The sequence below is a fragment of the Homarus americanus genome, unplaced genomic scaffold, assembly GCF_018991925.1.
Source record: "Homarus americanus isolate GMGI-L3 unplaced genomic scaffold, GMGI_Hamer_2.0 scaffold50564, whole genome shotgun sequence".
Taxonomy (NCBI): domain Eukaryota; kingdom Metazoa; phylum Arthropoda; class Malacostraca; order Decapoda; family Nephropidae; genus Homarus; species Homarus americanus.
The window spans coordinates 4,180,659-4,468,158 of NW_024715014.1; the positions used below are offsets into that span (position 1 = coordinate 4,180,659).

General features: G+C 41.3%; 3 protein-coding genes across 31 annotated transcripts; 1 reads left to right on the top strand and 2 right to left on the bottom strand.

Moving 5' to 3' along the window:
- Positions 1 to 4,445: 4,445 nt before the first annotated feature.
- LOC121853589 (spermine oxidase-like) lies at positions 4,446 to 100,206 on the bottom strand. Of its 8 annotated transcripts, none has more exons than XM_042347839.1 (21): positions 99,880 to 100,101; positions 88,051 to 88,225; positions 86,149 to 86,265; positions 85,263 to 85,416; positions 82,612 to 82,810; positions 79,940 to 80,164; positions 77,958 to 78,083; positions 75,347 to 75,540; positions 71,481 to 71,604; positions 70,061 to 70,170; positions 52,865 to 53,004; positions 50,987 to 51,145; positions 44,374 to 44,617; positions 43,702 to 43,881; positions 39,302 to 39,388; positions 38,796 to 38,904; positions 34,889 to 35,056; positions 19,820 to 20,019; positions 14,180 to 14,304; positions 13,002 to 13,117; positions 4,446 to 4,648 (listed from the first exon to the last, which is right to left on the bottom strand). In XM_042347839.1, exons 2-21 carry the CDS (start codon positions 88,205 to 88,207, stop codon positions 4,589 to 4,591), a joined length of 2,994 nt encoding a protein of 997 aa, XP_042203773.1. In that variant the 5' UTR covers positions 88,208 to 88,225; positions 99,880 to 100,101; the 3' UTR covers positions 4,446 to 4,588. The 8 variants fall into 8 exon arrangements, 7 of the variants coding, with proteins under 7 accessions (XP_042203773.1, XP_042203782.1, XP_042203791.1 ...); XM_042347848.1 differs by having other exon boundaries at positions 14,172 to 14,304; XR_006086363.1 differs by lacking the exon at positions 14,180 to 14,304 and having other exon boundaries at positions 99,880 to 100,099.
- A 3,811-nt stretch (positions 100,207 to 104,017) lies between these two features.
- Positions 104,018 to 110,403, top strand: LOC121853623 (sulfotransferase family cytosolic 1B member 1-like). 2 transcript variants are annotated; one of them, XM_042347893.1, is made up of 7 exons: positions 104,018 to 104,417; positions 104,909 to 105,153; positions 106,782 to 106,925; positions 107,497 to 107,647; positions 107,969 to 108,095; positions 109,317 to 109,574; positions 110,179 to 110,403. In XM_042347893.1, exons 1-7 carry the CDS (start codon positions 104,364 to 104,366, stop codon positions 110,322 to 110,324), a joined length of 1,125 nt encoding a protein of 374 aa, XP_042203827.1. In that variant the 5' UTR covers positions 104,018 to 104,363; the 3' UTR covers positions 110,325 to 110,403. The 2 variants fall into 2 exon arrangements, with proteins under 2 accessions (XP_042203827.1, XP_042203819.1); XM_042347885.1 differs by having other exon boundaries at positions 104,393 to 104,417; positions 109,317 to 109,598.
- A 3,301-nt stretch (positions 110,404 to 113,704) lies between these two features.
- Positions 113,705 to 193,871, bottom strand: LOC121853631 (protein clarinet-like). Of its 21 annotated transcripts, none has more exons than XM_042347931.1 (25): positions 193,492 to 193,871; positions 174,722 to 174,755; positions 163,489 to 163,561; positions 160,898 to 161,038; positions 159,884 to 159,973; positions 159,546 to 159,638; positions 158,478 to 158,585; positions 153,066 to 153,128; positions 150,177 to 150,322; positions 148,999 to 149,248; positions 147,665 to 148,795; positions 143,349 to 143,510; positions 143,075 to 143,188; positions 142,217 to 142,378; positions 139,737 to 139,871; positions 133,873 to 133,972; positions 132,809 to 132,918; positions 131,155 to 131,319; positions 126,705 to 127,127; positions 123,584 to 124,176; positions 120,329 to 120,548; positions 119,076 to 119,500; positions 118,628 to 118,854; positions 118,014 to 118,178; positions 113,705 to 114,387 (listed from the first exon to the last, which is right to left on the bottom strand). In XM_042347931.1, the coding sequence occupies exons 5-25, from the start codon at positions 159,971 to 159,973 to the stop codon at positions 114,365 to 114,367; spliced, it is 4,905 nt and encodes a 1,634-aa protein (XP_042203865.1). In that variant the 5' UTR covers positions 160,898 to 161,038; positions 163,489 to 163,561; positions 174,722 to 174,755; positions 193,492 to 193,871; the 3' UTR covers positions 113,705 to 114,364. The 21 variants fall into 21 exon arrangements, with proteins under 21 accessions (XP_042203865.1, XP_042203848.1, XP_042203855.1 ...); XM_042347914.1 differs by having other exon boundaries at positions 160,898 to 161,041; XM_042347921.1 differs by lacking the exon at positions 193,492 to 193,871 and adding an exon at positions 184,334 to 184,610.
- Positions 193,872 to 287,500: the final 93,629 nt, after the last annotated feature.

Consider the following 287,500-nt stretch of genomic DNA (forward strand, 5'->3'; position numbering starts at 1 on the left):
CAGTGGTCCCTCGGTTAACAAGCACAATCCGTTCCAGCAGGTTCCTCGTTAACCGAAACCATTGTTTCAATGGGTTTTTGGGTAATTGGTTCCAGCTCACCAAAAATAGCCTAAATTCAACAAAAAGGTAGAAAAGTACACTTACTTTGAGGTGTGTATGTAGAAGGCTCCTGGATGATGATGATGGGAATTAGAATGGGGGTGGAGGAGAAGGAAGAAGAGTAGGCATTGGGGTGGAAGAGAAGTCACCCCATGGCACCATTTCACCCATAAAATTTTAGTTCTCTTGGTATATTTCAAGATTATTTTCTTTAAATCAACACTGCACTGCATTATATATTGTCAATATGTAAAATATATTTCAAAATGACCAATAATTTGCTTGGAAACACAGAAAAAAAGAGTTTAGTTGAAGAGAGTCTCAAGCAAGCTGTTACCTCCACTGAAAACAGTGAAATTTGCCTCTATCCATTCGAATATTTCTAGGCAAGAACGTCACTAGTTTATATTTTCCTGACAGAAACTCACTTATAAAACTGTTAAAAAGTTTAATAAATTACCGTAAATGTGCTTAAAAGATTAGTACTAGCGTTAGTAAGATGAGTTGACTCCAGCACCTCCCCTTGGACAACAACACAGTGACAGGCAGTTTTCATGCCACCACACTCTTTCGGGCACTGCACTAAATGGTTCTTCGCATTTAAAAATACGGCTTTCGATATGAAGATATTCTTCAAGGGAAGATGTTTAATAATATGGCCGTAAGTCATTGTACCTTAAATTGGCCCTCATACTGTAAAATCCTTAAATCGACCCTACTATAAAACCTAAAATCGGTCACTATAAAAACCTAAAATCGACCCTACTATAAAACCTAAAATCGGAAATCGCAAAACCCTAAAATCGGTCTCCATAACACGTGCATAATACAAGGTTGAAAGATACTGTATTACCGAACTCAAGATCAACTCAGCGGAGAATAACCTGAATGAAGTGTCGTGGTTAAGAAGACAAAAAAACAAAGACCTAATACTTTTAATCATGGATACCTGACGAAGGCCAACAGCTGTGTGTGAGGAGGAGGAAATGTCAAATGTAATTGGTGGGTGAGAAGTGGATGTAGAGAAGAGGAGGTAGAGGAGAGGAGGTAAGAACAGAACAGCCAACACCCATCATTGGCATGTCTTGAGTGTTGGTGTTGGTGGCTGAGTGCATCATTCCTCCTTCACCTCACCTCCCGTCACACTTCAGCACACACGCACACACTAATCCCGTGCATTATGTTTTCCTGGGCCAAGTAGATAAGACTCGCTGATTCTTATACCCCCCTTTTAGATTCCCTCCTTTGATACACTATATACCGACCACAAGACAGCCATAGTACAGTACCTTAAACCTACATTACTCCTCGGTAGTGTCAACGAGATTTCAGTGTAATATAACCTAACAAAACATTTACTCCTCCTAGTTCATAAATATCTAATAATACCATTAATATATACTTGTCCTCACATCACCACCAGCCAGTCCCAACCAACTCTTACACGCACAGACGAAATGACCTGCTCTTATAATTTGCATAAAACGTAAAATCAAGCACTGAAAAAATTTAGCAAAAGAACATAAGAATAGAGGAAACTGCAGAGGGCCTATTGGCTCATACTGGGCAGTCCAGTTTACACCCAGCCCCTATATATCCATCCAACCTACAGTATGTTTGAAGCTATCCACCGTATTGAGTTAATGATGATATTTGGTAACTTGTTCCACTCGTCCACTCCTCTATTTCCAAACCAGTGTTTACCTATTTTGTGCCTAAATCTAAATTTATTTAATTTAAAACCATTGTTATGAGTTCGCTCTTGGTTGGACAGTTTGAGTACCTTTGTTCTGCCCCCTTTGTTTAGCCCTGACTTCCATTTATACAGGCGAAGTTTACTCTATATAATTAAGCATGCATTCCAACACTGTCACCAGCTTCTTGGGGGATCACCCACCTTACAGTCTTACACAGTCACCTCAAGAATTTCATCCAACACTGACTCACAATTTCACTCTTTCTCCTCTTATTCCTCGTTAACAGGCGATTTACCATGGTCAGTTACCCGCTTTAACTCTTCACTCACACCAGAAAGATTCAGAATATGAAATAAGATGAAGGTTATATATTATACCAAATAATTCAATGTACAGATCTTAAGTTATCTCGTGCATATGGCACACCCAAACCTTCGCTGTCCCCACAAACTGTATGAAATTGTATCCAACTGACAATACATTTACGGCAGTGTAGAACACAATAATGCATCCATACACACCTCTACTATACACCACATAAATAAAGATTTGTTTTTATTTAAACTACATTATTCATCCATACGAAATTATACACAAAATTCACCGGGGCTTAAGAGATTAAATCGGCGCTAATTCTAGTGTTTATTTCCGTGTGTAATTTTATTGTTAATCTATCAATTTCAACAAGGAGAAAATACTACCATAATACAGTATTTAATAACGTAAGGTTTTATGAGCGTCAATTTAATAAGCGGTGTAGAGCGATGTATTTTTTTCACAGGATATATATATATATATACAGTGGGGTATGCTATAACGAATCTAATTGGTTCTAGAACCTTGTTCGTTATAGCATTCATTCGTTATAGGATTAATCCGTTCCAGGCCCCCAAATACAACCACTTAACACTGAAAAATATAATATAAAATTGTAAAAATTGTAAAAAAGTGCATACATATGCATCTAAACCCCTGAAATAAAGAATATCATTAATACTTGTAATAAAAATCAATAAATTAGTGGAAAAAAAAAATTAAATAATGTTCGTTGTAGGAGTTTCGTTCGTTATAGCATTCTCAATTTTATAGGTAAAACCGTTTGTTATAGGAATATTCGTAGTAGGATCCGTTCGTTATAGCATACCCCACTGTATGTATGTATATATATATATATATATATATATATATATATATATATATATATATATATATATATATATATATATATATATATATATATATATATATATATATATATATATATATATATATATATATACCAAGTGCTTTCGTGTAATTCACATCTTCAGGGGTGAGTACAGACTAATGGTCAGGTATTAGGTAATGACCCTACTAATCTTTAAATAGCACCACAACAGTCGGTAGTCAGGTCAGAGGGTAAGGTGACCCAACCTTCTCACCTGGTTACTAATATTCTTAATTACAAAATTGTCCAGTTTGTACATGCCATTACTCAAATTCATGTTGAATGCTTTGGTATGTTTAATGAGACTAGATTCTATGATGTTCCTACTATCAATTGAATTACAAGGTAATATTGAGGAGGCATTATCCCAGTCAATGCAATGCTTGTTATCCCTCAAATGAACAAACAGAGCATTGAATTCCTGGCCTGTCCTAACACTATATTTATGCTGTTTAAGTCTAGTTACAAAATCTTTACCTGTCTGGCCTAAGTAAAACATATTACATTCCTTGCAAGGAACTTTATAAATGCAACCAATTGTGTTGTTGGGGGAGTTCTTGATTAACATTTGTTTAACAGTGCATGAGTTTTTAAATGCCACATTGACATTCCAGGTTTTTAGTTGTAAAGGAATGTGTGAGAAATTTTTGTGAAATGGTAATATTAAGATATTCTTATGGTCTGCCCACCATAATAGAGTCAAACAGTCAGTATTTTCAACAATGTTTTTACGTGCTTTGAGAATTTGCAGTCCGGAATTCATCGATGAGGAATATAAATATATCTATAATATTGGCTCAAACCTTAATACCCTAGACCTTTCATAGACAAATGCCTAAACATTACTAAGAAAACTTTTTATAGAACTGATCCCAAGCCCACCCATGACCATATATATATATATATACAGCTAGACCCCGACTTACGACGGGGTTAGGGACCCAAATCCAGGTCGTAAGTCCGACATAGATATTAAAAAAAAAAAAAAAATCTACAATGAAATACAGTACAGTAAACAGTAATAAATAATGAGGAATGGATACAGTACAGTGACAGTAATAAATAATAAGGAATGGATACAGTGTGACTGAGCACTTACCTTTAATGTAGTCAGCTGAATGCACATGGGGCCCCCATAATTTTCTAATTATACATGGAGACTACATTAACTGGAAACGTTTTGGTATAGAAAATGCATGCATTATTTCAAAAAAACAAAAACAAAACAATTTAATAAAAAATCTGCGGCGGTCGTAAGTTCCCGACGGTCGTAAGTCGAAGCAGTCGTAAGTCGGGGTCTAGCTGTGTGTGTGTGTGTATATATATATATATATATATATATATATATATATATATATATATATATATATATATATATATATATATATATATATATATATATATATATATATATATATATATATATATATATATATACCTTGAGAGTAGGGGGCCCCAAGTTGATCTGTGCCTCAGGCCCCTATTAAGCTTAATCCTGCCCTGCATACAACCCCGGTGACCATCGCCACCCCCGTCCTGAGAACAAGTGTTCTAAAAAAAACCACAAAGGACAAAACACCTAAACTAGACAACAGTCTGCTGAATCACAATTTGCTCTTGATTGTGACATGACTGCCAAGTGACCTGCAAAAATACAAAGACAGGGTTTGCATTACAGTCCTTCAACAGCCCTACACACCAAGCTAATGAGAATACAATAGTGCTTGCAATTTGACAATTGATTTTTCCTACCTCTTTAGTTTAGTAATAGCTCTATGATTGAAGTCTTTTACTTTTGAAGAGTTGGCTACTTGATGAAGCATCATTATCAGGACTCCACATAATTAATAATAGTTTTGTTAAACCTTAATAATTCTGAAGTGGTAAATATAAGCAAATTAGGAAACCAATATTGTTAAACTATAGACATAAATATACAGTGTGAATTTATGCATAGTGGGGGATGAATGATACCAAATAAGACGAATGTTTCTCCATCACACATTCCCCTTCTGCATATTAGACAAAAATATATACAGTACAACCAGTGACCACATTATGCAGAACTCTGTACAGTGCAGTGGTCCCTCGGTTAACGAACACAATTCGTTCCAGAAGGTCGTTCGTTAACCGAAACCATTGTTTCAATGGGATTTTGGGTAATTGGTTCCAGCTCACCGAAAATTACATACAAAGTAAAAATAAATGAAATAAAGTACACTTACTTTGAGGTGTGTATGTAGAAGGCTCCTGGTTGATGAGGATGATGATGGGAATTAGAAGTGGGGGTGGAGGAGAAGGGAGAAGAGAAGGAAATGGGGGTGGAAAAGAAATCACCCCATGCTTCATGCCGTTATTTCACCCATAAAATTTTAAGTTCACTGGGTGTAATTCAAGATTATTTTCTTTAAATCAACACTGCACTGCACTATATATTGTCAATATGTAAAATAAATTTCAGAATGACCAATAATTGTACTGTAAAAACGTAAAAATAGTTTATGTTCAAGAGAGTCACAAGCAAGATGTTACCTCCACTGACCAGAGATACAAACTGACGCCTTGCTGGGTGAGTCAAGTGGCTGATTGACGCACCAAAAACTAGTTTCTTGTAGTTCAATTATGTTAAATATGTGTTAAAATGACTAAAAATTTTAATATAAAACTTGGAAAATTATTGAATTGTACAACCTTCTTGATATTTACTCAAATGAGAACGAATTTAAGCCCTAGAACCGATTACTGTATTGACGGACTAATATTCCAGCTGGTGAGCAAGCGAAAACATGTTGACATGATTTCGTAAAAAATTCGTTAACAGAATTTTTGTTCGTTAACCGAATTAAATATTCTTATGGAACGTAATTTGTTAACCAAAATTTCGTTAACCGAAGGATCACTGTACATATACAGTCGACCCTCGTTAATTCGGACTAATAGGGGGGGGAAAGGTGTCCGTTTTAGCCAATTGTCCGAATTAACCGATTTAGGGGTTAATATTGCATTATATTTCAAAGTCATTGTTTTTGTCACGATCTTATCCCACTTTCCACTGTAATACGTACGTAATTTCAGCAAAAATATTACATTTCCGTGAATGTATTATATCAAGCACAGTATGAATAGAATATCATTGTAATATAACAGGATTTTAACCGAAAACTATTAAAAAAAACGAATAACATCTCAAGAACATCGGAAGCTTAGGTAAAGTCTTTTGTTTTCGTCATGTATTTTATCCTATTTTACATTGAAATACATCACGTTTCAGCAAAACTACTATTTATTTCCGAGAATATATTCATTCAGGCGCAGTTTAGGTAAAATATACGTGTGATGTAACAGTTTTTTAACTGAAAACGATTCGAAAAACACGTACCCTCTACCCCTGTTCAAGGAGAGGACTGGGAGAAGCTGTTTGGTGCTGCAGACGATGACAAGGAAAATGATTTGGATGGATTTTAATGAAAATATTCAGAAATATGGTATCGTAGTATTTATTCAAGTCAATTAGGATAGAATATTATTGCAATACAACAGTTTTTTAACTGAAAACCAATCGAAAAGCGATTACGGTAACATCTTTTGAACGAAAGCCATTGTTTTCGTCACAATTTTATCCCACTTTCCGCTGTAATACGTACGTCATTTCAGCAAAAAAATTACATTTCCGTGAATGCATTATATCAAGCACAGTATGAATAGAATACCATTGTAATATAACAGTATTTTAACTAAAAACTATTAAAAAAACGAGTAACTTCTCTTGAACATCGGAAGGTTAGGTATAATCTTTTGTTTTCGTCATGTATTTTATCCTATTTTACATTAAAATACATCACGTTTCAGCAAAACTACTATTTATTTCCGAGAATATATTCATTCAGGCACAGTTAAGGTAAAATATACATGGGATGTAACAGTTTTTTAACTGAAAACGATTTGAAAAACACGTGTACCGTCTAGCTGATACTCAACAGCTGGTGGTGCGTCATGCGTTGTTGTAAACAATAGGAGGTTGAAGTAGATTACTGGGTATTATATTAAGCGTGAAATATCGAAAAGGATTTTATTACCAGTATTTTTTGTAGATCAATGAGAACTGTGATACCGTATATGATATGATAAGTCAGCCTGTGCTAAGAACTTCAACATAGACTACTGAAAACACGTTGTAAGGTAATTTAGCCTATTGTAAGTTGGTGAGCTTCATTTGCTGAAGGAACTGCACAACTTTTCATTACGAATTGGTACATATTTTACGTTTCCATTGTTTACTGGCAGTAAATGGTAAATATTTTTCATGTCTGAAGCTAAAAGTTGCATCCCCCCCCTCCCCCCACACTAGTGGTGGTGATGTTACATTTAACCATAAAGACGCTGGTGTTTTATCCCAGCAGTGGGTGGACCAGCATTTTAGCTTAAGGTCCGTGTAGGTAATATTCCTACAAATCTAAAAGAAAAAAAAAAAGTTCAGATTTTGTCCGAATTATCCGGATGAAAGGGGTCCAAATTAACGAGGGTCGACTGTACACACATTGACTGGTAAATGTACAACAAATAAGTAATTTCAGAGCTTGGATATGATATCACTGATAATATAAATCAAGTACAGTAGTACCCCGATTTACGCGGTCAATTGAACCTATGGGGTACCGCGGAAAGTGAAAACCGCGTAAAGTGAACAACAGAACATGTGGGATTAATTCCAATAGGGACTGGCCCGACCCCCAAACTCCACTTTTTTAGACACAATACCTACGTTGTAGTAAAAATTACATCTTAATTTTATGACGTTATGCACACACAATTAATAATTAAGAGAAATATCAATAATATTAGTTTTTTTAACACTTACATTAGTAGAAAAGATGGCTGGGCACACAGGGATGGGGGGGTTGGTTCCGAGGCAGAGGGCAGATTATTGGCCCTCACCTGTATCACTTGTATCAATTGTATCACTATCTACCACATAGGCTTGCAGGGCCTCTTTGTCAAACCCCTCAAAGTCCATATAAGTCCATATCCTCACCATCACTATCACTGACTTGGGCCGGCTGTGGTGGGTGGCGGGTGAAGAACTCGGTAATGTTTTGATGACCGGGCGACTTTGTGCGCATCTTGCCCGCGCCGCTTCCCTTGTATATGAGTAGATGCACCGCGTAAAGTGAAAGTCCGGTTCTGGCGAGGTACCGCGTAAATGCAAAATCGCGGAAAGTGAAACCGCGTAAAGCGGGGTATTACTGTATTAAATATGAAACTCCATTTTATGGGCAACATGGTAAAAGTGTTCTTATTCATCAAGAATGCAAACCCACAATATTGAGAGCTGGATCCATGCCAAATTGGCTTAAACTGGTATTAAAATTAAACTGGAAAAGAAAACAAAAGATAAAACAACAGAAAAAACAAGCTAAACTGTCTCGGACAGGAACACTGGACAAACGAGGGTGCCACCTGGGTCAAGATCACCAGGCCAGCTCAGTAATTTTTAAATAATATTATCCAGCCACAAAGGCATGAGCACACACATATCTTAGTTCATGGAGATTATAATTAGTAGGTGTGATTACCTTATTTTATGGCACATAAGACGCACGACCCTATTGTGTCAAATTAATTAGGGTATAGTATACTTTAAAAACATCATAAATACCAGTTTGAGAAACTGACAGTCGGACCAATGTGAAATTACTTTAACATTCATTTACTTACTACTACAAAGTAATTACTGGTATCCTAAAAATGGAGTAAAATAACCAAAGAATTCCTTGATTACCCGGTCCCCGAATTTTGCACAATTTTTGCTTAACCTAAATTTCACACTAAAGAAGGTCTCAATGTAACGACCACGGTCTTACACGTCAGTTAGCGCCAAAATCAAATGATTCATATTACGCTCAATAGCCCACAAAACATGTAACTCGGCTTTCGTTGAGTCCTCCATCTGAGGAGTCCGTTTTCTCATCACTTCAAGACACCTCAGTCCTCCGTTATCCCATTTTCTCTGACTTACTGAAACCAACCTCTCTATAAAATGAATTTGAGTGTGAGAGAGAACATCCTTGTTTTGAGTCAACTTAGATATGTCTGTTTACAGTTGGAACTTTCAAGATCCATTGTGAGTGGGGTAGAACGCTTCAACTGTCCTTATTGTTAGTAAAACATGTCAAGTAAGTGAGTGTCGAGTTTGCCAGCTAGAGTGGCGTATTTTATGTCGTCCGTGGGGGTATCCATGAGTTTCTGATCGCACCTGAAGTTATATCATTTTGGCGCCCCGACATCAGAGAATCTGATGTTTATAGTTTAGTTAGTGTCAGTTGTCTATTTAAGAAAGTAATTAATCTCCTGAACTATTCTGTCAACTGGTATAATCTCCAAGATCTAGCGCCTCCCCGTGAATAGCTCCTTGTTCGCCTCAGGCCTGAGCTTGCAGAATTAATGTTATCGACGTGTATATTCCACCTTTACCTGGCAAGCTCAACCTCTGATTAGATTATATGAATAGACATAGGAAATTACCCTGATCAGGAACACCGGAGTTCATAACCAAGTATACAATGATCCAAAATGGTAGAGAAGTTATGTTGTTGGTAAGATCGACCCTTGTGGTATGAATACGGAGGTCCAAGCTGCCTCGCGGGTTGCACGTATATACCTCTACACGAGGGAGAATCACGCATTCGTGACTCTTCCCCAGTGTCTCTCCAGGTATGTTAACGTGTGTTCCCCGCTGCCTATTAATTCAGTTTAACTTAGTAAATTTTGGTGAATATCAGTGTTCATGTGTTAACATAGTGAATTCTGTGCCAATTAAATCGAGTAACGTAGAGATTTAGATATCGTCTGAACCGTTGCCAGACGTATGTTTTGTATAGTTGAAGTTAGACATTTACGCATTCGTGACTCTTCCTCAACGTCTCTCCAGTGTGTTGAGCTGAATACCCATCGGCTAACGTGGGTCGGTAACCGGGTTGGACAATGCCGTTAATTCGACAGGATTAAACTGGGAAGTCCGTTTCCTGCAAATCAGGCGCCAGCTCCCTGGGTGTGTGTCGGTTTACAACCGACCCCTAACAGCGATCTTCATGTGTTGTAGAGACCAGCGTTACCCTGGGGCACTCCTCACAGTTACATGGGCCTAAGTATTATTGCATCTTGTTTGGGGGATAACTAGCAGAAATATAGTATCCCAGGTTAAGTATTGAACCACTGAATGAGAGTTAAAAGTGCCATGTTGTTCCTTGCGAATTAACAGGAGGTATTTTATGTTGTGATAATTGTGGAGTTGTCCAGTGTGCTATGTATTCATCGGTAGTGACCATGAAATGATAATCTGAGAGTATAATGATATAACCAAGAAGTGAAGAGTTAATTTGCTACTTAGTAAAGTAAGACCTGAGGGTCCAGTGATATCTGGTGTATACCCAGTACTGAATATCATTTGGCAGAGTGACAATACCACAATTGTCGATTGAAGTAATAAGTATTTGGAGGTATTTAATGAGGTAATAAGTTCTTGAAGTGTTTGATGACTTAATAAATAAAATGCAGTTCTGTTTTGTCTGAGTGAATCTAAGATTCATCTTATCCAATCACTGTGTTCAAAAATATTGAATTAGTAATCTACGAGTATCACCACTCTATCCTTTCCCACATTGGTTCTCAGAAGATAACTAACTCACGTGCCTAGAAGCTTACTACCTAACAGTTAACTAAGATATGTTATATTCTAATAAAATCCTGGGGGGTGGCAGGTCTATCGTTGTAAGTATAATAAGTGTGGTAATAAGAAAGACATGGTTTCCCAGGTTAATCCATGGTTTAGAATATAACTAGAACAAAATATATGGAAGAGATTATAATATATATGAAATGAAATGAAAAGAAAGCACATTGACTTGGGAAATATATGCAGAGAAGCATAAGAGTTACTTATATAAGAATATATAAGAATATAAGGTATATAGAGATAAAGAACATATAAGACTATAAGCAAGAATATATAAGAATAAGTATATATGTAAAGAATTGAAGAAGGATAACTATATAAAACAGGATACTCATTGGAAAGAATGCTACAACGAACATATTAGTATATGAATAAATAAGAAGACTAACAGAAAAGAATATCTGGATAATAAATTATAAAAAGAGAAAACTAGGCCCGTTACATCAATACCCTAAATTGGGTTATCACTCAAAAAAACTTTCAAAGCAGAGCATTTTGGATTTTTAGATAAGGAATACCCAACCTGGATGACGCAAACAACACATATGTGAAACAATTGATGCTAATCCGTTGCTATGGCAAGCATCAGTGGAGCTTACGAAGCAGTGTGTACACTAGGTTGTATAATTTTTGCTCTTTTATTTCTTTCATTAGGTGTATTGCTAGTTATATGCTTAAAATTTTAAGTTTTAGTAATACTGCATTCAGTTGTAAAATACTTGTAGGGTGAATCTAGTGATCTGAACAGAGGCTTTGCAGCCACTAAGAGTTTATTGTACATATTAGGCCTGGCGCTCTAAATTCACCCCCCAAAAAGTATCCCCAATACCCAAGCATGTCAGATAAATGGTCCCATTGCTGGTCTTCCCACTTCAAAGGTTTATTTTGTAGTATCATACTTTAGGTCAAGATTTCATTTTATTGGCATGTCGGATATTTCAGCACCAAAATATTGCATTATCTACATCATTTCATGTATGGAAAAACACTCCTACTAGATACAGTACTGTGTGTGGAATGACTTTGGGTCTGGCAGTACCTGAATCTTTTGTTTAAACAAAACAAGCTGGAAAATGTTATGCAGCCATGGTGGTACCTGGAAAGTAACCAATTCTGCTGTTTAGGGTAAAAAAAAGGGAGGGGGGGTCCCACTTCCTGTTGCCAAATTATCTTTCGGCTCCACCTGACATTAGCACAACTTAGCTCCATTATGAAGTGGCAGTTTCCAGGGAATGCTTGGCTCCAAAGGGAGACAACTGGATTGAGACATGTTCTTGAAAATCTTATGTACCCAATAACAGACAAGGTAAGTTCTGCATGCACAAATTACTTAGCACCCAGGCTCACTTAGCTATCAACCTTGGGTGGAGAAACTCATCTCCTAGACCATACTTTAAGGGCTAGGTTGTAAGATAAAGGGTTTCACTTCATTACTTGATTAGTGACTGTGTTATCGCCGCTGGCTTCAACTACAGTGCTGGCGTTGCCTTACCCGAACAAACATTAAATCTATCAGCCTGGGACCACGTGCGCCGCGCCGCCCACGCAACCTGCACAAACAAGATGCCCTGATTCTGGGGAGTGTATGGTTTAAAGTGTGGTGTGGCCGTATGGCCTCCATGAGGCAGATCGCCTTCTCAAGTGATGCTGTGAGGGCCGTGCAGCCACTGCTGTGAGGACCATGCAGCCACCAGCCCTCTGTGGTAAACACCGACTCTCAGTCCTGGCCGAGTTTTGTGCTGGAACAATTTGCATACCGTAGTACTATTGTACCTTGGAACACCATACTAGTTTGCATTGACCCGCACTTGTAAGTACAGCCAAAGTGATGACATACCCCTCAGTACTGAAATATTGTAGACTAATTATGCCTACTTGTTTCTGCCTTACCTGGAGAAATAAGACAATGCGGAACGAAATGTAACTAAGATTAATAGAGTTATGAACTTTGTATCACGTCACTATGCTTAATAATCAATTGTAATTAAGATGAAATCGTCTGAGACTAACTAATTATGTATCAGATAGATCACCATGTAATACTAATGAACGCCTTGTTCTCTGCAGGTTTTGACCACATCAATAAATATTGAATTTCTCAAAAGGCGAGTTTCAATCATTCCCTTCGACTTGCCCGTCACCTGAACATTTATAAACTGACTGCCATCAATGTAGTGGGTTAGCCTTTGTTGCAAACAGTAGCTTTGAGGGGAAAATATACATGACTCCTTGGACCAACAGCAGACTATAAAGGATCATACTTACCCCTTTCGAGAGTTGACATAATGTGTTGTTTGTGCTATTCCACTTTGCAGTGCACCATGAACTGTGGAGTAATAGGCTCGGCTGTTGGCTTCTCCTGCTAACACCAAAACTGGAATCTGAATTAAGAATTTACCCTTAAATATGAATTATTATTATTTTTGTTCAATCAAAAATGCGACACCTAACTTTATACCTAGGTATGTAAATGCCGAGCATTAACTCGCCAGGCCAACATGCAGGTAATTAAAACATCTAATAATTACTTAAATACACAATATTAGGAGGACACGTCGCTACCTGGCATTTAATTGCAATTCTCAAAACCCCCAACCCCACCCTCCATCACAAGTACTGCCACCATTATTTCTTGCCCGTGAGCGAGCAGTAAACAAATGTCAACTCTCGAAGGGTGGAGATGGGTGGGATGTCGACCTCGCATTCTGGACTATATCACAAAAACTGGTTTTTAGATTTTTTTTTTTGTTTAAACCTTAAGATGACCAATGACTGGCGTGCAAGAAAACAACAACTAGAACACCCCACAGGAAGAATCTTCCATGACTGACAGAGTTCTTCGCCCGCAACCCACCACAGCCAGCTCAAGCCAGTGATAGTGACAGAGGTAGAGACAGTGAAGATGACTTTGAGGGATTTGTCAGGGAGGCCCTGGCAAGTGTGGATGACAGTGATGGTGACTCACCTGAGGGCCAGTAGCCTGCCCTCTGCCTCGGAACCAGCCTCCATCCCCGTATGCCGACCCATCTCTTCTACTAACATAAGTGTTCAACCTAACTTTTAGTTTTCCTAACCTAACCTTTATTTTTCCTAACTTAACCTTTATTTTTCCTAACCTAACCTCTTCTATATTACTTGTTTTTTCATACCATCATAAAGTTAAGATAAAATTTTTACTACAACATAGTTGTGTGTCGTCAAAAAGTGGAGTTTGGGGGTCGGCCCGGTCTCTATTTCAATTAATCCCATATGTTATGTTGTTCACTTTACGCGTTTCTCACTTTCCGCGGTACCCTGTGGGTTATATTAACCGCGTAAAGTGAGACCCAACTGTATATACAGTATATATATATATATATATATATATATATATATATATATATATATATATATATATACACACGCATGCATGCATAAGTATGTGATATGACAAACCTTATCACCTTCCTTAGTTACAGCACACACAGGCATATTGAGATCATTCTCAGAGTTTTCAGCCCCACAGTTACAGCCAACAGGATGATAGGAATATGACCCTCGAGAGAAAAAATCACTTGCCCAACAAGATCTGAAAAAAAAAAAAAATAAATCAATCTTGAGTAATATCATATACATATACAGTAGTACCCCGATTTATGATTTACGCGGTCAATTGAACCCACAGGGTACCGCGTAAAGTGAAAACCCGCGTAAGGTGAACAACAGAACATATGGGATTAATTGAAATAGAGACTGGGCCGACCTCCAAACTCCACTTTTTCCGACACAATACCTATGTTTTACAGGTTGTACCTCTCTAGTCCGGCATTCTGTGGTCCGGAAACTCCCGTGGTCCGGAACGATTTTAGTTTGTCCAATAGGTAGATAGGCAGCTTTTTTTTTTTCTTTTTTTTTTATCTGAATTATTATTATTATTACAGGAGTATTAAATTTTTGCCCCTCAGGCCCTAATGTGGGTCAGTGACCTATTCCCGGGTGGGCTAATCCCCTTAAAAAAAAAAAAGCCGCGGGAAATTAAGGTTTGTTTACATCCGGCAGTTCGGCTGCTCTCTCTCTCTGCTTGTCTATACAGAGTACAACATTTAACCCTTCAATATATATGAGCAGTAAATAAGTGTTGCTTTCATATTCTTATGTAGAGTAATGACGATATATTTTCACATGTGCGCACTTACATACGAGCAGTCTCACTTTTTTTTTTACCATTATTGGTTAGCTACTTATATTGTTCCATTTATTAACATTAAATAACATTACAGGTACTTCAAGCAACCATATTCATTTTTTTACATTAATTTTACTACAGCTAAACTCAGGGTCTTATTTTCTTCAGTTTTATATGTAGAACTAATCAGTCACTGGTTTCGTAAGCTTTAACATAAACAATGCCGGCAGCCGTCTTGTCTCCTCTAATATTCCACGTATTATTAATAAATTGTATTGTTAATTTTGCATACACGTACATTAATTCAATAAAAACAAATTCAGAAACATTAATTAAAATATATATGAACAGTAAATAAGTGTTGCTTTCATATTCTTATGTAAAGTAATGATGATATGTTTTCACGTGTGCGCATGCGCACTAACATATGCGATCTCTCTTTTTTCTTTACCATTATCGTTAGCTACTTCTATTGTTCCATTTATTAACATTAAATAACATTACTTAAAACAACCAGTTTTATATGTAGAACCAGTCAGTCACTGGTTTTGTAATCAACGAATACAATGCTGTGTCATTTCCTCGTGTGTTTTAATATTCTACGTATTATTAATGAATTGTATTGCTCATTTTGCACACATAAACATTAATTCAATAAAAAAGACATTCAGTAATAAACAATAATGAATCTTTTGTACATATGAGAAATGACGCTGTTTACACGATTATGCACGTCGTCTGCACGTTGGCGGGCCGTTCAAACCCGTCGAAATTCAAGTTTCCGCCGTCAAAATTTTTATTTATTTATTTTTGTGTGTGTTCCAATAAAATACGTTAAGAATTAAAAACTCGCGAAATTTGAGGAGCTACTATACGACATTTAACCCTTCAATATGTCTTCAAAGAGACCATGATGCAGAGAAAGTGGTGCTAGTGCTTCCAGGCATAAGCACAAGTCACTATCTATCCAGGAAAAGGGTGAATTTCCATGGTCCGGCACCGGTCAAGTCCCGAGGTTGCCGGACTAGAGAGGTACAACCTGTAGTAAAAATAACATCTAAATTTTATGATGGTATGCTCACACAATTAATATTTAAGAGAAATACAGTCGCCAGGTTAATGTCCATTTAAATAATGGACTCAAATCCCCCCCCCCCCTTTTCCCAGCTCACTAGCTCCTGCCTCTCTGAGAAATGTTTGGGTGAAAACACTAGATTTTAACGTTTAGTGATAAATAATACCTCAGACTAAAGTTAGGATAATATAATTGACATTTCTGGATTCCTTGCAGGTCAGGGAATATTTTGAATGTAAACTTCATATATTTTGCACAAAAGATAAAATATTTGCTTTGTGTAAACCAAATTATTACATTAGATCTAAAATTTGTATGTCTAATGCAAAATCCATGATGTTTATATTCAAAATGATCATCATATTGTAAGAATTCCAGCAATGTAAATTATATTCTGGCCGAGTAATTTGTATGAATTTTATGAGCTAAAACAAATATCTTCAGGTAATAAAAAACAAAATATTCTTCACGACACTATCTGTCAATCAAAGTACCCCACCTTGCCTCCCCGCCCCCTCACACTCACGCCAGCTGGGTTGGTCGGTCCCAACCCTCCCCCCCACCCCCACCTTCCCTCCCTACCAGAGAAATGTTTGGGTGAAAAAACTAGATTTTAACTTTTAGTAATAAATAATACCTCAGACTAAAGTTAGGATAATATAATTGACATTTCTGAATTCCTTGCAGGCCAGGGAATATTTTGAATGTAAACTTCATATATTTTGCACAAAAGATAAAATATTTGCTTTGTGTAAACCAAATTATTACATTAGATCTAAAATTTGTATGTCTAATGCAAAATCCATGATGTTTATATTCAAAATGATCATCATATTGTAAGAATTCCAGCAATGTAAATTATATTCTGGCCAGGTAATTTGTATGAATTTTATGAGCTAAAACAAATATCTTCAGTAAATAAACAAAGAAATATTCTTCAAGGACACTATCTGTCAATCAAAATACCCCACCTCTGCCCTCCCTCCCTTCCTACCCCCCACCCCCCACCTTCCCTCCCTACCAGAGAAGTGATTGGGAGAAAGTAGTATATTTACATTTTTAGTAATAAATAATAACCCAGACTAAAGTTAGGATAATATAATTGACATTTCTAGATTCCATGCAGGTCAGGGAATATTTTGAATGTAAACTTCATATATTTTGCACAAATGATAAAATATTTGTTTTGTGTAAACCAAATTATTACATTAGATCTAAAATTTGTATGTCTAATGCAAAATCCATGATGTTTATATTCAAAATGATCATCATATTGTAAGAATTCCAGCAAGGTAAATTATATTCTGGCAGGGTAATTTGTATGAATTTTATGAGCTAAATAAAAAATAAAATAAAAAATAAATTATACTTCACGCGCATGAGTAGATGCACCGCGGGAAAGTACAAGTCCAAGTGAAAGTCCGGTTCTGGCAAGGTACCGCGTAAATGAGAAATCGCGGAAAGTGAAACCGTGTAAAGCGGGGTAATACTGTATGGGAAAATTAAGTACAGTATAGTCTCCATTTACGCGGTCAATTGAACCCGTGGAGGTCCGCGTAAAACGAGAAATGCGTAAACGAAATAACAGAGCATATGGGATTAATTTAAATAGAGACTTGGCCGACCCCCAAATTCCACTTTTTCCAACACAATACGTACGTTGTACTAAAAATAATATCTTAATTTTATGATGGGATGCACACACACATAATATAGAAGAGAAATATCAATAAGAGAATAATATACTGTACCAGGTAAAAGAAAAATCAAGGTTTAACACTTACGTTAGTAGAAGAGATGAGTTGGCATATGGGAATGGCCGCTGGTTCCGAGGTAGAGGGCAGATTAGTTTCCCTCCGGTGAGTCACTATCACTACTCACAGAGGTTTGCAGGGCCTCCCTGACAAACTCCTCAAAGTCCATATCTTCACTGTCAATATCACTGACTTGTTGTCGTGATACATTTGGACATACGGCTCAATAATTTTCGACAGAAGGTTATTAGACACTTCATGCCGATGCTTGACAGTGTCTTTGTCAAGGATAGCTTGATTTTCTCCCCCAACTCGATAACTTCCTTCACATAATCATGGCTTGGTCCAGGTTCAAGGTTTTTCTGGGGTGGTGGGCGTCCAGCAGAAGCCACTGTGAGGGGAATAGCGGGCACAAGAGATAACTGTATACGCGGAGAACTGAGAACAATGAGAGTGGCCCGGGTAGGTCAGCGACTCCTTTCCTCTGGTGGCAGGGCACGTCATGTTACATTAAACCAATCACAAGCTAAATGTCCACTGGCTGACCGCACGTAAGGCGTGGATGTTCTCTACACTGTCCCTCTCCTGGTTTGATGAATGTTTCGTTCCCGATGTGAAGAAATTCTGTGAGCAACAGAATGTGCCATTCAAGATTTTGTTGCTGCTGGACAACGCACCAGGACACTCGCCCCTACTGTTAGATCGTCACCCCAACGTAAAAGTGGTCTTCCTTCCTCCCAACACTACGTCTATATTACAGCCCATGGACCAAGAGTTAATCTGTAATGTAAAAGCTGCATTCTCTGTTAAAAAATTCAAGCTCCTGAACGACTACACCAACACCAGGGAAGAGTTGCGTAACCTGAGTGACACCACCACCGATAGCAGGAGCGAAGAAGACGAGGATCAACAGTTGGCAGAGCAAAAAATACTTTTAAAACAATTCTGGAGAATATTCAACGTCAAGAAAGCTGTGGACTTCTTGGTGGAGGCATGGGATCAGCTGTCTGTAGCAACTGTTCGTCACGCATGGAGACATGTGTTGCAAAGCATTCCGGGCGTTAGGCAGAGTCAATCTGTGACTGGTGAGGTTCAGACTGTTGCAGTAGCAGTGGACCTTGCCAGAGAAGCTGCGCAGAGTGTTACAGCTGCAGGCTTGTCCGAGACCACCAACGACGACATCCTGGAGGTGATAAGGGATCCTGATGTGACTACCGACGACATGGTAGATGATAATGACGTCAGTGAAGAGGCAGGTGGTGCGTCATCCCAAGAAGAATGCCGCTTATCCCATAGTAATGTTAGGGGTGCCATCGAGTGTATTGAAAAAGTCAAGCTACTCCTCTCCGACGACCCTGACGCAAACAGGTATGAAATCTTCACTACCCAGCTGTTGCAGACAACATAAACACCAGCCGTCAGCAAAGCATAACAGAGTTCTTCGCCTGCAACCCACCACAGCCAGCCCAAGCCAGTGATAGTGACAGAGGTAGAGACAGTCATTATGACTTTGAGGGATTTGTCAGGGAGGCCCTGACAAGTGTGGATGACAGTGATGGTGACTCATCTGAGGGCCAGTAGCCTGCCCTCTGCCTCGGAACCAGTCTCCATTCCCGTACGCCGACTCATCTCTTCTACTAACGTAAGTGTTAACCCCAACCTTGTTTTTTTCTAACCTAACCTTCAGTTTATTGACTGTTCCCTTCTATATTATGTGTGGGTGAATACCATCATAAAGTTAAGATGTTATTTTTAGTAAAACGTACGTATTGTGTCGGGAAAAAGTGGAGTTTGGGGGTCGGCCCGGTCTCTATTTCAACTAATCCCATATGTTATGTTGTTCACTTTACGCACTTCTTACTTTACACGGGCCGCCGTGGGTTGAATTAACCGCGTAAAGTGAGGGTTTACTGTATAGGCAGATGATACAGCGTTCAAAACATATAATGTAATAAAACTGCATTAAAAGAAAAGATCCTAGAAACTGATAAAATAAAATATTACTCTAAGTATGACATTCTCTCAGATAAGTGCTGGTTTACCTAAACTAAAAGAAAAGAAAAGATAGGAGAACACAACCAGGACATACCTATAAATCTTCTTGGGATAAGGGATATGTTTCCAGCCCAGGAAAAGTTTGAGGAGTTTAGTACATGCCTGGCCCACTTCATCAGCACTCAACCCTTCCATGTACTCTGCTTCAGGTCCACCAATCCAACCACAAAGCATTGATGTTTGGTTGAACACTGGATCAAATCCTGAGATTGCCCGGACCCAGTACTGATTCATCTGTTATGGATATTAAGAGAGTCAAATTCCTAAAAATTATTTTTAACCTATTTCATTGTGTAGTATAATATAATTATATAATAAAAATGATAATAATAATAATAATAATAATAATAATAATAATAATAATAATAATAATAATAATAATAATAATAATAATAATAATAACAATAATACTGTATACAGTAGTATCATAGGCATGCGATTGTTGGCTCGATACCCAGACACTCCCAATTTACCCAACTCTAAATGGAGATCTAAGTTTACAACTTGGGGAGTTGATGCAGTTGAGTGCAGTACCAGCCATGCTGCCTCCTTGTGTACCTAAGGCTTAGTATACAGTGTACTGTATCAACACAGTCCCTAATGGACAATCATGCCTATGGGACCCGCTTATCACTTTTTCAAGTGTTGGAAAAAATGAGAGAAAATAACACAAGTTTTTACTAAAAAAATCCTCTATGTATCAGCTTCCAAAATGAAGACTGCAATAATATGATGTTGATGAATTAAGTGTCAACCAGGGTAGCTAAAGTAAAAACAACATGTGAGAATGAGATACCGGAGTTTGATTTACGAGGCATAGATGATCAAGAGACCATCAAATATTGTAATCATATTTTACCATTTATATTTCTGCTAATATTGGAACCACAATCAACAGCATCCATAATTATCCATTATGGCATAATACTAAAGACACACCTATTATGGCATACAGTTCTGCACAATATCTGTAGTGACCACTTCCAAAACTACAATTGCACTTTTGGATAATGGGTGAATTATGGAATAATAGATGAAAGGTTGGAGTCCATGATTTTTCAGGTATCGGGTGTTTTCTTTATTAGAATTTGGGATAAATGAGGCCCTACTGTCCTAACAATTCAGATATTATGTCTGACCAAGTTCTGTGGCAGCTGAAATTAACTATGATAGGGTGTTTATGGCTCCAAGGTCATCAAGAAAAATGGTGCCTAGCAATTTATGAATAATAATAATAAATTATAATAGCTGGTCTCTTTTTTTGTCATATAGGGCTAGTTCTTTTAAAGAATTCACGAGTGCTCAAAATAAAGTCAAAGACCTAAGAATTAAAAAGAAAAAAGTGACAAGTTTGTACAGTCAACCCTCGCTTTACGCGGTCCCACTTTACGTGTTTCCATGTTTACGCGGTACCCTGCCGAACACGGAATGCTCACTTTCCGCGGTGCGTGTACCCCTTTACACGGAGAGCGGCTGGCGGTCCTCTCGCGCCGCGCCATTTTTTAATAAAAACCTCCCGCCATGTTGTGTAAGCGGCGCGAGTAGGTTGCGCAGTGTATGTCTTTGTTGCGTTATCGGTGATGTCATATGACGTAGCGGACTGTGATTGGGCAAAGCATCCTTACCTCCCTCCCTGCTAGCTGTGATTGGTTTAATTTTTTTTTTTACGGGAATTAGCCCACCTGGGAACAGGTCAAACGACCCACAACGGAGCCTGGGGGGCGAAAAAAAAAAGAACGGAAAGAAATTGAAAATATAGAAAAAAAGGTTATACTGTATTAATCTACACCACGAAGATGCCGGAAAACCAGCTTTTTAAAGTGAGACAGATTGTAAGAGCATGGAAACACAGAAGAAGGCAGAGCATTCCACAGTTTGGCTGTGTGAGGAAAGAAGGAGGTACTATAACGGGTTATTCTCGTGTGACCGACATCCACAGAGAAATGGTGGGCACCGCGGGCAAGACGTGTGTTACGAACCCACGGCCTTGCTGGCGGTACACAGGATGCCAAATCCACTGAACATTGCCTGTTAAAGTACCTGTAAAAGAGAGAGAGTGAAGCAACATTGCGGCGAAGAGAAAGGGGAGAGAGATTGTCGACTAAAGTAGGAGAGTTAATAAGACGAAATGCTTTTGATTCCACCCTATCTAATAGTTGGACAGAAGAAGAGCCACCCCAGATATGAGAGCAGTACTCCAAGTTAGGACGAATGAATCCCTTATATACTTGGAGCAACTGCTCAGGAGCTGCGGCATCTGTACAGCATTCCCAACTTTCGGGAGGCAGCTTTAGTTATACTAAGGATGTGTGATTTCCAGGACATATTGGAGGAAATGGTGAGGCCTAATATATTTATTTCAGAATTTGGGAGGATGATAGTGTCCTGAAATGTAATTGGTGGGAGATCGTCTGCTTTACAAAGTGTAATTGGTAAATATTGAGTTTTGTTACTATTGAACTTAACCAAGCTTGTATCTCCCCATTCAGAGATGCTGCACAGATCCGCATTGATAGAAGTAATGATATCAGTTCTAGAAACAGATCTAGTTTGAGAGTTAGGAGGAAGGGGAAAATGTGAGGAAGAGTGAAGAGTAGAATCATCGGCGTAAGAATGGATAGAATTAGTTGTAGTGTGAAGTAAATCATTGATAAAATGAAGAAAGAGAGTTGGTGAAAGAACAGAACCCTGTGGGACGCCACTATTGGTAGAGAAAGAGCGAGAAATCGATCCCTCGACAACAACTGCCATGGATCGATTCTCAAGGAAGCTAGAGATGAGAGAACAAAGTGGGGGAGAGAAACCAAAAGAGGGAAGTTTAGATAGCAAAGACTTGTGCCATACCCTGTCAAATGCTTTGGAGATGTCGAGGGCCACGACAAAAGTTTCCCTATAATCCCTAAGAGAGGATGACCAAAGATGGGTGCAATAGGAGAGCAGATCACCAGTAGATCTCGCCTGGTGAAAGCCATACTGGTGATCCGACAAAAGAGAAAGGCGTTCAAGGTGACGGAGAAAATGGGAGTTCAAGATAGTTTCGAAAATCTTAGAGAGGGATGAAGTTAAGGCAATGGGGCGATAGAAGGATTAGAATGGTCACCCTTCTTCGGGATGGGCTGAACCAAGGCATGCTTCCAAGAAGAAGGAAAAGTTTTGGTTTTGAGGCAAAGGCAAAAGAGGCGAGCAAGCACAGGGGCCAGGGCTTCAGCACACTCCCTCAGAACACGAGGGGGTATTCCGTCCGGTCCATGCGCTTTACTCACATCCAACCTGGATAACACACCGGCAACCCTGCGAGTGGAGATTATAGGAAAGTGCATAGGTTCAGTAGGAGGTGCAGGAGTAGGAGGGGTAGAGTGGGAATCGTCTAAGGTGGAATTAGAGGAGAATAAGGTGCCAAAGAGGTTGGCTTTCTCAGGGGGAGAGTTGCCTATAGAGTTATTGGGACGGAAGAGGGGAGGAAAAGAAGGCGTGCAGAAGTTGTTACAGATGTTTTTAGCTAAGGACCAGAAGGTTTTACTAGAGGAAGAATTAGTCAGGACAGCAGTCTTTCTTTTAATAAAACTCCGCTTGGCCCTACGAATAATAGCCTTACAACGATTCCTAGAAGTAATGAAAGAGGTGTGGGTAATAGGAGAAGGAGATAGTTTCATAGCTCGATATGCCCTATCTCTCAACCTGCAAGCAAGAGAGCAGGAGCGATCAAACCATGATTGTAATGTGAAAGTTTTGGTAGAAGATGGGATAAATGCACTCATACCGCCCTGTATAACCCCAGCAATGCTGTCAGCACATACTGAGGCATCCCGAGTGGAAAAGCAATATTCATCCCAAGGAAAGTCGGTGAAGAATTCTCGCAAGGATTGCCAGCTTGCCCTCCGATAGTGCCATAGTTGACGTTTAGAGGGGGGTGGGGGAGGTGGTCGTGCCCAGTTTGATTTAATAGAAATAAGGTTGTGATCAGAAGACCCTAAGGGGGCAAAAATTGAGTATGAATAGTGTGAGGGGTTAGAGGTAAAACAAAGATCAAGAATGTTAGCAAGTTGATCGTGTCGATCAGGAACGCGTGTAGGGTGTTTGATTATTTGTTCCAAATCATTAAGTAAGGAAAAAGAGAGCACCTCAGCTCCACCTGGGTCATACCTTGCAAAGCCAAGCCACTCTCTGTGATGTACATTGAAATCCCCTAGGTAGAGGATCTCGGTGTAGGGGTGTGTGGATAGCAACGACTCATGGCAAGAAGTGAGAGAGTCAAAGAGTTTGAAATAGTTGGTAGAGTTGGGAGAACAGTATAGGAAACAAAGAAAAATAGTCACAGTAGGTAGAGATATTTTGAGCCAGATGACATCATAAAGGGGAGATTCAAGATCCGTGAGTCGGGCTATAGGTGTACGTGTATTGCAGTAGGCGCATACACCTCCATTAGAACGGAAGTAGGTATAAAGGTTGTAGTTAGAGACTTGAAAAGATTTGGGTGAAGCTGCTTTGGTCAGTTGAAGTTCGGAGAGTAGTAAGAGATCGGGGGAAGAGGTTAAACAATAAGAAACACCCTCTCCCCTTCCTTAGCCATCTCACTAATGTTGACGCAGCTGAGCAAACAAATAACCATTTCGCTACTATATGCCAGACGCTCCCCCGGCTTGACACAACCACTCTCCCTGCTTACCTATCAGCCCCCCTTCCCACTGACTTAGTAGAAGAATTTGAAGTAGCAAAACGCCTGGACAAACTAAAATTAAAACGCTCTACCACCCCCATTGACTTACCAATGAAACTCTTCAAGGAGTTCTCCCCGGAGCTTGCTAAACCCCTATGCTCCATCATCAATGCTTCTCTCAGTCAAGCCAGATGCCCAGCTGACTGGAAGACCTCTTATGTATCACCAGTGCCCAAGTCAACCAGCCCACAATCCTTAAATCAGCTACGACCTATTGCAATCACCCCAATACCCAGCCTAATCTGTGAAAGTTTTGTGTTCAACTGGGCTTATGCTGATATTGCAGGAGTCGTAGACCCTCAGCAATTTGGCAACATGAAAACTTCCTCCACCACTCACTGTCTTGTCAGCTTTCTCGATTACATATACCGCCATCTCGAGAAACGAAAAACGTCTGTAGCTGTCGCCTTCATTGATTTCACTAAAGCATTCGACCTAGTCGACCACAATATAATCATCAACAAAGCTATTGACCTCGGGCTTCGGAGAAGTCTTATACCATGGCTTACAGACTTCCTCAGTGACCGACGCCAAGCTGTACGCTTCCGAGGGGCTGTCTCCACCTTTCAGTCACTCACCTGTGGCGTCCCCCAAGGCACCAAGATGGGACCACTCTGCTTCCTTATGCTCATCAATGATGCCCTAAGAGAAACCCCTGCTCGCTGGAAATATGTCGACGACTCCACCATTGGGATCAGCGTCAACAATTCTGCTCCCAACTATACCGCCCTTCAGAATTTATTGAACAGTCTCCAAAACTGGGCCACCAACAACGATGTCACCATCAACCATACCAAGACCATGGTTATGCACATCAACCTCTCCTCCGACATTGTCCCACCTCCTTCCATTACTTTAGGTCCGAACACACTCCAGGTTGTAGATTCCACGAAGCTCCTCGGCGTCACCATAGACAACAAACTAAATTGGAAACCACACGTCAGTAAAGTTGTCAAATCCTCCAGTTTCCGTCTCCACCTCCTCCGCCGACTCAAGTCCCTCGGAGTTCCTGCACACAAGCTCCTCAGTGTATACACAACATTCATACTTCCCAAGCTCACCTATGCCTCCCCCACCTGGTCTTCCTCCCTAAATGCCACACAAAGTAAACACCTAGAAAAAGTGCAAAAGAGGGCATGCAAGATTATTCTCTCCCCTTCCTACTCCACATATCAAGAAGCGCTCAACACACTGACCCTTTCGACTCTCGCTGACCATCACCACGACCTCATCTGCAAATTTGGTAAGAAGCTTCTACACCATCCTCGACACCGGCTCCTACTACCACCTGAGATCCCTAGTCCGAGAATTGCTGTTCGACACCACAACCGCATCCAGCCCATACGTGCACGAACTGATCGCTATAAGAACAGCCCAGTCCCAACCATTGTAAAAATTATCAATAACTTGTAATAAACCAGTGTATTCACTCCCAGTAAACACTACTCCTTGCACTGTCACTATGTTGAAATGAACTGTAGTTTGAGCTTTTCCCCATCTAGTTATTACATGTCTTATTTGTGTCACTTATGTTACTTGTATATTATTTGTAATTCAAAACCCATTCCCCAAATATGTAACTGTATATTTTCAGCCTTCTGGCTGCCAAGCTCTTTCAATAAACCGTTAATTATTATTACTGTATTATTATTATTATAGATGGTGCTCCACAGAAGAAAAATTGGATCTCAGTCCGCGAATGTGGGAAAAATGAAGTGTGAAAAAAGCCGATCCTCCAGCAACCGTAGTGGCGTCAGTTGAGGCCCCAGTAGCTTGATGATGATCAGGTCGGCCCTGGGGTCCACAACCTTCCCGACCAGTGGGACCCATCCGAGAAGGCCCCGCTTCAGTATTAATATCAACTGTCATAGGAGAATAAAATAGAATGAATAAAACAGATCAAGAATGAGTACGGTTTTAGTTGTGGTGTTGTCAATAGTAAGAGAGACAGTTGAGACCCTGCAATTGTGTGTAAATGAGGCAGAAAGATAGATCAGCAACCTGGAACTTGGTCACAATTTTCGTGATGCCATATAGCAGCAGGGTCTACCATTAGACAACACATTATGCTTCCAATATCTTCCCAGGCAGTAGTACCTCCCTGTTTGGTAGCTGCCTACTACCTACTACCTGTAGTACTATGATGTGCCCCGCCACGGAAGCGTTCAAGCCCCTAGACCTACCGCGTCAGTTACACCCCTCCCGGCTACACCGTGTATATCGGTATCCATTGTTGCATAAGAATGGCTTCCACCGGACCACCACCACCGCCACAAAGAAACCTTGCATTACCTGGACCCAGACGCCCTAAGCCAAAGAAGACACGACGTTCCTTAAGCTACGAAATAAAATATAAGATCATACAAGAGTTGGAGAAAGGAACAAGACAGGTTGATATCGCGCGCCAGCATGGTGTTAACGAATCAACTATCAGGACATTTAAGAAGGATGCAGCCAAGATAAAGGAGCACATGAACATCACAAAGTCTACAGGTACTTCTATGATCAAGTATTTCCACAACCAGGTGCTTCTCAAGACGGAAAAATTACTTGTGAGCTACTTGGTGCGTCAGGCGGGACGGAACATGGCGGTGGACACACGCTCTGTTAAGGAGTACGCACGTGAACTATATGCTGCTGTGTCACGAAAGATGGGAATTACAGAGCCCAAACCCTTTAATGCTTCCTCTGGGTGGTTACAGAGGTTTAAGAAGAGGAACAAGATCACCAATATCAACATTGGTGGTGAAGAAGCTAGTGCTGACCGTGTTGCGGCTAGGGAATTTCCTCCGTTTTTACATGAGATTATGGAGGAAGGACAGTACACCGACGACTAGGTGTTTAACATGGACGAATCTGGTCTTTTTTGGAAAAAGCTACCTTCCAAGACCTTCGTTGTGAAGAATGCCAGCAAGTGTAGGGGCCGGAAGTTGCATAAGGAGCGCATCACCATCCTATTTACCACCAATGCCTCCGGTACCTGTAAGCTCAAGTTATCGGTGATCCACACAGCACGCAAGCTTCACGCCTACAAGAGCATGGACATGACCAAGCTAAATGTCCACTGGCTGACCGCACGTAAGGCGTGGATGTTCTCTACACTGTCCCTCTCCTGGTTTGATGACTGTTTCGTTCCCGATGTGAAAAAATTCTGTGGGCAACAGAATGTGCCATTCAAAATTTTGTTGCTGCTTGACAACGCACCAGGACACTCGCCCCTACTGTTGGATCGTCACCCCAACGTAAAAGTGGTCTTCCTTCCTCCCAACACTACGTCTATAATACAGCCCATGGACCAAGAATTGATCTGTAATGTAAAAGTTGCATTCTCTGCTAAAAAATTCAACCTCCTGAATGACTACACCAACACCAAGGAAGAGTTGCATAACCTGAGTGACACCAACACCGATAGCAAGAGTGAAGACGATGAGGATGAACAGTTGGCAGAGCAAGAAGTACTTTTGAAACAATTCTGGAGAATATTCAACGTCAAGAAAGCTGTGGACTTCTTGGTGGAGGCATGGGATCAGCTGTCTGTAGCAACTGTTCGTCACACATGGAGACATGTTTTGCAAGGCATTACGGGTGTTAGGCAGAGTAAATCTGTGACTGGTGAGGTTCGGACTGTTGCAGTAGCAGTGGACCTTGCCAGAGAAGCTGTGCAGTGTGTTACAGCTGCAGGCTTCTCCGAGACCACCAACGACACCATCCTGGAGGTGATAAGGGATCCTGATGTGACTACCGACGAGATGGAAGATGATGATGACGTCAGTGAAGAGGCAGGTGGTGCGTCATCCCAAGAAGAACGCCGCTTATCCCATAGTAATGTTATGGGTGCTATCGAGTGTATTGAAAAAGTCAAGCTCCTTTCCGACGACCCTGACGCAAACAGGTATGAAATCTTCACTACCCAGCTGTTGCAGACTATGGAGCCCTACATCAAGGTTTATCACAACATAAACACCAGCCATCAGCAAAGCATAACAGAGTTCTTCGCCCGCAACCCACCACAGCCAGCCCAAGCCAGTGATAGTGACAGAGGCAGAGACAGTGATGATGACTTTGAGGGATTTGTCAGGGAGGCACTAGTAAGTGTGGATGACACTGATGAAGACTCACCTGAGGGCCAGTAGCCTGCCCTCTGCCTCGGAACCAGCCTCCATTCCCCTACGCCGACCCATCTCTTCTACTAACGTAAGTGTTAACCCCAACCTTGTTTTTTTCTAACCTAACCTTCAGTTTATTATTCTCTTATTGATTATTCCCTTCTATATTATGTGTGGGTGAATACCATCATAAAGTTAAGATGTTATTTTTAGTAAAACGTACGTATTGTGTCGGGAAAAAGTGGAGTTTGGGGGTTGGCCCGGTCTCTATTTCAATTAATCCCATATGTTATGTTGTTCACTTTACGCGGGCCGCCGTGGGTTCAATTAACCGCGTAAAGTGAGGGTTCACTGTATATGGTTAAGTTGTAATACTTCCTAAACCCTCTATCACTGTACCATGTTCAGGATCATAAGCTTTCACAAAAATAAGGGTCTAAGTTATTTCTTAAAGGCCTCCACAGAAGTCAGCTGCTTCATGGATGCAGGCAACTGATTGTACAATCTGGGTGCTGTATAAGAAAAGGATGGGGCAGGACGAAGAACATTCCTGTGGTGCTCTAGGCTTCTCAAGGTGTGAGGGATCATCCCTACTACACAAAATCATTTGAAAACTACTTGTGGTCAGAAAATTTAGTAGGTCGGATAAATACTTAGGATCTACAGTAAAACCCCCATAATTTGAAATAATAGGGGCTCTAGCCCTTACGACTTAAAAGATTTTACAAAATATGAGGGACACCTCCCGAGGGAAAACAAAACACAACAATGGTACTTTTCTGTTATCCGCCCAATTCAAAATTTAAATGTTATCTTGAATGTTTAAGATCTTGTAATTGCCTCTTGAATTGATAGCTCCTTTTAATGTGCCTGAAACAGGGTTATCAAACATAATGGCTCATTGAGGGAAAAACAAGTGAAAAAAACTTGTGCAGTAGACCATAGTCGTGCACTCCACGAATAACCAACGTGAATTGACCGTGACAAACAGGTCCAACATCTGTATACTTGTTTACACTGAGGCAGGTGGTTGCAACCCATGGCCACATGTGCATCATACATATTGCAAATGTCTCTCATATTTCGAAATTTTACCAAATACAGTCAACCCTCGCTTTACGTGGATCCACATTCCACGTTTACGCGGTACCATACTGAAACCGGAATGCTCACATTCCGCAGTGCGTGTACCCCTTTACACGGGTGAAGTATAATTTTTTTATTTAGCTCATAAAATTCATACAAATTATCCGGCCAGAATATAATTTACATTGCTGGAATTCTTACAATTTGATGATCATTTTGAATATAAGCATCATAGATTTTGCATTAGACATACAAGTTTTAGATGTAATGTTTACTCTGAGTAAATATGTTATCTTTTGTGAAAAATATATGACATTTATATTCAAAATATTCCTGGTCTTGCAAGGAATCCAGCAATGTCAATTATATTATCCTAACTTTAGTCTGAGGTATTATTTATTACTAAAAACGTAAATACAGCTAGACCCCGACTTACGACGGGGTTAGGGACCCAAATCCAGGTCGTAAGTCCGACATGGATAAAAAAATAAATAAAATAAAATAATAATAATAAAAAATCTACAATGAAATACAGTACAGTAAAAGTAATGAATAATGAGAAATGGATACAGTACAGTGAAATTAATAAATAATGAGGAATGGATACAGTGTGACTGAGCACTTACCTTTAATGTAGTCAGCTGAATGCACATGAGGCCCCCATAATTTTCCAATTATACATGGAGACTACATTAACTGGAAACGTTTCGGTATAGAAAATGCGTGCGTCATTTGGAAAAAAAAAAAAAAAAATTTATCTATGTCGTAAGTCCCGACAGTCGTAAGTCGAAGCAGTCGTAAGTCGGGGTCTAGCTGTATTCTGGTTTCTCCCACACATTTCTCTGGTCGGGAGGGTTGGTGGGGGGGGGGGGGGTGGGAGGGACCGACCGACCATCTGGCGCGGTTCAAAGAATATTTTTTTTTTATTAACTGAAGATATTTGTTTTAGCTCATAAAATTCATACAAATTACCCGGCCAGAATATAATTTACAATGCTGGAATTCTTACAATTTGATGATCATTTTGAATATAAACATCATAGATTTTGCATTAGACATACAAATTTTAGAGCTAATGTTAACTCTGAGTAAATATGTTATCTTTTGTGCAAAATATATGACATTTATATTCAAAATATCCCTGGTCTTACAAGGAATCCAGCAATGTCAATTATATTATCCTAACTTAAGTCTGATGTATTATTTATTACTAAACGTTAAAATCTAGTGTTTCACCCAATCATTTCTCAGAGAGGTAGGGGCCAGTGAGCTGTGAAGAGGGGGGGGGGTGGGATTTGAGTCCATTATTTGAATGGACATTAACCTGGCGACTGTATTTCTCTTAAATATTAATTGTGTGAGCATACCATCATAAAATTTAGATGTTATTTTTACTACAACATAGGTATTGTGTCGGAAAAAGTGGAGTTTGGGGGTCGGGCCAGTCTCTATTGGAATCAATCCCATATGTTCTGTTGTTCACTTTACGGGTTTTCACTTTCCGTGGTACCCTGTGGGTTCAATTGACAATTGACCGAGTACGTAATCGGGGTACTACTGTATACAGCATATATAATAAAATTTCATTTGCTTTTCATTTAGTGTTTAATTTTCTTTGTTTAAAGGACTGTACAGGTAGTCATTTTCTGTTAAACTTATACAGCAAATACAGTTAACCCTCACTTTACGCGGTTAATGTAACCCGGAGGGTCCCGCGTAAAGTGAGAAACGCGTAAAGTGAATAACATAACCTATGGGATTAATTGAAATGGAGTCCGGGCCGATCCCCAAACTCCACTTTTTGACGACACACAACTATGTTGTAGTAAAAATTTTATCTTAACTTTATGATGGTATGAAAAAACAAGTAATATAGAAGAGGTTAGGTTAGGAAAACTAAAGGTTAACATAGGAAAAATAAAGGTTAGGTTAGAAAAGCTAAAAGTTAGGTGCAACACTTACGGTAGTAGAGATGGGTCGGCATACGGGGATGGAGGCTGGTTCCGAGGCAGAGGGCAGATTACTGGCCCTCAGGTGAATCACCATTACTAGGTGAATCACCATCACTGTCACTTACAGTTGTCAGGGCTTCCCTGACAAATCCCTCAAAGTCATCTTCACTGTCACTATCACTGGCTTGGGCTGGCTGTGGTGGGTTGCGGGCGAAGAACTCGGTTATGCTTTTTTGACGGCTGGTGTTTATGTTGTCGTGATACACCGTGATGTACGGCTCCATAGCCTGCACCAGCCGGGTATGGAAGACTTCATAGCGGTCATCGTCATTGTCGCGGGAAAGGAAGGACTTCATTTTCTCTGCACACTCCATGGCACCCTTAATATCACTATGAGTTAAACTGTGTTCTTCGGAGAATGACGCACCTTCTTCCTCCTCTTCACTGACGTGATCTTCTTCCAACATCTCGTCGGCAGTCACTTCAGGATCTCTGATCACCTCCAGGATGTCGTCGTTGGTGGTCTCGGAGAAGCCTGGAACTGTAACAGTCTGCGCAGCTTCTCTGGCAAGGTCCACTGCTACTGCAACATTCTGAACCTCACCAGTCACAGATTGACTCCTCCTCTCACCTGGTATTCCATGCAACACATGTCTCCATGCGTGACGAATTGCAGCAATAGACAGCTGATCCCATGACTCCACCAAGAAGTCCACAGCTTTCTTGATGTTAAATACTCTCTAGAATTGTTTGAACAGTATTTTTTGCTGTTCCAACTGTTGATCCTCATCTTCTTCGCTCTTGCTATCGGTGGTGGTGTCACTCAGGTTACGCAACTCTTCCCTGGTGTTGGTGTAGTCGTTCAGGAGCTGGAATTTTTTTGTTGAGAATGCAGCTTTTACATTACAGATTAACTCTTGGTCCATGGGCTGTAATATAGACGTAGTGTTGGGAGGAAGGAAGACCACTTTTACGTTGGGGTGACGATCTAACAGTAGGGGCGAGTGGCCTGGTGCATTGTCCAGCAGCAACAAAATATTGAATGGCACATTCTGTCGCTCACAGAATTTCTTTACATCGGGAACAAAACAGTCATCAAACCAGGAGAGGGACAGTGTAGAGAACATCCACGCCTTACGTGCGGTCAGCCAGTGGACATTTAGCTTGGTCATGTCCATGGTTTTGTAGGCGTGCGGCTTGCGTGCTGTGTGGATCACCGATAACTTGAGCTTACAGGTACCGGAGGCATTGGTGGTAAACAGGACGGTGATGCGTTCCTTCTGCATCTTCCGGCCCCGAATCCTGCTGGCATTCTTTACAACGAAGGACTTGGAAGGTAGCTTTTTCCAGAAAAGACCAGATTCGTCCATGTTAAACACCTGGTCGTCACTGTACTGTCCTTCCTCCATAATCTCACGTAAAAACGGAGGAAATTCCCTAGCCGCAGCACGGTCAGCACTCGCTTCTTCACCACCAATGTTTATATTGGTGATCTTGTTCCGGATCTTAAACCTCTGTAACCACCCAGAGGAAGCATTAAAGGGTTTGGGCTCTGTAATTCCCATCTTTCGTGCCACTGTGATGTACAGTTCACGTGCGTAGTCCTTAACAGAGCGCGTGTCAACCGCCATGTTCCGTCGCGCCTGACGCACCAAGTACCTCACAAGTAATTTTTCTGTCTTGAGAAGCACCTGGTTGTGAAAATACTTGATCATAGAAGCACCTGTAGACTTTGTGATCTGCATGTGCTCCTTTATCTTGGCTGCATCCTTCTTTATTGTTCGAATCGTAGATTCATTCACACCATGCTGGCGAGCCAAATCAACCTGCCTTGTTCCTTTCTCCAACTCTTGGATGATGGTATACTTCACCCCGTAGCTTAAGGAACGTCGTGTCTTCTTTGGCTTAGTGCCGCTGGGTCCAGGTAAGGAAAGGTTTCTCTCTGGGGGTGGTGGTCCGGCGGAAGCCATTTTACGGAACAATGGATGCGCGTTTACACGGTGTGGCCTTGAGGAATGAAACTGCCGCGGCTAGGTCAAGCGTCGTCTTTCCTCCCTCCCTCCCTCCCTCCCCCGGGTGGACATGTCATAATACTTTAAGCCAATTACAGCTAGCAGCAGAGGGGGGTAGGGATGCATGGCCAATCACAGGTCTGATACGTCATATGACGTCAGTGATAACGCAACAAAGACACACACTGAGCAACCTTACCGCGCCGCTTGCCCAAGCGGAGGGAGGAGGAGGGAGAGGCGAGGAGCAGAGGCAGGCAGGCGGGCGGGTGGCGGGTGGGGCGAATCTAAAAATAGCGTAGCGCCGGACACTCTCCGCGTAATGGGGTTCACGTACCGCGTAAAGTGAGCATGTGAGGTTCTGGCAAGGCACGTCGTAAACGTGGAAACGCGGAATGCGGGACTGCGTAAAGTGAGGGTTAACTGTATAACCATCAGTTTTCCCGCATTTTCAAAAATCCGGCACTCCTCAGGTCCCGAGGTTGCCGGATTTTTGATAGGCCACCTGTAGTAAGTGCTGGAACGCTGGAAAGTTTCAAAAGGAGGCTGGATAGATTCATGGATGATAGAGAGTGGTAGTAATTCTCGACAGGAACTGCCATGCACAAGCCAACTGGCCTACTGCTGACTCCCTATTTTCTTATGTTCTGATGTTCATAGAAATGATAGGCAACACCAGCAGCATCTACCAGAGATGCAAGACTACTGGTATAAACTGTAAACAGAAGTGGTCACAAAACTGATACTTGTGGGACTCCAAATTGCAAATCGACCAGACCTATGATGGGGTTTTCAGGAATCTAACCGCATCGGAAATAAGGTTTACCTGTATCCAGCAACACCAGGAGGGAGGACTTTCCTGTGCAAGTGTCTATTACCAAATTGTTATGAATTTTATATAAGGCAGTTTCAGTTGAATGTTACTTCCTACAGGCTGACTGGACCAGAAGGATCACTCCAATTCTCTCTAACAGAGAAAGTAACTGATCCAGCATAGCACACTATGTGATCATTGATAAGAACGAGAGATTGGGGACAGGATAATTTGACATTTTCAGTGTCAAGACCAGATTTCATAAAAAGTGGATGCAATAATTAAACCAATTCATTTGAGCTGTCATAGAATGGAACTAAACTTGCACTGTGATTTTCCCATTTACCTGTAATTCACTTCAGGTTTAGTGAACAACATTATGCCATTATATTACACTAGAATATTCTCACATTTCGTACCTGCTCAGAGCTACCATCAATGCGCAATGTATTTGGAGCTTCACATTCAAAATCTGGAATATCTTTGGTCCATACTAGTTGTACTCCTTCCCAATGACTAGGCCACCAGCAATTTTCATACTCTAGGTAGATTTTGTCAATGGTGCCATATCCCATAGAGGTTATTGCCTGTAAATCATAATCAAATATTATTATATAAAATATTTGTAGTAGAAATAATAACTATTCCCTCAACAAATTAGATACATACAATCACCCACAAAAGTCTGATAACCTGCTTGAATATTCGAACAACAGCCAACTGGCTGTCCTCTGGCTATGAGGTTTTAAACTGTAGGAGCTTTAATATTGTTTAAGTTTAACCACAGATGGCACTCCATGAACACAACTCAAATACAAAAATAAATGATGTCCTATGGAGGCACAAAGTCTGGTATGACTACAGAGTGCAATAATGGTATGAATAAGATTTTTAAAAATAAATTGTGTAAATATTTAAACCTCATACACGCTACATCAGCACTTCAAGTCTGGAGTAAATCAGTTGAACGTTTCTTTAGACAGCATAAAAAAAAATCTGCCATAGGACCAAATTATCACAATGGGTGAATGATGAAGTCTGATGAATAACTGGACAAAATGCAAGGATACCAATGTGAGGGAAAGGGAAATCGGACCTGATAAATGAACAGTGTGGAAGGTAAGTAGCTGTGAAACATTTCTGTAATATTGAAACACATTCCCCTTTTTAACTAAACCCATTGTACAGTAGTATATGTTCAGAAACTCCAAAAGTTTGACGAAATATTATGCACTTGTACACTAAATAACTTGGAAATAAAATAATGGAAGAAATAGAGCTTAATTATAAATTTAATTCAGTACAGGTACTCCTCATCTTACCTATTCGACTTATAACCACCCGGAAATACGACAGCCGCAGTCGTACAAATTTTTTTTTCACATTACGTATTTTTGAGTCCCAATGTTAGTAATCGCGCTGTGTAGTGACAAAATTTTTGTTTGTAATTCCCTTTAAAATGGCTGACAAGCGTAAAAGTGAGAGTTCTCTTAGTGGTGAGAAGAAAAATAGACACCCAGAAGTTTATGTAAATCTATCCAAAAATACAGTTGAAAATTTTTTACATAATAAAAATGTACAAATGTACTAAAATTTTTATCTCTTGTGCAAAATATATGACATTTATATTCAAATTAATCACTATCTTATAAGAATTCCAGCAATGTAAATTATATTTTCCAGGTCACTTCTGTGATATTTTATAAGCAAAAAATAAAAACTCAATCTAAAGGACATAAATAAACAAATGAATACTTCACTAGACCTTTGGCACCAACTGTCAAGCATGTCACTGTCACCTCCCCTTCCTCCCTCCATCCCTCCCAGCCAGGGTTTGGTGGTTATAGGCTTACAGTTTTTATCTTATATAATATCACAGACAAAAGTTAGGAGAATATAATTTGCATTGCTGGAATCCTTGCAAGACAGTTTATAATAATATAAACGTCATACAGTGAACCCTCATTTTACGCGGTTAATTCAACCCACGGAGGCTCGCGTAAAGCGAGAAATGCATAAAGTGAACAACATAACATATGGGATTAAATGAAATAGAGACCGGCTGACCCCCAAACTCCACTTTTTCCGATACAATACCTACTGTATGTTCTAGTAAAAATAACATCTTAATTTTATGATGATACACACACACAATTAATACTTAAGAGAAGTAGAGAAATACAGTCGCCAAGTTTATGTCCATTCAAATAATGGACTCAACTCCCTCCCCCTCTTCTCACACTCCTGGCTCCTCCCTCTCTGAGAAATGTTTGAGGGAAAACTGCTAGATTTTACGGTATAGTAATAAATAATACCTCAAAAAAAAGTTAGGATAATATAATTGACATTGCTGGATTCCTTGTAAGACCAGGAATATTTTGAATATAGATGTCATATATTTTGCACAAAAGATAAAATATTTACTCAGAGTAAACAAAATACTTAAAGTAGATCTAAAATTTGTAAGTCTAATGCAAAATCTATGATGTTTATATTCAAAATGACCATCAAATTGTAAGAATTCCAGTAATGTAAATTATATTCTGGCCGGGTAATTTGTATGAATTTTATGAGCTAAAACAAATATCTTCAGTTAATAAAAAAAAAAAATATTCTTCATGACACTATCTGTCAATCAAAGTACCCCACCTTGCCTCCCCCCCTCTTCCAACCGTGTCAGATGGTCGGTCCGTCCCTCCCTCCCCCCCACCACCCCTCCCTACCAGAGAAATGTGTGGGAGAAACCAGAATATTTACCTTTTTAGTCATAAATAATACCTCAGACTAAAGTTAGGATAATATAATTGACATTGCTGGATTCCTTGTAAGACCAGGAATATTTTGAATATAAATGTCATATATTTTGCACAAAAGATAACATATTTACTCAGAGTAATCATTATATCTAAAATTTGTATGTCTAATGCAAAATCTATGATGTTTATATTCAAAATTATCATCAAATTGTAAGAATTCCAGCAATGTAAATTATATTCTGACCGGGTAATTTTTATGAATTTTATGAGCTAAAACAAATATCTTCAGTTAATAAAAAAAAAAAAATATTCTTCACACCGTAACAGATGGTCGGTCGGTCCCTCCCTACCAGATGTGTGGGAAAACCAGAATATTTACCTTTTTAGTAATAAATAATACCTCAAACTAAAGTTAGGATAATATAATTGACATTGCTGGATTCCTTGTAAGACCAGGAATATTCTGAATACAAATGTCATATATTTTGCACAAAAAATAACTTATTTACTCAGAGTAAACATTATATCTAAAATTTGTATGTCTAATGCAAAATCTATGATGTTTATATTCAAAATGATCATCATATTGTAAGAATTCCAGCAATGTAAATTATATTCTGGCCGGGTAATTTGTATGAATTTTATGAGCTAAAACAGGCAGGCAAGCAGGCAGGCGGGTGGTGGGTGGGGCGAATCTAATAATAGCGTCTCGAGCCGGACACTCTGCGCGTATAGGTGGAAAAAAAACCGTGTTAAGTGAAAGTTCGGCTCTGGCGAGGCACCACGTATACGTGAAATTGCGCTAAGCGAAACCACGTTAAGCGGGGTATTACTGTATAAGTTTTAGCTCATAAAATTTATACAAATTACCTGGCCAGAATATAATTTACATTGCTGGAATTCTTACAATATGATGATCATTTTGAATATAAACATCATGGATTTTGCATTAGACATACAAATTTTAGATTTAATGTAATAATTTGGTTTACACAAAGCAAATATTTTATCTTTTGTGCAAAATATATGACGTTTACATTCAAAATATTCCCTGACCTGCAAGGAATCCAGAAATGTCAATTATATTATCCTAACTTTAGTCTGAGGTATTTTTTATTACTAAACGTTCAAATCAGTGTTTCACCCAATCATTTCTCAGAGAGGTAGGGGCCAGTGAGCTGGGAAGAGTGGGGGGGGGGATTTGAGTTCATTATTTGAATGGACATTAACCTGGCGACTGTATTTCTCTTAAATATTAATTGTGTGAGCATACCATCATAAAATTTAGATGTTATTTTTACTACAACATAGGTATTGCGTCGGAAAAAGTGGAGTTTGGGGATCGGGCCAGTCTCTATTGGAATTAATCCCATATGTTCTGTTGTTCACTTTACGCGGTTTTCACTTTCCGCGGTACCCTGTGGGTTCAATTGACCGCAATCGGGGTACTACTGTATGTACTTTTTCTGAGAGTTGGAACCAATTGGAACCAATTATTTTCACATTTTCGACTTACGACCTGGTCGTCGGTCCCTAACCCCGTCGTAAGTCGGGGACTGACTGTACTTACTTTTTGAAGCTTTGTTGGAAGAGCAGGGGAGAAGAGGCTGGAGTGACTCTTCAAGTATCCTATAGAAGGGGTCACTATGACATGCTGAGCTTCAAATTCACTCCCATCTCTGAAATATTAATATACATTTTACAAAAGATAAGTTTTCATTATTTTACAAAACTTCAAGGTAAGACCAAAGGGAAAATTTAATATCAAATACCCCTGTACTGAAATTAGTACCGTAATTTAGTCATAAAAAAAATTTCTAACATTAAAAGAAAGATGCCGTCTATAACTCCACGATTTTTTTCTAAAATATAAAATAATCCATAAAATGCACTCATAATTCTATAATTTAATATCATGCATCCAATTTTTCATAAAAACTACTAGCAATATTTTCAATTAGGCTCAAAGTTGCTATCAACCCCATGGTCATTAAGTGATACTAATGAGGGTAAACACATTTTGTGCACATATGGAGATTAAAAGATTCATAAGAATGGTCACATTTTTTCACTTACTTGCACTTGATGATCACAGGGTAAGTTGTGCCATCTGGTCGAAAATAACCACCACTTTCAGCCATAACTTCACTTGCATAGTCAATGCTAAAAGGAAATATGCATTACAAAAAAATCAAGTTTAACGAGAACTGTTACCATATTTTGCGGCGTAGAAGACGCTGTATCGTAGAAGATGCACCCCTGATTTTGGAAATGTAATTCTAGGAAAACTTTTTATTCTTATTAACTTTGTTCTTGTTCGCAAACTTAAGCCATTTCGTTTCATGAAGCGAAAACACCAACAAGCAGTTCCTTTGAAGTCATCCACCCCTGTGTTTGCTGCAAACCTTCTTGCTTCCAAAATGATCATCTTCGTAGTCACCGCAAAACCCAAATTTCTTTGGTTTAATATCCATGTTTTCAAGTTTTCTTCTAAACTCAGTAGGCTCTCATATTTGGACACCTATTTAGACTGTAAAAACCTCGCAAAATTCAAATCGTCCAAATTTAAATATTTCATATGGAGAAAATTAATTTGAGTCTGGTACTTTAGATGTTTGGCTAAATTTTGCCTCATTTACCCTACTTTTTTGGCGAATTACTACCTGTAATAAAGCAACATCCTAATAAGCCAATGAAAATAACAGATAAAGTTTAAGAAAAACTAAAAACAACACAGAAAAAGTTTTCATGTTCTACAGCTTCAGCTAGAGTTGAACCTGATGACTTGGCAACTTTGTCATCCGGGTAAAAACACAAACAACAACATTGGCTGTCCTTATGTTTTCAACTTTACCACCACTGGAGGGTAGAATTTTTCTTTTTTAAATTCAGAAACAATAATTAAAATATACTGTATATGAATAGTAAAAAAGTGTTGCCTTCATATTCTTATGTAGAATAATGACGATATGTTTTCACGTGTGCGCACTTGCATACAAACAGTCTCACTTTTTTCTTTACCATTAATGGTTAGCTACTTTTATTGTTCCATTTAAAACATTAAATAACATTACTTCAAACAACCATATTAATTTTTTTACACTCATTTTACTACAGCTACAACCAGGGTCTGATTTTCTTCATTTTTATATGTAGAACCAGTAAGTCACTGGTTTTGTAAACATTAACGAAAACAATGCCATCTCATCTCCTCATGAGTTTTAATATTCTACGTATTATTAATGAATTGCTTTGTTCATTTTGCACACATAAACATTAATTCAATCAAAGAGTCATTCAGTAATAAACAATAATGAATCTTTTGTACATAAGAGAAATAACGCTGTTTACACGACTGTGCACGTCTGAACACTGGCGGGCCACTCAAACCCGTCGAAATTCGAGTTTCTGCAGTAAAAATTTGTAATTGTGTATTTTTTTTTCTTGTGTCCAAATAAAAACGTAAAATTAAAAACTCGCGAAATTTGAGAACCTACTGTATGGCCATTTTGCTGGTACAGTGAGTTCTGCTATAACGCGTGTTTTGATAACGCGAATTTGCTCTAACACGATTTATGAATTAGGAACGATATTTGTATAACGTGAACGCTTGTTTGCTATAACGCGATTTTTGCTTACTATTTCTCCAATTTTGTGGTATTAATTGTGAATATGGTAAAGAAGAATATCTCCAAGAAGCGTTCTGGTGATAGAATTCCCAGTGATGATCGTAAAAGAAAGGATATAACACTTGAAGAGAAGCTCGATGTTATCAACCTCAAAATCACCCTTCTCCCCCATCAAGTTACATTCATATTTTTTCAAGGTAAAGTGTTACATTTACTGTATGATTTCATTATTAGATATGAATGTAACATTTATTTAGACTGTGCTATCCTTTGTGTTAGGCTAACTACTAAATTTTTTCGATTTCGAGTAATCTGCACCTAACCCTATTTTCTCCATAAGCCCTGTTATTTCTATTGCGCGATTTTCTATAACACGATATTTTACAAGAACACAATTATCGCGTTATAGCAGAACTACCTGTACTATATGAAGATTATGCTTCTGTTTATTCTTTTTTTTAATTCTTCCTCCTGCTTCCTCCACTGGCGAATCATCTTCTCAGTAGGTGGTGTCCGAAGTTTCTCTCTGTTGCCCTGTTTCCATGTTCTTTGGCATATCGCACTACTTCAAGTTTAAATGCGATATTATATTTATGTCTCCTTGATACACCTTCGTTAGATGAGGAAGATAATTTGCAGGAATGAAAATGGCTTGTGACACAAGTGAAGGCCTGGTAGTGAATGAACAAAGTTCTAGACAATCGAATGTGAAGACACAAAAAATCCTGCGCTTTGAGACCAGCAGACAACCTTTCGCAATTCCCCAATAGATGGCGCTGCCACACCACTGCCATTAGTAAACAAACCGCACAACAGCAAAGGTTGTGTAGCTGCAGCCATTTATTTTTTACCTACTGAGTAAGTAAATACTCGTAATCGTATTTTTAGTAGTATATCAATAATATTAGTTAAATCAATTGTTTTATAGTATAGAGAATACTTGTAATTGCTAAGTAATGACGTAACAGTCTTTGTAAGGGGCCGATTTCAGTTGAACCTAAGAAAGCCTCCACTACAACCCATCAACTACAGGTTGACAATCCCTTATCCGAAATCCTTGGGACCAGATGCATTTCGGTTTTCAGAATGGTTAGTTTTTTTTTTTTTTTTTTACAGGGATCAGCCCACCCAGGCACAGGTCACTGACCCACATTAGGCCTGATGATGATGATGATGATGATGATAATAAAATAAAATAATATAATATAATAATAAATAATAATAATAATAATAATAATAATTCATAGGTCTAGGTCGTGTTTCTCACTTTTGATTTTTTTCATTCTTGTATTTCTTTATTATTATTATTATTATTTTATTCTTACAGTATTATTGTTATTATTATTATTGTTATCATTCTTATTCTATTTTTGTGTATTTTTTATTAAAAATTTTATTTACCATGAATAATTATTATTATAACTGTATTATCATTATTATCATAATTATTATTACTATTATATTTTCACCCCCCAGGCTCCGATGTGGGTCAGTGACCTGTGCCCGGGTGGGCTAATACAAAAAAAAAAAAAAAATGCCCCAAAAAAAAAAAAAAAAAAAAAAACTTTCGGTTTTCAGAGCTTTTCGGTTTTTGGAATTTCGGATAAAGGGTTGTCAACCTGTAGTGTTGTGGAAGACGCATGGTAATTTTCAAGGTATATTTTTGTAATAAAAAGTGCGTCTTCTATGCAGCAAAATATGGTAGTCATAACTAGTAATTGTTAAAGAATCTGAATTTATAATAAGAGAATAATTGTATAATAACTGCACCTGTATGTGGCTAAAAAAAGTCCCCAACTCTTGTTTTGTACATGATCAATAACATATCTTAAATTTGATACAAAGTGTAAAACAAGGTATTTTATAAATCAAATCATATCCATCCAATGAGGGATATGATTCAATATAGTACAGTATAAGGCAAACTGCAATCCTTCAATGTTGACCTTATTTTGGGTGAACATCTTCAAAACAAGGAATAAAATGTAATACTTTACCAAGGGATACATTCAACCCGCATGATATAAGCCAGGTGATATGCTATAAATGACTAGTTTATTTAAAATTTATGATCCGAGAATGGCGAAGAATACGTTTTTGTACTGTACATAACTTGATATCAATGTATAAAATGTAGGAAAATAATATAATTGGGAAATAAAGGCATTATTCATGACCATTTAATGTTACCACTTTTAACCACAATTTACCAGAATATGTACACAGCTACAACATATTCACAATTACTATCACTGCTCCAAACCCTCTCCCTCTTTCTCTCACTTAACCATCTCCCTCCCTCCTCCTTGTCTTCCTCCTTCCTCCACATCTCCCTCACTCTTCCTTGTCTCCCAATCTCCCCTCCCTCCCCATTCCAATTGTCTACTCTCTCTTTTTGCTCCCAGGAATCATGCAATTGAGGGATGTTGAGGTCTTGATCTTGGAATATATTTTGTATTGACCATGACAGTCGATAGGTATTAACTGTACAAAGTGAACTAAACAACAATCCATGCATCTCATCTGTCCTCTCCATCACCACCTTTCTCTACCACACCATTCCTCCCTCCCTTCTCATGGAAACTTTTTCTTGCACACCAAATACAAAAAATTCGAACTGGGAGTCATGTATTCTGTGTTGTCCATAAGGTTGGTTATAATGCTCCATCACCGTACTCTGTTCAGGATCATAAGCTTTGAAAAAAGATTGTATCTTAAAGGCCTCCACAGAAGTTAGCTGCTTCATGGATGCAGACAACTGATTGTACAAGCTGGGGGCTTTACTGTACAGGAAAAGAATCAGGCAGCAAAAGAACATTCCTGTACTGCTCTAGGCTTACTGCTTACCTATCAACTTCACTTCTTAGTTTTAAATTTGTTCTTGTATCTGCCAGAATAGCTTCTAAGATGGACAGAAACCCAGCCTTGGGGTTCATGTTTTCTTTTCCACTACAGAATACATAGTTCCCCCAACAGCTGGCTGACAATTGATGAAGAGAATCACAGGCATTATCAATTCTTTGCCATCTGAAATGAAATACAATTTGTATTATTTTCACGAACAAGAAAATTAAGGTAAAAAAAAAGTGATTACATACAGAAAACTTCCCTAATTGCGCGCACGCGCGCACGCACGCACGCACGCACGCACACACACACACACACATACAAACACACACACACACACACACACACACACACACAGAATTTTCCAGGTACAGGGAAAATGTTCTCAGAATTTCTGGAAAATGTGCCTAATTTTCATCTCTCAAACTTTCCCAGCACCCAGAAACATTCCGGGGATGTAGGCTAGTTTCTGTCTGCAAAATGCGTAGTTTAGAACTCTTGTAAACTTTCCCCAGTAACTGGAAAAAATTCTGTGGTTGCAAGGAAATCTCTCATTCCTGGAAGTGCTCTGCACCAATTGTTCCGGCGAAAGGAGATATCACTTACAGTATGTATTTCATTTTAAATTTTATGTGTGCTAGACAGTAGAAGAACTACCATGCATTCACTTACCTTAAGGTCCAATAATATAAAGCCAACTTTATTCTTCTCACAATCAGGGAATCTTTATCACAGGCTTTTAAGTAAGTAAAAAAAAAATTTCGGTAAACATCTCCAACTGATATCTGATCAACCCCTTTCAATTTCTTTGAATGATTGTATTCCTTGCAGTCATCATCTGCTTCCTCCATTATTTCAAGAACTTCTTGTATGATGTTTTCCTTTATTTGTCTTCCATTCTCCATGACGAAAACACCTAATGGTAAAGCATATTGTGTGTGTTAACAAAACTAAACAACTAATAGGAGCTTCATTATGTTCAGACAATTAAAAACTTCCAGAGTGACCTAGAATACTGTACAAGTATACAAAATGTTCCAGAATATAAGAGAAATATTTTAATAATATATAGTTTTAAATCTTTCACAAATGATAGAAATTTACATCAAGGCTAAATCTGAAATCCTAAATTGCATGAAATTGGTAGGTATTGTAATAGGTATGCATGTACTGTATTGAATTTTTTTGGCATACAGTAATTATAAAATAATTTTGATTTCTTGAAAAACATGCAACAATTCTAAAATAAATCCAATACTGTATAGCTGTAATGATACATATAGCACAACACACAGTTTTATATACAAAATATTTATACAGGTTGTACCTCTCTAGTCCGGCAACCTCGGGACCTGACCGGTGCCGGACCATGGAAATTCACCCTTTTCCTGGATAGATAGTGACTTGTGCTTATGCCTGGAAGCACTAGCACCACTTTCTCTGCATCATGGTCTCTTTGAAGACATATTGAAGGGTTAAATGTCGTATAGTAGCTTCTCAAATTTCGCGAGTTTTTAATTCTTAACGTATTTTATTGGAACAGAAAAAAATAAATAAATAAAAATTTTGACGTTTCTTCAAAGAATTTATAGCAACTTTGAGCAGTGTCAGTGACAGTGATTTTCTGTGAAGTGTATAGTGCATTGTGTATTTAGTGCCATAACTGTGTGACCTTGTTCTAAAGGATTCCCAAGGTGTAAGGCATGTTCAGGGCATGTGTGAGGAGTAGAGTTTAGCGCTGCATCCTCCCGCCATGCCTGGAAGGTAACTGACGAGTCGCCGCCTCCACCCATTCACAGCGAGACTGCCCGAGACGCGCGCACACACACACACACGTACGAACACACTGACTGCGGCCATTCCTTTATATATATTTTATATATATATATATATATAATCTACTTATCTGTGCATTTAATTATTTTTTTTGTCTCCGATCTTGTTGATACGACGGGCTGACCGGTCAACACTGATTTAAGACGCAGTACACAGATTAAGTTATTATGTCTCGTGCCTTACGCAGTCGTGGAGCCAACGCCCAGATGAGTCAGTCGGATGACAGCTCCGCAGAGATGGATGACCAGGCTGAATAGGACGCTCCAGCTCCCACCACATCGCGCAGCCCTTCACCTCGATCTCCAGCGTTGTCTTCAGAGATAATTGCTTTAATGAAGTTTATGAGGGATGAAAGGCGTCACGACTTTGCTAAAAGACGTGTGGAGGACGAAGAAAGAAGGCAAGCAGAGGCAGAGAGAGACCACCTCACTGTTAACCAAGCCCCTGGCTCTAACACTGCCTCGGTATCGACTGGTTCGGATACCTCATCAACGTTTTCTTCACGCCCCCCAGCCCCCCAGCCCCCCCTAAAGCGGCTGCTGAAACACCGCCCATCTTGAAGCCTGATGTGAATTTCCAGACTTTTTGTGAATGGCGGTGACGGTGGACTGATTATGCTACAATGGTGGACCTCCAGAGTTTGTCACAGCCTAAACAACTTATTCAGCTGCGTATGTGCCTGTCTTTGGAAACTCAGCGTGTCTTGGAACATACGTTGAAGGTACCTCCGACCTCTTCGTTGTCTGTAGAGGAGGTACTGGATATTCTACAACGGCACATCAAAGGGCAGCAGAATGAAGCTCTACCCAGGAGGGAATTGTTTAGCTGCAGACAGATGGAGGGCGAGACTTTTGATGCCTTTTATGTACGACTCAAGAGAGCCTCGGAAGAGGTAGATATATGCCCAGGTAACCACCAGCAGTGCGAGGAGACCCAGTTGAAGAAGGTGATCCTGATGGGTGTTAAGGACGAGGAGCTTGTCCAACGCCTCACCTTCCTCGACTCTTCCTCTTCTCTTAAGGATGTGTTGACAATATGTCGCTCCTATGAGGCTGCCAGGTGTGCCACCTCTGCCATCCGAGCTCCCCCTACAGCTGTACGCGCTGTGTCCCGGTACAAGAAGGACAAGAAGTCTACTCCAACGCCTTCGCCCACCACGCCCACGCCCGGTTCCTTTTGTAACAACTGTGGTAAGCAGCACGGAACACAGGTGTGTCCAGCTGTTGAGTCTACCTGCAACAGTTGTGACCGTAAAGGCCACTGGTCGCTCACAGTGCGGTGCCCAGCTAAGCACGTCCAGTGCAATGTGTGCGGTCATCTGGGCCACTACGACAAGTGTTGCCCTTCCAACAAACCCAAGGGACAGCGTCGGCGGAGGCAGCAGCGCCCTTCCACCAGTGAGGGCCGTCCACAGTCTTCCAATCAGAAGCATGACGACCCTGGACAACGCTCGAGCCATATTAGGAATGTGTGCTCCCCCTCGCGTCCCAGGACCAAAGTCCCCCAGCACATCAGCGTCATCGTGACCGACGGCAGTGTGTCATCCCGTCTTCAGATGTTGCCCGACACCGGTCCTGATGCTACAGTCATCGGTCCCCAGCATTTGCAATGCTTGGGGCTCTCTCCAAGTGATCTAGGACCGCCAGCCAAGGATCTCCGCTTCACGGCAGATGGTTCACAGATGGCCCCAGCCCTAGGTTCAATCCAAGCACAAGTCACCTTTGGCAACAGGTCGTGTCAAGCCTGGATTGATGTGCATAACGGTGTCCTGACTCCTTTGCTGTCCTACAGACATTGTCAAGAGTTGGCCATCATCTCCCAGGGCTTCCCCAAACCTATTCTCGAGGTAAAACATGCCAACAGGGTGCACGAAGGGAGCAGCAACTACCCTGCTGCCGCCCTACCCCTACCTCTTGCCAGTGACACCTCTCCTTCGGATGCTCGGAAGTACTTCCTGAAGGAATTCAGCTACGTTCTGGTGACCAAGTCCGCTCTGGAATCCAAGCCTCTCAAGAAGATGGTAGGCCCCCCGATGAGGATCCACCTGAGGGACGCGCGAAGCCCTTCGCTATCTACACCCCTCGACTGGTCCCCCTGGCCTTCTGCGAGGCGGTCAAAAACGAGCTGGACTCCATGGTCGCCCAAGAAATTATTGCACCAGCCGGTGATGACCCGTCTCCATGGTGTCACCCTATGGCAGTCGTCGCAAAACCTAAAGGTGGTGTTCGGATCACCACTGACCTCTCCAAGCTCAACAGCCAGGTGTCTCGTCCTGCGCACCCTTCTCCCACACCCTTTGCAGCTATACGCAGTGTGAACCCGAAGGCACGCTTCTTCATGACGATGGACGCCCTGTGTGGATACTGGCAGATAGAGCTTGCCGAAGAAGACCGACCACTTACAACTTTCATCACCCCGCATGGACATTACAGTTACTGACGTGGCCCCATGGGATCCGCCGCTACAGGAGATGCTTTCTGTCTTCGAGGTGATATGGCTCTACAAGGTCTGGCAAACTGCGTGAAAGTGGTCGACGACTTACTCGTGTACGATGAGGATTACATGGACCACCTCTGCCGTATCTACGAAGTACTCAACAGGTGCCGGAAGCACAGCATCACCCTAAATGCCGACAAGTTTGTTCTGGCCAGCTCTTCAGTGGACTTTGTGGGTACCTACACCCTCTCAGGGAATGGTATCGCAGCTGACCCGGAAAAGGTCCGCGCCATCACGGATTTTCCCACCCCTGCCAACCTCACCGACTTGAGGTCCTTCATCGGTCTCGTCAACCAGTTAGCAGAGTTTTCGCCGGACATCTCAGCAGCTGTCCAACCACTTCGCCCCCTGATGAGCCCCAAGAGGACATTCCTGTGGACCCCCGACCACGACAAGGCCTTCCAGCAAGTGAAACAGGCCCTGTCTAGTCCACCTGTCCTCGCCACGTTTGACCCAGCCTTTTCGACGGTTCTGCAGACAGATGCCTCACGCTTGTACGGCGTGGGATACGCCCTATTGCAGGATCATGGTGGAGGGCAGTTCCGGCTCGTCCAGTGTGGCTCGCGTTTCCTCTGACACCGAGACGCGCTATGCCACTATTGAGTTGGAGCTGTTGGCTGTGGTTTGGGAGATGTCCAAGTGCAGGTTTTACCTCATAGGCCTGCAACACTTTCACCTAGTGACCGACCATCGCCCGCTTGTCCCGATCCTCAACCACTACTCGCTGGACGCCGTTGAGAACCCTCGCCTCCAGCGTCTGAAAGAGAAGCTCTCGGCGTACGTCTTCATAGCAGTGTGGCGTGCTGGTAAGGAGCTCTGCATCCCTGATGCCTTATCCCGCTCTCCTGTCAGCCGCCCTACTCCAGCAGACCATGTGCTCGATGCCGACCTCGCTCTTTCCGTCAGGACTGTGGTCACTCTACACGCCGTCCAATCCCTTCGTTCGGACCTGTCACCAGATGACGACAAGGCAATGGAGGACCTTCGAACAGCGGCCCGAGATGACCCTTCCTACATCCGACTCGTCGAGTGTGTGAGGAATGGATTCCCTAGCAACCACTACAACCATCACAACACCCTGCTCCAGTATTGGAAACTCCGCGATGAACTCTACTGCGACGGGGACCTTGTTCTGTATGGAGCACGTGTAGCTGTCCCTGCTGCCTCACGTCCCCACGTCTTGGCTCGCCTTCACGACAGTCACCGTGGAGCTGAGGCCACCAAACGACGTGCACGACAGACTGTGTTCTGGCCCGGCATCGACTCCGACATCTCCAATGTTGTCCGTGCGTGTGAGCCCTGCCAAGTATTACAACCCAGCCAGCAGCAGGAACCCTTCATGAGTGACGACAACCCCACCCGGCCCTTTGAGTCTGTGTGGGCCGACTTTTTGTCTATGTCAGGAAAGTCCTTCCTTGTTATCGTCGACCGTTTCTCTGGTTGGCCGGTTGTCATCAAGTGCGGTAATGACACGACGTCTGCCGCCACCATCAGCAAGTTCCGCCACTACTTCCATGATGTGGGCGTTCCTGTGCGCCTGCGAACCGACGGAGGGCCCCAGTTCACAAGCCGGGACTTTGCTGTGTTCCTTGACCGATGGGGAGTCCGGCATGTGTTGTCATCGCCCCATTACCCGCAGTCCAACGGCCACGCTGAGGCTGCTGTCAAATCCCTGAAGCACCTCATCCTTAAGGTGGCCCCTTCTGGGAATATTGACTGCGAGGCCTTCGACCGGGGTCTTCTTGAACTACGCAACACACCTAACTACACCAGACGCTCCCCTGCCCAGGTCTTGTATGGACGCCCCCTTCGTTCTTGTGTCCCTGCTCACCCTCAATCCTTCTCCAAGGAGTGGCAGGCCAAGACAGAGGATTGTGATCGCCAAGCCGCCGAACGTGTTCAAGACATCGTCGCCCGCTATAATGACCACACCCGTTCTCTCCCCAGGTTGAGTGTCTGCACCAAAGTCCGTGTTCAGGACCCGACCTCCCTACGTTGGGACAAAGTGGGAGTAGTCATGGGTCTCAGTAGGTCACAGGACTACCAGGTGCGGTTACCCAGTGGTCGTGTGTGGTGGAGGAACCGCCGTTTTCTCCGCCCCGTAACAACGCCTTCTGCTGACCCCGCCACCAGTGTTGAGTCCCATACCCTCCCCAGTGATCAAGTCCCTCGACGCTCGGAACGGATCCAAAAGAAAAGGTCCGCTCAAGGCTTTGCTATGAGCGTATAGAGGGGAGGGAGGTGTATGTATATTATGTATGCTGTATGTATATTATGTATGTGCTCCATTTATACACACTATTTATTCAGCCTAGCTAACAGTGTGTGGCAATGTATTTACCATGTCCCACACGCTTAATTAATGTGCCTGGCGACATATGGGAGCTGTTAATGTATCAATTGCCACATGTCGCCCGAGAGGCTAGTTGACCCCCATACAGAGTAAGGAGCGCCACCTCCCTTGTGTACATATCTGTTTATCCAGTAAATAGAACCTACGAAAACTCTACAGGTGTTTGTGTTCGCTCCTGTAGATAGAACTTGATACCCAGAACACATGCAATAGCAACTTTTTTTTTTTTGTGAAGACAGTGTTGATTTATGTGAAACTACGGCTCCAAAATATCCAGCACAGGCTTTTAAAGAAAATGAAAAAAAAGTAAAGAAAAAACATTACATCTGAAGTGATAGTTAGTGTCACACCGAATATACAGTAGCTGGATGCATATGTCATTTTGGTGAATCTTCAAAGAGAACAATTTTATAACTGTATAAGGGTATATTAAAGGTACAATACAAAGGAATTATTGGTGTCTGGGTTTGTGTAGCTAGTCTAGGAAATTAGTGCAGAATTCTGCTAAGTGTGTGTGTGTGTTACCTTGGGAATGCATCTTCTACACTTAACAGGATTCCCCTGTACAGTAATAGCAATACAAATTATGCTGGCACTCACCTCTACCATCCACAGACAACTTGTCATCAAGAAGGTTCCTGGAATTTGCAAACTGAAAAATGGCATTACCATCTTCTCCATGAATCCACTGAGCACCTAAATCTACAAAACCTCGTGCTGTTTTAATGGTGTTCACACGCCCACCAATACGGTCATTTCCTGTGGAAAATTATACATTACTATAATTTACTATTTTGTTTATGTTAAAGCATTTGAGAACAGGATGACAAACATCCCTTTTCAATGAAAACCTCAAGATTGATCTTTTCCATCTTCAAGCTTATATGGAGCTGTTCTGAAATTTTTTTCCTATTCTTAAAGCTTATCAGAAAATTAATCTAATTTATTCACTAATACAAGCAATGTTTTAGATACCCAAGTCTAATACAGCATCAAGCATATACAGTTCAATAAATAAAGCAAGTAAACATTACTGAGCCACTTCAAGAATTATTGTACAGAGGACCCCCATATTCATCAGGGTTATGTCCTACAAAATAGAGACAAATAATTATAATACAATATGTAAGAGAGACCAAAAATGTTTCATATTGTATAAGATGTTAGGTATGCAGTAATGGTACCTGGTAACCAAAAGGTGTGCTTGCAAATCATCTGGTTATATGATGACACTCATTATTGTTGTTCCTGCTTAACATGGATGCAAAGCTGTTGGGGGTATGTGAAGATTTGGTTGTCAAGTAAAAGTTAGGCAGGCAGTGAGCAGACAGTGGGTGTAATTTGGTGGTGGTGTGTTCGTAAGAGTGTGTAGTTTGGTTGGAGCCTTTGGATGAAGGAGGTTGCTTACCGTATATGTTGAGTACTTGTTTGTGGATATTGTAGTGGAGAGATTATCCAAAGTATGGAACTGTGTTGTGTTGTGTTGTGTTGTGTTGTGTTGTGCTGTGCTGTGCTGTGTTACAATTTTTGTGTCTTTGGGGTGGTGGGCGAGTCAACAAGAAATTGCAGGGATGTGTGGAATTGCATGCTGAAATGATGAACTGTGTGCCCCTTATATTAAGGTCGTCTTTTACAGGAAAAATTCTTAATTCTTAATATTGTGGACTAATATCTGTGGTATGAGTGCATCTTGTTGCTGTTCAGAGGGATTTGCTTTGGATCTTTTAGAGTTTCTGGGATTTGGGAGGCTGAAGTAGTTGTGGCCAGCTTGGCATGGCATAGTGTATTGCAGTACAGAAAATTGCTTGTTGCCCAAATGTGGTGTTAGAGTATTTAAGTGTATAATATTGGATGAAATGGTCATATTTCTCAATGAAAATGGAAAAGCACTTCAAGAGCTTGAAAATGTGGAGTGGCTCTATCATTTTTTGTTGATATTACCAGTCATCTAAACAACATTTGAATAAAAGCTCAAGCTGTTTCAGTCATAACTTATTAAAGGAGAGTTGAGACATTTTCCAACAGATACTTGAAGAGCACACAGTGGATTATAAAGCTGAAAACTATGCAACAAAGATTGAAATTATTCCGGAAGCATTTGATGAGCAATTTTGAGACCGAAAAAGAGAAAAAATATTTGCAACTGTTCAGTAATCCTTCTCAGTTTCCCATGAAGACATGGAACTAGAGGCCAAGTTAGATTGATCTCCAAAATTGACATAATTGTGCAAAATGTATGGAAGGGAACTTACTCCATTTCTATACATTTCTATAAGTGTTTGCCTCAAGATCAGTGTCCGTATTTGCAACAGAAGGTTGCTATTTATGCTAGTTTATTCGGCTCCACTTACTATGGTCTATTAAATATCAACAAGTCAAAGATTCGAAGTAGACTAAATGATGAGAATCTAGACTGTGTTTTTTCTTCTAGACTTTAAACCTTTTAAGACACTTAAGGCACACTTATCAAGCACTAACCTTCAAGAATAAGAATGGAGGTGACACCTTGTGAAGTAAGCTCTCTTGCTGCCCCAATACCTGCAGCTCCAGCACCAATAATGATGACATCATATTTTTCACGTGCTTCAATGTGCTGAGCCTCTGTAGAATCTGGCACACTGCAAGTAAAATTAACATACAGTAATTATGATGGTACTATTTCATATATATGGACAACATAAAACATATTTTTTATTCACAAATTATCAAAAAAGAATCCTGTATCCATATTTTCTTTTCTTTTTTTTAATAAATCTATACTGTACTAATAAAAGTCCAAAACGTAATCAACAATTTTGTTATCTTTAATTTACAGGTAGTAGACAGTAGGCAGCTAACAAACAGGGAGGTACAGTACTATTTTGCCTGGAAAGACATTGGTAATATAAAAAGTTGCCTAATGGCATGTGCTTCCATATGGCATCACAAAAATTGTGACCAAGTCCCAGGTTGTTGATCTGATGGACTTTCTGCCTCATTTACATGTAATTGCAAGGTCTCAATTGTTTCTCTTACTTTGACAACACAACATATATATCATTTCACTCCTCCAGGTATACACTGACACACAGTCCACTCTCTTTACATAAGTTGTGAATGGCATTCAGCAACTTTCATTTATCCCATACACGAGTATGGGTGCAGACTACCTGCTCAGGGATTTATATATCCCTCTCCTACTGCAGGAAGGTAGAGGAGGTTAGTAACTTCACCTTCTTGTATTCATTAAGAAAGTGTGAAGATGTAATTAAACACTTAACAATATTAGTACTGTACTGTACATTACTAACCCCTTTGCTCAGGAGGGCAGATATAGTCACCAAACATGAAATCAGAGTGTGTGTGTGTAGACATCTCACTGTTGATTGGCAACATGTGTTACAGTATAAGGATTTCAACAGTACCGGTATATACTGTACAGTAGAACGTCGATTTAAAGCGATTCAATTTAAGATTATTGATTTAAAGCGACACCCACAATTAAGGACAATATTTTAATTTAAAGCAGATCTTTCCTATTTTGCACGAGTCAATCTGGCACTTCCTATTTTAAATTTTGCGCCAAATGTTTCCCACCAGACACCTCTCTGGGCACGCTACACGGCTGCCCGCTATCCTCCCACATCCTCAGTTCTCGCACTGACACTCAAGTGAACGGACATATTGTGTGACATTATCTCCTTCTACCAAGTGCATCAACCATCGCCACTATGTCCAAGAGGCCAGCTACTACATAAATAACTACCACAAAGGCCAAGAAATTAAGGCAAGCAATTATACTGGAGCAGAAAAACAAGGTGCTGGAAGCACTGCAGCGAGGAAATGGAGTTTCCCGCGTGTCAGATGCGTCCACAGCCACAGCACTAGACAGTGATGTGGATGATGTGCTGGTTGAGTTGGGCTCTGCATCTTCAGAAGATGAATTGCTTAACTAAAGTTGAGTGAAAATCTATTTTTGATAACATAAAGTAATTACAAAATGAGTTGAGAGGAAAGTGAGTGTTGGGTGAGTCAGGCGGGTGGTGAGTGGCACCAGTGCGACCACCCTCTCACATCAGCTGATCACTAGTAAGCAGACCATTTCGCATCCCTTAATCTTAGCCGTGTTTATTTATGAGTGTTTGTTTATTCTAGGAGATGGGCTGAGGACAAACTAATATATATACAGGCAGTCCCCGACTTACGACTGACCCAACTTACGTCAACCCGCACTTACGACCTGCTCTGACCGTACTACCGTCCGCACATACGACCGCCACAGTCGTGACCAAAAATGTTTTCAAATGACTTGCGCATTTTCTATACCAAAACGTTTCCGTCATGAGCGAGAGCGTGGCTGGCTTGGGTCACTGCATGGTTACACTCACTCAGTACAGCGCTTAGTTGGTGTTTGGCTATCGTATCCTATACTGATCGCGCTGTGTACTTACATTATTATCGTATTTAATTGACTATATAATGACTGGAAAGCATACAAGTGAGAGTGCTGGTGGTGCTCCGAAGAAAAGGAGACAGGCAATTACTTTTGAGATGAAAATGAAGATAATAATGCAGTATGAGAATGGTAAAACAGTACCAACAATCTCACCCGACCTAGGATTCTCGCACCTCACCATATCCACTATTCTGAAGGACAAGGAACGTATTCGTGATGTAGTGAAAGGAACAACACCGATAAAGGGAACTATAATTTTGAAGAAAAGACAAGGTCCTATTCATGATATAGAAAAATTATTGGTGATATGGACAGAAGACCAAACACAGAAGCGTGAACCCTTAAGCCTTCTAACCTTACAGGCTAAAGCAAGAAGCATGTTCCAAAGCCTGAAGGAGCAGGCAGGAGATGAATCTGTGCAAACCTTTACAGCAAGTCATGGGTGGTTCAATAGATTTAAAAATGCTACAGTTTACACAATGTTAAGGTGAGTGGAGAGGCAGCTAGTGCTGATGTTGGTGCTGCCGAAGGTTTTAAGGAGGAGTTAGATGATGTGATTGTGGAAGGGAATTATTTGCCTGAGCAAATATTCAGTGTGGATGAGACTGGATTATTGTGGAAGTGCATGCCTGAGCAGACATACATCCACAAAGAGGCGAAAACAATGCCAGGATTCAAGGCACTCAAGGACAAAATTACGCTTCTGTTGGGAGGAATGTTGCTGGTTTCAAGCTAAAGCCCTTCATGATCTGTCATTCAGAGAACCCCAGGGCTTTTAAACATGTCAGCAAGCACACACTGCCAGTGTTTTATCGCAGTAACAAGAAAGCCTGGATGACCATTGTACTGTTTGAGGATTGGTTCATGAATTGTTTCATTCCTCGAGCCAAGGAGTATTGTCTGCAACAACGGATTCCATTCAAGATTTTGCTTATTTTGGATAATGCTCCGGGACACCCACCACACCTGGACGACATGCACCCTGATGTTAAGGTAGTGTACATTCCACCTAACACTACCTCTGTCATCCAACCCATGGATCAAGGTGCTATTGCTGCCTTTAAAGCGTATTATTTATGTACGACCTTCGCTCAGGCTGTTGCTGCTACTGAAGGTGAGAAAATGCTCAGAGAGTTTTGGAAGGAGTACAATGTTTTGTCATGTATAAAGAACATTAGTGCAGCATGGGATTGGGTTACAAAACATTGCATGAATGGAATATGGAAGAAAATCCTGAAAAGATATGTGAACAGCTTTAGAGGATTTAATGAAAATGAAGTTATTTCGGACATTAGTAACAATATAGTGGAGTTAGGTAAACAGCTTGAGTTATAAATTGATAATGAAGATGTTGAACAGTTGGTTGAAAGTGTAGCAGAAGAGCTCAGTAACGAAGATCTCATCGAACTGGAAGCACACAAAGATGCAGAGGAAGAAGCCAGTCTAAATGTAGAAGAAGGACCTGCACCCCCAAAAAGTTTACAGTGAAACAAATGGCAGAGGCATTTGCTACAATTAATAAAGGAATGCAAATGTTTGATGGCATGGATCAAAATTATGAGCATTATGCCAAAGTCGACAGAATGATCCAAGATGCACTTTCATGCTAGAGAAATTTATAATGAAAAGAAAAAGCAAACTGTGCAGTCTAAATTGGACATCTATTTTAAGAAGTCCCCCAGTGCTGTCTCCTCACGCCCCACCAGTGCTGCCTCTTCACTCCCTCAAGATGATCCAATACCTTTAACCAGCAAGTTTCCACAGTACATAAACCTGTCTGAAGAAAGCGACATTGATGACCCACCCAGCCCTCTCTCCTCTTCTGCTTCATCCAATTAATATAGTCTCCACGTATACCTGCAAATAGAAAGTTATGGGGGCCCCGTGTGCATTCAGCTGACTACATTAAAGGTAAGTGCTCAGTCACACTGTATCCATTCCTCATTATTTATTACTTTTACTGTACTGTATCCATTCCTCATTATTTATTACTTTTAAGTGTACCGGTACTGTATTTCATTGTAGATTTTTTTCTTTTCTTTTTAATCTATGTCGGACTTTCGACCATTCCGACTTACGACCTGGATTCGGGTCCCGATATACAGTGGTCCCTCGGTTAACAAACACAATTCGTTCCAGAGGGTAGTTCGTTAACCAAAATTTTTTTTAACCAAATCCATAGTTTCAATGGGATATTGGGTAATTGGTTCCAGCTCACCGAAAATTACAAAGTAAAAAAAAAAATGCAGTAAAGTACACTTAATATGAGATGTGTATGTAAAAGGCTCCTGCTTCATGATGCTGATGGGAAATTGAAGTGGGGGTGGAGGAGGAGAAAGAAGAAGAGAAGGAAGTGGGGGTGGAGAAGCATTTTACGGCTTCTTGGAAGGCGAGTCACCTTCCACAGTAATGTCAGGAACCTCTGAATTGACAGGTTTTCCAACAGGAAAATCCTCTCTCCATTTTGAAGAGGAAGGCTGAGTGGAAGCATCTTTCTCACGCTGCCTTTTAGAGAAGAAACTGTCAATTTTTCGTTGTGGGGCATTTCTCCTGATCATTAGCTGGTTCTTGAAGGAGACCACTTTGTCCTCCACAGTACACAAAATCGGTTCTGTTGTATCCGCATCAGGGTGCCTTGAAGCCAGTTTCCTGAACATCTCCCAGTAGTGAACAACATCTTTTAAGTCTGAAGAAGACATATAGTTATCACTTTCCTTTTCCTCCTCACCACTGTCTGTTTCTAGCATCTCATCCAGTTGTTTCAAATCTTCAGGAGTAAGTTCCTACTCATGAGACATCACAAGCTCCTCAACATCATCCTCCTTCACTTCGAGTCCCATTGACTGACCAATAGACACAATTTCCTGGTCCAACTCCGATTCTTCCTCAAATCCCTCAAAATCATGGACTGCTGTTGGCCACAGTGCTTTCCATGCAGAATTCAGGGCTCGAATGGAGACTTCTTGCCATGCTGACACGATCAATTTTACAGCCTCCGAGATGATGTATTGCATCTTCCAGAACTGTGCCAGTGATAGATCAGGATCAGTGGAAGTTGCCTGATAACACCTTCTGAACATTTTCTTTGTGTACAGCTTCTTGAAGTTGCTAATTACATTTTGATCCATTGGCTGCACAATTGATGTAGTGTTAGGAGGCAAAAATAACACTTTGACAAAGTCAAATCGAGCCTCCAAAGTGCTGGCAAGTTCAGGGTCATGACCAGGGGCATTATCTAGAAGGAGAAGAGCCTTTAAAGGAAGTTTATTGGTGGTTAGGTAACTCTTCACAGAAGGGCAAAACACCTCAACTGCCCATTCATTAAGGATCTGTCTCGTTACCCATGCCTTACAGTTTGACTTCCAATAAACTCAAAGTTGTCCTCTTACTACCTTTTGTTGCTTGAACACCCTGGGGTTCTCAGAGTGGTAGACAGGCATAGGCTTCAGTCGGAAATCCCCTGAAACATTGGCACCAAGCAATAGAGTGAGACGGTCCTTCATGGGTTTATGCCCTGGTAAAGAAGCTTCACCTCCGGTGATGAATGTCCTTTTGGGCATTTTCTTCCAGAACAGCCCGGTTTCATCCATATTGAACACTTGTTGTTGAAGATAATTCTCTTCATCCATCAGTTCCTTGAACTCCACTACAAATTTTGCTGCTCCTTCTTTATCTGCACGGGCAGCTTCACCATGCCTAACAACACGTCACTTCTTTCCTTAAACTTTTCGAACCAGCCCTTGCTGGTCCTAAACTCTTCAAACTCAGTTTCAGAAGAACTAGGTTGATCTTCCTTCAAATGTTCATTTATTTCCCTGGCTCTTTCACAAATAAATTCAGTAAAATGGAATCTCCTTTCAATTGTTTTTCTTTACTCCCAATAAGAAGTAACCTCTCTGTTTCTGCAATTAATGATCTACCTTTAAACACTCTAGTAGATTTATCTCTCTCTTTCACTTCTTTAAATTTTTCTTTCTGCGCAAGAATTGTAGTCACATTTGATGCCGAAATGGCCCTCCCCCCATTCTCAGAAGCTGCAGCATTTGCGAAGTACACTGTAATTTGCAGGGTGTGGTTACCCTCTCACATCAGCTGATCGCTAGTAAACAGACCATTTCACGCCCCATAATTTTAGCTGTGTTGATTGATGAGTGTTTGTTTTAACATAATACCATAAAAAACAATGTTTTGTTTATTCTAGATGGGGTGAGGTGCATCTGAATATACTCACAGTCTTTTTAATATTTTGTGTTTCTCTCAAGTACCAAACTAAATTATTCCATTGAAACAACACTTCGATTTAGTGCGAATTCGGTTTAAAGCGACCTCTCTAGGAACGTATCTCGTGTTATATCAACGTTCTACTGTACTGTATTATTAATCCTGCAAACACACCACCTCCCTCTTCCATTGGCTTAATTGTTGCAGTATTATGTGTATGTTCAGGAGAGTACAGTTACACAGAAGGATTAAGTTCCATAAAATCTTACCATAATTCAAAACCTAATTTTCCCACTCTTCCTTTTATAAGAGGAGTTAGATTCTTACACAACAAACACTCGACTCTAGAATGAAACAAATACACAACACAATAACAAACTTTATTACTACTATCCTGAACTGGAAACATTCATAAAAATACAGCAATTTAACCGGTGGAAGAAAGATGTGTGGTGTGAGTAATACAGTACAGTACAATACAATGGAGTTGTGATAATTGGTGTGTTAGGTAGCTATAGATGACAGTGTGAATTATCAAATCATAAATTATAGCTTAACTGATCTAAATGGAATTATTAAGTTAGGATCCAGAAGTAAAAAATAAACACTGTTCCAAAACTGCTTTACTAACACTAAATATCATACATATTACAACCAAAAATACTGTAACACAGATACAGTATTGTAAAAAAAAAAAAAAAAAGTAGTTCTATTTCACATTAACAGCTGGTTAGATGGTCAGCTGTTCATCTTCCTATGTAAATAAAGCACCAGGAATCTAATATGACAGTAACTCATCTGGGGTTGAGAGGGATTGTTTTTTCTTGGTGGGTTGAGGGATTAATTATTCATTGATGTTTCCATAACCCGGTACCAAATGAACCTAAATTAATATGGGTATTTTGGTGAAATTGCAAACCGTCACTTTAATGGGGTTATGGAAAAAGATGAGCTTTCTGCTCAGACCAACAACCAAACCTCCCATCACCTACCTTTTTCTTATTTTATAGTTTTATATTATACGGTGGTCCCTCGGTTAATGAACACAATTCGTTCGAGAAGGTCATTCGTTAACCAAAAATTTCATTAACCGACACCATTGTTTCAATGGGATTTTGGGTAATTGGTTCCAGTAAAGTACACTTACTTTGAGGTGTGCATGTAGAAGGCTCTTGGTTGATGATGATGATGATAATGGGAATTAGAAGTGGGGGTGGAGGAGAAGGGAGAAGAGAAGGAAGTGGGGGTGGAAGAGAAATGACCCCATGCTTCATGCCATCATTTCACCCATAAAATTAAGTTCACTGGGTGCAATTCAAGATTATTTTCTTTAAATCAACACTGCACTGCACTATATATTGTCAATATGAAAAGTAAATTTCAGAATGACCAATAACTGTACTGTAAAAACATAAAAATAGTTTATGTTCAAGAGAGTCACAAGCAAGATGTTACCTCCACTGACCAGAGATACAAACTGACGCCTGTTTGGTGAGTCGAGTGGCTGTTTGGCGCACTAAAAACTAGTTTCCTGTACTTCAATTATGTTCAAAAATTGTTAAAATGACTAAAAATTTTAATATAAAACTTTTAAAATTATTGAATAGTACAACCTTCTTGATATATACTCAAATGGGAACGAATTTAAGCCCTAGAACCGATTACTGTATTGGCGGACTAATATTCCAGTTGGTGAGCAAGCAAAAACACGTTGAAAGGAATTTGTAAGGAATTCGTTAACCAAATTTTTTTTGTTAACCGAACTGAATATTCTTATGGAAGGTAATTCGTTAACCAAGGGATCACTGTATTCTATTTATTTCTAAATTACATTAGAATAAGTAGTAAGCATCTATCAAATAAGGAGGTACTACTGCCTTGGAAGATATTGGGAGCATAATGTACTGCTATGTCATCACAAATATTGTGACCAAGTCTCAGGTTGTTCATGTGACTGACTTTCTGCCTTATTTGTTTTATATTTTCCATTTCTGTATTCATTTTAAGTTCAACCCCCCCCGCACTGATGAACTGATGTTGGTCGATGACCTGTGCCCAAGTGGGTTAATTCCCATAAAAATATAAGTAATAATACGTAATGTTGGACCTACAATAGTTAACTACCTGAAAGGAAGAACATAGAAGCAAATGCACATGCAGTTGAAGTTTACTGTCATCAGACAATTCTTGTACATTAAGTTGGACTAGAAAGCAAATCACTTGATAAGAAAAATGTATAAATTAGTACACTATACCCTCATTAATTCGACAAAAAAGGGCATCTGGGTCACTCAACTTACCCCAAAATCCGAATTAACCAAGTTCAGAATACTGTATTGACATAATTCTAGAAGTTCAACTTTTGTTTTTTGGTTCGATTATTCTTTGGTTTTGTTCAGTTTTTGCACCTTTTTCAAATCGTTCCTCATTATTCCAACCAACAAACATACTGTGCTCAGTTACCATGCCATGGCTGCCACATAAAGTATACTGTGCAAACAAATATTTTTTTTAAATGTGCATACAGTAATAATAAATTAAATACAGGTACTCCTCGATTCACTACAACCCGGACATCCGACCGCCTCAGTCGTATAAAATATTTTTCAAATTACGTATTTTCTAGTACCGAAACGTTTCCGTCCCGTACAACAGCGTGGGCTGAGCCGCCTCGTGGTGTACAGCATCCATACTGTAGCCCGCTCAGTTGGTGTTTGGCAGTTGTTGTTGTTAGTGATCGCGCTGTGTACAGGTACTGACAAAATTTTTGTTCTAATTCCCTTTAAAATGGCTGGAAAGAGTAGAAGTGAAAGTTCTCGTGGCGCTGATAAGAAAAGGAGACAGTCAATTACTTTTGAGATGAAAATGAAAATAATAATGCAATATGAAAATGGAAAAATGGTAGCAACCATTTCACGCGACCTTGGCTTCTCTCACTTGACGATATCAACAATTTTGAAGGACAAGGCAGAGGCATTGCTACTATTAATAAGGGGATGCAAATATTTGAAGAAATGGATCAAAATGTAGAGCATTTTGCAAAAATTGACAGACAGATCCAAGATGCAATTGCTTGCTGCAGGGAGATTTACAATGAAAAGAAAAGGCAAACTGTGCAGTCTAAATTGGGCATATATTTTAAGACGTCCCCCCACTGCTGTCTCCTCACACCCCACCACTGCTGCCTCTTCACTCCCTAAAGATGAGCCAATACCTTCAACAAGAAAGTACGTATGTTAGCCTGTCTGAAGAAAGCAAAATTGATGACCCACCCAGCCCTGTCTCCTCCTGCTTCATCCAATTAATGTAGTCTCCATGTTTAATTGAAAAATTATTTGACGTCCCGTGTGCATTCAGCTGACTACAGTAAAGTGAAGTGCACAGTAACACTTTATTAATTTTTCATTATTAATTACTTTTACTGTAGCGTATTTCATTTTAGAATTTCTATGTATTATTTTCGCATTTTCGACTTACGACCTGGTCGTCAGTCCGGAACCCCGTCGTAAGTTGAGGTGACTGAACTGAACTGTAATACAGTAATAAATAAATAGAACATTTACATTACGAGGTGAGCTGATAATATGTACATACAGCGAGTTCTGCTATAACGCGTGTTTTGATAACGCGAATTTGCTCTAACGCGATTTATGAATTCGGAACAATATTTGTATAACGCGAACGCTTGTTTGCTATAACGCGATTTTTGCTTACTATTTCTCCAATTTTGTGGTATTAACTGTGAATATGGTAAAGAAGAATATCTCCAAAAAGCGTTCTGATGATAGAATTCCCGGTGATTATCGTAAAAGAAAGGATATAACACTTGAAGAGAAGCTCAATGTTATCAACCTCAAAATCACCCTTCTCCCCCATCAAGTAAAGTGTTACATTTACTGTATGATTTCATTATTAGATATGAATGTAACATTTATTTAGACTGTGCTATCCTTTGTGTTAGGCTAAATACTAAATTTTTTCGATTTCGAGTAATCTGCACCTAACCCTATTTTCTCCATAAGCCCTGTTATTTCTATTACGCGATTTTCTATAACACGATATTTTACAAGAACACAATTATCGCGTTATAGCAGAACTACCTGTATATAAATCCAAGGATAACACTAGCGTCCAACATGCATGCTACACTGGTAAAACATTTGGGTGTTGTCAGACATTTGGGCATCCATGATGTAATAATAGTCTACGTTCCATTTTATTACAAATAGCATTAATATTATTTATTTAAAATCTTGCAAAATCTTTCAATTTACATTTCCATCGACACAATTAGCAACATTATCCAATAAATCAACGAGAAAATCACCTGCTATAAAGCACTAAGCATTTCAACTGATGAGGTGGCAGCCCTGCATAACCTCTGCCTGCACTGGTGACCCGCTCTCACTTGATGGCAGCATGAACCAAGATTACATGCCACTACAGCAATTCCCAGATAAACAACTTCTTTCCACTCAGATGATTCCCAGAAAGATGATTAAAGATAAAAAATCATCCATACATCACAAATTCTATTAGAAATATTGTGTTTATTATAGAAATATATTATAAATTAGATTAAGAATAACAAAATACATAATTATATTAGGAATATTTAATTATAAAGATAACTGACTTTCCTCCCAAACTCGTGACCTAACTAAGTGACCTCACCAACTGTTTTAGCCTTGATGCTATTATGAGGTCACCTGACATCAATTGACCTGACCACAGGTCACATGAATATTAAGATTGTCAACCTGACTTACTGGGAGGATCAACAAATGCTTTATTTTTCATGAATACGCATACAGGTATAACATGAAATATTTTAATACAAATGAATAACATTTAATTATTAAATTAATAACAATTAAAAATGGGAATTGTTCAAGTGGGATTACACTTGACCCAAACCTGCTTGGGGAACAGTTCAAACTATGGCCTGAATTTTCAATCCAGTTGCCGTGCAACTTTTTGGAACTACTTGGTTACTTAGGATTCATTCTGAATTCAAGCAATTTAATTAATTATTGAAAAACATACGAATTAAGCCAACATCTGAATTATAATGATCTGAATTAGTGAGAGTACAGTGTATATAGAGAGCCTAGAGTGAATTCAATAATGTTTTGGCTTCAGCCAGCATGAGGAGGTATATAACAAATATTATTTAAAATTATTTTAAGATAGTCAGGGATATTCTATTGATAATGTTGTAAATGACATATTCCTATTAACTTATGTTACTTGTATATTATCAGTTAATCAAGTGACCCATTCCCCAATTGTGTAACTGTATATTTTGAGGTTTTTGACACACACAGACACACGCACACACACACACACAGCTCAGTACAACTGAAACTAAGAGAAAATTCTACTATACTATACAGTAAAATATAAAATACTGTATCTTGTTTAAATGCATCAAATGGATAGAGGAAAAACTGTCAGAAATACAGTATTAATAAAAATGCCATCACTTCTATGAATGTTGAGTGTGAACCTATACTAAAGGGTTGCTGCAAGTATGTGGCTATAAAAAAGTGTGCCACAGTTGCACATAATATATGCAGTGACTGGCACAGCTTTACAAGTGGGCCCGGTTACTGAAAAAGAAAATAATCGGGTGAAAACCTCACCTAATAATCCTGTGCAATGTTTAATGCTGAATTACATTTTAGCAAAGTTTATATCAGATTAGCCTTCATCTTCATAAAGGGGCCCCTCTATGGATAACCCTTGACATGAAGGTACCCTAAAAATGGAGAAGGCTGAAGAGCATTAACACATATACCATATGCCCCTGATCGGCTATTTTCAACATCAGTTGCAAAAACTGCTGCCAGGAACCAACTTCCAGACTCAGATTACCTTCACACCCCAAAGGGAGGAGGTAGGAACACTGAGTTGGTCAGTCCTGATTCAGTTACACAACAAACATCAAAGATCAAGATGCAACACAACTAATGTATGACAATCCCAATAGACTCATTAACCCCTTCACTATTTCTTCTGGTACCTAACCTGCAAATTATTGGGACTCCACTGTCTACTATATACAGTATACAGATATCCCTCAAGATACAAATGGGTTAGATTCCCCCAAAACATTTGTCAGGTAAATTTATGTATCACAAATAGATAAACATATGGGAAAAAATAGGGTTCAGTTCCCCAATGACAAAAATACCCCAATATCATACCACAAAAATTATGAAATCGGTTTACAAACAAGATCATTAGCTACCTAACTAATAATAAATAGTACACAGTTACTTCAATTTACTACCTACTATGAAAAAAATAATAAAATACTGTTTAACTTTGGTACATTACCTTAAGAGATGGCAATCTGCACATCTCTCCCCATGATAGCCGTGCCAGCTGACTCCAGGTGGTGCGTGTCTCCGATAAATGGACTTCTTTAACAATTATTCTACTCTATACAGTGGTCCCTCAGTTAACGAACGCCTCGTTTAACGAAATTTCGGTTCACGAATTACCTTCCATAAGAATATTCAATTCGGTTAACAAAAAAAATTCGATTAACGAATTCCTTACGTGTTTTCGCTTGCTCACCAGCTGGAATATTAGTCCGCCAATACAGTAATCGGATCTAGGGCTTAAATTCGTTCCCATTTGAGTAAATATCAAGAAGGTTGTACTATTCAATATTTTAAAAGTTTTATATTAAAATTTTTAGTAATTTTAACAATTATTGAACATAATTGAAGTACATGAAACTAGTTTTTAGTGCGCCAAACAGCCACTCAACTCACCAAACAGGTGTCAGTTTGTATCTCTGGTCAGTGGAGGTAACATCTTGCTTGTGACTCTTTTGAACATAAACTATTTTTATGTTTTTACAGTACAATTATTCGTCATTCTGAAATCTATTTTACATATTGACAATATATAGTGCAGTGCAGTGTTGATTTAAAGAAAATAATCTTGAATTACACCCAGTGAACTTAAAATTTTATGGGTTATTTGACGGCATGAAGCATGGGGTGATTTCTCTTCCACCCTCACTTCCTTCTCTTCTCCCTTCTCCTCCACCCCCACTTTTAATTCACATCATCATCAACCAGGAGCCTTCTACATACACACCTCAAGGCAAGTGTACTTTACTGCATTTATTTTTACTTTGTATGTAATTTTCGGTGAGCTGGAACCAATTACCCAAATTCCCATTGAAACAATGGTTTCGGTTAACGAAATTTTCAGTTAACGAACAACCTTCTGGAATGAATTGTGTTAGTTAATCGAGGGACCACTGTACAAACTATGTGGCTCAGAAATAAAGAAAATAATATAAAACAGTAAAAAATATGAAAAATGAAGAGCATGGCACTCGTCAGGAATCGAACCCAGAACCTCGCTACGACTTCACCATTTGGGCAACAAAGGGTATCCTAGGCTTTGTTGTATTTCCTATAATGAAAAAAGATGTAAAATTAGTGCAGTCACTCCAAGCGTACTATTGTACATGGTGTGCACATGGTCCCCCTATGTCCACGCCCATCACGACCACAACCTTTCTGAGAGGGTGGCTGGTGGGGAGGGGAGTGAGCACCATTGTCTGTATTACTGTCCTCACTGCTGGCTGCCTCAACAAACTCTACATCCTCTAGGTCTATTTACTTCCCATCCCCCTTTTTTATCACCCAATACTACATCAGTGTCACTCAAATTAAGAAACTCTTGATGAACAGTACTACTGTCAAGTGTGTGGAGGAGCGAGGCGGGTCACGAGACATTGAAGGACATGCATCCCTCATGAGAGCTGGTGGGTAACTGGACCACTAGACTAGACTAGACTAAGATTACATGGGAGTTAGGTTACCAGGTAAATAAATATCCTATACAAAGTATTTCGTCCCGCCTGGACACTCAAACTATTTCGAAAAAATTAAGGAACATCACCCGGGGTCGCTATGGTGGACGTAGAGGAACATCACCTGGGCTTCCAGGGTTAATTACTATACACACACGCACCATCTTTTCCTGTATTGGTGAGTCAGCTGATGAGTATTAATCAATATTCATGCAATGCATTCTCATACAGATTAAAAAATTGTTCAACATAAAACCTTTCAAAAGAGTAGGATCTATTTACAAGGTCTATGTTCACTTTCACAAGTCAAAATTATCACGAGGGACTCGTGATTTTATCTGACTTGTCATAAGGATTATTGGGCAGCCCTGGTTGGTGACACTCCTAGCCAGTACACATGGAGAAGCCTTCTAATAGTTATACTACAGGTAAACACTTTACAGTACATAATCGTCATACAAGTTAGAACAGTTCTTGACAACCAGACTTATGTCTCATTTTCCGGAAACAATACCGATAAGCAGGGTTATGTCCAGACCCCAAAAGATTAATTTTTTTTAGGGCTCACATTTTCTGGACTGTGCTATTCCAGTTTCCTCCAGTACTTACTAACATTGGACAATGAACTTTGTAACAAAGAACAGACCAACTGTTCAAATGGCCAATAAGCTGGTAATTGGTGGCAATGACAAATTAAACTACAGTCAACCCTCACTTTACGCGGTTAATATAACCCACAGGGTACCGCGGAAAGTGAGAAACGCGTAAAGTGAACAACATAACATATGGGATTAATTGAAATAGAGAACGGGCCGACCCCCAAACTCCACTTTTTGACGACACACAACTATGTTGTAGTAAAAATACTATCTTAACTTTATGATTGTATGCACACACAATTAATAATTACGAGAAATATCAATAATATTAGGTTTTTTAACACTTACCGTATATCACGGCCTATAAGACGAAATTTGAACATTAAAAAAATCTGCCCAAAGTTAGGGGGTCGTCTAAACCACCAAGTTTAAAATTCTTACCTCTTAAATATTGTGGTTTAGTGTGTCAAGAGTGGTGATGAAAACATCGTAAGCCACTCACAAGGTCTTACCACTAATTATTTTATACTGAAACTTACGTTTGGCAAGCTGGATTCAAATTAAGATTACCGGTATATTAAAATAATAAAAATGTATTATAAACCTGTCTAACATACCGTAAAAGAGATTTATACCCCTATAATAAACACAGCTATCATCACACACCCCTCCCCACGCCCCCCCCCCATTTGCCAGTGAGGAGCCGTGGAGGTGGTCAGTAATGCATACCGGTATCGGTATATTTACTCATAATAATATTTATCTCCTATAAATAATTGATTTAAATTTTATTTTTTTCCAAAGAATATTCAGTAAATGAGTGCATTAATTCTTGAAACTATCGACGGTTAATTACAGACGCTCAAGTGACGTCACTAGTGTTTACACTACACCAGCTGGTAATATTTGATGCCATTACTTGAAGTGAATTGGCCTTATTTTAAGTAACTAACTATAAATAAATACAAAAATTAAAAAAAAAGATCAAAACTGAGAAATAATATACTGTATGTATGTTGTGTTGTCAAAGTAAGAGGAACAATTGTGTAAGTACGTAATATTTTTTCACTCAAATCCTAATGAAACACTACTGGAGAACATTCCTTTGTCGCAAAACAGTTTATAAATTAAAGAAAATAATTACAGTGTGTTTAATATATTACAGTATATTATAAATAAATAAATAAAACAAATAATTCGGTAAATCTATTTAAAGTAAATGGAAAATAAGCAAACATGTTATTTACCAAGACCCTTCCGTCTGGCTCAGGGTGAGATGTAGGGGAGATAAAGAAGGCTATTTATAGCCCATCAGAAGTGACCAGTACCCTAATGCACCATAAATAATTCATTGAACATTCATTTTTTGTACATAGTATATTCAGTATATATATATATATATATATATATATATATATATATATATATATATATATATATATATATATATATATATATATATATATATATATATATATATATATATATATATATATATATATATATATATATATATATATATATATATATATTTGTGTAATAAATGTATGTAGTAAGTACATACTGGTAACCTTTTTCACTCAAATCCTAATGAAACACCACAATTAGAATACGGTGGTTGCTGTTGAACCACATGTTGTATAAATAGTCACACCACCGAGACGAGGGAACACTCCCACCACGCTTCAGTGACGTCACTAGTGTTTACACTACACCAGCGGGTATAATTTGATGACATTACTTGAAGTGAATTGGCCTTATTTTAAAAAATCAAGGATGGTTGGTAAAGGACTACTGAGTCAGTGGGTAAGTGTCACATTTGGGGTACTGGTCTTATACAGCAAATAGAGCTCAAAAGCTACTTTTTAAATGGAAATTTGGGGGGGGCGTCTTATGCACCCCGCCGCCTTATAGGCCGTGATATACGGTACATTAGTAGAAAAGATGGCTGGGCACACGGGATGGGCGGTTGGTTCCGAGGCAGAGGGCAGATTATTGGCCCTCACCTGTATCAATTGTATCACTATCCACCACAGAGGCTTGCAGGGCCTTTTTGTCAAACCCCTCAAAGTCCATATAAGTCCATATCCTCACTATAATTATCACGATCACTGACTTGGGCCGGCTGTGGTGGGTGGCGGGTGAAGAACTGGTAATGTTTTGATGACTGGGCGACCTCGTGCGCACCATGCTCGTGCCGCTTACACAACATGGCGGATGGCGGGAGAGGGCAGGAGAGATAGCGGGAGGTTTGGATCAAAAAATGGCGCGGCTAGCCAGCCGTTCTCCACGTAAAGGGGTACACGCACCGCGGAATGTGAGCACCCTGGGTTCCGGCAGGGCACCGCGTAAACGTGGAAACGCGGAATGTGGGACCGCGTAAAGTGAGGGTTGACTGTATAATAAAAAAGCTCCAGTGTCAGATTGTCTTACTTTTCAGTAATCAATTTCTATAATTATACAAATTTTTACAACAAAAACAAAATATTAATGATTTGGGGAATATTATGCAAGAACCACCAGTGATCATTTTGTAAATTAAATGCACCATTTGAATGAAGGAGAAAAATAGTCACCTTTTTAAGTATTTTACAAGTCTGTCAGCTTCTCTCCAACCAGTTTCCAGAGCACCATGGACAGTAGAATAATAGCAATCATGGGTTGCTTCTCCAGCAAAGCAAACAAGCTGAAAAATGAAAAAAATATTGCCAATTTTAATTCATATTTCCATTTGAAGCAACTCAATAATTTCAACAAAAATAAAGTTCACAAAAACAAGTACAGGCAGGCCCCATTAAAAAAAAAAAAATCCCAAAATTACAAAAAATTACAGGTATCTTAGGGCATCCTGTGATAACCCAGGCCAGTATACTGTACAGATTAGTCTAGACCCTTGGTGTGTGCAGCCATGTTCCTGAAGAGTTTGTGTAATAATTTCAGAAAATAATTTACAAACATGGACAAAAATTAATGAAAAAAGGGTTTTACATCTTACAAAATCATTTTTGAGACAGCAAATGTTAACCGAGTTATTTAAGCACACTACCGTATAGATTAGGGAACCAGAAATTTATAACATTTGTGAAAGTAATTGTGATACAGTACTTGGTGTATCAGAGTACCACAAGAGGAGATTAACAATGATGGTGATAATGACTGCATACATGAGTAATAACTCCTTCATGACTGCATAAGTGAGTAATAACTCCTTCGTACACCAAATGTAAGGGAACACATTTTAATTTAGGTTAAATGAACTAATTACAGCTAATTCTGTACTACGACTATTATTACTGTACAGATTCTTATGGTTTACATTCTGTTTACCACAATAAATGTCCTTAAATAGGCCTTCATTAACATTTTAGTAAATTTTGAGGAAGATTTTATTTCTTTGGATCATGTTTCCCATTTTAAAATGAAAGTCATTGGGAGACAAAATACTGTACCGTGCTTTTACAAAGAAAATTTTTAATGAAAAGTTCTTCAGGAAGACAACCCTTTTGTAAATCATGGTCAGTCTGTTCTGCACTAATAGGAAGACCTGTGTTAACTGGAGTAGAGGTACTGTATATTCTATATTTTAAGAGGAGAGACAGCTGAAGCCTTATCTTTTAATAACAGACATATGAAACAAGTTATACAATATTAGCCACTTAAAAACTTGACTCAAACAATAGCCACCAGAAATGACTTTATGAACTGATTAAAATTTTGGAATAAGTGTATCAAAATGTCTATGTAGGAGATTAGTAGGAATTTTGCACATCAAAGCAAGTCTAGCTACAACTATTTTTTGTTCAAGGAATGTACCACATCCAATGACTCATTCACTAATGCTTTGTTGTACCTATAGAGCTTCTCTTATATTAACTAATCTTGCACATCCCCCCTTAATTCTCTCCTTCGCTGTACCTTCATCTTATTCTCACACAAACTGCTTTAATTACATTTACACAAGTTGTAACCATTCTTTCCACATACAAGATTACTTACTGGAACATTATTTGAATCAATTAGAGGTTCAGCCAAGTCAGCAGCCTTGACACCCATAGCTTCTGTCTTCATGGTGCATAAACTATATGATCCTTTGATCCATGGATTTGATCCCCATGAAGAGCTTTTGAAGAGAAGACAAACAAAGTTATAGTCCTGTATAGTGATTTGCAGTAAAAACATTTAAACATGTCCATAGACTGTATAAACATAAGAAAGACTAAGAACAAAGTGCTTGTGGATGCCGTGATGCGCTCAGAGAGAGCCGTGCGGCAAGAGTCCATATTCTGAGTGACACATTAAGTAGTCCGTGCTGGGTGACAACGTTAGGGTCAACGTTATAACGAATTGGACGGGTTGGGATCATGGGTATCTAAAGAGCAGCATCGTTATAGCGAAACAACATTGTCTGGGACAATGTCTAGCAAGGACTTACAGTACCGGTGAATTTAAGAATGCAAATTTGTAGTTTGCACATTATTGCAACTCCACTGTATGCACTTATTTTTTCACAACTGTTCTTCTTTAGTTATTTGGTGCTAAATATATAAGGATTACCTAGAAACAAATTTCATGTTCTTAGCAGATGTATAATGTCATGTATAAACATTTTTCTTAAGCATAATGATATTTTTTCTTGAAGAAACGTTCCCATATGAAATTTTTATTTTTTTTATAATGATTACCTACCTAACACTAGAGATAATTTACTTGCATTTTCCATGCAGAATGAACACAAGTAAATACTTCTTCACAGAGAGGGTGGTAAACCTATGTAACAGTCTACTAATGTAGCTCAAGCTGTGGAATTGAAACAGTACTAAGCTTCAAAATAACCCTATAAAAGACTATCAAGAACAATGGAGGGATCCCGTACAGCCCACTGGTCTCCTTCCCTCGACATGGCCACCTCTAGTTTCAGTGGCTAAAAGATAAATAAAGGAAGCTATTATGTTTGACACAGGGTTCAGATAATAAAATTATGTTGGATGGGTGGTGAAATGCCTCGAAATACTTAATAACCCTTACTTTTTTTTCTATTCATAACATGACTAATTTACCTATTAATACCATCATATTTGACATGTACAGTCAGCAGAGGAAGTTCTCGAATGCTCTAAGCATAATACATTAACAAAACAAATGAGAAATCTGAACACTGCTCTCTGAAAGAAGTTTTATACAGTCAACCCTCGCTTTACGCGGTCCCACTTTACGCGTTTCCACATTTACGCGGTACCCTGCCAAACACAGAATGCTCACTTTTCGCGGTGTGTGTACCCTTTTACGCAGAGAGCGGCGCGAGCAGGGTGCACACAAGGTCGCCCAGTCATCAAAACATTACCGAGTTCTTCACCCGCCACCCACCACAGCCGGCCCAAGTCAGTGATAGTGATAATGATAGTGAGGATATGGACTTATATGGACTTTGAGGGGTTTGACAAAGAGGCCCTGCAAGCCTCTGTGGTGGACAGTGATACAATTGACACAAGTGATACAGGCGAGGGCCAATAATCTGCCCTCTGCCTCGGAACCAACCCCCCATCCCCGTGTGCCCAGCCATCTTTTCTACTAATGTAAGTGTTAAAAAACCTAATATTATTGATATTTCTCTTAATTATTAATTGTGTGTGCATACAATCATAAAATTAAGAAGTTATTTTTACTACAACGTAGGTATTGTGTCTGATAAAGTGGAGTTTGGGGGTCGGCCCGGTCTCTATTTTAATTGTTTCATTTACTTGAAATGGATTTACCGATTTATTTGTTTATTTATTTATTTATAACATACTGTAATATATTAAACACACTGCAAGCATTTTCTTTAATTTATAAGCTTGCTTCACGAGACAATCGGTGGTGGGACTGTTCCGACTGTTTACACCAGCTACAGTATTCTAATTCAATAGTGTTTCATTAGGATTTGAGTGAAAATGATTACTGTACATACTTACTAAATACATTTATCACGCACGCACGCACACGCACACGCACACGCACACACACACACACACAATATATATATACACACAATATTTTATAATCGCAGTCATGTACTGAATATTCTATGTAAAAAATATAAATTTTAAATGAATTATTTATAGTGTGGTCGACTTCCTACACAAAGACGGGCTATAAATAACCGTCTTATCTCCCCTCCCCCTCCATCCCTCTGTTCTCAGAGAGAAGGTCTTGGTAAATAACTTTTGTTTGTTTATTTTCATTGTTTGTCTAATTTATCATGTTGTATCAAAGTAATATTACTAAAAATTTTAGGCAGCTACCAAACAGGGAGATACTACCGCCTGGGAAGATATTGGAAGCATAATGTACAGTATTGTCTAATGGTAGATCCTACTTCCATATGGCATCACAAAAATTGTGACCAAGTCTTAGGTTGCTGATCTATCTTTCTGCCTCATTTACACACAATTGCAGAGTTTCAATTGTTTCTCTTCCTTTGACAACACAACATACATACAATATAATGTTTCTCACCTTTGATCTTTTTTTCCTTTTTGCATTTATTTATGGTTGGTTATTTAAAATATTGGCATCAAATTTTACCAGCTGGTGTACAGTAGTGTAAACACTAGTGACTCACTTAAGCGTCTTGTTATTTAACTGGAACTAATGTCGGTGTGAGTAAAATATTTCCATTTACTTGAAATAGATTTACCGATTTATTTGTTTGTTTATTTATTTATAACATACTGTAATATATTAAACACACTGCAAGTATTTTCTTTAATTTATAAACTTGTTTCGCGAAAAAGGGAGGCTATACCCGGTAGGTGAAGTTGACCTGATACATTTATGGTGAACATTAAGGAAGAAACTCCGAATCTGATGACGTGACTTCGTGTTCATCATGCTCATCCTAAATTTACCACTGTCGGTAGTTTCAAGAATTAACGCAGCCATTTACTGAATATTCTTTTTAAAAAAATATATTTTAAATTAATTATTTATAGGAGATAAGTATTATGATCAGTAAATATACAGATATGCATTACTGACCACCTCGAACACAAGACGGCTAAAAATAGCCACAGGCGGTCACAGTCAAGTCACTTTCCCTTTCTTGTCACTGGCAAATGGGGGGGGTGATAATAGCAGCTGTGTTTATTACCAGGGTATATTGTTCTTTTACGGTATGTTAGACAGGTTTATAATACATTTTTATTATTTTAATATACTGGTAATCTTAATTTTAATCCAGCTTCCCAAACGTAAGTTTCAGTATAAAATAATTAGTGGTAGGACCTTGCGAGTGGTTTACGATGTTTCCATCTCCACTCTTGACACGCTAAACCACAATAATTAAGAGGTAAGAATTTTATACCTGGTGATTAAGACGACCCCCTATCTTTGGGCTGATTTTTTAAGGTTCAAATTCCGTCTTATACGCCGAGATATACGGTAACTAATAATTGGCGCGTCTAGACAGGTGCCGCGTATATGACCAACGGTGTATAAAAAATCCGCGTAAAATGAGACTATACTGTACTAAAAACATGCTACATATATTACAAAATATTGAGTCACTTCAAAACCAGGCAAACCAACCATTCTGATAAAAGCCATACCCGGTAGTGCTCATTCTGAAATCTGTTGGGCCAAGCTGTCCGAGAAAATATTTTGCCAACTATACATGTCAAATCAAATTACTGTACAACCACTCAGTCATTCAATGCACCCAGTATAAGCCTCTAAAGTTTGCGTATACCGTGCCAGCATGAAACATGTCACTTGTACTGTACTTTATAATTCATAAGGAAATTTTTTATCTTCTTTAATTCTAAACAATTTTCTTCCATCAGATTCAATAAAGATAATAAACACATTAACAAAGTGAATCTCACCTTGTGCACCAAATCACATCTGGCACTTTAAACTTGTGTGACAGACGTTCTCGTAACATGGCTGCACAACGCTTTGCTACCTCTTCCTTGGGAGTTTGTTCCATCATTAAAGCTGCAGGACCAGTCAGCCAACCACACATCATATCTGGATGCTTGAAGACCTCATAAAAACCCAGTACTCCATACTCCCAATTCTGTTGAAAATTTAAATTAGCAAATCACATGTTTTTAACCACTGACCAGTGTGCATCCTTTACTACTGTACAATATTACACAGGTTGTCCCTTATTTATACAGACCTCACAGGTACTGGATCTGCATTAAGTGGTTTACATTTTACCACCAAAGTTTCATTTTTACTGGGATGAGGTTTACACGTACATGGCAGTATATTGCTGCCGACTCAGTCCATCCCTACCTTAGTTCACTCACTCAGAATTGTGCTGGTGGAGAGCTGAACTAAACAGGAAATTTTTCCACAGTCCACCACCACTCAACTTGGCTTGCCTTATCACATATCACTTGTGTTAGTGCATATTAATTGGTGTAAAAGGAGGAGTCACATTTAGCCAAATAGTTATCAAGGTGTGCATTAACCCTTAAACAATAGCAATTGTAAGTAGATGAGGAGTTCTTTTTGTCCCTCATGATGGTGACGTGCAAACTGGGCTCTAAATCGTTACCAAAAAATGCGCCTGGAGCTAGAGGAGGATGCCTGCCACTAGTTCAGAACATTGTCAGGGCAAACTTTGTTTGGAGTGAGAAATGTAAACTCTTGGAACATCTGCCAATGTTGTGACGGCACTAAATGTGAGCTCATTCAAGGGCAGATTTGACCAACACTGGCACAGACAGATACATTCTTGAGCCAGTACATGTCCAATACTAAACAACAGTGTAACAGAGACATGACCGACTGCCCAAGCAGCTAATGAGCCGATCAATGGCAGAGAGAGTAAAAGTAACAATGATGAGCAGGACTGTGTTGTATACAAGGTTCAGAAATCAAACTAGGTCAGAATAGAGAAGGGAAGAATGAGAATTTTGGAAGTGGATTATAACCAGACCCCAATTAAACCCCAAATCACTCAAGTGTTTTAAATAACCAAACTATCTAAACTCCTGCTCATAAAAACCTTGGCCCTGACATTTTCATCCCAGAGTGTTTTGAGAGCCATGTAATAAGACCTAAAATACCCTAAAAAAATCTTGTTCAGCAGAAATATGGATGAACAAAAGTTTCCCTTAATGACTGGGGATTAGCATATGAGTCAATCAAAATGGAAAATCACCACTCAAAAAATAACAACAGTAGCATGTAAAGTACTAGGAAACAATATGTGAGATGCCAAGATTGACTAACTTCAATGGATTTTCTAACACAATGCATCTGTCCATCTCCTATCAAAACAAAATTTTATTAAATCCACATTATTTCTGTCTTTACAATGAAAGGATAAAAAATTCATATAAAATACATCCACAAGGAATAAGAGATTCATGAGTTATTGAAAGGATTGAATGAAGAGGTAAATATTAAACAGCTCAGGGATACACTTGAAGGGATAAATATTAAACAGCTCAGGGATACACTTGAAGGGGTAAATATTAAACAGCTCAGGGATACACTTGAAGGGGTAAATATTAAACAGCTCAGGGATACACTTGAAGGGGTAAATATTAAACAGCTCAGGGATACACTTGAAGAGGTAAATATTAAACGGCTCAGGGATACACTTGAAGAGGTAAATATTAAACAGCTCAGGGATACACTTGAAGGGGTAAATATTAAACAGCTCAGGGATACACTTGAAGGGGTAAATATTAAACAGCTCAGGGATACACTTGAAGGGGTAAATATTAAACAGCTCAGGGATACACTTGAAGGGTAAATATTAAACAGCTCAGGGATACACTTGAAGGGTAAATATTTAAACAGCTCAGATACTAAGAGTAAATATTAAACAGCTCAGGGATACACTTGAAGGGGTAAATATTAAACAGCTCAGGATACACTTGAAGGGTAAATATTAAACAGCTCAGGGATACACTTGAAGGGACTATTAAACACAACAGCTCAGGGAATACAACACTTGAAGGGTAAATATTAAACAGCTCAGGGATACACTTGAAGGGGTAAATATTAAACAGCTCAGGGATACACTTGAAGGGGTAAATATTAAACAGCTCAGGGATACACTTGAAGGGGCACACTCTAATAAATATTAAACAGCTCAGGGACAGCTCACAGAAGGGTAAATATTAAACAAGCTCAGGGATACACTTGAAGGGGTAAATATTAAACAGCTCAGGGATACACTTGAAGGGGTAAATATTAAACAGCTCAGGGATACACTTGAAGGGGTAAATATTAAACAGCTCAGGGATACACTTGAAGGGGTAAATATTAAACAGCTCAGGGATACACTTGAAGGGGTAAATATTAAACAGCTCAGGGATACACTTGAAGAGGTAAATATTAAACAGCTCAGGGATACACTTGAAGGGGTAAATATTAAACAGCTCAGGGATACACTTGAAGGGGTAAATATTAAACAGCTCAGGGATACACTTGAAGGGGTAAATATTAAACAGCTCAGGGATACACTACCTCTTTAGTTATGCTATCTGGTACTTCTTTAAGGTCGTGTAAGAAGCTGAAGCCATCACAACTTTCATCCCACCATCGATGAGGAAACTTTATGTACACCTTATCCACTACACCAAAGCCTAAGCCCTGGAACAGAAAATTATTTATATACTGTATCTGGAAAAAAGAGGAACATATGGTTAGGTAGTATGGTTTTGACAGGATGAGATACATAATGGAAAAAAGTAATCCCGATGATTCCATTTCCAAATCAAGCCTCAATCGAGCAAGTCTGTACAACCAGAATGTTTCGGGAGTCAAAAACCCACGCTTCAGGGCCATAATTTTCATGCCTGGGAACTTCAGCCTTAACCCTCTGAGCACCGCCTATGATTTCAGATTCATTCACGATAAGTCTATGAAAGTGATATTTTCACCATTTTTTTATTATTTCGTAAGTGGTTGTGATAATCTTTTTGTATATGCCATTAAAATTGCCTGAATATTATGAATAAACTGGTAAAAATAAGTACTAAAAACTTCAATATTTTTTCTCAAAGAAATACTGGTTTATATAACAAAAGCAAGACAGATTACAAATATATTTTAATATAAGTATAACACAGAATTAACTGCTTATAAATAAATTACCAATGCTACATTATGCATTAATTCTATATAATATATGAAAATTTGAATAATTCCAAAAAAATTATAAATTAGTTCCAAAAATACAAATTATAGCAAGCGGCCTGTATCCTGTATGTGAAGTGGCAGTCTCCGGTAAGCTAATAAATCCCCCAGTTGCTGTCTCCAGTAGGCTAAATTCAACCTAATCCAACTCTAGAATTAAAATTATGTTATTGCTTACTTGAACATAATGCTGTATTATTTATAATTAATTAAAAAATATTATTGTAAATATAAAAACTGGAATTAAAACTATTGTACTGATGATGATAACCTGAGACGATTAACATCCATACTGCAGACACCCAACTCTACAAGAGCTAAGCAGTAACCATTTCTGAACTCTTACAAGCATAATTATCTATTAATGTCATACCTGAAACATTTACTTTTAAATCTACAAATACCCGATATAAATGATAATAGAACTTGTCCGTAAACCAGGGACCCCTGTACACTTTCTCAATAACCATAAATACATTTCCTGGGGCATCAAAAATACCTTCATTTGATGGCCTGTATCATATAGATTTTTATTTTTTTTTAAATATTTATTGAACCAAACTTTTAGTTTAACTATTCAGAATGATTTGGGTAAAAGGTGTTTCTAACTTAATTAGAAATTATTTTATTGACTCCAGTACCAACATTTTTAAAGTTTTTCATAAAAGATATCTAAGCCCCATTATATTTAAGGATCTTTTATTGGAACAGTCTTGAAGAGAATTTATTTAGGAATATTATGGTATCAAATCATTTCTCTAACAAAATTAGAATTAATGCCGCGAATAAAAGTTTATACACCTTTTATGCTAGTCGTAAATATTTTCACTCGTGCCTGCCGTCTAAATGTAATGGTAGTGTGTTTTCCTTGCGAGATGAAATGATGAGATGCATAGTTTAGACTCTTACTCTGAAAAATTAGCACCCAGAAACATTCCGGCAATGTGAGCTAGCGTCTGTCCGTGCAAGATGCCTAGTTTAGACTCTCGTAACTTTTCCCAATACGTACGGTACCCGGAAAAATTCCGTGGATGTGGGATTTTTCTGGTTGGGGAGTTTTCATTATCAATAAATCCCTCATCCCGGAAGAGCTCTGCAGCAACTGTTCCGACTAATGGTGATATCACTGTACTATACAGTACATACAGGGGTTCCATGAGTAGATAAATCAAAAGCCTTTTCGTTCCAAGCATTCCAAATTTCTAGCATTCAAGTATCACAGTAAAACTTACAATACCAACCAAATCCAACCAAGTAACATGAATTTTCAAAGTAACTTTAAACCCTGCAATGAAAACAACAAAACTCACTTGAATAGCATCCACTTTTGTCCTAGGTAATGGAGGATTAAAGACCTCCTTTGCCATAGCCTTCAGAAAGCCAAGAGAAGGGGTGAAGATGATATGGTCAGCCTGAATGACCTGATCCGATGTTAAGGTAACTTTACAACCAGATGTAGAGGCCGAGGTACATATCCCCCAATCAATGGATTTGACGGGGGAATTTAGGAACAAGCAAGATGATGGTACAGTCTCCTGGAATTTGGAGAAAAAAATAATGAGTTTTAAAAAAAATAACAGGCATTGCAACAAAAATACTATGCATAAACAGTTAATGTAAAAATCGGTTTTATACCATGCAGATGAAATGGGTGACCTGTAAGATCTTCCACCACCAAACATTCCTGGTCGAGCCTAACATTACTAGAAAACTTATACTGTACTATTTACTGTAGTAACACGAATCATCATCTATGTGGATAATGCTATTGCTTCAAACAAACCTCAATTGCCATAAGTTTTTAAGCCAGTTTAGGAAAGGAAAAAAGAAGGTCACCCGTCAAGAATATATCCTGGATGTACAGTACAGTACAGACCTAAGATACAGACTGTCTTTTGGTAATCAAGGGTAACCCACACAAACATGGAAAATGGTCATAAAACAAAGATAATGATGAACTGTAATGGAATAGGTAATAAACTGGTAAACTACCTACATAAGTAAAACACTCTTCACTTTTATTATTAAATAATCTAAATTCTTTATAGTCTGTGTGGTAAGAACTGAAGCCAAGTAATAATAATGTATCTGGATATAATAGTGTTAGTAATACAGTAGAGTACTTATCTTCTTGCATTACCCATCAGGAAAACACAGACATTGTTGCCTGTCTCCATTAGCAAGAACAAAGGGGGATTGGAGTTAGAAACCTTTGTAAGATAGAGATAGATCATGATACATGGAGGTGACAGAGTTTTAATTTGTAATATGGACACCTCGCTGGTCAAATGTTGAATTTTCCTCATAAAAGCTTCAGAAGCTTCATTCAAATGACTTGAATAGCAGCTTGAAGAAATAGCATTATCCACATGAAAATTTTTCATGCCACTAAACTCTACAAGTTTTCTGATAATAGTAAGCTCTAAAAGGTGTTTAATGGTGCTAGGTTTTACAGATTACTCAACAAAGACCACCGTAAGCATTAAGAAAACTACCATCTTACAAAAGGATTAAGGCAAGTCCTCGCTTAACGTCATGGTTAAGTTCTTGGAAAACACGACGTTAACGGAAACAACATTAACGGAATACATTTTCCCCATAAGAAATAGATAAAATACGCTAGTTATGTTCCCCAGCCTCCCTTTGTCCCATTAAATTCATAAAATCAATTAAATTTTTATAGAAAATATATATTATACATCCAAAAAGATAAACTAAATCATTTTGTATTGCACTCACTGATGGGCAGAGGTGGAGCAAGTGTGTGGTGGGTAGGAGGAGGAGGGTGGAGGAGGAGGAGGGTGGAGGAGGAGGAGGGTGGTGAGTTACAGAGACCCGGAGGGGGGCTCCCCTTCCCACTCAAACTTGAGTTCCACATCCATTTTCGTAACAAGGCTAATTGTCTTGCGTTGCTTCTTCACAACACTAACACTTGATGGGCGCTTGGAAACCAGTTCGAATGGTTACAGTACAGTATTTATAACAAAAACACTTAAGCAAGCACATACACTATGGAAGGCTAACAAAGACTGGGGACGCTGTGACAATCTGCGTTAGAGTGTAGCGCGCCAAGATAAGAGAGGGTGATGCGCCACACAAAGTAGTCCGTGTTGGGTGACAACGTTATAACGAATCGGTCGGGAAGTTGTCGGAATCATGGGTATCTAAATAGTGACGTTATAACAAAACAACGTTCTCTGGGACAACATTAAATGAGGACTTACTGTATTTACATGCACAGCTAACTCATTAAATATCCTATTATGGAAGATCCAATAATATTAGACATACTACAGAATTTTAACTACAGTACAATGAATGAATGAATAACATAGAAAACAAGGAAAAAGTAGATTGCTCATTATCTACATAGTCAGTAAAATAAAGTATCTACCCCGCTATGTGCAACAATCTGAAACATCAGGCAAAGACTTACAACATATTTTTGTGGTTATCCTGTCCTGGCAGGCCTGCTCCTCAATGGCTGACTATAATTACATATGATACAGTACTCAATGGTACCAACCAATCTGATACATCAATGTATCTGGTTAGTGCTCAGTTTCGGTGCCACTGAACCATGGGGTTTAGAAACTTTTTTTTTGCCGACTGTGCATTACAGAAGATTAACTGTACATTACAGTACATTAACTGTACAGTACCATACATAGTTTAACTGTACAGTACAGTACCATACATTGTTTAACTGTACAGTACAGTACCATACATTTAACTGTACAGTACAGTATTATACATTTAACTGTACAGTACCATACATTTAACTGTACAGTACAGTACCATACATTGTTTAACTGTGCAGTACAGTACCATACATTTAACTGTACAGTACAGTACCATACATTGTTTAACTGTGCAGTACAGTACCATACATTTAACTGTACAGTACAGTACCATACATTGTTTTACTCCACTGACAAGATAAAAACCACGGTACTGTACTGTAATTCACATTTTCTAGCACCTGTAAATGTAGAAGTAAGTTTTTGTATCCCTTTTGTTTCCAGTTGACAGAAATATTTCCAGGACATTCCTTGTAATTGTTCTGTTCCTTTGCTGATATATCAAACCAACTGTCAGAGCCATCAATGCAATTCTGAAAACGTCCATACCAATTCAGGAGCTCTTCTCCAAGGGTTCCCCATTTGTTCTCTGTCTTGAATCTGTGGAAAACTGTAATGTACAGAATCTAATTGGTGGATCACATATTAAAACTCAAATTTTTATTTCCTGGTAAGCTTTACCATAAAGTTGTTACTAAGAATCAACAAATTTTATTGTAATTGTCTTATGATTACTACAGTAAACCCTTTCCCATTATTCAGCAAGTGATCAAAGGAGAATTCCCTCTAAAAGTTAGCCATGACATCTCTTACTCCTTCATAAAACTCTACTTTTATAAGCATGCAACTTCACTTCAATTAATATCACATCAATAATTTCTATAATCCCATACCATGAAAGCTACAGAGTAACAATATCCTTATAAGTTTTCTGTGTTACAGATGCAACCTCAATAATCCAGGATGCATGGGATCTAGCCCTTGCTGGTTGCCTGACTTTCTGATTGGGTACTCTATCATAATAATGGCAAAAGCAATTCTTGTGTTGATACAATTGCCGCTTTTGTCAATACAGTGGCCCCTCGGTTAACGAGCAAAATTCGTTCCAGAAGGTTGCTGGTTAACCGAAAAATTCGTTAGCCGAAACCATTGTTTCAATGGGTTTTGGGTAATTGGTTCCAGCTCACCGAAAATTACATACAAACGAAAAATAAATGCAGTAAAGTACACTTACTTTGAGGTGTGTATGTAGAAGGCTCCTGGTTGATGATGATGATTATGGGAATTAGAATGGGGGTGGAGGAGAAGGAAGAAGAGAAGGCATTGGGGTGGAAGAGAAGTCACCCCATGCCGCCATTTTACCGATAAAATTTTAGTTCACTTGGTGTAATTCAAGATTATTTTCTTTAAATCAATACTGCACTGCGCTACGGTATATATTATCAATATGTAAAATATATTTCAAAATTACCAATAATTTGACTGGAAACACAGAAAAGAAGCGTTAATGTTGAAGAGTCTCACACAAGATGTTCCTTCCTCTGAACCTGTAAACAAACTTTCCACTGTAATACGTTTGTCATTTCAGCAAAAATATTACATTTCCGTGAATGCATTATATCAAGCACAGTATGAATAGAATACCATTATAATATAACAATATTTTGAGTCCTACTCTTTCCATTTACAGAGTACTGTACAAGCCCATAATAATGGCTCCTCAAGTAGATAAACTTCGTTGTGTGAAGAGAAAGAAGAACACGTTGAAATTGAGTGACAAACTTAAAATAATTAAGAAACTAGAACGTGGTGTGAGCAATACTGTTCTAATGGAAACATACGACATTGGAAAGTATTCAATTTATGATATAAAAATGGCAAAGAATAAAATTCTAGAATTCACAGCTTTTTCATTAAAACTGCTCGTTTTGATAAATGAAGCATGCTATATTTGCTAATGAATAAACTATCAAAATGTACCTGTTCATCTCTTCTTTATTCCTCCTTAAATTTGAATTTTAAAAGTACTGCCTGAGAATCCGGAAAATCCGAAAATCCGGACCAACCCAATCCCCAAGCAGTCCGGATTTTTGGACTTCTACTGTATTTACTTTTGAACTACTGTACAGTATGACCATTCAGAAAATAATTTTATTTGCACAGTAATTATAAATAGATTATTTTGTGGCAGTCAAGGCGTCTCGGAAAATCGTTCTTTAACATTTATTCCACTCTATATAAATGATGCGGTCTAGAAATAAAGAAAATATAAAATAAAACTAATTTGTAAAATAAGAAAAATGAAGAGTATGTGTGGGAACTGTACGTGTATGGAGGCGGTGGGCGATAACTACGTTGCTGACTCACCAGCCCAGCCACAGCGTTTATTGTTATAAAAGTTGTTGAAAAATCATTGCAATACTTTAATGTGGCTTAGAAATAAAGAGAATATATTACAAACTTAAATAAAAAAATGAGAACATGGGTGTGTGTATTTATGGGAAGTGAATGTGTTGAGGCATGGGTTATTGGGCTAAAACTGCTTGGCCGCGCTCCCTCCCAATGTAATGTCACGCCATCAGCTACAAGTCCATGAGTCACCTGTTGACTGCCTGAACTGTGTCATATTGCCCAGAGGATAGTTTGAGTGTGGAAAGAACTACTGTATTTCTTTTTTACATAAAATATGTGCTATTTTATTGCATGTTACATATCAACTTTAGTATTATTTATCATAGCAATAAATGACAGCTCATCCCAGTTGTGCATGGTACTGTATTCAAACTTCCGAATCTAGCTGAATTTCTAGGATTCTTTAATTTTATTATTATTATTTCATTTTGGTGCTAGTTAGTTGAATCTGCCAGTGGTTAGCTGGTTTTCAAGGCGAGCCACATTATAGAGTTTACACCAATATCTACTTCCTTTCTGAAAAGGTAAATTTCTTATTTGCACCAAAATAACTGAAGTAAAGAGAAAGAGTTACTGCAAGTAAAGCCTGATGAATAATTTATTTTCTAAATGTTTATACTTAGAACACTTCAACACTCACTTTTCTGTAAAGTACTGTCCACTAGAATGTGGGTAAGTATGAAAATCCTTTTCTGAACTTTCAGAAAGGTTAGCTGTAACCAGGGAGAACTCTTCTTGCACTTCCTCGGGCACTATTTCACCATTATGCCTCACAAAGATCGTGTTTCCCGTACCTGCAATAAACATGCGATTAGGTTTGTTATTGCATTGTCTAACAATCTGATCAATTTTGTTTTCAGGAGAATTATTTATACAGTACCATACCAAAGTATCAGACCACTTTTCTCCCAAGTCGACCATTCCCCCTCTCCACCGCATGTGACTTACCGTGCAGAAAGGACCCGGCCAGTCAGTATACTGTGTATTGTATCTAAAATTCTATAAAGAACAGTGTACGTTCAGGTGGAAACATATCTCAGGGAGTATAATATTTGAACAGCTACCAGTCAGGCTTTAGGGGCTCTCACTCAACTGACACCAAGTAGACTGAGGGCCTTAGGAATGACAACCCTTCAGACAAGGTACAATAAGACAGATCTCATTCAAATATTTAAAACCCTGAAAAGAGTGGAAAACGTGAACCACAGCCACTTCTTTGTAATGTCATGCACCACCAACGTGAGTGAACATAACTACCATAAGCTCGCCCAGTTATCATGCAGAATGAGCATAAGGAAATACTTCTTCATACAGAGGCTGGTAGACCTATGAAACGGTCTACTAGCCCAAACTCTGGAATCACGAAAGGTGATTCAAAACAGGGCTTCAAAACAGCCCTAGACAAAATTATCAAAAAAAGTGGTGGAATCATACACAGGCCACTGGCCTCCTTCCCCCAACATGGCCACCTCTAGTGGGATGGCATTATGTAAATAAGGTACATCTCATAACCATTAAACCCATACCTGTTTGAATTAAGGATAGTTCATCATCAATCAGGTCATTCTCTGAGGCAAAGTCATATACTACATTGCCCTCTTCACCATGGATCCACTGAGCCCCCATCTCTAGGTGATGTTCCCCTGAAATAAAAAGTTTCTCAGAAAACCTTATTTCTAGCTGATGAATCTAAAATTAATTTTTATGAGCAGCAAGAAGCAATAAAAGGCTTCATACCATATTTGTTACGTACAGTATTTAATATGAATGTAGTCTCTAAAATTTAAAAAACTCTGTTAGTCTCCTTATATTCACTAAGTTTCCAATGATGCACAAGTATTATAATTCATAATGTACTATTAGGAATAAGAACAATCTTAGGATTATGTACAGTCAGACCATAAATTATTGTACTTTTATCCCTTTGGTGTCAAGCAATACAGTATGACGAACCAGAAAATTTTTTGTACAAAGCTCTCGCATCTGGCTTCACATGGGTAGCCCTGCTCTCCTTATATGGGAATGTGTGGTGCTACCAGTGACACTATTGCTGTCACTTGATATAATGATGATAATTTTTTTTCTGTATAATCCTAAAATAGCAAAGTTTAATGTAAATTGAAGAATGCATATCAAATGTAAAAAAGTAAAAGCATGTCCTGAAAACACTGTGGACTTGTTAATTTATTATGGTAATATGAAGAACTATTATTTCAATGCTTGTTTATTATTATATCAGCAGTGTTAATGTTTTGTCATTTTGACTCGGTGATATTACGAAACAACAAATATTAAATTTTAGTGAATGTTTAAATAAATAAGCATTACATATTAGTGTGATTATTGTGACACGAAGTGAAATGAAAATACTGTACTGGACTGGACTGTATTGTACTGTCATCAAAATTAAACTACAGGGAGCTGATGACAATATTGTGCATCTTTAGTTGCCTACCTGCCTAACAAGTTAACAATTGCCAAGACCAAGATTGAAAGGTTATTACAGCTGCTCTTGTTATTACTTTTACTTTTATCCTCTTTACCATTGATCGGCTCGTTAGCCGTTTGGGCGGTCGGTCAAGTCTCTGTCACACACTGTTGGCAAGTACTGGGCATGCACCGACTCCTGAATGTACCTGAACCTGCTCCAGTGTTGGTCAAGTCTTGTATTGAAAGAGCTCACACTCAGTGCCGTCACATCACTTTCTGGTAGATTGTTCCAAGAGTTCACAACCCTCACTCCGAAAAAGTTTGCCCTCACAGTTTTCTGGACTTGCGGCTTCTTCAATCTTGAGCTGTGACCCCTTGTGGGGCGAGCGTCTGCCAGCTCCAAGTAAGGACACTCAACTGAGTAGTGCCCCTTGAGATGCTTATACTGTACACCTCAATTAAGTCGCTCCTTGCCCATTGTTTCAGAAGTCTTCATAGTGAGTGGCCAGGTCATAACAGAAGTCTTCATAGTGAGTGGCCAGGTCATAACAGGAGTTTACTATGTCATTGACTTTATTATTGTTCACAAGCATAACAAACCTTATTACAAAGAAAAACTTCACTCCTGATAATTTATAATAAAAAAAACCCTTTGAAAAAAAATCTTTTTTTTTTTTTAACTTTTAAAAGTGGAATTTGCCCTGTTTGGAGTTGAACTCAATACAGTATATTGTTCTGGGGTATGTTTAAAAATATGATTTGAATATATTGAAAAACAAGAAAAAGGAAATGACGTAACAATCAAGCTTACCAACCTAACGAGACAACAGGAGAGGTGGCGTTTATTTTTAAATCCATCAAGCCCAGGGGTAAAAATAATTTATGGTCTGACTGTACCACATGAATAAATCTTACATTATTCAATGTTCACTACATATACAGGAAAGTACAGTACAGGTAATGAAAAGTACACCAGTAATTACTTCGTAGATACCCACCATATTCTACAGTGTGAACTCTACCACCAACTCTATCTTGTGCTTCGAGAATAACCAGGTCAACTATTCCACACTTAATTAACCTCTGTGCTGCCCCAAGTCCTGATACACCGGCTCCTACTATGCATACACGCACTTTATGCGGAATGCTAACCATCTTAACTCTGCTTTATTCCTGAAATAAAGAAAAGATTTCATGTACAGTCACGTTCAAGATTCTTCGAACACTGCTGGAGACAGCTGGCAACTCGAGGCCGTTTGTTTACTATACTACGTAGGAAAAATTATGAATGAATGTAAAAGTGATCGGTGATTGGTTACTCAGTTCCCCGTTGCTTAATTAATGGTTGGGCTTTGTTGTTTCGCATTATATTATGCCTTTCTGCGAGTATATACTGTTAATTTGATTTTAAAATGGATAGAGCAATGAGCCATCCTATATGAATTTATATTTAGATAAATAAACATAAGTAAAAATCGGTAAGTATGTTAAAGAACATCATGCATCAGGCACAGCTGTGTGCAGGCTGTTTATGAGGTTGCCTGTTTATCATTAATTTATACTAATATTGTCTTCAAACGTTTAATCCCTTTTGGGTAATTAATCGAGTTGTATCTAGCCGATGCTAAACAAAACTTCTTTCTAAAGACGCTGATTTCTTGCAACACAAACTGCTGTTTTACTTCCCTGTGTGTGTGTGTGTGTGAGTGCATGTGGAGTGTGTGTGTATGTGGAGTGTGTGTGTGTGTGTGTGTGTGTGTGCATGTGGAGTGTGTGTGTGTCAGTCTGTGTCTATTTAATAATGACGTTGTTCAATTGAGGGTGATGGTAATTAATCTTACGAACCATCCGTCTGATGGTGTGAATTAGTACTGTAGCATATGCCTAATACTTTTACAAGCCATTATCTAGCAATATCATTGTCATTCCAAGACTATGAATAATGCAAGCAGCAAATGGCATTTCTTTCTGAGTGACTCTTTTTCCCCCCCCCATCCTTGTTTCTGACTTTTGTGGATTACGTCACGTTTAGTCTGGTGTCCTTAAAAAAATATATTCAATTTTTTCCAAAAATGTGTAGTGTATTATAAATTTGTATCTTATTCATTTATTTATTCGTTTATTTTTTATAAATGCATAATCAATATAAATATAACGCTGACGTTAGGTTAGGTTAGGTTAGGTTAGGTTAAGTTAGGTTAGGTGCCTTCAAGAGCCGGATCGGACAGCTGTGATCGGACCATTACATATTGTAGGAATTGTGTCGTTATACAGTTGTTTCTTTGTCTCCGTCTCCCTCTCTCATTTTTTTCCGTGGTTGACCTTTGTAATTACTACATTGAATCGGGGGTGCTTGAGGACATTCTTGCTGTTTATCCCAAATTTGCTAGCCCACACTGATTTGTCTTCAATTAGAATATGACGTCTAATGTATGTGAACCACTGACCTATATATACTGCTCATGAATATGATGTATATTTCTTTCTTTCTTTGTATACGAACCTCTGTCCTGCATGGCAGTAAACAGTGACATTATCCACATGAATCTGACATATATATATATATATATATATATATATATATATATATATATATATATATATATATATATATATATATATATATATATATATATATATATATATATATATATATATATATATATATATATATATATAGTATATATATATATATACACACAGTGACCCCTCGGTTAACTAACTCAATCCGTTCCAGAAGGTGGTTCGTTAACCGAAAAGTTTGTTAACCGAAACCATTGTTTCAATGGGTTTTTGGGTAATTGGTTCCAGCTCACCGAAAATTTCCTAAATTCAACAAAAATGGTAGAAAAGTTCACTTACTTTGAGGTGTGTATGTAGAAGGCTCCTGGATGATGATGATGATGATGGGAATTACAATGGGGGTGGAGGAGAAGGAAGAAGAGAAGGCATTGGGGTGGAAGAGAAGTCACCCCATGGCACCATTTCACCCATAAAATTTTAGTTCTCTTGGTGTATTTCAAGATTATTTTCTTTAAATCAACACTGTACTGCATTATATATTGTCAATATGTAAAATATATTTCAAAATGACCAATAATTTGCTTGGAAACAGAAAAAAAGCGTTTAGTTGAAGAGAGTCTCAAGCAAGATGTTACCTCCAGTGAAAACAGAGAGACTAACGCCTGTTTGCTGTGTTAAGAGGCTGGATGCTGCGCTTTAAACTAGTCACTTTACCTTCAATTATGTTCAATAATTATTAAAATGACTAAACAATTGAATATTAAACTTTTAAAATTATTGAATAGTATAAACTTCTTGATATTTATTAAAATAGTTAGGAATTTAAGCCCTAGAACCGATTAATGTATTGGCGGACTGATACTAAAGCTGCATGTGGTATTCCATGTTGGCAGGGTCCTTCTACAATTGAGGGAGTGGAATGGTAGTTAGCACTGACAACACCTCTGTCTCCCCCACCTTCCCGCCAATAACGTCAGTGTTATATTTATATTTATTATGCATTTATAAAAAAATAAACGAATAAATAAATAAATAAGATACAAATTTTATAATACATCATACACATTTTTGGAAAAAATTTAATATTTTTTTTTAAAGACACCAGACTAAACGTGACATAATCGACGCAAGTCAGAAACAAGGATTGGGGCAAAATAACTCAACGAAAGAAATGCCATTTGCTGCTTGCATTATTCATAGTCTTGGAATGACAATGATATTGCTAGATAATGGCTTGTAAAAGTATTAGGCATATGCTACAGTACTAATTCACACCATCAGACGGATGGTTCGTAAGATTAATTACCATCACACTCAATTGAACAACGTCATTATTAAATAGACACAGACTGACACACACACACACACACACACTCCACATGCATGCACACACACACACACACACACTCCACATGCATGCATGCATGCACACACACACACACACACACTCCACATGCGCACACAGGGAAGTAAAACAGCAGTTTGTGTTGCAAGAAATCAGCGTCTTTAGAAAGAAGTTTTGTTTAGCATCGGCTAGATACAACTCGATTAATTACCCAAAAGGGATTAAACGTTTGAAGACACTATTAGTATAAATTAATGACAAACAGGCAACCTCATAAACAGCCTGCACACAGCTGTGCCTGATGCATGATGTTCTTTAACATACTTACCGATTTTTACTTATGTTTATTTATCTAAATATAAATTCATATAGGATGGCTCATTGCTCTATCCATTTTAAAATCAAATTAACAGTATATACTCGCAGAAAGGCATAATATAATGCGAAACAACAAAGCCCAACCATTAATTAAGCAACGGGGAACTAAGTAACCAATCACCGATCACTTTTACATTCATTCATAATTTTTACTACGTAGTATAGTAAACAAACGGCCTCGAGTTGCCAGCTGTCTTCAGTACTGTTCGAAGAATCTTGAACGTGACTGTACATATCATACATTCAATTCAAGACAACTAATCACAAAAGCAGAAAAGTCAGTTAAAAAATCTTTCCCGTTTCTTTTAGAATTGGATTTTTGTATTTAAACCTTGGCTCCATAACCAGTAACATAGACATTAAATAATACATACTTCTATCATCCTCATACAAAATTTTATTGAATCACAATGACAGGAATGAAACCCAATCATTGTATAAAAACAAATCTTTATAGGAAACTAACTTTCTTTCCTAAGCCTAAGTATTATTCTCAAATCCAGGAGTTACTTAAATGGAGTCCCTAAATCTATACTAGGGCTGGAAAGATTCACAAAGTCACCTCACACTGTATTTCCTCATACTCTTGCAAGACACTTTCCTTCAGACAGAGAGTGGATCTCCCTAGGACAATCAAGGAATTTCAGTTCTCTCATTCCTTGGGTACAATGAAGAACTACCAAATAAAAATTGTGCTTGAAAGATAATATTGAACTCACCTTGTTTAGTAAAAATCAGCTTGTGCTAAAGCCTGAATCACTCTTCATATACAGTACAGTGTTACTTTACCTGCTTTTAAAGATGGGTCCATAATACACTGCAGTACACAAATGAATCTTAGTGTCTCTACCACTTTCCTGAATGTTCAGTGAAGATTCTCAGAGGCACTTTCTCCCCACAAGGACCCTGAATTAGTGATGGGCTTTCCCCTAAACTGAAGGCTAGGAAATTCCTAATACAGTACATATGAAAAGAAACATACCAGATGACATCCTTTATTTAGCTACCGTGTTTATCTAATAGCCACCCACTAGACAAGAGAGATCTAATCCATCTCTTCTATTCAATGTTGTTATTCCCAAACCAACACCAGAAAATCTTACATTTTATTAAGACCAGAATTACTTCCCCAAACTATTTAAGATTTCAGAACACAGAAAGGTCTCGAAACCCACTCAGTCCTGAAAGCCAAATAATATTTAGCAAAACTATAATCCTCACATTCGGAACCAAATTACCATGAGGATGTCTTCCATCTCAGCCCCAAGACTAAAACAGAAGTTGGGGTGGAGGAGAAGGGAGAAGAGAAGGATGTGGGGATGGAGGATAAATCACCTTTCAGGGGACCCATGCTTGATGCAGTAATTTCACCAATAAAATTTTAAGTTCACTAGGTGTAATTCAAGATTATTTTATTTAAATCAACACTGCACTGTGCTATATATCATCAATATGTTAAAAAAATTTTAATGTAAAAATGCAAAAATATTCAAGACACCAACAAAATCGATGTTCACTCCACTGTAAACAAAGCCAAACTGACGCCTGATGGGTTAGTCAAGCGACTGATGGGCGCACAAAAAACTAGTTCCCTGTACTGCACATATTATCAATATGTTAACTAAATTTTAATATGACTAATAATTTCAATAAAAAAAAATGCAAAAATATTTATGAGCACAACTTTCTTGATATTTACTCAACTGGAAACGAATGTAAACATAGAACAGATTACAGAATTGGCAGACTAGCCCATCAGCTGATGCTCACAAAAGTACGTGTTTTTCGTAAGGATTTCGTTAATCAAAGTTTTGTTCGTTAACCAAATTGAAGATCCTTATGGGAGGTAATTCGTTAACCGAAATTTCATTAATCGAACCGTTCTTTAACAGAGGGACCACTGTACTGTATATGTATGTTGTGTAGTCAAAGTAAGAGAAACAAATGAGACCCTGCAATAGACAAGTTGACGGGTAAACAAAGCATACACTCTGCCATGTAGAGTGATACGGTATACCTGTATATAATTAGTAATAAAAGTTTAAAGTTCTGCTATAATAGTCGAGATAAGTTTATTTCTCTAGAAACAGGGCCGCTATTTGCAATGACGTCACTACCTTCAAACCCTTCGCTGCAGTTGGAGGTAGTAGAAAGGATGGCCTCTTCAGGCCCCAAATGCTACGTTCAGGTAAGTTTTAAGGGTGTTTTCTTATGGTCTAAGTCATGGACATTTCGTAAGTGAAAAAAATGTGCCGTGAAGAGCAGCTTCAAACATAGGTTGGATGGATATGTGAACGAAAGAGGTTGGGTGTAAATGGGACTGCCCAGTATGGGCCAATAGACCCACTGCAGTGTCCTCCATTCTTATGTTCTTTTGGACATAAAAAACTCCCATGCTCACACCAACTCAGCTGTCATGTACTCTTACCTGATAGACTTTCTCTTTTTTTTTCAGCGCATTTAAATAGCATATCAGTACTAGATGGACATACTGTACGAATAAATTTTGAAGTAATGACAGTGTCTGGACGTTGTTTTGAGAATGCCTGATGATGTTATTGTTTTGATTATTCACTAATGAACCACTGGGATATATCATTTATATTAACTGATGGGTAAAATTTTACTTTAACTACCATGAGTATTTAGATGTTTAGATTCGAGATAGGCTATATTGGATAAATTTTAAGTTTTGGTCATCCCTGTAAATAAACATGCAGACTTTTTTCTGATGATTTGCAATGTGTTATGAACGATTTAGACCTTTATTTCTATCGGAAATCACTATTATTGAGTTACTACTCCCCCCCCCTTAACAATGTGTGTTAAGCTAACCTTATAATTCATCATACCCTAATCTTACCTATGATCTGTATTTTCTTAAGTGATATAAAAATGTTTTGCGACAGAAATCCTGTCGAGGTAATGTGTCTTATTGTTTAAAGTACTTAATCCCATAGTTAGAATCTTAAGGTTCCCCAGATGACCAAAATCAAAATACAGTCATACCAATATTGTTTGCTATGTTTATACTGTACAGTACTATGAAATTTGTTGTATGGGCAGCGAATATCCATTGAATTAGTTTATGTGCTTAGTAATATTTATACAGTAGTACCCGATTTACGCAGTCAATTGAACCCAAGGGGTACCGCGGAAAGTGAAAACCGCGTAAAGTGAACAACATAACATATGGGATTAATTCCAATAGAGACTGGCCCGACCCCCAAACTCCACTTTTTCCGACACAATACCTATGTTGTAGTAAAAATAACATCTTAATTTTATGATGGTATGCTCACACAATTAATATTTAAGAGAAATACAGTCGCCAGGTTAATGTCCATTCAAATAATGGACTCAAATCATCCCCCCCCCTCTTCCCAGCTCACTAGCTCCTACCTCTCTGAGAAATGTTTGGGTGAAAACACTAGATTTTAACGTTTAGTAATAAATAATACCTCAGACTAAAGTTAGGATAATATAATTGACATTTCTGGATTCCTTGTAGGTCAGGGAATATTTTGAATGTAAACTTCATATATTTTGCACAAACGATAAAATATTTGCTTTGTGTAAACCAAATTATTACATTAGATCTAAAATTTGTATGTCTAATGCAAAATCCATGATGTGTAAATTCAAAATGATTATCATATTGTAAGAATTCCAGAATTGTAAATTATATTCTGGCCGGGTAATTTGTATGAATTTTATGAGCTAAATAAAAAAAATTATACTTCACCGCGTATATGAGTAGATGCACCGCGGAAAGTGAGTCCGGTTCTGGCAAGGTACCGCGTAAATGAGAAATCGCGGAAAGTGAAACCGTGTAAAGTGGGGAAATACTGTATATTTAAAATGGTATTACACTGTGTTGTACAGTAAAGCACAATTAATTATCTAATAATATTTATTTACAGAGCTGATCAGCCGAGAAGGTTGGACAACTACAGATGGCGGCTTCCCGCTCTGCGGCTCACCCCAGCCAGTGACGTCACAACCAATCACAGAGCTTTTCGCAGTCTTGTGACTTTTTAGCAACTTTAACCCTTATTTTTGACACTTTTTGGCCCAATTTATTGAAAAATATCGGTGAATTTTTCTTTATGCACTGGTCTTTCTCTCGCTGTTATTAATATGTATTTCGTAATGTTTAGACAATTCTAAGACCCTTTTCTTCTATAATATTTCAGTCGGAAATTAAGGATAACCGAGATAATTTTTTCAATACTGTACAGTACTGTATTATTAAATTCGCTCGGTCATAAGTGTTGCCATATCTTATTTGCCTTGAGATGTTATCAGCGCATCATGCATGCGCAATATTGACTGACGTCATCCAGTCGTGACCAATGATGTATAGATATCAAGCAAATTTTTTCGACCAATCACATTTGATTTTTTTTCAAAGGAAGTGCCTGGGTAATTTCATTGACCAGTCTCACAATGGCCGTGGTGGAGGTTGGTTGTCATTTGTGCTCCTACGATTATTTTAAGTTTATTGCCGAGTTTTACAAGAAAGACGATCATTCTATCCAATTCGTACGTATCCCTGGTCCTTCCACTTCTAACTAAGGTATTGTACTTTCCGACGTGGTGTGCCCCAAAGTATTTAACTACCGAGACATTTAGGTTAGTTGAAGCTAGGCCTACCAGGGTTGAAACCCCCGGCTAGGGGTTAGGTTAAATTATTCGAAACTCACCAAATATCGTCGGAAAAATACATTTTTAGGTGAATTTACAGTTTTACACCGATCTTTCATTCATTGTTATTAATATGTATTTTGTAATGTTTAGGCATTTCTAAGACATTTTTTCTATGATATTTCCACCGGAAATTAAGGATAAGCGAGATATTAATTTTTCAATATTATTAGATTCGGTCAGTCACAAGTGTCGCCATGATTTGTTTACATCTCACAGAGAGGGTCTGACCCCTCCTCACGTGGTGCTCCTTACCTCCGTCTTCGCTTTTTAAGCGTCTACAGCGCATGTGCGGGGGTGGTGTAGGTAAAAGTTTTTTGTCTTAGCCAATGAACAATGCGTGGGTGAGTCAGGAGCGGAGATTTTAATTTTTGGTACCAGATATGTCTGAACAACAGGTGGAAGAGATGTGCCGACATTGTGATGGAGATTATTTTACGTCAATTGCCGAGTTTCATTAGAAAAATAGTGAGGCAATTTCTTTCTTCTTTTAGAAAACACAGCGTGTTTGTCCAAAGTGTAATAATCAGTGTACACTGCGTGAAGAACAACACATTTGGCGGTGTCACCAGTTTTCTTCAGCCGAACTGTAAGAAACGGAAGAGGTACAACCCTGGTTAGGTTAGGTTTTGTTGGTTGGTTGGTATTTTATTTGCGATTTATTCAAGAAGAAAAAAATCCAACTTTTTTGGTTATGATTATTGGGTGTGTGTGTGGGGGAGTTAATTAAAAAAACTAGTAATTTCTGAAGGAAATGAATATCAAAGACTGGTGCACAGGTACAAATTTCCCAAAATATCATTACCCCAGTAATTTAAGCGTTTTCTTTACCCACTGACCTGCCATCTTACAATAAAAATTCCGACCATCAACTCGTCCATTGTGTGGAAATGAGGCAGAAAGTCAGATCAGCAACCTGGGACTTGGTCACAATTGGGACATACAATGTGTATTTATTTTGGCATAATTAATATGATGTTTGGTTACCAAATGTAGTAGAACCATTATGTCACAGAGCCACGCATACCAACCCTCCTGGTGTACTACGCACATCATTGTCATCCCTAAAAACTCTTTAATTCATATTACGCTACATAACATTCAAATCCACCACGCTTGTATTATCTCAGAAAACGGAAAAAGTTGATAAAGGATAACTCACCTACTGAATGTTACTGAATTATTTGATGAATTGTACCCAGGTACGGGTATATAATATTAAGTGTATGTGCTCATAGCATTTAAGAAAACTCAAGGTATCTATAAGATGGTTGGGAGAATCCAACCAGTACGGATTAGTGTACGATAAGGGCTAAATGTTGGTCGTGTTTGAAGGTCATTCTATTGACATCTGTGAACGATTAGTGAACATAGACACCACAGGTGGCCGATGAAACTATAAAAGAACATTGATTTGGAAAAAGGATAAATGTATCAGACCTATGTGAAGTGTTGGAAATGATCCAGAAACTATACTTCAAAGGAAATATCTTGTATGCATCGGTGTGAACTTAATACACCTCGTTATCTCATGTGACGTATACCCACGCTAGAGCACCTCGGGCGTACTGCATTGATATTATAGCCCAATGAATTTCCCCAGGAACTAACAAACCAGAACCTTACCTTAGTGTGTAATTTAGGATTAAGATATGTATTTATAAGGCATAAGGTCACAATAGATAGGAAAATGGAGATGTGAGAATCATAAAAATTCAAAGTGAAAATTAGAAATTGGAAACTGTAGGCCTAGTCAGGGAGAAGCGCGGGATAGCGCCTTCAGTAACGCCCGCCCTTCTCCCAAAACAGGTCAGTGTCCTTCATCGGGCTTTATTTCAGCCCTAAAAAGACTTATTAAACAGTTTTTACATTTTAAAACCTTGCCTGATGTTATAAAGTGAAGTCATAGTGTACTAGTGGGGGGTGAGGAAAGCCCCTCAGGCATTATTTTCAGTAACGCCCGCCCTTCTCCCAACACAGGTCCCACGCGGTCTGAGCACATTTCTGCGCGTCGGCCATTATTCCCCTGTGAGAGCCCCCATGTGAGGTGATTGTATGCCATTATGCCCCTCCACTGTGAACCTGTGGATTCCCTGCATATCACCACCTACTAGTATGTTTGAGAAGATTCGCAGTCGCCACTTGGAGCGACCTAGAATACCAGGCGTAGAAACAGTACTGGTATAATCACGTATGGAGTACCCCTCCCAAATTCACCAAGAGCGGTGTGCAAACGAGGTACCTGGTATGTGTACCTAGAAGTATCAAGGAATTCCATACTTGTAGGTGTGGAGGGTAACCGTGGTGCTGTAATGTGGTGATGTGGTGCTATATTGTAACCTAGGGTGCTATATTCTAACAGGTGGAGCAGTCTGTTGTGTTTGGTGTTATGGTAAGAAGGATTGACCGAGGTATGAAGAATGAGTTATGTTATGAAGAATGAGTATGTTAATGATACGTCATTACTGAAGACGTGTGTTGTTGGGCAGTGTAACTAAAATCATTATTGTTCTTCTGAGGAAGGCCAACTCTACTTGTATTCTGACGGGATGCAATATATTTTATAAGGAATAAATTAGTTAAGACATGTTGTTATTTCACCCTTCTTCCTACTATCGATTTGGTCAATGAAAAACCCAACCCAATGCCAAGCTTACTCAGCCTGCTACCTAAAGAGCTACATACTATCCAGAGGGGGTCTGGTGGCAGCGACCTTAAAATTAAGAATAGAGTTAAGTTATCCCTATAGAATTAGTGACCCCAGAATCTGGCAGTATACCGGGTTGAGGTGAAGTTAAGTTAAATGTTTCATTTAGAAATAACCATTTTTTAACACATTTGCCTAAACTATGAGTGTCCACTATAAAACAGTGAAATTGCAGCATTTTTTAAATTAATTTTCCATGAAAAATCGGCAGCGGGTCAGTCGTCAATAATTACCGTATTTTTTCTTTCTAGCCTATCCTTCAATAGGCTTGTTAGTGTGCATGACATGAAAGAAAAGATAAATAAGGCAATAAAAACACTGCGAAGTGATCATATGGCAGAAATTTTGTGTCTCTACATCCTTTGTAGGCAAAGAAATAAAATATTTACCATAATTATGGTGCCATGGGATCTCCCATGATGACCATGTTTTGGTTCACATTGTCTGCTTTATGGGAGCACCTGCTGTCGTTGTTTACATGTCAAGAAAATTATGACAATTCCATCGGGCTTGTTTATTACGATTTGTATTGGATTGAATTCAATAATTTTTTCTAGAGAGGTTCTTTGGATGATAGTATGAAAATCGAAAAGGCAATGCACAGGTTAGGAAGTTAGTTTGGTTGGGTAAAGTTAGGTTAGGTATGGTTAGGTTAGGTCAGGTTCTAATAGGTTCTGTGCATTCTCGCTTCCATTTTAGTGTTCAGTATCATATAAATAGTATCTCCAAAAATTTGGGTTAAATTCTGTATGTTATTTCTGGTGCTAACTGTCTCTTTCACCTCTGCCAAATTTAGTTTTTTCGAGCCTAAATCGTTTACCTTGTACTGTTGTTTGCAGAATAATTACCACATTGCCAATCACTAGTTGCTGCCACCATACCCATGGCATCAATATTATTTAATCACTGCAGGCTCTCGTAAGCAAAATCCTTAGTTAGTACCATTACTCTCTTTCTTCAGAATTACCCTTAATGTTCACCCTATTTTTTCTTGCTAATCCACCAGTTCTAAACAGTATGACGTTCATACTGAAAGTGTAGACTATAAAACATTTCATTTGGTGACCCCCTCCGTTTACCGTACTTCCACAATAAAATGACGCCCGAATAATCGTTATCACTAAAGAAATCGTGAACATTGTGCAATGCAAAGTTTAATTTACTTACCTCAAACAACAGTTACACCAAGGATCATTCAGACTTCTGTTCACACAACAATACTGTGTGTCGACTGTCGGCTGCCCGAGTCACTGATAGTGCCCGCCGGCGCTTCCTTCTCTCTGGACTTTGACTCTCCTATCAGCTGTTTAGTTGTTCTTTTTTACATGCCTCATTGGCCAGTCTATCAGCACGGTCATGATACCTGGGACGGAATCCACGAGAGTTGTTCTCATTGACAGTTATCACATTTCTTTTAATATCACATACAACTTTAGACATTTTTTACCTTTTATCTTCTTCACCACTGATCTGCTCGCCAGCCGCCCGGGCGATCGGCCACGTCTCTGTCACGCACTGTTGGCAAATACTGGGCATGCACCGGCTCCTGAATGTACCTGAACCCACTCCAGTGATGGTCAAGTCTTGTCTTGAAAGAGCTCACACTCGGTGCCGTCACAACACTCTCTGGTAGATTGTTCCAAGAGTTTACAACCCTCACTCCGAAAAAGTTTGCCCTCACAGTTTTCTGGACTTGCGGCTTCTTCAATCTTGAGCTGTGACCCCTTGTGGAGCGAGCGTCCGCCAGCTCCAAGTAAGGACACTCAACTGAGTAATGCCCTCTGAGATGCTTATACACCTCAACTACTGTAGGTCCCCCCTTGCCCGTCTGTAGTATAAACTAGGCAAGTTCAGGCTCTCCAATCTCTCAGGGTAGCTAAGGTGACGAAGTGCAGGCACCAGTTTGGTGGCCCTCCTTTGAACATTTTCAACCAACTGACAGTCCCTAGCATATCTCGGGGACCTGATGGGGTGACAGTACTCCAGATGGGGAAGCACTTCACTCCTGAAGATCGTTACGAGGGACGGACCGTCTAGATGTCTGAACGACCTTCTTATAAGACCCAATAATTTATTTGCCGATATTTACCTTCTTCTCGCAATGGCCCGAGAACTTCAGCTCATTGTCAACATACACACCTAGGTCCTTCTCACATACAGTCTCAACTAGTGCAGTTTCTTCATCCCATCGGGACATATGATACGCCTCCTTACCGTTGGTACGCCCCATGTGCATCCTCTTACACTTCGTGACATTGAATCTCAGCAGCCATTTCTTCGACCATTCTTGGAGCCCACAGAGGTCCTTCTGCAGCTCTTCACAGTCCGCTTGGTTCTTAATTTCCCGAAATAACTTGCCATCATCGGCAAACATTTGTATGGAGGAGTGTACAACGTCAGGCATGTCATTTATGAAACAAACAAACAACAGCGGGCCCAATACACTGCCCTGTGGTACCCCACTTGTTACAGGTACAGATGACGATTTCGTGCCATTAATCACCACACACTGCTTGCGGTCATGTAGAAAGTCTTCTATCCACGTTAGGACATTTCCCCGAATTCCGTACCCTTCCAGTTTGATTTTCAGCCTTTCGTGGGGTACACTGTCGAAAGCCTTGGCAAAATCTAGGTAAATATTGTCGATATTACCACCCCGTTCTAGAATATGGGTCCAAATATCCAATACCTTGAGCAATTGTGTTAAGCAAGAGCGCCCCGGCATAAAACCGTGTTGGCAATCTTTTACAAGGTTGTTTCGTAGTAGATGTTCCATCGCGGCATCTCTGATAATACTCTCAAGTACTTTACATATTATGCTGGTCAGGCTCACCGGTCTATAGTTGTTCGTGGAGTGACTATCGCCCTTCTTGAAGATAGGACTCACATAAGCCACTTTCCATTCACTGGGGACCATTTGTTCATCCAGGCATTTACAAAACAGGAGCTTCAGGGGCTCTGCAAGCTCGTTGCACAGCTCTCTTAGCACTCTAGGATGCACCATGTCAGGTCCGGGACTCTTATGGACCTTTAGCCTGGACAGTTTATTTCTAATACCCTCTTCTGTGAACACAATGTGGGTCAGTGCTGTGTCGAACCGTCTGTCCTCAAACGCAGGAAGGTTAGTTGCATCCTCTCTTGTGAACACTGAGGAAAAGAAGCTGTTCAATGCCTCAGCTTTATCCTGGTCAGAATCTGCGTAACTACCATCTTCAAGCCTCAGGTCTGATACTCCTACTCGCGTTTTCAATTTCGACTTTGCATAGCGGTAAAACGCCTTTGGGTTTGACTTGACCTCGCGTGCAACCAGCCTCTGGAACTCCTTTTCAGCCCTCCTACACTCTATCTTTGCTTGGTTTCTGGCTCTTGCATACATCCTCCTGTCTTGCTCATCGTTTGACCCAACCCACGTCTTGAATTTCTGGGTTTTCTTCTTAATTTTGTCGACCGCCGCATGGTTCATGTGTAGTGATCCCCTCGTATTCTTAGAAGCACTGGGTTTGGTCTTGGGTATATATTTATCGATCAAATGGGTCATTTTACTAGTTTTGATATTCAGCGTAGTGTCTGCGTTCTTGTACCTTAATAAGTCAGGCCAGTTGATACCCCTCATCTCTTCCCTCATCCCATTGTAATTTCCCTTGAATCTCAGCAGCCATTCCTTCGACCATTCCTGGAGCCCACAGAGGTCCTTCTGCAGCTCTTCACAGTCAGCATGGTTCTTAATTTCCGGAAATAACTTAGCGTCATCGGCAAACATTTGTATGGAGGAGTGGACAACGTCAGGCATGTCATTTATGAAACAAACAAACAACAGCGGGCCCGATACACTGCCCTGTGGTACTCCACTTGTTACAGGTACAGATGACGATTTCGTGCCATTAATCACCACACATTGCTTGCGGTCATGTAGAAAGTCTTCTATCCATGATAGGATATTTCCCCGAATTACGTACCCTTCCAGTTTGATTTTCAGCCTTTCATGGGGTACGCTGTCGAAAGCCTTGGCAAAATCTAGGTAAATATTGTCGATATTACCACCCCGTTCCAGAATATGGGTTGATATCCAGCCTTTGCCTGTTTGACACTATCATCTCTTTTATATATATATATATATATATATTACAATTGCACAGCCTGTTCTACCTGTGTCAGAATCATGAACTTTGATCTAGAAGAACTGAGAAATGCAGAGACCTGGCAGTTATTAGCATTAGTAAATATGACAAATTTTATGACGAGAGGTACCGGTATGGTCAGCATAAGGACAGAACCAGACAATGTGATAAAATCGTGAACGCAACCCTTGTGGAATGTCTGTGCCATTTAGTTCTTGCAATTGCAACAAATCAAAATGGTCAGTATATGGTTTATAATTTTTGGCTATATAATATGCAGTTCTAAATATTTTGTAGGTAGCCTCTACTTCAGATTTATTTAAACGATCCACGATAGTTTCAATTTGTTGTTCCCTTGCAATCTGAAGAATTTTATCAGCACTGATGTGTGACTGCGACTTTGAATTAAGCAAACATTATTTTCTCAAGGATGATAGTTGGACTGATCTTGTGCTGCCGTTGAAAGAAACTGAAACTGAACTCCATTCTTTGGAAACACTAGCACCTTGTGATTTAAATGAGCCTAGATTTGTCACACTAGAGCATGCTGCACATCCGAATTTTCCGGAATCACTCACAAGCCACGGGTAGGCCCTTTTCTTATCTTACCACATCTCAGTTTGGGGGTAAAGTGAGAAGCATGGAAAAGGGAGAACTCATTAATGTTTACATTACTTGGAAACTTAACGAGGAGGCTGCTGTGCCTGCCTCATTCCAGTGCCATTGTGGAGCGAGTATTTTTTCAAATTAATCAAATGAAAACAAAAGTGAGAAATCAGTTGAGTACATCTACCCTGAATGGGATGCTTCATGCAAAAATAATTTTTGAAACTGCTTCATGCTACGACTTTCAAGTTCATCCTAGTCTTCTGAAGAGGATGACATGAAATATACAAGACCAAAGACCTCAAACATTAAAATGTGAGTATCTTCTCTTTAATTATCGCTGATTTTAATAGTTTAGACATTCATACACCAGAATTTATCCACAATTCTTGACAAAAAGTGTTAACAATATTTTAATGGGAAATGTATAGACACCTAGGGAAATTTCATGCCAAAAAAGGAAATTTTAAGGGCACTGCTAGGGAAAACTTTGGCCGAGTAGACCTGGCAACACTGGATCCGTCGCTTCTCTGTTACGCATTGATGGCAAGTACTGTATTGGGCACGCACTGGCTCCTGAATGTATCTTGAACCTGCTGTGGCTGCAAGTCTGGTCTCGAAAGAGCTCACGCTCAGTGCCGTCGCAACACTCTCTGGCAGATTGTTCCAAAAGTTCTCAATTCTCACTCTGAAAAAGTTTGCCCTCAGTTTTCTGGACGTTGGCTTCTTCAATCTTGATCTGTGACCCCTTGTATGTAAACAATATGAAACTCTCTCAAATTCAGTACATTTCGCTCAATTCTTACTTGTACATAGTAATTTTAAATATTCTACAGTACTGAACGTCCAATGGATAGACAAATAAATTGAAGTCTAATGAAATAATGGTGAAAGCTGACGCCTTCAGAGTGGCTGACCAATCAGCGAATGTTTACACTTGTCAGAGTCAGACTCCCAGTAATCTTTGGTAGATACTCAGGGGTGTGTGTCTCTCTCTCATTATCTCTTTGTGGCAATAACTAGGGTAGAGAGTTAAGAGGAAAACGAAAGGTAATAGAAATTTTAATAGTAATCGTGATATATCTTTATTGATTTTCCATGTTATTACTTTTACCTTTTATCTTCTTCACCACTGATCTGCTCGCTAGCCACTTGGGCGATCGGTCACGTCTCTGTCACGCACTGTTGGCAAGTACTGGGCATGCACCGGCTCCTGAATGTACCTGAACCCACTCCAGTGTTGGTCAAGTTATAAATAGACCCCATTTCCAATAGGCCCCTGTTCTAATAGGCTCCAGTCTTAATAGGCCTCAGTTTTAATAGGCTCCAATCCTAATGGGTCCGTTCTAATAGGTCCCAGTCCTAAGGTTAGGTTAGATTAGGTTACGTGAAATAAACTGGAAGGGTTAAACCTCTGGTGATCCAACTCGACAAAACAAAATTCACCTCACTCACTCACCACACCCTGGCAGACGATGGCAGCCACACCACCAGCAAAAGCAAACGAAGGAACAGTAACAGACGAAGTAACAGTAGCAGAAGGAGCGAATGACAGAAGCAACACCCCCAACATCATCAGACCCTTAGATGAACGAGACCAACAGGATTTAATGACCAAATTTCGTGGGTTCCAAACAGGACTGATACGAGTAGGTGAAATTGGCCACCTTATCCCTTTTCACCAAACTGCCTACCTTAAGGAGTACTTTAACTTTAGGTGAGTGTGTTGTCTTTAAGTTTAAATGAAGATTGTTGTCTTTAAGTTTAGGTGAAGTTTGTTATATTTAGGTTTAGGTGAAGTATGTTGTCTTTAAGTTTAGGCGAAGTATGTTGTCTTTAAGTTTAGGTGAAGTTTGTCTTTAAGTTTAGGTGAAGTTTATACGTTTTAAGTGAAGTATGTTGTCTTTAAGTTTAGGTGAAGTATGTTGTCTTTAAGTTTAGGTGAAGTATGTTGTCTTTAAGTTTAGGTGAAGTTTAGGTGAAGTTTATACGTTTTAAGTGAAGTATGTTGTCTTTAAGTTTAGGTGAAGTATGTTGTCTTTAAGTTTAGGTGAAGTTTGTCTTTAAGTTTAGGTGAAGTTTATACGTTTTAAGTGAAGTATGTTGTCTTTAAGTTTAGGCGAAGTATTTTGTCTTTAAGTTTAGGTGAAGTATGTTGTCTTTAAGTGTGGGTGAAGTGTGTTATATTTAAGTTTAGGTGAAGTATGTTGTCTTTAACTGTGGGTGAAGTGTGTTGACTTTAAGTTTGGGTAAAGTGTGTTGTCTAAGTTTTAGGTTAAGTGTGTTGTCTAAGTTTTAAGTTAAGTGTGTTGTCTTTAAGTGTAGGTGAAGTGTGTTGTCTTTAGGTGTAGGTGTGTTGTTTTCGAGTTTAGGTTGTGTCTTTTCTTTAAGTTAAGGTAAAGTGTGTTGTCTTTAAGTTTATGTGAAGTGTGTTGTCTTTAAGTTTAGGTGAATGTGTTGTCTTTTAGTTTTAAGTGAGTGTGTCGTCTTTAGTTTTAGGTGAAGTATGTTGTCTTTAAGTTTAGGTGAAGTAGTTTCGTGTTGGGTTTTAGGTAAGGTTTTTTCTATTAAAGTGATGAATTTAAGTTTAAGTAAGATAAATTAAATTTAGGTCCTGTCTTTAAGGCTTTCTCTCTCTCCTCTATATCTCTTTATTTCTCAGTTAGTTTGTCTCTCTCAATCTTCCCTTCTCTCTAACACACACACACACACACACACACTGTGGGGTATGGGATGTTTGGTTCACACTCAGGATGGGATGGAGAAAGGAAACTCACAATGTGCTCTCATGTGTACATGTTGTATTGGATGTACAATGCAGCTGGGTGCTGGGAAGGCAGCGTGGTTACAAGCGTGATGTAGAGAGAGCTGGTTGGTGAGGATGCCCAGAGGAGGACAGCTTGTGGGTCGCCATGCTCGCCGGCGGGAGCGAGGACCGCCAGGCAGGCGGAGGAGGAGGTGTTGCTGGCTGGTTGGTGGAGGTAGTAAGAGAGAGCTGGTTGGTGAGGATGCCCAGAGGAGGACAGCTTGTGGGTCGCCATGCTTGCCGGCGGGAGCGAGAACCGCCAGGCAGGCGGAGGAGTTGCTGACTGGTTGGTGTAGGTAGAAAAAGAGAGGTCACCACGAGGTCAGGTCTTAAATAGCGGGGGTTGGCGTGGCTTAGTAGTTGACCCTCGCTCCGTGGGCGGCGCTGGTTGACCCAGACCACGAGGCATACACAGGGGAATTCATGGGGTCGGCTACTCAGCGACAAACGGCGTTTGTAGGGGAGAAATCCACTACAACACAACCTCCTCTTTCCCTCTCCCTCTAACACCCTCTGTCTCTCTCCCCTGGTCATATCAGGTTCCGGGAGGAGGACGTACTGGTGATGACCTTCCCCCGGAGCGGCACGACCTGGACACAAGAGATTGTTTGGCTGATGAAACACCGTGTTGATGTTGATGCTGCCCAGGCCACCCGTCTTGATGACCGGGTCCCCTTTCTTGAGTGAGTGAGTGAGTGAGTGTGTGGGGTATGGGTTGTCGGGGCTCACACTCAGGATGGGATGGAGAAAGGAAACTCGCAATGTGCTCTCTGTATACATGTTATATTGGATGTACAATGCAGCTTGGTGCTGGGAAGTGGCAGCGTGGTTACAAGCGTGATGTAGAGAGAGCTGGTTGGTGAGGATGCTCAGAGGACAGCTTGTGGGTCGCCATGCTCGCCGGCGGGAGCGAGGGCCGCCAGGCAGTGCGGAGGAGGTAGTGTAGCTTGCTGCGGCTGTAGCTAGAAGAAGAGGGAGGGCACCACGAGGTCAGGTCTTAAATAGCGGGGGTAGGCGTGGCTTAGTAGTTGACCTCCGTGATGTATGGCGGCGCTGGTTGACCCAGACCACGAGGCATACACTGGGGAATTCGCGGGGTCGGCTACTCAGCGACAAACAGCGTTTGTAGGGGAGAAATCCATTACAAGTGTGTGTGTGTGTGTCAGTCATCTTAATCGCAAAAAATATATAATGCAGAGAATAAAACTCATATTATCCCTTTAATGAAGCAAAATAAAACACCTTTCTACACAGGTTCGATGCCCTCCAGCCTCCTGATGTAGTGGAAGGAGGGAAGGACGGAGGGGTGTTTTTAGAAATGGCTAAGAATCTAGACAATCCCAGGACAATCAAGACTCATCTCCCCTTCTCCCTCCTCCATCCTGGGATCCTTAATACTTGTAAGGTGAGTGTTGGAGGGAAGGAGGGTGGGTTAAAAGGATATGGGAGAGAGGGAGGGAAGGAGGGTGGATTAGAGGGATGAGGGAGAGGGGGAGGGAAGGAGGGTGGGTAAGGGGGATGAGGGAGGGTAAGAGAGGGTGAAATAGAGAAAGTTTTAACATCTCTCTCTTGCTCTATCACACCCCCCCTCCCCACACACACACACACTCCCTCTCACACACTTCCTCCCCTTATATTATGTCTCACACACACACACACACACTCCCTCCCACACTCTCTCCCTCTCACGCACACTCTTACATTCTCATTTCCACTCTCCCTACAGGTCGTATACGTAGCAAGGAACCCCAAGGATGTTTGTGTCTCATACTACCATCAACAACGTCTCGTCACTCTGGCGGAGTTTCTTGGCACCTTCCCAGAGTATGTTGACTTCTGGTGTCGAGATCTGTGTAAGTATTGCTGTGTTTTTCTGTCAGTCTGTCTATCTGTCTCTAGTTATGAGGGACAGAGAGGATTGTGGGTAACTTTCTTAAATGGATTAGGGCGTGGTTACAGGACAGGAAACAGCGAGTGAGCATTAACGGCACTAAATCCCATTGGAGCAACGTCAATAGCGGAGTTCCCCAAGGCTCAGTACTTGAACCATTGTTATTTATTATATACATAAACGACATAGATATTGGCATAGACAGCAACATAAGTAAATTTGCTGATGACACTAAAATAGGATGTGTTATTAAATCTGACGAGGACTCCACAAAACTACAGGAAGATCTAAACAAATTTTTCGAATGGTCTGAAAAATGGCAGATGAAATTCAACGTGAACAAATGTAAAGTACTCAGTATAGGAGATGTAAACAAGGAAACCTGTTACCAGATGAACAACGATGCCATTGAGATATCCGACTGCGAGAGAGATTTAGGAGTAATGATAAGTAGGAACCTTAAGCCAAGTAAACAATGTGTATTTGCTCGAAACAAAGCTAATAAAGTACTTGGGTTCATACAAAGGAGTGTTAGTTACAAGACTAGTGAGGTCATCCTAAAACTATATCTTGCTTTTGTGAGACCTCACTTGGATTACGCAGTTCAATTCTGGTCACCGTATTACAGAATGGATATAGAATCCTTGGAAAGAATTCAGAGGAGAATGACAAGGCTAATCCCAGGCATTAGGAACCTTGAGTACAGAGACAGGTTAAAGCATCTTAATTTGCACTCCCTTGAGAGACGAAGAGTGAGAGGCGATATGATATAGGTGTATAAATGGAAGTCAGGGCTGAACAAAGGGTGACATTACAAAGGTACTCAAATTATCCAACCAGGAGCAGACTAGTGGATGAATGGAACAAGTTACCAAATATCATCATTAACTCGAATAAACTGGATAGCTTCAAACATAAGTTGGATGCTTATATGAGCAATAGGGGTTGGGTGTAAATGGGACTGCCCAGTATGGGCCAATAGGCCCGCTGCAGTTTCCTCCATTCTTATGTTCTTATGTTGAGTATGTTGACTTCTGGTGTCGAGATGTGTGTCAGTATTGCTGTTTCTGTGTCTGTAGATAAATAGAGAGAAAGATAGATACAGTAGAGAGAGAGAGAGAGAGAGAGAGAGAGAGAGAGAGAGAGAGAGAGAGAGATAACACACTACCATTTCTGTCTCCAGTACTCCAAGCTCCATACTGGGGTCACATCGCTGAAGGCTGGGCCAGGAGACATCACAGAAATGTGTTATTCCTCCTCTATGAGAACATGAAGAAGGACCTCCTGAGTGAGTTACGACGTCTCAACACCTTCCTGGAGACGGGGCTGACGGAGGAGGAGCTTCAGAAGATCGCTAAGTTTACCAGCTTTGAGAGTATGAAGAATAGGACCTCAACTAATCCTATGGTGGAGGCACAGGAAGCAGGAAGGTTCAAGAAGGGTGAGAAGGACTTTGTGAGGAAAGGTGAGGTAGGTGAGGAAGTGAGAGAAGATAAGGAAGGTGAGATGGGTGAGAAAAGGTGGGGAAGGTATTGTTAGGTTGGGTTAAGTTAAGTTTCATTAGTGGTAGGTTTGATTATATTAAGATAGGTTAGGTTGAGTTAGTTAAGGTTAGGTTAAGTTAGTGAAGTGATAGGTTAGGTTAGATTAGCATTAGGTTAAATTAGTTTAGGTTAGGTTAGGTTTGCATCAGGGTGTTCAATAAGCTGGGGTTGTAATCTTCAGGTGATCTGTATAGACTTGAGCATCACAACAGAAGTCTACAGGCATATGCTGAGAGTATCTGAACCCTCGTCCTCGAAGGTTCAAGTGTTATCTTAGAGCATTACTGATAACACACATTATCTATAATATAATCAATCAGTTATCACAAAGGTTATTGCTACCACAAACTATCAATAACCACAAACAACCACTAACCACAAACTACCACTTACCACTAGCTAACACTAACCACAAACTATCACTAATCACAAGCTACCTCTAACCACAAACTACCACTAAACACAAACACTATACCACAACAACTGTTTTTCTTTTCCCAGGAACAACAGGAGACTGGATCAACCACTTTACACCTGACCTGGAAGACAAATTCAATATCTGGCTGGCCAAAGGAGGTCACCTGGCTAAGGAAATCCCATTTACCTATCATAGTGGTAACCCTCAATCACAGGGCCCGTTGGTGTAATCCCAGGGCCCATTGGCACAATTCCAGGCTCTTATACGAGTTGGTAATGTCAATTTATTTGAATAAAATTTACAATATCCTGTATTTATTTTTCTCCTTGTTTATTAGTATTATTATCCAGTACTTGTCAACAGTGTGTAACAGAGAGCCTGTGGATTACCAGAGATTGAACTCCTGATGTTTGAGGGAGACCCACCACATGGTCTCAGATGTCCCGAGACATTCGTACAGGAAAGTGGCAGACACGTTCTGGGGCTTTGATCAGGTGGAGTTAGACAAGGACAGTAGTTGCCTCCTTCATTACCTCATGGGAGAAGTATCAGTACCTGCATACCCCCATGGGGCTCTGCGCTGCCCCGGATGCATACACCCAGAGATTTGACGATGCGATCCAGGGCACTCGGTGGAAGTTAAGGTGTGGACAAGAAGTTGCAGTATGATGAAAGTGTGGAACAGTCCTTCTGACATACATTTGGCTTCGCGGAGACGTGTGCCAAGAAGGGAATCATGTTGCAACCGGACACGTTCCAATTTTGGTGGAGAGGCAGAGTTCGTGGGATACCACCTGGAATGGGAACCGTGCACACCCACTGAGGACAGGCTGGCTGCCGTTCAGAATTTCCCCATGCCTGCACAGCTCTCCATCACTGACATTCACTTACGACACAGGCTGGTGAACCACTTCACCCCATTAATGGAGCCATTCAGGGAATTGCTGAAGTGGCTGGCGGTAAATAAAGTCCACTGGGACAAATAGTTCCGCCAGAAGTTTAACCAGGCCAAAGACACCATCTGCAAGCTGACGAGGGATGACAAGACCAGGCCCACTGCTGTAAACACAAACTGGAGTAGGGATGGCATTGGCTTTGTTGTCTTGCAAAAGCACTGCTCCTGTGTCTCCCCGGACACCCCCTACTGCTGCAAAGGCAGGTGACGCCTGGCGCTGTGAGGCAGCTGGCATCTCCCTTCGGCAGAGGCCGGATATGTGGCAGTGGTGGTGCGGAGCCTGCAGAAGGCCAGGCTGTTTTTGCTAGGTTGCCCCAACCTGCTGTTAGTGATGGACCTCCGACCTCTGGTCAAGTTGTTTGGGGACAGGGAGCTGAAGGACGTGTTGAACCCATGGCTTTTCAGGCTAAAGGAAAAGATGCTGCAGCACAGATTCACCATCAAGTTCCTTCCAAACAAGAGGAACTGTGCCACCAACACGCTATCCTGCCCTGACAATTCCGCCAGGCCAGGAGGACCTTGACAGTGACAAGGAAGGTCTGGGTCACCAGGCAGACTGTGAGACGTCCGTTAATCTGCTGGGAGGAGTCTGGCAATTTACGAAATTGGCTGCCGTGAGTATTTTTGATGGTTTACCGGCATTTGATGTATCAGAATGACTAATTTAGGGTGTATAATGTAAAGACAACATATTTGAACTGTTAAATTTATATATGTGATATAATTTTAGGCCAAGGAAGTTACGATTGACAATTGAGGACAGTGGACGGGTTATTGAGATTCTGTATGACCTGTGTTGGGAAATATTAAAAATAAATGTTATTTTCGCTATTTCACCTCATATCAACATTATTATAAATATATAATTACCGTTGATTAAAACCTGAACAGCAACTTGAAAATATTATAAATATGGAAAGAGATGGTGCATTATAATACTGTACAAGGTAAGCATAAAATAAGGGTACTCATCTATTACTTTTTAAACATGTAAACCTAAGATAATATAGTGACAAAAAAATTACATCTTCCTTTCCTTCTTTCATGGATTTACCTACTTTCTTTACTTTACTTACTTTTATCCTCTTCACCACTGATTGGCTCATTAGCCACTTGGGCAATCGGTCATGTCTCTGTTATGCACTGTTTGCAAGTACTGGGCATGCTCCGGCTCCTGAAAGTACTTTAACCTGCTCCAGTGTTGGTCAAGTCTGGCCTTGAAAGAGCTCACACTCGGTGCCGTCACAACACTTTCTGGTAGATTGTTCCAAGAGTTCACAACTCTCACTCTGAAAATGTTTGTCCTCACAGTTTTCTGGACCTGCAGCTTCTTCAACCTTGAGCTGGGACCCCTTGTGGGGCGAGCGTCCGCCAGCTCCATGTAAGGACACTGAGTAGTGCCCCTTGAGATGCTTGTACACCTCAATTAGGTCGCCCCTTGCCCGTCTGTAGTATAAGCTAGGCAAGTTCAGGCGCTTCAATCTCTCAGGGTAGTTGAGGTGCCGAAGTGCAGGCACCAGTCTGGTGGCCCTCCTTTGAACATTTTCAATCAACTGACAGTCCCTAGTATATCTCGGGGACCAGACGGGGTGACAGTACTCCAGATGGAGAAGCACTTCACTCTTGAAGATCATCACGAGGGACGGACCATCTCGATATCTGATCGACCTTCTTATAAGACCCAATAATTTATTTGCCGATATTTACCTTCTTCTCGCAACGGCTCAAGAACTTCAGCTCATTGTCAACATACACACCTAGGTCCTTCTCACATACAGTCTCAACTAGTGCAGTTTCTTCATCCCATCGGGACATATGATACGCCTCCTTACCGTTGGTACGCCCCAGGTGCATCCTCTTACACTTCGTGACATTGAATCTCAGCAGCCATTTCTTTGACCATTCTTGGAGCCCACAGAGGTCCTTCTGCAGCTCTTCACAGTCAGCTTGGTTTTCAAATATACAATTACATCTAGCATTAAATATCCTACACTGATTTACACTTTCACATCACTTAGACGATCTTGATGATCTTATCTAATGACTTCGATTTCAGCCGCTCAACAACGAAGGCCCGAGTGCCAAACACGCTTTGTTACAGACGCAACATGACCCGATCCGCACGCTACGTTATATTGCTCTGATAAGCAATTTGCATCACATACCACCCTCCCCCCAACAAACAGCTCTCTCCCCAAAGTCGACTATTCCTTCTCTTTACCCCACATTACTTGCCATGCAGAAAGGACCCGGCGAGGCACAGGGATTAGTTGGTGGAGTGGATGATTACCTTTGACTGCGACTATACACTACACAGTAGAGTACTGAGTGCCAGACCAGAAGGAAAATGGCAGATTTCAAGGGGCTACATGTCCCTGTTGATGGTGAGTAAATACTGCATCTATTATATTAATTTTATTTAATGTCAGGTAATTCCTTCTGTTTTTCAAGGAGAGCCGGTGTTTTATGATACTGAGTTTACACCAGTACAATGTAATGTACATTTTTAATACAGGAACATAAGAACATAAGAATGGAGGAAACTGCAGCGGGCCTATTGGCCCATACTGGGCAGTCCCGTTTACACCCAACCCCTATTGCTCATACAAGCATCCAACCTATGTTTGGAAAGGTTAGGAAATAAATCAACAGTCTTCAGTGAAAAGTACTTGTTTTACTTACAAGATTATATTAAATCAATATACAAGATTCATTTATAAAGAACCCTTCAGTTAAATCATTTATTTGTAAAAAAAAAGTCACCTTGTTACTTTATCCTACTTATAATGACTTGTTTTATACCTAGACTATTATTTACAATATATAATGTACAACTTATTGATGTTTTATCATATTTGATTGTGCAAATTTTTTATACATAAATTAAGTAGAATTTCTAGCTGCCTACATATAGCTATGTACCAACAAAAAGCTTATTAAAACTTTTACAAGATCTATTTCCTACTAGATCTTACTAAGTCTTCAAATAAACTACAAAAATGTCCACCATTATTGTACACTTCCACACATGTCTGTTGTCAGTAAACAATTATACATACTGGTACTGCCAGACTCAACAAAAATTACATACAAGTATTGTATTAGCAAACAATAAAATAAACGAAAAATATTTATATACTGTTGCTACAACTATGATTCATTGTAAGTTATAATACACACAAAACAAAACTTTATATAGTATAAAATACACATTACTCATTGTGACATGTCTCTTGTGGTAAAGTACTCGTGACATGCCTCAAGATTTTGGCACCAGAGACAACTAAACATTTCTTCTTTTTAACATACAGATGCTATACTTTGCTGAACTTCATCCCTGAAACAAAAATATATAATACTTATAAAATGCTATTATAGGATAATCAATCATTTGAAATTACTATGCAGTAGTAATTTGTATGTATTGTACAGTACTGTAATTTAATACCTAAATGGTTTAGACAATTGTTTTTGTCCAGTAAGAAACACCCTGTTTTGGTTGAGACAAGTATGATTGTTCCTCCCTAAATTTGTTCTGGAATGCTCAAAAACCATCTAGCTCTTAATATTGAAGTGTTTGGCATCTCTCCAGCCAGCAGGGAAAAGAATTTGTATGTTGTCACTGTTACAATAACCATAAGATTTGTGGAAAAACTATTTCAATGTTCATTATATACCATATACTGTATATACAGTATACAGAGAAACAAGTAAAATATAATACATAACTATAAAATGATAAAAAAAGTGCTGGGGATGTATTTTGATTGGGAGGGAGTGGGAGACGTGGCAGAAGTGTAGTGGGCTCAGTGAATACTCCACCTCAACTGGAGGGAATTCCCATGCCATTATAAAGTCACGGAACTTTTCATCACACCGTGGGACTTTTAAATGACACGAGTATGCAATTTCTTTGTGATTTCCTTATTTGTTAGGATGTTTGGAGCTTTTTAACAGGTTTTTCAAAAATCGATTTTAGCTAACCAGGGGGTGGACTTTTAACCCCTACGCCCCGGCTGACATTCCAGAACGTCCATCTAGGGCGCCCCGGTTGATGTTCCGGAATGCACGCCTTTTCACAGCATTGTTTGAATGCCCAGCATGGGTTATCAGGTTCCAGCATCACTATTTGCATGTCACGGCACAAGCTTGGCCACAGGGAAGGTTCCTGAATGTAAGTACCTACTTTTGTTTGTTTCATTTTCATTGTTTGTCCATTTTATGTTGTATCAAAGTAATATTGCTAAAAGTAGTGTAGCTGTACTGTAGTGTAGTATTACTGGAAAATAATGCTATGATTATGTTATAAATGTATTTAATTGTGGAATTATTATTCAGATAAATAATTATACGCATTACTTGCTCTACCAAACACAAAGACAGCCAGACAGCTTGGCGACAGACTGCGTGTGTGTTGCCGAGCACTTTTTGTGAAAAATAATGCAAATAAAATATTATTAATTAATTATTTATAGGAAATAAGTATTATGATTGGTAAATATATGCATTACTGGCCATCCCAGCAAAAAATGGCCGTTAAGTGCGTAGTGACCACGAGTGCTCGCTATCAAAACAACACTGTCTCCTTATCTCCCTCGCCACTATGGCCCCAGGGAAGTTTCTAGACCTAGAGGGTCAATATATAGTTTTTCTTACTTCTTTTGTTAAAGTTGATTTTTCTTGATTTACCCCCACATGGGGGATACAGCCAGCGGCACCCTACCCTGAGGCGTAGGGGTTAAAGGGAAGACTGGCAACTGTCTACAGGTTAAAGAGCATAATTCTTAATCATAATGTACTGTATTCACTATTCATGCATCTCATGGATGTTCTGTATTTTTTAAAGAATAGAATCAAGCAGCTCTTCATTCTTATAGAATACCCAATGTTACATTATAGAATAGATCAATAAATTAATTCCTACATGTTGTTATTGTCCCTTTATATAAAGTTAACATACCCGTAATTAAAACCAGTTGGTTCAAGTGTTTAATTAAGTGTAAATAGTAAATCAAAAGTTATCTCCAAAGCATTTAAAGTATTAATAAAAGGCAAAAGCTTGAGGTTAGAGTGTGCAAGACTCGATGAAGTTCACTTTGTTCCAGATTCAATGTATAAAAGTTAAACTTGAACATTTCAAAGCTAGGGTAAATTAATCCTAAAAGATGTAGAGCTGGACAGCCTATGAAATAGTCTTTGGGTTCAGAGTACAGTACTCATAGAATAAAGAGAGAATACTTTAGAAGAATGTGTTAAGCAGAAAAAGTACTTGGAGTGCTGAATTGATGAGAGCATTTGAAGATGGTGTAGGTATAAGGAGCAAATCATGGATAAAAGATTGATATGGATGAGTCATGACAGCACAATTAAAATGTGTGAGAAGGTGACAAGACAAAAGGCAGTACAGGTTATATGAGTCAATTAGTGAGGTCAAGAGGTGTCATGTTTGATAAAAGGATTATTGTGGATTGAATACATGTGGGGTCCTTTGTGTACAGTATGAATAATAATATGAGGCACTGATATCAATGTAGAAATAATGAGATTCACTTTGTATACTTTACATGCACGTTCAGGATATGAGGAAGTGTGTACTGAGACTGTCAGCCCTTCCTGCCACTTTGAACTCTTTTCTTTAACCACTTTATATTGTTAGTTGTATGTCATATGGCTGTTTTAACTATTACTGTCCCTCCAAGCACTATGTTATCAGTTCATATTCCTAGTTCTTTCTGCCTTAGTGTTTAAACTCTTGTTAGAAATTATTACTATGATAACCATGAGTAAATTTATTCTTAACATTTATGCCATTAACATTCTTACAGTCAACTAAATGTTACACTCTATCAAATATATGAATGTATTTAGATAAGTCCTTTAATCTGTAACTTGAATATTGATGCAGATATAAAAAGTAACACTAATTAGGAATATTCATCTTGAAAATATAATTTACGTACAGTAAACTAAAAAAGGAAAAATATTAATTTCAATGAAAGGCACAAATATGTTTTCAAATACAGTGGTCCCTCGGTTAACGAGCACAATCCTTTCTAGAAGGTTGCTCGTTAACCGAAAAATTCGTTAACCAAGACCATTGTTTCAATGGGTTTTTGGGTAATTGGTTCCAGCTCACCGAAAATTGCCTAAATTCAATAAAAAAAAGGTAGAAAAGTACACTTACTTTGAGGTGTGTATGTAGAAGGCTCCTGGATGATGATGATGATGATGATGGGAATTAGAATAGGGGTGGAGGAGAAGGGAGAAGAGAAGGCATTGGGGTGGAAGAGAAGTCACCCCATGGCACCATTTCACCCATAAAATTTTAGTTCTCTTGGTGTAATTCAAGATTATTTTCTTTAAATCAACACTGCACTGCATTATATATTGTCAATATGTAAAATAAATTTCAAAATGATCAATAATTTGCTTGCAAACACAGAAAAAAAGCATTTAGTTGAAGAGAGTCTCAAGCAAGATGTTACCTCCACTGAAAAGACAGAGAGACTGATGCCTGTTTGGTGTGTTCACAGGCTGGATGGCGCACATAAAACTAGTTTCCTTACCTTCAATTCTGTTCAATAATTGTTAAAATGACTAAAAAATTTAATATTAAACTTTTAAATTTATTGAATAGTATAAACTTCTTGATATTTACTAAAATGGTAAGAAATATAAGCCCTAGAACTGATTACTGTATTGGCGGACTAATACTACAGCTGGTGGACCACCAAATGCAAGCGAAAACATGTTGAGGTCGGCTCGTAAGAAACTCGTTAATCGAGGGATTGCTCGTTAACCGAAGTTAAGAATCTTATGGAAGGCAACTCGTTAACCGAGGCACTCGTTAACCGAGGGACCACTGTAAGTCCTTTGTGTTAGCAGTTTGATGACCCAAATAATGTGCATCTAATATTAGTCAAGTAGTTTTAATATGAGGTTGGTAATTAACAAAGATCTTACCTTCATCATTAGAGTAGCAGTTATGGCAGTGCAACTTATGATTACGCACTCGCACATCAGCACCCGCTGACCCATTACCAAGTTGTATACCACACACACAGCACTTGAAGCAAGGGATGTGGTAGAACAACCTCAAACTTTCAATTATCATGGCAGCTCCACGCCCTGAAGCGAAGATGATTGAATTAATGATTATTAAATTATTAATACTGTATTGTACACCCACTAAAAAGTTATTCGGCACTCGTGGCATATTGTATTATGCCGTAAGGGTGCCGAATAATTTTTAGTGGGTGTACATGATACTTGTACACACACACACGTATACATGCACGATACATACATGTACACCCACGAAAAAATTATTCGGCACAATTACGGCATGATACAATACATATGACACGAGTACCGAATAATTTTTTAGTGGGTGTACATAAACTATAAAAGTTTCAACAACGTTGACACAATTTAAATTAAGTGATTTAAAGTGTGTTTAAATCAGAAGTTTTTAACACATTAACTCCTGCAGCAGTTATTAAGTGGAGGGATTGGCCCCCAGCTGCTAGTTGAGGGTGACTACCTTGTGGAAGATGCCAAGCTAGAAAATTTCATACCTAGCTCTTCTGAACAGTGTGAACACTTCTTCTTTCCTGAGACACTGAGCAGTCTCTGATCCTGTGCAGAGTTAACATCTTGCTGAGAAGAAGGAGGTGATGGCTGACCAGGACCCATGCCAGACTGGTACAGTGGAGCATGTGTGTGGGAAGCACTTAAGGCATCTGCATTCATGTAATCGTGATAGTTTTCATCACGGAAATTGTTACCATAGTTATTTCCCAATCTGGTCAAGAGATTAACACAACATTAGAAATACTGTACAGTGCTTATTAACAATAACTTACAGTCAGAAATAAAGACATAGCCAACTTATACAACTACATATCAAAGTTGGAAATGTTTAAATCGTTTGTCATTAAAAAAATTTACTGACAAACTTGTATTCAATGTTCAACTGGATATATCCATTATATAGCAATAACTTCCATTTTTAAGATCACTCACCTCCCACTGGTGTTACTGTAAGTATTCTTGTTGTTTTTGTTATTAACTCTCTGGGTTAGGTTGTGAATAATAGAATCAGGTAGAGCTTTGTCACCATTGGGTGCTGGTGAGGGCATGTGAGGTTGATATGTGGTGGCCTGATTTCTCCAGCTAGCATTGTTATTGTTATTATTATTATTACAATTATGACTTGGTGAAGGATTTTTAAGAGCTTGAGGGTAGCTGGAGTATGTAGGTGTTGTATTTTGAGGAGGGTAACTGGGTGTATTTTGTGTAGGAAGATAACTTGTGGTTTGTGAAGGAGACGAATGTTGTGGTGTGTGTTGTGGTGACACATTTTGTGGAGACTTCAACTGTGGCTGAGAAACTGGAACTTTTTGACGGGAAATTCTGTCCATTTGTTCCAGTCTTCTTTGCTCTGCCTCCTGTACAATAAAAATTATTTGTTTTAACTAATGATATTATATACTGTATAGTACTACATATAATTTTTTATTTGCATGAAATCAAATTCAATAAATAGCTTTAGAAAATTCATGCTACAACACAACAAATCAGTAAACAAAATTGCCTAAGAAACAATTCAATAAACTGGATTGAATATGTCTGAAAGTTGGTGGATGAGTATGACAGACTGGGGACCTAGGCCGCTCAGCCATCAGCAGAGATTGGAAATATGAAGTTATTTGCAGTCATATTTCCCGCCTCTGCTGACGGCCTTGTAATATTTCAATGTGATGCTGATCATTTAAAATGTTAGTTTTTCCATATTGTAGTATTACTGATGCAAAATTTGTCTTAGTATGCCTTACTGTGGGTAAAAATAAGTATATATTCAATGCATCCTCTAAAAGCGTGAATTTGCTTCTAGTTAATTCATTTATAAGATTTCTGATAAACTTCCTATGTGCACATGTTTGAAATAATGAATGTATGTATCTTTATAAATTCAGCTAAATATCTTCTTCGTCAAAAACGGTCATTCCAAAGATTATAAATAAACTCATTTAGAAATAATGTACATCATTATTTCAGGACAAAATCAGGCAGATTTGCAATAGCCAATCAGCTGTAACTCTTGAGGAGGGGGCAGGGCATATCTTCTAAGCTGGGAAAAAATGCACTATAGTACAAGAGGCCAAATCTTCTGCTGTAGCAAGAGACAGATGCACAAACTGTACTGTACATGAGACTGCCCACCATATATGTATCAATTTGGTAAAAAAAAAAACATGGGAAGAATATTTGTATACCTGATGGAGCCAATGTTTGCTGTAATCTCTCTTTTGTGCATCTGGTTTCTTTTTAGTAATCCAGCTTTCATTATCTGTGAGTCGAGGCTTGGGAATTGCTGATAGTGCCAGAAGGGTCTGCTTGGACATTTGTTGACCAGATGGTGATACAGAAGGCCCCTGGGACTCTGGCTGCTCAGTTTCAGCCATCAATGATTCACTGGTGGGCATGCGACTCGACCTGTTGTGAAACAGTAATTTACAATACTGTGTATATATATATATATATATATATATATATATATATATATATATATATATATATATATATATATATATATATATATATATATATATATATATATATATATATATATATATATATATATTTTTTTTTTTCATTAGCCCAATAAATGCAGCGGACTTCTACATACAATCAACACCTCAACTCGCCAGGATTCGAACCCACGGTCCATGAGCCCATGACTGTGACCGGGGAACACTACCGCTGGCCCACCAGGATACTAAAAGCAGTCCTAGACTTTGTTATATTTCACACAAAGCCTGTTCAACGAGCTTATGGCGCCGTGAACCTCTAATGGGGACTACCCGTATCACGTAGGTGTTCAGAGTAACGTTTTACCAAATCCGGCTTCGAAACAAACACAGTCATGGGCTCATGAGCCGTGGGTTCGAATCCTGGCGGGTTGAGGTGTTGATTATATATATATATATATATATATATATATATATATATATATATATATATATATATATATATATATATATATATATATATATACATATATATACATATATATATATATACATATACATATATATATATATATATATATACATATATATATATATATATATATATATATATACATATATATATATATATATATATACATATATATATATATATATATATATATATATATATATATATATATATATATATATATATATATATATATATATACATACATATATATATATATATCACAGTTGTGTTGGTGTGGGGATTAGTGGATGTCATCATTATGACCTGACCTCATGTTTTTTGGTCACCCTGTATATTTAAGCCTCTCTCTGTCCATGTAATCTAGTTGCCTCTGAAGATGTCTTGAATAAAGACGAAAGCTAAGGTACTCCGTTGTTTCCATTTTCCCGTGTGATTTTATCAAGATTTATCTTATCCACGTTTTCATTATGGTTACAGAAATATATATATATATATATATATATATATATATATATATATATATATATATATATAAAAAAAATAAAAAAATATATATATATATATATATATATATATATATATATATATATATATATATATATATATATATATATATATATATATATATATATATATATATACCTAGACCCCGACTTACAACTGCTTCGACTTACGGCCGTCGAGACTTACGACCGCCTCAGATTTTTTATTAATTTTTTTTTTCTTCAAATGACACGCATTTTCTATACCGAAACGTTTCCAGTTAATGTAGTCTCCATGTATAATTAGAAAATTATGGGGGCCCCATGTGCATTCAGCTGACTACATTAAAGGTAAGTGCTCAGTCACACTGTAACCATTCCTTATTATTTATTACTTTCACTGTACTGTATCCATTCCTCATTATTCATTATTTTTACTGTACTGTATTTCATTGTAGATTATTTATTAAAAAAAGAAAAAAAGAAAAATTTTTATTTATGTCGGACTTACGACCTGGATTTGGGTCCCTAACCCTGTCGTAAGTCGGGGTCTATCTGTATATATATATATAAAAAAAATAAAAAAATATATATATATATATATATATATATATATATATATATATATATATATATATATATATATATATATATATATATATATATATATATATATATACTGTATATAAACATATATTTTTTTTAATATTTGATTTATACAATTTACTTAGTGCTTCTATGCATTAACCAGGGTTAGTCTCTATAATTTCATACTGTTTGTGTGTTATCTAAGTTTTCTTGTGTGTGCATATTTAGTGCATAGTGATCTTAGAAGCAAAGACTTGTATAAAAGTGTTTATGAGAATTTGTACATGCATATACAGTACAGTAGGGTCAGGATATATCGCGACTTTATTTAATGATTTTTTTATATCGCGGCTATCAAAATTAAATTTTTTCCCTATATATGGCTATAATTTTTTTCATTTCTTGAGGGAAATCTGGCTGGAAACATTTCAAATGTACCGCCATGGTAAACAAATGCGTTATTTGCGAACCAGAGGTGCCGCTGTGGCTGCTCACTCACACTTTCACGCTCGAACGCTCAGTCTTTCTGAGTGAGTGACGAGAAAGCAGCCGATTCTGCTGCAGATTACGACTTCTAAGGCCAGTGTAAATGGGTTGCTAGTGACGTGAAAAGTGAAGTGAAGATAACGGAAAGCTTAATGGAAATGATTTAATACTGTAACTAATATTTTTGGTTTGTTCGTTTATGATTATTAAGTGAGGGTGGCAGTGTATCTTCTGTTGTTCTCGGGATGACGCATCAGCTGCCAAGTCTGGTGCAGATTCCAATTTCTAAAGCCAGTGTAAATGGGTTGCTAATGACGTGAAAAATGAAGTGAAGAGAATGGAAAGCTTAATGGAAAATTTTTTATACTGTAACTAATATTTTTGGTTTGTTCATTTATGTACAGTAGGTGTGGGATTGTCAAGTGAGGGTGGCAGTGTGGAGTCTGCTGCCGAGTCTGGTGTTCCCAGGATGATGCATCAGCTGCCGAGTCTGGTGTTCCCAGGATGATGCATCAGCTGCCTGTTGTTCCCAAGTCTAGTGTTCATTGGTGCTTTAGTTAGTAAGAAAATGAACTCGTTAAGTCAAGTTTAGTCACTTTTTGGGGCCTCCAGAAACTAACCCTATTTTCCCCATTGATTACATGTAATTATATATCGCGATTTAGTATATAGCGAACATCCTTGGACCCTATCTCTCGATATATCCCGACCCTATTTTACATGTCCTTATTTGACCAAGTGTATTTACATAATTGTGTAAAGCAGTAAGTGTTAACATAAATTTCAACTCTTGATGTTTAACAGTAAGTGTTAACATAACATAATATAACTGTTGATGTTTAACTGTCACATTACACTACATGTATTTATCACAACTCCATTTTAATCAATGGTGATGAATTAAAAAGTGACTTATTTATGTTATTACTGGACGAACTTTAAACAAATCATCCAAATTTCTCGTCTTACCTTATTGCTTCATGACGCTCTGTAGTGTTAAGGTCACTGTTTATTTTTTGAGATTTATTTGGAGCTGGAGGTGGCACTTTGTTTTTCCTTGGAAGAGGTTCTGGGATTGATTCTCTTGGAGAGGCTAATGGTGTTGATCTCACTGCATGTACTGGTGTATGTTTAGGTGCCTCAATAGTGGACTGGGAATTTGATCGAGAAAAGGGGTGAGGGGATGCTAGGGTGCTATACTGCGATGGGGATCCAGATGGAAGTGTCACAGTCTTGTGTCCTTGGGGTCTATAGCCAGTGATTCCTTCAGCTTGCACTAAACTGGCAGGAGGAGTTGAGTCATATGTGGGAGCCGTATAAAACTCTTGAATGGGAAGATGCGATGAAGACTGAGGTTGGAAGTTGTAACTACTGTTTTCAATGCTTGGAGAAATTTGGTGTAAAGGTACTGCTGATTCTTCATGACTGGCATAGGGAGTAGGAGGAGGGATATGGGTTGGCTGGGAATCTGAAACAGCTGCTGGACCAGCCTGTAGTTGGCCAGTACGTCGCAACATATCCTTGTCATGTCGCATCATTTCCTCTTCAAGTTCAGCCAGTTTCTAGAGGATGAACACACACATTAGTTTGAAACAAATCTCCTTTGCTAAAGCTGCTAGAGCTATCTTGAATCATCAAATGTTACATAACTGCAAATAGGAAATTAGGATGAATTCAAAAAGTTACTTTTCATGTTAAGAATTAGACAATATAGTTTAATGGCTTAGAAAAACAGTGAAATTAAGAAATTTAGAATTCAGTTTGAACCATCACCAAAAGATTGAGTAGGTGCGTGATAGCCATTAAAAATTACATTCTGAATAATTAATGTGAACAAGATAAAGTTGAATCAGAAAACTTGTGTTAACAGTTAACAGTGCAAATTTACCCACAGAAGTGTATCACATAGCTTTATTGAAGAACATATATTTTGTTATTGTTTGTTGCCATTTACAGACAAAATATTGCTCGTCTATTTTGAGAACGAGTGAACGGTCATTACCAATACAAGCAAGTCTTGTAATGCTTATCTGGACAGTATTTGTTATTGAAGGAAGAACAACAGTACAGCAACAGCTCCTCTCTATCTCAAAAAAAAAAAAGTTTCACTCTTCACTATCTGCTGCATTTACATATTCAAGATAACATAATTTTATTGAATAATTAAGCTTCAAGAACTGTATTTTATGCTACATGTGATTATGTTTTAGAGAGTTGGGTGATCCAAATACTGTAACTTATATATTGACCACCGTGACTGTGACTGGGCTGTGATCTTTGTTCTGTTAGGTCCTCCACTCACTTAAAACCTGTAATACTGTAGTGAAGAAAGTTTTATTCCACCCATTGAATCTTCTGGCATCTTCTCTTTGAAAAGAAGCTCAAAATTTTCTTTCCAAGATTAAAGAAGGTTTAAGGTTCTTAACTATACACTACAGTATGTATACTGGTTAGTATAACTTCCTTCTAATAAGGTATTATATCTTGGGCCTTTATTTAAAATCCTCGATCTTCTCACACCTAAATCCTCTGCCTGGCAACTCTTGTAATACACTAACCAATCTGTGGTAAACACCCAGGATACCTGTAATATCGGTGACTGGGGCACAATTCCGTGGTTCTCCATCCTTTCCCATTACAAATGTAGTATATTTCCAAAACATTGGAGGACTGCTTCCAAAATTTTACTTTCTTGCAAAGCCCACAGCCAGGTGGATCACATAATACTTGGAGACTGGAGTCTCCATACCAAACTTCATAATGCAACCAATGGTTGATATGTTAATTCTCAACCTGGGGGCCATGGCCCCCAGGGGAGCCACGGCCCCCAGGGGAGCCACGGCAAGAATTTAGGGTAGCCACGGAGAGCTGTTATAAATTGTACGTTTCCAAATAATGTTGGGAATCTGAATTAAACAAAACTTGTATTACTTATTTTGACTTGGCAGAAGAGAATTTTCATTATTTTTTTGTAATTTTGTTTAATCATAATGACAAGGGGGAATGGAGCGAAAAAGGTTGAGAACCACTGTAAAAACCCATTTGGATAAACCAGCCACCAAAAGCTTGATAACTGTTGGCCTAGAAAATTTCCTCCAACTAACTAGATGATTATTTGTCAAACTTTAGTCTCAATCCTTTTGGTTTTCTCAGGTGTACTGTATTTGTGCAACAAAGTTTAAATAAGCTTTCATTACATTAAGAAGTTTGGAGCTTCTGTTGCTGTTCTATCAAAAAAAAAAAATTCAATAATGTTATTCAATATGACTCGGTTCTGAATCTACATTTTCAAAATTTGTGCTTTGGTTCAATCCCCCATTCAAAAAACAGTATGTATTTCTTCTTGAAGTTCCTTATACTATATGTAAAAGGTAGATTGAGGAAAGGAAGGATTGCTGGAAGAGTTTCAGGAAATACTGTCCAGGAAACAATGACAAATGACACTTTAGTAAAGATGGATGTGACTATTCTATAAGATTAAAGAAAATTACTTTTCCTGCATCAAAGCATGTATTTTTTTTACTTTGGCAAATTGCTGTTTAAAATATACAGGCATGTTCATTTAATGAAAAACAGAGTACTGTATGGTGCTATTGCAAAGTGTGAGAGAGAGATACACCTAACTTCATATTCATTGTCAGTGAAACAAAAATACTGTACTGTATATAGTTTGCACTTAAAGTGCAGGAACATCATAATTTAAATCAGGGTATCTCCTTTCTCTTTTTGAGATAAGTACTGTTTGAGAAGGTATTGCATCTGTGTACTCAAAGTAAAATAATATTGGTACAATGATCCTTCAATACTTTGCTGATTGTTTTTCATCATTCATTCTCATGAGGCTGGCCTTGTAGAAATCAAATACAGTACAGTGTAATGAAAAATTAAAAAAAAAATTATTTGTAATGAAAAACCTTAATGAAATTATAATTATTAAAGAGGAAAATTTACTGATACAGTATATACAAGTACAGTAACAAAATTAAACTGTAAGTAGAGTTTTCCTCATTTATTCTCTCGCACATTCTCTGTTATTTACTTTTTTATTTTACATTGTTTTCCCTTGTGCCAATCTGGTTTTAATGTTCACCTTATATTCTTCAGGATGTGAACTGGTTGATGCTACAGAGTCGCTACTGTAGTCCAGAGTACCGATGTGGGCCATCAAATGATCAGGGTACTGTTGTCTAGGTTCAGAAGGGAGCTGATGCTCTGTTTCAACTGATGTCTGTGGTTCAATCCCATATGGTGATATAGATGGTGTGTCCATAAAGGTCTCAGCCTTGACTACATGACTTTTAACAACTTCAGCATGTGCATTTTCAGTATTAATAACAGATTTTAGAACAGCACAAGCAGAGTCAATATTATCAGAATTCATTAGAATATACTTTGAATCTGTGGTCTTAGAGACAGACTCAGAGCTCTCATATATGTTAGTTGAGGTCACAGGAACCATCATAGGAACCACAGGGTTTCTGTCCGATTCAGAGGATGTTTGTAGGTTCTTGGCCTGGGAAGGAGATAGGGCAAAGGTTGTGATACATGAATGTGTTGACTGTGAGTTGCAATTTTGTGCAAAATGTTCTTGCTTGTGTGCATCTATGATTGAAGTTTCCATAGCATTTTGAGGATTCAACACACCAGCATCAGAATCAGATGGCTTTGAAATGAACTCAGATACACTATCACTGTCACTGGAAGATTCTTCTATATTAAATCTAACTTGTTTTTCTTGGCAATTTTTTTTCACTGAATTAAAGGTATTACATTTGGTCTGTTCTTTATCCCTGGTGTGTTCTAATCCATCATCTTTGCATGCAAGTTTGTCAAACATAAAATTTGAATTGATACACGTGTTATTCATTACACTGGAAGAGGATCTGATATTAAGAGATGAGCTTGTACCTAAACTTTCTGGGTTAGAAGCATTCTCTGAAGTCTGATAGGAGTTTGAATCAGAGGAAACATATTCAGGGGAAATATCAAATGTATTTGCCTTAAATGTCATTACAGGTGAGACCAAAGTTGCCTCAGTAGATGGCACTGAAACTATAGGAGCCCTGTCAGGACCCAAGCAATCTTGTGTGGACATAACTGATTGAGATTCAGTCAAAGATGCCAAAACATGCAACTGCAGTACAGATGCTGAAACCTCAGCATTAGTTTGTGGGGACAGAGATGGAGCTTCAGTAGATGGTATAAGATTAGGAATTGTGACTTTAGGAAGCTCAGGTATGATGACATCAGCATTATGAGTGGATTGAGAAGCATTTGTAGTTAACAGAGGGTCAGTTGTTAAATTTTCAACAGGTATATGAATGTTAAAAGATGACATCTCTCCAGTGTCAGATGTAGATGTCAATGGAACTTTATCTGAACATGGCTCGACATTACTGTGTTGTATGGTTGTACTAGAGGCAGTAAAATAAATGGGGGAGGTAGAGAATGATGGACCTGAAGCTGCCTCTACCATAGGAGATGGTACACATTCAGGGGATGTAACACATGGTGAATATAAATTTCCCATATTATTATGAAGATCATATATATATGGAATTATAACTTGGGGAGATGAAGGGTGAGGAGTTGTAACTTCTGGAGTTGTAATAATTTCTGTTACAGAAAGCAAAGGACTAGAGGGGTTAACTTCCTCACATTCTGGTATTGGTGTAAGGCTTGGAACACTGCACTCAGGGGGAGCTAAAGGTAAAGGTGGAGGGGAAGAACAAACACCACTTTCATGACCACCACCATTATGTTGATTGATACAATTAGATATTTCATCACCTTCAGGAAGTGGAGACATGGGGATAAAATCACTGGGAGCAGGTAAATTAGCCGCTAAATAAGCAAAAGGTCGAGTAATGTCAGAAACAGGCGATGGAGGAGGAGGGGGGACACAATGAGATAATTCCTGCAAGCAGGAATTATGATTTACATTCAAGCACTGTAAAATGAACAGAAGATAAGGCTAATTAACATTCCATTAGTAACAGACTATTTTAAGTATTAATAAAAAAAAAAAAAAATATGCCTATTTTATTAAGATCTACTCTATTGTTTTCAATAATGACAACACGATTCTCAGTTACAAAGGGTAACTCAAAATGTGTATCTTCAGGAGGAAATTACACTACAGTACTGTGTCCTTTCATCTGACCACCCTTGATTTTTAATTAACATTAAAATGTCACAATAAGATCTACAAAAGGAGTGTTATTTTTCTTTGTCAGTAATCATTATCATTTTTAGAATACAGTACAGCATCTTGGTATTTCAATTTAGAAAATACAATTATATAATTGTAATACTGTATGAATTTACTGTTTTTCATACTCAACAGGACGACTAATAGTGTCATATTGTATATGAAAACAATGTCTCCTTCCTGCATTAATTTCAAAGCTTTTGAACACTGATATAATGAATGTAGAATAATGTTCATTTAACACTTTGGCCGAAAAGTTAACTCCTTCATAATCTTCTTAACTAGCCTTAAAAAAGCACTTTTCAACATACTAATAACAGTCATTGATATACTCTAGTACATTTCGTGTACTAACATATTTTTTATACTAGATCCTTATTTTCATGAATGTGAAGTACAGGTTGTACCTCTCTAGTCCGGCATTCTGTGGTCCGGAAACTCCAGTGGTCCGGAACGATTTTAGTTTGTCCAATAGGTAGATAGGCAGCTTTTTTTTTTTTTTTTTTCTGAATTATTATTATTATTACAGGAGTATTAAATTTTTGCCCCTCAGGCCCCAATGTGGGTCAGTGACCTATGCCCGGGTGGGCTAATCCCCGTAAAAAAAACAACAACAAAGCCGCGGGAAATTAAGGTTTGTTTACATCCGGCAGTTCGGCTGCTCTCTCTCTCTGCTTGTCTATACAGAGTACAACATTTAACCCTTCAATATATATGAGCAGTAAATAAGTGTTGCTTTCATATTCTTATGTAGAGTAATGACGATATATTTTCACATGTGCGCACTTACATACGAGCAGTCTCACTTTTTTTTTTACCATTAATGGTTAGCTACTTATATTGTTCCATTTATTAACATTAAATAACATTACAGGTACTTCAAGCAACCATATTCATTTTTTACATTAATTTTACTACAGCTAAACTCAGGGTCTTATTTTCTTCAGTTTTATATGTAGAACCAATCAGTCACTGGTTTCGTAAGCTTTAACATAAACAATGCCGGCAGCCGTCTCGTCTCCTCTAATATTCCACGTATTATTAATAAATTGTATTGTTAATTTTGCACACGTACATTAATTCAATAAAAACAAATTCAGAAACATTAATTAAAATATATATGAACAGTAAATAAGTGTTGCTTTCATATTCTTATGTAAAGTAATGACGATATGTTTTCACGTGTGCGCATGTGCACTTACATATGCGATCTCTCTTTTTTCTTTACCATTATCGTTAGCTACTTCTATTGTTCCATTTATAAACATTAAATAACATTACTTAAAACAACCATATTAATTTTACTACAGCTACAACCAAGGTCTTATTTTCTTCAGTTTTATATGTAGAACCAGTCAGTCACTGGTTTTGTAATCAACGAAAACAATGCTGTGTCATTTCCTCGTGTTTTAATATTCTACGTATTATTAATGAATTTTATTGCTCATTTTGCACACATAAACATTAATTCAATAAAAAAGACATTCAGTAATAAACAAAAATGAATCTTTTGTACATAAGAGAAATGACGCTGTTTACACGATTATGCACGTCGTCTGCACGTTGGCGGGCCGTTCAAACCCGTCGAAATTCAAGTTTCCGCCGTCAAAATTTTTCTTTATTTATTTTTTTGTGTGTTCCAATAAAATACGTTAAGAATTAAAAACTCGCGAAATTTGAGAAGCTAATATACGACATTTAACCCTTCAATATGTCTTCAAAGAGACCATGACGCAGAGAAAGTGGTGCTAGTGCTTCCAGGCATAAGCACAAGTCACTATCTATCCAGGAAAAGGGTGAATTTCCATGGTCCGGCACCGGTCAGGTCCCGAGGTTGCCGGACTAGAGAGGTACAACCTGTAGTACAATAATTATTATCTTTTTGACTGATATCAGCAAAATGGTGACTTCAGCCTATCTTAAAAATAAGTTGGAAGCATGAACCAGAAAACTGGCAAAACTGACAGATGCTCTACAAGTTGATTATGAAATGGACATGAATGTCCTCACTTTTGACCTTTGAGTTCAAAGTGTGACCTTGTTTTTCAGGACACATTTTACTGACATAAAATTTTTTGGTGTTCTCATGAAAATCCCTTCCCCGGTTCAATAGTTTTAAAGTGCATATGAAATGTAGGATGAATGAACAAACAGAGCAGCATTTAATGTGTTTTTTTTTTGTGACAACTATTTGGGGCTCTGTTGAAAATGAAAGTTTTCAGGAGTCTAACCCACAACAACCCTACATACAAGGAATCATAATAACTCCATACAGGTTTACAACTACTGTACACAAATCACTCACTGATAAAACAAATTTTGGACATACCTCTTGATACTGCATGTGTTCATCAATCTCATTCTTCTCTAGAGTTTGTCCATCATCTTGCCTGTGATCTTCCCATATATACTGTTGCTGTTGTAGTTGCTCTGATCGCTCAAGGTTTTCAATTATTTCACGCTCACGGCGAGTAATCTCTGCTTCACTCAGTAACTGAAATACATAAGCTTTATAAATTTTGATTCAAGGAGTACTTAATTGTTAACAGTGATTTACCTGTATATATTACAGGTTCTCATATGTTTAAACTACTGTATTGTGGTTGTTATTTTATTTTGTCTTTTAAGCATGAAAACCATTTACCAATTTTATGGTGAAAGATATACTGTACTGTAATGTATAGATTACATATTTTTTTAAGTTAAAACTTTGGCTATGTTGTTTGTTGATGGCGAGACTAAAAGCATTACGAGAACAATAGTTACGTGAAGGCATACTAATGAGTACAGATGGGATGGATGAACGTGTATAGAGAGTGAGGCAGAGAGAATAGGGGAACATTAGAAGAGAGACATGGCTTAATAGGAATGAAGAAAGAATAATGCAAACCGTTAAATGATGCTGCAGTGAGAGGATAAGAAATGGTAATTTGCTTACATTCCACTCAATCTAATTACCCGTAGTATTCTTCCACTGATAACTAATCCTTAGTGTAATACTGTGGTTCTTTACCTTTTAGAAGCTGTCCCCACCTATGGTCAACCATGAACTTATAGCATCCTCCCTAATCCCCAAACAGCCTAAGAACACATTTTTCAAGTTTAACTTTCACATCCAATGTTGTCTTTCTAGATCCGAATAAAAAAATTAGTTGAATTGACAGGGGGTTAAGTTGACCAAGGTTTGAGTTGATAGGGGGATGAGTTGACCAGGGGTTGATTTGATAGGGGGATGAGTTGACAGGGGGGTGAGTTGACCAGGGGTTTATTTGATAGGGGGATGAGTTGACCAGGGTTGATTTGATAGGGGGATGAGTTGACAGGTTGATTTGATAAGGGAGACCAGGGTTGATTTGATATGATGACCAGGGACCAGGGGTTGACCGATGACGATCAGGGATGAGCTGACCAGTCAGGATGACCAGGGGTTGATTTGATCAGGGGATGAGTTGACCAGGGGTTGATTTGATAAGGGGATGAGTTGACCAGGGGTTGATTTGATCAGGGAATGAGTTGACCAGGGGTTGATTTGATAAGGGGATGAGTTGACCAGGGGTTGATTTGATAGGGGGATGAGTTGAAAAGGGGTTGATTTGATAAGGGGATGAGTTGACCAGGGGTTGATTTGATAAGGGAATGAGTTGAAAAGGGGTTGATTTGATAAGGGGACGAGTTGACCTGGGGTTGATTTGACAAAGGTGAATTGACCAATCACCTGTCAACCCCTGGTCAACTCACCTCCCACCCCCCTGTCAAAATCAATAAACATAATATGATGGGGAGTTTAAGGAAGTTTGATAAAGATATATACTGTACAGTATAACAAGACTTGAGTTTAGTGCACATGAACCAATATTAAAAAAGGACAAGGCAAAGACACAATGTCCAGGAGTTTCATCAGTGGGTATATATGTCTCTATTGAATACTGTACACTTAATCTTTAGATTTCATACAGAACAACTAAATAAGATCATGTTCATACCTCCAGAGGGGAAGACTTGGACACTTGGGACTCCAGCAGACCACGTTCTGCCTCTCGCTCCTGCCTCAGGAAATGACTGAGGTCTGGGGGAGGCTTGACCGTGTTTTCTGCTGTAAATATAAACATGTACAGTAAGAAATTCTTTTAATAAGTGAATAAAATAGACAGTACAATTCAAAAGTTAAGAAATATTGTCAGATTCATGTATGAATCACACATTTACCCTTATAAATTTGAGTAAAATTTAATTTATTGAAGGATTTATATCTTCTGTTTATACTATATTTGTACATGCAATGGTTAAGATTTTTAAAACTGAAACATCAAGTTTTGTAAAATTAAAAAAATAAATTGAGGCTACGAGTAGACTTGGATTTGCTTAAAATCAATTGTTTTAGGTATTCATTCCAGCTCTTCACCTCAATTTTTTTTTTTAGGAAATTGTTTAAACCATTTTTCACTTGGTTGTTTTGCAGTGACCTCTTACTAAACAAATCTTGCCACTGATCAGCTTGTTAGTCACTTGGGTGGTCGGTTATGTCTCTGCTATACACTGCTTGCAAGCTCACAACCCTCACTCCGAAAAAGTTTGCCCTTAATATTTTTTTAACTTTTGGCAGATAAGGGAACTTGACTGAATAATGTCCTCTGAGGTGTTTATAGACTTCTATTAAATCACTCCTTGCCTACCTATAGTATAAGCTAGGCAGTTGCAGGTTCTAATCTCTCTGGGTAACTGAGGTGCCATAATGCAAGCACCAGTCTGGTAGCCCTCCTTTGGACCAGACAGGGTGATATTACTAGGAATGGACCATACAGTATAGGTATCTGAATGACCTTTTTATAAGATCCACTAGCTTAGTCACTTAAGCTTATACAATTAAAGGATTTCCTTCTTTATGTTTTCAGATGAAGTACAGTACAGTACATACTTTGTTCACTTTCAAAACACTTGCACAAACACTTCAATGCCATTCATAAACCAGGCCAAGCACTGTGTAGTAATATGAGAAACTAATTAACTTAATGTATTTATCAAATCCTCTTAACCATCATTTACCTACCTTCTTCAATATACTGTGATGAGGTGCCCAAGAAGTCTGATCTACGCCTCCATAGCTCCTTCTTGAGACGACGAGTTGAATTTACTCGGGTGAAGGCCTCCTAAACATGTCACCCAATTAATAAATAGGAAAATTTAATCTTCACTAGACATAAACAAAACAATCTAGGAAATGCGTTAATGCTGCTAGGTGCAATATATTTATTATTACCCTGTATTGTATTCATAATTTCATATCATAAACTGTACTGTATAGGTGAAAATAACACTACCACTTCAGTTCTTAAACTCCTAACCAAATTTGTCTCTGTACAAGTATATTGATTACCTCAATATTATTAATGATTATTAACATTTTACTTTCACATACAGCATCAACTCTTTATTTCTTTATCAGACTAACTACATGGGCCACCTATGTAGAACATCATGTAAGCACCTGGGGTTACAGTTTCATGGATAAGCAGAAGGTTTTGATACTTATTTATCACCCAAATTTATTGAAGGTGCAAATGAAATCCACTCGAAGAAAGTCATAGAAAAGATGAGCTGCAAAGATATTCAATAATACCTACAGTACTGTATTAATGCTGATATAACTTTCAGCTCAACAAAACTACAGTAAATAATCTACAATGTTCTACTGTCCTAGGTAGTTCCTACAACCAAATTGTTCTACTGTACTCAAACATTACTGACCAATAATATTTCTTTTCATGCAAGCCAATTTTTACTAGAAATAGGATGGCAATTCAGGCTAACATTGTACAGCTCTCAAAATGCCAAAGAGCAAGCAATTGTGTAAAATTGCATGTCACTACGAATACAATGCTGTATGTCTTCTACCAATATTCTAATATAAATTAACGGTAGTTTATTTACACAACAACAGAAGATGAGAACTCTCAAGTGCTTCATGAAAATATCCATAAAAATAAACAAAAAGCCCTTGCACACTAGCCTCTTTATTACATGTCATATACAATATAATGTCATGATACTTCATATTTTTTTCATGTCATATTTTTCCACCAAGTCTGTATGTACTACAGTGTTCCCCTTCATGTGCTTTTACCAGTTTGTTAAAAAAATTCATAATGGAGAGCTAATTTTCATTACTGAATAACATTGCACATGATAATGTTGAATGTGATTGATGTAATGCTAAATTGAGGAATAAAATATAAAATTTATACTTCACTTTCCTTAAAGTAATTTATTTTCTGGCTATTTATAATCTATGGTGACCTACATTGATTTGTGGTGACAGACCTACTACAACCTACAGTATAAATACTGTACCTATAGTACTTAAATCACATATACTGTAATAAATAACACTATTTAAGTGGCAATTACTGTATACCTGTACTACTGTTACTGTTATACTTAAGTGCCTCTAAATGGGTTTTCCAGATTTGATAAAAAATATACTAATGTAAAGTGTTGAACTCTGCAACAGTACATTAATTCCTATCCCAGTGAAGCAAATTTTCTGTACGTATATTGTAATACAGTACAGACCAAATGTTTACTGAAATGATCATAAATCTGTTTTACAGTGCAAATAACACTGTATAACACAAATAGTTAAATGAATGAATACTGTACTAATCAGAATAGCACACTAGATACTATACAGTACAATACTTTGAAACAATAAAACACAGGACTGTAGTGTAGTGTATAGATACACAGAAGTATTATATTGTACTGCAGAATGATGAGGAAGATGTAGATTACTGTGAAGTATTAACTTGTATCATGATTAGTTTATTGTTCACTATTTAGGATTATAAAATAACACATAATATCCATGTGTGGTTTTGCACTACTGGAGAGGTTACCGGGTATTCATTTTTGTAGTGCAATGTATTGTAAAATGCCAAAAAATGGATGGCTACTGTCTGTGTAAATATTGTACAGTACTTGAACAGCTCTGATATAATCAACCATTAATGTCTGACATTACATATTTTGTGAAAAGAAATACACAGTCAGAGTGACTTCTTTCTGTCTTCAAACCTGGGGTGACACATGCACGATCTTCCCAAGGTAGGGTAGTTGGTGATAGGTTCAGTGAGTTTGGAAAAATTGTAAAACATTCTTTCATGTGCAAATGATAACGTTTTTTATTTATTGCAATATACAGGTAAAGAAAACCATCTCCCACTATCCAGTAGGGCACAGCACATGCAAAAATGAATCCATGCACCCCTCTCCTTGCTCAACTTACAGTCACTCTTCATTAACTCTTTCCCACTCACATATTCCTCCACTCCACTCATATAGAGACACTTTTGTTGTCATTATGATTTCAACCCAAAATTTTTCCTAATCTCACAACCTATCATCCTTAAACTATTCAGTCATTTATTCATAAATCCAACCTCTGTCTTGTGTTATCACTCTAATCATTCTTCTGACTCTGAACAGACATCTTAAAACACCTACCTTACTATAGAACACGTACAGTACAATGTTCTCCCAATCATTGTACAGTAATATCACCTTAGTATCCTGGTAACTAACATTTTTACAGTTAACATCTTTCCTCAAAAAAGGTTGTTGCATTCAAAACTTGTGGGATTTTCTCCACATACTTTACTGGCATTCTTTCTCTCGTAATAAAAAAGAGACCAAAAATTAGTAAATCTGAACTCCCTCTCTCTATCTAATGTTATCACTTTACTTTTTCCTTTATCCTCTTTGCTGCTCATCGGCTCATTAGCTGCTTGGATGGTCGGTCACATCTCTGTTACGCACTGTAGGCAAGTACTGGGCATGCACTGGCTCCTGAATGTACCTGAACCTGCTCCAGTGTTGTTCAAGTCTGACCTTGAAAGAGCTCACACTCGGTGCCAACACACACTCTGGCAGGTTGTTCCAAGAATTCACAATTCTCACTCTGAAAAAGTTTGCCCTCACAGTTTTCTGGACTGTGGCTTCTTCAACCTTGAGCTGTGACCCCTTGTGGGGTGGGTATCTGCCAGCTCCAGGTATGGACACTCAATTGAGTAGTGCCCTTTGAGATGTTTATACACCTCAATTAGGTCACCCTTTGCCTGTCTGTAGTATAAGCTAGGCAGTTGCAGGTGCTCTAATCTCTCTGGATAACTGAGGTGCCGAAGTGCAAGCACTAGTCTGGTGGCCCTCCTTTGGACATTTTCAATCAACTGACAGTCCCTAACATATCTCAGGGAACAGACTGGGTGACAGTATTCCAGGCAGGGAATCACCTCACTCTTGAAGATCATTACGAGTGCCAGACTATCTTGATATCTGAACAACCTTTTTATAAGATCTACTAGTTTAGTTGCTTGATTCACCATCTTCTCACAATGGCCCAAGAACTTCAGTTCATTGTCAACATGCACATACCCAGGTCCTTTTTGCATTCGTCTCTATTAATGCAGTTTCTTCATCCTATTGAGACATATGATACGCCTCCTCACACATTCACTTCCCACGCATACACACCCATGCTCTTAATTTTTCTTATTTTATAGTTTAATATAATATTTCCTTATTTCTAAGCCACTTGAAAGTATTGTAATGATTTTTCGACAACTTTTATAGTTTCATTACAAGTAATAATAAACGCGGTGGCTGGGCTAGCAAGTTAGCAACGTAGTTATAGCCCACCACCTCCATACATGTTCAGCTCCCACACATACACACACATGCTTAATTTATAGTTTTAATTATATCTTCTTTTCAGTATTTATAAGCCAAAATGTTTATATAGAGTGGAATAAAAGTTAAAGAACCCCATTATTCTGAGACACATATTTGAGAGGTCATCCTGTAGCACTGTGCATTGTAGGATTTATTGAGGAAGCCTTAGACTGAGTTTCAACTAACCAGAAAAACTCTATCTGGCACCTCTCAATCCCTGTAGGTGCTGGAATACAGGGATTCTACTAAATTACCTTTGTCTGCCATTATCATAAGTGCATGTGTGAACTACATTGTGCCTGAAGCCAGTTGTTCTCCCCTTTAATGTGTGGGAAGGATCAAGTGGTAAAGAGAAACAGCAACCATGAAGAAGGAGCAAATAATAATAATAACAACAGTACTTTCATCATTGCCATTTTCAACTTTCAAATTTATATCGCTTCTCTCCTGGAGTACTGTACCTTATGATCAGTCTAACCTAGATTATGTTCATCTTTATCTCACCCATAATCTACACTATATAAGACTACTACACATACAGTATTCATTATATATATATAAAAAAAAAAATGCATCCACTACTTATACCAAACACAGAGTTATTTACTTTTCCTCTGATCTTTGCTTACCCACACCAACCAATACAGTACCTCTCTTTCCTTACCCATTTCTCTCCATTCAGCCTCACCCTAGTACTGTACATCCACATCAGCCATCAAAAATACATTCTATTATTCTTTCTCATTATGACATCATTCTACACATGTACTGTACACTCAATAAAAAAATATTCTGCACCCTTGGCTCTGAAACCATCTGCAATGATCACTGCGACAGAAGCCGTGATGAGTGTAGAATAATCTTTTAGTGAGTGTACCTAAATTTGTTTGTAGATGTAATTATTAAAAAAAAATCTGTTCACTCACTTCACTGTCACAACAGTACTTTTAAGCTGAGGTCATGAAAGCAAGCCATTTTGTCTGAACTGAAGTACAGTACTGTGCCCTGTAAATTGATCACACTACACTATTCCATATGCCTTTATTCCTCTTTTAAACATATACAGGTACTCCTCAACTTACCGTAAGACCTACTCGATTTACGACCACCCGGACATACGACCGCCGCAGTCGTATAAAATATTTTTCAAATTACGTATTTTCGAGTCCCGATGTTAGTGATCGCGCTGTGTACTGACAAAATTTTCGTTTGTAATTCCTTTTAAAATGGCTGGCAAGCATAAAAGTGAGAGTTCTCATGATGCTGAGAAGAAAAAGAGACACCCATTTTAGATTTTCTATGTATTATTTTCGCATTTTCGACTTACGACACAAATCGACTTACGACTTGGTCGTCAGTACTTAACCACGTCGTAAGTCAAGGACGGACTGTATTACATTCATGGGACTTTGGTATTTTTCTCTTCACCTTGTTATTTTAACATTCACTCCATCTCAAATACTCTTGATGTACCGGTAGTTCAATCTTCGCTTCTTTGAACCCTCCTTCATTATGAAGTAAGAAGAAGGCATTTACTCTCTACTTTATTGATACTATACCAGATCTGCCAGTACAATAACAAGGCACTATAGTATTTTATTTTCCAAATGTTCTCAGAACTGCTGTTTGGTTTGCACCTCTGATAAACTGAGACATAATAAGACCAAAGTGTGCTTAAAAATTTTCTGTTTCACCCAATTATCTTTAAGTTATGGAACAGCTTATTCTGAAAATCTACATAATTTTTTCCATTTTATTTCCCAGACCAGTGAAAATAGTGAGAATATCCCATTCACCTCCTATATATACAGTATAGAACTGTAATTATTATGTTTTTCGGTAATAATCAAGAAATACTTCGACTGATTTCACAGTACAATACTGTACAGTGTTGTATACACTCATCTACCTGGTACTGAGTCTTATGTTGGTAACTAAGTCAGGCTTACATTCACTCAAATCTTTACAACATAGCTATAGTACATTAAGTACAGTACCTGTGTACAGTAACACTCTCTTATATTAATTAATGTGCCATATATTAAAGAGTTATGAATAAGAATACATGTCTTTATGTTTAGTGTTGTTTTTTTAGTTTATTGAAGACAGAAAAGACACAAGTGCACATTGTGTATATAATAACATTATCGTATGCTCTGATGCATCACATTTTAATGCTATACCCACCTCCTCCTCAGTTGGAAGACTTTGTGGCTGATCTGATGCATCGATGTCAGAATCGTCATCAGGGGGAGGGGGGGGAGGGGGCTCCGAAGGTGGGGCCGCCTGGGAGGGGCCGTCCGTCCACGTCACGTCTAGCACCTGAGTAACCCACGGCACAGTGCCAGAACCAGTCATGCATTATCTGCTATCTAGGTATGCTGCGACACTACCTTTGTTCTTGTTTAGAAATTTTCAATCATTTTTGAAAACTGCTTCCTAGCTTTTCATAAATTATATTTTACTTAATAAATGCAAAATATTACCATTATAATACAGTATGCATTTCTTCACCCAACATATTAGTATCGTTTTTGAGGCAAGCAAGTTGCTCCCTCAAATATATTACTTGCATGACCTGCTTATCATATAAAGTATTAGGTAATTCAATGGCACCCTCCGAGACTCTGCAGTGTTAGTTTGAGATTAATGAGATGATCCTGGCATTCACTTTTTGGTTAATATTTTAAGATTTTTTTTTAAGCTTAGACAAGTGTATTTTAAACGTTAAAGCACAAAACACACTACATTACTAAGTCTTAGATAACCATTTTATTTGCTGGTGAATCGTTTAGATACACAATTTCTAAACAGTTATATTAAAATTTTTTGCAATCCTTTTATTTTATAATATTATAGAAATAAAAGTACTTCCTTACTTTTTTATATTTCAATGATATATTTATTACTGATTATTTGTACTGTACAATGTAAGGCTTCAGCTGACATACAAAAGCACCCATTGTACAATTCTGGCATTACATTGTATGTACCTTTAGACACTGATCACCAACATCTGTAATGCTTCACTTTCACTTAATCACCCAAGCATCCCCCAATCAAATCTTTATAGCAAAACCATTCTCATAAGAACTTGAAGGTAAAAGATAAACAATATTTTCACACTGTAACCTCATATGACTGGCTATGATCTTCTGTGGCAATAATACCCAGCATGAAAGATTCACAATTACAGTTTCTAAAAAGTGTATTACCATACAGTTTCTTTTGGGTGTTTTGAAAGTTATTGTTAAATATTATGAAAGAAATGCCCGATGATGATTGCCTGTGTGAACAAAACTCATGGAACTGTTCTAACATTACCCATTTCAAATACACTAAAAAGTTGTTAAATATGATCCAATTACACCGTAGTGTATTTTTATCCCATGTATTGAGTGAATTAACATTAACTTATAAAAGGCTGCAAAAATCGTAATATACTTTGCCTGAATTTTTCACCAACTGGTTTTATCTTTAGGATTAGTGTAATTAACAATTTTACTTTTCTCGAGTAATCTACAAATATGCTGTACTGTACTGTACATATAAATAAAAAAGTTATTTGCCAACAAGCTAGTATAGTACTGTATTATAAAGTAGAATTATAATTTAATTTTAAGAATATTATTTGCCTACAAGCTAGCACAGTACAGTACAGTACAGTATCATAAAGTAGAAATATATTTTGTAAGAATTTTTCCAAAGTTCATAACAACTGTATTAGAAGGTTAAGTTTTGTGTTTGGTGTTCATTTAATGTTGTATTTATAGTATGCCCTCAAACTCAAATTAACATATCCCACAATGTCACTCAAATAGTGTCGCGCATACCCATCAGCTCGCCCACACCTCGCATGCACAAGTTTCAAGATAAACAAGATAGTCACCACCACCACCACCCAAGATTCAATAATGATTACTTTTGTTCATCATTACTGAACAATCCAACACTACATCTTTGGATAGTCTCCATAAAACAAATAGTAGTAAATAAATTTTTTATATAAATGTAATTTAGAATGAAATTTCTGAATACCTTGCTATTTGATTTATGAAGTCACAAGTTTTCTGGTGTTTGGGTTAGATGCATGCCTAAATGACCCCAAAAGAAGAGCAAATTTGTCCTCTGTCAGTTGTTTTAGTCGGCAGAATAAGTGATAAATGAAGCTACAATTAACTGAAAAGCAACTTATCTCCACTACAGTAACATTATTGTCCATGTTAAAGATACTATTCTACAGTAACTTCACATATCATAAGTGTTATTAAATGTTATTCATTTAGATTGTTAGTTGTGTTAACTGCATATTTCTTGAAGCTATGCAAGCATTATGCTTCCCTCCATGCCAGCTAACAGCTGATAAAATTTTATTATTAGTTTCTATATAACATAATAAATATTGTACACAAAATGTCTTAAAAAGTATTCTTATTTGACAATTTGGTGAAATATTAAGACTCAGTGATAATTTCAACTAAGAGAACAGCATTTGAAGAACAGAATAGATTTACTGAAGATCTGATAATAAATAACAAGGTCAATGTCTTTAGGTAATATTTAACAATGGTCATCCAACAAGAAATAAAATGTTCTTAATTAATGACCATTTACAAGAGTGAAGATCCTGAATACCTTTAATGTAATTTACAGTCATATGCACATACCTCAGGAGAGTCAAGAACAAGAGGACTGGTGGGTATTGTTGTCACAGGAGACGGTGGAAGTCTGGCATGTTCAGTGTTGACCTGTACCTCCTCCCTTACCTCCTCCAGGGTCTGGTAGTGGTGGTCAACAGAGTCTTTGCTTTCATTGTGGTCGTCATCAACCTTCATAACAGGTAATGTCATTGTTAAAATAATAATTTAAAATATTCATCTCCCTTCATGAAACAGACCAATACCGGTAAGTAGGTTACAGAGAATGATTATATGATACATGTTGAATTAACATGAAAAGAGAAACTGGAAATTTTTATTAACCTCTTATGCCTGTAAATCAAAGGGTGCAGCAACAATAAGCAACAACAAAGTCTTATTCTAGTATTTTCAAATTGTACGGGATTCTACTAACAGTCTGTTATTAATAATACTGTATATCAAATTATTCCTCTTACATTTGTGTTAGATTTTTATAATTAAGAGTTTCATCCACTCTTAATGTACAGATAATTCAAATTTGAGGAAGAGGCACTGTACTGTAGATGGGTGTAAAATAATTTAAGGGTATGGTTTAGTATCATCAAATAGGTAACTCTTTCAAACCTGTAATACTGTGTGGGAGAAAAAGAATATTCAGATATCACAGAAATACAAGCATAAGCGGTTAAAATAACTAATTACAAAAGTTATAATTTAGTTTAAACTAAAATTTGACAACTTTAGTATTTCTTTTATGCTTTGAATAATGCTATAGCTTTCTTCAACTGAATTAAAACAGAAAGCAAATTGAAAAAGAGAACAGTACAAACTAGAACATTGAACTCCAGCAATAAAGACAAAATATTAACTGGTGTTATTGTTTACCTTCTCATAAATATTTTCATACATTGGTTCTTCAGTGATATTTTCATAGATATTTTCAGCACAGGCAGATGAATCTTCATATGATCCTCCAACTTGTTCATAATCACAGATAACCTGCATAAAATGTGTAAGAAATAACAAACAAACAAACAAACACACAAACAAATCAAATAATAAAGCATGGACAAATTAATTTCACACAAAAAAAATAAATTCCCACAATAACAAAACAAAGACAACACCAAATTCATGAATAAAGTGTTAATAAACAAACCTCATTAATATCATCATCAGTGTAGGGTTTAGTTGCCTCAAGTGAATCATCTTCATGGGTTTGGTAAACAGGCAAGGGATCTATGGGAGCCATTTGGATGGGAGAACCTAAGAGAGGAGTCTCCTCAAGTTTGGAAGCAATTTCAAACACTTGGGCATTCACCTGTTTGGAATGAATTTGTAATGTGTAAATCTTTCAGGTGTAAATGATCAAATTAACTGTAAAAACAGGTGGGACTATTTTTTTTTTTTTACATTTTTGTGTCACTACAGTTTCATTTCAATCCATTTTTCAAAGGATTTAGATTTGTTTACATAAAACATTAATCACACAAGACAAGAAGCAATGAAAAATACCAAAAATCAAAAGCAGAGGCAGAAGCAAGAATCTGATAAATGGTGTGAAAGCATAGCAGATGATGACAATGATTAACCAAACAAATAATGAGTAATTAAGGAGAGGAATTAAAATTTGAATATGATTAATGGCAACATCTTACACCACTAGGCAAATAATTAGTGAATACCTGTTTATAAGACCTATCATAGCTATAATAAATTATGAAACACATATCCACTTACCTATGTGTTTTTGGCAAACCAAATATCTGTAGTTACTTAATAATTGTGAGTTAAACTGAATTATTTGTGATGGGACAGTATGTATCATTCTCACATTCATTCTGGAACAAGGGAGGCTATCAGTGTTCCTAGAACAAGAGAAGGATGCATAGAACACACACTGGATGGATGGGTGAATGCATGGAACACACACTGGATGGATGGGTGAATGCATGGAACACACACTGAATGGATAGATGGATGCATGGAACACATTGGATGGATGAGTGAACACATGGAACACACACCGGATGAATGGATGCATGGTACACACAATGGATGAATGTGTGGATGCATGGAACACACACTGGGTGGAACACACTGGATGGATGAGTGGAACACACACACACAGTATGTACTGGCTTGAACAAAGTGACATACAATAAAGAAAGAATGTACAGTTGATTGGTCAGAGGACAAATGTGTAGGGCTGACTATATTCTCTAAGACTCATCATATTAGCACTTGTTACAATATGTCTACCTGAATGTTGTGTAAAAAGTTGTACGTATTACTGTACGTGAAAGATGATAGAAACTACAAATAATGAATAATATCCAATAAATAAGGAAAGACATGATACTGCAGTAACACAAAACTCAGTTAATAATACCCAGAGGAGAATGTTAAGTTGTATAAAAACCATGTCAAAAATTATCCAGTTAATAATGAAATACTACAGAGCAAAGACAAACAGATGAATTGCAGTACACTCGAGTCATCTAAAAAACTTGGTTTAAGTGATGTGCTATTGTATACAGTATCATCATTCTCAACTAGCTAAAAAAATTACTATAAATAAATCAAAAATAAAATTAAATACTTTACAGTAAACTTATCATTTAGGTAAAAAAAGACAAAAAAGTTGAGTATCATTAAACAATCGAAGGAATGCAGCTTATTTACAAAGTTTAATATTTTTTAAAGCAATGAAACATGTAATACAGTAAACATCCCGAGTACCAGACACCTGAGTAATGACACGCATCTCAGAAAAAATTATTTAAATTTTCAAAAAAATATATTGGTATCTTGCAAGTCATTGCCCACATCACTATGATACAAAATAATGAAGGATTGGAAGTTATTCCCTTTTAATAATTGCTAAATAAATCTAAAATTTGACCCTGGCTTTTGAGAAATACAGTACTTGGTTTAATCCTGTATATAATTTGTAGTAAGACAACACCAACGAGTCTTGGCCGTGACCACCACCACAACTGATGCTATGAACAGTGTTACCGTCTCTGAAACTGAATTCCCTCCAGTTACCAACTCCTATGAGAAATAAGATGCAATAATATATACTATATACTGTACCAATAAATGTGAGGAATAAATAACAATAATACCAATAAATAAAAAATACTCTACTCTTATTTGGCTGCTGGACAACAAAATTTGTCAATCGCTTCACTACATGTGGGAGCAGCTCGAAACGTCTGAGATCAACTCTTAACACATGAAGAAAGTTTATTCCTTTTATGTTTTTGACATACAGTATTGATAAATTTTTTGGCATATTGTGTATGTAATATTGTGTGTGCATGTAACAGAGTAACAAAATATGAAGAAAATTACATAAACTTTATCTACCCAAAATTACGAGTTAAAAATAACCATAACAGCTTCGCCTGGAGTGGTCGGGGTAGAGCTAGGGAGATGTGGCTAAAGTGATGACTATCGTGTTATTATTACTAATACAAAAAGTATTGAAAACAAGAAATAAAAAAACCAAAAAACATAAGGAATATTATCAGAAATGTAAAGTAACGACCTACATGGCAAGTCAAATTATGGCTGAAACACTCATAACTCCTTTCCCAGCATTCATAAACCATACTACCTACCTTACTTATGCTATTAACGATTGTGCAACTTTAAACAACATTTTTAAACAATCTACAGTATAGTATATGAAAACTAAACCAATTAAGTAAACGCTAAATGACAGTTTAACACAACTGCCATTTGCATAGACTCTGGCTACTTGGTCAACTCAACACTCTTCAGTCGCCATAGCAATGCAGCCTACCTGGGATGCCGCCTCTGTCAAATCCCTAGCAATGCCCCCCACCCCACCCCCGCTCCTTCAGCTCAATCTCGTAATTTTCACGCAAAGAAATGTCTATTCTCTTTACATGTTTGTCCTTAGAATATAGGAATTATTTCTTTGAATTTTTTTTCATAATATATATGTAGGATTGTGTGTGCAAGAAACTGAGTAAAAAAAATAAATAAATAAATAAATAAAAGTTATGTGCATCTACCCGAAATTACGAGTTGAAAAATAACCATAGCACCCTCACAACTCGGTAAGGTTAGCCTACCACAAGTGTTTTGGGTAGCTATTCACTGTAAATGACCCAAGGAAATGAATGAAATTTAACCCCTCAAAATACTATGCGTTATATTGTTTGACCTCTTACTTTTGAATACAAATTTGATCATAAAACTTGAACTGTTTTCAATTATATACGGTTTACTGTAGCGCACAAGGCCATCCATGCCACATACATGTACAGAGTACAGGTACATTCTTGAGCCTTACCTACATCTATTAACAATTTAAATAACAAAACAACTGAATTTCCTGAAAGTATATCATAAGTAAAATTATTTTACTTCAACTAATTTATTATGAGTTTAAATAAGCCAATCTGTGTTAGTGCAATATGATGGCTGTTGTTTTGAACAGTTGTGCCTCCCTGCTGATATGGACGTCCAAAGAACGAATTCCATCTGATTAACAATATCACTGTGACTTAATTAGTCCGGTACTTAGGGTCTTTACTGTAGTTAACATACATCTATCAAAAGCAAAGAGACAAGTCCACACACAAGGCTTAAAATCATGCATTCCATAAGGATTTTATTGAAGGATAGTTTTAGGATATATTTACAGTATATCTCTAAAACATCATTGCAAATTTCATCAAAAGTTCATAGATCAAGACTTTCTACTAAATGGTTTTATACTGACTATGATGCAAATGCTCAAGTGATTTAGAGGTGCAAACGGCACAGTTTTTCAGAAAAATTAATCAACTACTGTACTGTACATACACAATGGGCCTCAAGCAGATCTTTTACTCAATGGTTAAAGTCTCATGGGACATTCGTATAATCAGTCCTTTTACACCTGATGGAAGACTGAATACTATCCATCTGCTACAACAAACAGCATCATTCCATATATTAACAGATGAAATCAAAATACAGAACTTCCACAGATCAGGAACAGTCACCCCATATAGATGCTTTAAGCTAGATCATGAAGTAGATGTGCCAAGTTTATTGTTGCTCTGATATCATTTATTAGGTATTATCGGTACATTTCAACACAGGTACCATGAACTTAAATTTAACCTTTAGGATACTTTTAATGAAATTACGGTTACTGAAACTATAAACATAGATGTAAGGGAATGAGTCATGTATTGCAAAACACACACCAGAGTTACTAGATTCTAAAGCACACAGCACTATTAATTGCAAATCTTATATGAAAAAAAATGGTCACACACAGAAGCTCTGATTATAAGTGTGACAAACCTCTGGACTTAGATACTGGAAAATAGAATACATAGGAGCAGACTCAACATCTCGAATCACTTGGCACTTCTCAACAGTTTCGTAGATGGTAGAGCGTTTAGCTGGATCCCGAGCATAAGCAGAATCTGGCTCATCACTCACCATGGACTTTCTTTGCATTACACATTTTTCTTCCACCCTAGAACCCTCAAGATCCACCACCATATAAGGGGTTGATGGAGTACGCCTCAGGATGTTCATCATAGAACGTGTTGGTCGCATCTTTACCTCCTTTACTTGTGGCTGATCTAAACGTTCCAGACTGACTGATCTGTCTCTGCTCTGAAGCATTTCTTCCTGATGACTTGGAGTGTGAAGATCTGCCAACTGTTCCAGTTGCTCAAAAGATGCAATTTTGTTCTTCAGAGTTGGATCTCCCTGAGGAATGGTCTTGCGCTCTCGTACCTTTTCCTCATCTCCATTTTCAATACTATTAAATGAGGCAAGCTTTTTGTGGAAATTAATGTCTCTTTCAGGTGTCTTCTTCCTTACTGGCTGTGACTCATAATCTTTTGTGGCAAATGTTGCTCGTTTCTCCTGGAACTTTGCATCTCTAGTTGGAGTTATACTATGCACTTTTGTGCTTTCTATATCAAGATTCTCAAATGATGCAACCTTACTTCGAAGGTTTGTATCACGAGTTGGGGTAACACCACGTATTTTGGGGGTCTCGCTTTCAAGATTTTCAAAAGATGCTACTTTGTTTCGTAATGAGTTTGATACTTCAAGAGATCGTCTGTAAGCTAGCTTCTGCTCCCTCTCATTTTGAATAGGTGTTGGATCACGTATTTCAAACATTGACCTTCTCTTGCCAACATCTACTTTAGGTGACTTTTCTCTCATGATAACTCTAGGTTCAGGACTTATTCTAAAGTCTTTCTCCCTCTCCTTTGAAAAGAAGTTGAGTTTCTCCTCCACTTTGTTGCTTTTACTAGGACTTGGTGAACGGCCATTCAAGCGAGGTTTTTCATTTTTCCTGTCTTCCTCCTTGGTATAGCTTGTATTGCTATTCAAACTGGTGATGCTTGAAGTTCTTTTCTTGGCACTGTTTTCTGCATATTGCTTGTAACCAGCTATAGCTTTGTCATATGTATATTCATCTGTATGAACACTTGTGGAGGTTGAATGAAACACTTCAGTTATCAGGCTCGATCCATGACCATTAATGTGGGTTTCTTCCTCTTTTGACACTCCAGTATCCAAAAGTGAATCATGTGCCTCTTTCTTGTCCCCCTACAAAAAGATAAAAAGAAAAATGATTACCATATAAGTTAATTCTACAAAATATCTAAGGTTATAATATTTAATGAAACTGCAAATGTTTATACCCTGTACAGTATCATTGATATTTTATATTTTCCTATGTAAGACATTCCCTGAATAATTTTGATCTTATATTGAAACCAAACTTGATATTTTTTTGTAACCAAACTCACCAGAGCTGAAGATGTGTCACTAATATTATCTTCAGCAAAAACACCATCACTGCCAGTGTCTGACCCTGTGCAGAAGCCAGCATCACTCTTGGCATCTTTGTTGTCCTGATCCAAGTCTTTAACATCATTCTCTTCGTGTGCGTCACTTAGAGAGCTTGTACTCTTGGCTGAGGACAACCCAAGGCCACTCAGGTCATTATTATCATCATCGTTGTGGACAACTAGGTTATATCTCCGCCCTCTCTTGCTCCTGTTGGTTATAGAAAGGGAATGTTTCGTAGAGAGGGGCTGTTAGAGCCAAGTAGCCTTATCTTTGATATGAAACATTGTTCTGTATTAATAAAACATGAACTAGACTGTAGATAAACTATATGTGGTAGCTTTCTTAAGGGAGGGATCCAAAAGTAAAGTTAAAGAGAGTGAAAATTCTTCAATATAATTTTAAAATGTGGTGAGACATTGTATAGAAAGTGAAACTTTTGGATTATGTTTTACAGAAAGGAATGAGAATGGAAGACAAGCAAATTCATATTCAAAATTCCTGAGGAATACAGTAACTGAGATTACATAATATGTGACTACAGTATGTGATATGAAGAGGAACTGATAAAGGCCAGTGTTCATGACAGTAGTGCTGACAGAGATGAGTGTTGCTGATGTGTTGTATCTGAAATGAATTCACAGGAGGAAACTTCTCCATAACAATAATTAAATACAGTACAGTACAGTAAATTATCTATCAACCAAAAATATACTTTATGAGAGAATCTATTTTGTGGAAGATTTGAGTAGTTTAAATTCCCGTTCTATGTTTGCCCATGCTTGACCCCTGCTATGTGGCGTCCCTTGTGTGCTACACTACAGTATTTAAATGTATTGTAATAGTACAGTGGCTGGCACATTTTGTGAGATGTGGCAACTCTGTGTTTGTTTACATTGTATTAAAACTCCCATGATGGCCCTAGGAACCTTGCAATAGTAGCCAGACTATGGATGCTGGATAAGCATTCCACAGAGTTGCCATATCTCACAAAATGCACCAGCCACTGTACCTAAGTGCAGGCAACTGTACATATAATGTACTTCCTGATGTACTGAACTCTCTCTCTCCACAAGCAAGTAACACATAAATAATACCATGTTATACATCAGCCTTAAATTTGGTTACTAATACTCACTTATCTCCCTGTATTTCACTGAAAGTTTTGCTCTTACGACGAGTGCGGATCAACTCCTCCTCCTGCTCATTCTTCTTGATCTCAATCACCCTTTCCAAAGCTTCCTCGTTGCGTTTCCGACGAGAACTCTTCCATTTATCTAGGTTCTGTAAGGTGGTATAAAAATTATTTCCACATCAATTTGTCAATATTACAACACCTGGAAACATTAAAAAAGTGTTTACTCAAATTCTGCACCAAAAAGGAGTAAATTACTTATGACTTTGTAGACTCAGTGATATTACTGTGGCCTGTTCACTCAAAGCTTGCAAATGAGGCCTAGGGTCAGTTTGTAGCAAGGCAGCGGATCAGCTGGCAGACGGACAAGTGAAAAGATGTAGTGTATTTAATCTATTGCATTTATATTATGATATTGTAAGAGATAATAACTACAGTACTGTATTCTATGTTGATCTCTTATATAATTTCCACACTTGGGGAAAAATTTGCATGATGAACAAATTCTGAGACGCAAATCCCGCCTCTCTTCATAATGTCACGCAGCGCAGTGGATGATGTTGATGAAAATTTGTTTTCTTTTTTGTGTTCTCTTCTAAGACATTTATGTTACCAGAGCATTTCACATGCTAATTTTTCCCCAAGTGTGGAAATTATATAAGAGATCAACATAGAATACAGTACTGTAGTTATTATCCTTTACAATATCATAATATAAATGCAATAGATTAAATACACTACATCTTTTCACTTGTTCGTCTGCCAGCCAATCCGCTGCCTTGCTACAAACTGACCCTAGGCCTCATTTGCAAGCTTTGAGTGAACAGGCTTTACAATACTGTACATTAAAATTATGAACTCATCAGCAATGTACTGTACTGTACTACCTTTGTACGCAATAATATTTAAGTAATGATATACAGGTACTGCACTGTAACAACTTTTATAAAAGAACTTGTTTAGTAATACAAGTACAATTCAAAATTTTAATGAAATTCTATGAAGAAACCACACTTCTATTATGTGATAAATATAAGAAACCTTAATGTACACTTGCCCACAGGTATAATGTTCCACCCCTCGGAGGCCTTTCCAAATATGTAACAATGTCTGAATCACTTTATGAATGAATCAGTAACTTGAGGAGAGCAGTTGCCAACAACTGAATTTTGGAAGCCTATAACTGTTATGTGTATGTAAGGAGTTTCTGTCCACCTCATACACTCAAGACTACAGTACTTAAAATAATGACACTAAAGTATGATATAGTAAATATAAAAATTTATAACCAAAAGATCTCTAGTAATGTAAGGCTCTCAAGTACAGTACTATTAAGTAACATTTGACACTCCAGTAACTCTGTGGTCAAGGAATAGCCTTCTCTCTATGTATGGAATTAGTCACTCCTGAGAAAAGTATACCAATTAAAAAAAAAAAATAATAAACCTTTTGTGTTATCAATACTGTATGTAATTTATATCCTTGGGGGCCTCGTAGACAGCCACTAGGAGAAGCATGTCACTACTACAAGCATTATTGTTCAGTGACAAACTGATGGACTAGATAATAAATTAGGCTACACCAGACTCCTACCTCACATGTCTTACCATCTGGAAAAGGCCATGATCAAAGTCGTCATAAGACTCATATAGTTGTAATGTGGCCACAACTTCAAACACTGTGAAAATTTCTGCCATTATTTTCAATCATCCCAAACACCGCAGCTGATATGGTTGTATCACTGACTTAAGCATTCTCATTACCCGGTACTCAGTCAACCAAGATGCACAGTATGAAGTAGCTACAGAACACAGTAAACCGATCTTTTTAGACATAAAACCTTCAAATGTGTGCACAACTGTACAAATAAGTCTGGTAATTTCACAAAGATTGATCAAATGAACAATAAACAAAATGAAGTATGTATTAGACACACAAGTAATGCACTAGTGAGGTTCCCAGTAGACACTGAGGAAGGTTCGTCTTCACTGCTAGTTCTACAAAGAAGCCTTATGAAGTCTCCTCCACCTCCCTCACACCTGCCTGGCCCTATCACCCCCCCCCCCACTCTTCACTTCATAACTTTTATAAAGTCCACATCCACTGCCTCAGTTAACAGAGAGCTACTAATGAATTCACCTAATTACGGTACATAAATAAAACAGTGATGTTCCAGCAGTTGCCAAAATTTGTCTTTACTACATATGTTTAATGAGCTACCTTGTAAGCAACCTTAATGTGTATGACAAATGAGCTGGCTTGTATGCAAGCTTAATATGTATGACAAATGAGCTGGCTTGTGTGCAAGCTTAATGCATATGACAAATGAGCTGGCTTGTATGCAAGCTTAATGTGTATGACAAAGTCGTGACTACAACTATGACAGGCAAGTATACCATCATATATAATGCATGCTTTTGTGATGGTGTAGATACTTTTGGTCAATATGAAACACACCAGTGTCTGCCATGAATTTTGTCACACTCAAAGATATCCTTCCCACATGTCAATAAAGTTTTAAACAGGAAATCCATGTCATGAATAAGTATGGGACAATTATGTTGCTTATATGAAGAAAAAAAACTTCAGTCATACTCACACAAAATTAAGTCAATTATCATTTAACTTTACATCTGCCTTACCTACAGATGAAATGCCTTTGGTGCTACAGCAAAAGATCTTTAATTCACAGAGGAAATGTGCATAAGAATAATTGAAACAAGAGTAGTGACCAATAAAAACATCGCAATACCATAATAAAAACAAGCCATGAAACATAGGCCTACAGGTGCAGCATTTGTGTGACAACAAACCAGTGAACACTGAAAAGCATAAAACACAAGAAATACAGCACTGCCCATGACAATAGTGAGGACAGTGCCGGCCACTTACCGACTGCCAGTCTGAGCCTTCATCATACGGGTTCTTGGAGGAGGAGGAGGAGGAGGAGGGCTGCTAGTGGAGGAATAGGACACTGTCAGTGGACTTCTCACTTACTCTTTACACCCACAGCCACACATTTCATGGAGGACTCACATACAAGGTACTGTGTCACACACTCTACACCTTCACACACAGACACACACAGGTACCCACCTCACACATCTTTTTCTTAACATTATAAGCACTATCTTGAAAAATTATTAATATACTGTACTGTACAACATATAATGTACAAACAGGTGCACATGTCACTAAATGTACATACAAGCTTCTGTACATATGTACTTAACACTACATCTTACTGAAGATAAGCACAGTACGGTATTTACTCCACAATGTCATGAACATCATAAACTATTTCATGTGCACCCATCATTGTTTTACACTTTCAGAATATCAGTAGAATTACAGCTGTATGGGTAATTAGTCTACCTAATTATCTGATGTAAACAGTGAAAAAAATACAAAAATATGCATTGAGCTAAATCCAAGTACTGTACTATACTGTACTGTACAGTATACTGTAAAATAATTTGATTTCTTTGAAAATTTCATTATAATATTATTTTTAATGCAGAGAATACAAATCTGGTGGGAGAGCAAGAGAAGGATTAGTGGATTTACTTAACCCATTCTATATATGATGCCACTTTTAATATTTTATTTGGCTAATGCCAGATGATCGCATTCAGCAGAGATAGACCCCCTGTACCCAAGGGGTTAAGAAGTGGCAAGTAGCCTGTGGCATCTACCACTTTGGTGAAAGACAAATATCATTACTGAACTTTGTCCAATTTTAGCAGCAATGAACCATCATTGACTGGTATATACAGTACTCGAGTTTGACAGTATTATACTCAGTCACTTGTTACAGCTAAAATCATATAGTTCAGTGATTGTTTTTGTCAATTTGCTGTAGTGTCAAAGCACAGATGCTAGTGCCTACTCAACATTTCTTTAGTAAACTCAAAGATAGTGTTTCTTGTTTGCTGACTGGATTTGCATTAAAAGCATTAAAACAAGTTTACCAGAGAAAATCCCAAAGAAAACACACCACGATTAAGGGTGAACCTCTAAATGATACCTTTATCAATACACTGTACTGGGATGAATGAAAAGGAATCTTGACACCAACTTCACCACTATGAATAATCCTCTCTCAAAGGAAGAACAGATGTCTTAGTAGGATATATGGTGTTATAAATAAAGTATAACCAAGACTATGTGTGTGGTAAAAATCCACTACTGTTTGTGCTACAGTACTGTACTGTACTGTACTTTTATATTAATATTTTAATCTCTTTATCTCTTGAATACCTTCTTTGAAGCCACTCCTTAAATGCAATACAGGTATCAGCTTCTGCATATTTCTGATCATGTAAGTTTGTGTATAGTGTATCATTCTCCTACAAAAGAAAACATAATTTATACCAGCTATAACTCACTCAATTATACCCTTACTGAAAGTAACCTGAATTCTTACCCCAGGATTATCTCACTGGTTGATGCCACATGTACAGTACATTATTACTGAGTAGGGGCACTAGACACATACTCAAACAGATAAGTGTACACAATACTGTATATGAATTTGAAAGTACTGTACCTGTATACATCTACTGTACACATAACTGCATACAGTACACAAACTGTATAAAATGAATACACTCACAGGCACTCACTCTGCATTTAGACATCTCAATATACATGTGCACGTATCAGTTCACATATACACACAGACAACTCTAAAAAAAAGATATGCACACACAGAAAAAATATAGGCAATGGAAGTTTAGTATAGTGGATTGACTTGACACTAAAAAAACCCTTCATGAAACTATACAGTACAATAATCAGTCCACTAAACTTAACTTCCTTTACCTAAAACTCACAAGATGGTAGAGTAAGGGGATGGAGACAACATCACTCAGCCTACACACTACAGTACCTTAGCTCAAAAGGGGTACCATTAAAACTCACTCACTAATCAATTCAAGGGTTCCAAGATCTGGCATAATTAAAAACCTAAATTAGATGGACTACTGTATTGAAGACTATTCTGAATCTATTAATTATTTCTAGACTGGTTAAAAAAAATGACTAGGGGTAGCACAATGATTAAAAAAGAAAACAAATACAGTGTAAGTGATTTTTTTAGTAGTGGTATTTGTTATCTTGTTAGTGTGGTTAGTTTTATAAAATAATTAAGGTAAGATTATATTCAACCATTCAGAACATTCAGATCCATACAAAGAGAAGAGAAGAGAAGAGGAGAGACAATCAGTTTATTAATTACTGCATGTGTGAATATTTGTGAAGACTGTGTGTTCTGTCAGTTTCATTCTTTATCTATATAGTAGTACCTCTTCAATCATTTACACACCAAATAACTATAAATATTTCCCATCCATGAACTATTTAAGGTGAATTGAAAATCTAATAGTTACAATGACCATAAATCTGGCTAAGAGTCCATCCCATTTGCACAATTTTTGCTTACTGTACGTTACCTCATTAACAAAATATCCAAACTTGAAAGATGAAACTGACTGTTGTATTGTAGTTTGGGTTGTGATGAAAGAGTTGTAAAATTCACATTTACAATTGTGTTTTACTCTTACGAACATTCCAGACCATCCAATAGTACTGGATTCTTCTTATTGCAAACAGTTCATTGACCATAAATTTCTCAAGTTCAATTTTGACAAGTACAGCAAAAAGTAGCCTAATAGGGAAGGTGATCTTCCATAACAAGAAATATATGATAGTTAAAAGTCTAAGTAGGTAAAACAATAATGAATTGGTTACAGAGAAATGTTAAGAGAGACGACAAAATGAAAAGTGGATAAAAGTTTGAATTTAAAGGTTACATGTAACATCCACATTTGTACACTTCTGTCATCTCATTTAACAGAACAACACACGCCTCATTACTCATGTCCAATGTTTTATTTCACCAAAGAGGTTGCAACAAGAAGTTTTCTACCAAACTTGTATCACCGTACAGCTAATGATCCCCACAGACACCAGCCCTACCTAACAAAATTTAATTCCACATACTCTTCCTCTTCCTTCCATGATAGCTTTATTATGTTATAAATAAAATAGTACTTTTGAATTTATTATTATCTTGGTAAACGGAAAACTGAATCTGCCACTCAAAAACTTCAGTACTGTGGGATGTGTCGACGGTTAATCAATCCCAACAAAGAGAACAAATCATTTATATACTTGTACTTTAATCAACAATTATGAGTTCAACTGCTTCAATCTTTAAATACAATACTTTTTGTTATTAATGACCTGCATAAAATCAAGTATGGGTTTGTAATAATACACTATCTACATTTAACATTTAATTCTTTTCTCCTTATTAATGCCATCTTCTCAATCTTACCCACATCAAGTTCGAGTATATAAAACTGATCACTCTTGATATGTTTCACAGAGTTTTCCTATTACTCAATGATAACATGGCTCATAACTGATATTAGAAACACTATCAAAATCTACAGATCTGAATAACTTTACACACACACACACATACACACCACTGCAATGCATGTTATTCATGAACAATCAAAACATGGCCTTTTTAATACACTACTGTATATTATTTAGTTTTAAGGCACTTTCTGCAGATATGCTTAGCATACTATGTAATTGCCAAACCCGAGAGGAACACCAGATCAACATTATTCACAACAAATTCTGCCAAGGTTTACACGAAATACTCAAGGTTAACGTCAGATTCACTGCATGCCACATTAAGAACACGCAGACTCACACACGTAGAACACATCAGGACAAAGTGTGAAGTCCCACACTTGTTGTCCTCTTACCTTGTGTACTGGGGTAGGTGCAAACAGAAGAGGTTCAAAATAATGACCCAAAGACACCACCATAATTATGTATTGTATTGCATGCATTTGTCCACGCCTACATCAGGCACACCCATTGTCACACTACACCCATACCAACACCCACATCGGTTTATATGTGTTAACTTGAGTGTTATGGTTCCTCTAAGTTGGCCCTACACTCTAAGAAGCATACGAGTACATCCCATTCACCTATATGGCCCTGAGTTGGAGCAGCAAAGAACTTAAGGCAAAGACAGGAATAGCTTCATAGTAGGATCCATCAATATACTGTACTCATTTAAATTTAAAATTATTAGAATTGCAGTAATAGATGATGCGTATTATTCCAATTTACTTTAAATTTTAAGTATTATGTCACCAACATACTGTATGGCAATCTAATTAATTTTAAAATTATGAAATGTATTGAACACTATTCTTCTGGTAAGGTTCTTATAGCACAAACTCAGACCAGTGTTAGTCAAGATATTACAAACATTAGTTTTACAGGTGAGTGAGGTCACCCATCCTGGCCAACCACACTCAGGCTAGGTCAAACCTGGGTCAAGGTCAACCAGAATGGGTCATCCTAACAGTCTGGCTGGTTCATACTCACAGCCACCTTAGGTTATGCTCACAGCAAAGCTGGATCATACACTTATCTAAGTGGGGTCACACCTAAGCCCAGGTTGGATGGCTGGGACACACCCACACCCTAATCAGAATAGATCCAAACCAGGCTGGGTTACACACAAAGAGAAGCCGAGTCATGCTTACATCCAGGCTAGGCTGTACCCAACTACAGTTTAGGTCACATCATATTCCAATATTATTCTACACTCAGCTTAAAGTCTTGTGGCCTGTATTGTACAGTACTTTCAAAATTAACAACAAATCATTGTGATTAAGACTGTACTGTGACACTCTCCATAAGTGTTATTTTATATTACAGTATTAAATTTCTGCAAATATATATTGTACCAGTAAATGACCAACCATGACAGATACATTTGTTCCATACAGGCCACTAGAGATGTTGTTGGATATATAGTTCTGTATTATGTTTCTGGTTATGAGGAAGTTAAGATTAATATTAGTCATAAAAATCAGGAGTTTCAGGTTGACAATGAGTGTTTTCAGGAGGCAAGCTTGTATGTGTACAGTTAAGACCCATAACCACACCTCCTAGAGAACTCCCACATGGCAAGGAGAAACACTTCACCAATATGTCTAAAGGATATAGTTCTCTCGGAGGTATCATCAGAATCACAACATTGTACCTTTAATTAAATTAACTTTTCTTAGATACACTTGAAAAACTATTATTATGTTTAGAAAATATATTCCACAGAATACCTTGAGAGCTTTCTACCATAAGACATGTCATGAATGCCCCTACAGAAACCACCAAAGGAAAAAACCCGTGTGGGAGTCCCAATGGCACCCCCTGGAGGAGCCCCTGATTTGTGAAGAGTGATGACCACATGCTGATACCCACCTCTTGCCAGTCTGCCTCCTCAGCGATCAGGTGTTGTCGCATTGCTTTCACTGCCTCTGCCTTCTTGATCTGCTCAGTTGCTGACTTGTATAACACAGCTGGCCCTGTCTGAAGATCACCACACAAAAAATAGTTTAATAACAAGGCTATTAAAAAATACATATCAATTTCATCAACTGCATACTATTCTAATGATACTAAATTACTAACACACTAGTACAACAAATCACAAATGGCTGATAAAACATGCTTGGTGCAGAAAAAAAAGTGACATGCATTTACTACTCTTCAAGATAAAAGAATTAATAATAATATAGTGAAAAAAGTGATAAGTGGGTCCATAGGCATGACTGCCAGTTAGGGGTAGTGTGGATACAGCACACTGTATACTAAGTCTTCAGTACACAAGCAGGCAGCATGGCCGATACAGTACTGCACTGAACCATCTGCACTTTACCAATTTGTATACTTAAGTACCAGGTACACATTTACAGCTGGAAGAACTGTGAGTGCCCAGGGATTGAACCACCAACCCATGAAATGGGAGGTGAGCTCTGTATCCACTCGACCTCTACAGTTCTAATAATACAGTAACTTACAGTACATCCATTTCTTTTACTCTGCCTTGCTCTTGGGACCTACTGTATGCTATGATGACAACCACATGAGGCCAATGCACTACAGAGGGAACAATGTGAGGGATATTTGCCTGTGAATTCTAGACAATAATTTGGGTAAAATTTATTCTAACATTACAAATAAAACTTAATTAAAGCTAACTGGAGAGGACAAGCTGAATTACCACAGTTTTCCTGACAGTTACCTTTGACTGACGATAAAGAAGAAGAGAATGGTTTGGGGGAAGCTTGACAGAGATAGAGAAAAAACAGTTAATGATACTATGGCATTAACAAAGAAAAAATAGTTCATGTGAGAAATATATAACAACAGCTATACCTGTAAATGTAAGCTCATTTAAATTATGAGTATGACATGTCTAGGTTAAAGATATAGTGATACTGTACACATTATAATCAAAGTATACATGCAGACAGAGGCAAAATTCACCTTCACAAACTGCATAGCTGCCTCGTTGATCTTCGGGGTCGTACGGGTGATCCTTGAGGGGATGTATTCATGGGCCTTCGAGTCCAAATTTGCCTGTACAGATAGAAAAGTATTTCTAAATAATTAATGAATTATAATCATCATGAAAACTGTATGAATTATTATCTGACAATAACTAACCAATCTTGACTCAAATATAATCGAGAATACTGCATAATGAACACTGTAAAATATATAATACAGTACAGAGAATGCAATAAAGGTAATCTTTTAGTTTTATTTACTGTACAATTTGTAAGAATCATGTTTATAACCCTTCAAAAAGATCCAGGTCTTACATTCTTGTCGTGCAGGGAGTCGAGTGACATAGCGCGTGTGGGGGTTGGGTGTGGAGGATTCTGCCCCCCATATCGCACATTCCCCGGCATCTGTAAGACCAACCACACTGTAATTTACAGCTATTGATTTACTGTTTATTTGTGTCATTACTATATGATCTTTAGGTAATATTTGAGCTGAAGAAAAGTTTATTACAGTCATATAGCTGCAGTAAAAGAAGACAGCAGATGCAAAACTCAGCATGAAAATTATATTCTTAATAACGATATACGTACAGTATTTCATACAGTAATCAAATCAGGAAATATAATGTTTCTGGTGGCTGTCATGAGAGGTTACCACCACAAAATTGTTGCATTTGTACCATTTCTTTAAACCATTAAGTAATGAACCTGATACAGTAATTCTTAACAAGCAAACTATACAGTACTTTATAATGAATGATATACAGTACAGTACTGTACAACCTTTTGATGCTGTGGCAGTACAGTAATGTAAAGTTACCCTATACAGTACAGTACAGTAACATACATACTGTCAATCTTTTTGAAAGTGTTTCTGTAGATTACAGTACAAGCTGCTGGGTGGGATATACAGCACTGTATACTGTAGGATATATAATTTTTCATTTGTCTATATACATGGCAAATCTCATTGCTGAAGAGACAGAACCATTTTCAGTCTATAAACATTTATCTACAGATATACATAATTACATAATTATATGAAATATGAAAATATATATGTTAACATTTTTGAGTTGTACAAAGGTACTGTACAGTACTTCTAAATTATACACCATAAACTCAAGGGTGACAATACCATTTCAACAATTGTAGATCAGTCGAAGTCAACAATCACAATATTGAGCCACACATTGGCATATAAAACTGTTTTCTTTCACCTAACCTGACTATCATTATTAAATTCCATACCCAACATCATTTAGATCAAGCTCTCGAATGCCCTCCTCCTCCCCCCCTACAGGTATTTCTTGGAGACAGAAGACTCACCTTGGTGTGTGTTGAGGTAACTACCAGAATCTCCTATGGGCGCGGCTGGGGGCCATCACGTGATCACCACCACCCTCCTACTGCAAGTCTACTAGTGAAGGTGGCAGACAAGTTTGGGAGCTTCTTCGAGGTTGTTCACAGCTGCTGGAAAATAATGAAATTTGTATTAGTTACCTTCTCAACATTCAATAGTTCAACACAACTGTTTTTCTTGACAGTTGAAATTAAAATGTTGAATTGCTTTAGAACTTTAATTATAATAGCTAACGTTTAATCACCAGTACTTTTAAACGTTAACAGTGAGTATAATTATCAAAAAGAATACCCTTTTAAATACAAAATTAGTTAGACTTGTACAATACATAATTACAAACATAATCTGGATAAGCATGTTCAGCAGTACCAAGTGAGATTTAATCTACAATGCACACTGTTGCACTTTGTCAACAAAATCCATCACATCCACTTTGCATCATGAAAATATTTTCTCATAACTTTTAATTGTTGATGGACTATGTATGTATATTATGTATGTTGTATGTATACTATGAATGTACTCCATTTATATACATTACTTATCTAGTCAGTAGCGTGTGGCAATGCCCTTTATCATGTCCCACACACTTAGATAATGTGCCTGGCGACATCTGGAAGCTGGTTATGTATCACTTGCCACATGTCGCCTGAGAGGTCAGAGATAGGTCAGTTGACCCATGGAGAGTGTAGGGACTGCCGGCGTTTGGATCACACACCCCTGTACATTCCAGCAAATAGAATCTACAAAACTCTACAGGTGTTTGTGTTCACTCCTGTAGTTAGAACTGAGTACCCAGAACATGTACAGACTACTGTAATTATTTAATTACTAACCTTGTTACACACTTATACACACTGAAACACAGTAATAACATAATAACGTCAAAGAGGCCACACACACACACACACTCACACAATCAATATATATATATATATATATATATATATATATTTAAGCCTCTCTCTGTCCATGTAATTCAGTTGCCTCTGAAGATGTCTTAAATAAAGACGAAAGCTAAGGTACTCCGTTGTTTCCATTTTCCCGTGTGATTTTATCATATATATATATATATATATATATATATATATATATATATATATATATATATATATATATATATATATATATATATATATATATATATATATATATATATATATATATATATATATATGCTGATAACCACAAGGACTCCACCTGAGACGGTATATTAGTCTCAATGTTTTATTATACTACAGTATTTTATTCATAAATTAAACCTGTACCATAATAAAAGTTTTGCTCTACTACATTACAACTTCGAAAACAAATGCACAAAAACACGACCTGCAGAGAGGCTCTGGACCAGAGCAACATTTGTGAAGTATCCCACAACACAACTGGGACTCCTAGGAATCTTTAAAGGTTTGAGCATTAAAGTTTTTCCTAAAACTTTGTGATACAGATCTCATGACAGACACACTCAAGCATCAACATACGGACAACAGCTAAAACGGAGTCTAAATTCCAGTGAGATTACCAAAACTTATTACGTTATCTCATTTGTTTTGTAGTTACTGTATAGGGAAAAAAATCAACGTACAAATGTTAAGAGAACCAGCATGGGGGAGGGGGGTATATGTCTGAGGGGAGGCTGAGGCAACACAACTACAGTAGGTAAGGCTTCACCGTCACTCCATTATGTTTCTTGGTTATTTCTTTTGGGTGTGTTGTGTCACAAGGAGGAGGAAAATAAGAAACAATCTCTTGTGTTTCTTTATTATGTTGTGTGTGTGTGTGTGTGTGCTAAAAACTCATATTACAGTTTCTCCAATCCCTCCCTGTCCCCATCCCCACAAGACGTTCACGACTTTTTTTTCAATTGGGTACCCCACCCCCCTACATCCTTGTGTAAGGTGAAGCGCAGAAGCGTTTACAGCGCCCAACAGGGAAGCATGCTAACTTCATGCTTGCCTTATGTCTCATGAGTTAAGGGCGTAGAAGCCTGAAGAGTCAAGGGCGTAGAAGCCTGAAGAGTCAATGGTTTATGTCTAAGCAAGTTATTGGAAGCTCGAACAACTTGTCCCTGAATACGAATTCGCAACTTTCGATTTACAGCAGGTACCTACTTTACTGCTAGGTGAACAGGGACCAAGGGGACTAGGAAAAGTGTCCAAAGAACTTCCGCCGGCCCGGGATTGTATCCTGCCTCGGGGTACATCATGACACCTACGACTGTATCTTGCCTCGGGGTACATAATGACACCCACGATTGTATCCTGCCTTGGGATGCAGCATGACACCCGACTGTATCCTGCCTCGGGGTACATCATGACACCCACGACTGTATCCTGCATTGGGGTGCAGCATGACACCCACGACTGTATCCTGCCTTGGGGTGCATCATGACACCCACGACTGTATCCTGCCTCGGGGTGCATCATGACACCCACGACTGTATCCTGCCTCGGGGTACAGTGTTTGTATCCTGTACCTATCACCCCCCCCCCGTACCCACCACCACCATCACAACTTCTACCATTAACACCAACAGTGCTACTACCACCAGTATTACCAGCACTAGCACCGTCACCACCACAGGTTCTGGCGGACGTCCTTGAGCCTCAACCCACCATCACCTGACCCACCTGTCGAGAGAGAGAGAAAGAGTATATAGGTTATTCGGTAAAGATAACGTATTTGAAACACATCAAATGACAAATTCAAAATTAAATCTGCTCTATTGGCCGAAAATGTAAAGAAACATTAAAACAAATCTGCTTTTTCGTTTACAAACATGTTTTGAGATCGGTGGGAATTATTTCGAACAAATAAAGTAACTATAATAAATGTATTTTCCTATGATACGTGACTTCATGTACACTATATGTGAAACACCATCCACTTAAGAGTTTCTACTACTATTGCATTCTCTCTTCCGCCTCTCCCGTGTGTAACTGTACCCTTACCTTTCACCACCTCCTTCCTCCAAATCCACCACCCCCCTCCTCCATATCCTCCCCTCCCTTCACCATCCTCATATCCTAACAACCCCCCCCCCTCACCCTCCATGGTGACGTTGGTCACTCAGTGGTTGACGTCTCCGATGGTAACAGAATATAGGTCACCCGTAAAGCTCAAACAGAATATGGAATTTCATCCTCCCCCATAGCCAAACCCAGCAGCAGACGCAGCAGCTGTTGCAACAGGTGAACAGCAGCAGTAGCAGCAGCAAAAATTCGCACCGGAAATGCAATGTAGTTGATAACAGCAAAAGCATATACTCTGTACTGTACAATAAGAGAATATCCTTATATCAACAATCTTTGAAGCAGCAGAGGCGGCAGCAGCAACAAAGCAACAGAAGGTTGGAGGAAGAGCAACATCAACAAAAGGCAACGGAGACGAAGGTTGCAACGAGAGCGCAGACAATATCGCCAGCAGAGATCGGCCTTTCAAGCTCTCGTGAGAACCAAGACCATGAACCTTCCTCTTTCAGCGCTCTCTTGTTCCAGATGATTTCCCGACCTACCTGTACAGTATGTGTTCAATGCTGGTATTTCTTTCCTTCCTCTTGTCCTTCCCTCTCTCTCTCTCTTTCCCTTTATTATCAACTTCCCCGTTACTCCATTCCTCGGGGTCTCATCTTCAGAAGAAGGGAGGGAGGGGTGTCAACTATCGCACATAACCATCACAACACAACTTATGGTATATTCCACGGCTCTCTGAGGTACATTTACTGAGAATATTTAATATTTTATAAAACTTGAATTTACTTGTATAACAAATAATATTTTCCTATAAACCTATTTTATGTACTATGAAAGGAGTCTCCAACCTTGAGTGTGTGGAAAGAGAGAGAGAGAGAACACACACCCTGGCATGTGCTCTCGGCCCTCACCTGGCCCATCCCCTCCAGTCACCTGTAATTACCTGTAAGTCCCCCGAGCAACACCTCAGGTCTCCACTTACTCAACAAATCTCTCCGTTTTTTACGACCTGTTCAAGATCGTCGACACGGCCTCTAACTCTCCATTCAATGTCATTTTCCTTCACCAACATAACTAAAAAATCAACTTTCAACATTTCACAGCGAAGAATAAGCATTTAGTGAGCATCATAACTCAGAGTATGCCGACGTGCGGGAGGATCATGCTGTAAATATGATGTTTAACGAGGCAATTCATATTTCAAGGTGTAATTATAACGTAGTGGACCTCACGCTTGGGATAGACTGCAGCGTTAACGAGGGAGAGGGGAGGTGAGGTACTTTCCAGGGGCTGCCGCGGGGAGGTCACTCTTAAATTAACTTCGCCCACTAATTACATTAAAGATGCTAAGTCGTGTATCTTAAAGTCCTCCTCCTGGGTGTTGTCTCCTCACCCCACACTTCCTCACCCCTCATCCTGATATTTACAAATCCTAACGTTATTATTCTGCTCAAGTAACAGTCGGTGTCAGGATTTTAACGACTCTTAATTAATACTGTTTTTCATTTTATTTGTGTAGTCTTCATCATAATTAACGTCGTTATTACACAAATTAATAACAATTAACGGCAATGGAATGCATGTGAGGGAAATGTTTGCATGAATTTAGTTTTCAAATTTTTCTTTCTCCCATTCTTATTCTCCTCATCTCTCTCCGCCTCGTGTCTCCCCCCCCCCCTCCCGCTCTGGGGTCTACATACCATGACCCTTCTCATCGTTCCCTCCAATCCAGCACAGCCTTGCGTTTTTTCCTCAAGGACGAACACCACCATCCTCACTACCACTTACCTCCCCATCTACTAGATAACATTGGGCCTCACGTCCACCACACACGTTACCTACACCAACTACAACATTACGGTAACTTCCACTCATACCACACGTGTTATCCTCGGTGAATGTTTGTTTACTGTATGTCTGATGTGTTGACCTGGCTGGGAGTGCTCTCTGCTCGGTCCAGCCACACGCCAACCTGGACCTCCCTCCCACACGTCTTCCTGCGCCCTCCCTCTCGCCATTCTCGGCCCATAATTAAACAAATATTAGGCATGGCAACTCTTCTCTCATAGTAAACTCATCTACGTTATTAAAACACTGCTCTTAAGTGTTCCACCTTAACCGGGGGGCGTCTTTTTGCATGCCATGGCTGGGAATCTCTCTCCTGTGCTGCTTGTTGGCTAGGCTAGGCTAGGTTTGGCTGGGGTGGGCTGGGCTTGCTGACTGCAGGGTTGGTTGGCTGACAGACATTGGCGACCTCTCCTCACGTCTGGCCTCCTGACCTTTGTTGGAAGTGACCTCGCCAGTTTAGTGGGGTCGTGGTGCAGGCCGACACACAGTCATTACGCCTTATACAGTAGTGCTCCGCCCCCTTGCACACGTTCTATCACATCTTAACCACAAATTCCTTTTCATAAAGCAAGTATCTGGCTAGTGAAACAAAGCATAAACGTGTAATACTCTACCACATTTTTTATATAAATATTTAAGCAGCAGCACCCGAACATACCAGGCGGATATGACAGATGCACATTTCTACCACAGTCCACTACCATTAACACTCGCCATCACCGACGCTCTCTATGTTTACCTTCGATCTAGAGGGACCCTTCTACCTAGTTACTCTGTGAGAATCCTGTTCTGTGTACCAGCACAATACTTGTCCTCACCTGTTTTCCTTGATGTTTACCAACAATGTGGTCCTGGTCCCCCCCCACTTCCTCGACGCACCGTTAGACAAGCTCCAGGTAAAGTTCAGGTAAGTACTCGGCCACCACCACCCCCTGCAACACTCTTCATTAATACCCCGCCGTTTCATCACTCCTCTCTCTGTATATCTGTTAAAAGTTCTTCTGCAGGTATTTTGTATTATATTTTCATCTTATTTATTCTTGAAGTCCTTTCCCTAAGTGGCGTAGGGTGGGCGGAATTACCTGCCATTTTTATATACTGTACTGTATACTCTCAGCTGTATACAGGGTCATTAGTTGATGTCGTGACCTGGTTAAACCCGTCAACAGATTAGTTAAAAATAATGACTAAGAGTTAATGTTCTAAAGACGGAAATAACGGCTGTTTGTAAAGTAAAAAAAATAATAAGACAATTTATAACTATAATGTAAGAGTAAATATTTACATATACTTAAAAATCACATAAAAGGATCATGATGCCTTATCTAGGCTTTATAAGTATTACACAGGTGAGGTACACAGTTAGGTATCCTGTTGGAGGAGTACTCAGGTAGACAAAACAATGATCAACTTGAGTGAAGCGACAAAGATCATAATATTTGTTGAGTATTACGTCATAACACAGGAACCGTATACGCCCACTAAACAACTTATATCTCGTAAAGAAACAAATAAACAAGAGGGTAAAGATAGCATGACCTTATTTAGTGACAATAATGATGACATATTATATATCTTATGACGTCACTCTTATGTGTACCTGGAAAGGAACTTGATAAAGAATAATATAAAAAACAGCGGCTTTTGTTCTACTTTGCGCTTTAACTGAAGGGGTTTTGTCTAAGAGGCTCTTGTATGTGGGTCAGAAGCGTCGACACTCTCAGCAGACAACAAGAGGGGGTTAGAGGAAGCCTTTGAAACGAGACGCTATGGGAGAACGCTAAAAGTTATACTCATAGTGAAAACAAACAAAGAATCACCAAGACACTACAGCAACGAGAGAAATGCCGAAAATCCATAAAATAAGGAAAATGAGATAATGACTGACCATATGATTAATGAGGAGACGATGAGGACAATAATGAGGAAAGATAGGCTTGATGAGGACAGAAAATTAGAAGGATGGAAAGTAAGTTATGGTCATGTGAAAGAAAATATTGGAAGGTTTAATATAGAAGTGGCGGGCTGTGGTCGCCAACCTTAAGACGTGAAAACGCTTATAATAGCACTAATAACAAAACAGTAGTATGATGAAGTTACAAAAATCTGTTATGTGTTACAGAAATCAGTAATAAATTAACACACACACACCTAACACCATAATAAATCAACACAGAAAATTAATCGATAAGTTAGCATCTAGTTAACAACAAATCCCTAACACCTACTAACAAATTAGCTGTTAACACAATGCCTCTTAAATACAACATTGTTTTATATATTTTTTGTCCTCTTTTTAACTCCCCAGAACACACTCGCCTCCCCTTCCACCCCACTTCCCACTCTGGAGTACATGGGGTGGGGTGGGGTGGGCCAGCAAAAAGTGGGAGGCGATGGGGCGTGGCGTAACAGGGTGGTGGTGGGCAAGAGCTCAGGGTCGCCGAGGTGGGTGGCTGGGGGGTGAAGGAAGGGGGGGGGGAGATCAGCTGAGAGGAGAGGGAGTTTGGGTGGGGTGGAGGTGGGAGGGGGAGGGGGGCATCAGCTGGGATTTGTAAACACTTTCTCTCACGACAACAGCCTCAACACACACACACACACACACTCAGACTCAGACTCTTGCCTTCTTCCTTCTGTCCGGTTGTCTGTCTGTCTCTGTCTAGTTGTTTACCTTTTTTGTCTAATTGCCTGCCTCCTTATCGACTTCTATGTTTACCTCCCTGTCTACTCGTCTGCTTGTCTTCCTGTCTGCTGCGTCCCAGTCTGCCAGTCTACGGTGCCTTCTTGATTTTTTTTAAGAATGACTGGCTGTTTCCAAATTTGCTTGACTCCCAGTCTGCCTGCCTGCCTGCTGCCTTCACTTATCTGCTTGTCCGTCTGCTTATCTCTAGGTTTGTCTACTTGCCACCCTGTCTCTCACACAGAATGTGTGTGTCATACGTCAACTGAACTGGAAGCTTTAAACATTTCTCACTCACACTGACGTACATCAGCTGTCATAACACAGTAGCACCACAACGCCAGTCACTCATACAAGCGTTCACTTTCTATATCCAAACTGCCCCCCCCCTCCCCCCCCTCACCCAAAGTTAAGGTTAGGCACCCATCTAATTTTAACCTAACCTAACCCCACAGGTAACGTTATGGTACTCGTAATTAACATCAGGTGAAATAAGCTGGGGGGTACTTACTTATCTTCACGTGATCCCAGATGTCCAGGTAAGAGTTTTACAGCAGCTAAAAACTGATTTTACCAAACACGTCGGAAATCACAGACGTAAAATAATAATACTTTATCTTTTACCTACATTTTTTCGTTTCTTAAGATCGAGGGTTTATGGGGGGAGGGGGATCAAATCAAACCACGGCGAGACCAGCAGTTGGGAGGCTGGTAACGTGGTTTGCGTGTGAACTAAGTCACCCAAACCACTCCCAGTTTCAGCCCCCCCCCCCACAATACGTAATATATATTCTACCACCCAAAATCCTCCAGCAACCTGTCATTCACTCAACCACCACAACCAAACAATCTTCTCTTTCATACACTATCAACCCACAGCCCACCAAACACCTCCCCCTTCCCTCCACCAGACTCACCTCCACACTCACCCTCGTGTTCAACTCATAGCTACACCACAAACAACCAAACCCACTATTCCACCCAAGTTGCTTCCTATCCGTCCATTGGCCCAGTCACTGCACTCCTACCTACTATCCCGCCACACCAACACACAACCACATCCCTCCTTACCAACACACAACCACATCCCTCCTCCCTATCCCGCCACACCAGCACACCACCACATCCCTCCTCCCTATCCCTATCCCCACCACCTCGTGAACCCAACCTCCCCCCTCTCCTCTCCCCACCACCTCGTGAACCCAACCTCCCCCCTCCGCCACTCATCAGTTTTCCCACGCACCTATCAAACTAACGGGCGTGGATCTTACCTGGCTAAATTTACCTACCTTACCTACCTTCTTCTCTATCATTCCCTCCCTCCCCTCCTACCATATGTCACAGTCTCTGAGGTCAGGTCATTCGAACTGGATAGATCATCAACTGACCTCTTACCTGCTCCGACATGATTAATATTGACTATACACCGATAAACCCAAACACCTTCACTTTAACGGGATTCCATCTGAACCTCTTAACTTCATTGATATGAACTTCATTCTGGAGAGAGAGAGAGAGAGAGAGAGAGAGAGAGAGAGAGAGAGAGAGAGAGAGAGATAGAGAGAGAGAGAGAGAGAGAGAGATTTGCTCTCACACACACATAAGGATCCAGCCATAACATATTAATGTGACCTTATGATCCCCAATTTCCTTCGTATATCAAATGGATGTAATTTTTATTTCAGTTCACATCTGCCACTGTAGCTGCCAAAGGTGAGTAAGATTACAGTGCTAGGAATCTTCTGTGCCGGTGGTAGTATTTCCCAGTAGTGAGACATATCGCGAGAGTAGTATTTCGCGGTGAATGAGAAATATTGCGATTGTAGTGTTTCCCAGGGGCGTGAGGTCCAGCCTGTACTGTATAACTGAAGAACCCTGTTACCATCGGCTGCCCTCACCCAGTGCGTGTTCCTGGCTCATACTTCTGTTACGGTGATACTGGTCCGTGTTGCTTCTACGGCCTCGTTATATTCTTACGGTGTGTTGTATAGGTGGGGGTGTACTCCTCTACTTACCACAACACCCTCTCGTCACCTACCACTAGCCAACCCACCACAGCCATAACGGTGTGTGGTGTGAGCGGCGTGATCCCTACCCACACACCTGTACATTTCACCTGCATACACACACTACGCTACACCACCTTCACGTTACCAAGTGTCTTTCCAAGCCTTTCACCGTCATTGGCTTGTCACGTAAGCATCTCCCTCCACTGTTACTCTCCACACTAACGTTACACACTACGCCTTCTCAGCCTCACAGGTCCCCCCCCCCATCCACTGTCACTAATCGTCAACATTCACAGTAATGATGGAGCCTCGACGTTACTTGTGGTTCCCAGGCCCTTCAGACGATCACCGTCTAGTCACGTCATCGTCACGCCCGAGAGTTGCATTCATTTTGGGAGAGGCAGAAGTCTCAGGTAGCAAAGTTACAGGTGTCTCAGGTAGCATAGGCAGAGTTACAGGTGTCTCAGGTAGCATAGGCAGAGTTACAGGTGTTTCAGGTAGCATAGGCAAAGTTACAGGTGTCTCAGGTAGATAGGCAAAGTTACAGGTGTCTCAGGTAGCATAGGCAGTGTCACAGGTGTCTCAGGTAGATAGGCAAAGTTAAAGGTGTCTCAGGTAGCATAGGCAGTGTCACAGGTGTCTCAGGTAGCATAGGCAGAGTTACAGGTGTTTCAGGTAGCATAGGCAAGGTTACAGGTGTCTCAGGTAGCAGAGGCAGTGTCACAGGTGTCTCAGGTAGATAGGCAAGGTTACAGGTGTCTAATGTAGCATGGGTTCCAAGTTAAAGATTAATTTGGTTAAGTGAGGTGCTCAGAGTCAGTAAAATGCGGCAGGTGACAGTGTGGGCCACGAGGGAGCACCCTGGTGTTGGTGTCCCTCGCCTCCTGTCTTGGGTCTTGTTACCTTTATTCCTCTCGTTCATTTGTCTAAAATTTACAAAAAATATCAATTGTGAGAGATGGAACTACTCATACAACAAAGTTAGATAACAAGTTTATACAGAGGGTAATTTTTCCACGAGACCAGCTAGTGTCAAGCCACGTAGTGCATACTCTTCCCACAAGACACTCAGCATCCCAGAAGCAGAACAGGAAAGTTTCACACAATCAAATTTCGAAGCAAGAAAGGGAGGGGGGGAGGGAGACCATGACTGCCCTTTACCTAACTCTACAGTTAGTATCATAAAAACAAAGCCAACAAGAGCAATCAACAGCGCCGAGAGTTCCCTTCCTCTCGGTAATGGCACACTCCTGGAGGCTGCCCAAGATGAACGTTAGCCGGGCTTCTGTTTACAGCGGCAGTGTTCCATGGCAGGAGCTCAACACAAGAGCCAGTGAAACAGTGAGGTGAAAAACGCACAGCGGGGTACTTTCCTACACCTGTTATACCAGCAAGAGCCCCGCGCCTCTACTGTGAGCGCCACACCCTACAGGAGAGCCTCGAGTTAAACAATAATACAAAGCCCAGATTCTCAAGGATTCATGCAAATGTTTGTTTTCCCTCTCGCTGGGGAGACACGAACACATCTAACAGATTCTCTTTACCTACGACACAAAGATACCAACAAAATCGGCGTATAAATTTTTCACTGATGTCTGCTAATATTAGGAGGGTTTTCTAGTTCACAATAACTATGTAAAACAAGAGAGTATAAAGAAGTGATAATCAAGGTCCATGACCCCGCCTCCTCAAGCTAACAAATCGTCGGGCGGATGAAGAAACCATTATAGTGCCACGCCCATCATTGTGGTGTGTGGTCGCCTCAGCCTATGATGATGACCAAGGTCCGAATTCTGAAAGGTACGTGCGTTAAATTATTCCCTTCTGCCAGAGACAAGAGAATGTATGATATATTCTGTACGCTCGAGGCAAATTGGATGCCATTTTGACCGCCATCTTGGCATCGTACGTTTGAGAATCAGAGAGAGGCGTTCTCACGTCACGAGTTAAGGGGGGAATATACGTATGAAAGCTAAGAACTTTTTGGTTCATTTATATCTACGTTTCATCTTATCTCGGTCACAATGTTCGTCTGTCTATTTCTCAATAGCGTGAGCGCTTTGCTGTTCGCCCACGTGATTGTTTGAGTACCTGTCTGACTGAATGAGTGCCTACATGAGTGACCGAGTGCCTAACTGAATACCCATAAGAGTGTCTGGGTGTCCATATGAGAGTCGTGGTACCCACAAGTGTGTCTGAGTGGCTCTGAATGTGTGAGTGGCCATGAGTGCCAGACTGTCTCGTGTGTTTCAGCCTCCCTCCATACCTGCGTCTGATCTACCCAACACCTCAACACCCTCCCTATTTATAATGGTGCGCGAGGTGACTATAGTGGTGCAGGAGGTGATTATTATGGTACGGAGGTGGCTATAGTGGTGTGGAAAGTGACTAGTGGTGCGGGAGGTGTCTATAGTGGTGCGGGGAGGTGACTAGTGGTGAGGGAGGTGACTAGTGGTGCGGGAAGTGACTAGTGGTGGGAGGTGTCTATAGTGGTGCGGGGAGGTGACTAGTGGTGCGGGGAGGTGACTAGTGGTGCGGGAAGTGACTAGTGGTGCGGGAGGTGTCTATAGTGGTGCGGGGAGGTGACTAGTGGTGCGGGAGGTGACTAGGTGGTGCGGGAAGTGACTAGTGGTGCGGAGGTGTCTATAGTGGTGCGGGAGGTGACTAGTGGTGCGGGAGGTGTCTATAGTGGTGCGGGGAGGTGACTAGTGGTGCGGAGGTGTCTATAGTGGTGTGGGAGGTGACTATAATGGTGCGGGAGGTGACTATTATGGTACGGAGATGGCTATAGCGGTGCGGGAGGTGATTATAGTGGTGGGAGGTGTCTATAGTGGTGTGGGAGGTGACTATGGATAGGTGTCTAGTGGTGCGGGAGTGTCTATAGTGGTGCGGGGAGGTGACTAGTGGTGCGGGAGGTGTCTATAGTGGTGTGGGAGGTGACTATAATGGTGCGGGAGGTGACTATTATGGTACGGAGGTGGCTATAGCGGTGCGGGAGGTGATTATAGTGGTGCGGGAGGTACAGACACTTCTCGAACAGTTCTCACAAGTCAGTTGTCTCTCTTCGTCTTCATAATGGATGTTGCACAGGTGGTGTTTGCGTCTGTGTGCTGCTGTCGGTGCAGTGTTATAACCGCTGCCTTGGTCATATAGTTGTTTATTTACCTCCAGTGGTGCGTGAAGTTGCTGCTACACGTCTTGGAAGGTCTATTTTATCTTCCTTTACTTCTTTCATTCCTTCTGATCACGAAAGAATATTTTACTCAGAGTTAACTAATAGTGAAGGAACAGTAATGACAAATGAACACGGACTTTCCCATGTAAATTCACCCACAATGACTAGCAAATTCATTTTCGCCTTATTAATGACACTTCATGTGAACTTAATCACCTAAAGTTCTACCAAACACGAAAATTAACATCACACAAGCCTTCACATGATTACTTCTCCGCGTCCCACCCAAAACTTGTCGCCATAGTCATGTAATAATGCGAACCTTCAGAAGCAACTCCCACAATGTTCTGAGCCATCTCACATCTTCCCCAGCGAGTCAGTTCGTTGTGTCTTTACCCTAACACTTGCTGTCTCCACTGAGTTGACGATCTCCGGTAAATCCTTCAACAAACACAAGTGTAAATCCCGTGAGAGTTAGGCAGCTGAATCGCTATTATCAGGCAGACTAAAACCTTGGCCAGACCACCAGCCACCCCTCCCGTCCACGCCTCCTTATCACCCACGGATAACATTCCTGCAGGTGATTGCCCGCTCCACCAAGATAACGACGGCCTCGGTCACATCGTGTACGAGAGCATAGTCACAAGGCTGCACGGCGTTCTGTTATCACAATACTGCACTTGCACTTTATACCCCACTTTAAGATCACCTAAAGTTTAGCCCTCAGCTTATTTCATCATATAATTAATCATCCTAACCCCGAGATATGCGTTAGGGAGAACTATGCTGAGGTGTCTAATCTTCAAGTGATCCCCGAACTAATACATACTCGAATCTGATCTACTAACACAAACATTTTCTGTACGTGTTTAAGAACTTCCTACAGTGTGTATTATTGTTTAACCGTTGAGGAGAAAGTCATCTGAGGCAACGATGAGTCAGGACCACCCACACCCGTCACGAGGTTCACCATCACCAACTGAAGTATAAATGACTATTCACTGTCTCCTTTAATAACTCTTTATAAATTTCAAGCCACGAGACATCCTCAGGGCTAAATACATCAACATATCAACTATAAATGAAAAGACCTGGTGGCGTGTACTCACCTCTTGTACTCTCTCAGTCAGTGGTGTCGTGACCCTGTAGAAAAGATAAAAATAAACACTCTTAGCCTGGCAGGTAAAATAAAGAACTTAGTATACATTAGATACACAACATCAACACAATATGTCTGGGTTTCTATCTAACAAATAAATCAAGTTGAATGTCATTAAATTAAATGATTAAATCACTATACATTACACTTTATACAACCAGGTCATAAACATAAATATACATTAAATCATAAATGGTATGTTTGTATACTGAGTGTTCCTGTTTCTGAGAGAGAGAGAGAGAGAGAGAGAGAGAGAGAGAGAGAGAGATTCATGGTGACAGATCAAGAGATTTAATATAGATAACCAGACAGACACAGAGAAACAGTTGAAGAAGATAAGAGGAAGTGAGTGGGTTTAAGAAGCAGTCACTCTACCCTTGTAACATACAGCTCACTAGCAACTGTATGGCCACGAGTGCTTGCTGGCCCAGGGTGTGTCTATAATGCTTGAGGTAGGGTGAGGTGGCCAAGGGTGAGAGAGAGGACAAGTGGTAGTGGAGGGAGTCATATATCCCCCCCCCCCTCTCTCTCTCTCTCTCATACACACAACCATACTTGATGAAACTACTGATAGGCCAAAGAATGATACCCTCCCTCCCTCACCCTGAAATATAAATTAGCCATGACTGTACAACCACACGCGATAAGACGGAGATTCGCCCCTTCTCTCCCCTAGCTTATTAGTAGTAGTAGTAGTAGTATTGTTGTTATTTTGTACATCATGGTCCACTGACGCAAGTGACGAGTGTGGCCATAATATTTCACAATGTTTCAAGGTGTATCGTGTAAGGCCTCGCCAAATATAAGTGACTGGCTGGGAGGGCGGGCAGATGGAGGGGAGTTTCACACAACTGGGCCAGATCAGAAGTTCTCAGGCGCGATATATTTTACTTATTATTATTTTTTTTTTACTTAACCAGAAGACTTTTCGTAAAACAGAAGTGAAAATAAAAACAGAGGAAACGCCCCCAAACGCAACGTAACGCTAACTTATTTAATACCAAATTAACCTATAGACTAGACTAACTTTTGGGTATCTTGAAGTTAACAGAAAAAAAAAAAGTAAAAACTAAAGCGAATTTATTTAGTGTTAGAGGTTAAGTTAGTGTTAGGTTAGTTTAGTGTTAGGTTAGGTTTGGCTACGTTAGTTATGTTTTGGTTCCTCCAGTGCAACATTCATTTCTAATTACCTAAGTCATTCTAGTGTCAGATTTGGTTAGGTTAGGAAACCACCAATTTTCTCTTCAACATTCTTCTACAACAAACTACAGGGAGAATAATGTGACCCAGACTCAGAGGCAGTTGGGTGACGTAAAACAAACCTTATCTTTCACATACCGTTGACAAGATAACCCAATGATATGCTTCAGTCAGCGTCAATATAATCATAGGAAAAAATAGTTATCAAATAAAAATAAATAAAAGTTATCAGTAACGAGCGAGTGTTATCAAAGTCTTGGTGCTCAGAATAACGAAAAAATAACGTAACGTAACGTAACGTAAACCTACCCAAACCAAACACTAACCTAACCTAACCTACAGGGTGTCCATAAATGATTACCCTGATTAAAACATGAGAGCATATTGTTTTAGGGTGATCATTTATGGACACCCTGTGCACTCTCCACCCTTAAGAGGAACACACACACACACACACACACACCTTATAGAAACAGCTTTAAAAACTCACCTTAAAATTTGCACGTTGGTAACTTAGTTTATATATAAAACTTTATATTCCCAGTTTTATGTTTTCATCACCTTTTTGTTCATGTTCAAAATACTCATTAACTGAGTCCTTGATGTTCAACTTCGGCGGGGATTATGTTGAACAGTTTAGTAGGTAACTATGGGCTTCACTGTATATATATACCAGCACTAAGCTACCAGTAAATGCACAATTGTTTCCCGATGACTATAACCACCCAATGACTATAACCACGCGACGACTATAACCACGCGACGACTATAACCACCCACGACGACTATAACCACCCACGACGCTACTCTACTGGCACTGGTCGTCGTCACACACACACCCAGCGGTGGTTCCCTCTGGCCCGCCAGGCTTCACACTGGCACCAGCCCGTCGCCACTGTCATGACCACACTGGCCCTCACCTTGCCAACTCTCGCTGCTGCCACAACTAACTCCTCACAAATTAATATAACTCACAAGTACTCCACTACCCGTGCAGCTAACCTTTAAATAAACCAAAAGAAAATCGTATTAACCTTCACAGTATTCAGCTAAATTATATAAGATATATAAATACAGGTATACCTTATATATGGAAGAAAGGATGCCGCTATTTTGGTAATGGTGTTGGCAGGGTGCCCGGGCGGGGCCGCTAATACTATAGGCAGCGATGGTCTTTGTGGTGTACAGCTCTCACCCAACTTTTACCACAACAGAAACTTACGACTGCACTCACACGCTTCCACTCCGCGTAAACCAAGTGAAAAAAATACTGCAGTATAAATTAATGGCGAGGTGGAAAATGGTGACGGCCGGCTAGTGTGTGAACAAGACAAATCAGGAAGTTAAGTGTCGGGAACGTGACGTCATGGTGGCACCGGGGCGATGATGTCAGCGTGTCCGCCTGGCCTGGCCTAGGTCAGCGAGTTCCTAAAACCTGGCGACGGCGCACCTTGCCCACGGGAACAATCACCGACGCTTCTTCACACAAACACGTCCCTCACCATGTCTTGCCCCACCTTCACCACGCACCTCAAACAACACGCACACTTGATCGATGACACACGCACTTAGTACCACTGTAAAACACTATACACACACCTGGTCCCACTGTAACACTATACACACACCTGGTACCACTGTAACACTATGCACACACCTGGTACCACTGTAACACGATACACACACCTGGTACCGTTGTAACACGCCAGACACAACCGTCAACGAAGCACACTCCTGCGTCACAGCACCTCACTGTCAGCCACACGTGTAGGGGTGAATCACGTCTCACAATCATCCCACACCTGCAGTACTTCTCTCACCACCACACCTGCAGCACCTATCTCACCACCACACCTGCAGTACCTCTCTCACCACCACACCTGCAGTACTTCTCTCCCACCACACCAGTACCTCTCACCACCACACCTGCAGCCTTCTCTTACCCACCACCTGCAGTACTTCTCACCACCACACCTGCAGCACCTCTCACCACCACACACTGCACACCTCTCTCACCACCACACCTGCAGTCCTCTTTCACCACCACACCTGCAACACCTCTCTCACCACCACATCTGCAACACCTCTCTCACCACCACACCTGTGAGCCCTCTCTCACCACCACACCTGCGTGCCTCTCTCACCACCACACCTGCTGCAACACCTCTCTCACCACCACATCTGCAACACCCTCTCACCACCACACCCTGCACACCACACCTGCAACACCTATCTCACCACCACATCTGCAGCACCCTCTCACCACCACACCTGCAACACCTCTCTCACCACCACACCTGCAGCTCTCACACCACCACACCTGCAGCACTCTCTCACCACCACACCTGCAGCACCTCTCTCACCACCACACCTGCAGCACCTCTCTCACCACCACACCTGCATGCCTCCTCACCACCACACCTGCACCTCACCACCACACCTGTACCTTCACCACCTGCACACCTCTCTCACTGCAACACCTCTCACCACCAGCACCTCTCACCACACCTGCAGTACCTCTCTCACCACCACCTGCAGCACCTCTCTCACCACCACACCTGCAGCACCTCTCTCACCACCACACCTGCAGCACCTCTCTCACACCACCCACACCTGAGCAGCACCTCTCTCACCACACCTGGGACCCTGGTGATGATCGTCCACGTCTAAATTGCCAAATCAAACTGCTATAAAGTACTCAAGAAAAACTCATAATCACCAACATTTTACCTTCCTTTCTCTTCTTTCTTTCTTCTTAAACTGATGAGAGTTTATTTTCCCTTTTTCTTTTCTTTTACGAGTTTCATTATACTTGACATTTAATACACACGATTCTCTCCTAATGGCCTGTGACTCGTAAAGTTAACCTAACCCCCCCGAGGCTGTAACAACTCCTTTTTCTTTACAAGCGCGAGAACAACTGAACAATAACAAGAACTAAGGGAGAGAGGAGAGAGAGAGATTTTGTGTGGCCGCTTTCAGGAAGGACTCGAAATAAACCGTGTGTGTGTGAGGGAACGAGTCACTATCTCCGTGAGGCCACAAGAATGTTAACTGGACCACTACTGCCCCACCACTGCTACTGTATACACACACACTTCTCACCACTAATCCTCCCACTTCACAACAAGAAAGTAACCTAACCAAACCATCCTCACTCCAGGGCCACTTTCTTCAGCTATCTTCACTCCAGGGCACTTTCTTCAACTACCTTCACTCCAGGGCACTTTCTTCAACTACCTTCACTCCAGGGCACTTTCTTCAACTACCTTCAATCCAGGGCACTTTCTTCAACTACCTTCACTCCAGGGCACTTTCTTCAACTACCTTCACTCCAGGGCACTTTCTTCAACTATCTTCACTCCAGGGCACTTTCTTCAACTACCTTCACTCCAGGGCACTTTCTTCAACTACCTTCAATCCAGGGCACTTTCTTCAACTACCTTCACTCCAGGGCACTTTCTTCAACTACCTTCACTCCAGGGCACTTTCTTCAACTGCCTTCACTCCAGGGCACTTTCTTCAACTATCTTCAACCATCCTCACTTCACCATGACCAAAATACATTGGGGTAATCATAACACATTTCCTCAGTGACAAAAAACTACCCGCTGTTCATGTCTGCTTCTTAACAACTAACACTTTAATGACAGTTGGGGTCATTTCCTCGGTTTATTGACCCCAATTATCCATTTCGCTTATAAATTGACCAAATAAATAACGTTGTATGAATGTTAAAACAATCAACTGGGATAGGTTATTTTATATCATCCAATACCATTAAAAATAAACCAAGAGGATATTTGGTCGAGGTTTAGTGGACTTTAAGTGATTCCCCCCAACAAAAGTCTGGGGTCTGTCGGTCAGTATACACTTGCTCTCCGTATACATACTGCCCCGCCCTGCCGAGACCATTACCCTACTCTCTCTCAACTGCTTCTGCCACCACCGTCAAGAACAACGTCTGGTAATGTTCACAAGTCAGTTCCTCTTTTTATCATTAACAAGGTGATTAAAGTACAACAGTGTGGACCATGTGTAACAGACCATGGTTTGTGGAGCCAGGTGAGAGGCCAGGTGGAGTGAGGTGAGATGCCAGGTGGAGTGAGGTGAGAGGCCAGGTAGAGTGAGGTGAGAGGCCAGGTGAGTGAGGTGAGAGGCCAGATGGATGGTCGCTGGTGTGGAGTAGCTCAGTAGTGTGAGGAGGGATGGTGGTGGTGTTCCTGGCTGGCACCGCAGCCTGGGCCAGCCACGATCATGACGGCCCCACACTGGCATCCCAGCTTGACCCAGCACTTGATGTCACGCCGAGAATTAAAGTGGAAAAATCAGTGACTGTGTGTGTGAGTCTTGTGAGGCGGCGCTGGTGACTGTGTAACATAGAGTCAAGGGGGTCCGCTACCCACTCCACCTGTTACCACACTCACACACGACTCACGACTCTCAACATGGGTTTACAAAGGGAAAGTCTTGTCTAACAAATCTGCTAAAAATTTTTAGGAAAGTCTTCGAGGTAGTAGATAATGACGAAAATTACGATGTTATTTACTTAGACTTTAGCAAAGCATTTGACAGAGTACCGCATCGGAGGCTTCTGAGAAAAATTAAGGCTCATGGTATCGAGAAGAAAGTTATAAATTGGATAAAATCATGGCTCACCGATAGAACGCAGAGGGTCAGCGTAGATGGTTTTAAATCTGAGTGGGGCCGTGTAACCAGTGGGGTTCCCCAGGGATCAGTACTAGGCCCACTCTTGTTCATAATCTACATAAACGATCTAGATACTGGGATCAGCAGTGACATAAGCAAGTTTGCGGATGACACCAAAATAGGGCGGCAAATTAATTCAGGGCAGGATGCAATTGCATTACAGGAGGATCTAAATAAACTGCAGGGGTGGTCTGAAAAATGGCAAATGAAATTCAACACCAGCAAGTGCAGCGTACTTAATATTGGAAGAACAAATACTTATAATGTATACAGCCTTAATAACATCAACCTAGAGAAGTCGACTTGTGAAAGAGACCTAGGGGTATTTGTAAGCCCGGACCTACGGCCTAGAAAACAGTGCGTTAATGTTCGAAATAAGGCAAACAGAGTATTGGGTTTTATATCTAGAAGTGTAAGTAACAAGAGTGCAGAGGTCTTATTGCAACTATATCTTGCGCTAGTCAGGCCGCACCTCGATTATGCGGTTCAGTTCTGGTGCCCCTATTATAGAATGGATATAAATTCACTAGAGTCGGTGCAGCGAAGAATGACAAAATGATTCCGGGACTTAGAAACCTTCCATATCAGGATAGGTTAAAGAAACTTAACTTGCATTCCCTAGAAAGACGAAGAGTGCGGGGAGATATGATAGAAGTATTTAAGTGGGTGAAAGGAATCAATAAAGGGGATATAGATAAAGTTCTTATAATATCCGAGCAGGATAGGACTCGGAGCAACGGATTCAAGTTGGATAAGTTTAGGTTTAGGAGGGAGATAGGAAGAAACTGGTTCACAAATAGGGTGGTGGACGAGTGGAACAAGCTTAGCAACTTTGTAGTAAGTGCTGGAACTCTGGAAAGTTTCAAAAGGAGGCTAGATAGATTCATGGATGATAGAGAGTGGTAGTAACTCTCGACAGGAGCTGCCATGCACAGGCCAACCGGCCTATTGCAGACTCCTTATTTTCTTATGTTCTTATGTTACCCACTCACTCACACCTGTTACACACACACCCCACTCATTCCACCTGCTACCACACTCTTACACGTGTTAACCCATTCACTCCACCTGTACACAAACAAATCCCCCCCATCTGGGTGGTCCTCTGGCTCTTCGCTCTGGGTCGCTGCTGGTAAGTCTCTACATATTGTCAGTTGTTTGTTGATAAACCTGAGAATGATGTTTTATACTTCAGAAGTGTAAAGTATCGTTACACCTGCTAGTTAAAGTAACTCCTTATACTCTAGGGTCAAAATATCTCCCAGATAAAATATATATATTAGCTCATCATCTTATTCTACTCATCCTGTATCCAAAAAATGAATTAAACCTTTGGGCATATCTGTATAAAACACCAAGTTTACGAGCAAGAAGACTTGGCTTCACACCTGTGACTCACGCACACACCTGTACAACATTAGTTAACAACCTGAAGGAATTTTGTCATTATAATCAGACGAAGAGGAGACTTGCAGCCACACAGTGCATAATGATTATGATCACTAAAAATTAAGTTAAGACATTATAAATTTGGAGACAACACTCCCTGTCATCTCCCTACGACTATCATAAAACAACTCACACGACCCACATACATAACAACAATAATAAACCTTACAACAAGTGTATATAATACTACATCTTGGAAGGTTCTGTCAGCCTACAGAGGTCGCCCTCCTAGATCCGGGAGCACCACCACCAGTGTGATGTCAGAAATTTTACACTCGTCACCCAACACCTCTGTACGTGGAGGCATGACGCGCCCCAGTGCCTCCTGGCGTACATCTAGCCCAGTGCCTTCTCCCCTACACTCCGGGAATGTGCCAACAGAGAGTTCGAGGACCAGGTGCCCTCAAAGAGTGCCATATCTTCACGTATTGCTTACGACGTGACGCTGTCGGGGAGGAAGGTCACGCTAGTACAGAAGCTAGTACAGAAGTAGGTACCTCGTAACATAATCACAGCAGAGAAAAACAAGCTCCTGCAGCTGTCGAACTGGCCAAGGTCCTGGCATGGTCAAGATGCTTGAAGTCTCACTCAAGGAGTATCTACTCAGTTCATCTCTCACTGAAGCTAATACAATAATAACGTTATGGCAGCAGCTAACACCGCGAGCAAGTGCTTTAATGTGAGGAAAAAAAGATAAAATTAAAATATAGTAATAATGAGGTAGAAGCGTATTGCCATCTGGACGGTGAAAAGATAAACCAAACAAGTTTCTTCTGTAACTGTTTTCATATTGTTTTTACCATCCTGAGATCCGCGCCTGTCCTCACACGCCCCGGCCTTATTTACTGAAAACAAACCATACCCCCCCCCCCCACACACACACACTAGCATGGCTCACTCCCTCACTATCTACCACACACACCAGTAGGGCTCACTATCTACCACACAGTTAACTTATCTTTACCGAGAAACTGGTGGAGATAATGGATTAATGTCAGCATGTAATGTGTGTGTTGCGTCAGAGGGTGACACCGCACTCCAACACGACGACTCAGGAGAGGGCAGAAAAACTGTCTCTTAAGAAGGGTGACTCGTTAGGGGCTCCCACACACACAACACTGGAACACAACAACACTCACACGTCAGGAGGCGAAGGCGACACAGTTCTCACCACCACCTCTTCGTCAGCAGTGGTAATGATTATATGAAAATGGACCTGACACATTTCTAGTTCTGTACACCAGCAACCCTTGGCAGTTGTCTATCAATATTTCAGGTAGTTGCAGCCCCGGCACACCACACTACTACACCGACAACAAATCGGTAAAATATTTTAGTAATACAGCCGTCGTCACCTGCTCTTCGGCCAGTGCCACAGTACCTGGCCGCCACCTTCACCGCCTGCCCTGCCACTTCCCGCCCATACTACCAGGCCACCTACACCACATCATCTCTGGGTCACTTCACACCTCTTGCCAAACACAACACACTAACTCCAACAACAATGTAAACACTGTACTATATTTCTATTAACTTCCCAATAGACTTAACATGACTAAAGGTACAAAAAATAGTATGGCAATTCGACAGGTGAAAAAAAAAATACGATGTTCTGCGTCATTAATTAAAAACTACTTCTTTATACCGGCCGCTGTGTGTGTGTGGTGTGTATGTGTACTGTGTGTGTGTGTGTGTGTGTGTGTGTGTGTGTGTGTACTGTATATATGTAATAATAATAAGTTTTAACCAACATAATGCGACAGAGTTCCTGGTGACGTCAACAACACTGAATTTCGAACTTTAGAAAAAAGTATAAAAACTTTTCAATTTGTTAGTTTTTCCACAGAACAAATAAGAGCTGCATCAGAAGTCACGCGTCGTGCACCTCCTGGATCACGTGTGACCCTCATGTCCCGTGAGGCGGCATGATGTAGCCAAGATCATAAATAAAACTTCCTACAATACTCCCCGTGTCCGGCCTGTATGATCGTCAGCGGACTCCTGGACACCTAAAAAAAGTAGTTAACAGCGTGACAGACGTACGTGTGTGTGTGTGAGAGAGAGATAATGTTCCTCGTGCCTCTTTAGACGTAATTAACGGTTGACGATTCAAAACTCTGGATGGTGTGCATGGGTGAAACACGTTCGTCTTGATAATTGATCTTAAAACAATAGAGGAACTCACAGGTGTATAACCACTTACTGCAGGTGAGACACAGGAGGGGTAACTAGCGGGCTGCCAGAGTTCCGTGACGCTGAGCTTGGACAAGGTGATCGCGCGGAGAATCACCAGCACAAATTACCGGTATTGTGGCTCCTCTAGGGAGTCTACAGTAGATCCGTGGCGTGGGCGGCACCACTCAACACATACACACGCCCCACCACGCCCACTCATACCACGCCTCACAACTAAGGTAATATATCACGCGTAGGAGACGAATGCTACCACCGACTGTTCTCCACCACTGCTGGCACACTACTGGCAGAGAGGGGGCCGACACCAAGGTCCTGAACACTATACCTGCTTATCACCACAACCTTATCTCTTATCACACACCCTACTGCCCACCACCACACGGCCCCCACCCCCGCTCCGCCCAGCCCACATACCACCCCAAGGCCTCAACACACGCTCCAGTACCTAAATATAGAATTAAGCTATTATCCTCAGACTATTGAATATTTGGGAGCAATTGACATCCTCATCTGGTGATCATCCAATATGGCTGTATCCTGGTGCTCGATGCTGGAGCTGACATCACTGATAAGAGACAGAACAAGATAAATCAAGGCTGGTTAGTGTCGGTATGCGGACACAACGATGTACCGAGGAGAACCTGACCACCGCGGCACTAAACCTTCACTTCTCTAACCTCTAAATCAACCTCCCTCTGGATAACCTCAGAGAGAACAAACCTCACACACACACACACACACACCGTGACCTTAACACCCACGTATGTCATCTTACACCCACCAGCCAAGTTTCCTACACTACACGGGATGACCGTCGCCTCGTAAACAAAGTGTATCACCTCCCTGGCAATGGTAACTATCCTCAATGTTTATCCTACCTGTCAATCAACGTCACAACACAAAGCCTCCGCCAGCTGTGATGTGTGTCTGACGTAACTCAGCCTTGCCAGTTTTCTATTAAACTACACTTGTACATCAATATTCGCTACGGACACTAATCTTCCGTCAAATGGTTTATCTTGCACACACACACACTCACTCTTACGTAAACCGCTACACATACTTTCACCTGAGCCAGTGTGTGTGTGTGTGTCCCCACACTCACCACCTGACTCACCAGCTGTATGCCTCTATCTCATTTATACACCAAACTCTCACTCACACATATGCCTCTCCTCCACACACCTGTACATCCAGTTCTCCCGTTAGCCTGGTTTACTTATATCAATGTATGTCACTTTTACCTCAATCACTAACACTATAAACCGTGTGTGTGTGTATGTGTGTTAGTCATATACATTACATTCCAATTTCCACATTCAGTGAAGTGACAACCACAATCTCTCTCTCCCACGTAAGACAACAAACACCTCTCCTCCCACCACCACACCTGTCGTTAACACACTTGGCACCAGCACACCCGAGTTAAATTACCATTCGTCATCACACACCAACCACCTCAGCAGCGGCACCCATCAAAGCCTGCCAGTCACCTGCTTATAATTATAATCACCCTTCCACCCTTAGACATCCACCACCTTGTGTGTGTGTCAGAAGTAACACTACGTAACACTCAGCCACCAACACTAATTTCGAATAGATGTTGCAGATACTGTCCTTTCCCGTCACACGTGGAAGACACTCAACAACTACTGCAGGTGCTGACGAGGCAGTAGTATAGCCACGAGTGTTGGTCTCCATACTAACACAACACCCCCACACACAGCCTCCACCTACACACACCGACATGTGATGCGTTACAGAACAAACCGTGGGCAGGCTTCCGGTATAAATATTTTTCTTTACATTTCATTGGTAAAAGCAAATTTTTACACACACACACACACACACACACACACACACACACACACACACACACACACACTTATAAGCACATCCTTGACCACCGAAGGGTCAAGACGTACCTGGCGCTCCTCTCGGAGCAGCCAGGTCAACTGTTATGTTGGCCCATACCAACTCCCTCCCCTGAACCCTCCTCCCCACCGGAATATCAACAAGTTCACGCCAGAAGTTACTATTTCATTTAGGAAAGAAATGGAACCAGTGTTAAACAGAGGTGAACAGTGGTGAACAGTGCTTAAGTCAGTGAGAACAACTCAACAGTAACAGTGGTACCCAAGTTGACCTTTCACACAGTGAGGTCCCAGATACCCAGTGATAACGGCCCGTGAGACCCAACTACCAGCGATGTGTTAATCCGTCTACGATAGGAAGGCCTGGAACCACACCTCACTCATATAACACCATCTGTGAGGGAATTACTACACCACGTGAGGCCCCTCATAACACCATATGTGAAGGAGTTACTACACCACGTGAGGCCCCTCATAACACCATCTGTGAGGGAATTACTACACCACGTGAGGCCCCTCATAACACCATATGTGAAGGAGTTACTACACCACGTGAGGCCCCTCATAACACCATCTGTGAGGGAATTACTACACCACGTGAGGCCCCTCATAACACCATCTGTGAGGGAATTACTACCATGTGAGGCCCCTCATAACACCATCTGTGAGGGAATTACTACACCACGTGAGGCCCCTCATAACACCATCTGTGAGGGAATTACTTGAGGGCCCTCATAACACCATCTAACACCATGAGGCCCCTCATAACACCATCTGTGAGGAATTACTACACCACGTGAGGCCTCATAACACCATCTGTGAGGGATTATACACCACGTGAGGCCCCTCTTAACACCATCTGTGAGGTGCTACACCACGTAGGGCCCCTCATAACACCATCTGTGAGGGAATTACTACACCACGTGAGGCCCCTCATAACACCATCTGTGAGGGAACTACTACACCACGTGAGGTCCCTCCTAACACCATCTGGGAGGGAGTTACTATACTACGTTTTTGCTGTTCAACACCTACAATAATCTGTATGTTCACTGTATGTTCCTTTACCTTTCTCTAATGAAGGCTTTTGTTAAACCACCAATGTATGTAATAAGTCATTTATGCCCAATGTATATTTTCAGCCTTCGGGCTGCAGAACTTTTTCAATAAACCGTTAATTATTATTATTATTATGCCATCTCTGTTAAGACCAATTAGATGTTTACAAACACCTTTAAAGCTCACTTATAAACACATTCCTGGGTGGGGGTGTTGTGACCTCTGCTTTACTCGGGACCAAAGGTGACGGTCAGAACAAGTTGTTGATCAAATTTACTTACATTCTTGGATAAAAACAAAGTTCAATAGTAAATGTTTTCTTGTTATAACACAATGTCCAGTTAAGTGAGAGTATTTGGTTCACCTGAAGATTAGACCCCAGCTTATTTAACTTTAACTCTCCAGCTTATTTCACTTTAAGATTAACACCCCCAGCCTTTTTAGTTTAAGTTTGACCACACTAACCTTACCTAACCTACCCCACCAGCCAGATCGCGTTACGGTGTTTAAAATAATCAGGTGAATAAGCTGTGGCGACTAATTATCAGGTGAATAAGCTGCGTTTCTCTGTGTCGAATCTTTACCCCAAATCTGACACCGCATCACAACCATATCAAGAATGTAAGAATGTTTAAGTGAACTGATAATAATTTATTATCTGCATATAGCCCGAAGTGGAAAGCTAGATCACAATGAATACAAACACGCACACAACATAACATACCTACACCGCCCCCTGTACGGCACACATCTGCCCCGTCATCTCATCTCCTTTGAGTTGTACAAGATATTCCAAATTGGGGTCAAACAGCCTCTCAATATCGACCATTTCCTTCATTTCTCAGCGACTCCCATCATGCACTTTCACGGCTATCAGTGACAATATGTGTGTCGTGCTAGATTTATGACCACATACACACACGCACACACCTGTAGTCCTTGACCAGGTAACTCGTCGCTCATAAACGACAAGTTCCATGAATAAACAACTCCATTAAGTTTCATGAATAAAACTCTAACCCGAGTTTCATGCTTGAATATATTTCTAAGTTCACATAACTGACTTGTCTCACGAGAGGAAATGTCGACTGTTTCGAACAAAAAAAAAAGTAAAATATTCAGACATCATAATGGCACATACTTCCAGGGTACCACCACACATCTACAATCCAGTTACATCCATAATCTTCAAGTGTTTCGAGCAACAATGAATAAATGTATTTCACCTCTACACGACCACAACCACACACACTAGTTCAGTATTTCATCATTATCTAAACAGCAGCCACAAAAACAGGGATAGATAGAGCACTACACACACACACACAATCCTGGCCTTCATCACACAAGCAGTCGTTTGTTCCGTCCACCGAGGCAACGTTCATAATGATTCGTTCTCGGACGCTCATACTTCATCTCTAAACGGCAGATAAAGATACAGTCTCGAGTTACGGTATAATCTCAATGAAGTTTCGACACACCATCTATGTATCGTAAGTTCAACAAGACATGCGCCCTCACACTTCTAGTTGAGGGGTGCAGGAGGGGCGGAGGGGGCCGGTTTAACCAGACGAACCTCTAAGAATCCGGACTCTACGCACTGGTCGTAAACTCAATCCTAGGATCATTCCACAAATACAGTAATCCTCGTCCATAAACATTATTCTCTCACAGTCAGGAAATGTCTAGGTCGTAACTCTTACCAGAAAGACATCTTCTTTACCACGTCAAGTGTATTAGTTGGCAGCCTCTAAATGTGTATCAAGTATTTCTAATTATACATATACAGTATTTCTTAAGACACTGATCTCCGGTAGGTCACACCAACAACTACATCTCACCAACTTTACACAGAAGTCTTGAAGCTCTATTGTGTTATAGGCGGCTACGTCACACCAGCTCGCCAAAGGTCAGGGTTATGAAAAATATACAAGGGGTAAAATCCACAACACAACACTGATATTACCCTTTTCATTCTATTCAAATTATATATAATAAAACATGAAATAAGAGATAACTTGTCACTTTTCATGTAATGGAATTCTTGTAACTACATTACTTGGTGAATTAAACATCCCAACAAAGACTCGAAGAGAATGTTTGGTCTCACGGAACTAGCGTCAAATTCTACCTCCCAGCCAACACACACCACTAAGCTATTCTTTCATCCACTACTGAACAAAAGCTCATCTAAAGCAAAGATCAAACAAAAACAATGACAACAAAAAATACAACAAAAACTCTTGTTATATTTCAAGATCTGAGAGATTGATATTATACAGCATTGCCGAGAGAGCAATATGTTGTTTACAAGTCTGCCAGCAAGAGTAAGTCACAACGGACGTGGTGAAGAATAGTGATGGAACGAAACACTGATGCCCTGAGTGTTTACTTCCTTCAAGGGAATGTAAACACCAAGGGACTTATGTTACCGTATTTTATGTGAGGTTAAGTTATCTTATGTTATGTTTTGTTATGTTAGTTATATGTTACCGTATTTTATGTGAGGTTATGTTTGGTTAGGTTAATCTTAGGGTGAAATAAGCTGGGGTGCCTAATCTTCACGTAATACTCTTAACATTCCTGAAGTAGTGATCGACTGCGTCTTAAACACCACCTCCACAGATGAGGACAGATAAAACAATCACTGTGTTCGGACTGGTCTTCAACTGCCTTCGAGTTTATCTTCTGTTATGAATTTAGAGCATTTATGGACAGAATGATTCACTGATGCCAAATGCTTCGGGTTCACGAGTCTGAATCTTCGGGTTCGTGGTTCCAGAGGAGACGACAGGACTAATACTTGGGGTTCACGAGTCTTGAATCTCAGGGGTTCGTGGTTCAGGAGAGGCAGCAGGACTTATATGGGTAACTGAACAATACCCTGGCCACGGTCGACGAACATAATCCAACCGCATAATTCCCATCGTGACAAAATTTCATGCTTAAAATATCAGATAAATTACTCTTAAATGTCCTGTTTGATCTGTATGTAATAACTCGTTGTAACAGTTAGCTGATACTCACGTCGTCACAAATATTAAAATCATCATAACGTCTCACAGTAACTCGGGTTAAAATTGTAATTATTAAATTATCAAAACCAACGAACAACAAGTATCATGGCCGACACCGTCAACAAAAAAACTCATCATTTCAAGTGACGGACAACTCTTGCCCGATAGATCACTTGACCAATTACAAGGCGTAAATAATTGTGATTGGACGGTTCCTTGTGCTCTGGGGGGATAAGGTGAGTGAGTTGTCTGTTTGCTTGGCTGACAGTGGGACAACCAGTATTCACAGTGTCATAAATAACTACGACCAATCCAGAGACCCCCCCCCACACACACACAAACACACAAAAGACCATAAATTATCGTTCTGTGGAAATAAGTGTCAAATTTAAAGACTTACATAGGTAAATTATCCTACAATTAGTGAACGTATTTTGGTTATCGTATTCACAGACTGAAGTTAATGATCGTACTTAGAACGTAATAAATAGTCGTACATGAGCGAGGTGAACTGGTGGTAGGATTAAAGTTTCACTCCTTCTGGCTGCACAGTTATCTTTCTTCGGGTGATAAGTTATCGTACTCCTGGTATGACTAAGGGAGATAATGAGAAGATCAGATTATGACCCCCACTCCCCCACACACCCCACTCCTAGGCCTCCCATTATCACCCCAATTCTTAACACACAATCCCCACCCTAGACCGCCCCCTTTATCACCCCACCCCACACACCTCACTCCCCAGACCACCCCTTTATCGCCCCATTCCCCACACACCCTACTCCTGGGCCTCCCCTTATCACCATACACCCCACCTCCTGGACATCCCCTTATCACCCCACCCCACACACCCTACTCCTAGACCGCCCCCTTATCACCCCACCCCACACACCCTACCCCAGACCACCCCCTTATCACCCCACTCCCCACTCCTAGACTGCCCCTTATCACCCCACTCCCCACACACCCTACTCCTAGACCAATCCTTATCACCCCATTCCCCAAACACCCTACCCTGGGCCTCCCCATCACCACACCCCACCCTGGGCATCCCCTTATCACCCCACTCCCCACACACCCCACTCCCAGACCGCCCTTATCACCCCACTCCCACACCCTACTCCTAGACTGGCTCCCTTATCACCCCACTCCCCACACTCTACTCCAGACTGCCCTTATCACCCCCACCTGGACCGCCCTTTATCACCCCACTCCCTACACACACCCCACTCTGGACCCTCCCTCTACCACCCCACTCCCCTCAACTGTCAAGATAAGGATGAGAGGTGAGTCATAATCCACTTACAGAGGTCGCGGCAGCCAAGCACTTTTAAGATTACTGCCAGTGCCTCCGTCTCACCTCTCATATACTGTAATGATTATGGAAACTGGCACTGTGAGGTTCCCAAGATCTGGCACTGTGAGGTTCCCAAGATCTGGCACTATGAGGTTCCCAGGATCTGGCACTGTGAGGTTCCCAAGATCTGGCACTGCGAGGTTCCCAAGATCTGGCACTGTGAGGTTCCCAAGATCTGGCACTGTTGCATCATGACACCTCTATTACATCAGTCATAACGAGGTAATTACAGCATAAAGTAGAGATGTGTTTTGCCACGAAGGAGATTGATTTACTTGATCGCCGTAACTGCGTCCAAGTGACCAATAACACTGAACAATGTACTGAAGAAACGTGTTATCCATCTGGCATATGTTATTGTCTACAGTATATACGAGTATATATTGTAAATTTGTATAAAAGTGTAATTACTATTTGTTCAAGCTATTGAGTTCATAAAGTCGAGCAAACAAACACACACACGGTAAACACTACTCAGGACAAATATAGCTTTTTGAGTCACATTTGAACGAAAATTAATATAAAAATACATCACTCACCCATGTCATCATAAACACTATAACGAACTCGGACTTTAAGAAGCTTTAAACCTTAACTAAAAAAAAATCAGTGTTGCTGGATCATAAACAATTAAGGGAAGTTAAGGACAGACATACAAGCAGGCAGGAATGTCTGTGGGGAGGGAGGGAGGAGAATACAAACGTCTGTATACTCTGCGTGCCTGAGTGTTTAAAACGAACTTAAGATGACGACACCAACACCACCCACTGCATGTTAAGTGAAGGTCAATATGGTAAACATATTTTTTTTCTTAAAAGCGCAGTTACTTAAACATGTAATAAATTTTCCTCCACACATATACCAGGAAAAGCCTTCATCCATAGCTAACATGTTATAAGTAGCGCACAAAAACTATTAATAATAATGTTAAGGAGGAAGCCTTGGGGTGAGCGGGCACACGATCATAATAATCACTCTCATCCAGTTTTCATCTCACCACTCGTAAATTCAGATCAGTTATAATAATAAATATAATGACAGTTTTTCATTGTGTTTCCGTTCGTTTAAGACAAACAAAAAAGACTGACATACCGTGGAATTGTATTTGTTTAATTCTTCCACTCTGAGCTCTCGTAACTCAAGGCTCTGTGGTATTGTCTGGCTTTATTGGTGTCGATGTTCATTTTATTTTACCGTAACATCTTATGTCTGTGTCAAGTTCTCATGATGGTAACCACATAACTTGCTCAATTAAGTTTGTTCTAGGAATGATTAGTGTCGTTGGCATCTTAAATTACCACCATCCTGACCCTCAACGTGGCATCACTTGTTGATTTAAAACATTTTGTCAAGGTCCTGTGTTGACACCCGCCCCCGACTAGTGAAGTCATGAGGGGCGGTGATGCAACTCCCGGCTCGTCAAGCAGCCTTCCCGCCCTCATTCAACACTCATGACAAGGCACATTGTAAGAATTTTTCGACTGTTTACATAAAAAATGTAAATAAAACACTTAAAACAAACCCCCAAACCCTCTAGTGGTGTGCGAGGCAGCTACCCACACCACCAGATCTCCAACACTCAGCAAACTTGTCGCAGCTACACATGACACACAGACAAACCCATTTTATCTGATGATGAATTGACCCAGGTTATTTCGCCTGATGATTAAACACACTAACACTGCGAAAAGGGTCAGGTTAAGTTAGTTTAGGTCGGTTTGTGTTAAGCTAAGTTAGGATGGGTTAGGTTAGCACTAGGGTGTTTAATTTTCAAGGTGAAATTAAGTAGGGCAAATCTTCACATGATCCACCAGTCGTCTCTGTCCCACACTATGTAACTTTATTAATGCTCACTTACCTGTGTTATGAGTCTGTGAGGGTCGCTCTGTGAGGTGTACTGGCGCGCGCACACACTTCACCCTACACACACCATCGACCAAACACTATGAGTCACAGTACCCCGCCTAGTCGCACCTCAACATCCTTGTCCTCACCAGGTGCATTCCAACACACCTGAGAGGAGCTAATGAGGTAAAAATACAGGTAAAGATGACTTAGTTCACCTCCTTCTTGTGCTCATTCAGGATTTTCACAAAACACCACCAGAGAGCAACAAAAACTCTACACTTGTACTCAATTTCAACGTGAATAATCTTGTTTTGTATATCAAACGTCACTTGAGCCTTCACATACCAACACGCCCGCGATACGTCCTGTACAGTTCCCTCCCCCAAACCCGACTGACACACGGGACGAGGGGCAAGTGGGCAACGGGAAGGGGGCGGAGCTAACGCTGACGTAATTGTGACGTCACAAAAACAAGATCCCGTAAAGGCTACTGGAAGCTGCGTTGAAGGACAGGAGCCCAGAGCTGCTGCTGCCTCTAACGCTGCCGCTGCCACGAAGTTCCTGCATTACCAGTGTCGCTCTTCGCTGTCGGTCGTTTGTACAGCAGAGTACAGGGCTCACACCATCACCAGCTACTAGTGGGCGACGTTGACTGTTGTTCACGTGGCAGCATGTCCTGAAGGAACAGGTTCTTGCAACAGCCACGTGCCATGTCTCACTTCAATGGCTTTTCCTGAAAGCTTCCATGACTGAGCTGTTCCCTTTCCCGACGACGACGGGGTACACCAGCCTCCCAGCCTTGAGCACTCGGGCAAAAAAATTCATCAGAATAAATCCGCCATCTGGGTGTTCCCCCGTGGCGCTAAGCAACACAGATTCTTCACTTTTTCCCACCTGCAATTAATATACTTCACTACCTCGCCAAAAACAGAATCCAAAAGAGACACAAAAAATGAAAGTGAAATTGTCGCTCTGTAAGTCGGGTATCCAGAGCAAGGCCGTCCAGGGTGAGCGAGTAAGCACCGCTGACGAGACGCACCACAACTATACTTTAATTTGGTCCTCATAATGAATCAGGAAGCTTACACACACACCACCTCACCCTCATGGTCTAGTTAGTTAACGCTTTATGACTGGTGGGTGTTGTGTAGAGCAGTAAGAGCTCGGTGTTCCCCCTCACTGCCTGCCCCACACTCCTTGCTTCTCTCCTGGCTTTATCACTTGGTCTTTTTTCCCCCCATTTTTTGTTACCTTCACCCCGGCCCAAAAAGTGCCATGAAATTCGCAAAGCGTAAAGAACTTGTATTTAGCTTTACACTACAGATGACCATGTTGTCCCAATTTTGGTTGCTCGTTATACAACCATCAACCTGGACCATTGACAACACCTAACATATCCTCCAGACACATGTATTATTTACATGTCATCTCCTGACCCACATAACCTAACCTGTCTCACCTGACTGCCGACAAAAAACCTTCCCCGCCTCACCTGTTGGTCATAGTAATATACAGGTAGTCTGACAGGTTCACATATATCACTCAGGCTAAATAATAACAGAGTACAAGTTCTTTTAACGTCACACAAGAGACTCATTTACTACCTCAAAATATTCTTGTATATAAGGTGTTTCTGACGCCACTTTACCATATGCGCGCGCGTGTGTGTGTGTGTGTGTGTGTGTGTGCGCGTAGAAGACGAAATAGATGATGGATAACATTGTCTCGTTAACATGTGAACAAGTCCACCACCTAACACAATCATCCAACTGTCGTGCATCCTTTTACTGCTCTATATATAGCCGCCCCGCCCTCCCTCCTACGCACACATCAACCCAGTAGCAGTTACAGTGACGTTACTGTATACAAGACGCGCGTCATTATACAAGCACACTACACACAACAAATGACCTCACGACACTTTTCAGAGTTATGTTGGTGGCTGTGTGATGCTGTGGGGTGTGAGGGAACCAGGGAGGTGAGCCTGAGGGAGGAATAAGCTGCACCAGTCTAACACACACACGAATACTTATTAACACACAAGGAAAACAATCACTCATTGGCTGTTCAGAAGGGAGGTGTTAACAGTTACAGTATGGACACGGGGACACACAGGAACTTCCTACTTGTCCCGAGACCTACAGCTCTACACCCTCATCACCACCTACAGCTCTACGCCCTCACCACCACCTACAGTCTACACCCTCACCTTCCACCTACAGTCTACACCCTCACCACCACCTACAGTCTACACCCTCCTCACACTCATCCTCACGGTGTGGAAGTGGTGATGGTGGCGGAGTTTTGGTGGTGATGGTGAGGGAAGTGTGTTGGTGGGGAGGTGGTGGTGGGAATGGTGAGGGAGGTGGTGGTGGGGATGGTGAGGGAGGTGGTGGTGGGGATGGTGAGGGAGGTGGTGGTGGGGATGGTGAGGGAGGTGGTGGTGGGGATGGTGAGGGAGGTGGTGGTGGGGATGGTGCTGGTAGTGGCGGTCTTTGTCAAGTCCGACTTACAGGTACACCCACCTGGTTACTAGTACCTTATTTATTCCCGTTACCCCCCACACTTCCTGTCACCACCTACACTTCCTGTCACCCCCACACTTCCCGTCACCCCACCACACTTCCTGTCACGCCTACACTTCCAGTCACCCCCCAAACTTCCCGTCACCCACACATTTCCCGTCACCCCCACTTCCGTCACCCACACTTCCCGTCACCCCACACATTTCCGTCCACCCCACACTTCCCGTCACCCCCACACTTCCCGTCACCCACATTCCGTCACCCCACTTCCGTCACCCCACTTCCATCTTTTCCACTTCCCGTCTTACATTTCCTGTCACCCCACACTTCCGTCCTTACTTTCCGTCTTACACTTCCCGTCACCCCCCACTTTCCGTCACCCCACTTTCCGTCACCCCCACTTCCCGTCACCCCACTTCGTCACCCCACTTCCGCAACCCCCACTTCCGTCTACCACTTCCCGTCTTACACTTCCGTCACCCCCAGTTCCGTCACCCCACGCCCGTCACCCCTACTGCCCGTCACCCCACACTTCCCATCCTTCCGTCTTAGCCATCTTCCGTCACCCCACTTCCGTCTTCCACTTCCTGTCACCCTACTTCCGTCCACCCCACTTCCTGTCACCCCCACCCTTCCGTCTTACATCCCGTCCACCCCACTTCCCGTCACCCCCACACTTCCTCCACAATAAGTGTCCCGTGAGAAGTATTTACCGTCAACTTATTCCGCACACTTTACACTGCCCGACTCAACCTACTGATTAACACTAAAAAAACAAAGAAAATGTGTCACTAATTAATAAATTGTTGTAATAAAATAAAAATGAATACACAAAAAAACAAGAAAAAACAGGAAATAAATAAAAATCCAAACTCTTGAACAAAAACTGAACAAAAATACTGAACAAAAAAGAATACGCCTCTATCCAGCTCTGCCCCCCCCCCCCTTGAGTCGTGACGGCCGTGTCCTCCGTACCTTGGGCGTGACGCGGCCCTCACACTTGACCATCACGCTACTCTTGTCGCCCCAGGTCATGTAAAAGGTCAGGTCACAGGGGATGGATGGCCGCCGGGAAGGTAACCACTGTCTCCCGGCCATAGGGTTGAGAGAGTGGGTTGGCCTGGTGTAATGGTGGGGTGGGGTGGGTTAGGTGGGATGTGTGGATGAGTGAGTTAGGTAGGAGTGAGTGGGTTAGGTGGGAGTGGGTGGGTTAGTGGGTTAGGTGGGGTGGGGTGGGCGAGGAGGAGTGAGGGCTAGGTGGGAGGGGTGGAAGAGGGGCGGCAATGGTGGGTGGGGCGGGGAGGTGGGCGTGTGGAGGGAGTGAGGGCAGTGGGAGTGATGGGTTGGGTGGGGTGGGCGTGTGGGAGTGTGGGGTTAGGTGGGGGTGGGGTGGGTTTGGTGGGTGTGTGGATGTTGGAGGGTTAGTCTGGTGGGTGGGTGAGTGGGTCAGGCGAGGTGGGGTGTGGGTGGCAATTAAGTAAAATTAAAGATCACGTGAAGATTAGCCACCCTGATATATTTCACCTGATGATTACACACCCTAACCTAACCCCACCGAGGTACAGCATTTGAATTGAAACAGAATTGAAACAGTTTACTTCGCGTTAAAACACAGATACAGAGTGGATAATAAAAACAATATTAACATGGGGTGGCTAGTCCTTCTGTGATCCGAAATTTAATTATAAATATATTTGTTTATTTTACCGATCTATCATCTATCCATTCTTTCGTTTTGTCTTTAAGTATTCTTGGTTATTTATTTACCATTTGGAGTTTCCACCTTTTGTGTTATTCATACCGTTTGTGTTGTGATGCGTTGTGTTGTGATGCGTTGTGTTGTGATGCGTTGTGTTGTGATGCGTTGTGTTGTGATGCGTTGTGTTGTGATGCGTTGTGTTGTGATGCGCTGTGTTGTGATGCGTTGTGTTGTGATGCGTTGTGTTGTGATGCGCTGTGTTGTGATGCGTTGTGTTGTGATGCGTTGTGTTGTGATGCGTTGTGTTGTGATGCGTTGTGTTGTGATGCGCTGTGTTGTGTTGTGATGCGTTGTGTTGTGATGCGTCGTGATGATAAACACAGACTGTCCGTCAATTGGGAAGAGAAAGTGGTACAGAAATTTGATTTTTTTTAGATTGCCCTCGAGGGGACTAGTTTATTGGGCGAAATTACAAGGGGACGACACCAGCTGTAATGAACCAGGGGACAGCCAGCCATTATGAGATGTTCTTATTACTACCATGCTATTGTACTATTCCAGATGATACTAAATGTTTACATAATACTTCCTTGAGATAAATGTATAGTATATATCAGGTGCCTCAAAGAGAGCTCAGGTTCTCAACTGGCTCAGCCATGTTAATATTGTTATTATTATCCACTCTGTATCTGTATTTTTCTGGCTAAATAAACTGTTTCAATTCAATTAAATTCAAAGGGCACAGTTACAGCCTACAGACAACGCCGCAAGGGGGGGGGGGAGAAAATTGGTGGTTTTCTACAGTCAAAACACGCAACAGTTAACAAACAAACAAACGGCAAAGACTTACGAGAATAATAACAGGATCACATAAGGTTTAGTCCCCCGGCTTATTTTACCTTAAGAGTAACCACTTCCGTAACACGAGACCAACCTAACCTAACCCAACCTAACTTTTTTTTAATATCTACTCAATATAATCTATCTTTTTCATAATCTATCTCATCAAATATCTCGTCTAAACACCAACATACCATTAAACGCATCAGTCCACGAAAAATACAAGTATGAAGATAAAGAAGAAAAGCAACGCGAAAAAAACCCAACGTGTAACATAATTCTTCATAATTGGTCTCCTCCTCCCCCTCCTCTTCACCCTAACGGCCGTCCTCCCCCTCTTCTCTCTCTCTAACGGCCGAACTTCTCCGTCTCCTCCACCACCACCACCTCTCTCCCACACGGCCCTCCTACAGCACCACCACCACCTTCTCCTCCCTCCCACGACCCTCCTACACCACCACCACCACCACCTCCTTCTCCTCTCTCCCACACGGCCCCTACACCACCACCACCACCTCCTTCTCCTCTCTCCCACGGCCTCCTACACCACCACCACCACCACCTCCTTCTCCTCCCTCCCCACACCCTCCTACACCACCACCACCTCCTTCTCCTCCCTCCACGGCCTCCTACACCACCACCACCACCACCTCCTTCTCCTCTCTCCCCCGGCCTCCTACCCACCACCACCACCACCACCACCTCCTTCTCTCTCTCCTACCCCACCACCACCTCTCCTACACCACACCACCACCACCTCCTTCTCCTCTCCTCCCACCCTCCTACACACCACCACCACCTTCTCCTCTCTCCCACCTCCTACCCCACTCCTCCCTCCCACACCTCCTACACCACCACCACCACCTTCTCCTCTCTCCCACACAGCCTCCTACACCACCACCACCACCTCCTTCTCCTCTCTCCCACACGGCCCTCCTACTACCACCACCACCACCTCCTTCTCCTCCCTCCCACGGCCCTCCTACCCACCACCACCACCACCTTCTCCTCTCTCCCCACGGCCCCTCCACCACCACCACCTCCTCCTCCTCCCTCCCACCTCCTCCCACCACCACCACCTTCTCCTCTCTCCCCACGGCCCTCCCACACCACCACCACCTCCTTCTCCTCCCTCCCACACGGCCCTCCCACCACCACCACCACCTTCTCCTCTCTCCCACGGCCCTCCTACACCACCACCACCACCTTCTCTCTCTCCCACACGGCCTCCTACCACCACCACCACCACCACCACCTTCAAGACCCCCACCAATAAACACCCAGAGTTCAGCCCCTAAAATTCCGTGAATAAATTTTTCTTATCTTCTCTTGTGGTTTAAGGAATTTTCTTTTCAGGAATCTATGAGAATCTGGCACTACCGTCAACACTTCCGCCCACTGAGTTAACTGAATTCATCTAAAGGACGTGTGAGTATTGACTTTATACGTAAAACACAGACAGACAGACAGACACCACCAGTACAGTACCAGGAATATCCCCTTCACCCACTCCCACACGCCACCGACTCTACCCACACGTCCACCGTACCCACCTCTTAGACAACTTCCCATGAGCAAACATTACCACGTCACCCACGCCTACACGCCACATCCCTCCCTCTTCTCGCGTGGTCCACAAACATGTTCGTCAGCCGGGGGTTTACCTGGCCGGAAGTGAGTTGTTCCTGTTGTTGTTGTTCGTGTTGTTGTTGTTCCTGTTCGTGTTGTTGTTGTTGTTGTTCCTGTTCGTGTTGTTGTTGTTGTTGTACTGTTGGTGACGACTTACGGTACATGTTGTTATAGATGATGAACCTACAACGAAATTCCCATCTTATCTATTCTCAACCTAACCTAACTTAGACAAAATAATTGCAGGTGAGGATTATATCCACTATTATTTTGGTGTTTTAAGAGTCCGTTTATATATAATAGAAGAAACAACATATCGTGTGGAATTTTCTCTTGTTGTGGTGGTGGGCAGCTGTGGATCAACTTTCCACAGTGTTCCTCCCCGCCATTCATTCACTGACTCCCCCAGTACGACACCCCCCTCCCACCACACCACCAAGGCTGGGTGACGCCTTCCACACACACACACACCCGGAACGAACACTTCATTAAGGTGGGAAATGACGAGAAGCGCCGCATGACTCCTTACATTCTGCCTGAAGGTGCGACATACCTGCCCTGTACAGTACTTCCTCCGCCTACACCAGTAAATGATTCTCAGCAACTGAACAAAGACAACAAAGTAGTTTTACCTAAAGAAAGAAAAATTAGTTTTGTTTAATTACTGATTATCAAACATTAAATAAATAAACAAAACGCAATTTTGCTTAAAGAAAATAATTTTTCTCAAGGATTGATAATGCGACAGTTTGCTCACAGACTGAAAACAAACTGTTGAGCTTCCTGGTATTTACAAGTTTGATCAAAGCAAGAATTATTTTTAGAACTTCTAGAGAGAGAGAGAGAGAAAGGCAGCACAAGTGGCCTACATTGTGGAGAGCGTCGTCAGCACTTAGTTGGTCTCCCGCCACCAAAATAAAACTCAGACCTACGCAGTAAACATCTCTCAATGTTTCAGAACTTTTTAAAGAATTTGTCGTTGCAAAAAGTATGAGAAACTGACAGCACAAAGCAGCAGTGTGGCCGGCCTTCATCGACAGCTGAAAGTATTTGGTATTTTATGTTTGGGGTATAACGGGACGCGGGCGGCCATTCTTATGGTGAATCCAGCGCCGCGCGCCGAGTTGCCCCCCCTGGCCTGCCACTCACCCACTGTTGTTGACCAAGTTTAAACCAGATTTATATCTAACCTAACCTAGCCACACAAATTCACAGATTCAGCATTAACTAAGAGCAAGTTAACACAAACGATGTGCACTTAAGACAGTTTAGTTATACGGGGACAGACCAATAGTCACCATATGGGAACATTTGAAATGGTAAGTATATGGTGTGTTCTGTCCAGGTCTCCACCAGCTTGTAAACAGTTCTGTCCAGGTCTCCACCAGCTTGTAAACAGTTCTGTCCAGGTCTCCACCAGCTTGTAAACACTGTAGGTTCTGTCCAATGGCGACAGTAATTGGACAGTGCTTTAGGCTCACTCAAGGACACCCACTGCCCAGATGTTGGTGGGTGGTGGGTGGAGTGGGTGGTGTAGGTGGAGGGTGGTGTGGTGGGTGGTGTACGTGGTGGGTGGTGTACGTGGTGGGTGGTGTACGTGGTAGGTAAGGGTAAAAACTAGTGAAGTACAGTTATAAGTAGCAAGTGAGGGGGGCGGGGAGAGGGGACTCAATGGAACAGAAAACAGACGGAACCAGATGACCAAGATGACCACCACTAGCAGTGTATAAAAGCTACTGTGTAATGTGACCAGAACCAACACACTACAGTCCTGTTATCTGGGGAACAGAACCAGGCCTCAGGACACTTAACCAATCCATGATGAAGGTTTTTCCTAAATTTTCCTCAATGTTGACTTCGACCCGAGACCTTCCATTGTGAGGTGCGGGCGGAAATGGAGCACAAGGTATCGTAAACAGTGAAGCACAGGGGGAGGATCCTGGAGCAAGATACAGCACATGATAAAGGGCAAACAGGATAGACGGCTGGCAGGATATCTGAAGACCAAAGGTGTCGGGGAAGATTATGTTATAGAAGAGTTAATGCTTTTTATGATAGTATTTGCCTCGTGAAGCAGCAACTCGGGGAGCTATAACGTTACCAGACGGAGATATTACCAGAAAAACAAGAGACAATACAAGAAACAAAGAGTAGTGAGGCGATCATCAGGCGATTAGAGAGGAGGGGCACTGGGGAGGTAGAGAGGTGTACCAGGAGACACGGGGCGAGGAGACGGTGAGGCTGGGACGTGACGATGAGCGAGGGGCACGTGAGGATGGGAGACAGACGTGAGGATGACGAACGGCCGTGAGAACGAGGGACAGACGTGAGGATGAGACAGACGTGAGGATGAGAGACGGCCATGAGGATGAGGGGCGACGTGAGGATGGACAGGGAGACAGTTTGTGATGTAGGTGGAAGACTCGGACCAAGAAAGAGAAAGGATGCAAATGAAGGATGATGACGTGGAATCGAAGCCACTGTGGGATAGATATATAAGGGAAGAACAATATAGAGAGAAAGATAACACAGATAAAACATGAAATAGAGAGAGGGAAGAAGTAGAGAGGATATGAAACACAACTACAGATTATAACCACAGCAGAGCCACCATAACACACCTACCACGTTTAAGAGGGATTCAGGATTGGTTTAAAAGCTCCCCCCCCCCTTCCCCACCAGCTACATTAACGTCAATGCAAAACCTCTTATCTGACGTGATTATGAAACAGTTTATCGAACCCTAAACCCCCATAAAAATAAGTACTAAACACATTTTAAGCCCTAACACACATTATGTAAACACCAGACTCAACCCTAAATCCCCAAGAGGGTAAGTACGGTTCACACATCTCAATACCAGGTCTCCAGTGCCTTCATCACACTCGTTGGTAATTATATGAGATTATGTTAACTCACATCATTATACCTTTAAAGCCTATCATCACCGTATGATAGTATATGGAATTATATGTTATCTTATATTTTTTATATTGGTCTGTGTATTGTAAAATTAAACAAAAAACGTTCATATATTTGTCAGCCATGAACCTTAACCATTGTTATGTTATTGTAGTATTTATTATTATTGTTTTAAGAAGGATACCTGAGTGACTGTTGCTCCTGGGGCTGGGGGGTAAGGGAGTAAAGGAAGAGTGATAAAACAAGGGACCAGTGCCAAAAGATGAGAAGGAGAAAAACACACGACTGAATAAGGAAGAGGAAACACGAATGAATGAACACACACACACACACACACACACACACACACACACACACACACACACACACACACACACACACACACACACACACAGCAAAGAATGACAAGGACTATCTATTTTTCTATCTATCTATCTGAGAGTGTTGTAAAGCCTTAAGATAACAGCACAAGCAGAATTATAACTGTACAGGGGAAGACGAGAGAGGTGACGAGTATTAGACAATGTGAGGGAGGAAATAATAAAACACTATTGTAAGTAAATGAACCAATTAAGAGGGAAAAAAGGTGAACATCCCAGTAGACTTTTTTATGATATACTATTGTGAGTTATCTTCACCATTATTTCTTGTTATTTAAGGTCAATGCTGAGAAGACGCAACATTCGTCTCCCGTTCTTAGGGTCGCTGATTCGCGTCCAGGGTAACTCCACCATGAATGGGTATACACAAGTTAACAGCTGGGGAAAGTGAAGGAGGTCATATTACCTCCTAAACACCTGGAAAAAAAATTTGTTTGGTGTGAGGTGTGTTGTATACGCTCCCCCCCCTCCCCCCCTCCCCCCCGTCAAGCCTCAGAGATTCACTTTCATTTAAGGTTCAAAATATTCGACGACTTTGGTACTTTTGACAAATTGAGTAAATATTTTAATAATTCCTCTGATGTAAAGAACTATCGTGCAGTGAATGTCTCTTAAAAGTTTAATAAAGTCATTAACTTTTATAGACACGTAAACAGCGTCAATATTATCACCTGGTGGACAGAGTTGGGAGCATCAGCAAGACACACCCTCGCCATGTTTAGGAAGTGACACTGCCTAATATAGCCTTACAGGTATTATCACAACATCATAAACAATATGTATAGGAGACGTCCACAGTGCGTCATATTAGACGTTTATGGAGCATCGTAAGACCCGTTCACAGATGTACAAGACATATGTTCCCCCTCTTACAGGTGGCACCGTCCAGGTATACTGTATCGTGAGTTAAAGGTGCTGGCAGTATCTGTGACCCGCTGGTGACACGTGCTGGAGTCATGCATTGTGTATGACCTCATTCACTGTGATGCTGGGCCAGGAGTCGTCAGGGTGCCCACATGTGTGTGTCTGTACTAAACACACACACACACACACACACACACACACACACACCTCTTGTTAAATCTCTCTGGCAACTTCTCCTTCCTTCTTGCATTTCCTCTCCTCAATTCTCCTGCTTCTCATACATTCTTCCCTTCTACCCCCCCTTTATCCCTCCCTCCCTAACCCCACTTCTTCTTCGCCTCACCACCATCTCTTCCATTTCCCCCCTGCACATCCCTCAGTGCCGACCTACATCTCTCCTCTTCACCCTCCCTCACTTACATCTAACCCCTCCTTCATCTCTCCAACCATCACCCATATCTCCCCCACTCCCTCATCCTTACCTCCCCACTCCCTCAGCCACATCTCCCCCATAAATCACCCGTCACCTATAACCTGTCTTCCCCCAGCCCTCCCTCACCTCCTCCTCACCCCTCACCTCTCAGCTTGCCGAGGCAGGCCAGTCCCAGCAGCAAGACCACTACAGGCGTGATGCAAGCGGGTGGGTGGGCTGACTGGCTGCACCCTCGCCTGCATATTTCTACTAATCCACCTTGGTCACACACACACACACACACACACACACACACACACAGTCTCTCTCTCGCGAAAATAAAATATATTTTCTTGAAGAACTTTGCACTTGCCAGTCCTTGTACGTCCTTGAGGGGGGTACGTGGAGGAACGGGCCGTACGTGCTTGCTGGTACGTGTATTGGCAGATGGGTATTATATATTGTAACTCACGTGATATAATAATAATAATAATAATAATAATAATAATAATAATAATAATAATAATAATAACTACTGTGCATAGCAGTTAGTGACAGCTCTTTTCAACTATTTTTATCTTTCATTGACAAATTTGTTTTAGTTGGGCAGGACACACACACACACACACACAGACACACCCCTCCCCCCGCTGGCCAGGGTGAGGGGGGATCAGGAAGGCGGTGTACAGGACTGCAGGCGCCAGCGATACCAGCATGAAATGTCAGGCTGGTCTACTGTGGCCGCCTCCTGCACCTACAGGGAGGCATACATACATGTACACATATTTACATACACACACACACACACCTATGCACACACATATACACGTATACATTACATTCTCACACACACGTCGATATATTCATACACACATACACGAAGATATACCGTATATACACGTATAGGCATCATTACTACTCTGGACATACACACACACACACATGTATACATCATCACTATTCCCAGTTGTACATACATATATGCATGCCAGCACACACGATCTTGTAGGTTACCACATACCAGCGTTAGGTACAGGCAGACAGACAGGTTCATGTACGTGCACACCACCAGTCCTGTAACCCGACACACACACACACACCACTGCTCAACTTACGGTGTGAAGGTGTCAGCGGTGAAGCTCTTCCAACATACCTGCAATGATAACAAGGCGTCAGTCATGTTCATCCACTATCAGCCTCCTGTATCTCTCTCACACACCTCACGTTGTTGTCACCTGGAGACTATCACAGCACATCACCTACTACACACACTGCTTAAACCAGCCCAGCCCAGCCCAACCTAACCTAACCTGGAGACTATCACAGTACATCACCTACTACACACACTGCTTAAACCAGCCCAACCTAACCTAACCTGGAGACTATCACAGTACATCACCTACTACACACACTGCTTAAACCAGCCTAACGTAACAATCATATTTACGATTCTCAAAGGGAGAGAGAACCAAAATGGCGACGAAACTGTACCGAGACTATGGAATTTGATCCGTCCTCTTGTCCCCAGCTGAGGGAGAAGTTTAACATAAGGATCTATCTCGTGTTTATTGTTATATTACCAAGTTGTTGTGATAGTGTACTTTATTATAGGAACATTTGTGATGATGTGACTCTCTGTGACTTTGTTTTATACAGTAATGTCTAATAATCACTTGTGTACAATACGGGTTCCCTCTGAGCTGAATAAAAGAGTCTGGTGTTTTACTGTATTAGACGAATGAAACATTGAATGTAGCGTCCCTGTAGTGAAGGGGTTAAAGTGAGAGGAAGAGCCTACAGTCTTTTAAAACAAGTAAGAGTAAAGTATCATAGGATGAAACTACTCCAGGTGACTGTAAATATACTGTTAGTCTTTATTTAACAGTGGGTGAGTGAGTGTCACGTCTACAGCTCCTGGCACAGTAAATTTAGTTACGATTATATTTGGATTTCATTCAATTTGTTTCAAGAAGGTTAATATTACATGAATCTGATAGGTAACAGCTGACTATAACAGGGAGGTAAATCTCTCTCCCCATGAAAGACTGCGTGAGTGAGAGGCGGCACCTGAAGATACATAAACAAATAATCGCTTATAAACAAAACTAAATGTTGGACGCCACAAAGGTGCAACATCTTACCATCATCAACATACTGCCTGTACTTTCTCATGTGATACACGAAATATAGAAAGATAGAGACTACAAATATGAATTCACTAGACGTATTGCAGACCAACAGTCTTCGTCTCATCCCCCAAATAGTGTTAGGGTGGTCAATCTTTAGGTGATATAAACTGGGGTGGAGATTCTTCAGGTGATCCCATGTTATGACTCTTCAGTTGAGGTATTAGACATAACAATTGCTCAAAAACAACTGCACTCATATGTCAAACAATGTGCAAATGACAACCAAATATTTACATCTTCTTTTTAAATTATTGTTTTATGAAGCCAATGTACAACTAACGCTTAAAAATAATAAATAAACATACAGTGAACCCGGATACTGCATCACATAGGGCCAGATTGGGTTTGTTTAGTCTGGAGATGAGAAGGTGGCAAACACTGGGTAACTGAGGAACGTTATAGTCACCCCTGAAGTATGCGTCCACCAACACCACCAAACAGACGAGCGCCGTCGACGTCACGCGCTAATGTTAACAAACCAAACTAATACAAACAAAGGTGTACTCAAGTCTCGAGCATCCGTAAACAGTTTTAGAGTGAGAGTACCTGCTACTAACCAATCAAAACACTTTTGAGTTATCTCAACCGATTCATCAGCCAATCAAAACACTATCAAGTATCTACTGTAAACAGATTCTCACGGATAAACAGCAACGAAATTTACCCAACAGAAATTTTTCTTACGGTACGGGACTATTTTTGTGTGTACATAGTTATTGTGACTGAATTTAGTCCACAATACTGGTAGAACATAACAATAAGAGGGACTAATGATCAAAACATACACGTAAAGACAACGGTAGTCCCAAACATAAGACTGAACACACAAAAGGTTCTGTTCCCTGGCGGGCTTTCGTGTCGTCATTCTCCACTCTGTGTCTGTAATTTTTCTGGCTAAATAAATTGTTTCAATATCAATAACCATGTTGCTTCAGGTTGTGGATGACGAGGCAGGAGCACATGCGGGTGAGCTGGTGGTAATGGTGGTGGTTATGGTAGTTGTGGTTATGGTAGTAGTGGTTATGGTTGTGGTCATGGTGGTAGTCATGATAAGTACTGTTGTTTGTGTGTGTGTGTGTGTGTGTGTGTGTGTACAGGAGGGAGGAGGGAGGTTAGGTTAGGTTAGGTCAGGTTAGGTTACCTGCACCGTGTACCTCCTGCACTATTACGGCCACAACATGACGTGAGACCACCAGAAGATAAGGCAGCGAGCGGGATATGAACGACAACTATCCGCCTCAGGTCTATTTCAACCATCAGTAAAAACCTCGTCAACCCCGAGTGAAAGTCTGACAATTTGGATAAGAAGGACGTATTCTGACATAAACATTCTCAGGCCATCAACGCGTTCAATCTCCTCAGCTAGACTCAAATTATCTAGGTCATTCACCCCCTCCCTCTACTCTAAATAATCATTTCTCGCCATCTACACATTCTCTCTCTTCAATTATACGCAAATTAACTATGGAATTCATGCGTGAGTCTCTCTCCTCTCTTCGCCGCCCAGAGCACATGTTTATTTCTATGTACTTTCGTGTACTTATTCCATATGTAAATTACGCAACAGATCTAGGTCATTTATGTGTAGAGCTCATCCCCCCCCCCCTCTCTCCCCAAAAATATTACTCACCAACAACTAAGGATTCTCTCTCGTCACCAAAGATCGTAATACCCGCTAGTAGCACATTCCTACTATTAAATTACCTTTTCTTTTCTTCCTAATTTCACGTAATTATCCTAAGTATCAATCTACTGAGTTCTCTCGAGCCACTGAACACCGGGAGTCAAGTAAATAATGTACAACGGCATCCTAACACACACACACACACAGACCACCCAGAGGAATGTGTTTAGTCATACATAACCAAGCGTCGTCAAGCCACCAGCTGCTGCACGTACACTGATAACCGCCTGCCAGCGCCCACACTCCGCCCACCAGTGTGTTCCCCGCAGGTAATATGCACACTTGACACGATAACGGAGGTGACAGTGGCCAAAACAACCTCTACACTAAAATGGTTCCTTAACAAAATGTGATCTTTTAAGTTACGACACAAGGATAACTGGTCATAATGGAGGTGGAAGCTACACTAGGACTACTGTAACAAGTTGTGGGTCCTCTTGTTCCAATATTAAGAGGGAGGAACATGACCTACGAAGCTTTGATAATCCAGAGCATTGTGGATTTACCTGTGCGTCGTGTGTATTAATCAACAGTCACCTGGGTTCACTGAATAACCTCAAAACTAGGTCACAATCAAACACCGTCTCCTCCCTTAAGTGCACACACACACACACACACACACACACACACACACACACACCAACCTTTTATTACAACAATGTTATTTAATGATAACTGTTGTCTTCTTAAACCAACAGAACTGTAATAATCAGAAATATATCATAATGATGTAAAGTACAATAATAATATATTTATTTATATACAAAACTTACATAAACCGAGAAAATAAAAATGTATGATCACCTAAATGGCTAACAAGGTTCATAACACCATATTAGTGTTCACGAAATTTATATACGCAGGAAGTAAACCTCTTGAGCCCTTAACAACAACAACAACAACAACACCAACAACAACAACAACAACAACAAGGACAAATATTATGAAAATAAATAAAACATTCCCAGAACAGCTACCGAGGGTCCAGTAAATACCAATTAAAACACGTACACACAAAAACACCAGGTAAATAAATATCCAATCTTTTTTTACAGAGAAATAAAACCCCAATTAATGATTAAACACCAAAGATAATTTCTATCACTGGAGATAAAAGTCATTAGCAGTAAGGTAACTACACCTGTAGGTATCTCTCTGGTGGCACCCCTCACCTCCTACCATTGCCATGCCTTGGTTACCTGCTGTATTGTATATCATCACAATAACAGTCGACCTTGATGTCACACACTGTCCCGCCCCATCTGAGAGAGAGAGAGAGAGAGAGAGAGAGAGAGAGAGAGAGAGCAAACATATGAACATCAGTAGCCATCTCACCTGCCCACCATTTACCTGAAACATATCTAACTATGTCCACTACTATTACTGGTACTTCAACAAACACTATCACCACTACTATACACTAACAACAACAATCACTACATCTTCTACTCTTGCTATATTACGCACAACATGAACCAGATCGCTACCACCACCAACCACGACTACAACTACTACCACCACTACTCACAACTACTACCTCCACTACTCACAACTCCTACTACCACTACAACTACTACTACCACTACCCACAACACGCCCCTCTGCTGCAACAACACTCCCTCACTGCACACCACCCTCCCTCCACCATCTGTGGCTCAGTATCCAACCATCTGTACCACCATCTGTGTGAGAATAACCACTTTCTGTGTAAAATTCGTACAAATCTGAACTAAGGAGACATTTTTTCAGGTAAAATCCCATAAAAATGACTGAACACGGGTAATAAAATGTTCCACTTACATATTAAGATTTCTGACTTGTCCCAACCACGCTTTGCCTAAAACAGATGAACCTCCACAAACAGGGAGAAGATACGCCTCTATGTGACCTCTGACCTTGGTGGAGTACGAGGGCCGGGATGTAAAATGGTCAATAGAGAAAGGTGATATCCTTCGTCTACCACTAACCTAACCTAACCAAAGTGATCTTCAGATAAAAATAAACTGGGGAGCGAATTTTCATGTGATCCAAATATTCCTCAGATGGCGAGCGTTCCGCCTCGACCTGGCTAAATTCTTTCTGGAGACAACACCTGGACAATCCCCCTCGGTGAAATCTCTGCTGTGTGTGTGTGTTGGGGAGGGGTTGGAGCAGACCCTCGTTCATGTGATAACGAGGCTAGCATAAGGCCATCACTGTAATTCCTCCACGTTATGCACATTCGGCCATGACTATAGTATTACACCTGGGGAAGAGGCAGGGCGAAGGGGAGGCAGGGAAACGGGGGACGGAGTGGCAGGGGAGGGGAGGTTAAATTCACTTTTCCAGCTGTCACATAAATTATCGACTTTACAGTGGCAAGAAGTAATCCACCGTGGCAACATAAAATGAGAGAGAGAGAGAGAGAGAGAGAGAGAGAGAGAGAGAGAGAGAGAGAGAGAGAGAGACTTTATATTACACGTAAAATGTCTTAAAACTTAAAATCTACTCAAGAACGGACGTGGGAGGGCTGGGGCAAGATTTAAGACGTAACTGATAAAAAAAATTAAAAATTCTTCTTGGAACGTGAGGCAGGATGCTGATATAATAATAATAATAATAATAATAATAATAATAATAATAATAATAATAATAATAATAATAATAATAATAATAATAATAATAATAATAATAATAATAATAAAAAAAATAATAATAATAGTAGCCCTTCAAACAATCACAATGTCCTCGAGAAATAAAGGAAATATCTGTTTTACCCAAGAACAAACGGAAAAAAATACCTCGACTCCCAACACAAAACAAATCTTAAAGTGATCATCCAATTTTACACCAGAAGCGAAAGGTTAAGTAGCTTCACCTTAGACGACGTAACACACCAGGAACGAAGGGTTAAGTAGCTTCACCTTAGACGACGTAACACACCAGGAACGAAGGGTTAAGTAGCTTCACCTTAGACGACGTAACACACCAGGAACGAAAGGCTAAGTAGCTTCACCTTAGACGACGTAACACACCAGGAACGAAGGGTTAAGTAGCTTCACCTTAGACGACGTAACACACCAGGAACGAAGGGTTAAGTAGCTTCACCTTAGACGACGTAACACACCAGGAACGAAAGGCTAAGTAGCTTCACCTTAGACGACGTAACACACCAGACCGAAAGTACAAGTAGCTTCCACCTTAGACGACGTAACACACCAGGAACGAAAGGCTGCTAGCTTCACCTTAGACGACGTAACACACCACAGAACGCAGTTAAGTAGCTTCACCTTAGACGACGTAACACACCAGGAACGAAAGGCTAAGTAGCTTCACCTTAGACGACGTAACACACCAGGAACGAAAGGCTAAGTAGCTTCACCTTAGACGACGTAACACACCAGGAACGAAAGGCTAAGTAGCTTCACCTTAGACGACGTAACACACCAGGAACGAAAGGCTAAGTAGCTTCACCTTAGACGACGTAACACACCAGGAACGAAAGGCTAAGTAGCTTCACCTTAGACGACGTAACACACCAGGAACGAAAGGCTAAGTAGCTTCACCTTAGACGACGTAACACACCAGGAACGAAAGGCTAAGTAGCTTCACCTTAGACGACGCATACCAGGAACGAAAGGCTGCGAAGCTTCACCTTGAATGACGTAACACACCGAAACAGCGCTAAGTAGAAGCTTCACCTTAGACGACGTAACACACCAGGAACGAAAGGCTGAAGTAGCTTCACCTTAGACGACGTAACACACCAGGAACGAAAGGTTAAGTAGCTTCACCTTAGGACGACGTAACACACCAGGAACGAAAGGTTAAGTAGCTTCACCTTAGACGACGCAAAAATACCACCAGGAACGAAAGGCTAAGTAGCTTCACCTTAGACGACGTAACACACCAGGAACGAAAGGCTAAGTAGCTTCACCTTAGACGACGTAACACACCAGGAACGAAAGGCTAAGTAGCTTCACCTTAGACGACGTAACACACCAGGAACGAAAGGCTAAGTAGCTTCACCTTAGACGACGTAACACACCAGGAACGAAAGGCTAAGTAGCTTCACCTTAGACGACGTAACACACCAGGAACGAAAGGTTAAGTAGCTTCACCTGAGACAACGTAACACACCAGGAACGAAAGGCTAAGTAGCTTCACCTTAGACGACGTAACACACCAGGAACGAAAGGTTAAGTAGCTTCACCTGAGACAACGTAACACACACACACATAATGGCAATATTCACAACATCCACGCAACGCTAACTAAAGTGTGCCCTTACTCTGTACACTTGAGCGATGTTGCGAACAGTGAGAAAGCAAAACCAATAAAACCAATTTCGTTTATTGTGTGAGAGGAGGTGGAAAAGGAGGGGGAGGGGGTAGGAGTAGGGGCAGGTGGAGAAAGGGGGAGGAATAGGAGAAGGGGGAGGTGGAGGAGTAGGAGGAGGGGAAGGAGTAGGAGGAGGGGAGGTGAAGGAGAGAGAGGAGGGAAGGAGTAGGAGGAGGGGGGGAGGTGAAGGGAGCAGGAGGAGGGAAGGAGAGGAGAAGGGGGAGGTGGAGTAGGAGGAGGGGGAGGAGAGGAGAAGGGGAGGTGGAGGAGAGGAGGAGGGAAGGAGTAGGAGTAATGGAGGAACAGGATGTACAACAGCTGTGTCCGGCCTATTTATTTCTGGTCTTTATTCACATCACCAAGGAAGGTGTGTGTGTGGCAGGCTACAAGCAGAGGCCTGAACAGTAGTACAGGATACAGAGGCCTGGACCAGTAGTACAGGATACAGAGGCCTGACCAGTAGTACAGGATACAGAGGCCTGACCAGCAGTACAGGATACAGAGTCCTGACCAGTAGTACAGGATACAGAGGTCGACCAGTAGTACAGGATACAGAGGCCTGACCAGTAGTACAGGATACAGAGGCCTGACCAGTAGTACAGGATACAGAGGCCTGACCAGCAGTACAGGGATACAGAGGCCTGACCAGTAGTACAGGATACAGACGCCTGACCAGTAGTATGATACAGACGCCTGAATTGTGCAGCAGGATACAGACGCCTGACCAGTAGTACAGATACAGAGGGCCTGACCAGTAGTATTGCAGGATACAGAGGCCTGACCCGCAGTACAGGATACAGACGCCTGACCAGTAGTACAGATACAGACGCCTGACCAGTAGTACAGGATACGACGCCTGACCAGTAAAGTACAGGATACAGAGGCTCCGACCAGTAGTACAGGATACAGACGCCTGACCAGTAGTACAGGATATGTGATGCCTGGACCAGTAGTACAGAGCAGACGCCTGACCAGTAGTACAGGATACAGACGCCTGACCAGTAGTACAGGATACAGAGGCCTGACCAGTAGTACAGGATACAGACGCCTGACCAGTAGTACAGGATACAGACGCCTGACCAGTAGTACAGGATACAGACGCCTGACCAGTAGTACAGGATACAGAGGCCTGACCAGCAGTACAGGATACAGTTAATGATTACAGGTGTACACAGATCAATGGTTAATAATATACAGTTTAGATAATTAGCCAAGCAAATTACCTGAAAATTAGGCACCACCCGTTTCCCCTCATTATAAAACATCCTAACCTAACCTAACCCCCACCAGGTAGCGTTAGGTGAAATAAGCTGGGGTGCCTAATCTTCAGGTGTTTCGGCCAGATATACCATCGTCATTCTTAGGAGAGGAGGAGGAGGAGGCGATAAAAAGACGAAGAAAGAAGAAGAAGAAATAGGAGGAAAATGAAATGAACACACAACATGTCCACGGCCGGTAGCGTCAGTGATAAGCCTTGTTGTGTGGCGATAAGGCGAGCAGACCAGAGGCGGGGAGACTCACATAGCCAGGACGTATGTGTGTGTAAACAGCGACCATTAAAATTATTCACACATACACATTACATCTATATTTACTACTAACAAGCGATTCCCGCACCAATTCACAGTCCCATTAACATTGAGTTCGAACGATTAATAATTCGAAATTAACTGTCCATCTTTATCCTAAGGACGATCAAGGAGGGCGTTCCGGATTCTAGGATGAGTAAATAAAATTTCTCCTAATCCGACCAGAAAACACATTTCGTCAGGGTAAAGTATGTGGAAGATTTTACCACAATAACCGTACGTCACATTTACGTCACGTAGCTAATGAGCTTCAAAATACACTACACTAAATTCTGATCCCACAAACACACTATCCAATAAACGTAAACAGGAAGTGTAAACAGTAAATATAAACATTAAGTGCATATAGTGAGTGTAAACAGTAAGTGTAAATATAACAGAAAAATAAAAATTGTTAACAGTAAATGAGTGTAAACACTAAGTAAGAGTCACACACACACACACACACACACACACACACACACACACACACGCAATACTGATGTCATGATCACCTTGTTCTCTCTGATAGACTAACGAAACTCACTTGAGACACACTCACCGAACACATTGACAACACACTTATCTAACACACTTACCACACATTTACTAATCACACTTACCTAACACACTTTACCCTACACACCACATATTACCATACATTGACCTAACAAACGAGTTAAGCACACACACACACACACACACACACACACACACACACACACACACACACACACACACACACACACACACACTACGAGAAGCTGTAATGTAAGGTCGGCGACTGTTCTAATGAAACCACGTGTTGTTAGGGATGGCAGAGGTGTGTGATGATATACAGCACAAACACACAGTAATGTAACACGATAGCACCATGTGTGAAAAAGGTGTTTGGTGCACGTGTGGATGTGTCAAATACCGACCATCTGGCCCTACTACACGTTGCTACCAGACCGTCACCACTCTCCTAGTTGACTTCAGTGTGACTAATGATGACTTGAAGCTCACAATACTAACACAGTCATGGCAGTGGTTATCTTTTGTCTTCTACTACCATTAACAACTAGTAACGTTAACAACTACTACCATTATCAACTAGTAACGTTAACAACTACTACCATTTACAACTAGTAACATTAACAACTACTACCATTAACAACTAGTAACATTAACAACTACTACCATCACCACCACCTGTATTTAGTCTTCTACCACCATAAGTAACCACTACTACCTACCAACCAACAAACAACCACCATTACCTACAAGTCACCTACTAACACAAACTACCACCATTACCCAACTTAAAATCTCTTACCAGTACAAGCTATCAGTCACCTCAACACACTTGGGTCAAGGACTTACATCAGTCAAGTCAGTCCGTCAATCACATCACCACTACACAAGAACTAGTTTTTCTCTCCTGATTATTATTATTTACCTTCACATTCACGAACGACACCAAAAGTCACTATCAACAATGACAATGATCATTATTTTCATCATTATCACCGATGGACTGTCATTACAATGTTCCCTAACGCCTGGGTCGTATTTTTCATTAATACTTTCTGTAGTTCATCAGTGTTAAAAGATATAATACCAAATAAATATAAATTATCTCTGACGTAATATAGTATGAAAATCAGTCAATCTCTGGCATTACAATAATTTAGTAACAAAATCGTTTGTGTGTGAGTCTTCAGTACTACAACACAGATGTTTCTAAGCAGCCTAAAGCCACTACGGCCTTATCTTTACTACGGATTAAGTCATCTACAACAGCATATGACACGAAACAGACAACGTAACTTAACACCTAAAATACGGTAAGTTCATTTGGTCAGGTTAACTCTGGCTGTATGGTGACGTAGGTAGCATAAATATCTCCAGAATCGTACGTAACCAAATTTCAGTATTGTTTGAAGTATTTAAACAAACTTCGAATTAACTCACCTGTTTAGAAAATGGTAAAGTTTAACCACGTCAGCAGGTAAATCCAGGACAAACTGATACGTTAACACAGTATATTTGTCTCCCCTTTTTTATGTTAATTCCGTATCTTCAAAAGTTAATACTACATAAAGATTTACTGGGCGTTAAGAAATCATTATTTACACATGACGTCAACAGATGGCAGGAGAAGCAACACCAGGTACAAGAACTAACAGTCTACTCCCCAGTACGGTGTTCCATAGAGACACCAGCACACCCCTCCCTTCACCACACCTGTACGCCACACACTGGACACTTCCCGCCAGGCCGCCACCACTACCCCCCTGTGGCCACCCGCCGGAGGGAAAGGAGGACGGGGGGAGGAAGGGGGAAGAGAACAAGTCATGGTCAGGAAGGAAGTGGAAAGAAGACCCTGATGAGTCCAGTACCGTCAGGCCACTCCGTACACCCAAGGACAGGTACACTCTCTCTCTCTCTCTCTCTCTCTCTCTCTCTCTCTCTCTCTCTCTCTCTCTCTCTCTCTCTCTCTCTCTCTCACAGTGGAAGGAGCAGTGAGAATGAAACACCAAGTAGTACCTGTGAAATCCTAAGAGGGCAGGACTTGGGTATATACCAGAGCTCCTCAGTACCTGCTGGTAAGGGAGAGTGGGAAGCTGAAGACCAGGGGGAGGAGGAAGCCTGGACACACAATATGGTCATCCACAAGGCGGGTGACACCTCTGCCAATCATCCACACAGCTGTGACAAAGAGACGATGAGAAAATAGGTCCCTGAGGAGAAGATTGAGGAGGAGGGAGAGGGAGAGAAGATTGAGGAGGGAGAGAAGATTGGGGAGGAGGAGGAGGGAGAGAAGATTGAGGAGGAGGAGGAATGAGAGTAAGTGTCGCCACCACGAAGCCATTGTGATGTAAGAGGTTTAGTGGTAGGCTGCGACACACACACACACACACACACACACACACACACACACACACACGCCAGGAGGACGCCAGGAGGACGCCAGGGAGACTAGACACAGCACTAGGAGGAGGACGTAGTGTAGGGCTAAGATGTCAAGGGAGGTCAGGGAGATAACAGGATGATGGTAACTAGACCCTAACCTAACCAAACCTAACCTAGGAGACAGCATTTAAAAGACTTAGGAGACCCCATTTAAAGTCCTAGGAGACCCCAGTTAAAGTCCTAGGAGACCCCATTAAAAAGTCCTTGGAGACGCCAGGAAGACACCATGGGAAACAGGAAAGAAGCCAACGAAAGAAGACGTTAAAGTTTTCCCCAGTCTCCGGAACTGAGGGAAGGGGAGGGAGGGAGGGAGGAGAAGGAATGAAGGAGGGGGGGAGGAAGCGGGGAAGGAGGGAGCAGGACGGAGAAAGAAAGGATGGAAGGGGAGGGAGGGAGGGAGGGAAAAGGGAAGGAAGGGAGAGAGGGAGGGAGGGAAGAGTCACACGAAGGCGCTAACGTTAACAGATCAGTTTACCTCCACTAACTCCTCGCCTCTTAACACCCCACCATTAGCATATACTCATTAACAGGATGGACGCGACAGGAAACTCTAGCCTATCCTGTCTCTTATTATAACAGGATCTAAGGATTAACATCATTAAAATTATTATGGTCAAGAGGAGCACTATTAGGCTACATCGGTACAGCCTTGTTCATATGTATGGTTAATTTATGTAAGTATGTATGTATGACAAGTTTACTGAAGACTCTCTCTCTCTCTCTCTCTCTCTCTCTCTCTCTCTCTCTCTCTCTCTCTCTCTCTCTCTTCCCATATACAGTAAATGACGCAAGAGATATTTACCCAGCCTTTATTACATGTGACTAACCTAACCTAACTGAGGAAGTACAGTGTCAGGTGGTGGCGGTGGTGAAGAGTGTATGGTCGACAGTGACGGTGGTGAAGAGTGTATGGTCGACAGTGACGGTGGTCATTCAGTAAACAAACACCATGTATAACGGGAAGTAGCAGTGCCCCCCCCCCTTTCCTATACACACACACACAACACACACACACACAAGGCCAGGGAGTGGACCAAGGGCATCAGAACATGAAGACATTATTCATCAAGGGACAAAAACTCCCACGTCTCGCCTCCAGAAGGTCACATCACATACCGTCAAGGTCACCCATTAAATACCTCGACAACAAACACTAATTAAACCTTCAAAACACAAGAATGACCCCCCTCCCCTCCCCTCCCCTCCCCTCCAAAACCTTCATCTCGTATCTAAGGATCAGCTACGCCTGACTGGATGCGTATTATGTGGGAGTATTAGTTTTGATACGCAATTAACGTCCACACAGGAGGGTCAGATTGAACGCCAAGTAAAGTCGTAACCTGTAAACTTTATAATAAACGTCACGTAAATATTTGTGGTGTAATTGTTTTACTGGAATCAAAAGCCGTGAACTTTATGTCTATTTTTGCGTCCTCGAACAGTACTGGTAAACAAAGACGCAAGGTTACATGGCAATTACTATAAAACCACACCGTTAAAATTCGTAAACTTTATTGTTATACTCTCGAGCACTGGAAGTAAATAATTAAGGTTACGCGACAACTACAACAACAACAACAACGACGACACCAACAACAAAATCATTAATATTAGTGAAATTTATGTTTATTGTTTGTATATTTGAATGTTATTGGTAAAGAAAGGATTACATGCCTTACGTTATGGTCAGGAATATTGTATGGGTCAGAAGCGTGGACACTTTCATCAGACACCAGAAAGGTTTGAGGCCTTTGTAATGTGGGTGTATGTTAAGAATAATCTACACTGACAGGAAAACAAACGAAAAAGTACTAAGATTAGTAACAACTTTAAGAAAAATACTGAAAATTTATAGAAAAGGAAAATGAGATAATTTGGTCATATAATTAGTGGTGATGAGATAATAACAGAAATATTAATGGACAAAGTTGGTGGTAGGAGGGCCAGGGGAAGGCAGAGACTGGGATGGATGAATGATATTAAAAACTGTATCCCCAGAGAGATACAAAACCTTGGAGGATTGGTGAAGGCAGCCAGAGAACGTGAGAGTGGAGGACTGTGGTCACCAACCCTCAGATATGTAGATGGTACTCTGATTGATTGATTGATTGATTGGTACAGAAAGACGCGAGGTTACTCGATAATAAAAAGAACAGAAAAACCCACATCATTAATATCATAGTCGTTATGGCTGGTCCCACAGTACGAGCAGTTGTTGTACTCTTAAGGACTGTTCGTCATCCACCTGGACGGAGATAATTGGTAAATTCTCCGTGAGACAAATGACTAGTGTCTCGTACTCTAAGGTCCAATGTATCGTACTCGTACGGTCTTGTTGTCGTATTCAAAAGACCATAACTAATGAGACAACCTGTCGTTTTCATCGGCTGTTGTACATAATGATTCAAGTTAAGGTTGACGACGGCTCGGGAGAAATATCTTACTGGGACAGGTTTATCGTGTGCTCCACAACCAGAGGTATTGTATTCAACGGACCAAGTCGGCATAAAGAACGGACTAACTTATCATAAGCAATGGACAAGTCGTCGTATTCAACGGGCTCAATTAGCTCACTTAACGGATCAAATTGCCGTTACTTAATACAAAAAAATCAACATAAAAACCGATAAACTTTTCCCATTCAGTGAGTTCGGCTACCGTACGTTCGGGGATGAGTCATCGTACTTCAAACATGGAGTGAACGTGCCCAAGGAGGATCGAACCCAGGGAGCCTAAGACAACAGGTGGTGGGAAGGTCAGGACACCAGGTGGTCTCGTACTGTGCGTGTACCTACAATTATTGCACCTCAGTCACACGCGTTCCTTACTCACACAAGGAAAATGATTAGAAATAATTACATGCCTAAACATATAAGCGAATATGAAAATAATTATAAATAAACACAAACGGAATAAATCTATATAATACACAGTAATCAATTAATTAGTATATAAACATTAAAACTAGTGAACGTAATTAATAAACCCAAAATGCAGATACAAGAAGCAACTCATAAAAAAAAATAAAGTATCAACTTATGATCGTTTTATTCCTGTCTTGTGAAAATGGTTTTAATTAATACAAAATAACATGAACCAAGACGATGAAGCAGCCGTAAATTATGCCAATTAACAGCTGAACATTATGGAAATTAAAAATATCATCGTATATGTCAGTAAGGCACTTGGCACTCACTAAACCCTAGTTAAATTATTTCCTGTAATAGTAATAAAACCCTTCCTACAATTCAGTTATGGTTTATATGTTATCTAAAGAATTGTTTTAAAAACTTCTGAAGACAAAATGTTCCTTGGTAAATAGACGAGAGGAAGATAAATAAGGTTTTTGTGTGGCTGGTTGGGCGCAAGGACCAGCCTGACAAAGTGTAGCGTTGTCTCTCCCGCCACACACTGACGCCTTCCACTTCCTCTCTCCTCCCTTCACCCTCTTCCTCCTCCTTGTCCTCTCTCCTCCTCCTCTTCTCCTCGCCCCCTGTCTTCCTCTTCCCCTCGTCCTCTTCCTCCTCCCCTCGTCCTCTTCCTCCTCCTCTCCCTCTCTCCTCCTCGCCCTCTCTCCTCCTCCTCTCCTCGTCCTCTTTCTGTCCATTCTACCAGCCGCTTGTCCACGTCCAATGTCAGTTTCTCCTCGCTGACTCAAGGTATCCAGTATGTTGTTCTGGATACCATTCATGTTGTGTTTTCTTCTGTGACATCCAGAGTGTGTGTGTGTGTGTGTGTGTGTGTGTGTGTGTGTGTGTGTGTGTGTGTGTGTGTGTGTGTGTGTGTGTGTGTGTGTGTGTCCTTCCTGCCTGCCTGTCTCTCCGCCTCCCAGCTGTCAGCAACATCCCTGCCTCTCTGACCTACTTGTATTGCCCCGTAAACCATCCCTGCATATCACATTCACATCTCAAGTATATTTGTTTACAATACCGTAATAAGATTGGGGCGACGTAATGTTTTGTCGTTAATTTACGTCAACTTTAACGCTCTTTCATATGTTTGGGTTACATAAAAACATCTCCAAAGACTTTACGACTACTATACCAAGACCTTCCACTGTACTGTTCTGGATATCGTTATACTCAGTTATAGTCGTGACAACGTTCTTCCTGACTCGCTGAGGTATGTTTGAGATAATGACTTAAAGAGATCCATGAGAGAGAGAGGGGTGTTGTGTGGTTGTAATGTGTGCTGTACGAGAGTGCTGTGTTCGTGAACGTAATAAGGTGTAAGTGTTAGGTCAAGAACACTACCTATGCCTGACTCAGTACTCACCTCTCTAAATTCCAGTTAACTCCATCTTGTACCGGAGTCCTTCACTTGTACCCAGCACTAACATGCCTCTACAAGGTGTCCCCCACTAACACGCCAGGCTGGTTATCTGAGGGCGGTATGTGTAAAATGTAACATATCACTCACGCCATTATCACAGACTGATATCACGACATACTCACCTATTTGTGTTTTGTTTACATGCCAGTGTTGTGTTGTTGAGTGTTGTCTTACAAGGTGTATGATAACTATCAGTGTGTATAATAAACAAGTGATAATATATACATGAATCTTTATTTTGAGTTAAAATATGGCCTTTATGAAAATGGAAATGTTTTCAGAGTAACTGTTTAAGAGACAGATGTATCTAGAGACAAGTACAGGTGTGAGAGTGAAAGTCTGGAGACACACCTGTGGCTTCGTGAGAGACCTACAACGTTGTCTTAGGTGGGGTAAGGACACCACCTGTTGCGTTAACTTCCGCACCTTGGGAGACACAACACCTGTCGCTGCTGGGCCACACTGGCACGCGGGCCCCCGATAATGTCACACCTGAGCAAATGCTTATTAACCTTAGCGTGAGTGTTGGTGTTACTATGTCACCACCATCACCTACTCTCACCACCACCACGCCTCAACCTCCAAACCTCACCAACAAAAAAGTTTCTCTTATGCTCTCTAATAACATATAAAACAAACAAACAAACCCTTTCATTATTATACACTTTGAATTTTAACACCTGTCGACACACTAATTAACATAACCCCATCATAACATGGTGGAAATATTGTCATACTGTGTGTGTGTGTGTGTGTGTGTATGAGTGTGTGTGTGTGTGTGTGTGTGTGTGTGTGTGTGTGTGTGTGTGTGTGTGTGTGTGTGTGTGTGTGTAAGTGTGTGTGTGTGTGTGTGTGTAAGTGGGTGAGTGTGTGTAAGTGGGTGAGTGTGTCATGACTCATAGCCTATACAGTTGTGCTTCGACCATCCGCATCACATCTGCCTCACCACCACCAATATAAACAACATAACCACCACACCTTCACAACAACCACAACCACCACTACCATCATCACCTGCTTTACAACCGTCACCACCATAACCACTATTGTCACAACCACTCAAGGAAGAGCCACCTGGTCGATGAACCCACAACCAGCGTTAGCAGAACGGCACGCTGATGATGGTGGGGGGGATGGGGGTGGTTGGTAGGGAGGGAGGGAGCATCTCTCCTCCCCCGTAACTCGGATATAAACCTGGTGCAGTAGAGGGTTGTATTTACGTCACCACCATCAGGTTGTGTACTGAGGGAGGAACAGAAGGCAAGTCACAGGATATACAGTATGTCAGCTTCCTTAACTATACAAGTAATGCCCCGCCCCCTGTCCTGCCCCACCTCACCCCCTGCCCTGCCCTGCCCCACCCCACCCCACCCCACCCCACCCCGCCAGAGAGTACCAATTGAGATGAATCTTCCCTATAGCCAGACAGTCATGAGAGAGGGTAGTCACCACCGTCACGAATCATCATCATCACCGTTACCATCATCCTGCCGCGTGAAGACCTACCTGTGGCGGGAGGTATGCAGGAACCGCGTGAAGAGGTAAGAACGACCTAACTGCCACTCATCCTTAACTCCACACAGCCTCACACATAAAGGACCCTTACTGTAGGTCGTGTACAAAGCCAAAGTCTGGTACAAGCAACAATACATCATGCGGGACTGTTTGATCAGGTATTGTCTGTCCCGAAATTAAAGGTATTTGAAGGTATTGTACATTCTGGTGATGCGTAAGTGATAAAATGGTTCATAAACAGGAAACCTCCGAGACGCCGCGGTCTATATCGGGGTGATGGAGGGGCGGCAGGCACCCCCTCCACCACCACCACACCTGCTGACCTTCGGACCACTCCACATGATGGACATCTGACGGATGTCACCGATAACTCTTAATGTCCTGAATGACAGTCGGCACCACCACGCATGTCCCTGAAGGTCAACTTCTGCCGCACTATGACCTGGCATTCTGCGGCACAAAACTACGCGGAAATGAACTCCTCGACACAAAGCTGCGGAAAGTATACTTAATGGCTTGATTTTCCCGATTGTGATACATAATGATTCCGGGTACCATTTACACCAGCAACAGCTTATGTTACAAACAGGGCAATGGTTCTATCCCTCTCCTTCCTCGACAAGTTTAATTGCCTTTGACAAAGGGAGAGGATTTGCCTGGCTGAGAAGAACGTCAGGAGGGTTAAAAAACTTCAAGTAAATACAATCTTCATTGTTACATCTAATTCTTATGTATTTAAAGTAAGCTAAGTAGATCTGTGGAGTGTGTGCACGACGAAGGTGAAGGACAGTAAGACTTTTATTTCTGAGGAGTAGTGAGAAAGGTGATGGGCAACACTGCTACTGGAGGGTGTTGGACGGGGAGGTGAACAAGTTGCTTCATGTTATGCCAGAGAGGAGGAGGAGGACGGGGAGGGGGAGGAAGAGGAGGGGGGGGGGAGGAGGAGGGCTGGGAAAATTACCTTAAGGATCAGAGTAAAGGTGTCGGTGGCAGGGTGAGGGATGGACCACCAGGTAGGTATGGTTAGGTTAGATTAGTTTAAGATGAGATAGGTTAAGTTTATCTCAGGTAAGGCAAGACAAGTAAAGGCAGAAGAAATTATATAGTCAGCAATTCATAGACCTCAAAAGATTACCAAGAATGAATGGTGTGGCGAGGCAGATTACAGGTGACAGCAGGTACTAGTGCATGGAGGTGACCACTGGCAAGAATTATGGTTCCGTGAGCAGCTGGAAAAGTGTCAGAGGTCAAGATAAATATCATTCTCTCAAATAAACACAAATGATAAAAGTAGAACTGACATGAATATTAGTCTCTGCCATACAGCTATAAAAGTGTATAGCAGGACTCAGGGTAATGCTATACTGGTGCTATGTGTATATCAGGACTCTGGATAATGCTATACCGGTGCTATGTGTATATCAGGACTCTGGATAATGCTATACCGGTGCTATGGTGGATTACAGAGTCCCGCATGTGATGTGCAAGTTACGGTCGGATAAACAGCTTCTCGGTGTAGAGACTTAACACGAACAAAGAGAGAGAGAGAGAGAGAGAGAGAGAGAGAGAGAGAGAGAGAGAGAGAGAGAGAGAGAGAGAGAGAGAGAGAGAGAGAGAGAGAGAGAGAGAGAGAGAGAGAGAGAGAGAGAGAGAGAGAGAGAGAGAGAGAGAGAGAGAGAGAGAGAGAGAGAGAGAGAGAGAGAGAGAGAGAGAGAGAGAGAGAGAGAGAGAGAGAGAGAGAGAGAGAGAGAGAGAGAGAGAGAGAGAGAGAGAGAGAGAGAGAGAGAGAGAGAGAGAGAGAGAGAGAGAGAGAGAGAGAGAGAGAGAGAGAGAGAGAGAGAGAGAGAGAGACTTTAAGACGATTTGAGAGTAAAATGTGAAGAAAAAAAAATACCAAAAGCTGTGTGTGTGTCAGTTAATAAAAAATCGAGTAATTTACAATACACACGGAAGTTCGTCACGGGTTCATCATACCATTGTGGGTCTCCTTATGTTTTATGGATGGGGGGGACAAGTACGTGAGGTGGGAGAGTGACTGGGAGAACATGGGGTATACAGTTACACCATGGTAACATACATTGACAGTCCTCCCAGGTACGGCATGCTGATGGTCCTGTTAGGCGAGTCAAGCGATGAGTTGGACAGAATAGCAAGTTGTGGCTGTGATAATGGGTGTAGGATTCGGACACTGTAGGACTTTAACTACACAACACTATACAAACAGGTTCGTAGTTCGTCGCTAAGAGAGAGAGAGTAGTTATGTTACCGTCAAGGATAAACAACAGTATTTTGAAGAATTAGTTTAGCCATTCGGGAAGTTATGTTTAAAGTGGCTGAATAAAAAAAAAGGAGATCAGACAAGGTTGTTTTAAACGCGGAGGAATACGCGATCTAATCCCCTTGTGTGTGATTGTGACTCTGGTACAAACTTAAGAGAGATGATACGTGAAAGAAGAGAGAATGATGAAGAAAATATAAGATAACACCAAAATTAAGTGACTAAACGCGTGTGTGAGGTTATGATGAAGATGTTGATTTAATTATTGTTGTTGGTGGTTTAATGAGGGTATAAACGAGACCAGTTAGTCAACACCACTATATCTCCGGCAATATACACAAGGTTAGGTTAGTTTATGAAGGAGGGAGGGTGAGTGGGTCCATATACAGTAGTGATGCACCCAAAGGTTGTGTGATGACCCTACTTGTGTGGCCTCAAGAGTGTGGACCTACTTGTGTGGCCTCAAGAGTGTGGCCCTGAAGAGTGTGATCCTAGATGATTTGACCCGGAAATTATGGCCCTGCTTGTGTAGCCCCGCAAATACAGACCTACATGTGTGGCCTTATATATAACACGTGTGGCCAGGGAGAGTGAGGGAGAGGACTCATGTGTGGGGACTTGAGGCTTTTGTGGCCACAGTCGTCTTGAAACGAAAGGATAAATAATTTCACTAAGCATCTTCCTGAGGACCTGAGGACTGGTCTATCAATAACCTTTGAGTACGATGGCTTTAATCCTTCAGTACGATAACAACCTCTTGAGTACAATGGCTTTACCCCTTGAGTACAATGACTTATGAACCACTATAACACAGGTAACTCGTGGTTTCAATTCATCATCAAGAAAGTTAGCCTAGCTTTCATCTTTTGCTTTCTCTTCCTTCCTACGCTTTTATCACTGTCCCTATCTGTCTTATCTCTTCTTTCCTCTCCCTCCTTCCTCCACCTTCCCATGGCTCGCCTTCCTCCTGAGATGTTTACCTGTCTCACCTGACGAGGCTGATGACATGCACCTGTGGGAGGCCGTGGGAAACTGACGCTGTTTACTAGGGGATTGAGTAGTGAAGAAAATAAGTGAGCAAATTTTTCTGGGTAGTGATGAATATTGTGTTTCATTGTTTACACTGTACAGATGTGTGGGGGGCCAGTGTCACCATCACCACCCACGACCATCATCATTAACACCACCACCACGAACCATCACCACCACCCAACACAACCGTCACCACCATCCACCGTAACACTCCCAATATCAACACCACTACCCAACACCCAGTAGGCTACCACCTCACCTGCCTCACCACACAACCACTCATCATTTTCCCATCTCCAGACGATCTGTCACTATCATGGCTGCCCACCAGGGTTCTTGCACACACACACACACACACACACACACACACACACACACACACACACACACACACACACACACACACACACAGTATATATATCCAGGGCAGTGGGAGGGGCCTGGGAAGGGCGGAGGAAGAGGAATTCATCGTGTTCCATCTTAGTCACCTGAGCTGAATGACTTCCGGGATGTAAGAGGAGAAGAGAAGGAGCAGTGGGAAGGAGAGAGAGTAGAAGGAGAGTGGGGAGTGGGGGATGACTGGAGGGAGAAGAGGGTTGAAGGGGGAATGGGAACAGGAAGCTAAAAGGGAAACGGAGAAGGGGGAGGGGAGGGGAGGGGTCATCATTACAGGTGTGAGAGCCATCCTCAGGTACAGTGGCGCCATCTATCAACTCATCACCGAGCTTCATTTATTTTTCTTTTGCGTCATTGCTGAAGTGAGTGCTACGTCTTAATCTTGTGTGTGTGTGTCGAACTACCCCTTCTTAAGACTCACTAGATGCTGGGTACAACACCGAGTTCCCTTCCCTCCCTCTGCCGTATTATTACCCTCTTCATAAGTACATCACAATGTCCTTATCGCCAAATCTTTCATCAACCGAGTATAATCCTTCCTGAGGTCTTGCAACTTCACTCCCGGTGGTATACAGAGAAAATACCCACAATACCCCCAGGTTATACAAAATCTCTCGATAAATCTTTTGTTTTGTGGATTTTCGAGGCAATGGGTGATAAGCAGAGCTGAACTTACCTGTGTGGCGTCGTGAGGTGTGCACCTGGCGGGCACCTATAAAGATAACAGGCATTGGTAAGACTGGGAGCACTACAATAATAAGTCAACAAACTGTGTACATATACTTTTATTGCTCGTGTGTACATAAAATATGAAGTGTTGTAGAATTATTCAATATATAAATTTCCAAAAAAAATAATAATGGGATAGTTTTCAACTAATTCATACTCGTGAATAATAATTCTGTATAACTCATCATTGAGGTATAAGTGATTGTGCCAACATAACTCATAAATACACATTAATTTAATCATAAAGTTATTTAATCACTTCCTCGTCTGATAAACAATAACAATGTTCGTTTCAGTATCCAAAGGTCGTTCTCCGTGAACACTAACTCCCCGGCACCACCACCACCACCACCTTCAGTATCTACTTCAAGGGCGTCACAAGGTCGTATCACCAGTTCTTCTGCCTTCCGAGTAAAAATGTTCCACACGAGTGAGACTTGAGACCCTGTGTGTGTGTGTGTGTGTGTGTGTGTGTGTGTGTGTTCCTGGAAAACCACACACACAAACACAAATTTAAATTAACATACACAACACATACAATGACACGTATTATATGACCACATTTATATCCACCCTTGTCATATGCATCCACCTACGGCCTCCCACATTCACCTGTATTATTCAACCGTCCAACTCAACCCACATCCACCCACCCCAACCCACATCCACCCACCCCAACCCACATCCACCCACCCCAACCCACATCCACCCACCCCAACCCACATCCACCCACCCCAATCTGTGACACAGACCAACTCTCATCATTGTCCTCCTCCTCCTCATTTACGTGTCAAAAAAATATACACAACTAAATGCAGCTGCTGCTGGCTCGAGATGCTGGCTGTTGACGTAAACACCCGCTGTTTCTGTCGCTGTTAACTTTTCCTCCCTTCAAGGCTGCTCTACTTGTTCCTCGTCCACCTGCTGTTTCCTATTTCTGCTGTTTGTTACTGCTTCTTCTGCTGCTGTTGCTGCTAATTGATACTGATGACGGTGATTGCTAGTGATGCAGATAATGATGACGACTTGCTGTTGTTGCTGACGGTCGCTCCTGAGGGTGTGGGTTCGTCCCGCTGTCATGTTGGTAGTCAGTACACAGTTAGAGATCCTTCATTATCTCTGCTTTATGACATGTTTCGGTGCCTATTTTGGGGGGATTTTTCTCTGTTTCCTCTTCGTAGGGTTTTTCTTCCTGTTTTCCTTCTTGGTTTTCCTTTATTCCTCTACCACTACCCTCCTTTATACACTACTAATTTATTTAAACCTTTCTTACTATAAATTTTCCATTATTTTTTACTATTTTTTTGCATTATCTTAACATTATTTAATTTTCTTTCATCAATTTTATATGTAATTCCCCATTTATTTTCGTCACTCATTTGAATTTTCCTTATCTACATGTTTTTCCTCTATCTCTCTTCTTCCACATTCTCCCTGTACTTCCTTTCATCATTACCCTGTGTTTTCCTCCCATCGGTGTATAACCAAACAACCCGCTGTGTAGCCAAGTGTTGCCTGCAGCCTGCCAGCCACACCACCACTACACCCTGGCTAATTTGGTCTAACCTTTTGAGGACTTCTGTCAAGTTTTGTCTTATAAATCTACACAACACTATAATAATAATAATAATGATGATGATGATGATGATGATGACGATGATGATGATGATGATGATGATGGTATACGACTACTACTACTACTAATAATAATAAATAATAACAATAATAATAATAATACTAAAATAATAATAATAATAATAATAATAATAATAATAATAATAATAATAATAATAATAATAATAATAATAATAACAATAATAATTATCCTTTTTTTTCCCGGGAATGAGGTACAAACGCAGTAAACGTCACTGGATCTCAGATTACGATAAGTGACACGATACCAAGAGCTGCATTAACGATATCTCCATCGTCTCCCAGCACTACGACCCCTCCCTCCCTCACATACACCAAGTCAACTCAGTACTCGACTCCACCATACAAACCCGTGTTAGTGTTATCTCTTAAACACCAGAGAGACACTTGAGGGTCTCTCATATACACCAGAGAGACTCTAGGACCGGGAGACACATCAGGACCTCTTATGCACATCCGGGAAGACCTCAAGTGGTCTCTCTTATAGGCTGACGCTTGAGTGAGGAGGAGGTGAGACACTGCCCCTTCCCTCCCTCACCCTTAGCGACGTCCTGGAGATAAGCAAGACGCGCGTTGCTGTGTCCAAGGGGGGTGGGGGAGGTGAGGGGTGGGGGAGGTGAGGGGTGGGGGAGGTGGGTGGGGAGGTGAGGGGTGGCAGGAGGTGAGGGGAAGGACAGGGAAAACTTCTTCCTCCAACACCATTGAAAACACACACACACACACACACACACACACACACACACACACACACACACACACACACACACACACACACACACACACACACACACACACACACACACACACACACACACCATCATCAATACGTCAGCAACAACAACAAAACTGATAGCCAAAACAAAGACAGCTAAGGGAGCATGGGTAATAACAACATCGATATCAACAACTACAACACCGAAGATTACAACAACACCGAAGATCATAACAACAACACCGAAGATCATAACAACAACACCGAAGATTACAACAACAACACCGAAGATTATAACAACAACATTAATGACGACGACTAAAACACAGATGGCGGTGGCAGCAGTGACAAAAAAAAAAAACTTAAGCATTAAAAAAAAAATCCGACCACTCAACTAACTGAAAAACGAGACCAGGACGACCAAGTTGAACCTTCCTCCCCCTAAGACTCCATCCAGTTGACGTATGAGCGGACGGTGATAAATGGGAAGAGGCAAATCAACAACAAATGAGTGTGTGTGTGTGTAACGTGTCAGGCGGCTCCGGTCAGGGTAAAAATAACAGGTTGTGGAGTGGTCAGGTATCAAGAGTGACGGGCGTGTGAAGGAGAGTTGTCTAGAGGTGGAACTTCTGAAGGATTGACGTCTGAGGGAGGGACGTTTGAGGGAGGGACGTCGGAGGGAGGGACGTCTGAGGGAGGGACTTCTGAGGGAGGGACGTCGGAGGGAGGGACGTGAGGGAGGGACGTCGGAGGGAGGGACGTCTGAGGGAGGGACGTCGGAGGGAGGGACGTCTGAGGGAGGGACGTCTCGGAGAAACATTACAATTTGTTTCTACACAGTGAGGAGGAGCAGGTGCGAGACGGCATCTACCAGAGGGACGTGTGACCAAAGAGTATTTAGAAATGAGACATCTGGGGTAGTGGGAGGCGGGGAGAGGGACACAGTGAGAGGGGTAGTGGGAGGGGGAGAGGGACACAGTGAGAGGGGTAGTGGGAGGCGGGGCGAGGGACACAGTGAGAGGGGTAGTGGGAGGCGGGGGGGGGGGGAGGGGGGTAGTGGGAGGCGGGGAGAGGGACACAGTGAGAGGGGTAGTGGGAGGGGGAGAGGGACACAGTGAGAGGGGTAGTGGGAGGCGGGGCGAGGGACACAGTGAGAGGGGTAGTGGGAGGCGGGGAGAGGGACACAGTGAGAGGGGTAACTGAAATTGGACGTTTGAGAGAGGAAAGTGTATCAGGGTGATGTGTGGATGAAGGTAATATGGACGAGAGATATCTGGAAGAGGACGTCAGGAATTCCTCTTAGAGATGAATGTCAGTGTCTGGTACCACGGCGGGACAACCAATAGGAAAGGGATGGGTGCGGAACAAGAGGAAGGCAAACGTAAGAGAAAATACCTGAGTTAAGATTTTCTTTTTTTAATAAACATGCACATCGCTATCTCTAGGGAAGAGATACCAGAGATAACAATACTCCATTAACCAACATGTTCCAGAGTTGTGTGTCTACTTCACTACCCTGTCCTTGTACGTGATACCCACACTGAACACACACACCGTACATTACTAGAATACGGGAGCGGTAACAGTATTGATTGAAACATTTTATTTAGCCAGAAAAATACAGATACAGAGTGGATAATAATAACAATATTAACATGGCTGAGCCAGTTGAGAACCTGAGCTCTCTTTGAGGCACCTGATATATATTATACACTTATCTCGAGGAAGTATTATGTAACATTTAGTATCACCTGGAATAGTACAATAGCATGGTGGTAATAAGTACATCTCATAATGTTACCACGGTTATCACTTCAATATTTAATTATTTTATTATTTATTATTTTTCAGCAGAACTCAGTATGTGTGTTAATGAGTTACATACACACAGCCATGAAACCTTCTCATGGACAGTGAAGTAAATGTAAATCCCTCCTGCACTGATCCTCATTTGCATATTCCGTGTCCTTGCCAAACTCTCCATTATGTTCTCTGGTCAACGTTAGTGCAGTGTGTGTGTGTGTGGGTGCACTGTGTACATGTTGGGTGTTAGATCTCATTCATAAAACCTTTCTGTCAATAGCGAAATGTCTAAGTTGGTGAGTGCGTTAAGCAACAGCTATATACGCTCCTTGTTGTAACGTAGCCAGCCGTGAGCAAGGCAAATAGAAAGTACACACACTGACGCAACCTCTCCACTTACAGCAATACATAGTTACCACACGTGAATATTGTCTTAAGACCTCACCTTCTTAAAAAAAAAATACTTATCCACTTATAGTGTTATCTGAGGAAACTGCCATGATTGTACATTTACCACCAAACAATATAATTTTAACACAATATTTGAGGCCTGCAGTACGCCCCTCAGCTATGACACAGATCTATGTAGCCCGTGTTAAGTAAATTACATGACAGTGAAACAGCTACAGGGGACACCACAGTGATCTGATCTGACAACATCGCTTACGTACCTGTGCTATTATTCCTTTATAAAAATGTTCCCTCCCCTGGGCACCTACACATGATTCAGCGTTTATATTCCAAATTTATCTTATAACAAAAATAGCTACAACTCATGATCAAAGTTGAAAGTTAAAATATTTTTGACCTAGGAACACCATACACTCGAAATAATACCGTAAACTCTGTAAAACCAAGGTAAAATAAACCACAATATTATAAACTGGGGACACACAAACACACTCCAAGTCTCCCAAAAACTAAGAGAAATGAATCACAGCCAGTCAGCATCACAAGTCAACCAGCGTAACAGTCAACTAACATCACTGTCAGTATCAGAGCAAGTTAAGTCAACGTCACAGCCAGTCAGCATCAGAGCCAGCCACGAGCCACACAGCGGGAGGGACCACCACCATACGTCTATCATTGCACCATTCTCTCCCCAGTAACAAAGGATCAACAGGTTCCCTCCTACAATGGCAACAATAGGGATGGTCACACCATGCAACAGACAGGTTTCGCTAATTCCGGGTTTTATACCTAAGATAGGAGTGAAGGCACGAACTAATCCACCACACCACACCCCACCACACCCCACCCCACCCCACCCCACCCAACACCACACCACCCTACCCCACCACACAAGCAGCGTATCACCTGTAGATTAACCACCCTAACGCTGTCTGTGGGGGTTAGGTTAGGTTAGTGTCGTGTTGGTTTATTTTCAGGTGACCCGACACATCACCACGGGGCTATTTGGCCACACATAAACAACAGACTACGTAGGAAGAATAATTGTGGTGGGTGTGGTGCAGGTGAGGGCCGGGTCATGGTCTCTACACCTGACACCATACACACCACGTCCTTCCCTCCCTCCCTCCATCCTTCTTTCCCTCCCTCCCTCCCTCCCTCCCTCCCTCTCCCGGTCTTAGTGGTGAAATATACAAACAACACTGTGAGACGCTGTGACCTTTCTTGAAGTAACAAACATTCTTCCACCATCTTGCGCTTAATATTCACCAACTTAAGGAGGCCACAAACTTTAAAGACTTTATGTCGTCAAGGTCACTAACAGTTGTTCCGAGAAGCAACACCGAGCTGAAGTTGTTTTCTTTACTTATACACACGATACAAATAAGGGTACACAATAAGAAAATAAATCCTAATATTAATTAACATACAAATCTATTCTAAATTAGTTTACTCGACCCACATACCTACCATTCACGCCCACGATGACCCACATCCCCCCCACCCACACTCACGATGACCCACACACCTCCCACTCACACCCACGACGACCCATACCCCTCAACTCGCACCCATGATGACCCACACCCCTCCACCCACACCATTAAACCCAACGCCTGAACGAGCGCTCAGCAGCGTCTAGCATTCAGTTCCACTACGCAACGGCACGATATATGATGCTTAAGTCAGACGAACATTGGCCAGACTTGTACCTGCAATGGCGCTCGTTCTACACTAGACACCTACTACACTGACGCTCGTTCTACACCAGACACCTACTACACTGACGCTCGTTCTACACCAGACACCTACTACACTGACGCTCGTTCTACACCAGACACCTACTACACTCGCTCGTTCTACACCAGACACCACTGACGCTCGTTCTACACCAGACACCTACTACACTGACGCTCGTTCTACACCAGACACCTACTACACTGACGCTCGTTCTACACTAGACAACTACTACACTGACGCTCGTTCTACACCAGACACCACTGACGCTCGTTCTACACCAGACACCACTGACGCTCGTTCTACACCAGACACCACTGACGCTCGTTCTACACCAGACACCACTGACGCTCGTTCTACACCAGACACCTACACCGGACGCTTGTTCTACACCAGACACCTACTACACTGACGCTCGTTCTACAACACCTACTACACGACGCTCGTTCTACACCAGACACCTACACACTGACGCCGTTCTACACCAGACACCTACTACACTGGCGCTCGTTCTACACCAGACACCTCTACACTGACGCTCGTTCTACACCAGACACCTACTACACTGACGCTGTTCTACACCAGACACCTACTACACTGACGCTCGTTCTACCCAGACACCTACTACACTGACGCTCGTTCTACACCAGACACCTACACACTGGCGCCGTTCTACACCAGACACCTACTACACTGACGCTCGTTCTACACCAGACACCTACTACACTGACGCTCGTTCACACCAGACAATACACTGACGCTCGTTCTACACAGACACCTACTACACTGACGCTCGTTCTACACTAGACACCTACTACACTGACGCTCGTTCTACACTAGACAACCACTACACTGACGCTCGTTCCACACCAGACACCTACTACACTGACGCTGTTCACACTAGACACCTACACTGACGCTCGTTCTACACCAGACACCTACTACACTGGCGCTCGTTCTACACCAGACACCTACTACACTGACGCTCGTTCTACACCAGACACCTACTACACTGACGCGCGTTCTACACCAGACACCACTGACGCCTGTTCTACACCAGACACCACTGACGCTCGTTCTACACCGGACACCACTGACGCTTGTCTACACCAGACACCACTGACGCTCGTTCTACACCAGACACCACTGACGCTCGTTCTACACCAGACACCACTGACGCTTGACTTAACGTACGAACAATAAACGCCACAAGGTATTTAAAGTCTTATGTGTATATTTACTCGTGAACAAAGGACACGCTGGCTGTAAACTGTTGAGGAACTGTTAAAAATACATTATGGGAGACCAACACTTATTAACCTGAGAAGAGAGAGAGAGAGAGAGAGAGAGAGAGAGAGAGAGAGAGAGAGAGAGAGAGAGAGAGAGAGAGGACCCACCATTTCCGGGAAGGGCAGTAGCGGCGTGGGGTTGCCGCCTCACAGTCTAACAATAACACACAAGGGGGAAAATACCAGCCAGTTCTCTGAAGACGTCTGTGTCGCCCAGGAGGAGGAGAGGAGGAAGAGAGAAGAGGAGAGAGGGAGGAGGAGGAAGAAAGAAGGAGAGAGAGGAGGAGGAAGAGAGAAGAGGAGAAAGGGAGGAGGAAGAGAGGGAATAAATGAATATGTAACAATCATCAGTAAAGTACCCATGTATCACGGACCCACGTATCACGAACCCACGTATTACGAACCCATGTATCACGGACCCACGTATTACGGACCCATGTATCACGGACCCACGTATCACGAACCCACGTATTACGGACCCATGTATCACGGACCCATGTATCACGGACCCATGATCACGGACCCACGTATCACGGACCCAGTATTACGGACCCATGTATCACGGACCCACGTATTACGGACCCATGTATCACGGATCCACGTATTACGGACCCACATATCACGGACCCATGTACGGACCCACGTATCACGGACCCACGATGGACCCATGTATCACGGATCCATGTATTACGGACCCACATCACGGACCCATATCACGGACCCACGTATCATAGGACCCATGATACGGACCCACGTATTAGACCCACGTATACGGACCAATGTATTACGGACCCATGTATCACGAACCCATGTATCACGGACCTATGTATCACGGACCTATGTATCACTTACCTATGTATCACGGACCCATGTATTACGGACCCATGTATCACGGACCCGTGTATCACTTACCCATGTATCACGGACCTATGTATCACGGACCCATGTATTACGGACCGTATCACGGACCCGTGTATCACTTACCCATGTATCACGACCTATATCACGGACCCATGTATTACGGACCCATGTATCACGAACCCATGTATTATAATTTTTCAAGGCCACAGAAAATGACAGACAAGGATCGGATTTGTTACACACACACACAGTACACCCTGAGGCCATGTGGTGCTGCCCTCACCACTCGCTTGACAGGTGTGGGCGACATGACATGGAAGTGTGGTGGCATGACATGGAAGAGGTATGGGCGGCATGGCTGGACGGAAGAAACAGGAAGGTGTGGGTGTATAACAGGGTGGCCACAACGGATGGTATGGTGGGTAGACGAGTAAACATGATTTTGGCGGGTGAGCAGGATGGGCGGCACAGACAAGAGAATGCCACGAGCGACAAGTTGAACAGGCATCAACAAGGGCATGAGGGAGGGGGGGAGGGAGGGCGAGAGAGAGGTGAGGGTGGAAGGAAGGGGGGCGAGAGAGAGGGTGAGGGTGGAAGGGAGGAGGGCGAGAGAGAGGTGAGGGGTGGAAGGGAAGGGGCGAGAGAGAGGTGAGGGTGAAGGGAGGAGGGGAGAGGAGGTGAGGGGGAAGGAGGAGGGCGAGAGAGAGGTGAGGGTGGAAGGGGAGGGTGGTGGAGGAGGAGGGCGAGAGAGAGGTGAGGGTGGAAGGGAAGGGGGAGAGAGGAGGGTGGAAGGGAGGAGGGCGAGAGAGAGGTGGGGGTGGAAGGAGGGAGGGCGAGAGAGAGGTGAGGGGTGGAAGGGAAGGGGGCGAGAGGAGGTGAAGGTGGAAGGAAGGAGGGCGAGAGAGAGGTGAAGGTGGAAGGGAAGGTTGGTGAGGTTGGCGTCGACAAACCAGAAACAATCAGTGCTGATATTCTCCCCAACTTACTCCTGCCTGCCCGCCCCTGCCCTGCCCTGCCCCTGCTCCCGCTCTGCACCCCTGCCCCGCCCCATCCCGCCCCGCCCCATCCCACTAACCTAACCTAACCCAATGCGCAACTTATCAGGTATAAATCGGTGACTATCAAAAGGGTCCCGAATAATCGATCTCACATGGAACATTAAGTCAGGCACAAGACAGCGAGGAGCACAACTTTAATGACTTGACTTAGGGCTGTGTTTTCAAGTGCCAGTTACCCAAGCAATGACGGATTCATAGTATGTGTATGTATGCACAAAAGCTAGGTAAACTAGTCCTTTGTGTGTATGTCACTCATCACCACCACCACCAAGGTCACCATCACCACCACCAAGGTCACTCATCACCACCAACCGTCACTCATCAGCCACCACCAAGATCACACATCACCACAAGGTCAATTATGACCACCAAGGTCACTCATCACAACCACCTAGGTCACTCATCACCACCACCCAAGGTCACTTCACCATCACCATCAGGTCACTAACCATCACCACCCAAGGTCACCTTCACCATCACCACCACCAAGGTCACTCATCACCACCACCAAGGTCACTCATCACCACCAACCAAGGTCACTCATCACCACCACTCAAGGTCACTCATCAGCCACCACCAAGGTCACTCATCACAACCACCCAAGGTCACTCATCACAACCACCCAAGGTCACTCATCACAACCACCCAAGATCACTAACCATCACCACCCAAGGTCACTCATCATCATCACCACCATCACAACGAAGATCAGTAAAAAAATATACAGTGTGTGTGTGTGTGTGTGTGAAAACAAACATACATACATACCAACAGACATGTAAACGAGCTACAAATACACACATCAAACACAAGAGGTTCAGCCCACAGTTTCATCATTAATAGCTATGAAATTATTTATCTTACCAATGGCTGACTCGCCTCTGCCCTGCTACCACACACACACACACACACACACACACACACACACACACACACACACACACACACACACACACACACACACACACTGTAACATAAAAAAAAACAATGTTCCTATAAAAACTCGAAAAACACGTCTGCTAGCATCCAGAATAAATATACCGGTATAACCAATAAACATTTTATATAGAGAAAGAATAACTTATTTATATATACTGTATAAATTATCAACATTGCTAACAGAACAAAAAGGTTTACTGTTGTCTTATATAACCAGTACCGTTTATCTCGGCAACAGATAAAAAAAACAGAATATATTATATTTTTCCAACAGTCATCCGAGTTTTATTGACGTCTAAATAATGTCTGAACAACTCTCACATCAGCCAATAAAAATTAAAATAAATATTAAGTTTAATATATATATAGTCCATTACACAATAAGGTGAAAGTAAGCCGTCTGCCAGCATTCTCTCTTGTGGGGTAGCCGAGACGTGGAACATATACCCCGGCCTAGTGACGAGAGCCATCTGAAAATTTCCCATCCTTTCCCTCCGTTTCTCGCCCCGCCCCGCCCCGCCCCGCCCATAACCTCCCCTTCTTTGTCATCATATTGAAACCCATCCCGTCCCGCCCCGTCCCGTTATCATATTGAAACTCATCCTCTAAATTTGACATACGACGTGTGAGCTTTGCCCGTCTCAGTCTGGGGGGAGCCAAAGGAGATTACTCACTACCATTGGGCCCTGCCTTCCCCTCCCCCTTCCCTTGCTACCTGGCCTTTAGTTGAAGATGTGGCGTGGATTGGGCGTGGTGGGTGAAGGTGGGCGTGGTGGATGAGCCGGGCCTGGTGGTTGAAGATGAGCGAGGAGTGGTGGATGAACTGGACTAAATAAGTGAGTGTAGGCGGGAAGGGTGTGGTGGGCGTGATGGGCGTGGTGGAGGACCTGTTGATTTAGAAGGCAAAGGTTCCCGGTGCTTGAACAAAGGTCTCTTGAGTCACTGACCTGATGAGTTCTGGTTAGTGGCCGAGGCAGTAGTGGCGCCAGTGACCTCGTTAGCGGCTACTGGAGAGATATGACCACTGGGGGAGTGGGTGAAGTTGGATGAGTAAAGGAAGTAGCAGAAGCAACACGAGGGTTAGTAGACGTGAGGACAGTGTCAGACGATGGATGAGTGTGAGTAGGGAAGTGACAACGAGAGAGAAGTGAAATTGGAAGTGACTGGCAGACAAATATGTAAGGCTGAGGGAAGTGGCCAGGAAGTAGCAGAAGTGACCAGGAAGTAGTAGAAGTGGCTTGGAAGTGTGGTAGTGACTGGGGCGAGAAGTGCATGAATACTGCAAGGGACGGGACGGAACGGGGAGAGAGAGAGAGAGAGAGAGAGAGAGAGAGAGAGAGAGAGAGAGAGAGACGACAACTAAGTGGCAATCTACAACAGTGTGAAAGTGGTGGTAAAGACAATCAACTGTAACTGTACACTTAATAAACATTTAACTTAATATATTTTTTCCTAGAAGGTAAAAGTAACAGCAGCCTTACGGAACACGACAAGGAGCTGGTAATCATCAACACGACCCATCATTACCCCAACAACACCACCCTGGTTTAATATCAGTGTTGTGAGCTTGATCCCCCCAGCCTAGCCGAGTCCCTTCCTAATATGACAAACAGTGAGGCGATACCAACACCATCCTAGATATAGACGCGATTGAGCTTATATCTTCTTACCTACCTGTTTCCTCACTCCACTGTCAACTTTTAGAAGCAAGAGTCTCAGTGTGTTGTCTACTGAACAGCTTCTGTCTACTCATGAGAAAATGGTTAAATACAGTAATTCCTAGACATAAGTGTACCCCTGGACGCCCCAAAGACAGGCATGGGCTCAGCAGGAACTGGTAAACATTATTCCTAAACCAAAACAGAAAATAAAATAAAAATAATATAAGAGGGAAAAAATTAACATAACCACACCTGCCTGGAGGTGATCTGGATTTCTGTGGTGGCCGGGTGGTGAAGGCCGGGCCAGTTGGTGATGGCCGGGTGGTGAAGGCCGGGCCGGGTGGTGATGGCCGGGCAGTATATTCTTAACTTATAAATTATATACAGTATACCTCAGCCTGGGATATGCTAATGGTCTAGCGGGCATGAACCAGTTAAGGCGACGCACGACACCCTCACCACGACCCGGATTTTCAAGGATTCAGGCATAAAGGATTCATTTCAGGGGTTCAGACGAGACCCGATACTGTTTCTGAACCCATGTGTGTGTGTTAAGTTAGGTTGTCAGGCTAGACTAAGTGAGATCAGGTTAAGTTAGGTTGTCAGGTTTGGTTAAGTTAGGTTATCAGACTAAGTTAGAGTGTTAAGATTAGGTTAAGTTAGATCAGGTTAAGTTAGCTCAGGTTAAGTTTGATAAGGTTAAATAGCATGTCAGGTTAGGTTGTCATACTAAGTTAATTTAGGTTGTTCAGACTAGGTTAAGTTGTCAGGCTAGGTTAAGTTAGGTTATATCAGGTTAAGTTAAGTTAGATCAGGTTAAGTTTGGTCGGTGTGTGACCAGGATAGCAGGTAGTGAAGGTGATCCGGGATAACAGCTCCTTCTGAACACAGGTAACAGGTCACCTTGCCTATTACCTGTACCGTTCTGTCCACCTCACTCTCTCTACCTGTCTCTAATTTTCTCTCTATTTTCTTCCTATCTCTCTACTTGTCTCTCACTGTTTTTCTACTTGCATCTCTATAAAGAAGGAAAGAAGGAAAGAAGGAAAGAAGGAAGGAAGGGTTAGGTTAGATTTGGTAAAGTTAGGTTAGATTAGGTTAGATTCCGGGTGCAGGTGTTAGTGTGACAGCTGTACGATAAGGCCGTCAATGTACCGTCACAGCCCCAGCGATAACCTCACATAACACACAATCTTATCTCCGTCACGGCCGCCCAAAGTCTAATAACAATATAACACCAGAGAACAACAGGAGCCTTGGTGTTTTGTATCAGTGAAGGAATGTGAACGTTATTGCTGGTAGGAGTGTTCGCTACAACCTGGTTACCTCCTCCTGGTCTACACGTTGTTGCTAGTAGGAGTGTTCGCTACGACCTGGTTACCTCCTCCTGGTCTACACGTTGTTGCTGGTAGGAGTGTTCGCTAAGACCTGGTTACCTCCTCTTACTCTCCACGTTGTCGCTGGTAAAAGTGATTGCCAGGAACAGGTTACCTTCTCCTGCTCTACACGATTCCTCTTGCTCTTCCAATGGCGCCGAGTCTCTAATGTTTAAAATGCATCTCATTGGTTAACTTAAAATATAATATAAAATCCCCCACACACACACACACTCGTACATACATACATACATACATACATACATACATACATACATACATACATTCTCTCTCGGGGGATGAACCGGTCGTCGTAGTATAAGGCCACAGTGTCACCAAGAACATTTCTCACACAGGACTAATGGTAATGAGCGGCCATCTTCTTAACTCTGTGGGTCAACCTCTTCAGTGTACTCGAGTGCTTGTTTGGCCGAGTTACAAGTCTCTACCTGTCGGGAGAAAGTATTGGTGCTTGTGGGACATACCGGTAATGCCTCCTTCAACCCCTTGTGTACAATGACTTAACCCTTTGACTAAGATGACTTAACCTCTCTAACAGGCTATGACTTAACGGTATTAACCCTTTGGTTATAATGACTTAATCCTTTGATTACGATGATTTAGCTCCTTGACTTCGATGACTTAACACTTAAATAGGTCAACGTACTCAGTGGTTAAGCTATCGTACTCATGTACTTAAGTCATCATACTCATGTAGTTAAGTCATCATAATCAAGGGGTTAAGTCATCGTACTCAAGGGATGATGATGACAGAAAGGTATAAAGACAGACAGACGGACGGACGGACGGATAGGAAAATACATCATATCTCAGGTCTAAGGCCGGGGAACATGAGACCAAGTTAACGCTATTTGATAAAAAAAACCATAATGGACACAAATAACACAATAAACAACAAACGGAATAAATAATTAGAATTAATAACTATTGAACACACCAAACAAAGAAAGACTCAACAACACGCGTTCACTCCCATACACACTGTGAGGTCATCAGTAGATCTCCCAACACACAAATATTCAAGAATACTGAGAAATATACATAACATACATAAAAAATATACATCTTAAAATAGACTGTATATAGAGTATTGTATATTCTTGGCTTGAGTGGATATACCAAACATTTCTCAAGCAGAATATACCGTATACGCCCCCAGCACAGGTATGCACAGGTGGAGGTATATTATGATAATGCCTTCGCTTCCTGCACACACACAGCCAACACCGGTCCTAGTTAGTGGTGTGTCTCGAGGCGTTTATTGTGAACCTGGTCTTTTGCCTCCAGCACCCTCCCACACTACACACACACACACACACATTAAGGAAACATATAAAACTGGTGACTAACGGCAGCATTATAGGGACACCAGTCACTCCTGCTTAACCCAAACACAAGTATTTAATCATTGTCACAAGCGGATATTTTTTTGGCGATGATGGAGACTGTGTGTGTGTGTGTGTGTCGTCGTGCAGTAGTCATGGGTCGGGTTGCCAGAGATCTTGACCAGACCAAGAAAGAAACTCGACACGTCACTACAATAATACTTCTATAAAAAATAATAAACAAATAAATTTCCTGTCATGATGATAATTAAGAAGTTTAATAATGATATCAGAACTTTATTTTAATAATGTTATGAGAATAATTGAATTTACATAATAATGAATTACTTTTTTGTGGTCATTAAGCCCCAGGAAGATAATGCCTTTTAAAGTCTTGTTTACTTATAAGCAAGAAAATTGTATGTTGATGAGATACAACCACCCGTGTACTGACTGCTGGGTGGTGGAGGTATCCAGTTGGTAACTCAGGTATACGCCACTACTCCGGCAGTCTGACACAAAGGTAAGATACCCATCACAAGAGGACAAACTGCATGTTGCCTCTAGCAGTGGCTGCCAGCACTTGTGCCTGGTGGCGGAGAGGACGAGGTGTGGCGTGGGCGGGGGGAGGCTGTCAGGGGTAGTGCGAGGGGAGGGAGGCTGTCAGGGGTGCTGTGGGCGGTAAGGAGGCTGTCAGGGGTGGTGTGGGCGGTGGGGAGGCTGTCATGGGTGGTGTGGGCGGTAAGGAGGCTGTCAGGGGTGGTGTGGGCGGTGGGGAGGCTGTCAGTGGTGGTGTGGGCGGTGGGGATGCTGTCAGAGGTGGCCCTTCACAGCTCCTCATCACAATCTTAATCGTGGGAGCCTGAGACCAGTACAGCTATGCACCACCACCACCACCACACTCACCTCCGGCAAAAATCACCGAGTGTTCGCGTCTTCTCTACCTTTTTTGGCGCCTCTCGGCCAAAACTCGACACGCATCCAAGCCTCACACCCCGGAAGTTCCCTTATACAGTGTTGTCTCGATTATCGCCCTGGAGAATTTATCACTAAACAACTTTACCACTCGTTGTAATCCCAGTGGGTCTCTCAAATACCTATACTAGTTAACTACACCGAGCCTTGGGGTACTCAACTAGTGACGTTGCTCCAATCGGATTTAGTGCGGTTAATGTTCATTCGCTGTTTCCTGTCCTGTAACCACGCACTAATCCATTTTAGAATATCTCCTCCAATGCCACGAGCCTCCACTTTTCTTATTAGTCTTTCGTGGGGGACTCTGTCGAAGGCTTTGCTAAAGACGAGATATACCACTTCATAAGTGTGCTCGTCGTCCACTAATTCGAAAACAGCTGAAAATAATGTTAATAGATTAGTTTGACATGAACGCCCGCCTGTGAAGCCATGATGGGAAGCATTGATCAACACGAACATCAAACCTTTACTATCATCACCACTCTAGTCAAACCTCAATGCCATCAACACCGTCAACACCACCCCAACAATTATACACCAACACACTCACCAACACCAATTAAACAGCAACTCCAACAATATGTCCAGAAACACCTCCAGCCTCAGTCTCCAACACACACACACATTCTAAGATCTAATGGTATGTGTACTAATTGTTAAGTAAACCGTAAACTATTATTATTATTGTATAAAATATTATTAACACTCCTGCCATTATTATTACTATCATCAACACCACCAAGACAACAACACTTGGGTCCACAACATTCCAGAGAAGTTAACAGTAAAAACGTATAACACGGCCACTCAATATTCAACCTTGGATTATGAGTGGAAAAAGTTGGTAGCATTTACACATAAGGAGATGAGAAAGAGGTCAAAGGGTACAGGAGAGAGAGAGAGAGAGAGAGAGAGAGAGAGAGAGAGAGAGAGAGAGTAATTATGGCCCTGCTCAAGTCCCATTTCTTGCAATCTCTCTCTCTCTCTCTCTCTCTCAACACAAACAAACACACACACACACCTTCGTTCACTCAGGACCACAACCCGTAATCCGTTTTCTTTGACAAGGTAATTTAAGGATCTTCAATAGTATCCCCCCCCCCCTCCTCTTTCACTCACTCCTGTCCTGTTTACATGTTTCTTCCTACACGTTTATCTTTCTCTCTGTCTCTCTTTTACGTTTACTTACTCGTAATTTATTCATTCTCGTGTGCTTATTATCTCCAATATATATTCATTTGAGTGTCTACTTCATCTTCTTAAATAATTCCTCCATTATATTATTTCTTGGTTATTCTCTTCATGTTCCTCTCTCCTCTCAATTATGTTCTTCAAATAACATAACAGGATTTTTTTTGTCCTATACCTTGTTACCTTGTTTATAGTACCTCTAAGGCATAATTGGTATCTGAATCCTATTATTAGTACTAAAGTGTAAAATGTAATGTTGCATGGTCTTGATTGAGCGCTGATACTGTTATATGTGTGGTGTTGAAACTCTGCAGTATTCTTCTGTTCGTGATATGTTAAGACATGGTTGGTACAAAGAGGACACTGATAACCCACTCTACATGTGGGCGATGAATACTTTAATATCAGTGATATGAAATAATGATGAGTGTGTCTAAAGGTGCGGCCATTTTGTCGCCAACATGTGATCGACAAAGACGAAATGAGGCACAGGGTTCCGACTCTTGGTAGGGTGCGGCTGCGTGCACTAGACCGGTGTTTCCTCTTGTTGATCACACGTTGGCGACAAAATGTACGCACGTGTGGCTGCACCTTTAGAGGCAGTGATCAGGCTACCTCTTGTTCGCCGTGTCCACCCCTGCCGTGCCGTGGCTTCCATAACACGAGCTGGATATAAGACACGCACCATCACGTAAACGTCACAACACACCTGGCTATCCCCCCCCCCCCCATACCTCAACATGATACAAATCTTGCTCGAATTCTAATCATGTCTCACAGCTCTACAGGCACATCACAACCTTAACCAGACTGCCAGTTAACCTAAAATTAACCCAACCTAACCTAACCATTCATCATCATCATTTTACAACCATTTTCCACATTGCGAGGTCAGACATATCACAATTCTTATGGACCAAGTCGATGACGTCAGTAGTAAACCAAGGCAATGATAATATAAATGAACTCCAACAAGGAAAACTTGGCTGGACGGACTGGCTGCTGACGAGGTGACAACTACCATAAGAAAGAAGAACATTTTTAAGCATCCGACTGCCTCTCTCTTCCACCTGGTATTGTTTACACGTTATTTTGGTTACCTTCAAAGGACACTGTATACTAAACCTTTGGTAAGCACATGGACAGCGTTTGCCAGCACTTCATTCGATCGCCTAAACCCGACAATGGACACCACACTTCACCTTCCCTCACCTCACCACACCACAACTCACCTCACCACACCTTCCCTCACCTCACCTCACCACAACTCACCTCCAACAATAAAACTGATCCGGGACCCCACAAACAGCTCGCCGGTGACTCTAAATGGATTACATATGACCCTAAAGATTCTCAGATGACCGTCAACAGATGATAAATGATCCTAAACAGTTTATACAGTGAGTTTTAACAGGTCATTATGCGAGTGGTGTGTAAGAGGCTGCCGCTGGGAAGTCCACATTGACCTCCACGCGAGACTATTACTAATTCTTCATCTTCTTTTTTCCTCCTCCTCCTTTTTCGTCTTTTCTTCTACTTCTTGTCTCTTCTTCTCCGTTTCTCCTTCCTTCTATCTGTTTCTTCTCCTTGTTGTTTCTTCTCCTCCTCTTCTTATTCTTTATCCAGGATTCCTTTATGTTCTATTATCTACTTCTATCATTTCTTCTCCTTCACCTTTCCTTCTCCATTTATATAAACGGTATAAACTGTTCCTTCAATTCTCTCGCTCAGTGTGGTATTACTGTGATTACAGTAAGTCTCGAGATATTTAGCCACATTATACCACAGTGCTGTACTACTTGTTTGGTTGACACACACACACACACACACACACACACACACACACACACACACACACACACACACACACACACACACACACACACACCTTCCTCTTGGTCCCACTGCCAAGTCGACCTGGAGTCTCAGCATGAGGTCGACACACGCCACAATGCCTAAGATCTAAGAGGTCATCTGCAGGTCACCGGCAGGTCACCCGTCCTGCCGGGCCTGACAGAGGAGGCATCCCAGGAATGAAGTATTACGACCCGACGCTCTCAAAATAGATTACTTCTTCAACTGGTCTACCGTCCTCCCCCATCCACTCCACCCCCCCCCCAACCACGGCCCTTTCCTCCCCCAACTACGGCCCTCTTCTCCTCTTCTCCTCCTTTTCTTTAATCTCACACTTCTTCTCTGGTCAAAGATCCCCTTCTATAAGTCGACAGAATACCCTCTTCGGATCTTTCTTTATCTCATTTCAAAATCCTCTCCACGTCCATGATTCCTCCTCCTGTCTTGGTTCATGATTCCTCCTTTCCAGGTCCATGATTCCTCCTCCTCTTCTCTAGGTCTAGGATTCCTTCTCCTCTTCTTCCTCTCCAGGTCCATGATTCCTCCTCCTCCTTCTCTCTAGGTCTAAAATTCCCCCTCTTCCTTCTCCAGGTGTATAAGATCCCTTGGTCCTCCTGGCCGGAGGAGGCATCCACCCTGATGGTATCGTGGCGACCAGAGGCTGGCTGTAGGAGAAGTTATCTGAGGTCTGGTATCTAGTTTATTTCAGTACAGTTCAGTGATACACCTGGGGGGTGACATACGCGGATTAACAGGGACACCTAAGGCTGGTGATGCTGCTGTCGACCACAAACAAAGACGTCACACACACACACACACACACACACACACACACACACACACACACACACACACACACACACACACACACACACACACACACACACACACACACACACACACACACACACACACACACACACACACACACACACACACACACACACACACACACACACACACACACACACACACACACACACACACACACACACACACACACACACACACACACACACACACACACACACACACACACACACACACACACACACACACACACACACACACACACACACACACACACACACACACACACACACACACACACACACACTTTTAAGTCATACACAGTAGATTAGGCAAATGTACGCACACCTAAGAGACAAGTGTTTAATAGAGACATCGAAGACAATTATTTAAAACAGATATGGTAGATACATCACAGACAGACAGACAAAACAGATTTAAACAGGACCGTATTCCCGTTATACTTTCGGATCTTCACAAACACAAGTAAACCCTAAACACTATTATTATTGGATCATTTCTCTTCGATCAACCGACATTAAAAGTCTTTTGCTAATTATAAATGATAATGTTTATCGTTTAGCAACATCCTTGTGACACAGTTTTCTGCCTGATAATTGTTTCAGGTCAGTGAGGGAGGATCTCACAGCAAAGACGAAGATTTCCAGTAATATTTCCTGGCTGCCTCACCTCACCTCACCTCACCTCACCTCACCTCACCTCGTCCCTCCCGAAAGAAACACGAAACAAAACGAATGTAAACTAAAATTGTTATACGAATTCAGAAAATTTAATAAACTCGCAAGGTATGCATAAAAACATACATTAATTTAAAAGATTGTAAAAACTGTGGGCCAGGCGGGACGAAGCATGTTTATAAGATTCCACTTAATCCGAAAAAATATTTCAGTGTTGTTTTACGCTGAGCTGATGAGACACGTCACACTTGACACTCGGGACCCGTGACGTCACGGATTTTCACTTGTTTTTTAAATAATACAATAGATGGCTTATAACTTTGTTAATAGTCATTTGGCGTCAGACGTGAGCCAGATCTCCTTACCCAGATAGTGTGGCGCCATCCTCAAATTGGTAGTTAGAGATGTCATGTAGATCCGAGGGAGCAGATAGGGCCAGTGTACTGAGTGCCTCTTGATAGTTGGTTTACAGTCAGTCAGTCACACACACACACACACACACACACACACACACACGCAAAGACGGAATAAATTAGCACTCAGGAGACTCGTGTACATCACCACTCAAGTATACACGGGGACCAAAGGTACACAGCCACAGTGAAGGAGTCCCAGACGCGGACCTAACACAAGGGCGTCATCAAGAACTGGTATGGCTGGAGGGTCGCCCTAACTGGTTGCTGTTAATGAGTAGTTACGCATATCCTCACGTCGCATAACAACTACATAAATCATAGGAATGAGTACCAACACACACAGTCTCCTCGAGGGCTAGACAGAGACAAAGGTAGGAAAATATGTACACGATAATTATGTGAAGAAGACAGACAGACAAACGTAGATGATTTAAGGATACGCAAAGAAAACAAAGATAAGAAGATGGCAAGTGCAAGGTTGGATATACAAGCTTTTCCAGGAAGGTGTGTGTGTGTGAGGAGGAGACCTGTGTTGTGCCATATTGGGAAAACCTGACCCCACACAACACATACGCCATCTTACTTCTCCTACTCTATGGTCCCTCATCCCTTATCCTAAGATGTATGAGTGAGTGTCAAGGATGAGAAGTAGAGAAGAGGATAAGGGTGTGTAAGGAAGAAGGAGGGAAAGGAAGGTAGAGTCACCACCCCATCCCTCACCACTCCTACCCCCTCCTGCACCACCAGTAGTATCCACCCACCCCACTCCACTCCACCTCCTCCCTCTCAGGATGGCGTATGACCCGAGCGTGGCAGGTCTTTGTGAAGAGCTGGGCCGGGCAGGTTGGTAGGTTATTGTCCTCAAGACGCCACAGTCAATACCACGTCTCATGTCACCCACACCCCTTGCTGGCCCACCTCCCTCCATACCCACTCTCTCCCTCCCTCGTACAGTTCCCTCACTATATGTACCACAGTTTACAAGATACAATACCGTCACTATACCGGCAGACCCGTCACTATAAAGACAGACCCGTCAATATCAAGTCACTATACAGACAGACCCGTCACTATCACGCCACTATACAGACAGACTCGTCACTATCAAGTCACTATACAGACAGACCCGTCACTATCACGCCACTTTACAGACAGACCCGTCACTATACATACAGACCCGTCACTGTACTAAAAACTGCTTAACATCGTCTAGGAAGAAAAATTATCGATCAGTCACATTTCTCTCGTTCACTAACTCGATACTGTCTTGTTATGTCTCACCCCTGTCACTGTCCCACCTCACCCCTGTCACTGTCCCACCTCACCCCTGTCACTGTCCCACCTCACCCCTGTCACTGTCCCACCTCACCTGTCACACTGTCATCACTGTCCCACCTCACCTGTCACCCCTGTCACTGTCCCACCTCACCCCTGTCACTGTCCCACCTCACCCCTGTCACTGTCCCACCTCACCCCTGTCACTGTCCCACCTCACCCCTCACTGTCCCACCTCACCCTGTCACTCCCACACCTCACCCTGTCACTGTCCCACCTCACCCTGTCACTGTCCCACCTCACCCCTGTCACTGTCCCCTCACCCTCGTCACTGTCCCACCTCACCCTCGTCACTGTCCCACCTCACCCCTCGTCACTGTCCCACCTCACCCCTGTCACTGTCCCACCTCACCCCTCGTCACTGTCCCACCTCACCCCTGTCACTGTACCGTTACTCTCCCGTCTATCCAATTAATACCTCAACAGATAACCTAACCGAACGTTTTTCCGTCACAGCCTCCTGTCCCGACACAATCCCGACCTCTCTACCCATCACCGACTCCCCGACATAAACACCGACTTCTTCACCCATCACCATCACCTAAATCTCCTCTTCGCGCCACGGATTCCCGACCGACAGCTATTATCCCGACGCCGATTCAACCCGATAAAATTGTCCAAAGGGTGAGAGGGACAGTGGTCGCCTGTACCCGATAAAAACAATACAAAAAGAGAGTTAGTTATCTGGGCCACTCTCTAAGGCGCCACTGACACCAGCGCCATACAGAGTGAGGCGGAGGAATAGATCACTAACCAGGAACCACGACGCATAGAAGAATGTAGATTTATATTAGGGGTGACTGGCTCTACATTCCCTCATCTCTACATTATATACAAAGACGGGGATGGGGTGGGGGAGGAGGAGGGGGGGAGGAGGAGGGGAGGAGGTGGGGGAAGGAGGAGGAAGGAAAGGGGGAAAGGAAACCGTAGGATAAAGAGGAGGATGGGAAGAGAATGAAGAGGAGTTGGAATAGGAGGAAGAGAAGAATGAGCAGGAGGAAGAAGATAAGGAAAACGAAAAGTACAGGGGTGAAGGAGGAATAAGAGAAAGATGAAGACGATGAAGATAAGAAAGAAGAGGAATATGAGAAAGGGGGAGGGGGAGGGGGAGAAGGGAAACAAGAAAGAGGAGGAGGAGGAGGACGAAGGGAGGAACAAGAAAAAGAGGAATAGGAGAAAAAATCGAACGAATCCCAGCTATAAACAAGAGGCCTTCAATAACTTCAACTCATTAGATTAGGTTAGGTTGGGTTAATATCCGAATGGTTAATCTTAAGGTGAAATGAGCTGCGGGGGAGCGGGGCTATTCTTCAGGTGATCCCATCAGTTCAACACAGAGCAATGACCGTACACATGGCCTTGGTGAACGCCCTGACCGTACACATGGCCTTGGTGAACGCCCTGACCGTACACATTGGTGAACGCCCTGACCCTGGTGAACGCCCTGACCGTACATGGCCTTGGTGAACGCCCTGACCGTACACATGACCCTGGTGAACGCCCTGACCGTAAACATGGCCCTGGTGAACGCCCTGACCGTACAGATGGCCCTGGTGAACGTCCTGACCGTAAATATGGCCCTGGTGAACGCCCTGATCTGAACGTTAGTAATTCGTATCACAATTTGATGTTGTGACGGTCCATTATAATGACCTGCTATAATTACAACAGCACTACAAGACAACAGCAACACAAAAGAACAACAGCACTACAAGACAACAACAACACTACAAGACAACAGCAACACAAGACAACAACACTACAAGACAACAGCAACACAAGACAACAACACTACAAGACAACAAAACTACAAGACAACAACACTACAAGACAACAGCAACACAAGACACTATGATGACATATAGAACGTTCATATGCAATCCAATGACCACAATAAGTTGGTACAAGCTTTGAGCAATACAGTAAACATGGAGTAATTGTAAAGTATCATTACAAAATGTAGAGCAACACAATGTAAGAGAATAGTGTTGAGATATGGCCGTGTTGTGTTGTGTGTGTGATGAGTTGTGTTGTGTTGTGATGGAGGACTAAGGTATTATTGCATTGTCTACCTCGCTGGACCTAGTATCATTAACCCCTGACTTTCTGACCTGTAAACAAAGCATTGGACTCTTGGGGAATGTGAAGGCTTACCTGCCAGTGTGTGTGTAAATGAGGTATCATGGCGAGCAACACTAAGATAATATTTTTAGTGGTTTATGTTATGTTGTTTGACGTTTCTAAAGAGTTTCCATCATCACTATTTACTTATTAAGACACTGACATACTCTCATAATTGCTAGTATCAGACAACAAAAGTTTTGGGTCATAAAGCCTTAACATAACAGAAGGAAGAAATTTTATTCATGTCAGATTACATTTTATAACTGCAAGACAACGTATTTATGATATGAATCTTTACAAGGAGTGAACAAGGTCGCTCAGATAAGTCAGGATACAGTGTGTTTACTGAAGTAACCTGTCCGGAGCTGTGTAAAAACTGGACTAAATTATATAAAAATGTGTGGACTTTATATTACGGTACTAAATTATGTTTATAACTGTACGAAGGCAAGATAATGAGAAAAAATGCTTCACTGTTCATAAGTGCATTAATGTTAAACTTGTGTAGTGTTAATCTAGTGTAGTGTAGAGTTAAACTAGTGTAGTGTAGTGTTAATCTAGTGTAGTGTAGTGTTAAACTAGTGTAGTGTAGTGTTAAACTAGTGTAGTGTAGTGTTAAACTAGTGTAGTGTAGGTTAAGTGAGAGTGACGATGGCGAGGAAAGAAGCCTCGTGACGACCGACGTACACACACTTTGCATCACCCACCTTGATAAACGTAATCTTGGTAACTCATCAACATTTCATCATAAACAAATACTTTTCTTAGAGATAAACCCTTGATACTGTATAATAGAAGCAATAATACTGTTGGTGATATTTACTGACACTATCTTGCATCAACACGCACAGGCAACACACCACACTGTTTCCTAACACCGCTAGTTATTCCACCAGCGGACGGAGACAGTGCAGGGAGACACTACAGTATATGCTGCAGCTAGTCTGGTGATGATTCTATCTGCACAGTAAATTAACACAACAATATAGATATGTGTTTAACAATTATCAGGGTCGCTGTGTCATCTTTATATATGCTAGACACGGAATTTTGTTAAGTCTTCAATATTCTCATCTTATATGTTGGTAATGTGAGTGGTGTGTACTCCCTTCTGTGCTTATTATTGATCCCTCTATATATCCGCACTGTGTGTCTCTGGAGCTTAGTGTGTGACCAACCTACCAGGGGGCCAGCTTGTCGCCCAGGCTGCTGCCACTTACAGTTCGCCCCGAATGTTAACAGTCCTCTCTACACACATTGCATCCTCATTTGTCACTGGCGGTAATTTTACACATTTTATTGTAGCCATTATGTGTCCACCGTTACTCCCATGGTTGTGGTGTAGTGCCATTGTGTCCACCGTTACTGCCATGGTTGTGGTGTAGTACCATTATGTGTCCACCGTTACTCCCATGGTTGTGGTGTAGTGCCATTGTGTCCACCGTTACTGCCATGGTTGTGGTGTAGTGCCATTATGTCCACCGTTACTCCCATGGTTGTGGTGTAGTGCCATTATGTCCACCGTTACTGCCATGGTTGTGGTGTAGTGCCATTATGTCCACCGTTACTCCCATGGTTGTGGTGTAGAGCCATTATGTGTCCACCGTTACTCCCATGACAAAGGAATGTAATAGAAAAATTCAGAAATGACGGCGTACGGCAAGATAACCTGTGGAGCGACAAATTACACAGTGACGCTTCAGGTAATTACAGGTGTGTGGTGGCTGGCCAGGAGTTGAGGTAACACAAGAACCTCCCGGGGGAGAGCGTGTGTGTGAGGGTCACTCGGTGTAGGACGCAAGATACCCTCCCCCCCACTCGCGAGGACGCAAGATACCCTATCTCTCACTCGCGAAGACGGAAGATACCCTCCCTCCCACTCGCTAGTACGCAAGATACCCTCCCTCCCACTCACTAGGACGCAAGATACTCCTCCTCCTCCCCACTCGCTAGGACGCAAGATACCTCCTCCCACCTCAGGGACGCAAGATACTAGGTCCTCCTTCCCCACTGCCAGACGCAAGATACCTCTTCCTCCCACTCGCTAGGACGCAAGATACCTCCTCCTCCTCCGCCTGCTAGACGAAGATACTCCCTCCCTCCTCCCACTCTCTGCTGCTAGATCGCAAGACATTCCTCCTCCCCACCTCTTCCGCTAGGACGCAAGATACTCCTCCCCTTCCCACTCGCTAGGACGCAAGAGACCATCCCTCCTCCCACTGCCTGGGACGTAAGAGACCATCCTCCTCTCCCAGACTCGCTAGGACGCAAGAGACCTTCTCCCTCCCCTCCACCTCGCTGCCAGGGACGTAAGAGACCATCCCTCCCACTCTGCTAGACGCAAGATACCCTCCTTCCCACTCGCTAGGACGCAAGAGACCATCCCTCCCTCCCACTCGCCTGGACGCAAGAGACCATCCCTCCCTCCCACTCGCTAGGACGCAAGAGACCCTTCCTCCCTCCCTCCCACTCGCTAGGACGCAAGAGACCATCCCTCCCTCCCACTCGCTAGGACGCAAGAGACCCTTCCTCCCTCCCTCCCACTCGCTAGGACGCAAGAGACCATCCCTCCCTCCCACTCGCTATTGATATTGAAACAGTTTATTTATTCAGAACAACACAGATACGGAGTGGAAAAAAAATATATATGTTAACATGGCTGAGTCAGTGAAAGCCTGAGCTCTCTTGTAGGCACCTAAGATATTTCCAAAGATCTTGTCCACCGCCTCAAGTGCCTTCACCAGGATCCCCCACAATACACAGTATAATTTTCTAATACTTTTTTCACCACAATACTTAACGTCAATTTTTCCATTATGCTGTCTGTGAGGCAGTTTATGACTGTTGACCCAGGTTATCCCCCCCCCACACTAGGTACAGCACCCCCCCGCCCCCCGCCCCACTAGTTATCATCAACACACCTACTTACCTCTCGACTTTCTTCCTGCCATTACTGTTGTGGCATCAACCAAGTGTTTCTCACAACAAAGGAGCAACACTATCATTCACGCACAAGAGCTCTGGGCAATGTCTTCCCATCACCCAGAGCTCAACACGACGTCATCTTGTTACCTCAATACTTAGTGACCTAGGCATCCATCCTCCCTACACCACTACCACCATTACCATCGTACATCATCACTCTTCCCTACCAACATCCCTACACCATCACCACCATCGTACATCATCACTATCCCCTTCCCTATCTCCTACCCTGCACCCCCACCACACCACCTGGGTAGCAGCACCACCACACCTGCAGCAGCAGCACCACCACCACCACCTGTGCAGCACCACACCACCCGTGGCAGCAGCACCACCACACCTGCAGCAGCACCACCACCACCACCCCACCACCACACCACCTGCAGCAGCAGCACCACTCACCACCTGCAGCAGAAAAGCACCACCACACCTGCAGCAGCACCACCACCACCACCACCTCACCTGCAGCACCCACCACCCCGCCAGGCAGCACCCCCCACCACCACCTTCTGCAGCATCCCCACCACCACCCTGCAGCAGCACCACCACACAGCACCACACCACCACCACCCTGCAGCACCCCCCCCCACCACCACCTGCAGCACCACCACCACCACCCCTGCAGGACTCTGGTACCACCACCTGCAGCACCCCCACCACCACCTGCAGCAGCACCACCACACCTGCAGCAGCACCACCACCACCACCCCTGCAGCACCAACACCATCAACTCACACATGCTTCTCACGTCCCTCCTGACCTAGACAACAATCAGACATGTGGCACACGCTGGAATCTTCCTCCTCCTCCTCCTCCTCCTCTTCTTCTTCTTCCTTCTCCTCCTCTACCTTGACCCTCCCATCTCTCATAAAACATCCCAATCTCTTAAACCTCCTCTTCCTCTTCTCCCCCTCACCATCTCTCTAACCAATCACCGGCCATCAACCTCTCTCCTCCTTCCCTCACAGTAACTACACCTCCACCTGTGAGAGCACCTGTCATCAGGAGAGGGGCCTCACCTGAGACTCTTTTTAAACTCTGCTGAAAGAAGGATTTTAATCATCGTCTCCCCCACACACTCACCCAGGACCCCCCACCACCTCCCACCCTCACACACCTCGCTCACCTAAACAACTCCTTGATGTAGTAGAAAAAAATCTTTGTTCCAGTGTTGAATTATTCCCCTCGAGGTTAGGTTAGGTTAGGTACTTAGGGTGTTAAATCATCAGGTGAAATAAGCTGGGGTGTCTAATCTTCAGGTGATTCAATTATGCCGTAAGGACAACATTGTACTAATGAATTTAAACTGTTTTGTCATCCACCTCCTTTCTGGCCCTCCCAACCACTTCCTTTCACTCACTCATCCACTTCCCTAACCTCTATCCCTCTTCCTCAGCCTCCCTCGTTGCCTCTCCTTCCTTCCCTCCTTTCATCTGGCGGGTGATACAATCCTCCTACCTTATCTCTCATCTCTCTCCGTCTGTCTCCCCCCTGTCTCACCTCCTCCATCTTCATCATCTAGTTCTTAGGTCTGGTTCTCTGTAGAGTCTCTCCTGATACTAAGAGCACAGGCAGCGAGGCACACCCAACGCTAGCGTGTACTGTGCATCATACGCCGTCAACGCTACATTAAACGTCAGCTCATGGTCGTCAACGCTACATTAAAGGTTAGGTTAGGTTAGGTTATTTTCTGGAGGCGGCATAAGTCATCCTGGTTTGTTTATTTATTGGCTTATTGTTTGTTTACACTCAGCCGTGTGAGTGTGTTCTTACTCCTTCAAGACCCTTCAGTGATAGTGAGTGGTATTAAGTAGTGGTGGCTAGTGGTGGTAATGATGGCAGTATTTGATGTCTCGTGGAGGAGATCAACCAGCATATTGTGTCCAGCATAGGCCTACTCAACCTGTATATTAAGCATGGCACAATAGACCTACAGAACAAATTTCCCAAAGGCTCCTCATCACACCCCAGTGGTTAGGTTAGGTTAGGTATTTGTGGCATTGGATATTAAAGACTAAAGGCTTCCACAGCGTTAGATCTATTTACTTGATGCAAAATGTGGACAAGTCGTGAGATATTTACTCCCTTATAATCAGCAGTAAAGCGTCGGGACACACACACAGACACACTAAGCTAGGCACTGTCCCTAAAAGATTCTATTTTCTTAGAGTAAGATATTAAGTGTTGGGGCGAGTGGGTCTACATCTGGTCACGTTATATTTGGTGTTGCTCACATCTGCACGAGGGCCATACTGCCAGAGGTACTTATATTTTAACCCGAGTCTAGCAGTAAGAACATCTTGTTGTCTACTGATCCTCTTAATTGGTAGACAGTGGATCAATTAGTGTTTGTTTGCTCTTGTTTGCTTTCTGTGTATTCATCTATAAGTTATTTCTTAATCACAGTTTTCAGGGTTCTGCTTGACAGTCCCTGATGACATTGAACAGTTTCTTTGTTTAACTGTGAGTCTAGCTAAGGCATCACCTCTGTCGTGCCTTGGAAGCCCAGTGTGAGAAGTCCACAGCAACCTGATCCTAATCCTCTCATCAGCACATTGTGTGTGGCTTCAGAGACAGGTGTGTGTGTGTGTGTGTGTGCTACTCTAAACTGAGGTTGTCAAAGCAAATAGTGACGATGAGACGGTCTGTGGTAGTGACTCCTACACGTTTGAGTATTTGTCCAGTAATTGGTTCTGATTCCTTTCTATAGTTTGTTACCATTAAGATAAACTGACTCACAATAAGAGTACCTCCAGCCCTCCTATCCGGCCAGTGTTGAGAGAGCCGTAGTGTGTGTAATTGATGTTGTTATAGTTGTTGTGGTTGTTGTTGTGGTTGTTGTTGTGGTTGCTGTAGTTGTTATAGTTGTTTTTGTTGTTGTTGTTACCAATATCGAAACAAGTTCATTAATGTTGACCATCCTATAACTCATACTGTTTGTTCCCGCCATGTACTGTTGTTGCCAGCTGTATAAGGCACTTAATAATTTACATTTACCTGCTAATACACGATACTGTTTATACTCTGTCTACTAGTTTTTGTGTCATTGTCTTTACTGGTACCAACTTTGGGTCGGTAGTTGGGCTAGTTTTTGCTCGTAACTGCTAACTAGACACTACTAGTTTTCTATTGTTGATTTCCTGGTGTTTTTCTCCACCTTGCTAGTACTAGCAGGTGAAGTTGGATTATATAGTTAATTATCGTAACTTGGGGACCTGACCGTGTTGGTATTATGTCTCCAGAAATCTCCCTCACACACAACTACCCCCCTGTGCGTCCACCCTCCCTCCTACCCCCCCTCCTCCACCTTCCCTCCCTCTCAAACATGTCCTCCTTGCACCAATACGTCTTTGTCCTCACAACACCAATAAATAGTTAATCCTCCCAGCAACAACAAATCGTTTGTCCTCCCAACACCAATAAATCGCTAATCCTCCTAGCAACAGTAAATCGTTAATCCACCCAGCACCAGTAAATCGTTATCCACCCAGCACCAGTAAATCGTTTATCCTCCCAGCACCAATAAACTGCCAGTCCTCCCAGTACCAATAAGTCACCTGTAATTATGTGTCCCATACAACCTCGTCACTTTATTAGTACCTGTCCTTGTACCTACACCCTCTCATTAACCCTTACAGTCACAGCACAAACAACAACACCTGACAACAACCTCACAATACCCCCACAACAACCAAACAACACTACCTCACAACACCTTAGCATTACAATACCAAACCATCTCACACACACACACTATACCTCATTATCCCCAACATCTCTTCATCAGCAGCAACACTGAGGCCCTGAATACACCCCTTCAGACCCTGACCCTCTCCCCATACATACACATCCTCACACTATCAATACAAACGCCTCCCTGTCTTGTCTAATCTACCCTGACGGAACTCTTCAGCGGCCTTCCCATTAATAGCCACACCCCTTTTCCTTATCTCACATGCCCATCATCCTCCCTCTTCTCATCCATCCTCTCCTCCTCCCCCTGAGCTCCATCCTATTCCCCTCGGCACATCAAAATTTGTCTGTACCCCCTTCACGTGTTTGTCCCTCCCGCCTACACCCTAAACTCCTCTTCCTAGTCCCTCCCTCTCTTCCATCTCTCTCACTTCATGCCTCCACCCACTAACATTCCACACCCATAAGTCTTCCACTCAACGCCCCTCAATTCTCCATCGTCTACCTCCACCACACAACCCTCCACCTCACACGCTTTACAATCCACCACCACCTCACCTAACCTAACCAACCTTCTCCTACCATCTCTGCACCTAGCTCCAACAAGAACGACCCTCGAGTGGCAAGAAGGAACTACACCTCCTCCTCCTAGATCTTGGTGTCGGCGCCAATGAATCTGCGTCCGGTGTGCCAAGCCTCGCTGTGACCCCCTGACCCGTGCACCAACACCGTGTTCCAAGACTCACACGGCACACACCACCTCTTTACACCCACCTAAAGCTCATCTACACTACACGTTTAACACTACACAGCTCTCGACACACCGCGGTATTGTCAGTGTTGTCTATTTGTCATTTCTACTTGACCATCATTCGTTATATTCGAACAAGTCTGACAATTAGTGTTAACTTACAAATCAATATTGTGCTTGGAAATAGTACGAACCACGTGAAGTTTAAGCAACCCGCTTATTTTACCCGATGATTAAAGACTTAGGTTAGGTTAGGTTATCTTAAGGTAATATAAGCTGGGGTGCTTAATCTTCACGTGATCCACAATTGTCCTTGTATGTAGTTGTTGCCAAGCAGCAGCAGGAGGAGGAAGCGGAAGTGTAGGCGACGTGCAGTCAGCCTCAATATCACCACCACTTATTCTCTTGATGTGAGATGTTTGTGTTACTGTCAAGTGGATCAACAACCTCGTGTCACTCACTACATCCTGATCCCTCACACTCACGGTATCTATACACAACAAAACCTTCCAAATGAAACACGGAACACCAATATTATTTTGGGATCACCTAAACATTAACCCTTCCTATTAAAGATTAACCGTCTAACCCTAACCTAACCTAAACACCCTGACCCTAACCTAAACACCCTGACCCTAACCTAAACACCCTGACCCTAACCTAAACACCCTGACCCTAACCTAAACATCCTAACTCTAACCTAATCTAACCAAACCTAAATCTCCAATGTAAGAATAGGGTGTTTAATCTTCAGGTGATCCAACTTTTAAAACGTTATTAGACCACAAATAAACATAAATACAAGACAATACACAGAAGGAAGAAGCTTTAACTCAGGCAACAAGGAAACACTCGAGACAGCTGTGAGGTGCTCGTTGCCTATCCTAAGTAACTACATGATGAAGCACACTATATTTAGCCTGACCTGTCGTGACCTTGTGGCCATGGTGGCAGAGGTCAGGCCACACAATACTGCCGGTCAATCAAGGGCGTGGCTCGGTCGAGGGGCCTTACCACCATGTACTGTTACGTCTCACTGTGGAGCTCTTCTGTATTCAGGTGGTGTTGTGACTGTTCAGGTGGTGTTCTGCTGTGTTCAGGTGGTACTCTGTTGTGTTCAGGTGGTACTCTGTTGTGTTCAGGTGGTGTCGCTCCTACTACCAGCAACACAGCAGTAGGGTTAATAGGAGCAGGTATTGAGAGGTAAGTAGAGTAGGTGGGTGGCAGGGAAGTAGTGAAGTGTGTCAGTGGCTTAAGTAAACCAATGGTTATTCCTCTCTCCCTCATCCCCCCTTCCCTTAACCTTCCTCCCCCTCCTGCAGCACACAGCATCACCCGGCCACCACACACAGCATCACCCGGCCACCACACACAGCATCACCCGGCCACCACACACAGCATCACCCGGCCACCACACACACACCGGCCACCACACACGGCACACCTGGCCACCACACACGGCATCACCCTGGCCACCACACACGGCATCATCCTGCCACCACACACAGCATCACCCGGCCACCACACACGGCATCACCCGGCCACCGCACACAGCATCACCGGCCACCACACACAGCATCATCACACCACAGCCACCACACACGGCATCATCCTGCCACCACACACAGCATCACCCGGCCACCACACACAGCATTATCCGGCCACCACACACAGCATCACCCGGCCACCACACACAGCATCACCCGGCCACCACACTCACACGTCACTGCTGCCTACCTCCGTCCCTGCCACACACACGCTCCTGCAGGCGATGTTCCCTGTTATGTTCCCTGCAACACACTCCCTCCTTGCTGCTGACCCCAGTAACAGGGAGCAGTGAGGAGATTCTTACGCCACGGGAGTCCCTAATTATCTCAACGGCAGTTCCGATTCACAAAAACAACAGACCGGTTTTGTGCTCTTAACCGTGGTTGATTTTCCACGTGGCCGTCCGAGGTCCAGCCCAGCCCAGACCACGACCATGTAAACCTAACCTAACCTATACACCGGACTAGCACTTTGTAGAGCTTCCTGTCACTGTGTTATATTAGTCTCCCTCAGTTAAATCACCCAACTTTAAGATGTTCAGTCTGACAAGGGGACGAAACTTGCCTGGAAAATAACAACTTACAAACGCCTTTTCCTGTATGACTGACTGACTGACCCAATAAAGGGAGTTTTCCCAGCGCAGCCAGACGTACGAAGAGTCCCGTAATAACACAACAGGGGTCAGCCAGCTCTTGATCACCTCTGTTCTACACGACACACAAGCCACAGGAGTTTCCCACCAAAAAAACACTCCCTGGCAACAGTTAACCCGTTCTTATAATCCTTAACTCACAATTATAACACCACAATCATACCACCGATAAATACCAGGGGCGACGCACACAACTGGTCTCTACAATTAAACAAAGACGAGGAGTGATGATAACAAAACAAGACGGTGGCGGCCAAGACCGCTTCTCCGCATTAGGTCTCCGGCGCTCAGTCTTCGGTACTGTCAAGTCGTCGTTACTCGGTCTGCCTCACGTAGTATTAGTCCGGACATCGACCTTTATGTTCAGTCTTGTCAAACACGTCTTTAACACTCGACCTTCTACACCTGGGCCTTGACACTCAGTCTTCTACACCAGGTCCTTGACACTCAGCCTTCTACACCTGGGCCTTGACACTCAGTCTTCTACACCTGGGCCTTGACACTCAGTCTTCTACACCTGGGCCTTGACACTCAGTCTTCTACACCTGGGCCTTGACACTCAGTCTTCTACACCTGGGCCTTGACACTCGGTCTTCTACACCTGGGCCTTGACACTCGGTCTTCTACACCTGGGCCCTGACACTCGGTCTTCAACACTTGGTCTTTAATCTTATCCTTTACCTCCCGTCTGTGAGCCAAACGATGTAAACTTGCGATACAACAACAGTTCCTAAACGCAGTGAAGATAATGAAGTGATGATCCCGGGTGTACCTGAGGGGGGAGTGTCAGCCCTCTGGTGGCGGCTAAAAACACTGACAAACTCTTTGTTATCTTAAGTGTATTACGAACAGCTTAATGCATTTATGTGCGCCAGCGGCAAACTAAACCTTTTAAGAACTCTGTATTGCAAGTCAGCTCTCAAGAATCATATGCAAATGACCCAAGAGCTAGACAAACATTTCACGATACACGGAGTAACTTACAAACTTTACAGTAACGTAATTCAGGCCACTTGGTAGTCATATCCAAAGTCAGAGTTTACCCAGAAACATCAGTACAGTTATCATACAGACGGCGCTTCAATTCAGACAAGTTCATAATGTCTAAAAACCTAATGAATCTTTTTAATTACACTTGATCAACACGTCATCTTGAGGTCGGTTTGTTTATACCTGGATCTTTCACCCTCGCCGCCCCTTTACGCCATCTGTCTCTTATACATAATCTTCCTCTCCTCCTCAACACCCTACGTCCCAAATAGGTCCCGTAAACCTACCCATTACTCCAATATCCAACTACTTACTCTAATACCTTTCAAGTATCCCTGCACGCTCCCCTTCCCTGCACGCTCCCCTTCCCTGCACGCTCCCCTTCCCTGCACGCTCCCCTCCCTTCTCATTATCCCAACACTCACGTCACTGTTTACTCCTCCCCAAAAATACACTAAACTCCCCTTCTAAGCTTCCACCCCGCCCCGCCCTCCAGTATTTATCTCTTACCGCCCCTCCTCCCCAGTACCAGCCTCCCCTCCAATAATCATTACTACTACCACTACCACCCCTGTCACCACCACCACTACCAACCACCAACCCTGTCACCACCACTACCACCCCTGTCACCACCACCACCACCAACCCTGTCACTACCACCACCACTACCACCCCTGTCACCACCACCACCGCCGTCGGCCGAGTCATCGTCCCGACAGCCACTTCCTGAACGCCTTAAAAGGACCGCCTGACGCAATGTGTACATGACGCAATTTTACGGTGGGCGCCAAAGGTTTATATGGCTGTAGTGACGCCTCTCTCTCTGAGCCGAGTCACTACGACCCTACGACCCTCTCCTGCACCAATACCCCCATCCTGTTGCCCCTCTCTCCCTTCATGACGACCCTCTCCTACACCAGGGGGCAGGTTGGGTAGGGTCCGAGGTGGGCGGGATGGGATGGCATTCAAGGATGGGCGGAGTGTGGGATGGGCTTCGAGGTGGGATGGGTGTGGGGTGGGGTGGGGTTCGAAGTTTGTGTGGTGGGATAGGAGGGATGGGAGTGGGGTGAGAGGTCCAGGCGTGGGAAAGGAAGATTGGAAAGAAATAAAGAAAAAAAAATGTAAAAACAAAAATAAGTAGTCAAAACAGGTGGTGAAGAAGACCGGTTACCGCCTCTCTCTCTCTCTCTCTCTCTCTCTCATATAAACCAACACACTCACGTCCATTAATTAAGACACACACACACACACAAACGCACGCACACACACACACACACACACACACACACACACACACACACACACACACACACACTCTCGCTTTATGTATCAAAACACACATGAAAATATAAAACAAAACAAACACATTAAAACATCATATGGAAAAGAAAACAAAGAATAAATTAAGGCATATTAGATAAACCTAACCTAACCAAACCTTATCAAACCAAACCTAACCTAACCTAACCTAACCTAGCTGGGTCTTTGGTGTTTGAGGTTCCCGTATTTGGCCTAATATGACATCCCCTTCCCTCCCTCTCTCCCACACCACTCCCCCTCCCTACTCCCACTCACTCCCTCCCCACTCTGTTTGACCCAACCTTTTATACCCAACAGCAATATGATCCAATACGCGTTTTTCTCTTTAATTTGGTCTATTTTATTCTCCCTTTATTCTTACGTTTTTGTTATTTTATTTATGTTTTAGATTTATTTGTCCTTGGTTCTGTCGATACGATTTTCCATTTGGTTTTCTGTTTATCCTGTCTGTGTCTGTTTGTCTGTTTGTTCTATGTAATTGTATCCTCTCTCTCTCAATACGCACATCTCGTTGTCGTCTCGCTCCGCTCCGCCCCGCCCCGCCCCGCCCCGCCCCGCCCCGCCCGATCCACTTACGGTTTGATAGTTGAGGGCAGACGTGTTCACTCCAGGGGGTTGGGACAGGTTACGTCCAAGTGGGGTATCCAAGTGACCTCTGACCCCAGGTGAGCCCTACCCTGATGGTCCTGTCTGTCTGTTTCTCTTCTCACATGTCTATCTATCTGTCTGTCTGTGTTTGTCTATCTACCTGTCTTTTTGTATATTTATCGCTATTTCTATACATGTCTCTGTCTATCGCTATATATTTATCTGTCTGTCATGTTTATAGCTATCGTTTTAACTGTCTATCGTTATCTACGCATCTGTCTATCTTTATCTACGTACCGTCTATCGTTATCCACGCATCTGTCTATCTTTATCTACGTACCGTCTATCGTTATCTACGCATCTGTCTATCTTTATCTACGTACCGTCTATCGCGAGCTATGCATCTGTTCATCAATTTACCTGTCTGTTCCTGTCTGTGCCGTGAGGAAGGTGAGATTAAGGATTATAGCCTGGGAGGTAGACTAACAGACCTGCGAAGAGTGAAAGAAAGAAAGAAAGAAAGAAAGAAAGAAATTTAAAAAAAGAAAAAAAGAAAAAAAGAAAAATTTAAAGAAAGAAAAAAAAGAAAAAAGAAAAATTTAAAGAAAAAAAAGAAAGAAAGAAAGAAAGAAAGAAAGAAAAAAGAAAGAAAGAAAGAAAGAAAAAAAAAAGAAAAAAGAAAAGAAAGAAAGAAAAAAGAAAGAAAATTTAAAGAAAGAAAGAAAAAAAGAAAGAAAGAAAGTGATGTATCTAGCTGCAGAGAGTTGGCCACGCCCACCACCACCACCCTTCATTTCCACCAACTGACAACACAACAACAGAGAACAGATCATATGAACATTAAGCTAACCCAGCTTATTTCACCTGATGATTAAACACCCTAACCTAACCTAACCTAACCTAACCTAACCCAGCTTATTTCACCTGATGATTCACCGTCAACCAGGAAAGGAAAGCTAAAGTGTACTGAAATCCCACAGGAAGGCAGTATCATCCAATCAAATCATTTAAACAGTCTAATAATAGTTTTGATTGGTTGAGAAAGAGAGAGAGAAGAGGGGTTTGACTTCTGAAAATAGGAGGTGATTGGACGGGAGAAATCGAACTTTCCCGCGTAAATCCTCTCTCCATCTGTGGTCTGGCTGAAGCTACACCAATCAGATGCAGATCACGGGAAGATTAGTTCCTTTTCTCCCCAAACTTATTTCACCTGATGATTAAACACCCTAACGCTACTTCTGGGGTTAGGTTAGGTTAAATTAAGCTAGGTTAGGATAAGATAGATTACTTTAGGATTCCCGAGCCGGTGGAAGTTGTTTGGACATACTTCCTAGCCCCCATTAGTCCCTGTTCACCTAGCAGTAAAGTAGGTACCTGTTGTAAGTCGAAAGTTACGAATTCGTATTCAGGGGCAAGTTGTTGGAGCTTCCAATAACTTGATGACATAAACCACTGACTCTTCAGGCTTCTACGCCCTTAACTCATGAGACATAAAGGCAAGCATGAACTTAGCATGCTTCCCTGTTGGGCGCTGTAAACGCTTCACCTTACACAAGGATGTAGGGGAGTGCCCAATAAATAATAATAAAAAAAATACTTTAGGTTAGGTTAGGTGAAATAAACTGGGATGCCTAATTTTCAGGTAATTCTTAGTTCCTAGTTATCACTCCTCTTGTAATCTTCAGTGGCGACAAATATAACAATATCAGTGAAGTCTTGTCACTCAACCAAACAAAGACTACCCACCTCAGCAACCGGTTTACCCCCACCGATAACTATCTCACCAGTCAACCAAATATGGTAGTCAGCCCGAGTGTCACAGCAACCACCTAACATGTCTCATCAACACGACCGTAATCTTCACTACTCCATGTTATCAATCCCGTTTACATAAAATAATTCATCATTATCACAACATATTTAGTTAAATTCCTCCACCCATGACGAGAGAGATAGTGTGTCTATATTTAGTGAAGATAATGTTGTGTGGGTATAACCTGTCATGACTTCTTCTCTCCCCGGGACAACAACAGCCTCAGGACCACTCAAGAACAAGAGAAAAACAAAACAAACGATTCTTCTTACAATGGATACACAATTGTGGCATCTCCTTGTGGTTTAAAGCTGGTGAACGATACCCTCCCGGATTATCTAAAGGTTCGCTCCTTCCCCAGCTTATTTCACCTGAAGATTAACCACCCTAAAACTACCTGGTGGGTTAGGTTAGGTTTATTTTTTGGTGGAGGAGGGGGTAAGTTAAGTGTTAGGGTAGTTAATCTTCTGGGGAAATAAACTGAAAGGGGGGGGGGGGCAGCGTTTCTTCAGGTAACCAAAAAGAAATTTCCCCACTTCATGTAACATACAACAGAACATAAAAAATCACAATACATATGTCATATCAACACCTTCAAGTGTGACAAACTATTAATGATGATAATAAGGCAGATATATCACTTAACAACCCGATAACACGTCTACTGTTACAGATAAATATAAAGAAGATTACGATCAAGTTACTGAGAAACTGATACCTCGAGATCCTGATATAATGATATAACTATAATATGATATCTGAGCGAGGCGAGGGTCAAGTGAGGCCACTATCTGTTGTGGTGGTGGAGCACACAAGGGTTCACCACCAGCTTCCCCTGAAAGCTTCCCCGCCATGTACAGTCCCCTTCACTAGTGTGTTTACAGGGACTCGTTAGGTTTTGTGCAGTGTGGCAGCGCTGTTTTTGTTTACATTTGACAGAAGGAAACTCGCAATAGTAAACATACTACAGACTCAAATTAAAACCAATTTAAAACAAATATATTAAAGATAATGATTTGTGGAATATTTATAAGACGAGACCCTGTAAACGCACAAGTGAAGGGGACTGTACACTGTCACAACACTGGACAAACTCTCATCGTACAGTACTGCGGCGGACACTAAACAATCTGGACAAACTTACTATCACCGCCCCACATTATTACAGTTTTTTATATATATAATACATTATTGAGTTAAAGTGTTTATGCACTGTACGTCAGTCTAGGTTTGGTTAGGCTGTTACGTTAGATTAGGTTAGGTTAGAATAAAATTTGGAATAGTGAATCAGATGACGTTAGATTTAATTATTTTAGGTTAGGTTAGGTTAGGTTAACATTGTTTACATTAAGTTGGCTCTGATTAAATCAGATTTTGTTCTACAGCTTTCGTAAAAAACAGTTAACTTCAACGAAGCTCTGTAGTGAACGACTGACACAATGCCTCGCACAGTCTATTCTCTATTACGTATCAGTGTTTATTGTTTACATGTATAATGCTACCGTGAACGACTGACTCACTGCACGACTAACGTTTATACTACAATACGTTACTGTCTGCACAGCCAGCTGACCCGACAACAAGTCTCTCTCTCTCTCTCTCTCTCTCTCTCTCTGTGTGACAAAACATCACAAAGAGCGAGTCATCGTGTGACAGAAAGTGAGACAGACACCTTCACCTGAGCTCCTATCATTAACAATACAGTACAACTCTCCTCACACGAGAGGTGAGAGCGTGGCCATCAGCCTCACTCAACACTGCGAGACAAGGGCCACAACCTAAGACATACCTCACACGATAAAACCATTTATCAGTATATCAGAAATGGCTTACACTTGGTTAACAAAAACGTAATTCAACTTCGGCTGTCAGCTGAGTGAGAGTGACCACAGGCAGAGTGGCGCGGTCAGACCCCCTGTGTCACACCACCACGCCGCACTCCTCAATGAGCTGGATTTCGTAAACCCATTTCACTTTTACTCTCTGGAGCCACAGCCAGCGTGACCACCGGCCAGGAACTACGATACGGCTCCCTGATTTTGCTTTACTACAATGTGTTCAATGATGCTGCCTGACCCACATAATAATAATAATAACAATAATAATAATAATAACAATAATAATAATAATAATAATAATAATAATAATAATAATAATAACAATAATAACTTTAATTAATAACAATAACTCATAAATAATATTAACATACATAAAAGATGAGACAATGATGATCAAATCCACTTTATGAAGACTAACATTCCGATCCTGTACAAAACAATTCTACTACAGTGCTCTCTCTCTCTCGCTCAACCAGACACAGGTAGATAGTGACAACACACCTGACACTTAGTTCTCACACCTGTTCTCAACCCTAATTCAGTGTCCAGGTAATATATTATCTCTATAGTCGTATAAGGGAATATCAAGTGTCAGTAGTACACGTGTTGAGGCCGTCAGGAACTTGAGCTCTTATAAGCCTTCCCAGCATAAAGCTTCCCCACCAAACTCTAGCAGCTTCAGTTTCTCGTAAGATGGATGCTCTCGTAATTATCCCCTGATCACACTGTGTGTACCTCCCAAATTATGTCTACCACGCTGTCTGTCTGCAGCCTCACATAAGGTTATAAGAACATAAGGAGTCTGCAATAGGCCGGTTGGTCTGTGCATAGCAGCTCCTGTCGGGAGTTACAACCACCTTCTATCGTCCATGAATCTATCTAGCCTCCTTTTAAAACTTCCCAGCGTTCCAGCGACTACACAAGTTGCAAGCTTGTTTCATCCTCCACCCTATTTGTGAACCAGTTCCTTCCTATCTCCCTCCTAAACCTAAACTTATCCAACTTAAATCCGTTGCTACAAGTCCTATCCTGCTCGGGGAAGAATGTGTCGGTAAATCTGTCTTTGCTACCCCTCCTCACCTCGGGTTCATCAACCTTACCGCCCCACAATCTCACATGACTTACGTTGCTACCGCCTCGCCAACACCCCTTCAGCCACACCCACAGTCTGCTACCGCCTCGCCCACACCCCTTCAGCCACACCCACACTCTGCTACCGCCTCGCCCACACCCCTTCAGCCACACCCATACTCTGGACTCTTAGTGATTTGTTTAATAAAATTCTCGTCCAGTACTTGGCGGTGAGAAGAAACGACAGCTGATTACGGTAATGTCTTGGGTTACTGTATGTGGTCTGTTGTGGTGGTCATGTGTGTGTGTGTGTGTGTGTGTGTGTGTGTGTGTGTGTGTGTGTGTGTGTGCACTTCAGTTAATAAGCCGGACAATGTTCTTCCATCTCAAGATTTACTCCTTTGAAAAAATTTGACGTTAGTCTTTGCCGCGAGTTTCAGTCTTACTCGCAGATGCTCACCAAATATATGTTATCTTGGTTCACCTGACTGGTGGTGTTAAGACCCTGACTCATAATAAACTACGACGCGGAGATGGCGATCCAAATGACCTTCAACTATGAGACTTTGCCATAATGACGTTAAACAAGCACTAAGAGTTTATCGTTTTATGGTAGCAATCAATATGGCGTTGAATTAACACTGAGACTTTACCATGACAAGAATCCTTCACTTTCCATCAGGTAACCAATAGTGACTAAAACATGACAGATCTTTGATGCTCTTGTTGCACGACCTGAGTGATGATGATGATGATGATGATGATGATGATGATGATGAGGATGATGATGCTGATGATGATGATGATGATGATGATGATAACATTGATGTTGATGATAATGCAGATAACAGTGAAGTTGAGGATGATGATAACAGTGAGGTTGAGGATGATGATAACAGTGAAGTTGAGGATGATGATAACAGTGAGGTTGAGGATGATGATAACAGTGAAGTTGAGGATGATGATAACAGTGAGGTTGAGGATGATGATAACAGTGAGGTTGAGGATGATGATAACAGTGAGGTTGAGGATGATGATAACAGTGAGGTTGAGGATGATGATAACAGTGAGGTTGAGGATGATGATAACAGTGAGGTTGAGGATGATGATAACAGTGAGGTTGAGGATGATGATAACAGTGAGGTTGAGGATGATGATAACAGTGAAGTTGAGGATGATGATAACAGTGAGGTTGAGGATGATGATAACAGTGAGGTTGAGGATGATGATAACAGTGAGGTTGAGGATGATGATAACAGTGAGGTTGAGGATGATGATAACAGTGAGGTTGAGGATGATGATAACAGTGAGGTTGAGGATGATGATAACAGTGAGGTTGAGGATGATGATAACAGTGAGGTTGAGGATGATGATAACAGTGAGGTTGAGGATGATGATAACAGTGATGGCGACGAAGACAACAGTTTCCTATTCTCAAACACAAATAATACAATGTCTCCACATCCTAATACTATGATAATACGACACAGTATAAGCTACAAGGTAAGGTCAAGTGGGGTTAGGTTAGGCGGGGATAGGATGGGTTAGGTTAGGTTAGGTTAGGCGGGGATAGGATGGCGGATTATTGTACGGGGTAACCCATTGAGGACGTCATAAGCCAGCGTGAGGGACACTCACCTACTTTCTTCACGATAAAAACTTGAACACGACGATACGAGAAGCCTTAGAACTACATGTTGGAGGTCGTGTGTGTGTCAAACGGGTGGAAGAGTGGAGCGCCACCCACAGACGTCGGGGGCCACAGCACCACCCACCCACCTAACGTCTCCGGCCACATCCCTTACCTCCCACCTCACCTACCGGGACAAATACAGCTTGATCTAAACACATTAAAGTTACAATTAGCCAGATTAACACAGCGGTACAACAGTTTTATCCAGACGATTGGCAGCACGCGACTAACGGCTGCCGATGGCTACCCAGAGATGCCCAACTCTACTGCCAGGTGTGTGATGACCCACAAAATCAAAGCTAACTAAAACAGCGTTAAATTAAAGACGCAAACAAGTAAACAATATACTACGCACTTGGTAAAATAATGTTAACTGGTTTGTCTACTTAAACGGATTAGTAAATATAGTCAGTTATGGTAGGGTGATGTTCCCCGTTGAGCAACTGCCACGACCCACGAGTGAATTACATGTTCTTTAGTGGAGCTAGTCAACTAACCCCATGTGTACGGGTCCCCCCTGAGCTGAATAAAATCGTCTGGCGTTAGTTAAAAAAATATTAAAAGTGGAGTCCCCGTAGTGAAGGGGTCAGTGCCTGTAATGTACCGTGTTTATTATGTTATATATATATACATAGAGGTTTATTATTTATATCCAACATAATTATCTTTTTGTACAGGTATACTAAGGTCTCTCTGAAACCTTACGAAACATCTATTTTTCCCCTTTGCAACATTCACTATAGTCAATTAAATCTTACCTAATGACTTAACATTTTTGTAACATGGAGACTCCTTTGTTTTGTCTGGTGTTCCTCTGCAGGGTCGCCGTCACTCGGTAGGGTACACCATCAAGGCCCTCCCTCCCTTCCTCCCTGCCAGGTTCGTGTGTACTGTAATGAGAGCTGGTCATTACCTACGCTTTGCTGGGTTCATTTTTTCTTTTGGTCCAGTTAATTGGTTTGTTGTGTGTGTGTGTTAGAGGAGGGGAGTGGTGGTGAAGCTACCTGCCTGCCACAAGGTCACGACCCAACAGGTTGACACAGTATCACCTAAGAGCCTGCTCCAGGGTACACCCGTCCATCCCACATTCACACCTCATTCATACCACATTCACATCACATTCATGCAACATTCCACACAAGCATTACTCGTTTCACCCCCGCCAAGGTCACCACACACCTCCCACAAAAAAAGATTAGCAGATTATAGAAGGAAATACCAACTTCTTGCAGTGGAAACAATCAAAGGATTTCTTTACGAGAATATTTTATTCTTCTTATTATTTTGTGTGTATGGGAGGTTAATAGTTTTTTTATGGGAATTAAAATAAAAAATATAAACGTACATAAAAATACAAGACTTACACGACGAGAATGAAGACCCACAGGAAGCATAACAAGTGAGAAGCTCCCCCCCACCCCACCCCCCCACCCCCCTAGCACCGTCACGAGAACAAGTTAGTTACCCTTAACCAGCATCCCCCAGCACACAAAACTCCCCTAACTAAACACAAGCCTTTGGATCAGCCCTTCACTCACATCGCGTCTCCTAATCAGTGGAGGTCCTAATTAGGCGAACTAGACACGATCATCAATACTGGTTGTGTGTGTGTGTGTGTGATCAGGCTCTCACAGGGGGCTCACATCCAACACTCTCCTCTGTGCTCACTCCCTTATAACCAGACCATAAAGGACTACTACAATGCAGCTTCTCTTTTAAACCCTACGTATATAAGCTTATAGACTCCTGCACTAACACACCTCTACCCATCTAGTCTCTCCCCCTATTGTAAACAAGTCAAGAAACAGACGAGTGAGGTGACACAAAAGACTCCCTGTACATCATGGCCAAGTGAGGTGACACAAAAGACTCCCTGTACATCATGGCCAACACCTGTAGTTATCCTGGTGCTTATAAACTCCCTGAAGATCTACTGCACTACACTGACGGCAGCACGGTGGTTAGGTTAGGTTAGGGTGTTGTATCTTTAGGTGGAATAAGCTAGGGTGTAGATTCTTCAGGTGATCTAATGAATCTTATAGTGTACAGACTGAGTTAGGTTAGGTTAGGTTAGGTTAGCGCGATTTAATGACTAAACTAACTCAACAAACAAACGAATTCTTAACAAACACTAAAGAGTCAGCAAATATTTAAATATCCAGACAACCAAATTCAAAAGACATTAAAATATTCTGAGTCAACCAAATCAAGTGACACACACACACACACACACGGTACTGGGAGTGGCCAGCGTGTCAGGTGTCACTTAAGACGGCATCAGTGCCATAAGTGTCACCGGATAAGAGAAGAGAAGTGTCAGTTGTGTCCAACCCGCCCTACATACACCTGACACCTACCCCCCCCCTCTCTCGCACAGTAATCCTCTGAATCTCCTGTTCAGGTACAGGCTACTAGAGACTGCTAGGGGTACCCGGACATAAAGGTCAGCTTACGGGGTCACGACAGGTCAAAGGACACACGACCCAACCTCTTAAATATAAGGTCACTTAATGTTCCTTCTGCCTGGGACGATACTGTTACAAATCTTATCTATTTATTTTACGATTTACGTTGGTTTATACCCGGGTTATGTACCGTCACACACACACACACGATATACTTGGCAGCACCTGACAAAAATATGCACCAACACTTTTATATGTGGGTGGAATTTACGTCATTAGTTCGTCTCGTGAAAAAAAAATCTAACACAAGGAGATTAATCGTATTTATGTTAATTGAGGTAAAAATTCCACAGATTATAACCCGACAAACCTAACCTAACCTACCAGATAGTGTAGTGTGTTTCTTCATTATTAAAATCTTTTATAATATCGATTGAGTTGTATCTTTGTATTTAACTTCACCTTCCTACTCAAACGAAAGACTCAATATGTAATTACAAGTAACAAAAAAAAAACAACAGTAATTCAACTCACTTTACTCGGATCGTGAGGTGTCCTTCTGGCTTACTCATCCGTGACGTTCTTGGGTTAAGTCTGAGGCGACCTTCCCCCTGGACTCATCCCAACAACTTAAAAAAAAAAAAAAAACCAAGCATCCCGGCATGACGACTGAGGTACCAAAGAGTTGCAACACAAAGAGCATCAGTTCCAGAGAGGCAGGACCACAGCACTAAGACTCCAGCACCAAGACTCCAGCAACAAGACTCCAGCATTAAGACTCCCCTAAGAGACTCCCTTCCAAGAGAATCCAGCACCAAGACCACCCCCCTCTCAAAAAAAAGACTCCAACACCAAGACTCCACCAAAACACTCCTGGCCTGCCACCCTCCCCATTATTATTCAGGATGACAGACGGACTATCCGAGATGCTTCACATATGTCTACACCACACATAACATCTCTCTCTCTCTCTCTCTCTCTCTCTCTCGTCATGACAGCTGCTGGTATTTTTTATTTTACAAGTGAAAATAAATTCTTGATTCTTCTCAAGTAAAAAATAATCTAGTTTGAATTTTTTCTCTCTCCCTCGTGTTGCTCAATCCCTTTGTGTTGCTCAGTCTCCCTTGTGTTGCTCAGTCCCTTTGTATTGCTCAGTCCCCTTGTGTTGCTCAGTCCCTTTGTGTTGCTCAGCCCCCCTTGTGTTGCTCAGTCCCCTTGTGTTGCTCAGTCCCCCTTGTGTTGCTCAGCTCTCCCTTGTGTTGCTCAGTCTCCCTTGTGTTGCTCAGTCTCCCTTGTGTTGCTCAGTCTCCCTTGTGTTGCTCAGTCTCCCTTGTGTTGCTCAGTCTCCCTTGTGTTGCTCAGTCCCCAATTTTATAACAGAGGAATAATTTGTACCATACCTGGACCACACTGCCCAGGGTGTGTGTGTGTGGAGTCTGATCATAATATATATTCTACGTGTTGAATACACTATATAATGCATGGGTGTTTACATACATACATACACACACACAAGAGACAGGTCCGGAGGCTCGCTTGGGACGGAAGGGTCACACCACATTCCCGTCACGCTACACCCCGTCTGAGCTTCGTCCACCTCCCCGTCTCTACTTGCTACCTTATCCACCTATCCTCTTAATCTCCAACCCTCTACCTCCCTACTCTATCCTTACTCTAATCTATCCACTTTTATTCATCGCACTATCACTTCTCTCCCTCTACTCTCGGTTCCTTCCTTCGCCTACTTCTCCTTCTTCTGTTCCTCCTCTTTCTCCCCCTTCTGCTGTTCCATCACACTTGAGCTTCTTCTCCCTGATAACGAAGCCTCCACCACTACCTTCCTCCACACCACACTACCACCACTACCCTCCCCCACACCACACTACCACCACTACCCTCCTCCACACCACACTACCACCACTACCCTCCTCCACACCACACTACCACCACCACTACCTTCTTTGGCAGGACAAACAAGCTATCATGGTGTCTGTATCTTTGACCTCAACACTTCCCCACTAAGAGGAGGAGGAGGAGACACGTGCCAGGCCTCGTGATAAGGCGGCACCACCAGCCCTCACGGTCACTCCTCCACCTTGTTGGTCACACAATCAACGTCCTCCTCCTCGCCTGTGGTGGCTCAGGTGTCACTGTCCACTCTGCCTTCACCACACTGCCCGTTCCTTCCAATAGCTGTCCTCCTGTCTCCCAGGAGTCCCTTTGACAAACGTCTTTCCTGTCAGGCGTCCCTCGTAAAGGCATCCATTCAACAGGTGTCCAATTCCGCCAGGTGTCCTTTTGACGGGCGTTAGTTCGGTCAGGCACAATTGATACCCTGTTCTCTCAATAAACCTCCATAACCTTATTACAGGTATTCACGTAGAGCAGAAGACACACAATAGATCTACAGTCTTCTTAATTCTGCATCTTGAGGATGACAAGAGATCCGTCAATCTCCTCTACAGTTCAAGGGAGACAGGCGAAGGAGCCCCACCTGCCCCGCCTCCTGCAGCTACACGCAACCTTCGCCACCAGGCACTCCTCCGACCTCCCCGCAGCCACACCTTCGTTCCCGCTCACACGCCAACCTCTACCTCTCGCTCCCTCCTTTCTACATCTACTGTACAGATCTCCATTTCATTCTTCCTTCATGAGTGTGTCTTCATGTTAATGCATATCCATAAATCCGTCTGCCTGTGTGTACCTGCATACGTTCGTGCGAATTTATATTGGTATGTTTGTTTATGTACAGTGCGTGAGCAAAACGAAAAATCTCATATGGATACACAAACAATCTGGACATACACACATATGCACGGACGCATGCATGCACACGCACACACAACATGGGAATACATGTACACTCTTAATTGAACTCTTCCACAGACCTAGTGGCTGTACCCATCAGCCACATACACAGACAGGCAGACAAAAAGTGTAGCACGTCAGACAGACCACCTCAGCATGCAGGAAATTCTCGGTCAAGGTGTTTAAGCCAACCAGGAGGCCCGCAGCCCCGGGACGATTTCACTAGTTCTTAAAATAAATTCCTCAGTCTGTTTTCGTCAAATTTTCTGAACAAATAAATACCCAAAGAACACCCACGCTCATTTTACCTGTCGCTGGAACATGCCTTTAAAACACAAAATATTCTAAACAAATTAGGCATCAGGATTAAGAAGAAACGTAAGACGAAGGTAAACCCAACGACAGAGACGTGCTCCCCCATCACCAGTCACAACGACGAGGGTCACAGAACAATCAGTTTCATCTTCCTGGGTTCCTACTGGTCCTCTCTACCCGCTCTCTCCCGCTCGTCTACTCAGATTTCATCAAACTCTCCCTAGATTCCCAAGATCCTACCAGGAAGCCCCCCCTCCCCTCCCCCCGAGGTCCTTCCAGTTCTCTGACACTCTAGGGGTCTTGGTACTCCCAGCATCCACAACAAAAATAAAGGCAGCCACGTCGACTTTTCCGAGGGTAGGTCGAGTACCCCAGGTCAGGTCTGCTGGGCCCTCCAGTTTCTAAAGAGTGTTAAACACTAGATAGCGACAACGGTTGGTTGGTAGTAATGCTTCACAGCCTTGTTAGAAGCACAACGTGAGGCGTGGGCGGTGATGAGAAAGCGGTGGTATAGTGGGGCGGAGGAGCCGAGGGATGGTGGTGGTAATGACGGGCTGGTGGGAGGAGCTTTGTGGTCTCTTTATTTACCTGTGGTGGAACTACAACAGGTGGTGGTGGTGGTGACCCTACAACAGGTGGTGGTGGCCCTACAACAGGTGGTGGTGGTGACCCTACAACAGGTGGCGGTGGCCCTACAACAGGTGGTGGTGGTGACCCTACAACAGGTGGCGGTGGCCCTACAACAGGTGGCGGTACACATGATCGAACAATGAACTATTAACGGCCGGAATGTCATTGCTAATATGTCAAGGTGATCTTGGTCACAAGTGTTGCCGATGAAAGTGTACTAATGACCGCGCCCTACACAGAAGGAGCCTTGAGGTTGTGTGCCAGTGTCTTGTTTCTTGGGGTGACAAGTGTTATGGTGGTTGTGTGATGGTAGTTGTAGATGTTGTGTGGTTGTAGTAATTGTATGATATAGTTGTTTGGTAGTGGTTTTACTAGTTGTTGTTGGTTGGTTGGTTAAAGGTTTTCTTATCCCACGGGTTACTTGTCACCTTTAAGAGACACAAGATTTACTCAGCCAGTGGGAGGCCATACGAGTCGAATATTACGATAATGGTAATATTGGTAATATTGCTTGACAGGTAAAGTGAAACAGTAAGACAGGTGGTTAATTAATAATGGTGGCGCTACTTACTGTGGTGAGGTATGGGGAGGTAGCTACTTGAGGTGGAGGGGTCTGAGGGGGTGAGGGGGATAGCTACTTGATGTGGTGAGGGGGGAGGTAGTTACGGCGGTGTTACTTGAGGTGGTTGTGGGGGAGAAGGGCAGGCAGTGTTGACTTGGGAGGGAGCTCAGGTGAGGTGTGTGTGTGTGTGTGTAGTAGACAAATGGAGGTGTTAGTGGTGGTGCGAGAAGAGACATAGTGGAGGTGGTAGTGTGGTGGAGGTGGTAGTGTGGTAGTGGAGGTGGTAGTGTAGTGGAGGTGGTAGTAAGGTGGTAGTGTGGTAGTGGTGGAGGAGACAGGTGGTGAGGGAGGGTAGCAGCAGCGGGTCAGCAGCGGCGGCGGGTCAGCAGTGGCCTGTGGTCAGGTTCCTTGACACGGTTTACAACGCACCCAGTACTCCACTCCCTCCTTCCACCCCAGGTGTTGGTGGCAGTGTTGTGGCGTTGGTGGCAGCGTTGTGGTGATGTTGACAGATGTTGCGGTGATGTTGGCAGTGTTGTGGTGATGTTGACAGTGTTGTGGTGATGTTGACAGTGTTGTGGTGATGTTGACAGTGTTGTGGTGATGTTGACAGTGTTGTGGTGATGTTGACAGTGTTGTGGGAGATAATTAGGTAGATGATGGTAGCGTTGGGTCGGTAGCGGGTGGTGGTGAAGCAAGAACTGGTGGTGGAGTAGATGGTGGTGGGACAGGTGGTGGTGGTGGTGGTGGTAGACTTAAGTGCACTAATAAACACGACAGGTAAAGGTAAGTCAGGATGAGAGAACCAGACATCTTATAGCCACTGAAGACAATGTAAGACTCGTGGCTACACCTGCCATTGTTTACATACAACTCACTGAATTACATCAACCCTTCCACTGTGCTAAAACAAAACATACAATGACTTTAATCTATTCAACACCTAACCTAACCCAATCAAGCATAGCCTAACCTACCCTAACCTAAACTAACCTTATCTAATGTAACCTAATTAACCACAGCCCTAATCTATCCTAACCTAAACTAGCCTTATCTAATCTAACCCAACCTAACCTAACCGAGGAAGGATGAAAGAGATAATCGTGTCAGCCAATAAGGAGGTTACAATGTTTAGTATCCACCAAAATACTCCTACAGAGAGACTAGACACAACAGTGTTAGGAGCTTCAATGTTAACAAATACAACTACGAGAGGAAACACGAAAAGAACCATCGCTCTGGGTGGCCCCCTGTCGTGGTTACACGTTTCTACTAACTAAACCACGACACAGCCAAAGACTTATAAATGCACTAACAAACCACGACGGTCGCCATTAAGTTAGGGACACACACACACACACACACACACACACACACACACACACACACACCACGGCAGTCGAGCGAGTTAAAAATACACGTACCACACTACAACCAGAGACTTACACAACCAGCTACGAATACACTCACCACGACACAAACACACAACACCACGAAGGTAGACGGAGGGCAGCGACTCCTGTAGATGGTGTCCCCGGGCGGTGAGAGAGACCCCAGCACACACACACACACACACACACACACACACACTGAACAGAACGCATGATCCCTTCAACTGTGTTTGCAAAGTCTCTTCATGTTTGTGTCTACAGAATGTCTTGAGGAAACTACACAACACTGATCGTTCCAGGAATACCGGGCAGTGACTAACACATCTTGTATCATTAAAAAGAACCATTCTCCTGAAGGCACTCTTAGTGACTTCAACTGTATGAGGCAAGAGGCGAACATCAGCCATCCCTAGGTCATCATTAGACTGTATACTGTATTAGGTATACTGCAGAGTCACCAATGGCGGATTATGAATTCTCGACCACCCAGCCAGGGATCATTCTTGAGATCCGGCGTCTGTACTGGAATGTGTGTTCCATCAAACAGTTATTGTTGTTTTCTCCCGTTGGCGCTGGAGTAGCAGAATGTCTCTACCCACCGTCATAATATATTCTTCATTAACAATGTACATCTAAACCTGTCTAGTGTTAACTCTTCGCCCTCGGTCACAGCCTTGACCTGACCCACAAGTGTTGATAGCAATGATAAAATCAAACCGAGAAGTATTACTGCACGATCATAGTGATGCAGCTATTACCGATGGGTCAAAGGTCTTTAGTGAGTGAGCCGCAAACGTTGTCATGACACCAACGTCATCCGCCGCTGAGAGCTAGTAATTACTTGGGGTGAGTGACCTTACAACTTCATATACCATTAAACTCATCTGAGATTTAGTCATCGACACATCTTCATCCAAGAGTTAATCTGTGGAGGTCACATCACAACCTGACTCAGCCACGTCCACAGCCTCTTACTCTCACTTTTGCCTTAGTCTGTGTGTCCTTCTTACATCAATACTTTACAACATTTTCAGACGTGTATAATTATTGAAGCACAACTTACATGTTATAATTCTATCATTCAAAACAGTATGAAAATGGTGAAAGTTGACATCAAGTATCGAGATCTTCAGATATTTCACTTTAGAACTAAAAAATTCTAAAATAAATCAACTTTGGCTATTTCTTTAAATTTCTATGTTACACAGAAAATAAATATGTACAGAGAGGCTAGCAAACGTAATTGTATAAACAGAAATCACTCCAAACTTAACTTGTAAAATTAGCGGGAGTCGGAACACCTGACCGTTCCTATTTGTTCTTCTGAGACTTGTGGCAGAATGGGGAAAGAAATTTAGGGGACATTTAAATATATAAAGAACCGGTACCAGGTGTAGCTGTGTGGTGGAGCAACAGTTAGGTGTTTCTTGTGTATTTCCGTACACCAACAACTAAAGTCTCAAACATACTCTAAGACTCTTACGTAGATCAGTGTACATGAATTCAACTACGAGTATCTTACATTTAGGGCGGCAATTCGTTCACTACCACCACCATCTGCTACGATATTCAGGCACTCCTAGTACAGGTGACAGTCGCTTTATAAACAGTCATGTCCTGAGTGTATTAATATCTATATAATAACACTAAAAAACTCTTGAAAGAATAATTAGGACAAAATTAGTAAGGTAAAAGAAAAAATACCGAATATAACATTTTTACTTACTGTGGAAAAATAAATTGTTATATACGTCTTAATAGATAAAGTTTCAGTTAATTTTGCTTTAAGGAAACTTGGCAGTACGTGAAGGTAGAAATACAACACATCAGAAAATCTGCCAAATGTTCAAACAAAAACAGTTACTAAATAGTAAGAATCCCCTTTTGCTGGTACGTAACGGACAGCAACGTTCTTGACATTACAAGACTCAAGAAACATCATAAAAATATATAATAACATCGAAATGTTTTAGTAAACCATTATATCAAAATAACATTACAAATATATAGTGTTTAATTTATAGACACAATTACCAACACACAGCAGCCATTACTGAGTCAAGCCTGTAATGTCTGATAACATTACAAACTTTCAAAAATATATTAATTGCTTTTACTTGTAAGACCTTACTTTTAATACACATATATACACATTACAGACTGGCCATACGAAACACAGAAAGGTATTATTCTTATGTTAGTTTGTCTTGTGTTGTGTGTTTGACGTCTAAAGTTGCCATTCACTTTATTATGAATTCCTCTCCTAAAAATACGAGGCAGATAAAACAGGTTATATATAGTAAGAGCTACAAACGTAAACCTCAAATGTCCCATCATTAAATCCAGCCTTACACACACACAGCACGTGAACCTGTCTATACAGTACACTGATATCTTGAACCTTGTTGCTGAAAAGATAAGGCACATCACGATCACAGCCTCACACACACACACCGCAGCTTACGTCAGTCATCCTGCGGTACACCACGCTCACCGCAACTTGCCGCATCGTACTCCGGTAAACGGCGTAAAATGAGAGGGTGTCTGAACCCGGAGAACACTTGTTGTGGACGGTGAGGCAGCTGATGACACAACGCCTCGGGTGATGTCGAGCGTTAGCATAGTGTACTGTCTTCCTGTACAGTCCAAGACCTACCAGTGTAAGCGGAAATAATAGACTGCTATTATTTCGTCACATTATTTAATTATACGATAAATTTGACCCCAAAAGACTTAAAATCGAAGCATCAGTAACTCAGGTTTATGTACAGTGACACAACTACGTGTATACAAATGCAGTAACTCAGGTCTATGTGTAACGGGACAACTCCATGGAAATAAATGCGCTCTACACAAACCTCTCTCTTTAATACCACCACCACCGTCGTCGCCGCCCCCGTAGCCACTATAAACATTCTCCCGAAGCTCTGGACACACAGGCACCCAACGACCAGCTTCCTCATAGCATCACGTAACTACCCTCTACAACTCGACACATTCTACACACTGCCTCATAATATCGCGTAGTGCGGCGCAAATGTCTCTTCGCCTCCACACACCGTTTTAATCATATGAACATACAATATATTATTTTGACGACCATTCACTTGGAACTATTTGATCTGACACCAAATAGATTTCGATATTAATTTGTTATTATTATTTGACGTGGAATACATATTTTACATTAAACACCGTCTACAGTCTACACAATGTTTCCAGCCAACAAAGGTGATATAACAAAGGTACTTAAATATTCAACTAGGAAAGAATTAGACAAATTTAGATTTAGGCGCGAGATAGGTAAATATTAGTTTGGAAATAAAGTGTGAATGAATGGAACATTTACCAAACATCATCATTAACTCGAACATGCTGGATATCTTCAAACACAAGTGATCGCGAGCACGTTCGTGCCCTTGTGAGAGTTTGAACGCACGTGACAGCGTACAGCGAATGAGGGTGTGCCAAGTCCGTAGACTTGCAGGGTTAATTAGGGTGCGCCAAGTCCGTAGACTTGCAGGGTTAATTAGGGTGCGCCAAGTCCGTAGACTTGCATCGTTTTCCATCGTAAATAATATTGTTAACTAATGTCTTCCTAAAGAAACCTTCGACATGGGACCAGGTTTGTTCCACTCTACGAATTTTTTGCGATTTTTCCACCAAGTTTGATGAAAAACGATTGTGCCGTTTCGGCTGCCCAGAACAGACACACTCACACACGCCTGGTATAGCTTCAAACATAGGTTGGACGGATATATGAGCGATAGGGGTTGGGTGTAAATGAGACTGCCCAGTATAAGCCAATAGGCCCGATGCAGTTTCCTCCATTCTTATACTATAGTCTGTTCATTCTTAACTTTGCAACTGAGACCTAGAGTCAGTTTGTAACAAGGCAGCTGACTGGCTGGCAGACGGACCCGAGATGTGTCATTACAGTTCTTGAATAGTTAATCTATCGTATTTATATTCTGATAAGGGATAATAAATTTTCTTTGTTGACCTCTGAAAATTTCCCCACTTGCGGGAGCAAAAATGATATATTAGGTGCACTCGGCAACCCGTGGATGATTATCTAAGCGTTGCTGAATATACCATTTATATTTCGTATCTTGTTTCTAAACTTATTATTTCTGAATATAAATTGCATAACATTAATTATTTCTTTCCGTAAAAAAAACACAAAAATATCTTAAGGTAATTAGATTGTATAATACTGCGCAGAAGGATGTCACCTACAAGATAAATCTTTGACTCGTAGAGGAACACATATAGTGTGTGTTGTCATGACTGGGCTAACAACACAAGCAGGGAGTGTAGGCGTGGCAGTGACTGTTTATATTGTACTAACCTATAGACTGTACAGCACAGTTAGTAATCGTGGCCTGTGTCCTTCAATTATCTTATAAGACTTGGTCACAGTTTCAGTGAGCTTCATATCCTCAAAACTTCAGAGCGTTATTATCGGTCTCCCGCACTGCCTCGCCTCGCTACCTCCACGCCTCCATCCCACACTAAGTAGGTTAGCGCCATGCCTCCAGGGGTGTGCGCGCGTTTAGTAGTGCAGATACGTGAGCACCAGTGATAATAGTAAAAGCTGGCCTGGCTGAACGAGTAGCACGTTCTTCAAGAGGCAGTGTGTCTTTTTGTGATGTGTGGTTGGACGATTATTTAGAAAGTTAGGACAGCGAGTGTTGTGGTTTGTGGCCTGAAGACACAAGTATGGGAGCTGGTGTTTTATTGTTTGGAGATCAATATTTTTTGCCAATATTCGTTCCTCTTTCATTACGGAAGATTATTCTCCCTACACAACGGCTGAGAGAGAGAGAGATTCTACGATTACGTCCCCAGCCAGTACCTTGGGGGGGGGGGTGCCAGTGTCAGTGCCACCATTCAACACTACAACGTCATCAGTCCCCGCCAGCTTACTAACTGACTTATACATATAGACGTACACCCCCCAGGCTACACTACACCCCTGGCGGCTACTGAGTATCCTGGAGGCAGTGTACCTTACCACGAGACAGACAGACAGGTGTATATACTGTACAACGGGTTCAACAAAATTAACAGGTGTGAGGAGACGACACGTGTTATGCGTCTCGTGTTTGGCTGTGGACGAGAGACTGGTTCTGGGAGATACTGTGCTGTGAGCGTTACCAGTAGTGTATTACCAGGAATATGTTACTTCTGGTGCGTTATCAGTAGCAATGTTCTTTCATGAACAATGTGTTACTAATAAAGTATTACTAGCAGTGTTACCAATAGTGTGCTACCAGTAGCATGTTACAAGGTGTGCCAACAGGGCCTCAGCAGTGGTGCCTAGCGAGTAACATATAGATACTGAGTCATAACAAGTGTACCCAGACACCAGAAAGTTACCATTCGTGTTCCCAACTGCTGTGTTACCGAGGCTGCCCCAGTAGAAACCCGCACAGCCAGTTGATCACAAAGCAGCCAGGGAAGGTGGGAGGGAGGGGAGGAGTAGAGGTGAGGGGGGAGGAGGAGTGGAGGTGGGATGGAGGGAAGGAGTAGAGGAGGTGGGAGGGAGGGAGGGAGGGGGTGTGACCCAACCATCAACACAAGACAGCAGTAGATGGAGACCCCGAAATCAACGACGCCAAGTAGACGACAGGTAAATATTTAGTGGTACCCCCCCCTTCCTCTCCTAACACCAGGTAACTTCAGGCCAGGTCGTTCACACACACACACACACACACCTGGGTGTCAGTGTAGGCTCAGGTGTTGACCACAAGGCTTCACTTCCATGATCACCTTCACACAGAATCACATCATCAACTCACACCTCACTCCCCCGCCCCACAATCACCAATAACCACAAACCCCAAAAGTATTGCCTCTATTAAAGTAGTAAAGTCACGTGATTAGCCAATCATTGTGTACAGTAACTCACACTTGATTATCCGGCCCCAAATAGTGGCTCTTATTACACAAAAATAACGAAAAAAATAACGACAATAATAATAATAATGATAATGATAATAATAATAATAATAATAATAATAATAATAACAATAATAATTATAATAACAATAACAATAGTAATAATAATAATAATAATTATTATTATTATAATAATAATAAAATAATAATAATAATAGTAATAATAATAATAATAATAATAATAATAATAATGATAATAAAGATAATAATAATAATAATACTCCGCGTCTTCAGCAACAGTACTTGTGGACAGAAACTACACTAACACAACCTGACAGCAGAATTAGTCAACCTAGTTGAGGAGGAGAGCTTGTGATGTGCACTACTGACTAGCGACTACAGGTGGCAGGAACTGAAGACACCACAAAGAGACCAGGTAACACTGTATACTACTTAACAACACTTCTATCACTTTTCCAACTTCCTTTATTCACGTTGTCGTTGCTAATGCTTTCTGCTATCGTAAAATAACTATTACTTATTTTTTCTATCATTATCTATCTACTCTTCCTTCTATACTTCCGTGATATGTCTGTTTTCATTCATAGGTTTATTTACTTATACTCGTTGGGGTTAAAAATAATGTGGGAACGAGTGTTTTTTTCCCGACCTTCCCGCACCCAGCACCTCCCCCTACCACTCACTGTACTCGAGTCATTGTGTATAAATACTCTTTCAGCGTCTCACACGAGTACACTTGAGAGAGTAGTCTAGTCGCTGTCAACACTATGTACACTAGTCGCTGTCAACACTATGTAGTCTAGTCGCTGTTAACACTATGTAGTCTAGTCGCTGTTAACACTATGTAGTCTAGTCGCTGTTAACACTATGTAGTCTAGTCGCTGTCAACACTATGTAGTCTAGTCGCTGTCAACACTATGTAGTCTAGTCGCTGTTAACACTATGTAGTTTAGTCGCTGTTAACACTATGTACTCTAGTCGCTGTCAACACTATGTACTCTAGTCGCTGTCAACACTATGTAGTCTAGTCGCTGTTAACACTATGTACTCTAGTCGCTGTCAACACTATGTACTCTAGTCGCTGTCAACACTATGTACTCTAGTCGCTGTCAACACTATGTACTCTAGTCGCTGTTAACACTATGTACTCTAGTCGCTGTCAACACTATGTACTCTAGTCGCTGTCAACACTATGTACTCTAGTCGCTGTCAACACTATGTACTCTAGTCGCTGTCAACACTATGTACTCTAGTCGCTGTCAACACTACACTATGTACTCTAGTCGCATGATCGACCTATCGACTTAACTCCGCCCACTTTTATCTTCCTTACCAACCGCTACAATTCGTTGAAGTTGATTGATTACTTGAGTTGCCACGACACATTAGCGCACCAATGACTATTTTGTTTCAATGTTTCTCTATAATTCAATTGGTCGACTATGAGGAGCCAGGAATCTTGGTGGTATGTTCTGTCTACGTGGTCTTCGTATGAGCCCCACCACCTTGGCATCATCACAGTAATCCGTTCCTTAGTTTTCAAGACCGGAAACGTGTGTGGCGTTCTCAGACTAACTAAACACAAACAAGTAACAATACTTCCCCTACTCTCTCGACACTCACCCCCCTACCTAGACACTTCCCTTGACACTTCCCCTACTCCTCTCTCGACACTCACCTCCCTACCTAGACACTTCCCTTGACACTTCCCCTACTCCTCTCTCGACACTCACCTCCCTACCTAGACACTTCCCTTGACACTTCCCCTACTCCTCTCTCGACACTCACCCCCCTACCTAGACACTTCCCTAGACACTTCCCCTACTCTCTCGACACTCACCTCACCTCCCTGACACTTCCCCACCCCTGACACTCACCCCTACCCAGACACTCCCTTGACACCTCTACTCTCTCGATACCACCTCCCTACCCACACTCCCTGACACTCCCCCCATCTCGACACTCACCCCCTACCCAGACACCTCCCTGACACTTCCCCCACCTCTCCCGACACTCACCTCCCCTACTTCCAGACACTTCTCTACTCCTCTCGACACTCACCCCTACCCAGGACACCTCCCTGACACCCCACTCCTACTCTCTCGACACTCCCCTCCCGACCAAGACACTTCCCTTGACACTTCCCCTACTCCTCTCTCGACACTCCCCTTACCTGTCTCAACTTGCAGTAGTGGGCGGCGTGCTACAGGCCTCACGGGAGACTCCAGATCATCAACACACCTGAGGAGGAAAGAAGAATTTATTAATATATACTTAATTAATTACAGGTAACTTAATTCTCACACAAGGAAAAGATTATTGCAAGGTTGTACATGGGGAGAGAGAGAGAGAGAGAGAGAGAGAGAGAGAGAGAGAGAGAGAGAGAGAGAGAGAGAGAGAGAGAGAGAGAGAGAGAGAGAGAGCATTACAGTGGATTATCTAAGTATTGATGAACAACATAGAAATTACAGCATCTTACCTTGTACATTAACTCATCTTTCCTCGTAACATCATATTAAC

Bases quoted from the DNA above. Each gene is read 5' to 3' on its own strand.
- LOC121853589 (XM_042347830.1), bottom strand. From the start codon at position 88,207: ATGGTTAGCATTCCGCATAAAGTGCGTGTATGCATAGTAGGAGCCGGT. The intron at 78,084-79,939 runs GTGAGTTTTGTT...TTTCTGTTCCAG, and splicing joins CAAAAGTGGATGCTATTCAA to GGCTTAGGCTTTGGTGTAGT. The intron at 43,882-44,373 runs GTAAGTGAATGC...ATTTCATTTCAG, and splicing joins TTATATTATTGGACCTTAAG to ATGGCAAAGAATTGATAATG.
- LOC121853631 (XM_042347941.1), bottom strand. From the start codon at position 159,973: ATGCCGGGGAATGTGCGATATGGGGGGCAGAATCCTCCACACCCAACC. The intron at 153,129-158,477 runs GTGGGTATCAGC...TTCCTCCACTAG, and splicing joins AGGAGGCAGACTGGCAAGAG to CAGCCCTCCTCCTCCTCCTC. The intron at 118,855-119,075 runs GTGAGTGATCTT...TCTCTTGACCAG, and splicing joins TACAGTAACACCAGTGGGAG to ATTGGGAAATAACTATGGTA.
- LOC121853623 (XM_042347893.1), top strand. From the start codon at position 104,364: ATGTTTACACTTGTCAGAGTCAGACTCCCAGTAATCTTTGGTAGATAC. The intron at 104,418-104,908 runs GTGTGTGTCTCT...ACACCCTGGCAG, and splicing joins TCTTTGGTAGATACTCAGGG to ACGATGGCAGCCACACCACC. The intron at 105,154-106,781 runs GTGAGTGTGTTG...TGGTCATATCAG, and splicing joins AAGGAGTACTTTAACTTTAG to GTTCCGGGAGGAGGACGTAC.